Source organism: Rhinolophus hipposideros (genome assembly GCF_964194185.1).
Source record: "Rhinolophus hipposideros genome assembly, contig: HAP1_SCAFFOLD_140, whole genome shotgun sequence".
NCBI classification, from domain to species: Eukaryota; Metazoa; Chordata; class Mammalia; order Chiroptera; family Rhinolophidae; genus Rhinolophus; species Rhinolophus hipposideros.
This window is the reverse complement of record NW_027669107.1, coordinates 1-206734: the sequence shown is the minus strand read 5'-3', so window position 1 is coordinate 206734 and position 206734 is coordinate 1. Positions and strand designations below refer to the sequence as shown.

General features: G+C 40.0%; 3 protein-coding genes across 16 annotated transcripts; 1 reads left to right on the top strand and 2 right to left on the bottom strand.

The window, feature by feature from the left end:
- Positions 1–23183: 23183 nt before the first annotated feature.
- On the bottom strand, positions 23184–106081 carry LOC308495689 (ankyrin repeat domain-containing protein 26-like). 2 transcript variants are annotated; one of them, XM_081080656.1, is made up of 15 exons: positions 103494–106081; positions 100621–100691; positions 99308–99448; positions 96959–97888; positions 95471–95620; positions 91882–91952; positions 91449–91542; positions 76572–76774; positions 68776–69004; positions 60679–60881; positions 59248–59473; positions 38986–39191; positions 37538–37763; positions 26593–26641; positions 23184–25276 (listed from the first exon to the last, which is right to left on the bottom strand). In XM_081080656.1, the coding sequence occupies exons 1-15, from the start codon at positions 103519–103521 to the stop codon at positions 25158–25160; spliced, it is 2946 nt and encodes a 981-aa protein (XP_080936782.1). In that variant the 5' UTR covers positions 103522–106081; the 3' UTR covers positions 23184–25157. The 2 variants fall into 2 exon arrangements, with proteins under 2 accessions (XP_080936782.1, XP_080936783.1); XM_081080657.1 differs by lacking the exon at positions 26593–26641.
- On the bottom strand, positions 103859–194856 carry LOC308495690 (ankyrin repeat domain-containing protein 26-like). 13 transcript variants are annotated; one of them, XM_081080658.1, is made up of 22 exons: positions 194427–194856; positions 190890–191004; positions 190554–190727; positions 185096–185202; positions 183657–183794; positions 181275–181345; positions 168967–169017; positions 166302–166335; positions 163708–163780; positions 152674–152713; positions 152245–152303; positions 150122–150194; positions 147920–148099; positions 147227–147260; positions 144630–144681; positions 139724–139850; positions 139379–139437; positions 136751–136823; positions 134597–134776; positions 133891–133924; positions 131298–131370; positions 103859–106081 (listed from the first exon to the last, which is right to left on the bottom strand). In XM_081080658.1, the coding sequence occupies exons 1-22, from the start codon at positions 194675–194677 to the stop codon at positions 105914–105916; spliced, it is 2166 nt and encodes a 721-aa protein (XP_080936784.1). In that variant the 5' UTR covers positions 194678–194856; the 3' UTR covers positions 103859–105913. The 13 variants fall into 13 exon arrangements, with proteins under 13 accessions (XP_080936784.1, XP_080936790.1, XP_080936792.1 ...); XM_081080664.1 differs by having other exon boundaries at positions 139811–139850; XM_081080666.1 differs by lacking the exon at positions 134597–134776.
- Positions 194857–197507: 2651 nt separating this feature from the next.
- On the top strand, positions 197508–198280 carry LOC308495688 (ras-related protein Rap-2a-like; the record flags this gene model as incomplete). The annotated part of the gene is made up of 1 exon (XM_081080655.1): positions 197508–198280. One exon carries the CDS (start codon positions 197508–197510, stop codon positions 198057–198059), a length of 552 nt encoding a protein of 183 aa, XP_080936781.1. The 3' UTR covers positions 198060–198280.
- Between the last annotated feature and the right edge of the window lie 8454 nt (positions 198281–206734).

Sequence of the window (206734 nt, the reverse complement as noted above, 5' to 3'; positions counted from 1 at the left end):
TAATTAAAACACTCACCCAAAGGATGATAAAGAAGGAAGTGTACTGGGCTTAGAAACCTACACTTAATCTCATTTCATCACTCACTGTAGTCAAATAAGTCACTTCAATCTCTTGGAGTTCAAACTCCTCATGTGATCAACCACTTGACCAAAACATTAATGGCAGCATGAAGTACTAGGGGGTGTTTTGAATAATAATGATAATGTTTGAATGATAACATTCCTCCAACACCTGGAATTCTATGTACTTTTGATTCTGTCAAGAAAAATGGAGAACACTTAGCTGGCAAAAGTGGAAAAAAAAATAACACAACAGCAACAATAATACCCCGAGTAATGCAGAGAAAAAGGGAAAAAATCAAGAAAAGTCATGGAAGAAGGAAGAAAGACTCTGGAAAAAGAGAAAAAAACTTCCTAGAACAAGGTAAAGGTATTAGCCAGAAGGAAAACACAGGCTGAGGAGTCAGTAAGTAGAGAAATCAATTAGAAATATCCTCTCAATTTGTGCTGAATTAGCACAACAGTCTATACAGAGATGATCTTCACTTACAGAACAACAATTCGTCCCAAGAAGGGTACATCGCATTATACCTGAAAACATTTATCTGATTAGGTCTTGCTTATGTACAACCTGTGGTTCTGTGGCCACAGCGAACTGACATCTGCCCTTAACACTGATGGTGAAAACAAGGTTCTCGTGACTGCTGCAATTGTCAAGTACATTAAGACAGAGCTTGGGCTACCTGGGCTTGATAGGAAACTTCGAAATCAGCTTTAAGGCATCACTAAACGGGACTCTCTGAGGCCACCTGACGTGCACCTGAATCTTGAATCCAGACCTGTCCAGGCACTTCTCAGTACAGGCTGAGGGACAAGAGAACGGACTTGGGAAGCCAAGCAGGCTGAAGGTCACACCACGGGTCAGCCACTTGGTAACTATGGAACCAAGGGTCAATTAATCCACCTCCTGGAACCACACTCCTCTAATGAATAAAAACGGCCGAACAGCACAGCTACTTTGCAAATCTACTGTGCCGACGACCTGGGATAACCAATATTAGGCACATAGTATAGGGTCTAGCCCAGAGCAGAACACTCATTAAAGCTTACTGGCTTCTCTCCGCAGTCTCTTAGTTAACATGCAATTTTAGAAATCCATAAAATCCTACCTGCTTGCATGGTCGCATTGAGAACACTCATCCACTGTTAAAAGAAAAAAGTCAAATACATTGTAAATACACAATAGAAAAACACAGAACTTTGAAAGTGTCAGATTGAAGTGATGTAAAAATATTTCTTTGGGAACACCCCTGAAGACTATAGTAGAGTGAATGTTACTCATACAACTGGTGGGCAATTAATACATGAAGAACTTTTACTTCCTCTCCTCTATGTCTGTGTGTGTGTGTGTGTGTGTGTGTATTTATATTTATATATTAATATATATATACATACACATATACACAAATATATATAAATATATACATATATACATATGTACCTATATATGTGTGCATGTATGCATATATACTCCCCAGTGTACGCTAAATACTAGTCTAAATGGAATCACACTTTCTTCTTATTCCCTTTCTTATTTCCTTATGTTACTCTGATTGAGGAAGAATGCCAATGTCTTCCTGAAAGTTATTTTATTTGGCTGTGAGTTGCGTAAACATAAAGCAGATTTTGCTACAAATGACTGTAGGAAATTCATAACTACGATCAACCTACACAGTGGTAGGCTAGGGTTGAACTCTTTCTGTTTTTTTTTTTTTTATTTCCTTCTTTGCTTTCTCTGTTTTCTTGTAGCTGTGATTCACACAATTCACGGAGCGAAGAATTATGTCAGAGAAACACACCTACAATCTGAGTCTTTCGTTTGTCTATGATGGTCATCTGTCCAAACTCTGTGGATGCTGACAGAGGTTTTCTCATTGAGTGCGTGGCAAATGGCCTTTTATCACCAAATTTGGAATTCCCGGATCTTTGACAAGTTCCATGATTGAAAGTCAAAGAAGTAGAATCCCAGCTGGAAGAATCTGAAAATAAAATTTTCGTTTATGAGGAGGTAAAAATAACACAAAGTTGACCATCTTGTAAAACTTCCTTCTTCAGAGAAGCAGTCCCACGTCCTCCTTTCTCCCAAACACTCTACTCCTTCAGTGCTCATTTTATTTTAGGTGTCTTATACTTGCCATTCACGTTAGTTAAGTTGAATTAACTATTGTCACTCAGCAATTTCTTTTATGTAATGTGTTTCCAATTAAAGCTTTTCTTCTTAATACTTAACATGGTGCTGGGTGTAAAATTTTTTGTCATTATCAAAATTTACGTCTAACCGCTTATCTTAATTTTAAATATGCGTGACAAACATGGATTTAAAAAAACTTTCATTGAATGGTACAATTCCAAATAAGAAACTACTTATTAAAAGAAAATGGTCTTTTCTAAATGTTCGAATATCTTCAGAATTCATTTTTTAAGCCTTAGATAACTGAAATTCAAATGACAAATGACAGGCTTGGGTGACCTTATTGTTTCCAAGTAAAATACAATTAAACTAGGTCCCCATGAGCTCCAAAGAGTACAGGGCACCATGAGACAGAAAACAAATACATAACAAAACATTTTCCTTTTGCTTTTTAAACACAATCTCAGCTTAAATCTATGAGACAAGTGAAAGAAAACCACAACAACTGTAGAAGTGAAGCTTTAAAGGCTCTTTTATCACTTCACATCCAGGAAGCCCGTACATCATTTAAAACGGTGGTTTCCAATGTCATGTGAGAATCCGTGAAGTCCCAGGGTCTGTCAGTCGAGGGGCTCGAAAAGGTCAAAGCTATTTTCACAGAAATACTGAATGTCATTTGCCATTTTCACTCTCATTCTCTTCTAAGTGTACAGTAGAGTTTTCCACAGCCGTGATATCACAGCTCTGATGGTGACATCATAGCTCTATGGTTACTGGGTCGTAGCTCCAATGGCTCACGGAATGCATGACTGTGTGTGCTCGTATTTTAAATTGTTCACTTTTTATTTCTAATATTGTAACTATCTATGGAGACTACCGACTTAAAAATATACTTGGGAATTCTCAATAATTTTTAATCGCATAAAAGCATCCCAAGGCACAAAAGCTTCAGAATTCCTATTTTCAAAGATTGTGTCTACCAAATATTTATTACCATTAATTACTTCTCCCATTTTTAATAATTGAAGACACCATAGGCGCACGTACAGACATAGCCAGTGTCTGCTCAGCAGAACATCTGATTGGCTTAAGACCATCAGTGTCACAACACTAAGAGGAAGTAAAGTTAAAACACAATTGACATGGTAGCAACTGAGGCTTACTTGGGTAAACTTCAAAATTCAAATAACCATTTGAAACACTGGAAGTATGTTCCAGTTTGATTATTAACCTCTGAGAACCCCTATTAAGTACAGGGGTTCCAAACTGGGACATTTAGGGTATCGAACAAACGGAGAACTATCTTAGTGAAGTCACCGTTTTAAAATCTCATTTTCTTATTCCTGTGAATACCTTTTCTCAAACACCGATACTAACAATGAAATCACGTTATTTATGTCAAATCCTTCCATTAAATTTGTAACAAAAAAAAGGATTGAGGAAGAGAAGACTGCAAGCATGTCACATGTCCTTGCGTACTCCTTCCCAAAATTAAATTGGTATTACAAAGTGTACCTGGTCTGAAGGGTTGCACATCGTCCATTCCTATAGGTTTGTAAGGAACAGGATCTTCCACTTCAATGCTCGGCTGAAGGGGTTAGGAAACAAGATGATTAGTAATTAATGGACACTTCATGCAATCTCTAGTTAACAATTCAGGATAACAATATTAATGTTATAATCTGCAGGAAATGGACTTTTTGAAAAATAGGTATTTAAGCAAATATTAGGTTGGTACAAATGATACTGCAGTTTGTGCAATTTTTTTTAAACCTTGTAAACTGCAATTACCCTTACACCGAACTAATACCTTGAAAAGTGTACTTCCTATAACTTCGAAATATTTCTAATGATACATTATTTTTGTTTGTTTTTTTTTTTTAGTGTTAAAACAAGATACTTGCTTGACATGGTAAGAAACCTTGGTGTATGTCCTGTTGAGTCTAAATAGAACATTTTAGAACCTACTTCATCTAGGTCAACAAGAGCTTGGAAAAACCAAACTCTTATTTGATAAAAATTTTGATAGAAAAAAATGATTAAATAGAATGACAAAGTTGTAAGAAAAGCTTTTCGTTAAATTATATTTAAATAAATAATAGGAAAAACGTTATATATAGTTCTGCAACTTTTCAAAAAAGTTTAATAAATTCTAATCAGGGAGATAAGAACATTTATTTACTAACCATCTCAAATGTACCAGGCATCTGCCATGCACAGTTTATTTCTTTTCCACACAAACAACAAATATAAAAATGGTTTGATGCTGGTTAGCCCTCTTCCTGCTTCCTGACCATTCCAAGACATTAGAATAAAATGATGAACCCACACGATCCATTGCTGTCCGTGCCCAGCAGGTTTCGCTCCTAGATTGTCACATGACTGGCTCCTTCTCATGCTTCACGTGGCAGGATCCCACACAGACATTTACTTAAAGCTGCACCACTCAAGGAAAGTTACAGAGACCCCTCTGGCCCTCAGTGCCTGTTCTGAGATGCGGGAATGTGAGGACGACCTCCTTATTGGTATTCTGCAATGAGGCAGAACACAATACTGACAAATCCTCCAGAAAAACAAATAGCTGGTGGAATGTAAGTACTCAGAGTGTCTACTCATTGAATGTCAGCAAGACTGAGCTAGATAGACCCATGGTGTGGTTAGATGGAGAGAGGGGATACGGATGGCTCCACAGCAAGAAAGGGAGGGAGGTGACTTCTCTTCCTTTACAAGGGTGTGATGATTCATAGCTCACAGACAGTATCCATTATCATCTCCTGTGATGACAACAGCTGCCCTACGTCAGGAGAGGCAAAGCAGGGCTTTGACCCATATTTTACGGCAAACGGCACAAGCATTTAGAGATATCAAGTGGGTCACCCAGACTCGCAACACTGCTGTGTTGGGATCTGGAAGTAGTGGTTGGTGTTCAGGGCACAGAAATCACAAGCCCTGGGTCACCTGAGATAGTGCCCTGGACCCCTGAACCACACCAACCCTCCCTTCCTCCTGCCTAAAGTTTCAGTGGGTGGCAGGTGACGCCCTGAACGAGGTGACAGAACTACGCACAGTCCGCACTCATCACTCAGCCCTGCCTTCCCTATTTGAGCCTTGACACAGATACAGAGGTTTCCCCGAAACAAAGCCCCTCTGAAGGACCAGGGAAAGTCCGCACGTTGGGCCATCCTTCCTCAGTGTCTTCACACTATCAGTGTTCCACACGAAGCTTTCCCCGTGATCAGGTGACCACGCTGAGGGGCCAGAGGTCTGTGTGCCTCCCAAGCCAGCTCAGAACATTCTGGGTCGACGGCCATGTGACCACTTGGCCAAAAACTAGCTTCCCTTTAAGTGACCTACTCTGGATGAGCAGTTCATGCACATGACCCAGGAAAGTAGCCGTCTGTGCTGGTGCTTTGGTAGATAGTTCAATGAATTATGGCTCAAACCTCCACTGTGTGCAGACTACTGATGTGAGCACTCATCTGGGAAGCCTGAAATCAGGCCTGACTTAGAGGGGGAAGTGGCAGCACCAGCTCTGAGTGTCCGCTTCCCTGCCCAGGGACCCCCTCACTATATCACAGCCTCTAAAACCGCCTCATCCCACCCGACCCGGAAGAAGCAGGGGGCAGAGTCCCGTTCCTCTGAGAGGGTCCCTTACTTAGTCATAGCCAGTGACCCTCCCTGAGAACTACCCAGACCCTCGTAATCCTAGTTCTTTGCACCCACTCGAGGCAAGGGCATGTCGCACTGACCTCCCAGGAAGAACCCACACAGTCACGTCCCCTGTGCACTTCAACCCATGGATTCCCACCATCTTGTGTCCATCTATTCTTAAAACCTCTGCACTAAGACTGCTGATGTCAGGTGTTGGATTTTACAACTGCAGTCAGAGAAGTTTCCCTGACCCAGACCCAGTGAAAGCGGCGTGTCTGTGCCTGCGCTTGATCTATTCTCTTGAAGAATGAGTGCAAAACTGGCACTAGGAAATGCTCCACTTTTCTAAGTTTAGGAAAATAAATGTCAGCCCTCTGGTTGGAAGAATCAGAAATGTCAATTAAGTGATACAAGTAAACTACAGATGAATTGATCACTCCACAGTCAAATTGGGAATGGTGGAAAGGACTTTAAAAAATGAGGAAAATATTTGCAGTAAAAGGTGAGCAGCCTGCTGAAGGAGCAGCATTCAGGCGATCATTGGGAACGTACCTCCACAGCAGTTGAGATTTCCCATCACTAGGATCTGAGGTGTGAGAGCCTAAGAAGGTCTCACCTCTTTCCTCTCAGTACACAGAGTGACAGTTGGAAGGGAAGGCACTTGGGCATCATCATGTTACCATGGTGACCCGTCCTCATAGAACTTTCAGGGAGACCACTGTCTACACTACCACAGGGGCCCAACTTCTGCTTTCTACACTAGTGTGTGTTTACATGGACACATGTGGCATTTAAGAGTGCATGTTTGGTTTCAAACACTGAATCCCCTCATTATTATGCATGTCATGGAAATAGGTTACACGACAAAAGTGACCTGCCCACCTAAAATATTTGATAGTGGAAATTACAGGGTGAACACGAACAAGGCCAACATGTTGATAATCACAATTAATTCCATTCATGTTTGATATATGACTCTCAACCATTTTCACTATTCCTGAGACTCCAGACTTTCTAGAAAGAACAGCTTGAAATCAGTTCCACATAAAAAGCAGAAGTGATAGAAACTCAGTTTTAAAGTCATATTTCTGTCTAAGCATATAATTATCAAATTATATAATCCTTGCCTCATTCTTTATGCATATTACTTATTTTTCTCTGCATGCAATGAAATCTATATACTTATTCATGTCTCCATCTCTGCCAATTCTCTGAACAGTTTCCTGACATTCTGCGTTTTCAAGAGTGGCTCTTCACAGAGTAATTCAGAAAAACGAATCACTATATTTTACCAGTGGGTTGGGTGAATATATATAATCGATGCCTTTCTAAATGAATTTTACCTAACTCAAAACTCTAGAGGTCAAGTTGTGTTTTGTCTCTTAATGCAACACCCAATCACAATCTTACAATGTGGCCATGCACACTTGCTACAGCAAGGTATGTATCAGACCCCAAAATTTGGAACAAGTGACAATTTTAGGATAAAGATGAAAGTATTGCATATTTCAAACAAAGTGGATACCCTTCACGGTGTGAAAGGCCATAGTCCAAATCATTGCTGATTCAGGGCTAATTTCTAGAAGTAAAAAATAAAATTGGGTGGCAACGGGTCACTAATAAGTTATAAAACCTGCATTAACATACACGGTGCCATAGTTTCTCTAGGGATTACCCAAATGAGCAGAAGTGGGAAGAAAGTAATATTGTGTTGTTCTAAAGGAAGAATTTTGATGGTCTCTACTTGAAAACAAAGTGTGCCTGTGTGTATGCGCATACAAAGACAGAAACCGGAGGAGGAAACGAAGACTTGGACTTGCTGATGACGGAACATATGCTCCTGAAATTATTGGGCTTTCAAGACAGAAATGTTCGTTGGTCATCTAGCGGGAAAAAAGCCAGTGACCTGTAAGGGAAATAAAATTAGAATCTCATCCACCTTCTTGTACTAATTGGTACAAGAAGACAATGGAACGTTATAGTTAGTGAAGAACAGTGAGCCACGATCTTGTACTCAGTTAGAGGAGCTCATGGGTATGGAAGGCACTGATGGCCACGCCTGCATGAACGACCCCAGATAATATTATTGTTCGCAGAAACCACCTTCCAGGAGAATGAAAAACGTCAGAAAATACAATTCCTAGAAAGATAATGGCATAAGGACATGTGGTAAGTATTAAATTCGAGGTTACTTTTTTGAAGGAATACTAAGTGAGGCTGATGGGAGAGATGGCGTGACTTGCTTAGGGTCACTGAAGTGACCGGGTGTAATAATTCATTAAGTTCTAACAGGTTTGGTATGCTTTTCTATGGATGTGTTTTATTTACATAAAATATTTAAAAGGAAATCAGTAGTAAATAAATACATTCATGTAAAAGTCTCTAGATGTAAACATAAAACATAGACCTAAATCTATACATTCAGGGATGAATTAACCACCACTATATGTGCTGGGCTGGGAGAGGAGGAACAGGAAGGGTGCTCCTGTTCCTTGGCCTCATGGAATCCCCTGAAGTTGTGCCAACTCCATCCCTCTGAGACTCAGGTCGAGGCCCCAGGTCTGGGCCTGCACAGGTATTGGTACCAGCTGTGCAAGGAGAACATGGCTGCTGGACTGCTGGGGAGTCACAGAGACGGAGGAGGGAACCTGGTGAGGGTGTGTGGGACCCAGGAGATTCCTCACACCCTGGAGAAGTGACCATGGGCCCTGATTTCCCCAGGGGTTAGGTCATGAGGCACTGAGGCCTGTGTGCTGCTCTCGGCTAAGGGTGAGGTCTCTGGCCTGGACTGTCTATAAATGTCTGACAGGAGTCAACTGAACCTGGACATTTAGCCAGGCCGGCTTCAGGTGACTGGTCCCCTGCTCAGCGAGACTGATGAAGAAGAAAGAGGGGGACTCCAGGTCTCCAGGAAGGAAACACCAAGTACGGCCCCTCCCATGCTCTGTGAAGAGCAGGAGGCCCGATGACAGGTGGGAGTGGTGACCCTGCCCCTCCACCCACACTCAAAGCCACCCAGCATGAGAGCAGCACAGTAAATGTGGACAGGCTCCTGGAATTCTTCCCTTTTCCTTTTTTAAATTTCAGTCTTTTTAGACTGGCTATCATCAGCAAGGCAAATATTAACAAGTGTTAGAGAGGCTGTGGAGCAAAAGGAACCCTCATACACTGTTGGTGGGAATGGGAATCTTTTTTTGTTTCTTTTAACATCCTGAAGCTTTCTCTGTGCCTTGCAATTTAAATACAATGATGTTGTGGTAATCATAATATTAATAATTATTTTATTATAAAAGAAATTTTGGCTTAGTGTAGTCTGGAGTGAAAAGATCACAGATGACAGACACAGCTGTTTTAAATGTAATGAAACCAATTATACTTCTTATACAGACTTAAAAATTGGAAAAGAAAAAAAGAACATAGGCAGATTGTAATCAAACCTTACCATATCCTAACAGAGCACTGCCCTGAGTTTTCAATATTTTTGTATTTTGATTGATTTGTTACATATATGTGAAAATCCAATAGACACTCAACCTGAAAAATGGTGCTGTGAGGCGACCCTGGCTCTCCACAGGCCTTTACAGAGGCTCAGAGGTCCCCACTGGTTGGCCTCATGTTTATTTGCACATACAGTTACAATGAACCTACCCCACAATGAACAACCAGTTTAGGTTTTCACATGCAGAGTCTCCCTCCTCCTACCGGAAGTGGTCTTTGATGACTTGCTGGGTCAATATATCAAATCTGGCATCAGCAGGATCAAAACATATAAAGGAATTAATCTTTGGCCAATTATCTAACTGCACCTCCCACTCTCATACTTGATTTTCCCAGAGCCGTCACCTTACCTGCTTGACAACCCGATTGCTCCTTGTCCTTCACCTGCGCTGTGCATTCCTGTGACTCAGATCCTTCGTGTTGACATTTGGTCAGGGCTAACTCCATCCCTGCTCCCAGTTCCGTTTCCTAGGGCCCCATGCTTGAGCTTTAATGCTCTGCCCTTGACATCTTGAAATTTGAATTCGTGTTTGCCAAGTGAAGTCAGGCGGAAGCCAGATGGGACAATGATACATGAACTGGAAATGTGGACACTTGGCTGACATGCCGTCTCTCTTTCTGCCATGACTCCAGAGTACCTTCGCAGCAGCCCGACTCCCATTCCCTGGGGCCCGCACCCTGCTTGGCCTTCTCTCTCGCTTCTTTACACACACAATGATGGCTGCTGCTCTCCACCCCTGACAGAGTCCTGGATATGAGTGTGGGGAGGGCTGAGTTAGGTACCAGCATTACACAGCATCTCACTGCAAGGACTGGTGTTCCCTCCACATAGGCTGGAAGCACCACCCTGCATCTGGTGGGCAACCATCCAGAGGTAGCTTCTTGAATGCCATGAGCCTCTCACCCACCCCCACTCAAATAACTAGTGTGCCCCGGTGCAGAGGTTGAAATCCTTAGGAACCATCCATCCACCAAGGGTAGTGACAATGGGCTCATGAGAAAACTCCTGGCTCACATTCCTCACACTCCTCCCCAGCTGGGGTGTGGAACGTCATTTTGGTGGCTGGCAGACTATTGCGTTTGTGAGGGTTTGCACTGGCCTTGAAATGACCTCTCTACCTGGATCTTTCAGTCCACTACTTGCCTGCAGGGATCCTTTGTTCTCCTTCCAACGCTCTTGATTCTGACCTGTGATTTTTCTCTTCTGTCCTGCCGGGTGCACCCTTCAAGATCAGACACAAGATATACATTGTTTAATTTTGCTGGTTCTGCATCAAAGTTAAATGGTCTGATATTTGCATTTAAAACCGGCATGATTTTAGATGAACCAGGAGCAATAAAAATTCATCCTAGTAGTTTAAAATGTGAATCTTTATTTACTTAGAACAACATTAAATAGCAAACATAAAACACTATACGTCAAGATAGCGAGGCCATAGAAGAAAGACAAAGATTCATGCATACCTTTAATGACACTATGTTTTTATGGGTTTTAGAGAAGTAACTCCACAATTAATATTTGTTCTGGATCCTATAAATTACATAGTTAAATTACATGGTGTTAAATCCTGAAATTACGTTTTAATGTTATGAGCTGCCTTGATATCTAGTAAAACTGGGAGTGACTCAATTGTTTTAACTTAAATGAGTTCTCTTCCCTATTCTGCTCCAATGGATAAGGTCCCAAACAACCCCGCCAAAGCACGGGGCCCGGACACCGTTCCTGCTTATCCCTGAGTAGATTTCCCTGCCAGTCTGTGGACTTATTCACACAAGCCAATCACATCTTCCTGCAGGAACCAGGGAGCGTTCTTCCTCTAGTACTGCAAAGCCTGCCCTCCACAGCCCCTGTTCACTCCGTTCCCAAGTACAATTCTTATGGGACATGCATGGCACGCAATATCTTCTACTCAGCTGTGCATGCGACTCTTAAACTGTTGTTATCTCATGTTCCTAGTGTCCACTGTCATGCGCTCATTCATGCTTTATAACATTAGTCTAGAAATCCCTCCCTCACAAGTGGAGCAAAGAAGTGCCAAGCACAACTGCCTGCTTCTGGTGTACAACAGAAATCATCTTTCAGCTTAGCTTCTAGTCACTGACCGTGTTAGTTATCTATTGCAGTCTAACAAATTAGCTCCAAATCTAGTGGTTTGAAACAACAAATGTTTTTTAACTCCCAGGGTCTGTGCTCAAGAACCTGGGTGTGGATTAGTTGTGTAACTCTGGTTGAAGATTTTTCAAAAGTTTGTAGTCAAACTACTGTCCAGGACTGAGAACTCGTCTGGGGTTCAGCATGGGTGGATCCACTTCCAAATCCTCTCACATGGCTAGGGACTGGCTTTATCCCCCGCAGCACGTTTCTCAGTGCCTCTCCCTCCCCAGGGCTGCCTCAGGTAAGGGCAACCTGGTTCTCCTAGGGCAAGAAACCTGAGAGAACAAGAGAGGGGGAAAAATCCGAGATTGAAGGTGAAGTCCTTTAAAATCGAACCTCAGAAGTGACATCCTATCATCTATACAGTATATTTGTAAGAAGCAAGTTGCTAAATCCAGCTCACACTCACATGGCGGGAACTGTGTATATTAGGAGGTTAGGATCACTGGGGGCCATGTCAGTGGCTACTTACCACAGTCACCTCCCCGGTTCCCAATGATTCACGTCTCTCCTACAGGCAAAATATACTCTCTCCCTTCTAAGGTTTCTGGGCTAGTTTCCTATGGCTGCTGTAACAAAATACTACAAAATGGACGTCTTAAAACAACATAAATGCATTATTTTGTAGTTAGGCAGACAAGAAGTCTGAGTCAAGGTGTTGGCAGGGCCATGTTCCCTCTAATGCTTCTAGAGGAATATCCCTCCTTTCCTCTCCTACTTTCCGGTAGCCTGAGATGTTCCTTGGTTATGACAGCATAACTCTTACTGCCCCCATGGCTGTCTTCTCTTTGTGTGTCTCCTTGTTTTCACATGCATTTTCCTCTCCGTGTTTCTTTTCTTCTTATAAAGACGCCACTCAGACTGGATCAGGTGCCCACCCTGTCCCAGTCTAACCTCATCTTAACTCATTACGTTTATAATAAGATCACATTCTGAGGTACTACGGGTACAACATATCTCTAGGAAATACCTTCAACCAATAAGATATCCAAATATACTTTAATATTATGAAAAACAGTTTTCTTATTTTAAAAGCTTTTTTACATTTGTTTTATGTAAATTAACACATTTTACTAAATCCAACGGATAAAAATAAGGAAATATATAATAAATGTATAACTTATGAACAAACTAATAATGTAACGCCAATCAATGACAAATACATTCCAGAAGAGTTCCTGAAACTTACATGTAGATGTACCCTATATCAATATCTGGCAATCCATAATAGAAGGGAGGAATACTAACATAAACACATTCATAGTTGACTGAGAGAAAGTGGATGTTAATTCTTATACACAAATTCACACTTGACTTTTATTGAGAAAGAAGCTTTTAAAAGATAGAAATAAACGTTTACATATGCAGTAAGCCAATTTATTTAGGTTTTGTTTCAGCTAAGACTGTGTTCTGATTTAGGTAACAGAAAATCTAACCTGCAATAGCTTAAAAAACAAGTATTCTTTTTCCTCACATAACACAAAATCTAGGAGTTAACATAATTTGCATAAATTCAGCCTATCAAAGATGCCAGACTGGGTCTCGCACGGCATTGTCCCATACAAAGCTTTTAGGAATAAATGGCTTTATTCTGCACGCTTGTTACTTTTGTTCACAAGACAACTTTTCTGCTGCAAAATATACATTCATTTTCAAGACAGAATGACAGAGAAAAGAGGGCAGTGCCATGTATGTCTGCTTTGTTTTTGGAGGACAAGCAAAAGAAAGACACACTTTCTAAAAAGCTCTCACTGAAAAATAGGTATGTCTCAGGGGCCAGAGTGAGTCACATGGTCACTAGACTCACTGAACTGAAGTGGCAAATGGCCACCTTCATCACCGTAGAGATCAGTATTCAGTGAAAGTGTTGATTTCACTAACTCATTCTCCAATATTTAAAACAAATTTATTTCAATACAAAATGAAGTAAAGAATAAAAACAAACAAACAAAAAAATCTGTAATTCAAAAAAGTGACTTTTTGACATATTAAGCAATTCGTACTAATGCAAATGTCATCAGTGGTTCACCTTGCGTGATAGAAAGAAGGCACTGTTTTCTAGTCCCAATATCTTGTACAATACTTTCCTGTAAGGAATATCTAGGTTCTATCACATCCCTAGAAAAATCTCAGACATTAGCCCTGAGGAGAACCTCGATGAGAGACAAAAGATGTTCAAATAAAGCTCCGACCTTCTTTGGCAAAGGAGAAAAATTGAGAATTTATTTTTGGCATATTATTGGGTCCAGGAAGAAAGTGGTGTCATGGGACACTAAGTCCCCATGAGGCAGACAACCCATCAATATTTCAAGTTTAGAATGTGACTGAAGTTCAACAAGACAGAGTGACTGAGGATGATTTAGTCTCTCTCTCTCTTTTTGTTTTTTTTGAGAGAGAGATTAAGCATGTTTTCTTTTGGAATAGCAAGATTTAAATTGTATTACGCAGGATGATGTTATTGCTGTACATTTTTAAAGATTTGAGTTCCTGAATAGTTTAATTGGCTAGAGTGGCTATGATTGATTGGTACTCTGTCCCCTATCCATCTTGCATCTAGTGAACTCCCCGTCACATAGAGGATGAAAATCTGAAAACTTCTTATCTTGGGTTGTTTGCAATTGGCATGCTTGGTACTAAATTGGGTTTTATCACTAAGAAGCAGCGACTAAAGTTTGAGATGACAGAACTGTCAATTTTCTGTTGCTTTTTCCTATGTCTGCAGGACATTGGATGGATTCACTTATTCCCTATTCATACATGTCCAGGGGTAATTGCAGTCGTGGTGGTGGTGACGTGTTATACAATGACATCCTCATCTTTGGAGAGCAACTGCACAATGGTATGAATTTTTTTCACAAGAGTTCTAGTGACAGCCTCTGGGGAATATTCCTCCAAGGCTTTCAATAGTTTTATAACCACTGAGTTCTCATATTAGATGTCTTTTGCTCCTTAATATTCTTTGGATGGTTTAGGTTTCAGTCACTGAATCCTGACGGATCCAGTTTAAGTATGTGTGTTGACATTATGGTCAAAACAACTGCAGAATGTAAACAGAATGTATATTTTTCGAGGCAATGAATGTGAGAAAACAAAATGACAAACTGCTCAATTGAAAAGAAGACAAGAAAAGAAAGGAAATATAAGAAACGGTACAAATAGGAAGTTCAAAATTTGAGTATACAGAAAGGTCTAAATGCAATACTATTTAAAATAATGGTAAATACACAGAATTCTAGATTTACTAAATTTACATTAACAGAATAGACTAAGGAAAATCCAACTACATGCTGTTTACAAAAAAAAACTAAATATAATTTAAAATATGTGTCACTAAAATATGAGCAAAATATGTCACATAAACACCAACCAAATGAAAATTCTTATAGCTGATCCTTTATGCTGTAACATATATTCAATATATATAAATCAAAAGTTGATAGAAATACATGAATAAATTAAGAAATATATAAATATATCGAGCGATTTGAAGATAACTTTCATACCTAATTAACTCCTCGGACACACATATTAGCATATGCACAAAAACATCCATAAGCAGCATTTACAATCAAAGAACATAATTGACACAATAAATTTAATGGACTCCAAGTTGATGCCTGAAACTTCGGATAATGCCAAACCTTAAATATAGAATGATTTTTCTTACACATATTATATATACCGATGATAAAATTTAATTTAAAAAGTAGGCACAGTGAGGGATCAACAAGAACTGATAATAAATTACAATTATAACAATATACTGTAATAAAAGTTACGTGAATGTGGTTTCTATCTCAAATTATCTTGCTTCACAAATATATTTTTTTTAATACCGTAGATCTTACTAACCTGCGTATATGGCTTTTTTTCCCCTTATTAAATCAAGAGCTTGCACCTTTTCACTTAAAGGTAGCATTTTACCACTTTTCTTTGGCCTATCTGAATTGCCAGCATTACTAATCTTGCACTTTAGGGGCATTCAGTAAAACAAGGGTGACTTGAACACAAGCACTGCCATACCATGATGGTCCATCTAATAATTGAGGTGGCTAAGTGAGTGATGGGGGGTATTGTATACAGTGTGATGAACAAAGGGGTGGTTCACATCCTGGGCAGCATGTGTTGGAGTGGGACAGCATGAGATTTAATCACACTACTCAGAATGGCCTGTAATTTAACTTATGAATTGTTAATTTCTGGAATTTTCCATTTAATATTTTTCTACCAGGGCTTACTGCAGGTAACTGAACCTGTGGAAAGTGAAACTTTGTGTGTGTGTGTGTGGGGGGGGGGTTGCTACCATTGTTTCATAGTAAATTTTGAAATTGAGAAGTTTGAGTCCTCCTACTTTATTCTTCTTTTTCAGGATTGATTTGGCTATGCTGGGTCCCTTGCAATTCTGAATGGATTTTAGAATCAGCTTGTCAATTGCTGCACAAAGAATTAGCTGGGATTCTTAGAAAGATTCCTGTTGAATTTGTTGATTAGGTTGTGTAAGGCTTGAGGCGAGATAATGAAGCTAAGAGAGTCAGGCAGGTTGAGAAAAGTGAGGGCTTTATTCTGCGCTCCCGGGCGAGGTGCAGCGGTCCGCAGACGGGGCCGGTGAAGTGGCTCCCAGGGCAGAGGAGGGAGGCAGATATGCGATTTGGGGGAGGGGGTTGGCTGAGTGAGGTGGCAGATGAGCAAGCCCGCACCCCCAGTGCAGATAGGGCCCCAGTGGCTGTGTCTGGAGTTGTTTATTGCACCAAGGTCTGCTGCCTCTTCTGGGAAATGCCAGGGGCCCCAGTTTCCATCATGCGAGGAGGGGTCTGACTTGGCAGAGGGGTATGACTTTGCTCCCGGCCTCTTTGACCATGCCCGTATCTGACCTAATAGGTTGAGGAATATGGCCATGTTAACAGTGTTCAGACCAAAATCGTGGAATATTTTCGCAATTAGGTTGTCTTTAATTTATTTGCATCAGTTTTGCAGTTTTTAGAGAATAAGTTTGGCTCTTATTTTGTTAAATATATTCCTAAGTATTCTATTATTTTTGATGCTGTTGCAAATTGAGTTGAAGTATGCAGAAATGCAATTGATTTTTATATATTGATCTTGAATCCTGCAAATCTGCTGACTTATACATGCAAATACAGCTGGGCCTTGGTCAGAGTTGTTTCCTTATAACTTGCATGAGTTGTGGCAGGAATGCACCTCTTGTTTATAGCAGTCAGCCTATGGTAAAATTGGTTTCCTTATATGTGGTTTCACTTAAAGCGTAAAACTTACCCATGATGTTAAGTGAGGACTTACTGTAGTTCTTAAGCGGAATTCTCATAATGTCGTATACTACAGGTTATGTAATCTGTGAATAGAGAGCATTTTGCTTCTGTCTTTCCAATATGAATGGCTTTTATTTCCATGTCTTACCTAATTGCTCTGGATAAAATATTCAGTACAATATTGAATAGAACTGGCCACAGTTGTCATCGTTTCGAGTTCACTGTCTTAGGAAGAAAGCATCCAGGCTTCCACTCTTAAATATTATGCAAGTTATAGCTGTTCTATAGATGCTCTTTTCAGGTTTAGAGAATTATCTCACATGCTTAGTTGGTTGAGGTATTTTTGTTGTTGTTGTTGTTGATTGTTTTTGTTTTTTGTTTGTTTTGTTTTTCATGAAATGGCATTATATTTTGTTAAATGCTTTTACTGAAGTTGTAGCAATGATCATGATAGTGTTTTTTGTTTAATTAATATGATGTGTTACATTAAGTGATGTTTGAGTTTTAAATCAACTTTGTATTTCAGGGATATCTCACATGGTCATGGAATATGCTTTTTTTCTGTATTTTGCTGAATATGATTTGCTAGTATTTTGCTGAGGATTTTTACATCCACTTTCATAAGAAATATTAGCCTTTAGGTATATTTTCTTTTGATGTGTTTGGTTTGGAATCAGTGTAACACTGGTCTCATAAAATGAGTTGAGATACGTTCCCTCGTCTACCTTTTGGAATAGTTTGTGAAGAATTGGCATTAATTCTTTAACCTTTGGTAGAATTCAGTAGTGAGAACTTCTGGGCATTTCTTTATGACTCATTTTTCGTTACCTATTCATATCTTTACTTAATCGGTTTATTTCTTCTTGAGTCAACTTTGTTAGTTTGTGTCTGTCTAGGAATTATTATTTCATCAAGTTATCTTATTTGTTGGTGTACAGTTTTTCATAGTATTCCTTTATTATCTTTTTATTTCTGTAAGGTAATGCCCCCTTTTTTGATTATGATTCTAGAATTGAGTCTTCTCTCTTTTTCTCTTGATCAATATAGCTAAATGTTTATCAATTTTGCTGACATTTTTATTGATTTTTCTCTATTATTTTTCTCTTCTCTCTTACACTAATTTCTGCCCTAATATATATTATTTCCTTCACAATTTCTTTAGGTTTAGTTTGTTCCTCTCTTTTCAGCATTTGAGGATGAAAGGTTAGATTATTGACTTGAGATATTTCTTTTTCTTAATATACATATTTTATAGCTGTATATTTTCCTCTAAGTACTGTTTTAGATGCATCAGAAAACTTTATTTATTTTGTCTTTATTTTTATTCATTTCAAAATATTTTTTATTTTTAGGATTTCCTTTGTGATTTATATTTTGACCGATTAGTATATATTAGTGTGTTGTTCTGCTGCTAGTTCTGCTTTTATTCCATATTGTCAGAAAACATAATTTGTGTTATTTCTTTTCTTTTAAATTTATTTTAATTTTTTTATGGCCTAGCACAATGTCTATCCTAGAGAATGTTCCTTGGGTACCTGAAATGAATGTCTAACCTGCTATTGATGTATTGTTATTGTTATTGGCTTATTTGTGTGTTCAGTACATGTTTGCATTACTTTCCTGAAGCCTATGTTTCCTCCCCCACTGTTAAGCCTCTATTGTTACTCCCCAAGGAGGTGCAGCTTTGCATGTAACTACAGTCACCATAGGATGACAATGGTTTTGGTCGTGAATTTTTGATCTCTGAACTCCAACCCGAACTCAAACTCAAACGCGGACAATCCGAACCTGTAGGAAACCGTGCTGAAGTGCTAGCAGGTGTTGCTTTGTGAAATGTTGAACCTTTGACTTCCTTGAGTGGTTTGTGCCCCCAGCAAGGCAAAACTTGCTACTCTGAGAACACAGAACCAGACAAGGTCAGGAAGTGTGGAGCTGGACAAAAAACAAGCCCTTGTGTATCCAAACATTGTAACTACTAGATTGCAGACAGTTCTGTTACTTTTTGATGCCCAGAGGATACAAGCTGCAAAAATAAATTTGGGCTGAGGCATTCTACTTAGAACTCCAGCAGTCTACTTAGAACTGCGGCAGTCTACTTAGAATTGCCTGCCCTCCCGATCCCATCTTTGTCTCTCTTCTTTTCTCTCAATCCTCACTCCCCACTTCAGGGACTGTTCCTCTCGTGGGCAGGCACCGACAAGTGGCGCCCGAACAGGGACCTGAATACTGGGGATAAAGTGAAGGACACCGCACGGAGCTGAGACGCGTCGCATAAGGTAAGGGGTTCGGTGAGACACCACGGTCAGGAGTAAAAAATCATGGGACAGGGTAACAGCAGAATGTCTTTTACTCAAATGTTAAAAAGTGTGCTAAACGGACTGGACCCCCAGGATGAGGAGGGCCTAGATGGGGAGGGGCCAGTGAGGGTGGTAGACGGTGCAGGGACAAGACAGCAGAGTGGGGCTGAGAGGATGGCAGAGGGGCCGGACGAGGCCCGAGGCCACCGTCCCGGGCGGGGCAAAGGTGGAGGAGACCAAGAGCCCGTCACTTCTCTGACGGGCCCTCCTGCCGCCACCCCGCATCCCTGGGACGAGCCGCGGGCCTCGCCTCCACTAAGGCCACCGCCCAGGAGTGCGAGCCACAGTGCGAGCCTGTGAAGCGCGGGGATGCGATATCCAGCTCCAGGGCAGGGCTGCCCGAGCCGGTCGGCTGCAAGTCGCCGGAGGCCGTGGCGCCCCGGGAGAAACCCGCGCAGCTGAGCGCCCGCGAGGACTCCCGGCAGGTGCACGCGTGGTTGTGGCAGTCTTATTGCGGCCACTCACCTGGCACAGCGGCCTGGCCGCCTTCCCAGCTTACTGTGGCCCCGCAACAATGCTATGGGGCGCTGCCGCAGTTGGTCCCCCTACCAGGGAAATCCATTCAGGAACTCTTCCCAGCAACCCCAGGCAGCGCAGGATTGGACCTCAGTAGCGCCGCCTACACAGAACTAACACCTGAGATGGGAATGCGAGCTATTCCTACAGGGGTCTTTGGGCCTCTGCCTCCACAGACTGTGGGACTAATCCTAGGAAGGAGTAGTATTACCATGACAGGGCTATTGGCTGCTCCGGGAGTGTGGATATGGATTATACAGGAGAGATCAGGATTATGACACATTCGCCTGGAGGCACTTCAGTGATGGATAAGGGCCAACGCACAGCACAGTCATTGTTAATTCCACGTGTCAAAGCGGGTAACACAGCAGGCCATAAATCCCGAGGCGACGCGGGCCTTGGTTCATCAGATGCTTATTGGGCCCAGGCCATTCACCACCAGGCCGGAATTACCACTATCCATTAATGGCCGTTCCTTCATGGGCCTTTTAGACACGGGGCCGATGTCTCTGTTTTAACTGCAGATCAGTGGCCTAGCCACTGGCCAAAGCAGCAAACACTAACCCAGTTACAAGGCATAGGACAATCTCAGTCACCAGAACAGAGCAGTGATATATTGTTGTGGAAAGATCAAGAGGGACATGAAGGATCCTTTCAACCATACATAGTGGCAGGATTGCCTGTCAATCTATGGGGCAGACGTGTCATGAGTCAGATGGGAGGTTACCTGTACAGCCCTAATCAACAGGTCACTATGATGATGTTCGATCAGGGACATCTGCCTAGAGATGGCTCAGGTCCCTCTGGACAAGGGAGAAAAGAGCCTATCTTTCCCTCGCCCTTACCACAAAGAGCTGGCTTGGGATATTTTTAACGGGGGTCACTACTCCTCCTGTACCCCATGCAGATGCTATCACTTGGAAAAGCGACACACCTGTTTGGGTAGAACAGTGGCCCCTGTCATCAGAAAAGATACAGGCTGCAAGGTTGCTGGAACAGGAGCAACTCGATAAGGGACATACAGCACTTTCTAACTCTCCATGGAACTCTCCCATATTTGTAATTAAGAAAAAATCAGGTAAATGGAGGTTGTTACAAGATTGGAGAAAAATAAATGAGACTATGGAGCTCATGGGGGCTTTACAACCGGGATTGCCTAATCCTTCTGCTATACCCCAAAACACATATAAGAGAATCCTGGCTTTAAAAGATTGTTTTTATACCATACCATTGTGCCCCAAGGACTGTAAAAGGTTTGCTTTAAGTAACTTACAAAAACCTATGAAAAGATATCAATGGCTGGTGCTGCCTCAAGGTATGGCTAATAGCCCTACTCTATGTCAAGAATGTGTGGCAGCAGCGTTAGAGTCTACCCCGTCTCCCCACATACAATCCTTAATCACACTCTTTGTTCTAAATTTTTTAAACCTGGATGCGCGTGGCAGATCTGCCGCAGATCGCTTCTGGCATCCTAACACTCAACAAGATTATGCCCAAGTGAGATGGCAGGATCCAGTTACTAACCAGTGGCATGGGCCAGACCCAGTCCTAATTTGGGGACGAGGGCATGTTTGTGTTTATTCACAGGACAATGGAGGTGCGCGGTGGCTGCCTGAGAGGTTGGTGTGGCTTGCTGATGAGCGTCTTCGAGATCCTGCTGGTTGCGCAGATGCCTCAGCATACTGGGCATATGTTCCTGACCCTCCCATGCTACACCCCACTGTGTGGAACAGGCCTGAAATCATTGGTGGGACAAATGACACTAGGCTATTAGGACATCCATTCGCTCCTGCCGTCCTACAAGCTGTTGGATTCAATCATAGCGGCTTGGGCATAGGACTCCTCATATGCTTCGCGATAATGTCAACGTTACTGGATGTTTCCGTGTGGGCAGCCAGACAATTCACGGAGACAACCTAGGACAGAGTGTCACATTCCATCAGCCAGCAGGATGGAAAAACATCAGGGATAAAAACCCACCTCCACCACAAGCCCATGATCCTTGCAGTGAGGAGAACAGAAAAAATAGCAGATCCATCCTTTGGAGACAATGTTATAAAGAACCCGGGGAATATAGTGTCCCTGGGTTTAATCAAGCTGTTATAGATGGCCCAGAGGCCATGACACAGGTGCTGATGTCCAACACGGGACTAAGACTGGAGTGGTTGTGGGATTATGGTATACCTCCCGGCCCCAAAGACATATTTGGAAACTAGTGGGAGCAATGGATACAGTGACTATGAGTATGGACGAGGGACGAGGCAAGGTAGAAGGCAATACCACTGCTTGTGTCAAGGCTCCATATGTGCTTATGATTGGAAATTTTAACATCACCCATATTGACAGGGTCCAGTTTAATGTATCTTGTATACAGTGTAACCTAAGTAATAGCATCAATTGGTCAAATGACAAAAGTAGAGCTGTAGTTCTCCACCGACCCTCTTTCATTATGGTACCTGTTAACATTTCAGGTCCTTGGTACTCGGACCTCAGAGGAGAATTCCCCTCCTTTCTAGCTCTGTTCCATTTGCTACTGCCTTTTGTAATAATCTTTGTTGGTGTTCCTCTATTCATGTGGTTTACTCCGTTGCTCACAAAGGTAATACTCAAGGGCTTCATCGATCTCCAAACAAAGGTTCATGAGTTGAGATTATCTGCCCAGGTTCACCGTGTCGCTGACACCCGTGTATAAAGCCCCTACAATGGGTCGGCAGCCAAAGACGGGTTAGGATTTGGTAAGAATGTACATAACCTAAGACAGGAAACGTTCGCTAGAGGGATGGTCTCCTATGACGGGTAAATGGACATATCTGTACCAACCACCTAAGCCAGGCGCAACCCTTGTGTTAATTTTATATAAAAAAGGGGGACCTGTGGGAAACCATGCTGAAGTGCTAGCAGGTGTTGTTTTGTGAAATGTTGAACCTTTGACTTCCTTGAGTGGTTTGTGCTCCCAGCAAGGCAAAACTTGCTACTCTGAGAACACAGAACCAGACTAGGTCAGGAAGTGTGGAGCTGGCCAAAAAACAGGCCCTTGTGTATTACCTTTATTGTAACTACTAGATCGCAGACAGTTCTGTTACTTTTTGATGCCCAGAGTATATAAGCTGCAAAAATAAACTTGGGCTGAGGCATTCTACTTAGAACTGCGGCAGTCTACTTAGAATTGCCTGCCCTCCTGATCCCATCTTTGTCTCTCTTCTTTTTTCTCAATCCTCACTCCCCACTTCAGGGACTGTTCGTCTCGTCGGCAGGCACCGACAGTTAGTGTAGCCACAGCAGTTATATTAGTGGCCAGTGGCTCACTGGTTACAGCTGACGGCCAACTAGCCACAGCTGACGGCCATCCAACCACAGTTGATGGCCATCTACTACCTGAGCCAGCACCCCTCCACGTGAGGCCGAGAGCCTGGAAACTGCTCTCTGGGGCTCTGTCGTGCGGGGTACCCTGCTCGCTGCGCCATTTGTCGTGCTGGGTCTCAGCTCCCACTCCCCGCCCAAGAACGCAGGACATGGTAAGGCCAAAAAGGAACACCCACGGAGCCATAGATAGGGGAGTCAAACCAATATATTCTCGCTGGCGGCTGGGCTGGAGACACAGGAAGTAGGATCTACATAATCTGCCTAACAGCAGTCCGCGCTTGCCAGCCACCATCTTCTTGCTAGCCCCCATTCCTTTTTGCTAGCATAGCCACAGCCGTTGTATTAGTGGCCAATGGCTTACAGGTTACAGCTGACGGCCAACTAGCCACAGCTGCTGGCATCTGATCACAGTTTATGGCCATTTACTACCCGAGCCAGCACCTTTCTATGTGAGGCCGAGAGCCTGGAAACTGTTTTTTGGGGTTTTGTCCCCACACTCCACCCCTACAGGTTCTCGCCTCACAATCTACGCGACAAGTGTCTTCCGCGAGGGTCCCTGTGCGAGGAGCCTGGAGGTGAATGCAATATCCTGGACACAGCCAGGCTCTCTGAGCACAGCCAGGGTTTCTCAGGGCACCACCAGTACTTCTGGGCACAGCCAGACTTCCTGGGCTTCTTAAGGTACCACCAGTCTCCCCGGGCACAGCCAGGGTTTCTCAGGGCACCACCCCAGTACTTCTGGGCACAGCCAGACATCCTGGGCTTCTTAGGGTACCACCTGTTTCCCCGGGCACAGCCAGCTTTTCTCAGGGCACTGCCACTCTCTCTGGGCACAGCCAGACTTCCTGGACACAGCCAGGGCCTCTCAGGGCACTGCCACTCTCTCTGGGCACAGCCAGACTTCCTGGACACAGCCAGGGCTCACAGGGCACTGCCACTCTCTCTGGACACAGCCAGACTTCCTGGACACAGCCAGACTTCCTGGACACAGCCAGGGCCTCAGGGCACCGCCACTCTCTCTGGGCACAGCCAGACTTCCTGGACACAGCCAGGGCTCTCAGGGCACTGCCACTCTCTCTCTGGGCCTCTCGGGGTACTGTGCTGGAACAACAGTGGCTCACATCAAGGTGCTTACATATTATCAATGGTGGCCAGTCAAGACACAAAAGCAAACATCCGCCAGTCCCACTACATGATGGTATGTTCCCAAACAGTCAAGCGTCCATTAAATTAGGGATAGAAGGCAATTCCTCATAGTCCATAGTCATTCGCCAGGGCTGTCCTGGGGGTGAGGGATGACCTTGACTTCACCCTCATCTCACAATGAGGACTCAGCAAGCGTTTCCTCCTGGGACAAGTCCCGCATCCAGGCTGCGTCAGCAAGCAGTTCCCAGCCCACAGGGCCACAACAACCTTCGCTTTCTCCACTTTCTCCGGCCTCTGCTGGTTGGGGAACCATCCACATCTTCCCACCGCTCCACGGAAATCGAGCTCTCTGGCAGCTGCTCCTCCTGGTCTTCCTCAGACTGAGCTTTCATACGCACAAACTGCTCCACTGCCCTTCGGAGAGCTTTGGCCAGCACCGTATCCTGCCGACTACGCCATGTGTCACGCAGGGGACCCTGCTCACTGCGCCATTTGTCGTGCAGGGTCTCAGCTACCGCTCCCCGCCCAAGAACGCAGGACACGGTAAGGCCAAAAAGGAACACCCACGGAGCCATAGATAGGGGAGTCAAACCAATATATTCTCGCTGGCGGCTGGGCTGGAGACACAGGAAGTAGGATCTACATAATCTGCCTAACAGCAGTCCGCGCTTGCCAGCCACCATCTTCTTGCTAGCCCTCATTCCTTTTTGCTAGCATAGCCACAGCCGTTATATTAGTGGCCAATGGCTTACGGGTTACAGCTGACGGCCAACTAGCCACAGCTGCTGGCATCTGATCACAGTTTATGGCCATTTACTACCCGAGCCAGCACCTTTCTATGTGAGGCCGAGAGCCTGGAAACTGTTTTTTGGGGTTTTGTCCCCACAGGCTCTGTCCCCACAACATATGATACAAAAATATTTTCCTGTAATAAGGATTTCACATGCCATATATTTTGGGATACAATTAACATGTTGTTTAAACAGCCCAGTAAATACACTTGTACTATTTATATTTTAGAGCTTATACTTTTTTTTCAAATCGTAGACGATTTCTAGTTTTATATTCTCAAGTAGATTATCAATAGGTGATAGAGGAACTTTTCGATTGAATTTAGATTCATATTCAGCAGGAGCTGGAAAGAAAAAGACAGAATTATGTTCTTTAAAATACAACTAAGTATAAGTGTTAAGAAGAATGAGAAAACCTCTAGATGAGGCCACAGCTCACAACAGGAGATCATATTCAATACAGTTTGCCCACGGCTGCACACTGACTTGACTGCTATTGTGGCCAAGTATCAGAGCTTCTGGTTGTCTCATCCTTCATTCATTTATAAACAAGGTCGTACGACAAGCACTGAAGTTACAAGACGAAGATGACACGGTCCAGCCCTGACCCATCATCTACTATAAGCTGAAGGAACAGATGAACAGGCAATTTCCATTCAGAGGCCCCTATACCATACAAATGCACAACAGGACGCGAGTGGGACCCACAAAAGGGACATCCCAGTGTTGATTGTCTGCTCTCTGGTGGAGGTGACATGGATGTTGATGCCTGAAGGACAAGGACAGAGGATGCCAGAGAGAGGGAAGACGCAGATGCGAAGACTAGTGTGGGGGAGAACACTACGGAACGAGAAGTAGTCTGGTTTAGCTAAATGCTAGAGCAAAGGGGCAAACGAGGGTTGGTAGCAAGATATAGGCTGAGATGTTTGGTGAGAACTACATTGATTTGGGTGTTTTCATTCCATGCAAAGCAATGTGGAGTTTCTCCTGAGGGTACATGGTAAACTAATGACAAAGTAAATGACTGGAGATTTAAATGTCACCCATCAGGTGACAGCTACAGTGTTTCCTCCAAAAATAAGACTAACCAGAAATTAAGCCCTAATGCGTCTTTTGGAGCTATAATTAATATAAGACCTGGTCTTATTTTCGGGGAAATATGGTAGCTTGGCCCTTCTAGGAGGTACCGTATTTCCCCAAAAATAAGACCGGGACTTATATTCATTTTTGCTCCCAAAGACACATTAGGTATTATTTTCCGGTTAGGTCTTATTTTCGGGGAAACACCATATATGAACAGTAATTGCTTAAGTATCACTAGATAAGTCTTGTTATTGGGCCTCATATCACTGGCAAAAACATAAAAGTTGATGAAGCCCCGTTTTCAACGTGCACGTGGAAAGTTCCATAGGGATGGCAGAAGAAAGGAAGGGGACAGGCCATAAATAAAAAGAGATACATAGACTCTTGAGATATTACTCATATGACCTTGTCTTCACTATGAATGTTTATGCTTTCACCTTTTTTATTTGCTAAGGCCAAGAAAATATTTAATGTAGTATCTATTATCAGAACATGGAAAGGGATGCCATTTAATATTTACATTTTATTCCAGAAATCAATGATATCTAACTTGAATTAATACATTTTGGCAACATACCGTCTTTGTATAGTTCTTTAGTTTTTTTTTCCTGGTACTCCAGCAGCGACTGAAATAAATCAAATCTTATTATAGTATTTAAGGTAAACAAGAGACTTTATTGTAGAAATGATATATCTTATGAAATGTGCTCTTTAAATAATGCCTTTAGAGAATAGACTTAACGTATGATTTATATAAATACAAAAAAGTTTAAAAATGAATAACATAAATTACTGCTTATTTTGATTGTACATAATAGAGACCATCTATATGAGATGCTATTTAGATTAATCTGACCAACAGTGCAATTGATATTGGTCTACCTAAGATACATAATTTCAAAAGAGTGACGTTTGATTTGATTGGTACAATGAAGTTTAAACAAGTCAAGTCATATTTTACACTGAATGCATTACTTTGCAATTTTTAGAAAAATTGTCCTTTATAAATGTTTCTTGTTCTTTGTTTTTACTTTAATGGACTTTTCCTTAAAATGAGCTTTCCATTCTTGCACTTCTAGAAAAGTAATCTCAAGGTGTATTCTAGGCTATTCATTTTTCAGCATAGAACCTTAAAGACATAAAATGATGAAAGTGGTACTGTGCCGTCATGTGAAAATTCTACTGACAGAAACAATAACCAAAACGATTTTGCAGTCTATGACTGAAACATTACCGTATTCGTATGCACAGAAAGATTTCCGAAAAGCTGCTTGAATAAAGTATGACCTAGAGCCAGTTTTCAAATTTACTTTCTCATTTATGACTTTGTAGAGTTAGAAACAAAAAATAATATATAATTTTTAAATGTGACTTTGTTCCTTAGAAATCAGGTCCAATTTTTGAAACACTAAAATAGCTGTAGTTATAGTCTATTTAATTATGAAATGTGTGGGAGTATTTCAAACTATATTACAAGTGTCCCAGTCTAGAGTGGTCTTACTGAAACCTTTCTTCTGAAAGCTATCCTCTCACAAAATGTCCAAAGTAGTGCTTAAAATAATATCCAGAAACTAATAGACACTATGGTGACAACAATGTGACAGCCAATCCTTGTACAAATTTAGGGGGAATGTGGGAAACCGTGCTAAAGTGCTAGCAGGTGTTGTTTTGTGAAATGTTGAACCTTTGACTTCCTTGAGTGGTCTGTGCTCCCAGCAAGGCAGAAGTTCCTACTCTGAGAACACAGAACTAGACAAGGTCAGGAAGTGTGGAGCTGGCCAAAAAACAGGCCCTTGTGTATTACCTTTATTGTAACTACTAGATTGCAGACAGTTCTGTTACTTTTTGATGCCCAGAGTATATAAGCTGCAAAAATAAACTTGGGCTGAGGCATTCTACTTAGATCTGAGGCATTCTACTTAGAACTGCGGCAGTCTACTTAGAATTGCCTGCCCTCCCGATCCCATCTTTGTCTCTCTTCTATTTTTTCTCAATCCTCACTCCCCACTTCAGGGACTGTTCTTCTCATCGGCAGGCACCGACAGGGGAAGACAAATTTGTTTTCCAATATTTGCATAACACTTTTTTTTGTGAATGGCTTGATAGAAAGGGCTTATAATGTGAATAATGTGACAACAACATCACCAGACAGGCCGTGTAAAATCAATAACTAAATACCATAGGAAGGGAGAAGACTTTCATGAAACAGTTTTAAGTTATTGTTAATCAACAATATAAAATGTAAATCACATTTTTACACGACTTGAATTAAGGAACTACCAATGTAGCGTTATTATTATTTTCCCCCAAAACAGCTCTTTTCTTAAATATTTACTTCAGCACTTTCTGTCGTGTTTCCCTGAAAATAAGATGTAGCTGGACCATCAGCTCTAATGCGACTTTTGGAGCAAAAATTAATATAAGACCCGGTCTTATTTTAACATAATATAAGAATGGGTCTTATGTAATATAAAATAATATCAGACCAGGTCTTATACTAATTTTTGCTCCAAAAGACACATTAGAGATGATGGTCCAGCTATGTCTTATTTTCGGGGAAACACGGTATGTTTATTTCTAGGTGAGGAGTGTGTTCAGATGGTGGAAGTAGCTTGAAGTCCAACATTAATAATGACAACATATCTGCAGTCTTATTATACTTTTCCATTTATCAAATATATAGAAAGGTGAGAAAATTATACACAAAAAAATGTATCAGCAAACTTTAATTCAAAGGATTTCAACTAGAAGGATTTTCTCATTACTGGCAGTTCTCACTAGACTACGTCTCGGAGAAAGCTCAGGTTCCACTGGGGACACCCACGGGATAGCACAGCTTAGGAGTCTGCATCCCTCCTTTAGCTAGGTAGCTCTACACGTCTCTGCTTTGGTTTGTTTTGTGTTAATTGGGGACTACTGAGGAACAGTTTGCTTTTCCCGGATGTCAAATTGTTCTTTTTTTCAATCTAGTTGTGGATGGTGCATCTCACTGGCCAATGTGGGACTTGAACCGGTTACCTTGGTGTTATGGGCACCTCGCTCCAACCACTGAGCCAACAGGCTCCCCACCAGCAGCCCAATTCCAAGCTCAACCCATTGCTTCTCACGGGCCTATGTGGGAATCGAACTGTCAACCTTGGTGTTATGAGCACAGTGCTCCAACCACTGGGCCAACCGGCTGCCCACCATGGTTCATCTCCAAGTTCAAGCCATTGTTTTCAATCTAGCGGTGGAGGGCGCAGTTCACTGGCTCATGTGGGAATCGAACCCACAACCTTGTTGTTAAGAACTTGCACTCTAACCAACTGAGGCATGTGGCCACCCTTGGTCTCTGTTTTTATATACCGTGTTTCCCCGAAAATAAGACCTAGCTAGACAATCAGCTCTAATGCATTTTGGAACAAAAATTAATTAAGACCCGGTCTTATTTTACTATGATATAAGACCGCGTATGATATATGATATGATGTGACGTGACGTGACCGGATCTTACATTGATTTTTGTTCCAAAAGACACATTAGAGCTGATTGTCCGGCTAGGTCTTATTTTTGGGTAAACAGAGTCATTAAACAAAAAAAATTTTCTCAAAGAACGGTACTATTCTTTGATAAAAAGAATATTTTTCAGGTCTGAAAGTCACTGATTTAGTGAAAGTCCCTAATTTTGCATAAGAGGCAACCAAGACTCACAGAGATTATATAGGTCACCTGAGGTCACCAAACCAAGGAGCTGCGGGCCAGGAATGGGATAAGTCTCCCTATTGAGGCTAGCGTGCTATGCCAGCTACTACCTCATATTCCGGAAAATTCCATCAATTTCTGAGTACAACTCAAAAGAAAATGAATATGCAAAACTTTGTCATGTAGCTCAATAATGTTAAAGCATGAGAAACAAAATAGTAGCTTTCTAACTCAAGTATTATCTTTAAAGTCATTATTAAAAATAAAGACAGATTAATATCACAAGTCCTATTAACAGTAGTCAAACACACTCAATTTATAAAGCATAAACATTTCTAAACACAGAAAAGGGAACTTGAAGGAGAAAATCATGAGTTAAAGAAAGCAAACTCAAGTTGAGGAAATTCTTCCTTAAAATGACTTGTCTTTTCCTCAGAATCAAATTTGGCTGAACAATATAAACCAACACAGGTATTATTCATGGTGGGGGTTAAGTATAGCGAAATTGGAAACACAAAACAGATTTCTCTTTACCATCTAGTGCACTTGTGTCCAACCTCACATCATCACAATTACATCATAAGTCTTTCCAGTGTTCCCTAGTGATTTGGGACACTTATCTCTGGATCTTGACAGAGTGGGGCTTTTCCATCTCTTATTCAGCCTTGCATGATTGGGCAACCCAACGCCTCACAAGGGAACAACGTTGGCCTTGGAATGAGGGCATTGACTTTAACATAAACAATTTTCCAATTTATGAGGAAATACTGAAAACTAAACACCTCTTTCCTACCAAAAAATAATTAAAGGAAAAATGTCCACAAGCATATTCTCTCTCATTGCTTCTGCCTTTACACTCTTTCATCTTCTGATTTCTGTGGTGAAACCACTGAGAACATTTTAATTGTGCATCATGCTTAAGAATTTACAGAAGGGTTGGCCATTCACTTTCTTTTTGTACCCAGTCCTTCCTCCAGGTTCACCACTTTGAAGGACTTGGACTCCATTTAGCCGAAGGGCTGTCCGAAAATCCTTGGCTTTGTTCTCCTATGATTTATTAAGGGGAAGCTAAATGAAAACACAAGGTTGGAGCCCCATTTAGCACAGGCCTGTGCTATGTTTCTCTGCATTAAGAAGGCCACAGTTGTTAGATGGGTGGGGGGGAGGGGGTTGGAGATGGGGGGAAGGGTGAAGGGATTGGGGGGCGGTTGGTGACCACAGGATGGCCTCAGGGTCTTTTGAGAATTACTTTGGGGAACTTACTCAATAGTGTTTGGGGATTTTGTTGGGTGTCCGATGGACATGTGTCCTGTTTGGGAGACCACCTCAGGGATGCGGTGGATGCTTGGTCATGGCATTGTACACCAGAGACTGGACATTAATGAATGCCAACTATAATTTTATGTGTATAATGTGATGGCTCGGTGTGAGGTCGGGGTGGTGGTGGATGGGGGGAGGGGGGTTCACGTTGTGAGGGATGTAAAAATAAAATAAAACTAAAAAAAAAAAAAAAGGACGCCACAAAACACCATCAAAACCACAAACCACCCTGCATTGATCAAAATGGATATTCTTTGGAATGATGTAAACATCATGTCAAGAGAGACAACCCCTTTCTATCTCCACGATATCTACAACTCATCGGGCATCTATAGCCCAAGAAAGGATCTTCTGCTCAACACACTACGATTCCTTAAAAGACCACGCATCTGTAAAAGGGAAGGAGGGTGCACTGGATGTGAAAGGGAGGCAGGATGGAGGAAAGCACAGGGACAGCCCACAGCTGCAGTTCCAGGGGGACAAGGCTGAGCCTGAAGCCCCAGCAAAGGCAGTGGCGGTGGAGGGGACGGGGTGCAGCTCCCACATCACTGCCCAGGGGAGGCTAAGCGGGGCAGCAGCAGCATCCCCCCACCCCTCTCCAGATGCAGCAGTGCTGGCACCACCAGGGACCAGTAGCAGCAGCAGAAACAATTCTCCAGTCTCACGACCACACACAGTGCTACCAGTAGACATAGGGAACCAGGTAGCAGCTCAGCGGGCTCAAGAACACGCTCCCCTCAACCACCCACTTCCCCCACCTGCGTGGTGGTGGTGACCAGAGACCCTGGAGACCTGGATACAGTTGCAACACCCATCTCCCTGGTCACCCAGGCTTGGACTCCCACCCCCACAGCTAAGCCCCCGCCCCCGGACCTCCCATACTCAAGGAGCACCTGTGGGAGAAAACAGAAACTACACTCTTGTACCATCTACTAAAAACAAAAGAAAGACCCCTAATTATATACCTGTTTAATTGTTCAAATCGAAATGTACCTACATAAGAAAGTATTCACTACTTCAAATGTGCCTGTAGAGGAACAAGCCACTCAGCAGCATGAAGAAGCAAGGTGACATGGTTAACACTGTGAGAAGATGACACTTCTCCAGAAACCAAGTCAAAGTTACGGAAGATTGTGATCTCTGTGACCGAGATTTCAAAACAGCAGTCATGCCCTCTGCTCATCACACAGGGCAGCTAAGAGACTTGGAGGAGGATGACGTGAAGGTGGGCAAACTGGGCGAGCAGGGGAAGTGGGAAGGGAGACGTGGCCCGCATCCATGGCTGCGGAGATGCAGGTGGTGCCAGGACAGAACAGAGACCACAGGAGCCAGGAGGTGGGCTCTTTCCCTGTGTCCCACAGCTCATCTCCCTGCTCAGAGAGCAGCATATCCAGAGTTTGAGGCAGTCACCTCACTGAGACCTCCAGCTGGGCCCTAGGTGGGACAAAGGAAGTAAGCACCATACCTGGGCCCCTCCCCCGACTCTCCCAATCCTACCCCCACCCTTCCAGAGACTCACGCTGGCCCCTGATCTGAGGAGTAGTGTCAGATTACAGAGGACCCATAGTGCTCAGGATCTGGGAGGACCCGGTTTGTAGCTACTGCGACCCAGGGAAGAAGCTGGGAAGTGTGTGACACTGCTGGGCTGAGAGAGAGAAGACTCCTCCATCCCCAGTCCCCACCTTCTCTGACCTGCCCAGGGCAGGGCAATTACAACTGTGGAGACATGCCCAGGGGTTAGCAGTAGGCAGCAGTCGCAGCTCTGGGCTTTCAGCAGCTCAGAAATCTCCCACCACACACGCACACATGCACGCACGCACACACACACGGAAGGAGTGACCTAAGACTCAGGAGACCTGGGCACAGGGCTGGTTGTGTTACTCTCAGTGCGCATATGTGCAGGCAAGAACAGAAACTGCAGTGACTTTGTAGAAACTACCATCCACACCCGATAGCCCCACTCATCTACATCTGCCGTCCCAGGGTCACTCTGGGCACCAGGTGACCGGCTCTGCCTGAACAATACACAGAGGACTCTCTGGTACAGCAGAGGACGGCCTGGAGATTACTTGGTGGGCTTAAGCCAAGACTGGCGCTGCGTTTTTTGTTTTGTTTTGTTTTTGTATCTTTGATATTTTTGCCTGTGTTGAGTGTGGGTTACTGGTTGTTTTCACACGTGAGTGTATTTGGTTTTGACTTTGTTGTTGCTGTTGTGCTTGGTGATTGGCTTTGTTCTGAAATTGCCCTACACCAGGGCCCAGCCCAAGAGTCACAAGATTCAACACCTCCTGACACCAACTCCAGACCCAACCAGAGTATTATTGGGTTTGACCTACAAGTGACACACCCAGAGGGAATTCTCTACAGGCACAAGAGCCCATAGAGGCCAAGTCTAATCGGAGTGGTCAACCCTCACGCAGCAGATCATCCACCGAGGGCAGAGCTAAGTCTCACAACTAGGCGGCCTAGGATCAACCCCACCTACTGACCAGCCAAAAGCAATGAAAGTTCAACTTTACACAGGACAATATACACAACACCAGGGTCACCTTTGGAGCACACGCACAGGAGAATAGGGAAGTGGTGCAAGTCAGATATAAAGGACACACACTACATAAGATAACCCAGCAAAGACCGAGCATCCTAGGGGATCTACCTAATACATCGAAGCAAACACGGAGAGTCAACCAGAATGGGGAAACAAAGAAACATGTCCCAAATAAAAGAACAGAAGAAACCTCCAGAATTGGAACCAAATGAAATAGAAGTTAACCAACCTATCAGAGACAGAGTTCAGAACACTGAGGATAAGAATGTTTAAAGAGCTTAGTGACGACATAAAGAAGGATAGAGAAATCATAATGAACAACCAGTTAGAACTAAAGAATACAACAAGTGAAATAAAGCACACGCTTGAAGGAATTACCAGTGGGTTAGATGAGTCAGAGAATCGAATCAGCGACTCAGAAGACAAGTTAACAGTGAACACACAAGCGGAACAAAAATAAATCCACGCCTATATGGCCATTTAATCTACGACAATGGAAGCAAGAATTTACGGTGAGGTAAAGACAGTCTTTTCAATAAATGGTGCTGGGAAACCTGGACAGACACATGCAAAAAGATGAAGCTGGACCACCTCCTTACACCATATACAAGAATAAATTGAAAATGGGTCAAAAACTTAAATGTAACATCTGATACCATAAAACTCCTAGAAGACAATATAGGAAGCAACTTTACATATATTACCCGGAGTAAGATTTTTACTGATACATCCCCTTGGGCAAGGGAAGCAACAGAAAAAATAAACATATGGGATTACATCAAACTAAACATTTTTTTCACAGTAAAGGAAACCATCATTACAACAAAAAAGGGTCCTACTGAATGGGAGAAGATATCTGCCATTGACATATCCAAACTTTATTAAAAAACTCACTCAACTCAGCTCCGAAAAACAATCAACCCAATTAAAAAATGGGCAGAGGACATGAAGAGACATTTTTCTAAAGAGGACATACAGATGGCAAACAGACATATGAAGAAATGCTCAACCTCACTAACCATCAGAGAAATGCAAATAAAAACCACAATGAGATACCACCTCACTCCAGTCAAAATGGCTATTATCAATAAATCAACAAACAACAAATGCTGGCGCGGATGTGGAGAAAAGGGAACGCTACTGCACTGTTGGTGGGACTGCAGATTGGTGCAGCCACTATGGAAAACAGTATGCAGGTATCTCAAAAATCTGACACTGGAACTACCTTATGACCCAGCAATTCCACTCCTAGGCATGGATCCGGAGAAATCCAAAACTCTAATTCAAAAAAATGTATGCACCCCTATGTTTATTGCAGCTCTATACACAATAGCCAAGACATGGAAACAATCAAAATGCCCATCGGTAGAGGACTGGATTAAGAAACTGTGGTACATTTATACAATGGAGTATTACGCAGCCATAAAGAAGAAGGAAATCTTACCATTTGCAACAATATGGATGGACCTAGAGAACATTACGTTAAGTGAAATAAGTCAGACAGAGAAAGACAATACCTTATGATCTCACTTATATGTGGAATCTAAAGAAAACAATAAATGAGTGAACTAATCAGAAACAGTCTCAGAGACACAGAGAAAAAACTGAAGGTTGCTAGATGGGAGCGGGGTGGGGATAAGGGGGAAGGTGAGGGGATTACAAAGCACAATCGATAACCCCAAGATTGCTATGGCGATACGAAAGTCAATTTGGTGAATGTAATCAATAATGTAAAAATTTTGTAGGGTATCTGATTACACTTGTCTCATTAGGGAGAGCACCTCAGAGATGATGTAGATGCCTGACAACTGCACTGTACACCGGAAGCTGAAGCTGAACAATAATGAATGTTAATGTTAACTACAATTGTTATACACACACACACATATACATGTATGTATATATATTTTTACAAGAAGTAGAGTACAGCCTGAGGGATAGAGGCAGTGGAAATGTAATGGCTGTATGTGATGTCAGAGGGGTCGTTGATGAGGGGAGAGGGGTCATCATTATGTGAGGCATACAAATTATAAATGTGTAACTATTACATTGTTTTGTACACCTGAAACTAATAATAAAAAAGAGTTAAAAATAATAATACTCATTCACTGAAAAAAAAGAAGACACCCAGAACTAGTTTCTGCACAGTAAAACAAACAAACAAAAAAAAAATAGCACTTCTTGATGACTTTCAGGCACATATATAACACCTGTCAATCAGCAATCTGGCCCTCAGCTTAAAATAACCCAGTTCAACACAGTCGAGTCATGCCAAAGAGAAACAGGGCTGAGCTATTTTCAGCTGTAGCCCCAGCAAGAAGCTGAGTATATTATATACTATATTATATAAAATACTATATGTCAATAGTCAAAAGACATACAGTATTTACTTCTAGGGCCAAAGATTAGCACGAACCAGGAAAAGCTTGTTCACCTGAAACTAACGACATACATTATACTTCACTTAATTTTTCAAATACAAAGGAGATAACAGACTCTCTGCCACATATTATAAACTCCCCCATGAAAGAATTATTATTTCGTTATCCTTTTTATGCCTACTGCTGCCTAGAGGAAAAAAATCAAACTCACTTAAAGCCCTCCTCAATTTGACCTCCACTAACCGTTTTAAACTGATTTTCTATATTGTATGCTGCATATAAATTAGACCAATTGTTCCGAGCAGATGATTTGTGCTTTCCTTCCTGTATTCTCCACGTTGCTTAAATGTAATAAACATTTTGGAGGGTAAAACAAAACAAAGTAACAGCATGAAGAATGTCACTGAGATATAACAACACTCACAGGCAGTTCAATGAGTTCAGGAGTAAAATTAATGACCCGGAGGAGAACTTTATCAAAGAGATGGAAACTATGACACAGAACCGAACAGAACTCCTGCTGGTCAAGAACTCAAGAATGAGTATTTTTAACAACCACGTCACACGAAGAAGACGAGTTGTGATTTAAAGTCTCCCTAGCACTGCCACCTTACTCATCAATTACCCAAATGCTGTCAAGACATATAGACATAAGTGAACTTCATTTTAAAAATTCAATTATTTGCTTAATGTCCCTATTTAGAATATGTACAACTGTGAAGCAACTCATTTTAAAACACTGAAATAGGTAGTGCTACGAATAAAATAAAAATTAAGGATATACTCTCTTGTTAGAAGATAACTTTAACCATAAAAACAGAGACTAATCTTTTTTCAGTATTATAAGTTTGCCGAATTAATAAAAAGGATTATATCTGTTTCATTTAATAATAAACATCCATTTGTGGTTAGGTGTTTGGCCGGCCATCATTCACTTACGCTTAGGGGAAGAAAAACTGGGATGCACAAAACTTTAAAATTTTTATGAATCATCTCCAACTAAAACCAATTAAGAAGCCAAAGCATCTCAAAGCATACCATTGGTTATTAGGCAATGATATTTAACATCTGTAATAAAATTTAAAGGCAAATTTTCAAGCATTTTAAATGTATCACTTTAGTTACATTTATTAAATAATAATAAATAACTCTTAACACATGAGAGCTCTAGGGACTTAAAAAAAAGATTGTAAAATTTCTATCTCCTTTCTATGCATATTAGCACACATATTATGCCTTTTACTTCGTGTGCATTAGTCAATGAAACAACTCAAAATTTCATCAACGACAAACAAAGAAACAAAAACTCATAGACACAGACAACACTTAGAGGGTGAGGGGGGAGAGAGAGAGGTAGAAGAGGGAAAAGGGGGTCAAATACATGGCGATGGAAGGAGAACTGACTCGGGATGGTGAACACACAGTGAAATATATACATGATGTATTATGGAAATGTACACTTGAAACCCATATGATTTCACTAACCAATATCACCCCAATGAATATATAAGACAAAACAAAACAATATTATATCAAATAAATAAAAAAGAAAGAAATCTGAAATGCAAGGGAAAGAAGCTAATATAACGAACCTTGGGACAGTAATACCCCATGATGTCATTTGAAGCCCGTGCGGTTGACTTAGCAATCACCAAATTTTCTCTTGGAGCAGGATTTCCACTGAGGAGTAACTCAGTATTCAAACTTCCAACACATGGTGGCTCAAGGACTCCCCTCCTAAGAGCAGTGCTGAGAAACTCCTTCGGCTGTTCCTTTGCGCGAAGATGGGTTCTAGCCTCTGCCAGTCTTTCATTAGCACTGTGAAGATTGTAAGACACAAAGCTTTGAATGTTATTTTTCCTGAATGACTTGCATTTTTTTCAAGTTGCCATAATAAATAGTAAAAGAAATTTCCCATTAAACAGCATTTTAACATTGAAAATTCGTCAGGGCAGACCTACCATGCACAAGGATAGGTTTCAAATTATCCTAAACAAGCACATATGTTTCTATGGGGACACCAGACTAAGAAGAAATTCAAAGTAGGGAGGGGAGGAAACGGGCTATCAGTGACATCCACGGCTTCACAGATAATACTTGCTGCCTTCTGCAATGGCTGAACCAATAAGATTCTTGAGGATTGCCATGAGACATACATAGCAAACGAGTTTAGAATTTTTTAAAAATCCCACCAAGATATTTTCAAGCCTTTGCTGTCACCGCCCTTGGGTAAAGCCCTCATTACCCTGAGGAAATTAACCATTTGGGACTGAGGTGTCATGTAGAACAACAGCCTCTGGGGGAGAAGGAGGGAGCCTGGTTGGTGATCCTACTGAATGAAACCGCTCCGCAGGCATGTAGCTTATAATATAACACTGTGACCAAGGCGCTGGGCGTGGGCTCTGCGCTTTCTGTCTTCCACACACCCCCTCAGGCTCACCACCTTATCTTTTTAGCCACTTCTTGGGTTATACTACCCTCACCCCTACGTTGTTAACCCTCTGCTATATTTCACATATATGCCTTTGTGGACATCAGAAAGACTAGAAAGAAGAGCTTGTCTGAAAGCGACCTCTAGAGATAATAACACAGAGCACAATGGAGACAGTACATGTACCAAGTGCCAGAATATGCAGAGTACTTAACCCTTTGGGTTTAAGTTGTTATCTTATAATAAATAGTTACCTCATTAAAAACTATTTAGGGGAATTCTGACAAGAAATTTTATAAAAAATAGCGTTGTCTAAATCATAAAGTTTCAAAAACACTTTGCTTAAAGACTGGTAGATCAGATTAACTCTATGAAAACCGCGAGAAGGAAAAATACAATCATGTAAAACCAAAAATGGGGAGAGATGCAAATGTCCTGAACTAACTAACATTTTAAAAGTAATTTATTCACTAACATCATTTTCCAAAATTATACTATTTAGTAAGCTTTCATTTACTATCAATCTCGGGAATATGCCTGGATAAAAATTATACTTCAGAGGCAAATTAATGAGCTCGATTGATTTTCTCTGACTTTATTTGGACTTACTTGTTTAGTTTGTTTTCCAATGATGTGATAAGTTTTAATGCCTCTAGGTAGAGGTGTTCATATTCTTCCAATTCTATTTCATGAGAAGTTTTCACTTTGGAGAGTTCAGATACCAGATATTTAATTCTGAGTATGTCCATGTCACTTACGGAAGCGCCATCATGGTCATTTAACGGGTGTACGTTTTTTTGAGATGCTGCTTGTTCCTAAAGCCAACAGAAAGGATACGTTTTAAAATTAAATATAAACTGAATAATTACAGTCTATTTGTATTCTTTAGTTTTAAGTCAATGATTTGGAGGGCAATTTAAATGAAAAAAAAAGCTGAAGTTTAAAATATTTACCATCAATACGGAATGAAATAGATCTGAATCATGAAAATATTTTGAATCATCTCATCTAACTATTCCAATAAGAGAGTCAATTTTAAAAATTGAACAATATGACTTAATAATCTAAGAATATGGTGCATTTTATTTTCTTTATTTCCTAATAGTCTCGTTTTATATCAATTGGTCTTAAAAATCAAATGATTTTTCAGAAAGAACAAATCTCAAAGATCAACTGAGTGACAATAATGATGGGAACTGAAATATTAAGAAGGAGAAGCAAATACCACCTTAGTTCCAGAAATCTAAAAAAAATAAAATAAAAACAACTGCCGTTAAGGGGAGTAGAAGAATCACATACACTATGCATATCGAAAACGTAATTTGCAGCAAAATGAATTAAGGCGTGTTAAAAATCAATGAATTAACCTGTAAAAATAGATTTAAAAACTTTTTCTACTACATCCTGTCTTGCTCAGTCTTCAATATCCCAGAATTTACTGTGTTCTGCTTCACTCTTTTTTACCACATTCGTGACTATATGAATTTTGAGGTTTAATAATTTTTATCTCCACTCTTTTTATTCTCTACTTTTTCACATGACATTTGTACTCCTTTCATAGATAATAACTCTTGTTTAAGATTGATTTTCTTCAATAAGCTATAGATACCTTTTTATAAAAAAACTTTTTAAAACAAATTTTTTTTTTATAACTGGGGAACAGTGTTTTTTCCAGGACCCATCAACTCCCTGTCAAGTAACAGTTTCCAATCTAGTTGTGGGATGCGCAGCTCAGCTCCAAGTCAAATTGTTCTCTTCAATCTACTAGTTATGGAGGGTACAGCTCACTGACCCATGCGGGAATCGAACCGGCAACCTTGGTGTTATGAGCACTGCGCTCTAACCACTGAACCAACTGGCCGGCCGCCCACTGGGGGCTCAGCTCCAAGCTCCAGCCATTGTTTTCAACCTAGTTGTGGAGGGTGTAGCTAACTGGTCCATGTGGGAATCGAACCAGCGACCTTGGTTACCAAGGATTGGAACCAGCACGATGCTCTAACCATGGAGCCAACTGGCCACCCCACAGATGGAGACATTCTGAAGATGCAGTTTCCAGTTTTGCTTTGAGAGCCTCATTCTGAATGAGTAAGATAGTATGATTTGGTTACGAAGGAAGTTGACTGAGAATAGTCTAACCCCAAACCAGTATCAACTTGTGAAATAAACTCAGTTGCCATAAAATGTCATCCATACTGTAGTAGAGTCTTAGAATGTGGAAACTTGAATTACTCAGAATGGAGAACAAAGAGAAAAGCACCAGGAGACTCAAAAATGTATCCTTTATTGTCATCGACTTTGCCACACAACATCTGTACTTGATTTACTACGATTTCCTGAATGATTGGTTCATGTTTTTCTTCTATAAAATGACTGTAAGTCACCTCTGAGTTGATAGTCTCTCACCTGTTCCCCATTTTAACTCTCCGTAATTTCTTACGAAGTTGTAGGGAGTTACGAGTAACTCATCTTGAGATAGTTAGGCCTCCGTCAGCTACAAATGTTTCATGGTAATTTGAATTGCTTTCAAGAAGAAATGATTCCCAAGGTTAAGGAGAAATCACATCTCACACTGTGAATGTTTAGTGAGATGATCGCTACATTTTTTCAACAACAAAAAAGTGTCTTAATTCGATAATGCTATCTTGTAATCCTCTCTTTCCACAATATACAAGAACATCCTAAACAGCAATAATAACAACAAATCTGCTGGAATTTCAGTGATACTGAGTTGGGTAGAACTACTTTCCTGTAGATACAATGCTTATTTGGTAAGATGAGGTGAGTGGATGGATGTAGTGTTTTTAAAACATGGCTACAAATTCTTGACATTTCTCCATGAAATTCCCTCCCTTTTAATATGTGCTGGCCTTAGGATGTAACTGGATTCTAGTGCATGGAATAGGGCAGAACTGCTGTGAGAATGCTATGCCTGCGGCAGAAAATGTGATACAGCTTCCATCTGACTTTCTCTCGGGAAGCTCGCCCTGAGAACCCAGCCACCATGTTGTGCAGATGAAGAAGCCCAGGACACACAGTGAGGCCTCCTACAGATGCTCGCGCTGAGACGGCCCCAGTGGGCGTCCCGGCCAAAACCCCGCTTCAACTGCTACACGTGTGTGTAACAGCCTTTAGATGATTCTCATTCGCAGCTTCATGGCAATGCAGCTGATGCCAAGTGGAACAGAAATGAGCTAGTCTCACTGAGCTTCACTCAACTGCATTACTGGTGAACAAAACAGATGCTGTTTTGAGCCACTAGCTTTTGAGTTGGTTTCTTGAGCAGCAATGAACAACTGGCATTGATACTGATATTCAAAATGGTGTGAGGCCACAAAGAAAAGCAATCTAAAACCTGTAGGAGTGCCTTTCCACCAGGAGGTAGGTGGAACCCGAAAGGATGTGGAGAAGAATGAGAACGACACCCACAAGAGCATCCAAGAGACGGTTATTGGGGGCTTGCGGGCCCCTAAAGAGGCTGGCCACAAAGACTTCTCAGCTAGTGAAGAAAATGAGTCTGAAATCCGGATAAAAGGGGACTCTTGCTGTGAAGTAACCAAGTAAAACCCATGAGATACATGAGCTAACGAAAGACTGTGAACTGTAAAGGAACCAGGACTTATTGTGTTCAAATGTGTTTCCCATTTACAGCCTCTCCCACATGCCCTGTTGTCAAATCATGCTAAAATGAAGAAATGGCTTCTGAGTGAAGATCAAATTCGCTGTGCTCCCAGGAAGACATGATCTACGGATGAGGACAAGACTGTAAAGCCTTCCTCAAGACTTCCAAAGAGTGAAGGTGGGGCCTTAAATTCCTGGAAGGCTTTTCAGAGGAAAAGAATTTTAAAGGCATGGTCCTACAACAGCTACAGGAAGCCCAAGAGCTTATCTCAAAACGATGTATGACGGTGGCTTTTCTAATGGCACGAACCCCAATAAACTCTCACGCAACTCCAAGTTTTTAGGATAATCAAGTAGCAAAAAACCACCTTGTTACCTTGGACTAATAAAAACCAAGAGAGTGAAAAATAGAGGAGGCCTGTGGGTCTTAGACATTTGGGTGGAGGAATGACGCTGAGGGAAGAGCTGCAAGCACAGGTCATTTCTTATGAAAAGGACAGAACAAAGAGCTCACAGGGGACAGCAAAGGGCCATGGAGAAGCATTGGCATGATTAGGACTAAGTCCTAATCAAAGAACGGACAGCACACATCAGGCTGTATTTCAGAATTGCTATGGACTAACGTGCCTTCCACTTTCTATTTCTGCAGGGGAAACTTCAGCAGTCGAGCAGAATGTTGGGTGTGTGGGTGGTAGATAACTTGTCTCTTCCTTTCTCATGTTTTCATATTGAAAGGAATTGTCCTCAAGGGGCTTTATCCTAGAAACCAAAACCCAGGCCCTTCATCCCCATTTGCACCAGACTAAGATGGTAAAATCTTAGATTCGAACCTGAGCCTGATGCCATTAAATTGAGACTTGTGGCGAGTATTGTGTAGGGATGAGTGTATTTTCCATGTGGGGGGAATGTAAAGAATTGTGGCCAGTGGACAGATCAAGGTGGTTTTTAAATGTGTCCGTAAATTTTGAAATATTCATTGCATAAAACCACTAGAATATGGGTCAACATTAGTGACTGGCTCCTAATGAACAGAATATGTTGAAAGACATTTCGTGTGAATTCCAAGACTCCTTCACAAAGGGCAACACAACTGTTGGTTATGTCTCTGAGGATCTGAACCTTGGAATCCAGCCCCGTGTTGTGGGGAGGCTCGGGCCACAATGCGAGCCGGGTGTTCAGGTGTAGGTCTTCCTGCTGTCTGCCCCAAACAAATCTTTTACTTGTTTCTGATTGATTAATTACTTCCTGAATTTTAACAACTGTACTCTTGAAATGTTTTCTTTGGATGGGATAAAATATTTATTCCATTAATTATATATGAAGCTAAAGGTACAACTATGCATCTCAATGTGTTTCTGAGAATGTAGGATCTATGCCAAGAACAAGATTGGCACCAGTGTTTCAGAAAAGAACCGGGTCAAACAGAATCTACTTTTCAATTGCAAGATGATGGATTAGAGAGATTTCTAAAGAGGAAAGCAGATGGTCCAGGTTTCATCTTCTCCTTCCTAGACAGTGAAATCTATGGAAGAGGCTATGGATTAGGAGATAGACAAAATGAAGAAAGTTGTCCACCAAGTATCAGATCCTATTACCGACATTTGATGGAAATGGGAGTGAAAGGGAGGCACTGGGTTAAAGATTAATGTTTGAATGAAGAAAACAAAAGGAATGAGTCGACTTTGTAAGCCTAATATCCCATCATGTCATAAGGTCACCAAGGTCTGCGGGCCACAGGCTCCATCCAGAAGCAAAACATCTCCACAGAAGTGGAATTAAAGATATTCCCCTACATTGACATTTTATTATTCCATAAGGCATCTGGTAATATGCAAGATGACTGGGGAAGCGTTCTCATAACATTTGATTTGGTAATGGCGTAAGGACAGATCTATAGACCAATAAATTGGAAAAGATGATCCAAAAATTAACCCTCATATATATAGTCAAGTGAATTTTGACAAGGGTGCCGAAAAATCCAGTTGGGCATGAACAGTCTTTTGAACTAACGATACTGGGTCTACTGGATATCCTCATGCAAAAGAAAAATTAAACCTCTACATCATACCATATATAAAATTATTTCAAAAGGTAAAAGCTAAAACTATAAAAGCTTTGAAGAAGCTTCATGTCTCCATGACTGGAGTTGGCAATTGTGTCTTAGATATGACAGTACCAAACAAAAGTAGATAACTGGACTTCATTAAAATAAAAAAAAAAACTCTATGCTTTAAAGGACACCATTGAAAAACTAAAAAGGCAAGCTAATGAAAGGGAGAAATATTTGAAAATCCTATATCTGATAAGCGATTTGTATCTAGGATATATAAAGAATTCTTACAATTCAACAAGACAAAGACAAACCAATTTTAATGGGCAATGGAATTGAATAATCAGTTCTTCAAAGAAGTTATACAAATGGACAATAAGCATGTGAAAAGATAGCTCAGCATCATTAGTCATCAGAAAATACATCAAAACCACAATATGGAGCAGAGAGTTCACTAGTGGTTCCCTAGGGCTAGGAAGAGTGGGAAGGGCAGACGGGCACACGGTGAAGGCTAACAGCACACAGATACTTTCCAGGGTGATGAAAATGTTGTAAAACTGATTGTGATGATGACTGCATAAAGCTTTGAATACACTAATGTGGGAAACCGTGCTGAATTGCTAGCAGATGTTATTTTGTGAAATGTTGAACGTTTGACTTCCTTGAGTGGTTTGTGCTCCCAGCAAGGCAAAACTTGCTACTCTGAGAACACAGAACCAGACAAGGTCAGGAAGTGTGGAGCTGGCCAAAAAACAAGCCCTTGTGTATTCCAACATTGTAACTATTAGATTGCAGACAGTTCTGTTACTTTTTTGAGGCCCAGAGTATATAAGCTGCAAAAATAAACTTGGGGTGAGTCATTCTACTTAGAACTGAGGCATTCTACTTAGAACTGCATCAGTCTACTTAGAATTGCCTGCCCCCCCTCCCCCCCCCCCCCATCCCATCTTTGTCTCTCTTCTTTTTTCTCAATCCTCACTCCCTACTTCAGGGACTGTTAGTCTCGTCGGCAGGCACCGACAAGTGGCGCCCGAACAGGGACCTGAATACTGGGGATAAAGTGAAGGACACCGCAAGGAGCTGAGACGCGTCACATAAGGTAAGGGGTGCGGTGAGATACCACAGTCGGGAGTAAAAAATCATGGGACAGGGTAAAAGCAGAATGTCTTTTACTCAAATGTTAAAAAGTGTGCTAAACGGACTGGACCCCCAAGATGAGGAGGGCCTAGATGAGGAAGGCCTAGAGGAAGCCGGTCCTCGATATCATGACCCTGAAGATTATAATGGGGTGGTTCAGACAGAAACAGGTGCTAAGACAGGACATCTGAATCCTCTCCAGGCAGAGATTGATGGATTGCAGTCAGCAATTGCCTCCCTCTCTGTGCAGGTGCAGATGGTACAATCGAGGCAGGCAGAACAGACTTGCCCTCGTGATTCTCCTCTGCGTAAGGTTTTGCAAACCGCCTGCAAGTTAGGGGAAGATACTGGAGATTCTGGGTTGGCATTTCCAGTGATAGAAAGACAGGACGCACAAGGAAATCCTGTCCGAGACCATGTGCCTTTTGCATTCAAAAGTTTAAAAGAATTAAAAATGGCATGTTCTCAATATGGTCCTAATGCCCCGTTCACCCAGGCCCTGCTAGAATCACTAGCTACAGAAGCCCTGCCGCCTAGTGATTGGAAGCAACTTGCTAGGGCTTGCTTATCAGGAGGGGACTATATCTTATGGCAGTCTGACTTTGCAGAATTCTGTCAGAGTACTGCAGAGATAAATCAGACACAAAACATTCCTATCTCCTTTGATATGTTGGCAGGTGAAGGACCTTATAGAGACTTGCAAACACAATTAAGTTTTGACCCGGCTGCTTATGCACAAACAAGTGCTGCCGCCAGGCGTGCATGGAAAAATTTTCCTATGCCTGGAAAACGTTCTGAGGACCTCTCTAAAATTATCCAGGGGCCTGATGAGACTTTCCAAGACTTCCTTTCGCGATTAATGCAGGCGGCTGGAAGAATTCTGGGAGACTCAGATGCCAGCATGCTGTTAGTTAAATAGCTCGCTTTTGAGAATGCTAATTCTGCATGCCAGGCTGCATTATGACCTTACAAAAATAAGAGTGACTTGTCAGATTATGTCTGGTTGTGCTCAAAAATAGGACCTTCTTATACACAGGGTCTTGCAATGGCCGCTGCTTTGCAAGGAAAGACTGTTAGAGAAATGTTATTCCAACAACAACAACAAAAGAAAATAAAGGGACAGGGCATCTGTTTTGGGTGTGGACAGCCGGGCCATATGATCAAAAACTTCCCTAATAAACAAGGTCAGCCTCAAAGGAAGGAGGGCCCAAAACAACCTGGATTATGCCCAAAATGTAAGAGAGGTAAACACTGGGCCAATGCATGTAAATCTAAGAGGGATGCCTCCGGTAATCCTCTTCTTCCAGGAAACAGGAAGAGGGGCCAGCCCCAGGCCCCGCAACAATGCTATGGGGCGCTGCCGCAGTTGGTCCCCCACCAGGGAAATCCATTCAGGAACTCTTCCCAGCAACCCCAGGCAGCGCAGGATTGGACCTCAGTAGCGCCGCCTACACAGTACTAACACCTGAGATGGGAATGCGAGCTATTCCTACAGGGGTCTTTGGGCCTCTGCCTCCACAGACTGTGGGACTCATCCTAGGAAGGAGTAGTATTACCATGAAAGGGATATTGGTTGCTCCGGGAGTTGTGGATATGGATTATACAGGAGAGATCAAGATTATGACACATTCGCCTGGAGGCACTTCAGTGATCCCTAAGGGCCCACGCATAGCACAATCATTGTTAATTCCACATGTCAAACCGGGTAAAACAGCAGGCCGTAAATCCCGAGGCGACGCGGGCCTTGGTTCATCAGATGCTTATTGGGTCCAGGCCATTCACCACCAGGCCAGAATTACCACTATCCATTAATGGCCGTTCCTTCATGGGCCTTTTAGACACGGGGGCCGATGTCTCTGTTTTAACTGCAGATCAGTGGCCTAGCCACTGGCCAAAGCAGCAAACACTAACCCAGTTACAAGGCATAGGACAATCTCAGTCACCAGAACAGAGCAGTGATATATTGTTGTGGAAAGATCAAGAGGGACATGAAGGATCCTTTCAACCATACATAGTGGCAGGATTGCCTGTCAATCTATGGGGCAGACATGTCATGAGTCAGATGGGAGTTTACCTGTACAGCCCTAATCAACAGGTCACTATGATGATGTTCGATCAGGGACATCTGCCTAGAGATGGCTCAGGTCCCTCTGGACAAGGGAGAAAAGAGCCTATCTTTCCCTCGCCCTTACCACAAAGAGCTGGCTTGGGATATTTTTAACGGGGGTCACTACTCCTCCTGTACCCCATGCAGATGCTATCACTTGGAAAAGCGACACACCTGTTTGGGTAGAACAGTGGCCCCTATCATCAGAAAAGATACAGGCTGCAAGGTTGCTGGAACAGGAGCAACTCGATAAGGGACATACAGCACTTTCTAACTCTCCATGGAACTCTCCCATATTTGTAATTAAGAAAAAATCAGGTAAATGGAGGTTGTTACAAGATTGGAGAAAAATAAATGAGACTATGGAGCTCATGGGGGCTTTACAACCAGGATTGCCTAATCCTTCTGCTATACCCCAAAACACATATAAGATAATCCTGGCTTTAAAGGATTGTTTTTATACCATACCATTGTGCCCCAAGGACTGTAAAAGGTTTGCTTCAACTAACTTACAAGAACCTATGAAGAGATATCAATGGCTGGTGCTGCCTCAAGGTATGGCTAATAGCCCTACTCTATGTCAAGAATGTGTGCCAGCAGCGTTAGAGTCTACCCCGTCTCCCCACATACAATCCTTAATCACACTCTTTGTTCTAAATTTTTTAAACCTGGATGCGCGTGGCAGATCTGCCGCAGATCGCTTCTGGCATCCTAACACTCAACAAGATTATGCCCAAGTGAGATGGCAGGATCCAGTTATTAACCAGTGGCATGGGCCAGACCCAGTCCTAATTTGGGGACGAGGGCATGTTTGTGTTTATTCACAGGACAAAGGAGGTGCGCGGTGGCTGCCTGAGAGGTTGGTGCGGCTTGCTGATGAGCGTCTTCAAGATCCTGCTGGTTGCACAGATCCCTCAGGGTGAGACATACTGGGCATATGTTCCTGACCCTCCCATGCTACACCCCACTGTGTGGAACGGGCCTGAAGTCATTGGTGGGACAAATGACACTAGGCTATTAGGACATCCATTCGCTCCTGCCATCCTACAAGCTGTTGGATTCAATCATAGCGGCTTGGGCTTAGGACTCCTCATATGCTTCACAAAGACTGTCAATGTTACCGGATGTTTCCGTGTGGGCAACCAGACAAGTCACGGAGACAACCAAGGACAGAGTGTCACATTCCATCAGCCAGCAGGATGGAAAAACATCAGGGATAAAAACCCACCTCCACAACAAGCCCATGGTCCTTGCGGTGAGGAGAACAGAAAAAACAACAGATCCATCATTTGGAGACAGTATACCTCCCGGCCCCCAAGACATATTTGGAAACTAGTGGGAGCAGTGGATACAGTGACTATGAGTATGGACGAGGGACAAGGCAAGGTAGAAGGCAATACCACTGCTTGTGTCAAGGCTCCGTATGTGCTTATGATTGGTAATTCTAACATCACCCCTATTGACAGGGTCCAGTTTAATGTATCTTGTATACAGTGTAACCTAAGTAATAGCATCAATTGGTCAAATGACAAAAGTAGAGCTATAGTTCTCCACCGATCATCTTTCATTATGGTACCTGTTAACATTTCAGGTCCTTGGTACTCGGACCTCAGAGGAGAATTCCCCTCCTTTCTAGCTCTGTTCCATTTGCTACTGCCTTTTGTAATAATCTTTGTTGGTGTTCTTCTATTCATGTGTTTTACTCCGTTGCTCAGAAAGATAATACTCAAGGGCTTCATCAATCTCCAAACAAATGTTCATGAGTTGAGATTATCTGCCCAGGTTCACCGTGTCACTGACACCCGTGTATAAAGCCCCTACAATGGGTCGGCAGCCAAAGACGGGTAAGGATTTGGTAAGAATGTACATAACCTAAGACAGGAACCGTTCGCTAGAGGGATGGTCTCCTATGATGGGTAAATGGACATATCTGTACCAACCACCTAAGCCAGGCGCGCGACCCTTGTGTTAATTTTATATATATATATATATATATATATATATATATATATATATATATATATATATATATATATATAACAAAGAAGGGGGACCTGTGGGAAACCGTGCTGAAGTGCTAGCAGGTGTTGTTTTGTGAAATGTTGAACCTTTGACTTCCTTGAGTGGTTTGTGCTCCCAGCAAGGCAAAACTTGCTACTTTGAGAACACAGAACTAGACAAGGTCAGGAAGTGTGCAGCTGGCCAAAAAACAGGCCCTTGTGTATTACCTTTATTGTAACTACTAGATTGCAGACAGTTCTGTTACTTTTTGATGCCCAGAGTATATAAGCTGCAAAAATAAACTTGGACTGAGGCATTCTACTTAGAACTGCAGCAGTCAACTTAGAACTGCAGCAGTCAACTTAGAACTGCGGCAGTCTACTTAGAATTGCCTGCCCTCCCGATCCCATCTTTGTCTCTCTTCTTTTTTCTCAATCCTCACTCCCCACTTCAGGGAGTGTTCGTCTCATCGGCAGGCACCGACAGGGGAAGACAAATTTGTTTTCCAATATTTGCATAACACTTTTTTTTGTGAATGGCCTGATAGAAAGGGCTTATAACGTGAATAATGTGACAACAACATCACCAGACAGACCGTGTAAAATCAATAACTAAATACCATAGGAAGGCAAAAGACTTTCATGAAACAGTTTTAAGTTATTGTTAATCAACAATATAAAATGTAAATCACATTTTTACACGACTTGAATTGAGGAACTACCAACGTAGCATTATTATTATTTTCCCCCAAAACAGCTCTTTTCTTAAATATTTACTTCAGCACTTTCTATCGTGTTTCCCCGAAAATAAGATGTAGCTGGACCATCAGCTCTAATGCGACCTTTGGAGCAAAAATTAATATAAGACCCGGTCTTATTTTAACATAATATAAGAACGGGTCTTATGTAATATAAAATAATATCAGACCAGGTCTTATACTAATTTTTGCTCCAAAAGACACTTTAGAGATGATGGTCCAGCTATGTCTTATTTTCGGGGAAACACGGTATGTTTATTTCTAGGTGAGGAGTGTGTTCAGATGGTGGAAGTAGCTTGAAGTCCAACATGAATAAGGACAACATTTCTGCAGTCTTATTTATACTTTCCATTTATCAAATATATAGAAAGGTGAGAAAATTATACACAAAAAATGTATCAGCAAACTTTAATTCAAAGGATTTCAACTAGAAGGATTTTCTCATTACTGGCAGTTCTCACTAGACTACGTCTCGGAGAAAGCTCAGGTTCCACTGGGGACACCCATGGGATAGCACAGCTTAGGAGTCTGCATCCCTCCTTTAGCTAGGTAGCTCTACACGTCTCTGCTTTGGTTTGTTTTGTGTTAATTGGGGACTACTGAGGAACAGTTTGCTTTTCCTAGATGTCAAATTGTTCTTTTTTTCAATCTAGTTGTGGATTGTACATCTCACTGGCCAATGTGGGACTTGAACCGGTTACCTTGGTGTTATGGGCACCTCGCTCCAACCACTGAGCCAACAGGCTCCCCACCAGCAGCCCTATTCCAAGCTCAACCCATTGCTTCTCACGGGTCTATGTGGGAATCGAACTGTCAACCTTGGTGTTATGAGCACAGTGCTCCAACCACTGGGCCAACCGGCTGCCCACCATGGTTCATCTCCAAGTTCAAGCCATTGTTTTCAATCTAGCGGTGGAGGGCGCAGTTCACTGGCTCATGTGGGAATCGAACCCACAACCTTGTTGTTAAGAACTTGCACTCTAACCAACTGAGGCAACTGGCCACCCTTGGTCTCTGTTTTTATATACCGTGTTTCCCCGAAAATAAGACCTAGCTAGACAATCAGCTCTAATGCATTTTGGAACAAAAATTAATTAAGACCCGGTCTTATTTTACTATGATATAAGACCGCGTATGATATATGATATGATGTGACGTGATGTGACCGGATCTTACATTAATTTTTGTTCCAAAAGACACATTAGAGCTGATTGTCCGGCTAGGTCTTATTTTTGGGTAAACAGAGTCATTAAACAAAAAAAATTTTCTCAAAGAACGGTACTATTCTTTGATAAAAAGAATATTTTTCAGGTCTGAAAGTCACTGATTTAGTGAAAGTCCCTAATTTTGCATAAGAGGCAACCAAGACTCACAGAGATTATATAGGTCACCTGAGGTCACCAAACCAAGGAGCTGCGGGCCAGGAATGGGATAAGTCTCCCTATTGAGGCTAGCCTGCTATGCCAGCTACTACCTCATATTCCGGAAAATTCCATCAATTTCTGAGTACAACTCAAAGAATATGAATATGTAAAACTTTGTCATGTAGCTCAATAATGTTAAAGCATGAGAAACAAAATAGTAGCTTTCTAACTCAAGTATTATCTTTAAAGTCATTAATAAAAATAAAGACAGATTAATATCACAAGTCCTATTAACAGAAGTCAAACACACTCAATTTATAAAGCATAAACATTTCTAAACACAGAAAAGGGAACTTGAAGGAGAAAATCATGAGTTAAAGAAAGCAAACTCAAGTTGAGGAAATTCTTCCTTAAAATGACTTGTCTTTTCCTCAGAATCAAATTTGGCTGACCAATATAAACCAACACAGGTAATATTCATGGTGGGGGTTAAATATAGCGAAATGGGAAACACAAAACAGATTTCTCTTTACCATCTAGTGCACTTGTGTCCAACCTCACATCATCACAACTGCATCATCAGTCTTTCCAGTGTTCCCTAGTGATTTGGGACACTTATCTCTGGATCTCGACAGAGTGGGGCTTTTCCATCTCTTATTCAGCCCTGCATGATTGGGCAACCCAACGCCTCACAAGGGAACAACGTTGGCCTTGGAATGAGGGCATTGACTTTAACATAAACAATTTTCCAATTTATGAGGAAATACTGAAAACTAAACACCTCTTTCCTACCAAAAAATAATTAAAGGAAAAATGTCCACAAGCATATTCTCTCTCATTGCTCCTGCCTTTACACTCTTTCATCTTCTGATTTCTGTGGTGAAACCACTGAGAACATTTTAATTGTGCATCATGCTTAAGAATTTACAGAAGCGTTGGCCATTCACTTTCTTTTTGTACCCAGTCCTTCCTCCAGGTTCACCTCTTTGAAGGACTTGGACTCCATTTAGCCGAAGGGCTGTCCGAAAATCCTTGGCTTTGTTCTCCTATGATTTATTAAGGGGAAGCTAAATGAAAACACAAGGTTGGAGCTCCATTTAGAACAGGCCTGTGCTATGTTTCTCTGCATTAAGAAGGCCACAGTTGTTAGATGGGTGGGGGGGAGGGGGTTGGAGATGGGGGGAAGGGTGAAGGGATTGGGGGGCGGTTGGTGACCACAGGATGGCCTCAGGGTCTTTTAAGAATTACTTTGGGGAACTTACTCAATAGTGTTTGGGGATTTTGTTGGGTGTCCAATGGACATGTGTCCTGTTTGGGAGACCACCTCAGGGATGCGGTGGATGCTTGGTCATGGCATTGTACACCAGAGACTGGACATTAATGAATGCCAACTATAATTTTATGTGTATAATGTGATGGCTCGGTGTGAGGTCGGGGTGGTGGTGGATGGGGAAAGGGGGGTTCACGTTGTGAGGGATGTAAAAATAAAATAAAACTAAAAAAAAAAAAAGGAGGCCACAAAACACCATCAAAACCACAAACCACCTTGCATTGATCAAAATGGATATTCTTTGGAATGATGTAAACATCATGTCAAGAGAGACAACCCCTTTCTATCTCCACGATATCTACAACTCATCGGGCATCTATAGCCCAAGAAAGGATCTTCTGCTCAACACACTACGATTCCTTAAAAGACCACGCATCTGTAAAAGGGAAGGAGGGTGCACTGGATGTGAAAGGGAGGCAGGATGGAGGAAAGCACAGGGACAGCCCACAGCTGCAGTTCCAGGGGGACAAGGCTGAGCCTGAAGCCCCAGCAAAGGCAGTGGCGGTGGAGGGGACGGGGTGCAGCTCCCACATCACTGCCCAGGGGAGGCTAAGCGGGGCAGCAGCAGCATCCCCCCACCCCTCTCCAGATGCAGCAGTGCTGGCACCACCAGGGACCAGTAGCAGCAGCAGAAACAATTCTCCAGGCTCACGACCACACACAGTGCTACCAGTAGACCTAGGGAACCAGGTAGCAGCGCAGCGGGCTCAAGAACAGGCCTCCTCAACCACCCACTACCCCCACCTGCGTGGTGGTGGTGACCAGAGACCCTGGAGACCCGGATACAGTTGCAACACCCATCTCCCTGGTCACCCAGGCTTGGACTCCCACACCCACAGCTAAGCCCCCGCCCCTGGAACCCCCATACTCAAGGAGCACCTGTGGGAGAAAACAGAAACTACACTCTTGTACCATCTACTGAAAACAAAAGAAAGACCCCTAATTATATACCTGTTTAATTGTTCAAATCGAAATGTACCTACATAAGAAAGTATTCACTACTTCAAATGTGCCTGTAGAGGAACAAGCCACTCAGCAGCATGAAGAAGCAAGGTGACATGGTTAACACTGAGAGAAGATGACACTTCTCCAGAAACCAAGTCAAAGTCACGGAAGATTGTGATCTCTGTGACCGCGATTTCAAAACAGCAGTCATGCCCTCTGCTCATCACACAGGGCAGCTAAGAGACTTGGAGGAGGATGACGTGAAGGTGGGCAAACTGGGCGAGCAGGGGAAGTGGGAAGGGAGACGTGGCCCGCATCCATGGCTGCGGAGGCGCAGGTGGTCCCCGGACAGAACAGAGACCACAAGAGCCAGGAGGTGGGCTCTTTCCCTGTGTCCCACAGCTCATCTCCCTGCTCAGAGAGCAGCATATCCAGAGTTTGAGGCAGTCACCTCACTGAGACCTCCAGCTGGGCCCTAGGTGGGACAAAGGAAGTAAGCACCATACCTGGGCCCCTCCCCCGACTCTCCCAATCCTACCCCCACCCTTCCAGAGACTCACGCTGACCCCTGATCTGAGGAGTAGTGTCAGATTACAGAGGACCCATAGTGCTCAGGATCTGGGAGGACCCGGTTTGTAGCTACTGCGACCCAGGGAAGAAGCTGGGAAGTGTGTGACACTGCTGGGCTGAGAGAGAGAAGACTCCTCCATCCCCAGTCCCCACCTTCTCTGACCTGCCCAGGGCAGGGCAATTACAACTGTGGAGACATGCCCAGGGGTTAGCAGTAGGCAGCAGTCGCAGCTCTGGGCTTTCAGCAGCTCAGAAATCTCCCACCACACACGCACACATGCACGCACGCACACACACACGGAAGGAGTGACCTAAGACTCAGGAGACCTGGGCACAGGGCTGGTTGTGTTACTCTCAGTGCGCATATGTGCAGGCAAGAGCAGAAACTGCACTGACTTTGTAGAAACTACCATCCAGACCCAATAGCCCCACTCATCTACATCTGCCATCCCAGGGTCACTCTGGGCACCAGGTGACCGGCTCTGCCTGAACAATACACAGAGGACTCTCTGGTACAGCAGAGGACGGCCTGGAGATTACTTGGTGGGCTTAAGCCAAGACTGGCGCTGGGTTTTTTTTTTGTTTTGTTTTTGTATCTTTGATATTTTTGCCTGTGTTGAGTGTGGGTTACTGGTTGTTTTCACACGTGAGTGTATTTGGTTTTGACTTTGTTGTTGCTGTTGTGCTTGGTGATTGGCTTTGTTCTGAAATTGCCCTACACCAGGGCCCAGCCCAAGAGTCACAAGATTCGACACCTCCTGACACCAACTCCAGACCCAACCAGAGTATTATTGGGTTTGACCTACAAGTGACACACCCAGAGGGAATTCTCTACAGGCACAAGAGCCCATAGAGGCCAAGTCTAATCGGAGTGGTCCACCCTCACGCAGCAGATCATCCACCGAGGGCAGAGCTAAGTCTCACAACTAGGCGGCCTAGGATCAACCCCACCTACTGACCAGCCAAAAGCAATGGAAGTTCAACTTTACACAGCACAATATACACAACACCAGGGTCACCTTTGGAGCACACGCACAGGAGAATAGGGAAGTGGTGCAAGTCAGATATAAAGGACACACACTACATAAGATAAGCCAGCAAAGACCGAGAATCCTAGGGGATCTACCTAATACATCGAAGCAAACACGGAGAGTCAACCAGAATGGGGAAACAAAGAAACATGTCCCAAATAAAAGAACAGAAGAAACCTCCAGAATTGGAACCAAATGAAATAGAAGTAACCAACCTATCAGAGACAGAGTTCAGAACACTGACGATAAGAATGTTTAAAGAGCTTAGTGACGACATAAAGAAGGATAGAGAAATCATAATGAACAACCAGTTAGAACTAAAGAATACAACAAGTGAAATAAAGCACACGCTTGAAGGAATTACCAGTGGGTTAGATGAGTCAGAGAATCGAATCAGCGACTCAGAAGACAAGTTAACAGTGAACACACAAGCGGAACAAAAATAAATCCACGCCTATATGGCCATTTAATCTACGACAATGGAAGCAAGAATTTACGGTGAGGTAAAGACAGTCTTTTCAATAAATGGTGCTGGGAAACCTGGACAGACACATGCAAAAAGATGAAGCTGGACCACCTCCTTACACCATATACAAGAATAAATTGAAAATGGGTCAAAAACTTAAATGTAACATCTGATACCATAAAACTCCTAGAAGACAATATAGGAAGCAACTTTACATATATGACCCGGAGTAAGATTTTTACTGATACATCATCCCCTTGGGCTAGGGAAGTAACAGAAAAAATAAACATATGGGATTACATCAAACTAAACATTTTTTTCACAGTAAAGGAAATCATCATTACAACAAAAAAGGGTCCTACTGAATGGGAGAAGATATCTGCCATTGATATATCCAAACTTTATTAAAAAACTCACTCAACTCAGCTCCGAAAAAACAATCAAACCAATTAAAAAATGGGCAGAGGACATGAAGAGACATTTTTCTAAAGAGGACATACAGATGGCAAACAGACATATGAAGAAATGCTCAACCTCACTAACCATCAGAGAAATGCAAATAAAAACCACATTGAGATACCACCTCACCCCAGTCAAAATGGTTATCGTCAATAGATCAACAAACAACAAGCGCTGGTGAGGATGTGGAGAAAAGGGAACCCTTGTGCACTGTTGGTGGGACTGCAGATTGCTGCAGCCACTATGGAAAACAGTATGGAGGTATCTCAAAAATCTGAGAATGGAACTACCTTATGACCCAGCAATTCCACTCCTAGGCATCGATCCGGAGAAATCCAAAACTCTAATTCAAAAAAATGTATGCACCCCTATGTTTATTGCAGCTCTATACACAATAGCCAAGATATGGAAACAATCAAAATGCCCATCGGTAGAGGACTGGATTAAGAAACTGTGGTACATTTATACAATGGAGTATTACGCAGCCATAAAGAAGAAGGAAATCTTACCATTTGCAACAATATGGATGGACCTAGAGGACATTATGTTAAGTGAAATAAGTCAGACAGAGAAAGACAAATACCTTATGATCTCACTTATATGTGGAATCTAAAGAAAACAATAAATGAGTGAACTAATCAGAAACAGTCTCAGAGACACAGAGGAAAAACTGAAGGTTGCTAGATGGGAGGGGGGTGGGGATAAGGGGGAAGGTGAGGGGATTACAAAGCACAATCGATAACCCCAAGATTGCCATGGGGATACTAAAGTCAATTTGGTGAATGTAATCAATAATGTAAAGATTTTGTAGGGTATCTGATTACACTTGTCTCTTAGGGAGAGCACCTCAGAGATGATGTAGATGCCTGACAACTGCACTGTACACCTGAAGCTGAAGCTGAACAATAATGAATGTTAATGTTAACTACAATTGTTATACACACACACACATATATATGTATGTATATATATGTTTACAAGAAGTAGAGTACAGCCTGAGGGATAGAGGCAGTGGAAATGTAATGGCTGTATGTGATGTCAGAGGGGTCGTTGATGAGGGGAGAGGGGTCATCATTATGTGAGGCATACAAATTATAAATGTGTAACTATTACATTGTTTTGTACACCTGAAACTAATAATAAAAAAGAGTTAAAAATAGTAATACTCATTCACTGAAAAAAAAGAAGACACCCAGAACTAGTTTCTGCACAGTAAAACAAACAAACAAACAAAAATAGCACTTCTTGGTGACTTTCAGGCACATATATAACACCTGTCAATCAGCAATCTGGCCCTCAGCTTAAAATAACCCAGTTCAACACAGTCGAGTGGTGGCCAAAGAGAAACAGGGCTGAGCTATTTTCAGCTGTAGCCCCAGCAAGAAGCTGAGTATATTATATACTATATTATATAAAATACTATATGTCAATAGTCAAAAGACATACAGTATTTACTTCTAGGGCCAAAGATTAGCACGAACCAGGGAAAGCTTGTTCACCTGAAACTAACGACATACATTATACTTCACTTAATTTTTCAAATACAAAGGAGATAACAGACTCTCTGCCACATATTATATACTCCCCCATGAAAGAATTATTATTTCATTATCCTTTTTATGCCTACTGCTGCCTAGAGAAAAAAAATCAAACTCACTTAAAGCCCTCCTCAATTTGACCTCCACTAACCGTTTTAAACTAATTTTCTATATTGTATGCTGCATATAAATTAGACCAATTGTTCCGAGCAGATGATTTGTGCTTTCCTTCCTGTATTCTCCACGTTGCTTAAATGTAATAAACATTTTGGAGGGTAAAACAAAACAAAGTAACAGCATGAAGAATGTCACTGAGATATAACAACACTCACAAGGCAGTTCAATGAGTTCAGGAGTAAAATTAATGACCCGGAGGAGAACTTTATCAAAGAGATGGAAACTATGAAACAGAACCGAACAGAACTCCTGCTGGTCAAGAACTCAAGAATGAGTATTTTTAACAACCACGTCACACGAAGAAAACGAGTTGTGATTTAAAGACTCCCTAGCACTGCCACCTTATTCATCAATTACCCAAATGCTGTCAAGACATATAGACATAAGTGAACTTCATTTTAAAAATTCAATTATTTGCTTAATGTCCCTATTTAGAATATGTACAACTGTGAAGCAACTCATTTTAAAACACTGAAATAGATAGTGCTATGAATAAAATAAAAATTAAGGATATACTCTCTTGTTAGAAGATAACATTAACCATAAAAACAGAGACTAATCTTTCTGCAGTATTATAAGTTTGCCGAATTAATAAAAAGGATTATATCTGTTTCATTTAATAATAAACATCCATTTGTGGTTAGGTGTTTGGCCAGCCATCATTCACTTACACTTAGGGGAAGAAAAACTGGGATGCACAAAACTTTAAAATTTTTATGAATCATCTCCAACTAAAACCAATTAAGAAGCCAAAGCATCTCAAAGCATACCATTGGTTATTAGGCAATGATATTTAACATCTGTAATAAAATTTAAAGGCAAATTTTCAAGCATTTTAAATGTATCACTTTAGTTACATTTATTAAATAATAATAAATAACTCAACACATGAGAGCTCTAGGGACTTAAAAAAAGACTGTAAAATTTCTATCTCCTTTCTATGCATATTAGCACACATATTATGCCTTTTACTTCGTGTGCATTAGTCAATGAAACAACTCAAAATTTCATCAACGACAAACAAAGAAACAAAAACTCATAGACACAGACAACACTTAGTGGGTGAGGGGGGAGAGAGAGAGGTAGAAGAGGGAAAAGGGGGTCAAATACATGGCGATGGAAGGAGAACTGACTCGGGATGGTGAACACACAGTGAAATATATACAAGATGTATTATGGAAATGTACACTTGAAACCCATATGATTTCACTAACCAATATCACCCCAATGAATATATAAGACAAAACAAAACAATATTATATCAAAGAAATAAAAAAGAAAGAAATCTGAAACGCAAGGGAAAGAAGCTAATATAACTAACCTTGGGACAGTAATACCCCATGATGTCATTTGAAGCCCGTGCGGTTGACTTAGGAATCACCAAATTTTCTCTTGGAGCAGGATTTCCACTGAGGAGTAACTCAGTATTCAAACTCCCAACACATGGTGGCTCAAGGACTCCCCTCCTAAGAGCAGTGCTGAGAAACTCCTTGGGCTGTTCCTTTGCCTGAAGATCGGTTCTAGCCTCTGCCAGTCTTTCATTAGCACTGTGAAGATTGTAAGACACAAAGCTTTGAATGTTATTTTTCCTGAATGACTTGCATTTTTTTCAAGCTGCCATAATAAATAGTAAAAGGAATTTCCCATTAAACAGCATTTTAACATTGAAAATGCGTCAGGGCAGACCTACCATGCACAAGGATAGGTTTCAAATTATCCTAAACAAGCACATATGTTTCTATGGGGACGCCAGACTAAGAAGAAATTCAAAGTAGGGAGGGGAGGAAACGGGCTATCAGTGACATCCACGGCTTCACAGATAATACTTGCTGCCTTCTACAATGGCTGAACCAATAAGATTCTTGAAGATTGCCATGAGACATACATAGCAAACGAGTTTAGAATTTTTAAAAAATCCCACCAAGATATTTTCAAGCCTTTGCAGTCACCGCCCTTGGGTAACGCCCTCATTACCATGAGGACTGAGGTGTCATTTAGAACAACAGCCTCTGGGGGAGAAGGAGGGAGCCTGGTTGGTGATCCTACTGAATGAAACCGCTCAGCAGGCCTGTAGCTTATAATATAACACTGTGGCCAAGGCGCTGGGCGTGGGCTCTGCGCTTCCTGCCTCCACACACCCCCTCAGGCTCACCACCTTATCTTTTTAGCCACTTCTTGGGTTATACTACCCTCACCCCTACGTTGTTAATCCTCTGCTATATTTCACATGTATGCCTTTGTGGACATCAGAAAGACTAGAAAGAAGAGCTTGTCTGAAAGCGACCTCTAGAGATAATAACACAGAGCACAATGGAGACAGTACATGTACCAAGTGCCAGAACATGCGGAGTACTTAACCCTTTGGGTTTAAGTTGTTATCTTATAATAAATAGTTACCTCACTAAAAACTATTTAGGGGAATTCTGACAAGAAATTTTATAATAAATAGCGTTGTCTAAATCATAAAGCTTCAAAAACACTTTGCTTAAAGACTGGTAGATCAGATTAACTGTATGAAAACCGCGAGAAGGAGAAATACAATCATGTAAAACCAAAAATGGAGAGAGATGCAAATGTCCTGAACTAACTAACATTTTAAAAGTAATTTATTCACTAACATCATTTTCCAAAATTATACTATTTAGTAAGCTTTCATTTCCTATCAATCTCGGGAATCTGCCTGGATAAAAATTATACTTTAGAGGCAAATTAATGAGCTCGATTGATTTTCTCTGACTTTGTTTGGACTTACTTGTTTAGTTTGTTTTCCAATGATGTTCTAAGTTTTAATTCCTCTAGGTAGAGGTGTTTACATTCTTCCAATTCTATTTTACGAGAAGTTTCCACTTTGGAGAGTTCAGATTCCAGACGTTTAATTCTGAGTTCCATGTCACTTAGGGAAGCGCCATCATGGTCATTTAATGGGTGTACGTTTTTTTGAGATGCTGCTTGTTCCTAAAGCCAACAGAAAGGATACATTTTAAAAATAATTATAAACTGAATAATTACAGTCTATTTGTATTCTTTAGTTTTAAGTCAATGATTTGGACGGCAATTTAAATGTGAAAAAAGCTGAAGTTTAAAATATTTATCATCAATACGGAATAAAATAAATCTGAATCAGGAAAATATTTTGAATCATCTCATCTAACAATTCCAATAAGAGAATCAATTTTAAATTTTAAAAATTGAACAATATGACTTAATAATCTAAGAATATGGTGCATTTTATTTTCTGTATTTCCTAATAGTCTCGTTTTATATCAATTGGTCTTAAAAATCAAACGATTTTTCAGAAAGAACAAATCTCAAACATCAACTGAGTGACAATAATGATGGGAACTGAAATATTAAAAAGGAGAAGCAAATACCACCTTTGTTCCAGAAATCTAAAAAAAATAAAATAAAAACAACTGCCATTAAGGGGAGTAGAAGAATCACATACACTATGCATATTGAAAACGTAATTTGCAGCAAAATGAATTAAGACGTGTTAAAAATTAATGAATTAACCTGTAAAAATAGATTTAAAAATTTTTTTCTACTACATCCTGTCTTGCTCAGTCTTCAATATCCCAGAATTTACTGTGTTCTGCTTCACTCTTTTCTACCACATTTGTGACTATATGAATTTTGAGGTTTAATAATTTTTATCTCCACTCTTTTTATTCTCACTTTTTCACATGACTTTTGTACTCCTTTCATAGATAATAACTCTTGTTTAAGATTGATTTTCTTCAATAAGCTATAGATACCTTTTTATAAAAAAACTTTTTAAAACAAATTTTTTTTTTATAACTGGGGAACAGTGTTTTTTCCAGGACCCATCAACTCCCTGTCAAGTAACAGTTTCCAATCTAGTTGTGGGATGCGCAGCTCAGCTCCAAGTCAAATTGTTCTCTTCAATCTACTAGTTATGGAGGGTACAGCTCACTGACCCATGCGGGAATCGAACCGGCAACCTTGGTGTTATGAGCACTGCGCTCTAACCACTGAACCAACTGGCCGGCCGCCCACTGGGGGCTCAGCTCCAAGCTCCAGCCATTGTTTTCAACCTAGTTGTGGAGGGTGTAGCTAACTGGTCCATGTGGGAATCGAACCATCGACCTTCGTTACCAAGGATTGGAACCAGCACGATGCTCTAACCATGGAGCCAACTGGCCACCCCACAGATGGAGACATTCTGAAGATGCAGTTTCCAGTTTTGCTTTGAGAGCCTCATTCTGAATGAGTAAGATAGTATGATTTGGTTACGAAGGAAGTTGACTGAGAATAGTCTAACCCCAAACCAGTATCAACTTGTGAAATAAACTCAGTTGCCATAAAATGTCATCCATACTATAGTAGATCCTTGGAATGTGGAAACTTGAATTACTCAGAATGGAGAACAAAGAGAAAAGCACCAGGAGACTCAAAAATGTATCCTTTATTGTCATCAACTTTGCCACACAACATCTGTACTTGATTTTCTACGATTTCCTGAATGATTGGTTCATGTTTTTCTTCTATAAAATCACTGTAAGTCACCTCTGAGTTGATAGTCTCTCACCTGTTCCCCATTTTAACTGTCCATAATTTCTTACGAAGTTGTAGGGAGTTACGAGTAACTCATCTTGAGATAGTTAGGTCTCCGTCAGCTACAAATGTTTCATGGTAATTTGAATTGCTTTCAAGAAGAAATGATTCCCAAGGTTAAGGAGAAATCACATCTCACACTGTGATGTTTAGTGAGATGATCGCTACATTTTTTTCAACAACAAAAAAGTGTCTTAATTTGATAATGCTATCTTGTAATCCTCTCTTTCCACAATATACAAGAACATCCTAAACAGCAATAATAACAACAAATCTGCTGGAATTTCAGTGATACTGAGTTGGGTAGAACTACTTTCCTGTAGATACAATGCTTATTTTGTAAGATGAGGTGATTGGATAGATGTAGTGTTTTTAAAACATGGCTACAAATTCTTGACATTTCTCCATGAAATTCCCTCCCTTTTAATATGTGCTGGCCTTAGGAAGTAACTGGATTCTAGTGCATGGAATAGGGCAGAACTGCTGTGAGAATGCTATGCCTGCGGCAGAAAATGTGATATAGGTTCCATCTGACTTTCTCTCGGGAAGCTCGCCCTGAGAACCCAGCCACCATGTTGTGCAGATGAAGAAGCCCAGGACACACAGTGAGGCCTCCTACAGATGTTCGCGCTGAGACGGCCCCAGTGGGCATCCCGGCCAAAACCCCGCTTCAACTGCTACACGTGTGTGTAACAGCCTTTAGATGATTCTCATTCGCAGCTTCATGGCAACGCAGCTGATGCCAAGTGGAACAGAAATGAGCTAGTCTGACTGAGCTTCACTCAACTGCATTACTGGTGAACAAAACAGATGCTGTTTTGAGCCACTAGCTTTTGAGTTGGTTTCTTGAGCAGCAATGAACAACTGGCATTGATACTGATATTCAAAATGGTGTGAGCCACAAAGAAAAGCAATCTAAAACCTGTAGGAGTGCCTTTCCACCAGGAGGTAGGTGGAACCCGAAAGGATGTGGAGAAGAATGAGAACGACACCCACAAGAGCCTCCAAGAGACGGTTATTGGGGGCTTGCGGGCCCCTAAAGAGGCTGGCCACAAAGACTTCTCAGCTAGTGAAGAAAATGAGTCTGAAATGCGGATGAAAGGGGACTTTTGCTGTGAAGTAACCAAGTAAAATCCATGAGATACATGAGCTAACGAAAGACTGTGAACTGTAAAGGAACCAGGACTTATTGTGTTCAAATGTGTTTCCCATTACAGCCTCTCCCACATGCCCTGTTGTCAAATCATGCTAAAATAAAGAAATGGCTTCTGAGTGAAGATCAAATTCGCTGTGCTCCCAGGAAGACATGATCTACGGATGAGGACAAGACTGTAAAGCCTTCCTCAAGACTTCGAAAGAGTTAAGGTGGGGCCTTAAATTCCTGGAAGGCTCTTAAGAGGAAAAGAATTTTATAGGCATGGTCCTACAACAGCTACAGGAAGCCCAAGAGCTTATCTCAAAACGATGTATGACGGTGGCTTTTCTAATGGCACGAACCCCAAGAAACTCTCACGCAACTCCAAGTTTTTAGGATAGTCAAGTAGCAAAAAACCACCTTGTTACCTTGGACTAATAAAAACCAAGAGAGTGAAAAATAGAGGAGGCCTGTGGGTCTTAGACATTTGGGTGGAGGAATGACGCTGAGGGAAGAGCTGCAAGCACAGGTCATTTCTTATGAAAAGGACAGAACAAAGAGCTCACAGGGGACAGCCAAGGGCCATGGAGAAGCATTGGCATGATTAGGACTAAGTCCTAATCAAAGAACGGACAGCACACATCAGGCTGTATTTCAGAATTGCTATGGACTAACGTGCCTTCCACTTTCTATTTCTGCAGGGGAAACTTCAGCAGTCGAGCAGAATGTTGGGTGTGTGGGTGGTAGATAACTTGTCTCTTCCTTTCTCATGTTTTCATATTGAAAGGAATTGTCCTCAAGGAGCTTTATCCTAGAAACCAAAACCCAGGCCCTTCACCCCCATTTGCACCAGACTAAGATGGTGAAATCTTAGATTCGAACCTGAGCCTGATGCCATTAAATTGAGACCTGTGGCGAGTATTGTGTAGGGATGAGTGTATTTTCCATGTGGGGGGAATGTAAAGAATTGTGGCCAGTGGACAGATCAAGGTGGTTTTTAAATGTGTCCGTAAATTTTGAAATATTCATTGCATAAAACCACTAGAATATGGGTCAACATTAGTGACTGGCTCCTAATGAACAGAATATGTTGAAAGACATTCCCTGTGAATTCCAAGACTCCTTCACAAAGGACAACACAACTCCTGTTGGTTATGTCTCTGAGGATCTGAACCTTGGAATCCAGCCCCATGTTGTGGGGAGGCTCGGGCCACAATGCGAGCTGGGTGTTCAGGTGTAGGTCTTCCTGCTGTCTGCCCCAAACAAATCTTTTACTTGTTTCTGATTGATTAGTTACTTCCTAATTTTTAACAGCTGTACTCTTGAAATGTTTTCTTTGGATGGGTGAAATATTTATTCCATTAATTATATATGAAGCTAAAGGTACAACTATGCATCTCAATGTGTTTCTGAGAATGTGGGATCTATGCCAAGAACAAGACTGGCACCAGTGTTTCAGAAAAGAACCGGGTCAAACAGAATCTACTTTTCAATTGCAAGATGATGGATTAGAGAGATTTCTAAAGAGGAAAGCAGATGGTCCAAGTTTCATCTTCTCCTTCCTAGACAGTGAAATCTATGGAAGAGGCTATGGATTAGGAGATAGACAAAATGAAGAAAGTTGTCCACCAAGTATCAGATCCTATTACCGACATTTGATGGAAATGGGAGTGAAAGGGAGGCACTGGGTTAAAGATTAATGTTTTGAATGAAGAAAACAAAAGGAATGAGTCGACTTTGTAAGCCTAATATCCCATCATGTCATAAGGTCACCAAGGTCTGCGGGCCACAGGCTCCATCCAGAAGCAAAACATCTCCATAGAAGTGGAATTAAAGATATTCACCTACATTGACATTTTATTATTCCATAAGGCATCTGGTAATATGCAAGATGACTGGGGAAGCGTTCTCATAACATTTGATTTGGTAATGGCGTAAGGACAGATCTATAGACCAATAAATTGGAAAAGATGATCCAAAAATTAACCCTCATATATATAGTCAAGTGATTTTTGACAAGGGTGCCGAAAAATCCAGTTGGGCATGAACAGTCTTTTGAACTAACGATACTGGTTCTACTGGATATCCACATGCAAAAGAAAAATTAAACCTCTACATCATACCATATATAAAATTATTTCAAAAGGTAAAAACCAAAACTATAAAAGCTTTGAAGAAGCTTCATGTCTTCATGACTGGAGTTGGCAATCGTGTCTTAGATATGACAGTACCAAACAAAAGTAGATAACTGGACTTCATTAAAATAAAAAAAAAAAACTCTATGCTTTAAAGGACACCATTGAAAAACTGAAAAGGCAAGCTAATGAGAGGGAGAAATATTTGAAAATCCTATATCTGATAATCGATTTGTATCTAGGATATATAAAGAATTATTACAATTCAACAAGAAAAAGACGAATCAATTTTAATGGGCAATGGAATTGAATCATCAGTTCTTCAAAGAAGTTATACAAATGGACAATAAGCAAGTGAAAAGATAGCTCAGCATCATTAGTCATCAGAAAATACATCAAAACCACAATATGGAGCAGAGAGTTCACTAGTGGTTCCCTAGGGCTAGGAAGAGTGGGAAGGGCAGACGGGCACACGGTGAAGGCTAACAGTACACAGATAGTTTCCAGGGTGATGAAAATGTTGTAAAACTGATTGTGATGATGACTGCATAAAGCTTTGAATACACTAAAAGCCACTGCTCTGCATACTTTAAATGAGTGAACTGCATGCTATGTTCATTACATCTCCTTGAAGCTGTTACGAAAGAAAGGAAGGAAGGAAGGAAGGAAGGAAAGAAGGAAGGAAGGAAGGAAGGAAGGAAGGAAGGAAGGAAGGAAGGAAGGAAGGAAGGAAAGAAGGAAGGAAGGAAGGAAGGAAGGAAGAGCAGTGCTGGCACCACCAGAGACCAGTAGCAGCAGCAGAAATACTTCTCCAGCCTCCACCCACAGCACAGTGCTACCAGGGCCACGGGGAACCAGGTGGGCTCAGTGGACTCAAGACAGGCTCTCCCTGACCACCCCCTTCTCCTGTTCCCTCCCACGGTGCTGGTGCCCAGACTCCCTGGTGATCTGGATACAGCGGCAACACCCATCACCCTGGTCACCCAGGCCAGCACTCCCACACTCACAGCTAAGCCCCCACACCTGGACCCCCCAGGCTCAAGTAGCACCAGTGAGAGACAACAGAAACTGTGCTATTGCATCAGCTACTGAAAAACAAAACAGAGACGTCTAATTATCTAGCTGCTGAATTGCTCGAATCAAAATGTACGTAAATAAGAAAGTGTTCACTACTTCAAATGAGCCTGCAGAAGAACAAGCTATCCAGCAGCATGAACAACCAAGGTGACATGGTAACACTGAGAGAAGATGACACTTCTCCAGAAACCAAGTCAAAGTCATGAAGATTGTGATCTCTGTGACCGAGATTTCAAAACAGCAGTCATGAAGAATCTCAATGAGATACAAGAAAACTCACAAGGCAGTTCAACGAATTCAGGAGTAAAATTAACGAACAGAAGGAGTACTTTATCTAAGATATGAAAACTATAAAAAAGGTCCAAACAGAAATCCTGGAGCTGAATGAAGAACTTAAGAAATGAGATTAAAAATGGACATTTTAATAACAATATTACACAAAGAAAACAAGTTGCTATTAAAGATGCCATATCATTGCCACCTCAGTCATCAATTATTCAAGTGATGCCAAAATGTACAGATATTGGAGTATTACGCAGCCATAAAGAAAAAAGAAATCTTACCATTTGCAACAACATGGATGGATCTAGAGAACATTATGTTAAGCGAAATAAGTCAGAAAGAGAAAGACAAGTACCATATGATCTCACTTATATGCGGAATGTAAAGAAAAGAATCAGTGAATGAACTAATCAGAAACAGTTCTGGGGACAAAGAGGAAAAAGCTGAGGGTTGTTAGATGGGGGGGGGATAAGGGGGACGGTGAGGGGATTAGAAAACAGTCGGTAACCACAAAATGGCCTCAGGGTTTTTGAAAAATAATTTCGGGAACGTAATCAATAATGTTGTAAAGATTTTGTAGGGTATCTGATGGACACAGGTCCCATCTGGGAGACCACCTCAGGGAAGATGTAGATGCTTGATCAATGTACTACTGTACGCCCAAAGCTGAACAATAATGAATGCCAACTATAATTTTATATATATAATGTGAAGGCTCGGTGCAAGGTCGGAGGGATAGTGGAAGGGGAAATGGGGGAGGAGGGGTTCACAGTGTGAGGGCAATAAATGATGAACGTCTAAGTATTACCTTGTCTTGTGCACCTGAAACTAATTAAAAAAAATTCTAGAGCTACAACTTCTATTTCTTTTTAATCTCCTTAAATCTCCATTTAAAAAAAAAGATGTACAGATATAAGTGAACTTCATTTTAAAAATTCAAATATTTGCTCAATTTACCTCTTTAGAAAATGTACTGTTGCTTAGCAAGATATTTTATTTTATTATTACTTTTTAAGCAAAACATTTTAACTCATCAAAATAAAAAATGCTATAAGTAAAATAGAAATTAAGGATGTACTATTATGTACAAAGAGAACAACTTTTAACTTAGAAAGAACAAATTAATCTTTTCAGTGTTACAAGTTTGCAGAATTCATAACAAGGATTTACCTCGGTTTCATGGAAATAAGAAACATCAACCTATAGTTAGTGAATGTCAATCATTCACTTACGCTTAGGGGTGGCAAAACTGGGCTGTAGGAAAACTAAAATTGTTATAAACCATCGCCAAATTAAAACCAATGCAGAAGTAAGCCAAAGCATCTCAAAGCATACCATTCGTTGTTAGGCAATAACATTTCATTTGTAAAATCTAATTGAAAAGCAGCTTTTCCAGAAATTTAAAATGTGTCAGTTAATTACATTTATTGAATACAGTTAATGACAGGTAGCTCTTAAAACATGGGAGATGCAGGGACTTACAAAAGATTGTAAAATTTCTGTCTCCTTCCTACATTAACACACATAATTATGCCTTTCACATTGTGTGCATTAGTCAATGAAACAACTGAGAATCTCACCAAGTTAAGAACAAGAATTATATCGGACATCTGAAACCCAAAGGAAAGAAGATAATATAACTAACCTTCATGAAGTAGGTGAACGTGTCATTATTATTAGAAGTCTGTGGGGTTGACCTAGGAATCACCGACTGTTCTCTTGGAGCGAGATTTCCTCGAGGTAGGAACCCATCACTTATCCTTCCAATACAAGGTGGCAGCAGGACAGGCCTCCCAGGAGCGCGGCTGAGTAAAGTGTTCCGTGGTGTCTTCATGAGAAGCTGGGCTCTCATCTCTGCCAGCGTGTCATTAGCACTGTGAAGATTGTAAGAACAAAGGCTTAGTATTTTATTTTTCCTGAATGACTTGCATTTTTTTCAAGTTGCCATAATAAATAGTAAAAGAAATTTCCCATTAAACAGCATTTTTTTTTAATTTTTTTTTATTTTTATTTTTTTTTTGGTTTTTGAGAGCCCACTGGCCCATGTGGGAATCGAACCGGCAGCCTTCGGAGTTAGGAGCATAGAGCTCTAACCACCTGCACCACCCGGCCGGCCCCCATTAAACAGCATTTTAACATTGAAAATGCGTCAGGGCAGACCTACCATGCACAAGGATAGGTTTCAAATTATCCTAAACAAGCACATATGTTTCTATGGGGATGCCAGACTAAGAAGAAATTCAAAGTAGGGAGGGGAGGAAAAGGGCTATCAGTGACATCCACGGCTTCACAGATAATACTTGCTGCCTTCTGCAATGGCTGAACCAATAAGATTCTTGAGGATTGCCATGAGACATACATAGCAAACGAGTTTAGAATTTTTTAGAAATCCCGGGGGAGATAAAAAAAAATGGCGGCGTGAGGTGAGCCTCTGTAACGCTCCCCTGGAATTTACAACGAATCGGACAACAATAACTCCACAAAGGACTCCTTGCACAGCAGACAGGCAAGACGAAGAGGCCGACTACTGAATTCACCTCCAGGTGGGTGAATCGCGCGAGCGGGGGAGGAGGGAGAGGAGAAGTGCGGAGACGGAGCCGCGCGGGCGCAGGACACAGACCTAGCTCAGTGCTCGGAGCCCGCTGCGCCCGGATCTTCCGCAACTGCGGGAGAGGGAAGGACTCGGACTGCTAGGGCTCCTCTTACGGCCCACAGGGCTGAGGGGGCAGCATACAAAACCGCTGAACCCAACGATCACGGCAGACCTCGGAGCAAAGACTGAGGGAAGAGGGCTGAAATCGGTGGTTTAAGCCCTCACTGCCGAGCGGAGAACGGAAGCCTTAGGCACGGAGACTAGCCGCCCCCTCCTTACCCTCCCAGAGCTCGCCCCGCCCCCACCAGCCCGGTGCTAGAAGCGATAAAGTAGCAGTGTCGGATCAAAGGACAGAATATTTGCTGCTCTGAGAACTGTGGACCGCAGACACAGATTCGCAGCTCAACTAGTTCTGGCAAAGGGGAGGGAGCTGTGGAAGCAGGACTGGCTGTGGTGGTGGTCGCCGCCATTGCTCTGGGCCACCTCTCACAACTCACCCCGCCCCTGGCCCCACCTATCTGGGCGGATCCCTGCGGGAGTAAACAGAACTGCTGAAACAAACGGGCTCTGAATCTGGTGCACAAAGAGCTTTGGAACTCCAAAAGCTCTTCGCATACCTATCAACCTGTTGCAGAAGACACTCCTGTAGATGTCTAGGAAGAGAAATAGTAAATCAGTGATTGCCATGAATAACCAAGGCAACAAGATAGCTCAGAAAGAAAATGAAAAGTCTCCAGAAAAGGAACTTAGAGATACGGACCTTTGTGATTTAAATGACAGAGAATTCAAGATCGCAATTCTGAAAAAACTGAACGAGATGCAAGAAAACACAGAAAGGCAGTTTAATGAACTCAGAAACACAATCAAAGAACACCATGAACATTTTACAAAAGAGATTGAAATCTTGAAAAAGAACCAAATAGAATTTCTGGAGATTAAGAACTCAATAGAAGAAATTAACAATAAAATATCCAGCTTAGGTAGTAGAGTTGACCAGATGGAGGAAAGAATCAGTGACATCGAAGATAGGAACCTGGAATTTACACAGAGGGAAGAAGAAAGAGACTTGAGACTTAAAAGAAATGAAAGAACTCTACAAGAACTTTCTGACTCCATCAGAAAGAGCAATATAAGAATAATGGGCATACCAGAAGGAGAAGAAAGAGGGAAGGGAACAGAGAATATATTCAAACAAATCGTCGATGAGAACTTCCCAAAGTTGTGGACAGAACTGGATCCTCGAATCCAAGAAGCAAATAGAACACCCAATTACCTCAATCCCAACAGGCCTTCACCAAGGCACATTGTATTGAAGCTGTCTAAAATCAATGACAAAGAAAGAATCCTCAAGGCAGCCAGGGAAAAGAAGACGGTAACTTACAAAGGAAAGCCCATTAGATTATCATCAGATTTTTCAGCAGAAACTCTACAAGCTAGGAGGGAATGGAACCAAATATTCAAACTATTGAAAGAGAGAAATCATGAGCCAAGAATAATATATCCAGCAAAGATCTCTTTTAGATATGAAGGAGGAATAAAGACCTTTCCAGACATCCAGAAGCTGAGGGAATTTTCTAATACACAACCTGCACTACAAGAAATACTAAAGGAGGCTATTAGACCACCATCAACAGGGACAACTTGTGGCAACCGAAACATAAAAAGGGGGAGCGTAAAGGCCTGAACTGGAATATGGGAATAGAGAAAGTAAGCGTACTGAAGAAACTGGAATACTCTAAATATCAAACTTTCTTTTACATAAACTCAAGGGTAACCACTCAAAAAACATCCAATCTGAAATATATACTGTAATAAAAGAAGAAACAGAGGGAAACATCATAGAATACCACCACACAGAAATAACAGACAACAACAAAAAGGCAAAGAAACAATGGAGACACAGCCTTACCAGAAAACTAAAGACAGAATGACAGGAAATCCTCACATATCAATAATCACCCTAAATGTAAATGGACTGAACTCACCAATAAAGAGACACAGAGTAGCAGATTGGATCAAAAAACTAAACCCAACCATATGCTGCCTACAAGAGACACATCTCAGCTACAAGGACAAGCATAGACTCAAAGTGAAAGGGTGGAAATTGACACGCCAAGCAAATGGTACCCAGAGAAAATCAGGTGTAGCCATAATGATTTCCGATGAAACAGACTTCAGGGTGAAAAAGATAACAAGAGACAAAGATGGACATTTCATAATGGTAAAGTGGACTATACAACAAGAAGACATAACAGTCATCAATATTTATGCCCCCAATCAGGGAGCACCGAAATATACCAAGCAACTACTAACAGAACTAAAGGGAGAAATTGACCAAAACACAATTATACTAGGGGACTTAAATACATCATTGACAGCTATGGATAGATCATCCAAACAGAAGATAAATAACGAAATCGCAGCCCTAAATGACACATTAGATGAATTGGACATCATTGACATATATAGAGCACTTCATCCTAAAACATCAGACTATACATTCTTTTCTAGGGTACATGGAACATTCTGAAGGATAGACCATATATTGGGACACAAAATCAGCCTCAGCAAATTTAAGAAGATTGAAATCATACCAAGCATATTCTCTGATCACAAAGCTTTGAAATTGGATATCAACTGCAAAAAGAAAGCAGGAAAAAACACAAATACATGGAGATTAAACAACATACTATTAAAGAACGACTGGGTCAAAGAAGAAATTAGAGGAGAGCTCAAAAGATACATAGAAACAAATGACAATGAAAATACATCCTACCAAAATTTTTGGGATGCCGCGAAAGCAGTTTTAAGAGGGAAATTTATATCATTACAGGCCTATCTCAAGAAACAAGAAAAATCCCAAATAAATAACCTCATGTTACACCTTAAAAAACTAGAAAAAGAAGAACAAGCGAAACCCAAGGTCAGCAGAAGAAAGGAAATAACAAAAATCAGAGCAGAACTAAATGAAATAGAGAACAAAAAGACAATAGAAAAAATTAATGTGACAAAAAGCTGGTTCTTTGAAAAGATTAACAAAATCGACAAACCCTTGGCTAGACTCACTAAGATAAAAAGAGAGAAGACACTAATTAACAAAATCAGAAGTGAAAAAGGGGAAGTTATCGCGGACACCACAGAAATACAAAGGATTATCCAAGAATACTATGAAGGACTATATGCCACCAAATTTAATAACTTAGAAGAAATGGACAAGTTCTTAGAAACATATAGCCTTCCAAGGCTGAATCATGAAGAACTGGAAAATCTTAACAGGCCGATCACCAGTAACGAAATTGAATCAGTCATCAAAAACCTTCCCAAAATCAAAAGTCCTGGACCAGATGGCTTCACCAGTGAATTCTACCAAACCTTCAAAGAGGATCTAATACCAATCCTGCTCAAACTCTTCCAAAAAATTGAAGAAGAGTCAGTACTCCCTAACTCATTTTATGAGGCCAACATTACCCTGATACCAAAACCTGGTAAGGACAACACAAAAAAAGAAAACTACAGACCTATATCTCTGATGAATACAGATGCTAAAATGCTAAACAAAATTCTAGGAAATCGAATACAACAATGCATTAAAAAGATTATTCATCACGACCAAGTGGGGTTCATCCCCGGGGCACAAGGATGGTTCAACATTCGCAAATCCATCAATGTGATACATCACATAAACAAAATAAAGGACAAAAATCATATGATTCTATCAATTGATGCAGAAAAAGCATTTGATAAGATACAACATCCATTTATGATTAAAACACTTACTAAAATTGGTATAGAAGGAAAATACCTCAACAAAATAAAGGCCATATACGACAAGCCCTCAGCTAATCTCATAATTAATGGTGAAAAGCTGAAGCCCTTTGCTCTACGTTCAGGAACACGACAAGGATGTCCCCTATCACCTCTGCTTTTCAACATAGTGTTGGAAGTCCTCGCCAGAGCTATCAGGCAAGAGAAAGAAATAAAAGGCATCCAAATTGGGAATGAAGAAGTTAAATTGTCACTCTTTGCAGATGACATGATGCTATATATAGAAAACCCTAAAGACTCCACCGAAAAGCTATTAGAAACAATCAATGAATACAGTAAAGTTGCTGGCTACAAAATCAACGTACAAAAGTCTATTGCTTTCTTATATACCAACAATGAAATCTCAGAAAAAGAGATAGAAAAAAACAATTCCTTTTGCAATTGCAGCAAAAAGAATAAAATACCTAGGAATAAACTTAACCAAGGATGTGAAGGATTTATATGCTGAAAACTATAAGACATTTTTGAAAGAAATTGAAGAAGACACAAAGAAATGGAAAGACATTCCGTGCTCATGGATTGGAAGAATCAACATAGTTTAAATGGCCATATTACCCAAAGCCATATACAGATTTAATGCAATCCCCATTAAAATCCCAATGGCATTTTTTAAAGAAATAGAACAAAAAATCATCAGATTTGTTTGGAACCACAAAAGACCCCGAATAGCCATAGCAATATTAAAAAAAAAGAACAATACTGGAGGTATCACACTCCCTGATTTTTCCTTGTACTACAGGGCTACAATAATCAAAACAGCTTGGTATTGGCGGAAAAACAGACACATAGACCAATGGAATAGAATTGAGAACCCAGAAATAAAACCACATAAATATGGACAGATAATTTTTGACAAAGAAGCTAAAAACATACAATGGAGAAAAGACAGCCTCTTCAATAAATGGTGCTGGCAGAATTGGATAGCTACGTGCAAAAGAATGAAACTGGACTGCTATCTGTCACCATGTACCAAAATTAATTCAAAATGGATCAAAGACTTAAGCATAAGACCTGACACAATAAACTGCATTGAAGAAAACATAGGTACTAAACTTATGGACCTTGGGTTCAAAGAGCATTTTATGAATTTGACTCCAAAGGCAATGGAAGTAAAAACTAAAATAAACAAATGGGATTATATGAAACTGAAAAGCTTCTGCACAGCAAAATAAACTATTGACAAAATAATGAGGCAACCAACTGAATGGGAGAAGATTTTCGCAAACAGTTCCTCTGATAAGGGGCTAATATCCAAAATATACAAGGAACTCATGAAACTCAACAACAAAAAAACAAACAACCCAATTGAAAAATGGACAGAGGACCTGAAGAGACATTTTTCCAAAGAGGATATACAAATGGCAAATAGACATATGAAGAAATGCTCAACATCGCTAATCATCAGAGAAATGCAAATGAAAACCACAATGAGATATCACCTCACCCCAGTCAGAATGGCTTTCATCAACAAAACAAATAGTAACAAGTGTTGGAGAGGCTGTGGAGAAAAAGGAACTCTCATACACTGTTGGTGGGAATGCAGACTGGTGCAGCCGCTATGGAAGGCAGTGTGGAGGTTCCTCAAGAAATTACGAATAGAATTACCATATGACCCAGCAATCGCTCTCCTGGGTTTCTACCCCAAAAATATAAAAGCATTTCTCTATAGAGGCACGTGTACTCCAATGTTCATTGCAGCTTTGTTTACGGTGGCCAAGACATGGAAACAACCAAAATGTCCTTTGATAGATGAATGGGTAAAGAAGTTGTGGTACATATACACAATGGAATACTATTCGGCGTTAAGGAAAGATGATATAGGAGCATTTGTGACAACATGGATGGATCTCGAGAGAATAATGCTAAGTGAAATAAGTCAGACAGAAAAAGCAGAGAACCCTATGATTTCACTGATATGTGGTATATAAACCAAAAAGAACAAGACAAACAAATGAGAAACAAAAACTCATAGACACAGACAATAATTTAGTGGTTACCAGAGGGTAAGGGGGTGGGGGGTGGGTGATGAGGGTAAAGGGGATCAAATATATGGTGATGGAAGGAGAACTGACTCTGGGTGGTGAACACGCAATGGGATTTATAGACGATGTAATACAGAATTGTACACCTGAAATCTATGTAAATTTACTAACAATTGTCACCCCAATAAAATTAATTAAAAAAAAAATCCCACCAAGATATTTTCAAGCCTTTGCTGTCCCCGCCCTTGGGTAACGCCCTCATTACCCTGAGGACTGAGGTGTCATGTAGAACAGCAGCCTCTGGGGGAGAAGGAGGGAGCCTGGTGGGTGATCCGACTGAACCGAAACCGCTCAGCAGGCCTGTAGCTTATAATATAACACTGTGACCAAGGCGCTGGGCGTGGGCTCTGCGCTTTCTGTCTTCCACACACCCCCTCAGGCTCACCACCTTATCTTTTTAGCCACTTCTTGGGTTATACTACCCTCACCCCTACGTTGTTAACCCTCTGCTATATTTCACATATATGCCTTTGTGGACATCAGAAAGACTAGAAAGAAGAGCTTGTCTGAAAGCGACCTCTAGAGATAATAACACAGAGCACAATGGAGACAGTACATGTACCAAGTGCCAGAATATGCGGAGTACTTAACCCTTTTGGTTTAAGTTGTTATCTTATAATAAATAGTTACCTCATTAAAAACTATTTAGGGGAATTCTGACAAGAAATTTTATAATAAATAGCGTTGTCTAAATCATAAAGCTTCAAAAACACTTTGCTTAAAGACTGGTAGATCAGATTAACTCTATGAAAACCGCGAGAAGGAAAAATACAATCATGTAAAACCAAAAATGGAGAGAGATGCAAATGTCCTGAACTAACTAACATTTTAAAAGTAATTTATTCACTAACATCATTTTCCAAAATTATACTATTTAGTAAGCTTTCATTTCCTATCAATCTCAGGAATCTGCCTGGATAAAAATTATACTTTAGAGGCAAATTAATGAGCTCGATTGATTTTCTCTGACTTTGGACTTACTTGTTTAGTTTGTTTTCCAATGATGATCTAAGTTTTAATTCCTCTAGGTAGAGGTGTTTACATTCTTCCAATTCTATTTTACAAGAAGTTTTCACTTTGAAGAGTTCAGATTCCAGACGTTTAAATCTGAGTTCCATGTCACTTATGTAAGCGCCAACATGGTCATTTAACGGGTGTACGTTTTTTTGAGATGCTGCTGGTTCCTAAAGCCAACGGAAAGGATACATTTTAAAAATAATTATAAACTGAATAATTACAGTCTGTTAGTATTCTTTAGTTTTAAGTCAATGATTTGGACGGCAATTTAAATGTGAAAAAAGCTGAAGTTTAAAATATTTATCATCAATACGGAATAAAATAAATCTGAATCATGAAAATATTTTGAATCATCTCATCTAACAATTCCAATAAGAGAATCAATTTTAAATTTTAAAAATTGAACAATATGACTTAATAATCTAAGAATATGGTGCATTTTATTTTCTTTATTTCCTAATAGTCTCGTTTTATATCAATTGGTCTTAAAAATCAAATGATTATCCAGAAAGAACAAATCTCAAAGATCAATTGAGTGATAATAATGATGGGAACTGAAATATTTAAAAGGAGAAGCAAATAGCACCTTAGTTCCAGAAAATCTAAAAAAATAAAAAATAAAAACAACTGCCATTAAGGGGAGTAGAAGAATCACATACACTATGCATATCGAAAACGTAATTTGCAGCAAAATGAATTAAGGTGTGTTAAAAATCAATGAATTAACCTGTAAAAATAGATTTAAAAACTTTTTCTACTACATCCTGTCTTGCTCAGTCTTCAATATCCCAGAATTTACTGTGTTCTGCTTCACTCTTTTCTACCACATTCGTGACTATATGAATTTTGAGGTTTAATAATTTTTATCTCCACTCTTTTTATTCTCTACTTTTTCACATGACTTTTGTACTCCTTTCATAGATAATAACTCCTGTTTAAGATTGATTTTCTTCAACAAGGTATAGATATCTTTTTTTAAAAACACTTTTTAAAACAAATTTTTTTTTTATAATTGGGGAACAGTGTTTTTTCCAGGACCCATCAACTCCCTGTCAAGTAACAGTTTCCAATCTAGTTGTGGGATGCGCAGCTCAGCTCCAAGTCAAATTGTTCTCTTCAATCTACTAGTTATGGAGGGTACAGCTCACTGACCCATGCGGGAATCGAACCGGCAACCTTGGTGTTATGAGCACTGCGCTCTAACCACTGAACCAACTGGCCGGCCGCCCACTGGGGGCTCAGCTCCAAGCTCCAGCCATTGTTTTCAACCTAGTTGTGGAGGGTGTAGCTAACTGGTCCATGTGGGAATCGAACCAGCGACCTTCGTTACCGAGGATTGTAACCAGCACGATGCTCTAACCATGGAGCCAACTGGCCACCCCACAGATGGAGACATTCTGAAGATGCAGTTTCCAGTTTTGCTTTGAGAGCCTCATTCTGAATGAGTAAGATAGTATGATTTGGTTACGAAGGAAGTTGACTGAGAATAGTCTAACCCCAAACCAGTATCAACTTGTGAAATAAACTCAGTTGCCATAAAATGTCATCCGTACTGTAGTAGATCCTTATTATGTGGAAACTTGCATTACTCAGAATGAAGAACAAAGAGAAAAGCACCAGGAGACTCAAAAATGTATCCTTTATTGTCATCGACTTTGCCACACAACATCTGTACTTGATTTTCTACGATTTCCTGAATGATTGGTTCACGTTTTTCTTCTATAAAATGACTGTAAGTCACCTTTGAGTTGATAGTCTCTCACCTGTTCCCCATTTTAACTCTCCGTAATTTCTTACGAAGTTGTAGGGAGTTACGAGTAACTCATCTTGAGTTAGTTAGGCCTCCGTCAGCTACAAATGTTTCATGGTAATTTGAATTGCTTTCAAGAAGAAATGATTCCCAAGGTTAAGGAGAAATCACATCTCACACTGTGAATGTTTAGTGAGATGATCGCTACATTTTTTTCAACAACAAAAAAGTGTCTTAATTCGATAATGCTATCTTGTAATCCTCTTTCCACAGTATACAAGAACATCCTAAACAGCAATAATAACAACAACAAATCTGCTGGAATTTCAGTGATACTGAGTTGCGTAGAACTACTTTCCTTAGATACAATGCTTATTTGGTAAGATGAGGTGAGTGGATGGATGTAGTGTTTTTAAAACATGGCTACAAATTCTTGACATTTCTCCATGAAATTCCCTCCCTTTTAATATGTGCTGGCCTTAGGAAGTAACTGGATTCTAGTGCATGGAATAGGGCAGAACTGCTGTGAGAATGCTATGCCTGCGGCAGAAAATGTGATACAGCTTCCATCTGTATCTCAGGGAAGCTCGCCCTGAGAACCCAGCCACCATGTTGTGCAGATGAAGAAGCCCAGGACACACAGTGAGGCCTCCTACAGATGTTCGCGCTGAGACGGCCCCAGTGGGCATCCCGGCCAAAACCCCGCTTCAACTGCTACACGTGTGTGTAACAGCCTTTAGATGATTCTCATTCGCAGCTTCATGGCAACGCAGCTGATGCCAAGTGGAACAGAAATGAGCTAGTCTCACTGAGCTTCACTCAACTGCATTACTGGTGAACAAAACAGATGCTGTTTTGAGCCACTAGCTTTTGAGTTGGTTTCTTGAGCAGCAATGAACAACTGGCATTGATACTGATATTCAAAATGGTGTGAGGCCACAAAGAAAAGCAATCTAAAACCTGTAGGAGTGCCTTTCCACCAGGAGGTAGGTGGAACCCGAAAGGATGTGGAGAAGAATGAGAACGACACCCACAAGAGCCTCCAAGAGACGGTTATTGGGGGCTTGCGGGCCCCTAAAGAGGCTGGCCACAAAGACTTCTCAGCTAGTGAAGAAAATGAGTCTGAAATCCGGATAAAAGGGGACTTTTGCTGTGAAGTAACCAAGTAACATCCATGAGATACATGAGCTAACAAAAGACTGTGAACTGTAAAGGAACCAGGACTTATTGTGTTCAAATGTGTTTCCCAATTACAGCCTCTCCCACATGCCCTGTTGTCAAATCATGCTAAAATGAAGAAATGGCTTCTGAGTGAAGATCAAATTCGCTGTGCTCCCAGGAAGACATGATCTACGGATGAGGACAAGACTGTAAAGCCTTCCTCAAGACTTCGAAAGAGTTAAGGTGGGGCCTTAAATCCTGGAAGGCTCTTAAAAGGAAAATAATTTTATAGGCATGGTCCTACAACAGCTACAGGAAGCCCAAGAGCTTATCTCAAAACAATTTATGACGGTGGCTTTTCTAATGGCACGAACCCCAATAAACTCTCACGCAACTCCAAGTTTTTAGGATAATCAAGTAGCAAAAAACCACCTTGTTACCTTGGACTAATAAAAACCAAGAGAGTGAAAAATAAGAGGAGGCTTGTGGGTCTTAGACATTTGGGTGGAGGAATGACTCTGAGGGAAGAGCTGCAAGCACAGGTCATTTCTTATGAAAAGGACAGAACAAAGAGCTCACAGGGGACAGCAAAGGGCCATGGAGAGCATTGGCATGATTAGGACTAAGTCCTAATCAAAGAACGGACAGCACACATCAGGCTGTATTTCAGAATTGCTATGGACTAACGTGCCTTCCACTTTCTATTTCTGCAGGGGAAACTTCAGCAGTCGAGCAGAATGTTGGGTGTGTGGGTGGTAGATAACTTGTCTCTTCCTTTCTCATGTTTTCATATTGAAAGGAATTGTCCTCAAGGAGCTTTATCCTAGAAACCAAAACCCAGGCCCTTCACCCCCATTTGCACCAGACTAAGATGGTAAAATCTTAGATTCGAACCTGAGCCTGATGCCATTAAATTGAGACTTGTGGCGAGTATTGCGTAGGGATGAGTGTATTTTCCATGTGGGGGGAATATAAAGAATTGTGGCCAGTGGACAGATCAAGGTGGTTTTTAAATGTGTCCGTAAATTTTGAAATATTCATTGCATAAAACCACTGGAGTATGGGTCAACATTAGTGACTGGCTCCTAATGAACAGAATATGTTGAAAGACATTTCGTGTGAATTCCAAGACTCCTTCACAAAGGGCAACACAGCTCCTGTTGGTTATGTCTCTGAGGATCTGAACCTTGGAATCCAGCCCCGTGTTGTGGGGAGGCTCGGGCCACAATGCGAGCCGGGTGTTCAGGTGTAGTTGTTCCTGCTGTCTCCTCCAGCTAGAGAGCCGACCAACAGTAGGCACCAACTACCGGACACATTGCTGTACAAACTTTCAAATGATTGCAGCCTCCAGCCATCGAGCTGCCCCAATTGAAGCTGAGGGGAACGGAGACAGATGGCCTTGGCCACACTCTTCTTAAGTATGGATCTGTGAGTCAAATAACTGTTGTTTATTTCAACCACTCCATTGGAGAGTTAAGGAAAAAATAGCCACACCTTCTGGATTAAAAAAAGAGATAATAGTAAACGTAACTTATAAGTTATTAATTACAGTTATCTTCTTTTATTGCACTTTGCTGTATTCTGTTTTGCAACTATGTTTTACAAATTGAAAGCTTTGGACAATCATGCATTTAGCAAGTGTATGAATACCACTTTTCCGACCAAGTTGGATTATGTTTGGCAGTTTAGCAATGAAGTACTTTTTAATTAAGGTATGTACACTGTTTATTTAGACATAATGTTACCACACACTTGATAGACTACAGACTAGTGTAAAATAAATTTATATGCACAATTCTTGTGATTCACTTTATTGGGTTACTAGTGTATTGCTGTGGTTGGAACCAAATCTGCAATATCTCCGAGGTATGCCTTTAGTCTCCTTTATGGTGTAATCTAAGTAATGTGGAGATTGACTTATTAATGACACACAATGCTAAAGAGAAGAAGCAGTGAATACAAAAAAGGCATAAGAAGTTTCTCAAGGGTTCCCTTCAATGACAGCTAGGCAGGTAGGCATCTTTAGAAGCTTCCCTCAACGTACAGGATAAGGAAGACTGGCAAGGAGACATATGATTTCTAGTATGATAGTTGTAAAACTAGAAATAGCCAGTTAATAACCAAAATCAAACCTTTTTCCTGATTTCCATTCCCTAAAATTCTAAAAGAGATAGGCAGCTTTCAATATTTATTCATCAATCTAGTACTCAATCTTCACTTCCTTTTCCTCGGTGAGAAAATAGAGAGCATTATGGAATAATTTTTAATCTCAGTAGTAAAACAATCATAGTGTCCTCTGGCACTATTTAAATACAATCTCTCCTTTACCATACTTCAAGCTTGTTTGTATGAAAAGGGAAGACCATGTCTTCTGAATCTTATACTGAAATGCTTCTCCGTATCACATAAAAAGGCTTTGACATTTTACAATTCACATCACGAATCTATTATTTGTTTCTGATTGATTAATTACTTCCTGAATTTTAACAGCTGTACTTTTGAAATGTTTTCTTTGGATGGGATGAAATATTTATTCCATTAATTATATATGAAGCTAAAGGTACAACTATGCATCTCAATGTGTTTCTGAGAATGTAGGATCTATGCCAAGAACAAGATTGGCACCAGTGTTTCAGAAAAGAACCGGGTCAAACAGAATCTACTTTTCAATTGCAAGATGATGGATTAGAGAGATTTCTAAAGAGGAAAGCAGATGGTCCAGGTTTCATCTTCTCTTTCCTAGACAGTGAAATCTATGGAAGAGGCTATGGATTAGGAGATAGACAAAATGAAGAAAGTTGTCCACCAAGTATCAGATCTAATTACCGACATTTGATGGAAATGGGAGGGAAAGGGAAGCACTGGGTTAAAGATTAATGTTTTGAATGAAGAAAACAAAAGGAATGAGTCGACTTTGTAAGCCTAATATCCCATCATGTCATAAGATCACCAAGGTCTGCGGGCCACAGTCTCCATCCAGAAGCAAAACATCTCCACAGAAGTGGAATTAAAGATATTCCCCTACATTGACATTTTATTATTCCATAAGGCATCTGGTAATATGCAAGATGACTGGGGAAGCGTTCTCATAACATTTGATTTGGTAATGGCGTAAGGACAGATCTATAGATCAATGAATCAAAATTAAGGATCCGGAAATTAACCTCATATGTAGAGCCGAGTGATTTTTGACAAGGGTGCTAAAAAATCCAATTGGATGTGAATAGTCTTTTGAGCAAATGATACTGGATCAACTGGGTATCCACATGCAAAAGAAAAAATTAGAGCTCTACATCATACCAGATATAAAAAGTATCTCAAAATGTAAAAGCTAAAATTATAAAAGCTTAGAAGAAAGCATAGGTATACGTCTTCATGAAAGAGTTCGTAATTGAGTGTTTAAAAAAATAGATTAACTGGACTCCATTAAAATAAAATGCTTCTGTGCTTTAAAGGATACCATTGAAAGACTAAATAAGCAAGCTAATGAAAGGGAGAAATATTTGAAAATCCTATATCTGATAAGCGATTTGTATCCAGGATATATAAAGAACTCTTACAATTCAACAAGAAAGAGACAGTGCAATTTTAAAAGGGCAAAGGAATTGAAACAACAGTTTTTCAAAAAAGTTATACAAATGGATAATAAGCATGGGAAAAGATTGCTCAGCATCATTATTCATCAGAAAAAACTACATCAAAACCACAATATGGAGCAGAGAGTTCACTAGTGGTTCCTTAGGGCTAGGAAGAGTGGGAAGGGCAGACTGGCACACGGTGAAGGCTAACAGTACACAGATACTTTCCAGGGTGATGAAAATGTTGTAAAACTGATTGTGATGATGACTGCATAAAGCTTTTAATACACTAAAAGCCACTGCACTGCACACTTTAAATGATGGAACTGCATGCTATGTTCATTATATCTCAATGAAGATTGGAGCCAGTGCTTTGGGGTCATGCAACGGTGTCCTTCTTGGCTTTAGATCACTAGCCAGGGTTGAGACATAGGAGAGGTAACAGTATGCCCTTTTATAGAAAAATGATATAGAAAATAAGCTATCTTTTTCACTGCTTGAGTCTGTAAAATTAAGAGAGAAATCAGTATTGTACTGCTCAAAGCATTGAGTGGTTTCTATTTCCCCAAATTAAGTGATTTCTGGGTCCCAAACGGATTACAAAGTACCTTCTGTTTTAACCTAGCCATCTGAATATCCATTTCAGATTGATTGGGTTCTAAATCTCCAAGGAAACTAACCTCTCCATTTTGACTGTCATGTAGCATCCTTGTATTCTGAAAGAGGGTCTTCAGTCTGCAGAATTGTAGAAAACGAGTAAGTCAAATTCTTTAAGAGTAAATGTTTAGGAATTATTTAAAGAGATGATATGTCTATCATACAAAATAAACAAATCTATAAATTATGATCCTCTCCTATTTGTTCCAGTATAAGAGTTTGAAAGCATACTAATTAAATTATAATCTTAGGTAAGTAACATAAAACAATTGTGATACATATGATACAGACTTCACATTGTAACAATGTAAGGTTCTTATAATTAAAGTATTATTAATATCCACTTAAGATTGTTAGTATCAAACATATTAAATATCAGCTATAAACCAGAGATTAGTATCCAAGGTGAAGAAGAAAAGTATAATATATGTGGATGTTTTGAAAACACGCCAAAATACCATTCGGTGCCTACTGACCACAGTCTACCAGAAGAAAAGAAAGTACGTACCAACAAGAGATCATTCAAAATAGAAAGAGAAACCGGAAAGAAAAATCTGAAGTCTGAGTGGAGGGGAAAGGAAAGGGGCAGGGCTTTAGAAGAAAGGAAATTGGAGAGATAATGTGTCACAGTCTCTTCGAGTCTGTCTTACGAAGAGATCTTTGCTAGCACAAAGTTAACAAAATGAGAATACAAAACAATGCAGAGAAAGACAGTGACATGGGAGAAAAAACACTGAGGAGAATCAGAGAAAGAACTTCATTCAGTAAGCAGCAAGTAAACAGAAAGCAAGCCACGTGCGGGCTTCCCAGACGTTGGGAAAGATTCCATTATTATTTGAGTGAGATGATTACTCATCTCATTCTTTTTTAAGTTATACATATGGTTTGGTATGTATGACATATTTTATAACTGACAAAAAAGTAGAAAGAACATAGAAGCCAAATCAATAACAATTCTGATGTTGTTAAACAATACCACAGATAGGTTTTTAGACATTAAACTGTTAGAATGCTGAAGGCAAGAACACTACGAAAAGAAGGAAAGATTACCAAAGAGAGCACAGACATCCTGCAGAAATAAAGATTCAAGGGAGACCAGGAAGAGTGCAGTTGACAGTATATGCAAAAGACACGGTCATTATAGTTTTAGGAATCATTCAAAAGTAGGTATAATATTTTGGCATTCACACAAGTTTGACTATGCTGAGTTTCTGATGTAAATTTGTAAGTAGGATAGCTTTTTTAATTATGAAAATTACAGGTATGAAATACATTTGTACTTAGGTTTTCATAAAGTGAGAATTATAATGAAATAGTAATTAATGGTTGACATGATCTGAAATATTAAAACCTTACCTGGTAACCTCTGTCTCTAATTCATCATTTTTCTTCTTTTGTTGATTCATATTATATTGCAGAGATTCTAACTTCTCATAGTACTTTAATTGTTCCTTTTCATCCTCAGACTTTGAAAAACATTTTTAAAGAAAGTTAATTTTAAAAATCTAGAGACTCACTCTTCTTTCTTTAAAATATGATTCCTCATGAGCTCATGAGTAATATGTGTACACAGGTGTATAAAATGTAGTTGTAGACCTGATACCAATAAGGACAGAGTTCAAAAACAATGACATTTCTTAAAGCAGCTGAAATGGATTTTGCAGTGTCATCATTGGTTTCCTGGAATTTAAATTGCCAAACTTTCTTAAAAACAGAGGCTTTTACATGTAAAAATACTAAGTGTTAAAGAATAGATTTAAATAGTGGTTCTCTTTACATTTTAGTTTCAAGAAATGCTCCCAGAGACATTTTCATCAACATTTCAAGATTTTACAGGGTTTATGGAATCACATTTTCGTATGATAATCTTTGAAAACTTCCTGTGCAGTCCCCCTTAGATTGTGATAATCTGACATGAGCATCAGATGAAGACTCTCATTCTCTGTAAGCGTTCTTCCATAGGTTTCAATTTCTCCTTTTCTAGTAAATATTTTTCTCTTTAAAGTTTATCTTCTCTATATTATGTAAAAACATAACTTTTTCTTGATTCCTGTAACTTTTTCTGTCATCCTGTTTTTCTTCTTAGACTCTAACCCTCTTTAATATGTGGTCTCATCCCCAGGTCCATATTTTCGCCACTTATTCTCTTCTTTTACATGAGAGCCTGACTTTCTGTCCTTATAATTGCGCGAAAACATTTTTCAGGGTCATCTCTTTAGTCCTTGTCCTGCTTTACTTCTCAGCAGCAACTGATAAGGATGCCCACACCCTTTCTATAGTCTTCTCAGCCCCACTCATCTCTAAACAGCAGTCCTGGTGGGCAGGCCTTGACCCTTTTCTATTCCTCTTTTTAAATGCTCTCAGGTCCTTAAATCCTAGTGCTTCAAACCACATTCCCTCATCTACAGTGGCAGCCTTGACCCCTTTACTGAGGTCATCTGTACTTTCCTTTTTCCCCTCGAGCTCCTCATAGACAGTGTCCCTCAACCACACACTCATAAACCATGACTTGCTGTGGATCAGCTCATCTGGTACATTTCATGGGGATTCTTATCACTGTTACTACGAACATAGCGTTATTTTCAGATCTTGGCAGCTCCTCACCCTTAGGATGTTGACCAGCATACTTTGTCCTATTTTTCTCTCAGAATGCATAAGTTTTTTCATAAGGTTCACATTATCTACTATTCGCCTTTCCATTTTTGTTTGCTCTATTGAATAACTTCCTATTCCTTGGGACCTGACCTGACCTATGGAAGTGTTCTGAAATTCCTTTTGCAAGTACACTCCACCATCTTGTTTGACAGCTTAAGTCAGTTGGAGCTATCCTTTCTTCCCAGTCCAGATGCTTCCTCTCACATTGTGTGAATCAAATATCTTAACCCAGGTACTCTCTCACCTTGGGGGCTATTGATCGAATTCGTTGAAACCTGTCATAATTAAACTTTTGATTTACAGGGTAGACCTTATGGTGGCTGATAATTCTGTCGAGATCCTAATTACTTCCCCTAGGAACCTATCGTCCCTCATTATTTTGGTATAAGCTTAATCAGTTGTGGGTGTGCTTACAAATTTTTCTATTTTTTGACATTCAATATTATTTTATATTAATTTTAGGTGTACAGCATAGTGGTTAGAATTTAAGTAATTTAACAAAGTGATTCCCCTGACTCATCCAGTACCCACCTGGCACTATACATAGTTATTGTCATAGTATTAACTATATTCCCTATGCTTTACATTACATCCCCATGACTATTTAGTAACTACCAATTTGTACTTTTTAACCCCTTCACCTTTTCCGCCCTGCTCCTAACTCCTCTCCCATCTATCACCCTAAATTATCTAGTACTCATCTGATGCCATGTGTTGTTATTGCAATATCATTAATACATGCCTTATACTATACCCTGGATCCCCATGACTACTTTGTAACAACCAATTTGTACTTTTTAATCTCTCCCCTTTTAACCCACTTCACAAACCCCCTTCCAGCTGGCAACCAACAAAATGTTCTTTGTATGTATGAACATTTTTCTGTTTGTTTGTTCTGTTCTTAAATCCCACTTAGAAGCACAATCACAGTGCATCTTTCTCGGTCTGACACACTCCACTCAGCACTGTACTCTCCAGGTCCATCCACACCGCCACAGATGGCCAGAGCCCATTTCCTTCTGTGGCCAAGCAATATTCCATTGCATACATGTATCATCTCTTCTTTATCCATTCATCCATTGATAGGCTGCATGCACATCTTGGCCATTGTAAAGAATCCTGCAGTGAACATATTGATGTACACGTCGCCTCGAATTGGCATTTTTCGGTTTCTTTGGATAAATACTCTGAAGTGGGATATCTGGGTCATTCTTCAACTCTTGTGATAGCCTTTGTTTAAAAGTCTATATTGTGTGATATAAGTATTGCTCCCACAGCTTTTTAAATTTTATTTTGTTTTCATGAAATATCCCTTTATTTTCAGTCTCTGTGTCTTTTGATCTGAAGCAAGTCTGTTGTAGGGAGCATATGTAAGGATCTTATTTTCTTATCCTTTCAGCCACCCTGTGTTTTGATTGGAGAATTTAATCTATTTACACATAAAGTAATTGTGCATAGATATGTAGTTACTGCTATTTTATGATTGATATTTTTGTTCTTCCTTTTTTGTTCCTTTTAAAGAAGTCCCTCTAATATTCCTTGTAATACTGGTTTGGTACTGATGAACTCCTTCAGTTTTTTTTTTTTTCCTCCTGAAAGCTCTTGATCTGTCCTATGATACTAAATTATAGCTTTGCTGGGTAAAGAAATCTTAGTTGTAGGCATGTCTTTCATCACTTTGAATATTTTGTGCCAATCCCTTCTGGCCTACAAAGTTGCTCTTGAGAAATCACCTGCTAGTCTTATGGGTGCTCCTTTACAGGTTACTAACTGCTTTTTTCTTGCTGTTTTAAAGTCTTTATTTGCCTATAAACTTTGGCATTTTAATTATGACGTATTCTTGGTATGGGCCTGTTTGGGCTCATCTTCTTTGAAATTCTGGGCTTATATGTCCATTTCCTTTACCAAGTTAGGGAAGTTCTCAGTCATTATCAAGTACATTTCGAATTCCTTCATTTCTTCTTCTCGTAGTACCCCATATGATAATGTTGGTATGCTTGACATTCTCAGAGGTCCCTTAAACTGTCCTCATATTTTGGATTCTTTTTGCTGTTCTGACTGGGTATTCTCTGCTACCGTATCTTCTAAATCACTCATTCGATTCTCTGCTTCATCTAGTCAGTTTTCATTCCCTCTAAGACATTCGCTTTTTCAGTTATTTTATTCTTTACTTATGACTGGTTCATTTTTATGTTTTCTATCTTCATTTTTATGTTTCCTATGTCTTAGTGGAAGTTCTTCTTGAGGTCCCTGAGCATCCTAATAACCAGTGTTTTGAACTCTGCATCTGATAGATTGCTTGTCTCTATCTTGCTCAGTATTTTTCTGGCGGTTTCTTCTGTTCTTTTATTTGGCATGTTTCTTTGACTCCCCATGTTGGCTCCCTCCTTCTGAATGTTTCTGTGTATGAGGTAGGACTGCTGTGTCTCCCAGGCCTATCTGAGTGGCCTTATATAGTAGGTGTCCTGTGGGGCCGTGTGGCACAGCCTCCTTGGTACCCAGAGCCAGGCGCTGCAGCTCTGCCCCTTGTGTGAGTTCTCTGTGCTCTCCTGTTGTAGTGCAGCCTCTGTTGCTCTTTGTATGTCAATGGGAGGCATTGATCGTCAGACTGTGTGGTTGTGAGGACTGACCATGACTACAGTGGAGGAGCTGTTTTGCAGGGGCTGCCCCTACAGAGCAGGATTTGCTTTAGCAGGGCACTGGTGTCTGCCCTGTGTACACTTTGGTTGTGTCTTTCTGGGAGGCACCAGAGCGGTGATGCTCCTGCTCTGTCCAAAGATGGCCACCAGGTATGTCAGCCCTAGGGACTCCTAGAAGTGGCCCGGCCACAGGCCTAGTTCAGCCGCAGCCTATGTCCTGCGAGGGCCACCTAGCTTGACCACAAAGCAGGATGCAGATGGCTGCCACCTGCACCGGCTTTGGAGGTGCCTCAAGAGTTCCAGTTATGAACCATAGCCAGCTTCCATTAGTGCCATCTTGGGTCTACACAGCAAGAAGTAAAAGACAGCTGAGGCCACGTAACGCTTATTTAGGTTTTGTGAACCTTTGAGAGATTTTAGGCAAGTCTGCAGCATGAGCCAAGACAGGATGTTTTTTTTTTGGAAAAGTCACTGGAAGAAGCTTGGGTTGGCTCTCAAGTTAGGTGGGGCAGGTTCTCAGGGAATCACTGTTCTCAGGGACAGTGTTAGCCAGGTTGATGTAGACTCAACTGATGGAGGCCGTCTATGTCTCACACTGCGACGGGTGATGGATCAGTACAGAAACAATGGATTCTACAAGCACCTCTGTGTGGGAAGAAGCTCCCCTCCAGCCATCACCCTAAAGGCAAAAAACTTAGTTCCCCCCCTTATATCCCTGAACTACTGCCCAGTGTTAGAGTTCAGGGCAAATGAATCTGTCAGTTAGTAAGCCCATTCCAAGCCCTATAAAAGAATCAACTGGGACTCTAGCCATCCTTTTATCTCACCCAACCAGAATGACCAGTGGTTTCCACAGCCAGAAGCTATGGGGACATCTCTCTCTAGCATTGGAATCCTGGGCTAGGATGCCTGGTGTGGAGCTGGGACCTCTCACACCCCTAGTGGACCTCGACAAGCAAGATATCCCTCTAGACTTCTGACAGTCGCACAAGGGTCTGGCATCAGCTCGTTCTGTTTTTCTGCTCCTCCTACCAGTCTCGACGTGACTTCTTCTGTATGTCCCTAGAGGTAGGACGACTTTGGTTGAGCTTGACTTCAGGTGATGCTCAGTGATGATAGTTCTGTAGTTTAGTTGTAATTTTGATGTGGTCGTGAGAGGAGGCAAGCATGGCATTTACCTACTCTGCTATCTTGACCACAAATCCCCAATTTTTCAATTTTTGATACCTTAATATAATAGATTTCTCTATAAAGCTGTGATGTGACAACTCATGGAACTCAAATTCATGTAAGACTCCTTATCAACACATTATCATGTCACTCATATGAAAAGTATGTTAGCAACATAATGTGACTTAATTGACAAGAAGTCTAGACAAAAATTTTTTTTCAAAGTTTCTTTGGCCACAAGAAGGACCATCAGAACAATCTTCTGTTTCCCTTGATGGGCATGACTGTCTAATGAAATTGCTTAGCCCTGGCTACTGTGACTGAAAGACACCAGCTGGAAGATACATCTATGTCATTGGTCCACCTCAGGGGTCACAATGCGATCTTGTGATGGGAAATCCTAGGGAGCCTCTCCTACAGAGGACAGAAGGATGGCAGGGGAATGTTGTTCTGCTTAGGAAAGATAGTGACACGGTTTTCACTGTCCATCAGGAAATTGTCATCCTGGATGACACATCAATCTTTTCTGACATCGAACTGTTAAATTTTTAAAAGCGTATGATTAACTCAAGTGAATGGAAAAAGATTAGTTTCTAAACTTGCAAAGCTAGAAGCACTATGTTACTATGTAAGGACTTGATTGGGCATTCATTTCTACTTTTACACTGGCATCTCTTTTCTTTTTCAAAATCCAACAAAGAGAAAAGTATATTCTTTTCAGGAAACATTTGCCTAATGACCCAGTATTCGTTAATGATGAAGAAAACAAATTAGAACATTAAAAGTAATTCATTCTCCAAATCTCACTAAAGGGTTTAGATTTCAAGGGAAATTTAGAATTCTGGATCAAATCATTACTCAAATGCCTGGACTCAAACAGATATTTGTACTCCGATGTTTGTGGCAGCATAAATAGCAACAGCCAACAGTTGGAAAAACCCAAATGTTGTACACACGAAAGGATAAATGAAACATGGTGTATATCAAATGTTGCCTTTAGACTATCACAATCTTTTTCTATAAAAATCTTACTACAAAAATCATTAATTTTATGAACTGAGATTTCTTTCTCTGTGGAGAGGAATTACGTTACTCCCAGCAAGTAGTATCAACATGAATACAGTACTTTTATTAATGAGACTGTTCTTATTGTCTAAAATATCCTTATATGCTACTATGACAGACATAGAAATTCCTTTGCAGTATGACAGAAATGAAGAGATTCACTTACCAAACTTGTACCTGACAGGTGCCTGAGAAGCTGTTCGATTATGCCCACTAGCTTTTTATTTGTCAGTCTTAGGTCAGTATTTTCAGCTGCAAGCCTAAAGTGAATATTTTGACATAATTATTCTCACACCTTGACTTTAAAGCATACCACATAATCACTGAACAAATATCTAAGGTGCAACTACATAAAATCTTACAATTTGAAAAGCGCATGATTTGGCAATTGTGCTATTTTTCTAGTTGTGAATTTTGCATAATATGCAAAATTAGAGATAATGTACACAAATTATTCTTTTCAAGGTAGCTCAAAGCTGACATTTTGACCCAGCTTCACACTCATGTGTTTATTGTTATAACTGATCTAATAGTCATACTACACTACACATCTGCTTTATAAATACTCAAGTTATTTTCTGTGCTGCTTTAACTTATACTTTTGCACGTGATCTTGCATCTTCTCAGTGCATCGTGCATCCTCTGGATGTCGAGCTCCTGCTTCTTGCAGCTAAAATAAAGAAAAAGTTATGTTTACTGATGATCTATGACATCTGACAATTAAGTTCGCAAACTTGTTGCAATGATGTTGCTCCCCTTTTTTTATATATATGTGAGGGACTGTTCATTATGAATTTCTACCAACTGGACACACAGTTAACCAAGTTTACTCTTTGGAATTGCTTAAAAGATTGTGTGAAAAAGTTAAGATGACCTGAACTTTTAGCCAACGACTCATTGCTCTTGCATCACGACAATGCACCAGCTCACAGGGCACTGTGTCTGAGGGAGTTTTTAGCCTGTAAACAAATAACTGTATTGCAACACCCTCCCTACTCACCTGATCTGGTCCCCAGTGACTAAATATGTCATTATCCAAAGATAAAGAAAATATGGAAAGGAAGACTATTTGATGACATTCAGGACATCAAGGGTAATATGATGACAGCAATGATGGCCATTCTAGAAAAAGAGTTCCAATGTGCTTTGAACTGTGAACTAGGCGGTGGCATTGGTGCAGAGTTTCCCAAAGGGACCGTTGTGACCGCAGTGATATTCAGCAACGAGGTATGGAGCACTTTTGCTTGAATGAGTTCTCACACTTAATTATCATACCTTGTGGTACAAATGACCCAAGAAATCAAACATACTGTATTCCAAGCATCCCATCAACTCTAATTTTAAATATTCACATACGTGAATTACCAGGCTAGTCCAGTGATTATGAAAGTTAACAGGCTACTCTTGGGGGCAGTCAGATAGTCATGGAATAGTTTGAGGGGCAGTAACTAAATAAGAGCCAAAATGCCTGGGTTTTTATCCCAAGTCCATCAGTTATTAGCTGGGTAACCTTGAGCAAAATGTGGGAAACCGTGCTGAAGTGCTAGCAGGTGTTGTTTTGTGAAATGTTGAACCTTTGACTTCCTTGAGTGGTTTGTGCTCCCAGCAAGGCAAAACTTGCTACTTTGAGAACACAGAACTAGACAAGGTCAGGAAGTGTGGAGCTGGCCAAAAAACAAGCCCTTGTTCATGCAAACATTGTAACTACTAGATTGCAGACAGTTCTGTTACTTTTTGATGCCCAGAGTATATAAGCTGCAAAAATAAACTTGGGCTGAGGCATTCTACTTAGAACTGAGGCATTCTACTTAGAACTGCATCAGTCTACTTAGAATTGCCTGCCCTCCAGATCCCATCTTTGTCTCTCTTCTTTTCTCTCAATCCTCACTCCCCACTTCAGGGACTGTTGTCTCGTCAGCAGGCACCGACAGCAAAATACTTAAATTTTGGGGGTCTCAGTTTCTTCATGTATAAAATGAGACAATAGTGGCATCTACCTCACTGAGATATTGGGAAGATTAAATTAGGGAACATATGTAATAGAAAAGGACATGGCACACAGTAAAATCAAAGGGTTTGCAGTTAGCATTATTGTTGCTGTATTTTAGGTTCTAATAAAATTTGATATTTTACACAGATGGGATGCCAATGGAAGTGGAACCAGTGTAAGAGTACACCAGTTACACTGAAATCATTCATCAAACTATCGGCAATGTCAGCAAATGGGGAGCATTAAGCCCAGAATATAACCCCAGTACTAAAATCCTTTTACCAATTCCAAGAGCCAATAGTACATTTTCTCTGCTTGTAATAATGTATACGTTCCTATGTACACTCAGTGTAGTCCATAATGAGTATGGACTACAATGCAAATACCACCTCCTGGATTGAGCATACAATTTATATGACCGTGAGAGGCAGGGTAAAGCCACTGATATGGAAATAACGGACTCTAGTGCTAAAGCCAACTTTCCAAATCAATTCCTTCCCAGCAACTGGTTCTGTGGGGATGTGTCAGAACTCAGAGGAGCAGATGGAAGCAGCACGCTCTGGCAGATCAGAAAAGCTGTCCTCAGAGCTGTAGTTAGAATGTGCTATCCACCTGTACACCCTGGCTGGCTGTAGACAGGAAGGGCTGGCTCCCTTTTATTTTAGTTTTTTATTTTTATGGAGAGGGGGAACATGAGCATTTCACTGAACAATTTTCTATTAGATTCGTGCTTTCAGTTTTATATATAATTGTGAGAAATACTTTCAGAATAAAAGTTTAATTATATCAATGTCTCCAAGGGGAAGTATTGGTTTGGTATAAAATATTTAATTTTATCCTAACAACTGTTGAAGAAAACATTTTCAATTTATGCAAGGATAGGTGCCATCATATCAAATACTATTTCCCCTTAGACAAAGTTATACTTAGAAAGACAGAATTCTCTCTCATGAAAAATTGAAACTATGTCAAATTTAGGGCTTGATTGCTCTGCACAGACTATCTGACAAGTGCTGAGGAACACGAGTTCAATGAGAGTTCAAACAGTGAGAGAAAGCTTCATGGAGAGGCCAGATTGGGAGCCAGAAATCCGGGGGGCAGGGAAATCAAAACACTGGCTCCCACCATAACTTGTAAACTCATGTTCATAGCAGAATTATTAACAGCCAAAAAGTGGAAACAACACAAAGTTCCATCAGCTGATGAATGGGTAAGTATTTTGTCCACAAGGTGAAGCAACATTGGGCAATAGGAAGAAATAGCTCACAACTGATGTGTGCTACAACACGGTGGAACCCTGGAAACGTGATGTTACGTGAAAGAAGCGAGTCACAAGGGACCTCACATCGTGTGATTCCATTTACATGAAATATCCAAAGTAGGCAAATCTACAGAGACAGAAAGTAGATTGGTGGTTGCCTGAGGCTGGGAGAGACAGGAAGATAGGGTGACAGCTAAGGGATGTGGGGTTTCTTTTGGGGGTAATGGAAATGTTCTATAATTGTGGTGATAGTTCCACATCTCTCTGAATGTAACAAGAGATATTGAATTGTATATTTTAAATGGTGAAATATGATATGGGGATTGCATCCCAATGAAGATTAAAAAAACACAAATATAGTGAATCTGGATTATTTTCTTAATTCTCTATTGTGGGTGTGCATACTATAATGATCAACATATTTCTACACTTTTACAATATTTCAAAAATGAAAACAAAATGAAGGAAATGCCTACTTCAACTGGTTTGTATAATGAACTTTCTGTACAAGTTAGTTTGAAGTCCATGAAATATATACCAATGCTGTAACCATTTACAAAAGTGATGATAAGAAATAAGACAAATTTCTGAATCGTTCTAGTAAGCATTATCTTCTGATTTTAAATGGCTGCTTCATCCTGGTAATGGAGATATCACTACAAAATATTGTTTAGTAGGAAGAAAGTCTCTCGATTTCTATGAGGAATGCTGCCTATTTCTCAACGTTACCAAGGGTATAGATATAAGAAAAAACATACGTTGCAAATAGCAGGATAGAAGCCAGAGTTTAAGAAGTGCATTATAAAGACAATAAAATTATAATAAATTAATTACACCGAAAACACAAAAGAAAGCTGCCCTTGAAAATCAGGATCTTAAAACACTTTATATTAATCAACTATAGATGAACTGTTGACAGGTTACATTTCACACATACCTGATGTCTGATTTGCTCTAATGTCTTGAAATCCTGTGTCTCAGCTTCTGAATTCATACGGTAACGTGATCTATCCTCCAGTGAAGCCTCTGACATAGACAGTTTTTTTGTGGAGTCAGGTAGCTCTTGTTGAAATCGTCTCCCAAGCACCTAGGAAGATGATTCTGTTAGTGATCTCATAAACACACCTATTAAATTATGTTAAAATTTGCTAACTCTAACATATTAATATAATATGTAACTCGAAAAAGATCACCCCATGCATCAGTTCACCTTCTTTTCTTCTTTTGGACACAATTCTGTCTACTGAATCTGGGTAAGACACAGAAGGTGTTATCCTGCTGCCCACTCACTATTACGTAGGTTACTTGAACAACAGATTCAGCCCCACTCTCCACTTCCCCTGATGAAGCCGCAGAGTTTAACAATCTACTGACATCTCAAGGGGAAATTGGTATGTCGGTGGGACTAGCGGTCGTCAAGTATACATTGTGGAATGTTTTCCCCTTTTTTTATCACAGGCTTAAATTGACTTCACAGGTCCTCACATATGCAGTCCACTGCTCACAACCTTCCAACAGATTCCTGTATCTTAGAAGAAAAGCGAACTCATTCCAGTGGTCTTCATGGCCTGGACCTCTCTCCCTGCTACACATGAATCCTGCCTCCCCTCACTCGTCTGAAAATGGAGACCCAGTGCCAAATTAATAAATCAGAGACTGCTAAATTCTCTTTGAAATGGACAAACTTATGTCCAAATGATAGTAAATGGGCCTTGCGATGAGAAAAATGAATTTGTAAAAATATTCAAGGACAATTATAGATAGCAGTGGGAAGATTAAATCAAGTAGAGTTTTGATAAAACTCCTCACATTTGTCCCAAATTATGATTTAATGAAAAATTAGCTGCCTTTAAAGAGGTCACAGGTCCTAAGAATACATTATTTGAGACTGAAATAGTTCCAATTTATATCAAATTGACATGAATAAAAACAAAATTATACCAACTAAAATGTGGAAGAAACTACTGAGGGAAAGGGACAGCATCTACACTTCAGTTCATGTGGGAAATCTAGAATTAACTCTCTAGGTAATCCACTTAATTGAACCTTTATCTCTAAAAACTCTGTTTGCATAGGAGCATTTCCATTTATCTGCTTCATAATGGTATTACAGTGTGGTAACAGAAAGATGAAAATTATTATTGTAGCAGTATAAGACTAAATCATTCATATCAATATGTATCTAATAACAATTTATACCTTAAAATTTCATAGTCAACACAATGCCTTTACTCAAAGTAAAGCTCCTCACAGGTCTAAGTTTTGTTTGCTGGATACAATGGACGCTTTTAAGCTGTTAGAGCAAATACATTTGTAATCTATATATTTTTAATATTCTGCTAGATTCAACATTTAGCCATCATCAAATATTTGAACACTGAATTTTCTTTCAGGAAATCTGAAAACTATCTTTCTGGATACTTACCTCTCTTTCTGATATATCGTTTTCATACTGGCACATTCTTCCTTTCAAGTGATTCAATTTGCTGACTAACTCCTTATGGCTCTCTTTCACCACTGGATCTTGTTTTTCACATTCAGCTTGACGCACTTTTCTAAGCCCCTGAAGCTGCTCTTCAATATTCATTCCTGAGTTTTCATTATTGTCACTTTTGTGGAACGCATCATCCAGTTGCCTTCGAAGAAGCATGTTTCCACTCTGTAGGTCAGATCCTTCCTCCTTTAGGGATTCCAGCTTTCCAATATACGGGTTCATTTTTCCTTGTTCCCTTTGATTCATGTGTTCAATTTCCTCCTCTTGACACTGAGTTTGGTTTAGGTCTTTCAGTACAGGTTCAGCAACCAATGTCCTTTCTCTGACATCGTATCTTGCGTGAGGGAGCTCAGTGTCTAAGCTATTGGATTTACTTCCAGCTTTAGGAAGTTGCTGAGAATGAATCTCACTGTTTTCTTTTAGGTTACACACAGCAAACCCGATGTTGTCCACGAAATGCAAGCATTTATCTCTTAATCCCTGGAAAGGATTTTGTAGGTGTCTTAATTGCTTACTAAACTCATGATGATGGTCGGATTCCGCTTCTGTTTTCAATCTTTCTTTGCTTTGTCTTTCATTCTCCAGTTGAGAGTTCAGCATTGTATTCTCAGCTGTTGGGACATTAAGCTGTCTGTTATATTCAAATACTCTTTTTGTTAGCGTTTTGTCATTCTGTTTTACTGTCTTTTGAAGACGGTCCTTCTTTTCTTTTACATTTGCAGTGTCCTCAAAGTATTTTTTTTCCATTTCCTGCTTCTGAGTTATGAGTGTGTCCCTTTGTAGTCTTAGTATGGCGATTTCATCCTGCAACACGTGATTTTCATGCAACAGGTCTTTTGCTCTTTCGTAACTCTCAGAATCCTAAGTAAAACAAAGGAGACTTGTAGCTAGCACTCAATGAAATGACATATCATGATATCCTCTGAAATTAAAGAAGAACCTAAATGTTTATATAATGAAAAGGTGGCAGTAAGTGGATATCCCACTGGGAAAATACAAAGTTGAATCCAAACCTCCAACTTTATATAAGCATAAATTCCCCAAAGTTAAAAAAAAAATAATATAAGATGCTGAATCCATGAAAGTGAACAAGAGAATTTTAAAATCATCAGAGCATTTTAAGAGTCTCAGAACTGGAAAGGCAGCAAACCCAGAAGGCATCAAATGGAAGATTAAGAAGTCTGACTACATTTTAAAATAGAGGTCACCGTGTGAATATACACCTATCCCACAGTAAGAGTATTCACTCTGCATACATTTGGACTGATTACATTTCCTAGAATTTTTTTTCCCAAGAATACTCAAAAGATATTCTACTTTTCTAATATTTTCAGAGTCAGTTGTAAGATGAAATCTACTAATCACTGATAAATCTAGGCATTACGCTAAGCACTTCTTTATACATCAATGAACTCTTCGTTATCACAGTTTCAAATAGAATGATTACAAAGATGAGCAAGTTCAGGATTTTTTCCCAGGACTTTGGACTCTACAATAGTGTGCTTGCTGCTCTTCTAGTGTAAATATATAAATTCAAAAGAAGCCTTAGATTTCAAAAAAAAAAAAAAAACTCAGGGTAAATAGGCTAAAAATTATAGAGCTCTTCTTAGAAAATAGAAAATTATTGTTAGAAAATATTTGCTGCTGCTTAAGTGTTGTTTCCTTTTCATAATGTTTAAAGGAGAAATAAATGTGTAATAGGGGAAAACACACTGACTTCTTTGAATAAAATACTCACCAATAAATTATCGCTAAGTATGCATCATGGCATACAATTTTCTTCAAAAGTTCCTAGCACTGAAATAGGACTCTACTTGGAACAAATTGTTCCTTTTCTCAAAAGTAGATCTAAAAGACGGTCTCTGCACTGGCTATACTTCTACTCCTTACAATCAGCGGAAGTGAAAACTAACCTCTCTACTAATACAGCAAGGGGATGAAATCACTGCCTCAAATTGAAACTTCTGTTATTAGTAACAATAGTTTTGAGATTGTAGAAAGCTCATTGATCCCTGTAAAAAGTATTGAAAACCTCCCCTTTAGATGACACATTGGGAACGTCACTACTTGACTGTTGGACATAAAAGGATTTCAATCAAGAATATCATTTATTGCAATGGACCAAAAATGTCACTCTCCCTAAAATACACACACACACATACACACACACACACACACACACACACACACTTTTAAAATCCTCTACAATTCCCATATGTACAACATTGGTTTTTAAAATATGTACATAAACACACATTTGAAAATGACTAAACAAAATACCTCAGAATTCATTTTCTTAAGATTTATTTCTGTCTCCTTTTGTTGTTGAAGGCAATTGGTCAGAATTGTGTCATGTAATATTTTGTTGTCCTGTTCTCGGGAAAGTGTTCTCGGGAAAGTGTTGTTTTCCTCTTGTACAAGCTAGAGAATCGAATATGAACAAAGAAAAATTAGAATATAACTAAAATTTAACTGTTAAAAATCTTAATCTACGTTTACTTACTCCCAAATTATCGGACTTTAATTAGAAAGTGAAAAATAACTTGCCTTAGTCTAAATTAGAAGAAAAACATGAATCCGCAAAACTAATTTTGTCACTGTTTGAACTAAACAATTGGTTATATGTTAAATCCACCCAAAAAATGAAATAGTAGATGATTTTTAATGTCACAGAGGCTTTCTCATTTAAAATAGTTCACCTCACCATGTCTTAAATAGTGAGCCCCTACAGTGAATTTAAGAATATTTTTTAAAGATTAATAACTGGAGAATAGGCAAACTTTAATTAGAAGCCCACATCATTAACATCAATCAGTAAGAGAAGTAAATTCCTAAATATTAATTCACATTATACACTATGAGTGTTACACATTGTGTTATACATTGACATAATTATCTGTTGCATCCAATTCTAACTTATTCAATACCCACTAGTAAGAGCAGACAAAAAATTAAATCATATTTACTGATTTCCTACACTGAAAGGAAAGATATTAGAAAGTTATTGTTTGTGTCCTAACAACCAAAGGTTCCATCCTGAGAAGATGTGATTCTCTTAAAAAGCAGTTGAGTTGAGTGCATGACCCCTTTCTCTCCCTCAATGTAGACGCAGAGTCCATTACACAGAGGTCACAAGAAAGAATCCATCTCTAACCTTGGCCTTAGTGACCAGCCATACGGAACTGCACATTTTGAACCCCTGAAAACCATGACTCCTTTCACGTGAGCCTGAATCAGTGGCCATCATTTTTACATGGTTCATAATTTCAACTGTCTCATCATGTGATTCAATATTTGATGTTACTTTCTTTTTTATTTAAGGGACTTATAAAAATTAAAGGAGCAAACAACATTCAGGACTTTATTATTATTATTTTTGCCTCAATCCAAAGATAAAGTTGAGCTATGAATATCTATAGTTTCTAACAATATTTTAAGTTTTGTAACTAGTTCAAATGTTATAAATATCATTCAGTTATGACCTTTTGACTCTAAAAGGCTAGCATGAAAGGTAATTTCAATTGGACTCTATTATATTATTAAAGCACAGAAAACCATATTATACTAGAAATTTAAAATTAAATTCCACATACATGTGTGTAGTTCTTTTCATTTCCATCAAGCCTCGCTTGTCCTTCCTCTGATGTCATTCCTAGGTGTTGTCCTGCTGACAAATCTATGTATTAGTTAAAACGAACTGCTTAGAACAATTAGATAAAAGCTATAATCTTTATAAATACAGAAAATAACATCTTATCAACTGAGACTTCAAATTAAGCGTCATCTTTTCCTGAATATTTACTTTACTTAAGAAATACTTCTAATTAGCTAACACTTCTAATTAGCTAACAAACCATTTGGGAAATATGAGATGTCACAAAGTGAAAGGCATACAAACATGTCAAAAATTCATCCACAAATTCATTCATTGAACATCGATGGAAAAACAATCAGAAAAAAAAAACCTACAATTTAGAAATGCAGTACAAACATATCGAGTTGCACTATATACTCTGTTCTCTACCTCGTAATATACCTTTTGAACAACACCCTAAGATTCAACTGCAATGTCATTCATTGTTTCCAGAATGACTTACTTCTGATGCATTTATCATCACCCTTCCTTATATCTGAAATGTTTTCCTCCACTATTCTGAAAATTTCTTTTCACCTTTGAGGATTCAGCACTGGGGTTTAAGGAAGAAGACAGAGAAGAGGAGACAGACTGCGGACACAGCTGAGATTCCCATCACTGCTGGGAAAGTCAATTCTAAAATATATAAAGCCATAGAAAATCCAAGAAATATTTGATTGTTGGTTTCGGAAGGTGCTTTTTCATTTACAATACATACAGTTTTAACTGATACTTTTGAATTCAGAATATGAAACTAAAGCTAAGAAACTATGTTTTGTTTCACTAGGCAACCTTTAGATCTTTATGAAGTTTTCCCATCTGGTCCTAATGTTCTAAGTATAATTCTGCTGCCCGCTCCCCAGAGTACGCTAAATACTAGTCTAAAGGAAATCACGCTTTCACCTCATTCTCTTTCTTATTTCCATATGTTATTGTGGTTCCGGAAGAATGCCAATGTCTTGCTAAAAGTCATTCTGTTTGGCTGTTAAGTTCCATAAACAGAGTAAACATGAAGTAGATTTTGCCACAAAATGACTGTTGGAAAGTCAGAACTACGATCAACCTACATAGAGGTGGGCTAGAGTTGAACACTTTCTGTTTCTCTATTTCCTTCTTTGCTTTCTCTGTTTTCTGGTAGCTGTGATTCACTCAAGTCATGGAGCCTATAATTACCTAACAGAAACACACCTACAATCTGAGTCTCTAGTTTATCTATTACGGTCATCTGTCCAAACTCTGTGGATGCTGACAGAGTTTTGCTCATGGAGTGTGATGCAAATGGCCTTTTATCACCAAATTTCCAATCCCTGCATCTTTGACCAGTTTCATGATTGGAGGTCAAAGAAGTAGAATCCCAATCTGAATTCTGGGATTAAGTTTTCATTTATTAGGATGTAAAAATAACACAAAGTTGACTATCTTGTAAAACTTCCTTTTTCAGAGAAGCAGTCACACGTCCTCTTTTCCCCCAAACACCTATTCCTTCAGAATACATTTTATTTTAGGTGTCCTATACTTGCCATTTACATAGGTAAGTTTAATTAACTATTGTCACGCAGCAATTTCTATTACATAATGTGTTTCCAATTAAATATTTCCTTCTTAATAGTTAAGATGGTGAAGGGTATGATTTTTTTTGTTACTGTCAAAAGTTATGTGTAACCACTTATCTTAAGTTTAAATATGCATGACAAACATGGGTTTACAAAAACTTTTAATGAATCGTACTACTTCAAATAAGAAACTATTTATTATAAGAAAATGGTCTTTTCTAAATGCTCCAATATCTTCAGAATTCATTTTTAAACCTTAGATAAACAGATATTCATATGACAAATTACAGTCCTGGGCGACCTTATTGTTTCCAAGGAAAAATGGGATCAAACTAGGTCATTTAAATCGGTGGTTTCCAATGTCATGTGAGAATCCGTGAAGTCCCAAGGTCTGTCAGTCGAGGGGCCCGAAAAGGTCAAAGCTATTTTCACAGAAATACTGAATGTCATTTGCCATTTTCACTCTCATTCTCTTCTAAGTGTACAGTAGAGTTTTCCACAGTCGTGATATCACAGCTCTGATGGTGACATCATAGCTCTATGGTTACTGGGTCGTAGCTCCAATGGCTCACGAAATGCATGACTGTGTGTGCTCGTATTTTAAATTGTTCAGTTTTTATTTCTAATATTGTAACTATCTATGGAGACTACCGACTTAAAAATATTCTTTGGAATTCTCAATAATTTTTAATAGCATAAAAGCATCCCAAGGCACAAAAGCTTCAGAATTCCTATTTTCAAAGATTGTGTCTATCAAATATTCATTACCATTAATTACTTCTCCCATTTTTAATAATCGAAGACACCATAGGCGCATGTACACACATAGGCAGTGTATGCTCAGCAGAACATCTGGTTTTAAGACCATCAGTGTTACAACACTAAGAGGAAGTAAAGTTAAAAACAATTGTCATGGTAGCAACTGAAGCTTACTTGGGTAAACGTCAAAATTCAAATGACCATTTGAAAACGCTGGAAAAATCTTCCAGTGTGATCATTGGTAACCCGTATTAAGTACAGGGATTCCAAACTGGGACATTTAGGGTATCGAACAAACGGAGAACTATCTTAGTGAAGTCACCGTTTTAAAATCTCATTTTCTTATTCCTGTGAATACCTTTTCTCAAACACCGATACTAAGAATGACATCACGTTATTTATGTCAAATCCTTCCATTAAATTTGTAACAAAAAAAAGGAATGATGAAGAGAAGACTGCAAGCATGTCACATGTCCTTGCGTACTCCTTCCCAAAATTAAATTGGTATTACAAAGTGTACCTGGTATGAAGGGTTGCACATCGTCCATTCCTATAGGTCTGTAAGGAACAGGATCTTCCACTTCAATGCTCGGCTGAAGGGGTTAGGAAACAAGATGATTAGTAACTAATGGACACTTCATGCAATCTCTAGTTAACAATTCAGGATAACAATATTAATGTTATAATCTCCAAGAAAAGGACTTTTTGAAAAATATGTATTTAAGCAAATATTAGTTTGGTACAACTGATACTGCAGTTTGTGCAATTTTTTTTAAACCTTGTAAACCGCAATTACTCTTGCACCGAACTAATACCTTGAAAAGCGTATTTCCTATAACTTGAAATATTTCTAATGATACATTCTTTTTGTTTGTTTGTTTTTTTAGTGTTAAAACAAGATACTTGCTTGACATGGTAAGAAACCTTGGTGTATGTCCTGTTGAGTCTAAATAGAACATTTTAGAACCTACTTCATCTAGGTCAACAAGAGCTTGGAAAAACCAAACTCTTATTTGATAAAAATTTTGATAGGAAAAATGATTAAATAGAATGACAAAGCTGTAAGAAAGCTTTTCGTTAAATTATATTTAAATAAATAATAGGAAAACGTTATATATAGTTATGCAACTTTTCAAAAAAGTTTAATAAATTCTAATCAGGAAAAGATAAGAACATTTATTTACTAACCATCTCAAATGTACCAGGCATCTGCCATGCACAGTTTATTTCTTTTCCACACAAACAACAAATATAAAAATGGTTTGATGCTGGTTAGCCCTCTTCCTGCTTCCTGACCATTCCAAGACACTAGAATAAAATGATGAACCCACATGATCCATTGCTGTCCCTGCCCAGCAGGTTTCACTCCTAGACCTTCACATGACTGGGTCCTTTTCATGCTTCACGTGGCACTATCCCACACAGACGTTTACTTCAGGTCAAAACACTGAGCTCGCACCAACAGAGCCTCAAGTACCGAAACACTACACATCAACAGGGTATCGCCTATCACAGTCTCCTGAAGTTTAGCATCCCCCAGATTAGAAATCCACATGCCCCTTCTAACTTTTCCACTCTGTTCTTGACACTACTGCCATTTGATTGTCCTTCAGGTTTACAAAAAGTGTCCCCACCATTTGGTAAGTCACTACCGCCCACTGTGATCATTGATTTTACATTTCTATAGCTCCCTTTACACTTCGCAAAGTGTTTTCACATTTGTTACCACATTAGTTCATTCCACATACCTGAAAGGTAGGCATAAGTACCTTTATGATGAATGAGGTCACTGACATCCGACAGGTTAAAAAGAAGTTTCCCCCAGATCCCACAGCTACTAAGTGACCCATCCAGGGTTCTAGTGTGTTCTTATCGTCAAACACAGTGTCTACACCAGTAGGCAGCAGCTGCCTATATCAGAAGATCACACTCCTCCTGTCTCTTTTCACAGCTGTCATCTCACATTGGCTCATCATTACTTTGTACTTCTATTACTACAAGCATGGTTGCCATCAAGATACTCAATGCATGCTATTTTAACTGAACAAGACAATTGTTGTGTATTAAAGCAGCACTCAGCCGATTGTTGTTAGTATAATCCTGCACAGTATTACTATTAACAATGCTCTTCCTTCCCTGGAAAAGTTCCTTGCAGATCTATTTGAGAATACCAATACAATAATACTTTCATGTATCAGGCATTATCTTTTCAAGTTCCAAGGTATAAAAAACCCTAAATTCCAAATTCTTTCTTTCTGAATCTCATTAGGACATTTACACAACCATAAAAACCACATAATCAAGCATTTGGGCATACTTCAAGCTGGAATAATGCTTTAGCTTTTAGGTAAACTTAACTTCAGAACCCAACTGATTCCTTATGACTTGGAAGACTTCTTGTTTTATACTATTCTACACCGACCGCCTTAAGTGAACCTTGCAAGTTAGCAGAATTGTACTACGCTGTCTCATTATATTAAGCACATATGTATTTTATTAATTATAGGCTAAACCATAAGAAAATAGTTAGTGTGGGGAAATGCAGAGGTGAGAAAGTATAGTCAAAGCATACCTTTTACGTTTTAACATCACTGAATGGTGATATTTAAAATAATAATGATAAAAAATTACAGTACCTCAGAATCCCAACATGATTTTACAGCTCCTTTTCCGAATCTTAATGCTGATATTTTAACTATAAAATGTAGTCACAGAACATTAATGTGAACATATATTACTACACATTTTAAATACACATTCAAGTCATGAATATTTACATGAAAGTAATAGCAGAAAAGAATATCAGGGGGCCGAAGCATTTGCAAGAAGAAGCAGTTGTTAGTAATGGGGATACTTTTGCAAAAAAGACAGGAACAAATGCTTATAAGAAATGAAAATCACAGTTGGATCTACACGTGTTAGATTTGTGTATAGCAGCACTTAAGCTAGAAAGAATTCATAGATAGTCACTAAATTATCACTTGTATTATTTTGGTGTGCTCCATCAACAGAGGTCAAGATAACAGTTTTTGTTTGCTCTTGTGGAGCACTTTCAATAATATCCACACCATTTTCTCTTTTTCCAATTGGCGGCTTGGTTGCTTCTTTCTATTAAAAAAAAGAAAAGAAAAACCCAACTTCAGCAAACATCGTATTCATTTACTCGTTCACTCGCTCACTCAGTCCTTCAGTCAGTAAGACAACAAACCGCTATCGTAGCCATCGAATCATAGGCATAGACCCAGGGAAAGCTGGAAATAGAAATGAAAGATTTTTGTCCTATATTCTAGTAGGGGTCGATATATTACAATTCGTGAAAACAATCAGAACAGAAAAGTACCACTCTCCAGTTCTACACCTCAGATGAAGAAAGTATAGTACGGGCACAAAAGAAACAACAATCAGTTGTACCAGATGCTGCAAAAATAGGGCTGCATCTTGAAAGACATACGAGGTACTGAGGGAAACCATGAAGGGGAGTCCAGAAAGGGCAGCGGGCGCAAAAGCCTGCGTATAAAATAACATATTGTAGGTGAGGGCAGAAGAAGAATGGGGTAAGCCTGGAACTCTGAGAATGGGATGGAGAGACAACTGCAGAATCAGAACCAAATCAAAGAAGGCACGTGTCATGCTAGCAGATGAATTCTACCCTCACGTCATGGGGAGTCACTCAGTAAACAAAGGTTTGCATCATCACAATTCTAGTTTACAACAGCCACTCGGGCTGCAATTTATGATATTGAGGACTTCCGTTTCTTTCTAGGATCCTATCCATCAGCCTGTCTTGCTTCACAACATAGCGCCTCGCAGGTGCCTACAAACTCACAAACGCAGCTACCCACAGCACGTCACTTTGTAGCTTCCCCTAGGTGGCTCCCGGTTGGGCACAAGCAGCAGCTGACCTGGGCCTGCCCCACAGTCCCTCCCAAGAGGCCCCAAATCCAACACACCTTGGACCAGCTTCAAATGACACCAGAACAGCACCAAATTAGCTTCACAAATGACACGCCCAAGCCATGGACTGACCAGACACCAGAGCCCTGCTACAGCCGATCTCACTCTGTGGGGTCAGCCCACACACAGGGGTTCATCTACTGTAGTCACAGCCAGTCGTCCTGAGGGTCAATTCCACACCCAGATGTGCCAACAGCAATAAGGCTCAAGTACAACAGGAGGGCACACATCACCCACACGAGCTTCTGGAACACAAGGCTCAGGTAACCGGGGTCTGTACCACTGGGCCACACACAACACCTGGTATGTAAGGTAATACTGTCCAGATGAGGAGAATTAGCAATCTACAGAATACAGAGAAACAACAATAAAGATGCAGTGAAAAAAGAAGAGAGAAAGAAACATTTCTCTAATGAAAGACCAGGAAAAAACTCTAGAGAAAGAACTAAACACAAGAACTAATGGACACAAGCTATCTACCAGACACAGAGTTCAAAATACTACTTCTAAGGACGCTCAGTGAACTTTGGAGAAAAATAGATAAACGTTGTAACACTTCAACCGAGACAGCAAACATAAAAAATGGACATGGAAATCATTAACAAAAGTCAAATATGAAAAATACAACATCTCAAATGAGTAATTAATAGATGGAATCAGCACCAGATTTGGTTGAGGCAGACGTTCAAATCAGTGATTTGGAAGACAAGGTAGCAGAAAACACACAATCAGAACAGAAGAAAGAGATATGAAAAATGATTATGAGTAAAAAAAAAAGAGAGAGAAAATACTTTAAGGGACTTCTGGGACAAGATAAAGTGTAACAGAACTCGTAGGGCTATCAAAAGGAGAAGAGAGAGACAGAAAGGAATTGAAAACCTATTTGAATAAATAATGACGGAAATCTTCCCTAACCTGTTGAAGGAAACACAAGTGTAGGAAACACAGGGAGTTACAAACAAAATAAAGCCAAACAGGCCCACACCAAGACATACCAGAATTAAAACGCCAAAAGGTAAAGACACAGAGAGAATATTAAAACCAGCAAGAGAAAAGCAGTTAGTTATATACAAGGGAGCTCGCATAAGACTGTCAGGTGATCTCTCAAAAGTAAATCTGAAGGCCAGAGGAATGGACAAGAAATATAGAAATGTGATGAAACGCAATAATTTACAACCAAGAGCACTGTATCCAGCAAGGCTCTCATTTAGAATCAAACGAGAGGTAAAGAGCTTGCCAGAGAAAAAGGAGGTGATGCAGTTCAGCCCTAGGAAACCACTATTACAAGAAATGTAAAACCACGACGAGAAAAAAAAGGAGGAGGAGAAGGAGGAGGAGGAGGAGGAAGAGAAGGAGGAGAAGACAGAAAAAGAGCAGGAGGAAGAGCAGGAGGAGGAGAAGAAAAGTGAATAATAAAATGCCAATAACTATGTACCTACAAATAATTACTTTAAGTGTAAATAGATTAAATGCTCCAGAAAAGACATAAGGTAGCTGAATGGTTAAGAATGCAAGACCCATATACACGACAATCTAACTACAAAATATCTGCACAGCAAAGGAAACCAACAACAACATGAAGTCACGAGCGGGTGAATGGAGAAGATATTTGCCAATGATATATTTGATAAAGGGTTGACATCCAAAACATATAAGGAACTCATAAACCTTAACACCAGAAGACAAACAATGCTATTACAAAATGAGAAGAGTACCTGAATAGACTTTTCTCCAAAGAGGTCACACAGATAGCCAAGAAACATACGAAAACATGCTCAGTGCCACTAATCATCAGAGCAATGCAAATTAAAAACACAATGAGCTACCACCTCACAACTGTCAGAATGTCCATGATCCATGAATCAACAAGCAACAAGTGTTGGTGAGGATATGAAAAAAAACGGAGTCCTCGTGCACTGTTGGTGAGACTGCAAATCCAGGCAGACAATGGAAAACAATATGGAAGTTCCTCAAAAGTTTAGAAATAGAAGTACCATGTGGCACAGCAGTCCCTCTTCTGGGTTTTCCTCCACAGAAACACAAAACACTAATTTGAAAAGCAATATGCATTTCTATGGTCATTGCCACATTATTTTCAATAGTCCAGGTAAGAAAGTAACCAAAGGATCCATCATCTTGGATAAAGAAGAAGTGGGACATATATATAACAAAATACTACTTGTCTGTAATAAACAATAAGTACTTATCGTTTGTGACGTGTGTGGGCCTAGAGGGTATTATTCTAAGTGAAAAAAGTCAGACAGAGAAAGACAAATACCACCTGATTTCACTTATTGGTGATATGCAAAAAAAATAAATGAACATAGAAAAGAGAAACAAACTTATAGATGCAGAGAACTAACTGATCGTTGCCCGGTTCGAGGATTGTTGGGGGAATGCTTGAAATGGAAAAAGGATTAAGAAGTACAAAGTGGCAGTTATAAAATAGTCATGAAGATGTCAAGCACAGCACAGAGAATACAGTAAATAACATTGTAATAACTAAGTACGGTGTCAGGGATACCACACTAATCGGGGTACCAGTTTTCACATTATATAAATGCCTACCAACTATGCTGTATACTTGAGGCTGACATCATGGAATGTCAACTATAACAGAAATGAAAAATTTTACATTTAAGAAGCGAAACTAAAAACCTTCTGAAATTTGACATTTTAGTATATGGTTTAAGAACCTCTGCTTCTAAAATTAGTTATTATTTTAAGCAAAACATGTACTCTTCAATTAGATGAAGACAGTTAAATATATTCATAATGTAATGATTGAGGACATAGTGGAATCCCTTTGTAATATGGGTTTTGAGATAGAGAACTTGAGTTCTAAATTTTCAAAGTTTCTATTATTTTAGTCTAAATGATGAACCCAGAATACCTGAAACTAATATAAAATAATACTGAATGTCAACTGAATATAACTTAAAAAAAGAAAAAAAAACATAGAGAAAACACTCACGCCTACCAACTATGTGATACCAAAATACAAAGTGTAATAAAATAAAAACTATATATTACATGCTACATAGTTTTAAAAACTGAAATGTACCAGGAAGATTTCATGACTATTACAATAAGTAAATGAATCCATTACAGATTTCACGTAGGCACGAGTATTATAAAAGACCCACTGATGTAATGTAAAAGTCACATTAAGATTCCTTACCCTTAACCAAATTGCATAGCTCCATCACTGTGGGAAACCTCCCAAGAAAATTTAACTATCACTATGTATTTCCCAGCCCCTTCTTTTTTTCAGTCACCATGTTCAATACTTCCTAAAGTTAAGGGGAAAAAAGAAAGAGTGATGTCGTGAAAATGGCAGTGTGAGGTGTGCCTCTTGAAATCTTCCCTGGAATTTACAACAAGTTGAACAACTATCACTCCACAAAGGACTCCCTGCGCAGCAGACCGGCTAGACTAAGGGGCGTACTACTGCAATAGCCTACAGGTGGACAAATTGCTCGAGCGGTGGAGGAGAGAAGGGAGAAGTGCGGAGACGGGGCCATGCAGGCTCAGGACCCAGACCTAGCTTAGTGCTCCGAGCTCCCTGAGTCCGGGAACTAGTACAGCTACAGAAGAGGAAAGAACTCGTGCTACTAGGGCTCCGCTTATGGCCCACAGGGCTGAGAGGACAGCATATAACACAGCTGAACCCAACGTTAATGGCAGAGACCTCAGAGCAAAGACTGAGGGAAGAAGGATGAAAACAGTGGTAAGCCCTCACTGCAGAGTAAAGAATGGAAGACTTAGACACTGAGACTAGCTGCCCCCTCCCAGCCCTCCCAGAGCTCGACCCGCCCCCACCTGCCCAGTGCTAGAAGCAGAACAGTAGCAGTGTCAGATCAAAAGAGCAGAATATTTGCAGTTCTGAGAACTGTGGTCTGTAGTCAAGGACTCACAGCCCAAGTACTTCCAGCAAAGAGGAGGGAGCTGTGGAAGCAGGACCCGCTGAGGTGGTTGTCACCACCATTGCTCTGGGCCATCTCTCACAACCCACCGGTGCCACCCCTGTCCCCACCTATCTGGGTGGACCCCTGCAGGAATAAACAGAACTGCTGAAATGCAGGGGCTCTGAATCTGGTGCAGGAAGAGCTTTGAAACTTCAGAAGTTCTCCGCATTTCCCCACGGAAGCAGGGCCTTGTGACCCCAGCGAACTGTTCACAGAGGAGACTCCCGCCTTCCAGGGAATCCCACCACTGTGTGAGAAGCCGGAATAGCGCACAGAAAACATAACACTACAGTGTGAGACAGAACAAACGGCTGCAGTCACACAGAAAATAAAACATTATCCCAAAACCTACTGGAAAGCAAAAGAAAGACCTCTTTCTATCAACCTGTTGCACAACCCACTCCTATAGATGTCTAGGAAGAGAAATAATAAATCACCAATTGCCATGAATAGCCATGGCAACAACACAGCTCAGAAAGAAATTGAAAAGTCTCCAGAAAATGAACTTAAAGATATGGAAATATGTGACTTAAATGACAGAGAATTCAAGATTGCAGTTCTGAAAAAACTCAATGAGATGCAAGAAAACACAGACAGGCAGTTTAATGAATTCAGAAACATAATCAAGAACAAAATGAGTATTTTACAAAAGAGATTGAAATTTTAAAAAAGAACCAAATAGAATTTCTGGAGATTAAGAAATCAAAAGAAATGACATATGAAACAGCCAGTTTAGGTCGGAGAGTTGACCAGATGGAGGAAAGAATCAGTGACATCGAAGCTAGAAATCTGGAAATCACAGGGATGGAAGAAGAAAGAGACTTGAGACTTAAAAGAAATGAAAGAACTCTACAAGAACTTTCTGACTCCATCAGAAAGAGCAATATAAGAATAATGGGCATACCAGAAGGGGAAGAAAGAGAGAAGGGAACAGAGAATATATGTAAACAAGTAGTTGATAAGAACTTCCCAAACTTATGGAAAGAACTGGATCCTTAAATCCAAGAAACAAATGGAACACCTAATTATCTCAACCCCAACAGGCCTTCTCCAAGGCACATTATATTGAAGCTGTCAAAAATCAATGACAAAGAAAGAATCCTCAAGGCAGCCAGGGAAAAGAAGATGGTAACCTACAAAGGAAGGCCCATTAGATTATCATCAGATTTCTTTAGCAGAAACTCTACGAGTCAAGAGGGAGTGGAACCAAATATTCAAACTATTGAAAGAGAGAAATTATGAGCCAAGAATAATATATCCAGCAAAAACATCTTTTAGATATGAAGGAGAAATAAAGACCTTTCCAGACATACAGAAGCTGAGAGAATTTTCTAATACATGACCTACACTACAAGAAATGCTGAAGGAGGCTATTCGACCACCATCAACAGGGACAATTTGTGGCAACCAAAACATAAAAGTGGGGAGAGTAAAGGTCTGAACCGGAAAATGGGAATGGAGAAAGTAAGCATGCTGAAGAAAATGGAATACTCTAAATAGCAAACTTTCTTTTACATAAACTTAATGGTAACCACTCAAAAAAAATCCAGAACTGAAATACATAATGTAATAAACGAAGAAACAGAGGGAAAAATCATAGAATACCACCACATAGAAATAAGAGACAACAACGAAAAGGCAAAGAAACAATGGAGACACAGTCTTACCAGAAAAGAAAAGATAGAATGATAGGAAATCCTCACATATCAATAATCACCCTAAATGTAAATGGATTGAACTCACCAATAGAAAGGCACAGAGTAGCTGATTGGATCAAAAAACTAAACCCAACCATATGCTGCCTCCAAGAGGCACATCTCAGCTACAAGGACAAACATAGACTCAACGTGAAAGGATGGAAATTGACACTCCAAGCAAATGGTATCCAGAGAAAGTCAGGTGTAACCATACTGATTGATATCAGATGAAACAGACTTCAGGATAAAAAAGGTAACAAGAGACAAAGATGGACATTTCATAATGATGAAGGGGACTATACAACAAGAAGACATAACAGTCATCAATATTTCTGCCCCCAATCAGGGAGCACCAAGATATACCAAGAAACTACTAACAGAACTAAAGGGAGAAATGGACCAAAACACAATTATACTAGGGGAGTTAAACACATCATTGACAGCTATGGATAGATCATTCAAACAAAATAAATAAATAAATAGCAGCCCTAAATGACACATTAGATGAACTAGACATAACTGACATTTATAGAGCACTTCATCCTAAAACATCAGACTAAACATTCTTTTCGAGTGTACATGGAACATTCTCAAGGATAGATCATCTATTGGGACATAAAACTAGCCTCAGCAAATTTAAGAAGATGGAAATCATACCAAACAAACATATTCTCTGATCACAAGGCTTTGAAATTGGATATCAACTGCAAAAAGAAAGCAGGAAAAACCACAAATACATAGAGATTAAACAACATACTTTTAAAGAACGACCTGGTCAAAGAAGAAATAAGAGGATAGATCAAAAGATACATAGAAGAGTGACATCATAGGAATGGCAGCAGCGAAGAGTGACATCATACGAATGGCAGCAGCGAAGAGTGACATCATACGAATGGCAGCAGCGACTGCTGCCATTCCTATGATGTCATTCTTCTATGTATCTTTTGATCTATCCTCTTATTTCTTCTTTGACCAGGTCAATGGACTCTGCTCATCACACAGAAAAGGTAAGAGACTCGTTCGAGGATTACTTGAAGGTGGGCAAATTGGGCGAGCAGGGGAAGACAGAAGGGGGCGGAGTGGCGACCTCAGCCCGCATCTGCGGCTGTGGAGACACAGAGGATCCCAGGACAGAACAGAGACCACAAGAGCCAAGACATAGGCTCTTTCCCTGCATCCCACAGCTGATCTCTCCTGCCAAGAGAGCAGCATATCCAGCATTTGAGGCAGTCACCTCAGCTGAGACCTCCAGCTGGGCCCTAGGTCGGACAAAGGACATGATCAACACACCTGGGCCCCTCCGCCCACTCTCCCAATCCTACCCCTGCCTTTCCAGAGACTCAAGCTGGCCCCTGAACTGAAGAGCAGTGTCAGTTTACAGAGGAGTCAGAGCACTCAGGATCTGGGAGGACCCGGTTTGCAGCTCTGACTCAGGGAAGAGGCTGGGAAGAGTGTGACGCTACTGGGTTGGGAGAGAGAAGACTCCTCCATCTCCAGCTCTCACCTTTTCTGGCCTGCCTAGGGCAGGGCAATTACAACTGCGGAGGCACTCCCAGGGATCAGCAGTAGGTGGCAGACGCAGCTCTGGGCTTTCATCAACTCAGAAATCTCCTGCCCTCCACACACACATAGGGAAGAAGTACCCTAAGACTCAGGAGACCTGGGCACAGGGCTGGCTGTGTTACTCTCAGTGCGCATATGTGCAGGCAAGAGAGGAAAATGCACTGACTTTGTAAAAACTGACATTCAGAATTTATGGCACCACACATCTAAAACTGCCGTCCCAGGGTCACTCTGGGCACCAGGTGAGCATCTCTGCCTGCCCAAGACGCAGAGGACTCTTTGGTACAGGAGAGGACAACCTGGAGATTACTTGGTAGGCTTAAGCAAAGACTGACGCTGCTTTTTTGGTTTTGTTTTGTTTGTGTATTTTTGATATTTTTGCCGGTGTTGAGTGTGGGTTATCAGTTGTTTTTACATGGGTGTATTTGTTTTTTCTTTGCTGTTGGTGTTGCTGTTGTGCTGGGTGATTTGCTTTGTTCTGAAATTGCTCTACACCAGGGCCCAGCTCAAGAGGCACAAGATTCAAAACACCCTGAGGCCGACTCCAGACCAAGTTAGAGTATTATCGGGTTTGACCTACAAGTGACACACCCAGAAGGAATTCTCTACAGGCACAAGAGCCCATAGGGGCCAAGCCTCATTTGAGCAGTCAACCCTCACTCAGCAGAACTACCACTGTGGGCAGAGCCAAGTCTCACAACTAGTCAGCCTAGGAGTCAATCCCACCTACTGACCAGCCAAAAGCAATTCAAGATCAACTTTAACAGGACAATATACACAAAACGAGAGTCACCTTTGGTGCACACGCAGAGGAGAAGAAGAAAGTCATGCAAGTCAAATATAAAGGACGCATACTACGTAAGATAACCAATAAAAACAAAGACCCATAAGGGACCTACCTAATACATCAAAGCAAACACAGAGAGTCAGCCAGAATGGGGAAACAAAGAAACATGTCCCAAATAAAAGAACAGAAGAAACCTCCAGAATTGGAACCAAATGAAATACAGGTAACCAACCTGTCAGAGACAGAGTTCAGAACACTGATGATAAGAATACTGAAGGGGTTTAGTGACGACATAAAGAAGGATGGAGAAATCATAATGAACAACCAGTTAGAACTAAGGAATACAATAACTGAAATAAAGAACCCATTTGAAGGAATTACAGCAGGCTAGATGAAGCAGAGGATCGAATCAGCGACATGAAGACAAGTCAGCAGAGATCACCCACATGGAACAACAAAAAGAAAAAAGAGTAAAAAACAACGAAAATGGCTTAAGAGTCCTCTGGGATAACATCAAGTGCAACAACATGCGCATCACAGCAATACCAGAAGGTGAAGAAAGGAAGCAAGGGATCGAGAACATATTTGAAGTTATAATGTCTGAAAACTTCCCTAACCTGGTGAAGGAAACCGACGTATAACTCCAGGAAGTGCAGAGAGTTCCAACCAGGATAAACCCAAACAGGCCCACACCAAGACACATTACAGTTAACACGGTAAAGATTAAAGACAAAGACAGAATCCTAAAAGCAGCAAGAGAAAGATAGCAAGTTAAATACAAGGGAACTCCTGTAAGACTATCAAATGACTTTTCTACAGAAACATTGCAGGCCAGGAGGGAGGGGCAGGAGGTACTCAAAATGATGAAAAACAAGGGCCTACAACCTAGATTGCTTTATCCAGCAAGGCTATCATTTAAAATTGAAGGAGAGATAAAGAGCTTCCCAGAAAAGAATAAGCTAAAGGAATTTATTACCACTAAGGCAGCATCGCAGGAAATATTAAAAGGGCTTCTATAAACAGAAGAAAGATGAAAACAATCTAACTACAAATTTAAAAATGGCAATAACTATGTACCTATCAATAATCACTTTAAATGCAAACGGATTATATGCTCCAATCAAGAGACATAGGGTGGCTGAGTGGATAAGAAAGCAAGACCCTTGTATATGCTGTAGACAAGAGACTCACCTCAGATCAAAAGACACACACAGGCTGAAAGTGATGGCTTGGAGTAAGATATTTCATGCAAACAGAAATGAGAAAAAAGCTGGAGTTGCAATACTTATATCTGACAAAATAGACTTTAAACTGAAGAATATATTAAAAGACAAAGATGGGCACTATACATAGTAAAGGAATTGGTCCGACAAGAGTACATAACCCTAGTAAACATCTATGCACCCAACAGAGGAGCACCTAAATATATAAAACAGATATTTACTGACATAATGACAGAACTCAACAGTAATATTATCATAGTAGGGGACTTCAACACACCTCTGACAAGGGACAGGTATTCCAGACAGAAAATCAATATGGAAACAATGGCCTTAAATGACACATTGGACCATTTGTATTTAATCAACATTTTCAGAGAATTTCACCCCAAAGCTGCAGAATACACGTTCTTCTCAAGCGCACACGGGACATTTTCCAAGATACACCACGTGTTAGGCCAGAAAACAAGTCTTGATTAATGTAAGAAAATTGAAATCATACCAATTGTCTTCTCTGACCACAGCGCTATAAAATCAGAAATCAACTACAGGAAAAAAACTGGAAGACACACAAATTCATGGAGCATGAATAACATGTTACTAAATAATGAATGGATCAACAATGAGATCAAGGAAGAAATCAAAACATGTCTCGAGACAAATGAAAATCAAAACATGACAAACCAAATCTATGGGATGCAGCGAAAACAGTCCTAGGAGGGAAATTCACAGCATTGCAGGCCTACCTAAAGAAACCAAAAAAATCACTAATCAACAGTTTATTTTCACACTTAAGGGATCAGGACAAAGAACAGCAAAATAACCGCAAAGGGAGTACAAAGAGGGACATAATAAAGGTCAGAGCGGAAATAAATGAAATAGAAACCAGAAAAACAATAAAAAACATCAATGAATCCAAGAGTTGTTTTTTAGACAAAATAAACAAAGTCAACAAACCTTTAGCCAGACTTATCAAAAAGAGAGAGAGAGAGGACCCAAATTAATAAAATCAGAAATGAAAGAGGAGAAGTGACAACAGACACCACAGAAATACAAAAATATTTAAGAAATTACTATCAGCATCTATATGCCAACAAATTAGACAATCTGGAAGAAATAGAAAATTTTCTAGAAGCATACATCCTTCCAAGGCTAACTCAAGAAGAAATGGTGAGAGTCTTGATCAAAATGGCAGCGTGAGGTGAGCCTCTGTAAAGCTCTCCTGGAATTTACAACTAATCGGACAACAATAACTCCACAAAGGACTCCCTGCACAGCAGACAGGCAAGACGAAGAGGTCCACTACTGAATTCACCTCCAGGTGGGTGAATCGCGCGAGCGGGGGAAGAGGGAAGGGAGAAGTGCGGGACGGAGCCCCGCGGGCGCAGGACAAAGACCTAGCTCAGTGCTCCGAGCTCGCTGCATCCCGGAACTACCACAGCTGCGGGAGAGGGAAGGACTCGGACTGCTAGGGCTCGGCTTACGGCCCACAGGGCTGAGGGGGCAGCATATAGCACAGCTGAACCCAACGTTCACGGCAGACCTCGGAGAAAAGACTGAGGGAAGAAGGCTGAAAACTGTGGTTAAGCCCTCACTGCCGAGCAGAGAACAAAAGCCTTAGGCACAGAGACTAGCCGCCCCTCCCTACCCTCCCAGAGCTCGCCCCACCCCCACCTGCCCGGTGCTAGAAGCGATAAACTAGCAGTGTCAGATCACAAGGACAGGATCTTTGCTGTTCTGAGAACTGTGGACCGCAGAAACAGATTCGCAGCCCAACTAGTTACGGCAAAGGGGAGGGAGCTGTGGAAGCAGGACCGGCTGTGGTGGTGGTCGCCGCCACCACCACACACTCACCTGGGCCACCTCTCACAACTGGGCCACCTCTCACAACTCACCCCGCCCCTGGCCCCACCTATCTGGGCGGATCCCTGCAGGAGTAAACAGAACTGCTGAAACATACGGGCTCTGAATCTGGTGCAGAAAGAGCTTTGGAACTTCAAAAGCTCTCCGCACCCCCACAGGGATTTGACACCCTATGACCCAGGTGAACTGTTAACAGAGGAGAGGCCCGTCTCCCAGGGAATCCCCCCATTGTGTGAGAAGCTGGAAAACTGCAGAGAAAGTATAGCACTACTGTGTCAGAGAGACCTCTTCCTATCAACCTGTTGAAGAAGCCACTCCTGTAGATGTCTAGAAAGAGAAATAATAAATCAGTAATTGCCATGAATAACCAAGGCAACAAGACAGCTCAAAAAGAAAGTGAAAAGTCTCCAGAAAAAGAACTTAGAGATATGGAAATATGTGACTTAAATGATAGAGAATTCAAGATTGCAGTTCTGAAAACCCTCAAAGAGATGCAAGAAAACACAGAAAGGCAATTTAATGAACTCAGAAACGCAATCAAAGAACAACATGAGCATTTTACGAAAGAGATTGAAATTTTAAAAAAGAATCAAATGGAATTTCTGGAGATTAAGAACTCAATAGAAGAAATTAAGAATGAAATAACCAGCTTAGGTAGTAGAGTTGACCAGATGGAAGAAAGAATCAGTGACATCGAAGATAGAAACCTGGAAATTACACAGATGGAAGAAGAAAGAGACTTGAGACTTAAAAGAAATGAAAGAACTCTACAAGAACTTTCTGACTCCATCAGAAAGAGCAATATAAGAATAATGGGCATACCAGAAGGAGAAGAAAGAGAGAAGGGAACAGAGAATATACTCAAAGAAATTGTCAATGAGCACTTCCCAAATTTGTGGACAGAACTGGATCCTCGAATCCAAGAAGCAAATAGAACACCTAATTACCTCAATACCAACAGGCCTTCTCCAAGACACATTGTATTCAAGCTGTCTAAAATTAACTCCAAAGAAAGAATCCTCAAGGCAGCCAGGGAAAAGAAGACGGTAACCTACAAAGGAAAGCCCATTAGATTATCATCCGATTTTTCAGCAGAAACTCTACAAGCCAGGAGGGAGTGGAACCAAATATTCAAACTACTGAAAGAGAGAAATCATGAGCCAAGAATAATATATCCAGCAAAGATATCCTTTAGATATGAAGGAGGAATAAAGACCTTTCCAGACATACAGAAGCTGAGGGAATTTTCTAATACAAGACCTGCACTACAAGAAATACTAAAGGAGGCTATTAGACCACCATCAACAGGGACAATTTGTGGCAACCGAAACATAAAAAGGGGGAGCGTAAAGGCCTGAACCGGAATATGGGAATGGAGAAAGTAAGCGTGCTGAAGAAAATGGAATACTCTAAATATCAAACTTTCTTTTACATAATCTTAAGGGTAACCACTCAAAAAAAATCCAGAACTGAAATATATACTGTAATAAAAGAAGAAACAGAGGGAAACATCATAGAATACCACCACACAGAAATAATAGACAACAACAAAAAGGCAAAGAAACAATGGAGACACAGCCTTACCAGAAAACTAAAGACAGAATGACAGGAAATCCTCACATATCAATAATCACCCTAAATGTAAATGGACTGAACTCACCAATAAAGAGACACAGAGTAGCAGATTGGATCAAAAAACTAAACCCAACCATATGCTGTCTCCAAGAGACACATCTCAGCTACAAGGACAAGCATAGACTCAAAGTGAAAGGGTGGAAATTGGCACTCCAAGCAAATGGTACCCAGAGAAAATCAGGTGTAGCCATAATGATATCAGATGAAACAGACTTCAGGGTGAAAAAGATAACAAGAGACAAAGATGGACATTTCATAATGGTAAAGGGGACTATACAACAAGAAGACATAACAGTCATCAATATTTATGCCCCCAATCAGGGAGCACCAAAATACACCAAGCAACTACTAACAGAACTAAAGGGAGAAATTGACCAAAACACAATTATACTAGGGGACTTAAATACATCATTGACAGCTATGGATAGATCATCCAAACAGAAAATAAATAACGAAATTGCAGCCCTAAATGACACATTAAATGAAATGGACATCATTGACATATATAGAGCACTTCATCCTAAAACATCAGACTATACATTCTTTTCGAGTGTACATGGAACATTCTCAAGGATAGACCATATATTGGGACATAAAAGCAGCCTCAGCAAATTTAAGAAGATTGAAATCATACCAAGCATATTCTCTGATCACAAGGCTTTGAAATTGGATATCAACTGCGATGAGAAAGCAAAAAGAAACACAAATACATGGAGATTAAACAACATACTTTTAAAGAACGACTGGGTCAAAGAAGAAATTAGAGGAGAGATCAAAAGATACATAGAAACAAATGACAATGAAAATACATCCTACCAAAATTTTTGGGATGCGGCGAAAGCAGTTATAAGAGGGAAATTTATATCATTACAGGCCTATCGCAAGAAACAAGAAAAATCCCAAATAAACAACCTCATGTTACACCTCAAAGAACTAGAAAAAGAAGAACAAGTGAAACCCAAAGTCAGCAGAAGAAAGGAAATAACAAAAATCAGAGCAGAGCTAAATGAAATAGAGAACAAAAAGACAATAGAAAAAATTAATGTGACAAAGAGCTGGTTCTTTGAAAACATTAATAAAATCGAGAAACCCTTGGCTAGACTCACTAAGATAAAAAGAGAGAAGACACTAATTAACAAAATCAGAAATGAGAAAGGGGAAGTTATCACGGACACCACAGAAATACAAAGGATCATCCAAGAATACTATGAAGGACTATATGCCACCAAATTTAATAACCTAGAAGAAATGGACAAGTTCTTAGAAACAAATAGCCTTCCAAGGCTGAACCGTGAAGAACTGGAAAACCTAAACAGACCGATCACCAGTAAAGACATTGAATCAGTCATCCAAAACCTTCTGAAAAGCAAAAGTCCAGGACCAGATGGCTTCACTAGTGAATTCTACCAAACCTTCAAAGAGGATCTAATACCAATCCTGCTCAAACTCTTCCAAAAAATTGAAGAAGAGTCAGTACTCCCTAACTCATTTTATGAGGCCAACATTACCCTGATACCAAAACCTGGTAAGGACAACACAAAAAAAGAAAACTACAGACCTATATCTCTGATGAATACTGATGCAAAAATCCTAAACAAAATTTTAGCAAATCGAATACAATAATGCATTAAAAAGATTATTCATCATGACCAAGTGGGGTTCATCCCCGGGGCACAAGGATGGTTCAACATCCGCAAATCCATCAATGTGATACATCACATAAACAAAATAAAGGACAAAAATCATATGATTCCATCAATTGATGCAGAAAAAGCATTTGACAAGATACAACATCCATTTATGATTAAAACACTTAATAAAATAGGTATAGAAGGAAAATACCTCAACATAATAAAGGCAATCTATGACAAGCCTTCAGCTAATCTCATAATTAATGGTGAAAAACTGAAGCCCTTTGCTCTACATTCAGGAACACGACAGGGCTGTCCCCTGTCACCTCTGCTTTTCAACATAGTGTTGGAAGTCCTTGCCAGAGCTATCAGGCAAGAGAAAGAAATAAAAGGCATCCAAATTGGGAATGAAGAAGTTAAAATATCACTCTTTGCAGATGATATGATGCTATATATAGAAAACCCTAAAGACTCCACCAAAAAGCTGTTAGAAACAATCAATGAATACAGTAAAGTTGCTGGCTACAAAATCAACGTACAAAAGTCCATTGCATTCCTATATACTAACAATGAACTCTCAGAAAAAGAAATACAAAAAACAATTCCCTTTGCAATTGCAGCAAAAAGAATAAAATACCTAGGAATAAATTTAACCAAGGATGTGAAGGATTTATATGCTGAAAACTATAAGACATTTTTGAAAGAAATTGAAGATGACACAAAGAAATGGAAGGACATTCCGTGCTCATGGCTTGGAAGAATCAACATAGTTAAAATGGCCATATTACCCAAAGCAATATACAGATTTAATGCAATCCCCATCAAAATCCCAATGGCATTTTTTAAAGAAATAGAACAAAAAATCATCAGATTTGTTTGGAACCACAAAAGACCCCGAATAGCCAAAGCAATCTTAAGAAAAAAGAACAGTGCTGGAGGTATCACACTGCCTGACTTTAGCTTGTACTACAGGGCTACGATAATCAAAACAGCATGGTATTGGCGGAAAAACAGACACATAGACCAATGGAATAGAATTGAGAACCCAGAAATAAAACCACATAAATATGGACAGATAATTTTTGACAAAGAAGCTAAAAACATACAATGGAGAAAAGACAGCCTCTTCAATAAATGGTGCTGGGAGAATTGGATAGCCACGTGCAAAAAAATGAAACTGGACTGTTATCTGTCACCATGTACCAAAATTATTTCAAAATGGATCAAAGACTTAAGCATAAGACCTGACACAATAAACTGCATAGAAGAAAACATAGGTACTAAACTTATGGACCTTGGGTTCAAAGAGCATTTTATGAATTTGACTCCAAAGGCAATGGAAGTAAAAGATAAAATAAACAAATGGGACTATATGAAACTTAAAAGTTTCTGCACAGCAAAAGAAACCATCGACAAAATAAAGAGGCTACCGACTGAATGGGAGAAGATTTTTGCAAATAGTTCCTCCGATAAGGGTCTAATATCCAAAATATACAAGGAACTCATGAAACTCAACAACAAAAAAACGAACAACCCAATTGAAAAATGGGCAGAGGACCTAAAGAGACATTTCTCTAAAGAGGACTTAGAAATGGCAAATAGACATATGAAAAAATGCTCAATATCACTAATCATCAGAGAAATGCAAATAAAAACCACAATGAGATATCACCTCACCCCAGTCAGAATGGCTATCATCAACAAGACAAATAGCAACAAGTGTTGGAGAGGCTGTGGAGAAAAAGGAACCCTCATACACTGTTGGTGGGAATGCAGACTGGTGCAGCCGCTATGGAAGGCAGTGTGGAGGTTCCTCAAGAAATTACGAATAGAATTACCATATGACCCAGCAATCGCTCTCCTGGGTATCTACCCCAAAAATATAAAAGCATTTCTCTATAGAGACACATGTACTCCAATGTTCATTGCAGCTTTGTTTACAGTGGCCAAGACATGAAAACAACCAAAATGTCCTTCGATAGATGAATGGATAAAGAAGTTGTGGTATATATACACAATGGAATACTATTCAGCGTTAAGGAAAGATGATATAGGAACATTTCTGACAACATGGATGGATCTTGAGAACATAATGCTAAGCGAAATAAGTCAGACAGAAAAAGCAGAGAACCCTATGATTTCACTGATATGTGGTATATAAACCAAAAACAAGACAAACAAATGAGAAACAAGAACTCATAGACACAGACATATTTTAGTGGTTACCAGAGGGTAAGGGGGGTGGGGGGAGGGAGATGAGGGTAAGGGGGATCAAATATATGGTGATGGAAGGAGAGCTGACTCTGGGTGGTGAACACACAATGGGATTTGTTGATGGTGTAATACGGAATTGTACACCTGAAATTATGTAATTTCATTAACAATTGTCACCCCAATAAATAAATTAAAAAAAAAAAAGAAGAAGAAATGGTAAACCTGAATAGACTGATTACCACCAGGGAAGTTGAATCAGTAATCAACAAGTTCCCAACAAACAAAAGTGCTGGACCAGATGGCTTTACAGGTGAATTTTACAAAACATTCAAAAAAGAATTATCACCTATTCTCCTCAAGCTATTCCAAAAAATTCAGAAGGAGGGAAGGCTCCCAAAACCTTTTTACGAGGCCACTATCACTCTGATCCCCAAATCAGACAAAGACACTACAAAAAACAAACAAACAAACAAAAAACTATAGGCCTGTATCTCTAAAGAACATAGATGCAAAAACCCTCCACAAAATATTACTGAACAGGATTATGCAATACATTAAAAAAATCATACACTATGATCAAGGGGGATTCATTCCTGGTATGCAAGGGTGGTTCAACATCCGCAAATCAATTAACGTGATACACCACATTAACAAAATAAAAAATAAAAATCATATGATCATATCAATTAGATGCAGAAAAAGCATTTGACAAAATCCAGCAGCCATTTATGATAAAAACTCTTAAGAAAATGGGAATAGAGAGACCATATCTCAACATAATAGAGACCATATATGATAAACCCACAGCTAACATCACACTCAATGGGGAAAAGCTAAAATATTCCCCTTAAGATCAGGAACAAGGCAAGGTTTCCCACTTTCTCCACTTCTATTCAACATAGTGCTGGAAGTCCTAGCCACAGCAATCAGACAAGAAAAATAAATAAAAGGCATCCAAATTGGTAAGGAGGAAGTAAAATTGTTATTATATGCAGATGACATGATACTATATAGAGAGAACCCTAAAGACTCCACCAAAAAACCATTAGAACTGATCAATGTATTTAGTAAAGTAGCAGGATACAAAATTAATATTCAGAAATCAGTTGCATGTGTATATACCAATAATAAAATATCAGGAGAAATTAAGAAAAGAATCCCATTTACAATTGCTCCAAAGACTATAAAATACCTGGGAATAAATTTAATGAAAGAAGTAAAACATCTATACTCAGAAAATTATAAGACACTGAAGAAAGAAATTAAAGAGGATACAAATAGATGGAAGCACATACTATGCTCATGGATAAGAAGAATTAATAGAGTGAAAATGTCCATACTGCCTAAGGCAACATACGAATTCAACGCAATTTCCATCATATTACCAAGGATGGTTTTCACAGGAATAGAACGTATAATCCTGAAATTTATATGGAACCATAAAAGATCCTGGTTGGCCTCGGCAATCTTGAGAAATAGGAATAAAGTGGGAGGTATAACGATACCTGACATCAAATTATACTACAAGGCTACAGTAATCAAACACCACGATACTGGTATAAAAACAGATACATTGATCAATGGAACACAATAGAGAGCCCAGCAATAAATCCATGCCTATATTGTCATTCAATCTATGACAATGGAAGCAAGAATTTATGGTGGGGTAAAGACAGTCTATTCAATAAATGGTGTTGGCGAACCTGGACAGACACATGCAAAAGAATGAAGCTGGACCACTTCCTTACACGATATACAAGAATAAATTCAAAATGCATTAAAGACATAAGTGTAAGATCTGAAACCATAAAATTTCTAGAAGAAAATATAGGAAGAAACTTTAAAGACATTACCTGGAGTAAGATTTTTACTGATACATCCTCTCAGCCAAGAGAAGTAAGAGAAAAAATAATCATGTGGGATCACATCAAACTAAAAAGTTTTTTTCACAGCAAAGGAAACCATCAATAAAACAAAAAGGGATCCTACTGAATGGGAAAAGATATTTGCCAATGATATATCTGATAAGGGATTAATATCACAAATCTATAAAAAACTTACTCAACTCAACTCCAAAAAAACAAACAACCCAATTAAAAAATGGGCAGAGGACTTGAGGAGACATTTTTCTAAAAAGGACATACAGAAGGCAAGAAGACATATGAAGAAATGCTCAACCTCACTAACCATCAGAGAAATGCAAATCAAAACCACAATGAGATACCACCTCACCCCAGTCAAAATGGCTATTATCAATAAATCAACAAACAACAAATGCTGGCGGGGATGTGGAGAAAGGGGAACGCTAGTGCACTGTTGGTGGGATTGCAGATCAGTGCAGCCACTATGGAAAACAGTATGGAGGTATCTCAGGAATCTGAAAATGGAACTACCCTATGATCCAGTAATTCCACTCCTAGGCATCTACCCGGAGAAATCCAAAGCTCCAATTCAAAAATCTGTATGCACTTCTATGTTTATTGCAGCACTTTACACAATAGCCAAGATATGGAAACAACCGAAATGCCCATCGGTCGATGACTGGATTAAGAAGCTGTGGTACATTTATACAATGGAGTACTACGCAGCCATAAAGAAAAAAGAAATCTTATCATTTGCAACAACATGGATGGATCTAGAGAACATTATGTTAAGTGAAATAAGTCAGAAAGAGAAAGACAAGTACCATATGATCTCACTTATATGCGGAATCTAAAGAAAAGAATATGTGTATGAACTAATCAGAAACAGTTTTGGGGACACAAAAAACCGAGAGTTGTTACATGGGCGGGGGGGAGGGGGTTGGGGATGGGGGGAAGGGTGAAGGGATTGGGGGGCGGCTGGTGACCACAGGATGGCCTCAGGGTTTTTTGAGAATTACTTTGGGGAACTTATTCAATAGTGTTTGGGGATTTTGTTGGGTGTCCGATGGACATGTGTCCTGTTTGGGAGACCACCTCAGGGATGCTGTGGATGCCTGGTCATGGCATTGTACACCAGAGGCTGGACATTAATGAATGCCAACTATAATTTTAGGTGTATAATGTGATGGATCAGTGTGAGGTCGGGGGGGTGGTGGCTGGGGGGAGGGGGGTTCACGGTGTGAGGGATGTAAAAATAAAATAAAATAAAATAAAATAAAACTATAAAAAATAAAAAAATGATAATAAAAAAAAGGGATCCTACTGAATGGAGAAGATATTTGCCAATGATATATCTGATAAGGGGTTAAAATCCCATATTTATAAAAAATCTCAGTCAACTGAACTCCAAAATAACAAACAACCCAGTTAAAAAATGTGTAGAGGACATGGAGAGTAATTTTTTTAAAAAGGACATACAGATGGGAAACAGACATATGAAAAATGCTCAACTTCACTAATCATTAGAGAAATGCAAATAAAAACCGCAATGAGATACAACCTCACCCAAGTCAAAATGGCTTTCATCAACAAATCAACAAACAACAAGTGTTGGCCTGGATGTGGAGAAAAGGGAACGCTTGTGCACTGTTGGTGGGATTGCAGATTGGTGCAGCCACTATGGAAAACAGTATGGAGGTATCTCAAAAATCTGAGAATGGAACTACCCTATGACCCAGCAATTCCACTCCTAGGTATCTATCCGGAGAAATCCAAAACTCTAATTCAAAAAAATTTATACACCACTATCTTTATTGCAGCACTATACACAATAGCCAAAACATGGAAACAATCGAAATGCCCATTGGTAAACGATTGGATTAAGAAACTGGTACAGTTATACAATGGAGTATTTCTCAGCCATGAAGAAGAATGAAATCTTACCATGCAACAATATGGATGGACCTAGAGAACATTATATTAAGTGAAATAAGTCAGACAGAGAAAGACAAATACCATATGATCTCATATGGGGAATCTAAAGAAAATAATAAATGAATGAACTAATCAGAAACAGTCTCAAAGACACAGAGGAAAAACTGAGGGTTGCTAGATGAGGGGGTGGGGATTAGGGGGAAAGTGAGGGGATCAGAATGAACAGTTGGTAACCACAAGAGTGCCACGGGGATACGAGAGTCAATTTGGGGAATGTAATCAATAATTTCGTAAAGATTTTGTAGGGTATCCAATGGATACTTGTCTCATTAGGGAGACCACCTCAGGGATGATGTAGATGGCTGATCACTGCACTGTACATCTGAAGCTGAATAATGAATGTCAAGTACAATTTACATATACATATAATACATATACATATTTTATATAAAAAATATATATACATACTATATATATATCTTATATAAATATATATATTACATATATATTACATATAGTTACAAGAAGTGGAGTACAGCATTAAGAATAGAGACAGTGGAAATGTAATGGCTGTGTGAGATGTCAGAGAGGCAGTGGAGGGGAGAGGGGGTTATGACTGTGTGAGGGATATAAATGATACATGTCTAGCTATTACATTGTTTTGTGCACCTGAAACAAATAAAAGAATGTGAAAAACCAAAAAAACAGTAAACTGGAAAGGGAACAATGAAAAGCTTCAAAAAAAATAAAAAAACAAAAACTATCTTACAGAAGAAAAAAAGATACATAGAAACAAAGGAAAATGAAAATACATCCTACCAAAATTTTGCGGATGCAGCGAAAGCAGTTTTAAGAGGGAAATTTATATCATTACAGGCCTATCTCAAGAAATAAGAAAAATCCCAAATAGATAACTTCATCTTTACATCTTATGGAGCTAGAAAAAGAAGAACAAATGAAACTGAATGTCAGCAGCAGAAAGAAAACAATAAAAATCAGAGCAGAACTAAATGAAACAGAGAACAAAAAGAGAATAGAAAAAATTAATGTGACAAAGAGCTGGTTCTTTGAAAAGATTAATACAATTGACAAACCCTTGGTAGACTCAGTAAGATAAAGAAAGACTAATAAAATGAGAAATGAGAAGGGAAGTTATCACGGACGCCACCGAAACACAAAGCATCATCCAGGAATACTATGAGGGGCTACATGCCACCAAATTCAATAACCTAGAAGAAATGGACAGGTCCTTGGAAACATATAGCCTTCCTAGGCTGAATCATAAAGAACTGGAAAATCTAAATAGATCGATCACCACTGAGGAAATTGAATCAGTCATTCAAAACCTTCCCAGAAGCAAAAGTCCAGGACCCGATGGCTTCACTAGTGAATTCCACCAAATCTACAAAGAGGATATAATACCTGTCCTACTCAAACTCTTCCAAAAAATTGAAGAAGAGACAATACTCCCTAAATCATTTTATGAGGCCAACATTACCGATACCAAAACCTGGTAAGGATAACACAAAAAAAGAAAACTACAGACTATTATCTCTGATGAATGCAGATGCAAAAATCCTAAGAAAAATGCTAACAAATCGAATGCAACAATATGCTAAAAAGATTATTCATCATGACCAAGCAGATTCATCCCAGGTGCACAAGGATGGTTCAACATTCAGAAATCCATCAATGTGATTCATCCCATAAACAAAATAAAGGACAAAAATCATATAATTATATCAATTGATGCAGAAAAAGCATTTGACAAGATACAACATCCATTTATGATTGGATCACTTAATAAAATAGGTATAGAAGTAAAATACTTGAACATAATAAAGGCCATATATGACAAACCCTCAGCTAATCTCATAATTCATGATGAAAAACTGAAGCTCTTTTCTCTACGTTCAGGAACACCGCAGGGCTGTCCCCTATCACCTCTGCTTTTAAGGATAGTGTTGGAAGTCCTCGCCAGAGCAATCAGGCAAGACAAATAAGTAAAAGGCATCCAAATTGGGAATGAAGAAATTAAATTGTCACTCTTTGCAGATGACATGATGCTATATATAGAAAACCCTAAAACTCCACCAAAAAGCCATTGAAAACAATCAACTAATACAGTAAAGTTGCTGGCTACAAAATCAATGTACAAAAGTCCATTGTATTCCTATATACTAACAATGAAATCTCAGAAAAAGAAAGCAAAAGAACAATTCCTTTTGCAATTGCAAGAAAAAGTATAAAACACCTAGGATTAAACTTAACCAAGGATGTGAAGGATTTATATGCTGAAAACTATAAGACATTTTTAAAAGAAATTGAAGAAGACACAAAGAAATGGATAGACATTCCATGCTCATGGATTGGAACAATCTACATAGTTAAAATGCCCGTATTACCAAAACAATATACAGATTTAATGCAATCTCCATCAAAATCCCAATAGCACATTTTAAAAAATAGAACAAAAAAATCATCAGATTTGTATCGAACCACAAAAGACATCAACAGCCAAAGGAATCCTAAGCAAAAAGAACAATGCTGGAGGTATCAAACTCCCTGACTTTAGCTTGTACTAAAGGGCAATAATAATCAAAACAACATGGTATGGGCAGAAAAACAGACACATAGACCAATGGAATAGAATTGAGATCCCAGAAATAAACCCACATAAATATGGACAGACAATTTTTGACAAAGAAGCAAAAAGCATACAATGGAGAAAAGACAGCTCCTTCGATAAATGGTGCTGGTAGAATTGGAAAACCACATGCAAAAGAATAAAACAGGGCTGAAATCTGTCACCGTGTACCAAAATTAATTCAAAATGGATCAAAGACTTAAGCATAAGACCTGACACAATAAACTGCATTGAAGAAAACATAGTTACTAAACTTATGGACCTTGGGTTCAAAGAGCATTTTATGAATTTTATGACTCCAAAGGCAATGGAAGTAAAAGCTCAAATAAATGAATGGGACTATATGAAACTTAAAAGCTTCTGCACAGCAAAAGAAACCATCGATAAAATAAAGAGGCAACCAACTGAATGGGTGAAAAAGTTTGCAAACAGTGCCTCCGATAAGGGGCTAATATCCAAAATATACAAGGAACTCATGAAACTCAACACAAAAAACCAAACAAACAACCCGATTGAAAAATGGGCAGAGGACCTGAAGAGACATTTCTCCAAAGAGGACATACAAATGGCAAATAGACATATGAAAAAAAGCTCCACATCACTAATCATCAGAGAAATGCAAATAAAAACCACAATGAGATATCACCTCACCCCATTCAGAATGGCTATCATCAACAAGACAAATAGTAACAAGTGTTGGAGAGGCTGTGGAGAAAAAGGAACCCTCATACACTGTTGGGGGGAATGCTGGCTGGTGCAGCCGCTATGGAAGGCAGTGTGGAGGTTCCTCAAGAAATTACAAATAGAATTACCACATGACCCAGCAATCTCTCTCCTGGGTATCTACTCAAATAATCTGAAAACTTTTAATCATAAAGACAAGTGTGCTCCAGTGTTCATTGCAGCTTTACTTACGGTGGGTAAGACAACGGAAACAACCAAAACGTCCTTCGATAGATGAACGGATAAAGAAGTTGTGGTACATATAAATAATGGAATAGTATTCGGTGGTAAGTAAAGATGAAATAAAACTATTGCTAAATGGGGTCTAATGGGGTGATGGAAAGAGAACTGACTGGCTGGTGACCACACAATGTGAGATATAGATAATATATTACAGAATTGTACACCTGAAATCCATGTCACTTTATTAACAATTGCACCCCAATAAACTTTAATTTAAAGGAAAAAAACCCTCAAGTGGTGATATTTTATAAAATGGTTCACAGTGACAAATTTTCCATTACAAACATAAAACAATGATAGGGGGAACACTATTAAATTTTACAAGTGCTACACAAAACTAAATTCTGAGTAAAAAAGTTAATTTCACACAGGAGCCTTTTACCTTGGTACCAACATCCAAGAGTCCATCGTCTGATAGAGCCCGTGAATCATTCCTGCCAGGTTTCCAGGAAAGACTTTAGGGTAAAAATACACAACAAAAACAGTGAGTGCATTCCTTTACAAAAACAACAACAACAAAAGGAGTAAAATTCAGCTATCTGCATAGGAAATGAAGTTTCTTGATATGATTAAAATTTAGACGATGTTCTAGAAAAGCTATCAGTTATCTATTGCTGCCTCCACCACTCCCAACTCGTGCAATATTTAATGAAGATACACTCCAGGTTTCCATTACAAAGAACGACAGCAAACATGTTGGCAACACCTGAGAGTACCTTGTTTTCACCAAAAGTCCCCAGGGCTGAATTGAAAACGCAATTAATAGCTGACAAGAGGAACCTGAACTGGGACAAAAGCAATGACCTAAATCAAGGTAGAACGATACACTGAGCCTTCTCCACGGTCTGTCCCTGGTTCAAAGATTAATCTGTGTGGGTCACAAACGGCAGTCTTGCTTCTTTAACATAGAAAGCAGTTACTAAACTCACCCCATTCCTTGCTTTCACTCAAAAACACTACAGTGAGGTCCCTGAAATGCATGAAATGTTTGCAACTTACATGTACAAAAGTCAAAGAACAAATATGTACGTTGTTAGCCTCCCCACTCCCAGATCACTTGTCCGCACAGCTTCCTGGCAATCTCCAACCTTGAAAACTTCAGCCTACGAAGGCATAGACTCCTGAAACAAGGTTGGGCTCAAATGACCCACAGTAGGAGTTCTCTATGTCGCTGTTCCTGGAAAACAAGCTAAATGGAGCCTCAGTCATCCACTCCCAACACAGGCATGTTACCACCTACCCAACTCCATTACTGTTTTCACAATCAGTCCTCCCTCTGCCCAACCCTCCATCTCCATGGGAAGGACATCAGCGCGTTGGGCAAAGAGGTGGAGGTGACGAGACACCGGCCGTGGGCCATAGATCTATGTAGTTCAGCAATCTCCAGTGCCTTTGGACTCGAGGGGACCCCCTCTGTAATTTCGGGTGCAGGTGGATGATACCACATTCCTACTTGCTATAAAGAGAATGTTTCCACAGTCTCAAAGGTTTAATATGTTTTCATACAACCTTAAATTTTGCTGGTTCCTCCAATTCAACAAACGAAAAAGCACCAACCTGTTCAGACGCCCTTGAACCCATTACTTTAATCTGCTTCTTTAGACAACTACCAACATCCGGTGTCCTTCTTGTTTGTAATTTCTCTTTACCTTGTCATACCCTACTATTCTGATCTCTTTTCCCTTATCTGATCTCTGATCTCTATTCTAAAAGCCTTATTCCTATTCCAACCCAGTGTTGGTCCTATTGAGACTTGGATTCCCCTGCTAATTCCATTCTTATCCTCTTCCACTGCATTCACTAGACCTTTCCATAATTAAACCCTCACCCAAAGGATGATAAAGAAGGAAGTGTACTGGGCTTAGAAACCTACACTTAATCTCATTTCATCACTCACTGTACTCAAATAAGTCACTTTAATCTCTTGGGGCTCAAACTCCTCATGTGATCAACCACTTGACCAAAACATTAATGGCAGCATGAAGTACTAGGGGGTGTTTTAAATAATTAATTGATAACATTCCTTTAACACCTGGAATTCTATGTACTTTTGATTCTGTCAAGAAAAATGGAGAACACTTAGCTGGCAGAAGTGGAAAAAAATAACACAACAACGGCAACAATAATACCCCGAGAATGCAGAGAAAAAGGGGAAAAAAATCAAGAAAACTCATGGAAGAGGGAAGAAAGACTCTGGAAAAAGAGAAAAAACTTCCTACAACAAGGGAAAGGTATTAGCCAGAAGGGAAACACAGGCTGGGAAGTCAGTCAGTAGAGGAATCAATTAGAAATATCATCTCAATTTGTGCTGCATTAACACAACATGGTCTATACATAGATGATCTTCACTTACAGAACAACGATTCATCCCAAGAAGTGTACGTCGCATTATCCCTGAAAACATTTATCTGATTAGGTCTTGCTTATGTACAACCTGTGGTTCTGTGGCCACAGTGAACTGAGATCTGCCCTAAACACTGATGGTGAAAACAAGGTTCTCGTGACTGCTGCAACTGTCAAGTACATTCAGACAAGAGCTTGGGCTAACTGGGCTTGGTAGGAAACTTCTAAATCAGCACTAAGGCATCACTAAACGGGACTCTCTGAGGCCACCTGACGTGCACCTGAATCTTGAATCCAGACCTGTCCAGGCACTTCTCAGTACAGGCTGAGGGACAAGAGAACGGACTTGGGAAGCCAAGCAGGCTGAAGGACACATCACAGGTCAGCCTCTTGGTAACAATGGAACCAGGGGTCAGTTAATCCACCTCCCGGAACCACACTCGTCTAATGAATAAAAACTAGGCCGAACAGCACAGCTACTTTGCGAATCTACTGTGCCGACGACCTGGGATAACGAATGGTAGGCACATAGTATAGGGTCTAGGCCAGAGCAGAACACTCATTAAAGCTTACTGGCTTCTCTCGGCAGTTTCTTAGTTAACATGCAATTTTAGAAATCCATAAAATCCTACCTGCTTGCAGGGTCGCATTTAGGACACTCATCCACTGTTAAAGAAAAAATTTACATACATTGTAAATACACAATAGAAAAACACAGAACTTTCAAAGCGTCCGATTCAAGTGATGTAAAAATGTTTCTTTGGGAACACCCCTGAAGACTATAGTAGAGTGAATGTTACTGATACAACTGGTGGGCAATTAATACATGAAGAACTTTTACTTCCTCTGCTGTATGTCTCTCTGTGTGTGTGTGTGTGTGTGTGTGTATGTATACACACATATATATATTAATATATATTCATACACATACACATATGCACATATATATATATATATACATATATACGTATGTACCTATCTATATATGTGTGTATGTATGCATATATACTCCCCAGTGTACGCTAAATACTAGTCTAAATGGAATCACACTTTCTCCTTATTCCCTTTCTTATTTCCTTATGTTACTCTGATTGAGGAAGAATGCCAATGTCCTGCTAAAAGTTATTCTATTTGGCTGTAAGTTGTGTAAACAGAGTAAACATAAAGCAGATTTTGCTACAAAATGACTGTAGGAAAGTCAGAACTACGATCAACCTATACAGAGGCGGGCTAGGGTTGAACTCTTTGTTTTTTTATTTCCTTCTTTGCTTTCTCTGTTTCCTGGTGGCTGTGATTCACACCAGTCATGGAGGGAAGAATTATGTAAGAGGAACACACCTACAACCTGCGTCTTTCGTTTGTCTATTACGGCCATCTGTCCAAACTGTGTGGATGCTGACAGAGGTTTTCTCATTGAGTGTGTGGCAAATGGCCCTTTATCATCAAATTTCGAATCCCCGGAACTTTGACAAGTTCCATGATTGGAAATCAAAGAAGTAGCATTCCAGCTGGAAGAATCTGAAAATAAAATTTTCGTTTATGAGGAGGTAAAAATAACACAAAGCTGACCATCTTGTAAAACGTCCTTCTTCAGAGAAGCAGTCCCACGTCCTCCTTTCTCCCAAACACTCTACTCCTTTAGAGTGCATTTTATTTTAGGTGTCCTATACTTGCCATTCACGTAAGTTAAGCTGAATTAAGTATTGTCACTCAGCAATTTCTGTTATATAATGTGTTTCCAATTAAAGCTTTTCTTCTTAATAGTTAAAATGGTGTGGGTGTGAATTTTTTTGTCATTATCAAAAGTTATGTCTAACCGCTTAAGTTTAAATATGTGTGACAAACATGGGTTTAAAACAACTTTCAATGAATCGTACTATTTCAAATAAGAAATTACTTATTACAAGACAATAGTCTTTTCTAAATGCTCCAATAGCTTCAGAATTCATTTTTTAAGCCTTAGGAAATTGAAATTCAAATGAAAAATGACAGGCTTGGGTGACCATATGGTTTCCAATTAAAAATACGATCAGGGCCAGACCGGTGGCTCAAGTGATTAGAGCTCCATGCTCCTAACTCCGAAGGCTGCCGGTTCGATTCCCACATGGGCCAGTGGACTCTCAACCACAAGGTTGTCGGTTCAGTTCCTCGAGTCCCGCAGGTGGGCTACGCCCCCTGCAACTACTAATGGCAACTGGACCTGGAGCTGAGCTGCACCATCCACAACTAAGACTGAAAGGACAACAACTTGACTTGGAAAAAGGCTTGGAAGTACACACTGTTCCCCAATAAAGTCCTGTTCCCCTTCCCCAATAAAAAAAAAAAATATCTTAAAAAAAAATACGATCAAACTAGGTATACATTAGCTCCAAAGAATACAGGGCACCATGAGACAGAAAACAAATACATAACAAAACATTTTCCTTTTGCTTTTTAAACAAAATCTCAGCTTAAATCTACGAGACAAGTGAAAGAAAACCACACTGTAGAAGTGAAGCTTTAAAGCCTCTTTTATCACTTCACATCCAGGAAGCCCATACATCATTTAAGACGGTGGTTTCCAATGTCATGTGAGAATCCGTGAAGTCCCAAGGTCTGTCAGTCGAGGGGCCCGAAAAGGTCAAAACTATTTTCACAGAAATACTGAATGTCATTTGCCATTTTCACTCTCATTCTCTTCTAAGTGTACAGTAGAGTTTTCCACAGCCGTGATATCACAGCTCTGATGGTGACATCATAGGTCTACGGTTACTGGGTCGTAGCTCCAATGGCTCACAGAATGCATGACTGTGTGTGCTCCTATTTTAAATTGTTCAGTTTTTATTTCTAATATTGTCACTATGTATGGAGCCTACCGACTTAAAAATGTTCTTTGGAATGCTCAATAATTTTTAATCGCATAAAAGCATCCCAAGGCACAAAAGCTTCAGAATTCCTGTTTTCAAAGATTGTGTCTACCAAATATTCATTACCATTAACTACTTCTCCCATTTTTAATAATCGAAGACACCATAGGCGCATGTACACACATAGCCAGTGTCTGCTCAGCAGAACATCTGGTTGTCTTAAGACCATCAGTGTCACAACACTAAGAGGAAGTAAAGTTAAAAACAATTGTCATGGTAGCAACTGAAGCTTACTTGGGTAAACGTCAAAATTCAAATGACCATTTGAAAACGCTGGAAAAATCTTCCAGTGTGATAATTGACCTCTGGTAACGCTATTAAGTACAGGGATTTTAAACTGGGACATTTAGGCTATGGAACAAACGGAGAACCATCTTAGTGAAGTCACCAATTTAAAATCTCATTTTCTTATTCCTGTGAATACCTTTTCTCAAACACCGGTACCAACAATGACATCACGTTATTTATGTCAAATCCTTCAATTAAATTTGTAACAAAAAAAAGGAATGAGAAAGAGAAGACTGCAAGCATGTCACATGTCCTTGCGTACTCCTTCCCAAAATTAAATTGGTATTACAAAGAGTACCTGGTCTGAAGGGTTGCACCAAATCCATTCCTAAAGCTTTGTTAGGAACAGGATCTTCCAATTCAATGCTCGGCTGAAGGGGTTAGGAAACAAGATGATTAGTAACTAATGGACACTTCATGCAATCTCTAGTTAACAATTCAGGATAACAATATTAACGTTATAAACTCCAAGAAAAGGACTTTTTGAAAAATAGGTATTTAAGCAAATATTAGGTTGGTACAAATGATATTGCAGTTTGTGCAATTTTTTTAGACCTTTTAAACCGCAATTACTTTTGCAGCGAACTAAATACCTTGAAAAGTGTACTTCCTATAACTTTGACTTATTTCTAATGATACATTCTTTCTGTTTGTTTGTTTGCTTTTTTAGTTTTAAAGCAAGATACTTGCCTGACATGGTAAGAAACCTTGGTGTATGTCCTGTGGAGTCTAAACAGAACATATTAGAACCTACTTCATCTAGGTCAAGAAGAGCTTGGAAAAATCAAACTCTTATTTGATAAAAATTTTGATAGGAAAAGTGATTAAACAGAATGACAAAGGTGTAAGAAAAACCTTTCTTTAAGTGATATTTAAATAAATAATAGGAAAATGTTATATATAGTAATGCAACTTTTCAAAAAGTTTGTAAAGATTTTGTTGGGTATCCGATGGACATGCGTCCTATTTGGGAGACCACCTCAGGGATACTGTGGATACCTGATCATGGCATTGTACATCAGAAGCTAAACATTAATGAATGCCAACTATAATTTTATATATATAATGTGATGGTTCAGTGTGAGGTCGGAGGGATAGTGGATGGGGGGAGGGGGGTTCACAGTATGAGGGATATAAATGATGAACGTCTAAGTATTACCTTGTTTTGTACACCTGAAACTAATAAATAAATAAATTTATGAAAAAAAAAAAAAGAACAATTTGAGGAAGCCCTTCCCTTCCTCTGTAAGGTAACAGGGTTCCATGGTTGCGGCTGCCCTTGAATACAATTATATTAACATTTAGTTTACATTTTCAAAACTAAGAGTTAAGTTTATATATTAGGAGTTTGGGTATTGTTCTAGTACAGAATATTAAATTTATTACTCTTTTTACTTCCTTTGGCTTTTTAAAAATACATTAAAAAAAAAGATCTAATTAGGGAAAATAAGAACATTTATTTACTAACCATCTCAAATGTACCAGGCATCTGCCATGCACAGTTTATTTCTTTTCCACACAAACAACAAATATAAAAATGGTTTGATGCTGGTTAGCCCTCTTCCTGCTTCCTGACCATTCCAAGACACTAGAATAAAATGATGAACCCACAGGATCCATTGCTGTCCCTGCCCAGCAGGTTTCGCTCCTAGACCTTCACATGACTGGCTCCTTCTCATGCTTCACGTAGCAGTATCCCACACAGACGTTTACTTCAGGTCAAAACACTGAGCTCGCACCAACAGAGCCTCAAGTACCGAAACACTACACATCAACAGGGTATCGCCTATCACAGTCTCCTGAAGTTTAGCATCCCCCAGATTAGAAATCCACATGCCCCTTCTAACTTTTCCACTCTGTTCTTGACACTACGGCCATTTGATTGTCCTTCAGGTTTACAAAAAGTGTCCCCACCATTTGGTAAGTCACTACCGCCCACTGTGATCATTGATTTTACATTTCTATAGCTCCCTTTACACTTCACAAAGTGTTTTCACATTTGTTACCACATTAGTTCATTTCACACCCTGAAAGGTAGGCATAAGTACCTTTATGATGAATGAGGTCACTGACATCCAACAGGTTAAAAAGAAGTTTCCCCCAGATCCCACAGCTAGTAAGTGACCTATCCAGGGTTCTAGTGTGTTCTTATCGTCAAACACAGTGTCTACACCAGTAGGCAGCAGCTGCCTATATCAGAAGATCACACTCCTCCTGTCTCTTTTCACAGCTGTCATCTCACATTGGCTCATCATTACTTTGTACTTCTATTACTACAAGCATGGTTGCCATCAAGATACTCAATGCATGCTATTTTATCTGAACAGGACAGTTGTTGTGTATTAAAGCAGCACTCGGCCGATTGTCGTTAGTATAATCCTGCACAGTATTACTATTAACAATGCTCTTCCTTCCCTGGAAAAGTTCCTTGCAGATCTATTGGAGAATACAAATACAATAATACTTGCATGTAGCAGGCATTATCTTTTCAAATTCCAAGGTATAAAAAACCCTAAATTCCAAATTCTTTCTTTCTGAATCTCGTTAGGACATTTACACAACCGTAAAAACCACAGAATCATGCATTTGGGCATACCTCAAGCTGGAATAATTCTTTAGCTTTTAGGTAAACTTAACTTCAGAACCCAACTGATTCCTTATGACTTGGAAGCCTTCTCGTTTTATACTATTCTACACCGACCGCCTTCAGTGACCCATGCAAGTTAGCTGAGCTGTACTACGCTGTCTCATTATATTCAGCACATATGTATTTTATTAATTATAGGCTAAACCATAATAAAATAATTTAGGTGGGGAAATGCAGAGGTGAGAAAGTATAGTCAAACCATACCTTTTATGTTTTAACATCACCGGATGGTGATATTTAAAATAATAAAGATAAAAAAATAGTAGTGAATGACAGTACCTCAGAATCCCAACATGATTTTTCAGCTTCTTCTTTCAATCTTAATGCCGATGTTTTAACTATAAAACGTAGTCACAGAACATTAATGTGAACATATATTTCTATGCATTTTAAATACACATCCAAGTCATGAATATTTCCATAAAAGTAACAGCAGAAAAGAATTTCAGGGGGTCAAAACATTTGCAAGAAGAAGCAGTTGTTAGTAATGGGGATACTTTTGCAAAAAAGATAGGAACAAATGCTTATAAGAAATGAAAATCACAGTTGGATCTACACGTGTTACATTTGTGCATAGCAGCACTTAAGCTGGACAGAATTCATAGATAGTCACTAAATTATCACTTGTATTATTTTGGTGTGCTCCATCAACACAAGTCAAGATATCAGTTTTTGTTTGCTCTTGTGGAGCACTTTCAATAATATCCACACCATTTTCTCTTTTTCCAATTGGCGGCTTGGTTGCTTCTTTCTATTAAAAAAAAAGAAAAGAAAAACCCAACTTCAGAAAACATCATATTCATTTACTCCTTCACTCGCTCACTCAGTCCTTCAGTCAGTAAGACAACAAACCGCTATCATAGCCATCAAATCACAGGCATAGACCCAGGGGAAGCTGGAAATAGAAATGAAAGACTTTGTCCTATATTCTAGTAGAGGTCGATATACTATAATTTGTGAAAACAATCAGAACAGAAAAGTACCGCTCTCCAGTCCTACACCTCAGATCAATAAAGTATAGTACGGGCACAAAAGAAACAACAATCAGTTGTACCACATGCTGCAAAAACAGGGCTGCATCTTGAAAGACATACGAGGTGCGGAGGGAAACCATGAAGGGGAGTCCAGAAAGGGCAGCGGGCGCAAAAGCCTGCGTATGAAACAACATATTGTAAGTGAGGGCAGAAGAAGAATGGGGTAAGCCTGGAACTCTGAGAATGGGATGGAGAGACAACTGCAGAATCAGAACCAAATCAAAGAAGGCACGTGTCATGCTAGCAGATGAATTCTACCCTCACGTCATGGGGAATCACTCAGTAAACAAAGGTTTGCATCATCACAATTCTAGTTTACAACAGCCACTCGGGCACCATTTATGATATTGAGGAGTTCCATTTCTTTCTAGGAGCCTATCCATCAGCCTGTCTTGCTTCACGACATAGCGCCTCGCAGCTGCCTACAAATCACGAACACAGCTACCAACAACAGGTCACTCTGTAGCTTCCCCTAGGTGGCTCCCGATAGGGCACAAACAGCAGCTGACCTGGGCCTGCCCCACAGCCCCTCCCAAGAGGCCCCAAATCCAACACACCTTGGACCAGCTTCAAGTGACACCAGAACAGCACCAAATTGGCTTCACAAATGACAAAGCCAAGCCATGGACTGAGCAGACACCGGAGTCCTGCTACAGCCGATCTCACTCTGCGAGGTCAGCCTACACACAGGGGTTCATCTACTGCAGTCACAGCCAGTCGTCCTGTGGGTCAATTCCACACCCAGATGTGCCAACAGCAATAAGGCTCAAGTACAACAGGAGGGCACACACCAACCACATGAGCTTCTGGAACACAAGGCTCAGGTAACCGGGGTCTGTACCACTGGGCCACACACAACACCTGGTACATAAGGCAATACTGTCAAGATGAGGAGAATTGGCAGATCCACAGAATACACAGAAAGAAACACAGAGAGGAAGTGAAAAAAGATGAGAGAAAAAAAATTTCTCTAATGAAAGACCAGGAAAAAAAAACTAGAGAAAGAACTAAACCTAATGAACACAAGTTATCTACAGGACACACAGTTCAAAATACTACTTCTAAGGACACTCAATGAACTTTTGGGAAAAAGTAGATAAACGTTGTAACACATCAACAGAGACAGCAAACATAAAAAATGGACATGGAAATCATTAACGAAAGTCAAACATGAAAAATAGAACATCTGAAATGAGTAATTAATAGATGGAATCAGTACCAGATTTCGTTGAGGCAGACGTTCAAATCAGTGATTTGGAAGACAAGGGAGCAGAAAATACACAATCAGAACAGAAGAAATAGATATGAAAAATGACTATGGGTCAAAAAAAAACAAGAGAGAGAGAAGGCTTTAAGGGACTTCTGGGACAAGATAAAGTGTAACAGCACTCGTAAAGCTATCAAAAGGAGAAGAGAGAGACAGAAAGGAATTGAAAACCTATTTGAGTAAATAATGACGGAAATCTTCTCTTACTTGTTGAAGGAAACACAAGCGTAGGAAAAACAGAGTTCCAAGCAAAATAAAGCCAAACAGGCCCAGACCAAGACATACCAGAATTAAAACACCAAAGGGTAAAGACACAGAGAGATATTAAAACCAGCAAGAGAAAAGCAGTTAGGTACATACAAGGGAGCTTGCATAAGACTGTCAGGTGATCTCTCAAAAGTAAATCTGAAGGCCAGAGGAATGGGTAAGAAATATAGAAATGTGATGAAACGCAATAATTTACAACCAAGAGCACTGTATCCAGCAAGGCTCTCATTTAGAATCAAACGAGAGGAAAAGAGCTTGCCAGAGAAAAAGGAGGTGATGCAGTTCAGCACCAGGAAACCACTATCACAAGAAATGTAAAACCACGACTAGAAAAAAAAGGAGGATGAGGAGAAGGAGGAGAAAGAGCAGGAGGGGGAGAAGTGAATAAGAAAATGCCAATAACTACGTACCTACAAATAATTACTTTAAATGTAAATAGATTAAATGCTCCAGAAAAGACATAAGGTAGCTGAATGGTTAAGAATGCAAGACCCATACACACGACAATCAAACTACAAACTTTCTTCACCGCAAAGGAAACCAACAACACCATGAAGTCACGACCGGATGAATGGAGAAGATATTTACCAATGATATATTTGATAAAGGGTTGACATCCAAAACATATAAGGAACTCATAAACCTTAACACCAAAAGACGAACAATGCAATTACAAAATGAGAAGAGTACCTGAATAGACTTTTCTCCAAAGGGGTCACACATATAGCCAAGAGACATACGAAAACATGCTCCGTGTCACTAATCATCAGAGCAATGCAAATTAAAAATACAATGAGCTACCACCTCACAACTGTCAGAATGTCCATGATCCATGAATCAACAAGCAACAAGTGTTGGTGAGGATATGAAAAAAAACGGAGTCCTCGTGCACTGTTGGTGAGACTGCAAATCCAGGCAGACAATGGAAAACAATATGGAAGTTCCTCAAAAATTTAGATATAGAACTACCATGTGGCACAGAAGTCCCTCTTCTGGGTTTTCCTCCACAGAAATCCAAAACACTAATTAGAAAAGCAATATGCATTTCTATGGTCGTTGCCACATTATTGTCTTTTTCTCTTTTTTTATTGTTTTGCCGCATTATTTTCAATAGTCCAGATAAGAAAGTAACCAAAAAATCCATCATCTTGGAGAAAGAAGAAGATGGACATATATATATAACAAAATGCTACTTGTCTGTAATGAAGAATAAATACTTATCGTTTGTGACACATGTGTGGACCTAGAAGGTATTATTCTAAGTGAAAAAAGTCAGACAGAGAAAGACAAATACCACATGATTTCACTTATTGGTTATGTCCAAAAAAAAAAAAATAAATGAACAGAGAAAAGGGAAACAAACTCATAGGAGCAGAGAACGAACTGATCCTTGCCCGGTTCGAGGATTGTTAAGGGAATGATTGAAATGGAAACAACACTAAGAAGTATAAAGTGGCAGATATAAAATAGTTGTGAAGATTTCAAGTACAGCACAAAGAATACAGTAAATAGGATTGTAATAACGAAGTACGGTGTCAGGGATACCACACTAATCGGGGTACCAGTTTGCACATTATATAAATGCCTAATCACGATGCTGTACACCTGAGGCTCACATCATATTGAATGTCAGCTGTAACAGAAATGAAAAATTTTACATTTAAAAAACAAAACTAAAAACTTTCTGAAACTTGACATTTGACTATATGGTTTTTAAGAATCTCTGCTTTTGACCAGAGTAAAGAAAGGATCCTATCTTTTGTAGACACTGCTCCTTTCTTTACTTTGGTCAATGCATCATGGACATGGGCATAGAATCTCACGGACATATTTTTATAGGGAGCAGCCAAGAGCATCATCAGCTTTGGAGCCAAGTGGATTTTGCATCAAACCCTCAAACTTCTCCCTGGCTACTGCAAGTCATGCTGCCTAGACTGTCTTGGTCTCCATTTACTTATCTCTGAAGATGAAGATTCCCTTCCTTCACAAAGCTATTCTGAGGATTAACTCACATCGTGCTGGTTACAGAATAGGTGCAGAACAAGTGTTGATTTGACTATGGACTATTTCACCATATCAGTGAAAAGAAAATCTGTGTCGCTCTTGCTTATACGGGCCAGGGCCCATGCATCAATACCACATAATAAAACACGCCATTAAAACACTAAACTTGGGAAAAAAAATCTCTGCTTTTCAAATTGGTTATTATTTTATGCAAAACATGTACTCTTCAATTAGATGAAGACACTTAAATATATTCACAATGCAATGATTTAGATCATTGTCCAATCCCTTTGTAATATGAGTTTTGAGATGGAGAACGTGAATTCGAAACTTCAAAACTCTACTATTATTTTAGTCTAAACGATGAACCTAGTATACCGGAAACTAATATAAAATAATATGGAATGTCCACGGAATGTCAATGAAAAAAAAATGGAGAAAACACTCCCTCCTAACAAGGATAGGATACCAACATACAAAGTGTAAAAAAATAAAACTATATGTCTTATGCTATACAGTTTTAAAACTGAAAACTACCAGCAAGATTTCATGACTGTTACAATGAGTACCGGAATCCACTAAAGATTTCATTTAGGCACGAGTATGATAAAAGTCAGGCTGGTATAACGTAAAAGTCACATTAAAAATCCTTACCCTTAACCAAATTGCATATCTCCGTCACTGTGGGAAAACTCCCTGTAGAATTTTACTATCACTATACATATCCCAGCCCCTTCTTTTTCTCAGCTCCCGTCTTCAATACTTATTAAAGTTAAAAGAACAACAACAAAACAATGAAGCGTCAAATGGTCATATGTTATAAAATGTTTCACGCTGACCAATTTTCCATAACAAACATAAAACAATGATAGGTGGAGCACTACTAAATTTTACAACTCAGTGCTACACAAAACTAAATTAAGAGCACAAAAGTTAATTTCACACAGGAGACTTTTACCTTGGTATCAACATTGAAGAGTCGATCGTCTAATGTAGACCATGAATCATCACTGCCACGTTTCCAGGAAAGAGTTCAGGGTAAAGATACACAACAGAAACAAGTGAATTCATTTCTTTACAAAAGCAACAACAACAACAACAAAAGGAGTAAAATTCAGCTATCTGCATATGAAATGAAGTTTCTTGATATGATTAAAATTTAGATGATGTTCTAGAAAAGCGATCAGTTATCTATTTCTGAATGCACCACTCCCAACTCATGCACGAGTTAATGAAGATACACTCTAAGTTTCCATAACAAAGAATGACAGCCAACATGTTGGCAACACCTGACAGTACCTTGTTTTCACCAAAAGTCCCCAGGGCTGAATTGAAAACGCAATTAATAGCTGACAAGAGGAACCTGAACTGGGACAAAAGCAATGAGCTAAATCGAGGTAGAACTATACACTGACCCTTCTCCATGGTCTGTCCCTGGTTCAAAGATTAATCTGTGTGGGTCAAAAACGGCAGTCTTGCGTCTTTAATGTAGAACGCAGTTATTAAATAGACTCCATTCCTTCCTTTCACCCTGAAACACTACAGTGAGTTCCCTGAAATGTGTGAAATGTTTGCAAGTTACACGTACAAAAGTCAAAGAACAAATATGTATGTTGTTAGCCTCCCCACTCTCCGATCACTTGTCCGCACAGCTTCCTGGCAATCTCCAACCTTGAAAACTTCAGCCTACGAAGGCATAGACTCCTGAAACAAGGTTGGGCTCAAATGACCCACAGTAGGACTTTTCTATTTCCCTGTTCCTGGAAAATAAGCTCAATGGAGCCTCAGTCATCCACTCCCAACACAGGCATGTTACCACCTACCCAACTCCATTACTGTTTTCACAATCAGTCCTCCCTCTGCCCAACCCTCCATCTCCATGGGAAGGACATCAGCCCGTTGGGAAAAGAGGTGGAGGTGACGAGACACCTGCCGTGGGCCATAGATCTATGTAGTTCAGCAATCTCCAGTGCCTTTGGACTCGAGGGGACCCCCTCTGTAATTTCGGGTGCAGGTGGATAATACCACAATTCTACTTGCTATAAAGAGAATGTTTCCAGAGGCTCAAAGGTTTAATATGTTTTCATACAACCTTAAGTTTTGCTGGTTCCTCCAATTCAACAAACGAAAAAGCACCAACCTGTTCAGACGCCCTTGAACCCATTACTTTAATCTGCTTCTTTAGACAACTACCAACATCCGGTGTCCTTCTTGCTTGTAATTTCTCTTTACCTTGTCATACCCTACTATTCTGATCTCTTTTCCCTTATCTGATCTCTGATCTCTAATCTAAAAGCTTTATTCCTATTCCAACCCAGTGTTGGTCCTATTGAGACTTGGATTCCCCTGCTAATTCCATTCTTATCCTCTTCCACTGCATTCACTAGACCTTTCCATAATTAAACCCTCACCCAAAGGATGATAAAGAAGGAAGTGTACTGGGCTTAGAAACCTACACTTAATCTCATTTCATCACTCACTATACTCAAATAAGTCACTTTAATCTCTTGGGGCTCAAACTCCTCATGTGATCAACTACTTGACCAAAACATTAATGGCAGCATGAAGTACTAGGGGGTGTTTTGAATAATTAATTGCTAACATTCCTTTAACACCTGGAATTCTATGTACTTTTGATTCTGTCAAAAAAATGGAGAACACTTAGCTGGCAGAAGTGGAAAAAAATAACACAACAACGGCAACAATAATACCCCGAGAATGCAGAGAAAAAGGGGAAAAATCAAGAAAACTCATGGAAGAGGGAAGAAAGACTCTGGAAAAAGAGAAAAAACTTCCTACAACAAGGGAAAGGTATTAGCCAGAAGGGAAACACAGGCTGGGAAGTCAGTCAGTAGAGGAATCAATTAGAAATATCATCTCAATTTGTGCTGCATTAACACAACATGGTCTATACATAGATGATCTTCACTTACAGAACAACGATTCATCCCAAGAAGTGTACGTCGCATTATACCTGAAAACATTTATCTGATTAGGTCTTGCTTATGTACAACCTGTGGTTTGGTGGCCACAACGAACTGACATCTGCCCTCAACACTGATGGTGAAAACAAGGTTCTCGTGACTGCTGCAACTATCAAGTACATTCAGACAAGAGCTTGGGCTAACTGGGCTTGGTAGGAAACTTCTAAATCAGCACTAAGGCATCACTAAACGGGACTCTCTGAGGCCACCTGACGTGCACCTGAATCTTGAATCCAGACCTGTCCAGGCACTTCTCAGTACAGGCCGAGGGACAAGAGAACGGACTTGGGAAGCCAAGCAGGCTGAAGGTCACATCACGGGTCAGCCTCTTGGTAACAATGGAACCAGGGGTCAGTTAATCCACCTCCCGGAACCACACTCGTCTAATGAATAAAAACTAGGCCGAACAGCACAGCTACTTTGCGAATCTACTGTGCCGACGACCTGGGATTACCAAAGTTAGGCACATAATATTGGGTCTAGCCCAGAGCAGAACACTCATTAAAGCTTACTGGCTTCTCTGGGCAGTCTCTCAGTTAACATGCAATTTTAGAAATCCATAAAATCCTACCTGCTTGCAGGGTCGCATTTAGGACACTCATCCACTGTTAAAGAAAACATTTACATACATTGTAAATACACAACAGAAAAACACAGAACTTTCAAAGCATCAGATTCAAGTGATGTAAAAATGTTTCTTTGGGAACACCCCTGAAGACTATAGTAGAGTGAATGTTACTGATACAACTGGTGGGCAATTAATACATGAAGAACTTTTACTTCCTCTGCTCTATGTCTGTCTGTGTGTGTGTGTGTGTGTGTGTATACACACATATATATTTTAATATATATTCATACACATACACATATGCACAGATATATATACATATATACGTATGTACCTACATATGTGTGTATGTATGCATATATACTCCCCAGTGTACGCTAAATACTAGTCTAAATGGAATCACACTTTCTCCTTATTCCCTTTCTTATTTCCTTATGTTACTCTGATTGAGGAAGAATGCCAATGTCCTGCTAAAAGTTATTCTATTTGGCTGTAAGTTGTGTAAACAGAGTAAACATAAAGCAGATTTTGCTACAAAATGACTGTAGGAAATTCAGAACTACGATCATCCTACACAGAGATAGGCTAGGGTTGAACTCTTTGTGTGTTTTTTATTTCCTTCTTTGCTTTCTCTGTTTCCTGGTGGCTGTGATTCACACTAGTCATGGAGGGAAGAATTATGTAAGAGGAACACACCTCCAATTTGCGTCTTTCGTTTGTCTATTGCGGCCATCTGTCCAAACTCTGTGGATGCTGACAGAGGTTTTCTAAATGAGTGTGTGACAAATGGCCATTTATCACGAAATTTCGAATCCCAGGATCTTTGACAAGTTTCATGATTGAAAATCAAAGAAGCAACATTCCAGCTGGGAGAATCTGAAAATAAAATTTTCGTTTATGAGGAGGTAAAAATAACACAAAGCTGACCATCTTGTAAAACGTCCTTCTTCAGAGAAGCAGTCCCACGTCCTCCTTTCTCCCAAACACTCTGTTCCTTCTTAGTACATTTTATTTTAGTTGTCCTATACTTGCCATTCACGTAAGTTAAGTTGAATTAACTATTGTCACTCAGCAATTTCTGTTATATAATGTGTTTCCAATTAAAGCTTTTCTTCTTAATAGTTAAAATGGTGTGGGTATGAATCTTTTTGTCATTATCAAAAGTTATGTCTAACCGCTTAAGTTTAAATATGTGTGACAAACATGGGTTTAAAACAAGTTTCAATGAATCGTACTATTTCAAATAAGAAACTACTTATTACAAGAAAATGGTCTTTTCTAAATGCTCCAATACGTTCAGAATTCACTTTTTAAGCCTTTGATAATTGAAATTCAAATGACAAATGACAGGCTTGGGTGACCTTATTGTTTCCAAGTAAAATACGATCAGGGCCCGACCGGTGGCTCAAGTGGTTAGAGCTCCATGCGCCTAACTCCGAAGGCTGCCGGTTCGATTCCCACAGGGGCCAGTGGACTCTCAACCACAAGGTTGTCGGTTCAGTTCCTCGAGTCCCGCAGGGGATGGTGGGCTACGCCCCCTGCAACTACTAATGGCAACTGGACCTGGAGCTGAGCTGCGCCCTCCACCAATAAGACTGAAAGGACAACAAGTTGAAGCTGAATGGCACCCTCCACAACTAAGATTGAAAGGACAACACCTTACTTGGAAAAAAGTCCTGGAAATACACTGTTCACCAATAAAGTCCTGTTCCCCTTCCCCAATAAAAAAAAAATCTTAAAAAAAAATACGTTCAAACTAGGTATACATTAGCTCCAAAGAATACAGGGCACCATGAGACAGAAAACAAATACATAACAAAACATTTTCCTTTTGCTTTTTAAACAAAATCTCAGCTTAAATCTACGAGACAAGTGAAAGAAAACCACACTGTAGAAGTGAAGCTTTAAAGCCTCTTTTATCACTTCACATCCAGGAAGCCCGTACATCATTTAAGACGGTGGTTTCCAATGTCATGTGAGAATCCGTGAAGTCCCAAGGTCTGTCAGTCGAGGGGCCCGAAAAGGTCAAAACTATTTTCACAGAAATACTGAATGTCATTTGCCATTTTCACTCTCATTCTCTTCTAAGTGTACAGTAGAGTTTTCCACAGCCGTGATATCACAGCTCTGATGGTGACATCATAGGTCTACGGTTACTGGGTCGTAGCTCCAATGGCTCACAGAATGCATGACTGTGTGTGCTCCTATTTTAAATTGTTCAGTTTTTATTTCTAATATTGTCACGATGTATGGAGCCTACCGACTTAAAAATGTTCTTTGGAATGCTCAATAATTTTTAATCGCATAAAAGCATCCCAAGGCACAAAAGCTTCAGAATTCCTGTTTTCAAAGATTGTGTCTACCAAATATTCATTACCATTAACTACTTCTCCCATTTTTAATAATCGAAGATAGCATAGGCGCACATACACATGCCGCCAGTGTCTGCTCAGCAGAACATCTGGTTGGCTTAAGACCATCAGTGTTACAACACTAAGAGGAAGTAAAGTTAAAAAACAATTGTCATGGTAGCAACTGAGGCTAACTTGGGTAAACGTCAAAATTCAAATGACCATTTGAAAACGCTGGAAAAATCTTCCAGTGTGATAATTGACCTCTGGTAACGCTATTAAGTACAGGGATTTTAAACTGGGACATTTAGGCTATGGAACAAACGGAGAACCATCTTAGTGAAGTCACCAATTTAAAATCTCATTTTCTTATTCCTGTGAATACCTTTTCTCAAACACCGATACCAACAATGACATCACATTATTTATGTCAAATCCTTCAATTAAATTTGTAACAAAAAAAAGGAATGAGAAAGAGAAGACTGCAAGCATGTCACATGTCCTTGCGTACTCCTGCGCAAAATTAAATTGGTATTACAAAGTGTACCTGGTCCGAAGAGTTGCACCAAATCCATTCCTACAGCTTTGTTAGGAACAGGATCTTCCAATTCAATGCTCGGCTGAAGGGGTTAGGAAACAAGATGATTAGTAACTAATGGACACTTCATGCAATCTCTAGCTAACAATTCAGGATAACAATATTAACGTTATAAACTCCAAGAAAAGGACTTTTTGAAAAATAGGTATTTAAGCAAATATTAGGTTGGTACAAATGATATTGCAGTTTGTGCAATTTTTTAAAACCTTTTAAACTGCAATTACTTTTGCAGCGAACTAAATACCTTGAAAAGTGTACTTCCTATACTTTGAAATATTTCTAATGATACATTCTTTTTGTTTGTTTTTTTAGTGTTAAAACAAGATACTTGACCGACATGGTAAGAAACCTTGGTGTATGTCCTGTGGAGTCTAAACAGAACATATTAGAACCTACTTCATCTAGGTCAACAAGTGCTTGGCAAAACCAAACTCTTATTTGATAAAAATTTTGATAGGAAAAGTGGTTAAACAGAATGACAAAGGTGTAAGAAAAACCTTTCTTTAAGTTATATTTAAATAAATAATAGGAAAATGTTATATATAGTTATGCAACTTTTCAAAAAGTTTAATAAGATCTAATCAGGGTAAAATAAGAACATTTATATGTTAACCATCTCAAATGTACCAGGCATCTGCCATGCACAGTTTATTTCTTATCCACACAAACAACAAATATAAAAATGGTTTGATGGTGGTTGACCCTCTTCCTGCTTCCTGACCATTCCAAGACACTAGAATAAAATGATGAACCCACAGGATCCATTGCTGTCCCTGCCCAGCAGGTTTCGCTCCTAGACCTTCACATGACTGGCTCCTTCTCATGCTTCACGTGGCAGTATCCCACACAGACATTTACTTCAGGTCAAAACACTGAGCTCGCACCAATAGAGCCTCAAGTACCGAAACACTACACATCAACAGGGTATCGCCTATCACAGTCTCCTGAAGTTTAGCATCCCCCAGATTAGAAATCCACATGCCCCTTCTAACTTTTCCACTCTGTTCTTCACACTACAGCCATTTGATTGTCCTTCAGGTTTACAAAAAGTGTCCCCACCATTTGGTAAGTCACTACCACCCACTGTGATCATTGATTTTACATTTCTATAGCTCCCTTTACACTTCACAAAGTGTTTTCACATTTGTTACCACATTAGTTCATTTCACACCCTGAAAGGTAGGCATAAGTACCTTTATGATGAATGAGGTCACTGACATCCAACAGGTTAAAAAGAAGTTTCCCCCAGATCCCACAGCTACTAAGTGACCTATCCAGGGTTCTAGTGTGTTCTTATCGTCAAACACAGTGTCTACACCAGTAGGCAGCAGCTGCCTATATCAGAAGATCACACTCCTCCTGTCTCTTTTCACAGCTGTCATCTCACATTGGCTCATCATTACTTTGTACTTCTATTACTACAAGCATGGTTGCCATCAAGATACTCAATGCATGCTATTTTAACTGAACAGGACAGTTGTTGTGTATTAAAGCAGCACTCGGCCGATTGTTGTTAGTATAATCCTGCACAGTATTACTATTAACAATGCTCTTCCTTCCCTGGAAAAGTTCCTTGCAGATCTATTGGAGAATACAAATACAATAATACTTGCATGTAGCAGGCATTATCTTTTCAAATTCCAAGGTATAAAAAACCCTAAATTCCAAATTCTTTCTTTCTGAATCTCATTAGGACATTTACACAACCGTAAAAACCACAGAAGCATGCATTTGGGCATACTTCAAGCTGGAATGATTCTTTAGCTTTTAGGTAAACTTAACTTCAGAACCCAACTGATTCCTTATGACTTGGAAGCCTTCTCGTTTTATACTATTCTACACCGACCGCCTTCAGTGACCCATGCAAGTTAGCCAAGCTGTACTATGCAGTCTCATTATATTCAGCACATATGTATTTTATTAATTATAGGCTATACCATAATAAAATAATTTAGGTGGGGAAATGCAGAGGTAAGAAAGTATAGTCAAACCATACCTTTTATGTTTTAACATCACCGGATGGTGACATTTAAAATAATAATGATAAAAATAATAGTAGTGAATGACAGTACCTCAGAATCCCAACATAATTTTTCAGCTTCTTCTTTCAATCTTAATGCCGATGTTTTAACTATAAAACGTCACAGAACATTAATGTGAACATATATTTCTATGCATTTTAAATACACATCCAAGTCATGAATATTTCCATAAAAGTAACAGCAGAAAAGAATTTCAGGGGGTCGAAGCATTTGCAAGAAGAAGCAGTTGTTAGTAATGGGGATACTTTTGCAAAAAAGATAGGAACAAATGCTTATAAGAAATGAAAATCACAGTTGGATCTACACGTGTTAGATTTGTGTATAGCAGCACTTAAGCTAGAAAGAATTCATAGATAGTCACTAAATTATCACTTGTATTATTTTGGTGTGCTCCATCAACACAAGTCAAGATATCAGTTTTTGTTTGCTCTTGTGGAGCACTTTCAATAATATCCACACCTTTTTCTCTTTTTCCAATTGGCGGCTTGGTTGCTTCTTTCTATTAAAAAAAAGAAAAGAAAAACCCAACTTCAGAAAACATCATATTCATTTACTCATTCACTCGCTCACTCAGTCCTTCAGTCAGTAAGACAACAAACCGCTATCATAGCCATCAAATCACAGGCATAGACCCAGGGGAAGCTGGAAATAGAAATGAAAGACTTTGTCCTATATTCTAGTAGAGGTCGATATACTATAATTTGTGAAAACAATCAGAACAGAAAAGTACCGCTCTCCAGTCCTACACCTCAGATCAATAAAGTATAGTACGGGCACAAAAGAAACAACAATCAGTTGTACCACATGCTGCAAAAACAGGGCTGCATCTTGAAAGACATACGAGGTGCGGAGGGAAACCATGAAGGGGAGTCCAGAAAGGGCAGCGGGCGCAAAAGCCTGCGTATGAAACAACATATTGTAAGTGAGGGCAGAAGAAGAATGGGGTAAGCCTGGAACTCTGAGAATGGGATGGAGAGACAACTGCAGAATCAGAACCAAATCAAAGAAGGCACGTGTCATGCTAGCAGATGAATTCTACCCTCACGTCATGGGGAGTCACTCAGTAAACAGAGGTTTGCATCATCACAATTCTAGTTTACAACAGCCACTCGGGCACCATTTATGATATTGAGGAGTTCCATTTCTTTCTAGGAGCCTATCCATCAGCCTGTCTTGCTTCACGACATAGCGCCTCGCAGCTGCCTACAAACTCACAAACGCAGCTACCAACAACAGGTCACTTTGTACCTTCCCCTAGTGGCTCCCGGTTGGGCACAAGCAGCAGCTGATCTGGGCCTGCCAGACAGCCCCTCACAAGAGCCCCAAATCCAACACACCTTGGGACCAGCTTCAAGTGACACCAGAACATGACCAAATTAGCTTCACAAATGACAAAGCCAAGCCATGGACTGAGCAGACACCGGAGCCCTGCTACAGCCGATCTCACTCTGCGAGGTCAGCCCACACACAGGGGTTCATCTACTGTCGTCACAGCCAGTCGTCCTGAGGGTCAATTCCACACCCAGATGTGCCAACAGCAATAAGGCTCAAGTACAACAGGAGGGCACACATCACCCACATGAGCTTCTGGAACACAAGGCTCAGGTAACTGGGGCCTGTACCACTGGGCGCCACACGACACCTGGTATATAAGGCAATACTGTCCAGATGAGGAGAATTAGAAGATCCACATAAACACTGAAACAAACACAGAGAGGAAGTGAAAAAAGAAGAGAGAAAGAAATTTTTCTCTAATGAAAGACCAGGAAAAAAAAACTAGAGAAAGAACTAAACCTAATGGAGACAAGTTATTTACCAGACACACAGTTCAAAATACTACTTCTAAGGATGTCAATGAACTTTGGGGAAAAGTAGATAAACGTTGTAACACATCAACAGAGACAGCAAACCTAAAAAATGGACATGGAAATCATTAACGAAAGTCGACTATGAAAAATACAACATCTGAAATGAGTAATTAATAGATGGAATCAGCACCAGATTTGGTTGAAGCAGACGTTCAAATCAGTGATTTGGAAGACAAGGGAGCAGAAAACACACAATCAGAACAGAAGAAAAAGATATGAAAAATGATTATGTGTCAAAAAGAACGAGAGAGAGAAGGCTTTAAGGGACTTCTGGGACAAGATAAAGTGTAACAGCACTCGTAAGGCTATCAAAAGGAGAAGAGAGAGACAGAAAGGAATTGAAAACCTATTTGAATAAATAATGACGGAAATCTTCCCTAACCTGTTGAAGGATACGCAAGAGTAGGAAACACACAGAGCTCCAAACAAAATAAAGCAAACAGGCCCAGACCAAGACATACCAGAATTAAAACACCAAAGGGTAAAGACACAGAGAGATATTAAAACCAGCAAGAGAAAAGCAGTTAGGTACATACAAGGGAGCTTGCATAAGACTGTCAGGTGATCTCTCAAAAGTAAATCCGAAGGACAGAGGAATGGGGAAGAAATATAGAAATGTGATGAAACGCAATAATTTACAACCAAGAGCACTGTATCCAGCAAGGCTCTCATTTCGAATCAAACGAGAGGAAAAGAGCTTGCCAGAGAAAAAGGAGGTGTTGCAGTTCAGCACCAGGAAACCACTATCACAAGAAATGTAAAACCACGACTAGAAAAAAAAGGAGGATGAGGAGAAGGAGGAGAAAGAGCAGGAGGGGGAGAAGTGAATAAGAAAATGCCAATAACTACGTACCTACAAATAATTACTTTAAATGTAAATAGATTAAATGCTCCAGAAAAGACATAAGGTAGCTGAATGGTTAAGAATGCAAGACCCATACACACGACAATCAAACTACAAACTTTCTTCACCGCAAAGGAAACCAACAACAACATGAAGTCACGACGGGAAGAATGGAGAAAATATTTGCCACTGATATATTTGATAAAGAGTTGACATCCAAAACATATAAGGAACTCATAAACCTTAACACCAAAAGACGAACAATGCAATTACAAAATGAGAAGAGTACCTGAATAGACTTTTCTCCAAAGGGGTCACACATATAGCCAAGAGACATACGAAAACATGCTCCGTGTCACTAATCATCAGAGCAATGCAAATTAAAAATACAATGAGCTACCACCTCACAACTGTCAGAATGTCCATGATCCATGAATCAACAAGCAACAAGTGTTGGTGAGGATATGAAAAAAAACGGAGTCCTCGTGCACTGTTGGTGAGACTGCAAATCCAGGCAGACAATGGAAAACAATATGGAAGTTCCTCAAAAATTTAGAAATAGAACTACCATGTGGCACAGCAGTCCCTCTTCTGGGTTTTCCTCCACAGAAATCCAAAACACTAATTTGAAAACAACATGCATTTCTATGGTCGTTGCCACATTATTTTTTTTTTATTGTTTGCCGCATTATTTTCAATAGTCCAGATAAGAAAGTAACCAAAAAATCCATCATCTTGGAGAAAGAAGAAGATGGACATATATATATAACAAAATGCTACTTGTCTGTAATGAAGAATAAATACTTATCGTTTGTGACACATGTGTGGACCTAGAAGGTATTATTCTAAGTGAAAAAAGTCAGACAGAGAAAGACAAATACCACATGATTTCACTTATTGGTTATGTCCAAAAAAAAAAAAATAAATGAACAGAGAAAAGGGAAACAAACTCATAGGAGCAGAGAACGAACTGATCCTTGCCCGGTTCGAGGATTGTTAAAGGAATGATTGAAATGGAAACAACACTAAGAAGTATAAAGTGGCAGATATAAAATAGTCGTGAAGATGTCAAGTACAGCACAAAGAATACAGTAAATAGGATTGTAATAACGAAGTACGGTGTCAGGGATACCACACTAATCGGGGTACCAGTTTGCACATTATATAAATGCCTAATCACGATGCTGTACACCTGAGGCTCACATCATATTGAATGTCAGCTGTAACAGAAATGAAAAATTTTACATTTAAAAAACAAAACTAAAAACTTTCTGAAACTTGACATTTGACTATATGGTTTTTAAGAATCTCTGCTTTTGACCAGAGTAAAGAAAGGATCCTATCTTTTATAGACACGGCTCCTTTCTTTACTTTGGTCAATGCATCATGGACATGGGCATAGAATCTCACGGACATATTTTTATAGGGAGCAGCCAAGAGCATCATCAGCTTTGGAGCCAAGTGGATTTTGCATCAAACCCTCAAACTTCTCCCTGGCTACTGCAAGTCATGCTGCCTAGACTGTCTTGGTCTCCATTTACTTATCTCTGAAGATGAAGATTCCCTTCCTTCACAAAGCTATTCTGAGGATTAACTCACATCGTGCTGGTTACAGAATAGGTCCAGAACAAGTGTTGATTTGACTATGGAGTATTTCACCATATCAGTGAAAAGAAAATCTGTGTCGCTCTTGCTTATACAGGCCAGGGCCCATGCATCAATACCACATAATCAAACAGGCCATTAAAACACTAATCAAGAGATCAAAAAAAATGGCGGCGTGAGGTGAGCCTCTGTAACGCTCCCCTGGAATTTACAACGAATCTGACAACAATAACTCCACAAAGGACTCCTTGCACAGCAGACAGGCAAGACGAAGAGGCCGACTACTGAATTCACCTCCAGGTGGGTGAATCGCGCGAGCGGGGGAGGAGGGAGAGGAGAAGTGCGGAGACGAAGCCGCGCGGGCGCAGGACGCAGACCTAGCTCAGTGCTCGGAGCCCGCTGCTCCCGGATCCTCCGCAGCTGCGGGAGCGGGAAGGACTCGGACTGCTAGGGCTCGGCTTACGGCCCACAGGGCTGAGGGGGCAGCATATAGCACAGCTGAACACAATGCTCTCTCACGGCAGACCTCGGAGCAAAGACTGAGGGAAGAGGGCTGAAATCGGTGGTTTAAGACCTCACTGCCGAGCGGAGAACGGAAGCCTTAGGCACAGAGACTAGCTGCCCCCTCCCTACCCTCCCAGAGCTCGCCCTGCCCCCACCTGCCCGGTGCTAGAAGCATTAAAGTAGCAGTGTCGGATCAAAGGACAGAATATTTGCTGCTCTGAGAACTGTGGACCGCAGACACAGATTCGCAGCTCAACTAGTTCTGGCAAAGGGGAGGGAGCTGTGGAAGCAGGACTGGCTGTGGTGGTGGTCGCCGCCATTGCTCTGGGCCACTTCTCACAACTCACCCCGCCCCTGGCCCCACCTATCTGGGCGGATCCCTGCGGGAGTAAACAGAACTGCTGAAACATACGGGCTCTGAATCTGGTGCAGAAAGAGCTTTGGAACTCCAAAAGCTCTTCGCATACCTATCAACCTGTTGCAGAAGACACTCCTGTAGATGTCTAGGAAGAGAAATAGTAAATCAGTGATTGCCATGAATAACCAAGGCAACAAGATAGCTCAGAAAGAAAGTGAAAAGTCTCCAGAAAAGGAACTTAGAGATATGGACCTTTGTGATTTAAATGACAGAGAATTCAAGATCGCAATTCTGAAAAAACTGAACGAGATGCAAGAAAACACAGAAAGGCAGTTTAATGAACTCAGAAACACAATCAAAGAACACCATGAGCATTTTACAAAAGAGATTGAAATCTTGAAAAAGAACCAAATAGAATTTCTGGAGATTAAGAACTCAATAGAAGAAATTAACAATAAAATATCCAGCTTAGGTAGTAGAGTTGACCAGATGGAGGAAAGAATCAGTGACATCGAAGATAGGAACCTGGAATTTACACAGAGGGAAGAAGAAAGAGACTTGAGACTTAAAAGAAATGAAAGAACTCTACAAGAACTTTCTGACTCCATCAGAAAGAGCAATATAAGAATAATGGGCATACCAGAAGGAGAAGAAAGAGGGAAGGGAACAGAGAATATATTCAAACAAATCGTCGATGAGAACTTCCCAAAGTTGTGGACAGAACTGGATCCTCGAATCCAAGAAGCAAATAGAACACCCAATTACCTCAATCCCAACAGGCCTTCACCAAGGCACATTGTATTGAAGCTGTCTAAAATCAATGACAAAGAAAGAATCCTCAAGGCAGCCAGGGAAAAGAAGACGGTAACTTACAAAGGAAAGCCCATTAGATTATCATCAGATTTTTCAGCAGAAACTCTACAAGCTAGGAGGGAATGGAACCAAATATTCAAACTATTGAAAGAGAGAAATCATGAGCCAAGAATAATATATCCAGCAAAGATCTCTTTTAGATATGAAGGAGGAATAAAGACCTTTCCAGACATCCAGAAGCTGAGGGAATTTTCTAATACACAACCTGCACTACAAGAAATACTAAAGGAGGCTATTAGACCACCATCAACAGGGACAACTTGTGGCAACCGAAACATAAAAAGGGGGAGCGTAAAGGCCTGAACTGGAATATGGGAATAGAGAAAGTAAGCGTACTGAAGAAACTGGAATACTCTAAATATCAAACTTTCTTTTACATAAACTCAAGGGTAACCACTCAAAAAACATCCAATCTGAAATATATACTGTAATAAAAGAAGAAACAGAGGGAAACATCATAGAATACCACCACACAGAAATAACAGACAACAACAAAAAGGCAAAGAAACAATGGAGACACAGCCTTACCAGAAAACTAAAGACAGAATGATAGGAAATCCTCACATATCAATAATCACCCTAAATGTAAATGGACTGAACTCACCAATAAAGAGACACAGAGTAGCAGATTGGATCAAAAAACTAAACCCAACCATATGCTGCCTACAAGAGACACATCTCAGCTACAAGGACAAGCATAGACTCAAAGTGAAAGGGTGGAAATTGACACGCCAAGCAAATGGTACCCAGAGAAAATCAGGTGTAGCCATAATGATTTCCGATGAAACAGACTTCAGGGTGAAAAAGATAACAAGAGACAAAGATGGACATTTCATAATGGTAAAGGGGACTATACAACAAGAAGACATAACAGTCATCAATATTTATGCCCCCAATCAGGGAGCACCGAAATATACCAAGCAACTACTAACAGAACTAAAGGGAGAAATTGACCAAAACACAATTATACTAGGGGACTTAAATACATCATTGACAGCTATGGATAGATCATCCAAACAGAAGATAAATAACGAAATCGCAGCCCTAAATGACACATTAGATGAATTGGACATCATTGACATATATAGAGCACTTCATCCTAAAACATCAGACTATACATTCTTTTCTAGTGTACATGGAACATTCTGAAGGATAGACCATATATTGGGACACAAAATCAGCCTCAGCAAATTTAAGAAGATTGAAATCATACCAAGCATATTCTCTGATCACAAAGCTTTGAAATTGGATATCAACTGCAAAAAGAAAGCAGGAAAAAACACAAATACATGGAGATTAAACAACATACTATTAAAGAACGACTGGGTCAAAGAAGAAATTAGAGGAGAGCTCAAAAGATACATAGAAACAAATGACAATGAAAATACATCCTACCAAAATTTTTGGGATGCCGCGAAAGCAGTTTTAAGAGGGAAATTTATATCATTACAGGCCTATCTCAAGAAACAAGAAAAATCCCAAATAAATAACCTCATGTTACACCTTAAAAAACTAGAAAAAGAAGAACAAGCGAAACCCAAGGTCAGCAGAAGAAAGGAAATAACAAAAATCAGAGCAGAACTAAATGAAATAGAGAACAAAAAGACAATAGAAAAAATTAATGTGACAAAAAGCTGGTTCTTTGAAAAGATTAACAAAATCGACAAACCCTTGGCTAGACTCACTAAGATAAAAAGAGAGAAGACACTAATTAACAAAATCAGAAGTGAAAAAGGGGAAGTTATCGCGGACACCACAGAAATACAAAGGATTATCCAAGAATACTATGAAGGACTATATGCCACCAAATTTAATAACTTAGAAGAAATGGACAAGTTCTTAGAAACATATAGCCTTCCAAGGCTGAATCATGAAGAACTGGAAAATCTTAACAGGCCGATCACCAGTAACGAAATTGAATCAGTCATCAAAAACCTTCCCAAAATCAAAAGTCCTGGACCAGATGGCTTCACCAGTGAATTCTACCAAACCTTCAAAGAGGATCTAATACCAATCCTGCTCAAACTCTTCCAAAAAATTGAAGAAGAGTCAGTACTCCCTAACTCATTTTATGAGGCCAACATTACCCTGATACCAAAACCTGGTAAGGACAACACAAAAAAAGAAAACTACAGACCTATATCTCTGATGAATACAGATGCTAAAATGCTAAAGAAAATTCTAGGAAATCGAATACAACAATGCATTAAAAAGATTATTCATCACGACCAAGTGGGGTTCATCCCCGGGGCACAAGGATGGTTCAACATTCGCAAATCCATCAATGTGATACATCACATAAACAAAATAAAGGACAAAAATCATATGATTCTATCAATTGATGCAGAAAAAGCATTTGATAAGGTACAACATCCATTTATGATTAAAACACTTATTAAAATTGGTATAGAAGGAAAATACCTCAACATAATAAAGGCCATATACGACAAGCCCTCAGCTAATCTCATAATTAATGGTGAAAAGCTGAAGCCCTTTGCTCTACGTTCAGGAACACGACAAGGATGTCCCCTATCACCTCTGCTTTTCAACATAGTGTTGGAAGTCCTCGCCAGAGCTATCAGGCAAGAGAAAGAAATAAAAGGCATCCAAATTGGGAATGAAGAAGTTAAATTGTCACTCTTTGCAGATGACATGATGCTATATATAGAAAACCCTAAAGACTCCACCGAAAAGCTATTAGAAACAATCAATGAATACAGTAAAGTTGCTGGCTACAAAATCAACGTACAAAAGTCTATTGCTTTCTTATATACCAACAATGAAATCTCAGAAAAAGAGATAGAAAAAAACAATTCCTTTTGCAATTGCAGCAAAAAGAATAAAATACCTAGGAATAAACTTAACCAAGGATGTGAAGGATTTATATGCTGAAAACTATAAGACATTTTTGAAAGAAATTGAAGAAGACACAAAGAAATGGAAAGACATTCCGTGCTCATGGATTGGAAGAATCAACATAGTTAAAATGGCCATATTACCCAGAGCCATATACAGATTTAATGCAATCCCCATTAAAATCCCAATGGCATTTTTTAAAGAAATAGAACAAAAAATCATCAGATTTGTTTGGAACCACAAAAGACCCCGAATAGCCATAGCAATATTAAAAAAAAAGAACAATACTGGAGGTATCACACTCCCTGATTTTTCCTTGTACTACAGGGCTACAATAATCAAAACAGCTTGGTATTGGCGGAAAAACAGACACATAGACCAATGGAATAGAATTGAGAACCCAGAAATAAAACCACATAAATATGGACAGATAATTTTTGACAAAGAAGCTAAAAACATACAATGGAGAAAAGACAGCCTCTTCAATAAATGGTGCTGGCAGAATTGGATAGCTACGTGCAAAAGAATGAAACTGGACTGCTATCTGTCACCATGTACCAAAACTAATTCAAAATGGATCAAAGACTTAAGCATAAGACCTGACACAATAAACTGCATTGAAGAAAACATAGGTACTAAACTTATGGACCTTGGGTTCAAAGAGCATTTTATGAATTTGACTCCAAAGGCAATGGAAGTAAAAACTAAAATAAACAAATGGGATTATATGAAACTGAAAAGCTTCTGCACAGCAAAAGAAACTATTGACAAAATAATGAGGCAACCAACTGAATGGGAGAAGATTTTCGCAAACAGTTCCTCTGATAAGGGGCGAATATCCAAAATATACAAGGAACTCATGAAACTCAACAACAAAAAAACAAACAACCCAATTGAAAAATGGGCAGAGGACCTGAAGAGACAATTCTCCAAAGAGGATATACAAATGGCAAATAGACATATGAAAAAATGCTCAACATCGCTAATCATCTGAGAAATGCAAATGAAAACCACAATGAGATATCACCTCACCCCAGTCAGAATGGCTTTCATCAACAAAACAAATAGTAACAAGTGTTGGAGGGGCTGTGGAGAAAAAGGAACTCTCATACACTGTTGGTGGGAATGCCGACTGGTGCAGCCGCTATGGAAGGCAGTGTGGAGGTCCCTCAAGAAATTACGAATAGAATTACCATATGACCCAGCAATCGCTCTCCTGGGTATCTACCCCAAAAATATAAAAGCATCTCTCTATAGAGACACGTGTACTCCAAGGTTCATTGCAGCTTTGTTTACGGTGGCCAAGACATGGAAACAACCAAAATGTCCTTCGATAGATGAATGGATAAAGAAGTTGTGGTACATATACACAATGGAATACTATTCGGCGTTAAGGAAAGATGATATAGGAGCATTTGTGACAACATGGATGGATCTCGAGAGAATAATGCTAAGTGAAATAAGTCAGACAGAAAAAGCAGAGAACCCTATGATTTCACTGATATGTGGTATATAAACCAAAAAGAACAAGACAAACAAATGAGAAACAAAAACTCATAGACACAGACAATAATTCAGTGGTTACCAGAGGGTAAGGGGGTGGGGGGTGGGTGATGAGGGTAAAGGGGATCAAATATATGGTGATGGAAGGAGAACTGACTCTGGGTGGTGAACACGCAATGGGATTTATAGACGATGTAATACAGAATTGTACAGCTGAAATGAATGTAAATTTACTAACAATTGTCACCCCAATAAAATTAATTAAAAAAAAAAACAAACACTAAACAAACAAAAAAAAGAATCTCTGCTTTTCAAATTGGTTATTATTTTATGCAACACATGTACTCTTCAATTAGATGAAGACACTTAAATATATTCACAATGCAATGATTTAGATCATAGTGCAATCCTTTTGTAATATGGGTTTTGAGATGGAGAACGTGAATTCGAAACTTTCAAAACTCTACTATTATTTTAGTCTAAATGATGAACCTAATATCCTGGAAACTAATATAAAACAATATGGAATGTCCACGGACTGTAAGCGAAAAAGAAAATGGAGAAAACACTTCCTCCTAACAAGTATACCATACCAACATACAAAGTGTAAAAAAATAAAACTATATGTCTTATGCTATATAGTTTTATAACTGAAAGCTACCAGGAAGATTTCATGACTGTTACAATGAGTACCGGAATCCATTAAAGATTCCATTTAGGCACGAGTATGATAAAAGTCAGGCTGGTATAACGTAAAAGTCACATTAAAAATCCTTACCCTTAACCAAATTGCATATCTCCGTCACTGTGGGAAAACTCCCTATAGAATTTTACTATCACTATACATATCCCAGCCCCTTCTTTTTCTCAGCTCCCATCTTCGATACTTACTAAAGTTAAAAGAACAACAACAAAACAATGAAGCGTCAAATGGTCATATGTTATAAAATGTTTCACACTGACCAATTTTCCATAACAAACATAAAACAATGATAGGTGGAACACTACCAAATTTTACAACTCGGTGCTACACAAAACTAAATTAAGAGCACAACAGTTAATTTCACACAGGAGCCTTTTACCTTGGTACCAACATCGAAGAGTCCATCGTCTGACGAAGACCATGAATCATCACTGCCATGTTTCCAGGAAAGACTTCGGGGAAAGATACACAAAAGAAACAAGTGAATTCATTTCTTTACAAAAGCAGCAACAACAACAACAAAAGGAGTAAAATTCAGCTATCTGCATATGAAATGAAGTTTCTTTATATGATTAAAATTTAGATGATGTTCTAGAAAAGCGATCAGTTATCTATTTCTGAATGCACCACTCCCAACTCGTGCACGAGTTAATGAAGATACACTCTAAGTTTCCATAACAAAGAATGACAGCCAATATGTTGGCAACACCTGAAAGTACCTTGTTTTCACCAAAAGTCCCCAGGGCTGAATTGAAAACGCAATTAATAGCTGACAAGAGGAACCTGAACTGGGACAAAAGCAATGACCTAAACCAAGGTAGAACGATACACTGAGCCTTCTCCACGGTCTGTCCCTGGTTCAAAGATTAATCTGTGTGGGTCAAAAACGGCAGTCTTGCGTCTTTAACGTAGAAAGCAGTTATTAAATTGACCCCATTCCTTCCTTTCACCCTGAAACATTACAGTGAGGTCCCTGAAATGTGTGAAATGTTTGCAAGTTACACGTACAAAAGTCAAAGAACAAATAATGTATGTTGTTAGCCTCCCCACTCTCCGATCACTTGTCCGCACAGCTTCCTGGCAATCTCCAACCTTGAAAACTTCAGCCTACGAAGGCATAGAGACTCCTGAAACAAGGTTGGGCTCAAATGACCCACAGTAGGACTTTTCTATTTCCCTGTTCCTGGAAAATAAGCTCAATGGAGCCTCAGTCATCCACTCCCAACACAGGCATGTTACCACCTACCCAACTCCATTACTGTTTTCACAATCAGTCCTCCCTCTGCCCAACCCTCCATCTCCCTGGGAAGGACATCAGCCCGTTGGGAAAAGAGGTGGAGGTGACGAGACACCTGCCGTGGGCCATAGATCTATGTAGTTCAGCAATCTCCAGTGCCTTTGGACTCGAGGGGACCCCCTCTGTAATTTCGGGTGCAGGTGGATGATACCACATTCCTACTTGCTATTAAGAGAATGTTTCCAGAGGCTCAAAGGTTTAATATGTTTTCATACAACCTTAAATTTTGCTGGTTCCTCCAATTCAACAAACGAAAAAGCAGCAACCTGTTCAGATACCCTTGAACCCCTTACTTTAATCTGCTTCTTTAGACAACTACCAACATCCGGTGTCCTTCTTGCTTGTAATTTCTCTTTACCTTGTCATACCCTACTCTTCTGATCTCTTTTCCCTTATCTGATCTCTGATCTCTATTCTAAAAGCTTTATTCCTATTCCAACCCAGTGTTGGTCCTATTGAGACTTGGATTCCCCTGCTAATTCCATTCTTATCCTCTTCCACTGCATTCACTAGACCTTTCCATAATTAAACCCTCACCCAAAGGATGATAAAGAAGGAAGTGTGCTGGGCTTAGAAACCTACACTTAATCTCATTTCATCACTCACTATACTCAAATAAGTCACTTTAATCTCTTGGGGCTCAAACTCCTCATGTGATCAACTACTTGACCAAAACATTAATGGCAGCATGAAGTACTAGGGGGTGTTTTGAATAATTAATTGCTAACATTCCTTTAACACCTGGAATTCTATGTACTTTTGATTCTGTCAAGAAAAATGGAGAACACTTAGCTGGCAGAAGTGGAAAAAAATAACACAACAACGGCAACAATAATACCCCGAGAATGCAGAGAAAAAGGGGAAAAATCAAGAAAACTCATGGAAGAGGGAAGAAAGACTCTGGAAAAAGAGAAAAAACTTCCTAGAACAAGGGAAAGGTATTAGCCAGAAGGGAAACACAGGCTGGGAAGTCAGTCAGTAGAGGAATCAATTAGAAATATCATCTCAATTTGTGCTGCATTAACACAACATGGTCTATACATAGATGTTCTTCACTTACAGAACAACGATTCATCCCAAGAAGTGTACATCGCATTATACCTGAAAACATTTATCTGATTAGGTCTTGCTTATGTACAACCTGTGGTTTGGTGGCCACAACGAACTGAGATCTGCCCTAAACACTGATGGTGAAAACAAGGTTCTCGTGACTGCTGCAACTGTCAAGTACATTCAGACAAGAGCTTGGGCTAACTGGGCTTGGTAGGAAACTTCTAAATCAGCACTAAGGCATCACTAAACGGGACTCTCTGAGGCCACCTGACGTGCACCTGAATCTTGAATCCAGACCTGTCCAGGCACTTTTCAGTACAGGCCGAGGGACAAGAGAACGGACTTGGGAAGCCAAGCAGGTGAACGTCACATCACAGGTCAGCCACTTGGTAACAATGGAACCAAGGGTCAGTTAATCCACCTCCCGGAAGCTCGGCTAATGAATAAATCTAGGCCGAACAGCACAGCTACTTTGCGAATCTACTGTGCCGACGACCTGGGATTACCAATGTTAGGCACATAGTATAGGATCTAGGCCAGAGCAGAACACTCATTAAAGCTTACTGGCTTCTCTGGGCAGTCTCTCAGTTAACATGCAATTTTAGAAATCCATAAAATCCTACCTGCTTGCAGAGTTGCATTTAGAGCATTCATCCACTGTTAAAGAAAAAATTTACATACATTGTAAATACACAACAGAAAAACACAGAACTTTAAAATTATCAGGCTGAACTTATGAAAAAATATTTTTGGGACAACCCCTGAAGACTACAGTAGAATGAATGTTAATGATACTATTGGTGGGAAATTAATACGTGCAGAACTTTTACTTCCACTCCTATTTATATGTGTGTACATATATTTATATTTATATATTCATACATAGATACGTACACATATATGTACATGCATGTACTTATGCATGTTTGTATGTATTATACATTTATATCTAATGAAAGAAAAATAAACGGGATGTGCAATCATTTGATAGCTACAAGTCAAGTGCTACTTACAATGATTGTAATCCTCCCAAACCCATTGCAGTCAACGAAACGGTATCAGCAGTAAAATCAGTATCATAAACTAACACGGTGCAATTTAAATAGCATGATTTTTCTGCACTTCTGTCATGAAGAGCAGTTAGAAGAGAGTCCACTTGTTTTGCTCTGACACAGTACCGCTGTGCCGCTCTTCAGTCAAGGGTGTTCAGTTTAGGATGAAACACCCTGTCATTAGCAGCTTAGTCAAGAAGCAGTCTACTTTGCAGCACGGCAAAACACAGGAAATAGACTCTTTCTGGCCCTCTCTCCAGTGCAGGGTAAGTATGAAAGACTTTGCGATTCCAGTTTTATCAAGTCTAACCCCTGAGACTGTTTCCCTCCATTGCTGGAGAGTCTATCCGGCTCACCTCATAGAGCAGGAAGGTCCAAAGGGTTATTGCTGTACAGCAGCGTGTGATGCCATTTTTCTCATCCCTCCCCTTAGTGGCAAATGTGTATAGAAATCATGGTTTTTTACCTTGTAAGTCATATATCATCAAATCCTAAGCCGATGAATAACAGCAAACAAACAAACACACCCCCCCCAAAAGACAAAGAGGTTATCTTGAATAACAACCTTCAATGACCCTGGAGTTTTAAGTTTTTAAACATTCAAAAAGATGGCCACTGTATGATTCCAACTATATGATATTCAGAAAAAAACAAAACTATAGAAGCAGTAAAAAGACGAGTGGTTTCCAGAGGTTAGGGAGAAGGGAGGGCTGAGGAAATGCGGCAGAGAGTATCTATTAGTGAATCTATTCTGTGTGATACTGGAAGGGTGGAGACCTGTCATTATACGTTTGTCATACCCCACAGATTGTACAACAGCAAGAGTAAACTCTAACGTAAAGTGTGGGCTGTGAGTGGTCATGCTGAGTCAGTGCAATTCATAGATCGTCGTGAATGTACCACCCGGGTGCAGGTGTCAACAGCGAGGGAGGCTCTGTGTGGACGGGGATGTGGGTTTTGAGGGAACTTTCTCTACTCTCTACTCAATTTTGCCCTGAACCTAAACCTGCTCTAAAAACGAAGGCTTACTAATAAAAAAAAAAAAAATTTCCACTGAAACTGCTATTACCAGATATGAACACATTAATGCTATTTTCAAACTACAGTCACCTTGAAAATGAATATCAAGGTCCAGTATCAGAATATGATTATTCACCCAACCGAATGAAGCGTATGAAAAGCCATAAACAAAGCAAGTCATTTTTGGAATACTTACACAAGAAAATCACTGATAAACGTGACTGAACATCTCGCTTTAGCATGCTGAATAGTGATGCCAAGTGAATCAAAATGGAATCGTCCCTGTACTTACAGGGCAACTTTGATTCTCATTGTAAATCAGAAATCATTGTGCTGATTTTATTCAAAAGCTATATTGAAACATTAATCACACAAAAAGATTGGAGTTGCCATGGTTATTGCCATAGTAATGTATGTGCAATACCTGTGAAATACTCACGAAAAGGCAAAAAAGTAACCAGCACTGCAATGTTTAATGGATGATACAACTGAAACCAATACCAAGGCACGTCACCATATTCCTTGCTATTAAAATAAAATTTTAAGCTACACTAAAAATTAAGTCAGGCCTATAACTGCTGTGCAGAAAAGATTTCATACAGCAGGCCTGACTGCTATCCTTTGAAAGTCCTGCTTGAATGGCTGGCCCTTGGCTGGTATCTGGAAACCTGCATATGGGGAGGGTTCCCACCATTCCCTAACTAAGTGTGGCTCACCGTGCCTGAACTGCTTGTACAAACAAGGTGGTTCATGCTGGACACTCGCTTTCCTTCTGGGAATCAGGAATGTTAGCATCTGCTAGGGGGACGCTGCCTATGTGACTGGCGTGCCATGAAAGCACTCCATGAAGGCACTGAGTCTAATGAGACTCCAGTACCACTAGACAGCATTTCACATGTGGTGCCAGAATTTAATAGTGGGGTATTAAGCACATCCTGCTAACTCCACAGGACATGCGTCTTGGAAACTTGCGCCTGGTTCCCTCCTGTCATAGACATTGCCACACACACCTTTTCTCTTTGCTGATTTTGCTCTCACTGTAACAAATCACAGGCACTAGTACAGCTATAAGCTGAGTCTTGTAAAGTGCTCTAGTGAATAACCAAACCCAGGGGTGGTATTAAGAACCTCTAATAAATGGCATTATATGAAATTTTCATTCTGTGGGTTGATGCTTTCTACATGATTAAGGTCAGAAGGTGATTTTGCAGATTACCTGTCATTAAATTTGTTTTTTTTGATTCTTCTTTTGCAGATTCCTGTAGAGCTAGATATATTTGAATAAAGGCATAAAGAGGATAAATGAAATGATGTCAGAAAATACTGTAAAACAAGCAACCATCCTATTTTAATCAGAATAAAAAATAAAAAATCCTAATGACAACATGTTCTATCAGTTCCTATATAGCAAATGAAGAGATCGCACTGTCAATTTTCTACAACTAGGCAAGGTTTATGTTCTTTTTATAATACTTATGAATCAATCAAGTAACTGGGATAATTACAGAAAAACATATAACTATCACTTGTAGTATAATAATGTACACTGATTATAGAGTTCCTTTGCTTTCTAAACTTCTTTATTTCTTATAAAACTAAAAACATAGCTCTCGTGTGAAAAGGCAGTGGTTAACAGAATATGTGAAAATGAAACAAAAAATTATATCCATGTAGGATGAATTACCCCTGGATATACCAAGAAACTCAACATTCAGAGGAAAAAAACATGTCTTCCCTATTGACCTGCTGCTTTTCTCTCTCCATCTGATAATGTCCTAGTCACTCTTCTCATGTCCCATTGAAATGCTAGTGCACATTCTGGAAACCTAGGAATCATCTTAGTTTTCTCACTCCCCACTAACTTTTTACATTCAATTATCACTAAATTGTATTAACCATAACACTCTCCAGGCTCTGCTTTATTTTTCCACAGCCACTGCCCTAGTCAAACAGGGGCTCTTAGCAGATGGCTTTCACAGGGGGAAAAATGAGACACCACCGACTGTTATTGTTGCTTCCTAAATGAATAGGATTTATTTTCAGCAAAACAAATGAGAAAGACATAAGCCAGCAAAGACCAACATGTTAAATTGAATAAATTAACCTTCCTGACTTTCTTTTCTTTCAAAATGGATGGGTGAAAACATCACAATGGACTGATACTAGTCCAAGGAAGTAAAAGCTTCCTTTGTCTGCGACTTATTTTTATGTGCTTTTCTTCAATCTATCCTCTATGTGAGGGGCCAGCAAACTCCAACCTGCCATCAGTTTTTGTAAATAAAGCTTTACTGTAGCACGGTCTTGCCTATTCAGTTGGCCCACGACTGCTTTCATACCATGATGGCAGATTTGAGTAGGTATGACAGAGACCACATGGCCTAAAATCAGGCCCTTTACAGATAAGCTTGCTGGTCCCTGCTTTATACCACAACCAGAGTGTCCGAATGCTGTCTCATCTTGTTCCTAGTCTGCTCAAAACTCTCCCATGATCCCTGCAGTAACCATTGCTGAGTCCCTGCCCACTTGCCATTTCTTCATCTTCATTCTCACTGGAGAACCACAATGCTGTGTGGATATTTACTGTCCCAATACACAAAGAACATGGCCTCTCTCCAGCTCCACAAAGAAAAATGATTATACTATGCTAATCACAGTGACTGCTTTACCCCTAACTGCTGTGGGAACCAGCATGTGCTGTACCCCAGCCTGGAAATGTTAAGGGATCTACTGGCAGCCTCTCAGTCTTCTTCCTATTTAAAAGAATCACATAGCTGATCATCACTGTTTATCAGGGAAACGGAAATCAAAACCACAGAGCAATACCACCTCATTACTGTCAGATGGCTATCATCAAAATGGCACCAGATAACAAATGTCGGCAAGGAAGTGGAGGAAAGGGAAAACAGAGCCTGCACTGTTTTTGGATTTGTAAATTGTTATATTCACTGTGGGAAACAGTATGGAGATTCCTCAAAATATCAGAAATAGAACTGCCATGAGATCTTGCAATTCTACTTCTGGGTATTTGTCCAACGAAAACCAAAACAGTAATTTGAAAAGACATCTGCACCTCTATGTTCACCGCAGCAGTATATATAATAGCCAGGATATGGAAGCAACATAGGCGTCCTTCGATAGATGAATGCATAAAGAGGATTTGATATGTGTGTGTGGGGTGTGTGTGTGTGTGTGTGTGTATGTGTGTGTATACAGTAATACTATAACTGATATTAGAATAATTAACTCATCCATAATATAACTGATATAATAATAACTCATCCATAAAAGATGAAATCTTGCCCTTTGTAACAATATGGAAGTTCCTAGAGGTATTATGTAAGTGAAAGAAGACAGAGAAAGACAAATACCTTATGATCTCATTTATATGTGGAACCTAAAAAAACAAAACAAACAAAACAGAAACAGACCCATAGCTACAAAAAACTAACTTGATTGTTCCCAGATGAAAGGGAGTTGAAGAGATGAACGAAAAAGAAAGTGTATGAGAAGTACAAACTTCCAGTGATGAAATATCTAAGCCACAGGGATGTAGTTAACAGCACAGGGAAAATATCAATAATATTACAGTCACTTTGAAGGGTGATAGATGCTTACTAGACATATTGTGGTGATAACCTCGCAAGGCATATCAATGTCAAATCACTATGTTGTACACCTGAACGGATATAATGTTGTATGCCAACTATATAACACAGAAACGCAGTCCTTCAGCCTTTGGATATTGTCCTGTGAGAATATGATGCTTGGAGCCATTGCTAATTAACCAGCCAGCAAAGAAAATGGAAAACCTATAGAAACGCAGTCCTTCAGCCTTTGGATATTGTCCTGTGAGAATATGATGCTTGGAGCCGTTGCTAATTAACCAGCCAGCAAATGAGACTTAAACGAAACACTGACAACCTCACAACTGAAATAGGGACAACAACAGGCAACTCATGGCATCACAGAACCACCAAAACCATCCTGGTGCCTCCTGTTGTAACCACTGTTAATTAGGTCACCTATTACCTGCAGCTAAAACATTCTAACTGACATATTTCCCAAGGCCTACAGGATAAGAGCAACTCCTTTCTCTAGAACTAAAGACTTTCCTAAGCTTGCCTTACCTAGGTATTCACCACCTTCTCAACCATTCCCACAGCACGCTTTTTATACCATCAAAACTGAACTGCTTGTAAATCCTGCAAAGTTCATTGTATATCTTAGCCTATGTCTGCAGTTCCTTCTGCCAAACCTATAATCTTGATTATTGTTTCCCCTGCCCAACACGGTCCTTCTGCCTCTTTATCTGGCCAACTCCCACTCACACTGCATACTTCCCTTAAATCCTACCCAGATTTTCACAACCGAAATCGTCATCATGGTCATAAAGTGTCTGGCCCACGAGATCTGACAATTAGGTTCACGAAGTCATCCTAGAAAAAGTGCTGCATACCTCATTGCTGAGTATCACTATGGTCACCTTCGAAGTACACCTCTTGGGAAACTATGCACCAATGCTAGCACCTAGTCTACTCTGCGAAGCAATTTTGGAACTCTTTATATGGAATGGCCATCAGAGCTGTTGTTGTATTACTCTTGATGTCCTGAATGTCATCAAAATGTCTTTCTTTCAGTATTTCCTTTATCTTCGGGTAAAGAAAGAAGTCATTGGGGGCCAGATCGGATAAGTAGGGTGGGTGTATCAATACAGTTATTTGTTTACTGGCTAAAAACTCTCTCACAGACAGTGCCATGGGAGCTGATGTATTGCCGTCATGCAACAGCCATGAATAGTGGGCCAAAGGTTGAGGTTGTTTTCTTCTAACATTTTCATGCAGTCTTTTCAGAACTTCCAAAAACTAAACATGGTTAACTGTTTGTCCAGTTGGTACAAATTTATAATGAATAATCCCTCTGATGTCAAAACAGTTTAGCAAAATTGTTTTGACTCTTGATTTCGACTGACAGAACTTTTTGGTCGTGGAGAATTGGCTGACTTCCATTGTGTACTTTGATGCTTTGTTTCAGAATTGTATTGGTACACCCACGTTTCATCACCATTGAAAACACGGCTCAAAACATTGTCTTGCCTCTCCAAAAGGTCTTGGCAGCCTTTGACTCTCCTTTGCTTTTGTTCATCGGTGAGCTCCTTTGGATCTATTTTTGCACACACCTTTCTCATGCCAAGATTGTCAGTTAAAATTTTCCTAACTGTTTCTGTATCGATGTTTACTTGGTCTGCTATGCTTCTCACAGTCAGCCAATGATTTTGACTCACAATTCGATGAATTTTTGCAATGTTTTCCTCCGTTCTGGTCGTTACTGGCCACCATGACGTCTCTTCATCAGTGACGCAATCTTTCCCCTCAGAAAAATGTTTAATCTATTTTTACATGGCCGTTTTCCTCGTGACATTATCCCCATGAACCTGGACTAACATGTTCCTGATTTCACTTCTACTCTTGCCAAGTTTAACAAGAAATTTAATGTTTGATCATAGCTCTGATTCAAGCTCAAACAGCCTCGCAATGGCACACAAAAACATGCAACAACAACGAGCAAGACACTGCTACTCAGCAAGACACCGCCACACATCAACACGAACACAGCTCTGAGACACTGATATACCAAGGTTATGAAACCTTACTGAGCTGTTTGTACAGTGCTGCCAATGTAAGCGCACAGTGGCAAGTTCTCAAACTTAATTGTCAGATCTGATGCTACACACCGAATAACAAACAATAATGATAATTATAAGCTCTCAGTGGGCTCTGGCACCTAGTAAGCACTGTGTAAAGTATAATAAATAATAAAAATGACAATGATAAGAACACGCTCTTGGAGGTAGGGACTGTGGTTTTAAAATGCTTGCCTTCTGCAACATCAAAATAACACTTAGTGCCTAAAAGACTCCTGATGGTTACATAGCAAATGGCTGCAGAGGCAAATAAATACATGAATGAAAAGATTGTCCTTGAAAATTCTGTTTTAAGAAACCATAGAAATAAGCCAGGGACAGCTCTAAAGTCTTAGGGGCACATTAAAGATCAAATTCCATTTCATCTCTGTGTTTCCTATAATTTGCAAAACCACCGACACAAGTGCTTTGATAGAGGTCTACTAAGTTAAAGGGGTCCTCGGGCATTTCAGATTGCACAATGTGCCACATTCAGTGAGCAGAATAGTGTTTTTGTCATTGTGAAACTTTTCTGTACTTTTATTATAATCTTTTGAGTCCTAAGTTAGGCTATGGGAACATTTATTATGATTATCTTTTGACTAATGGCTACAAAGCATCTTGTTCTAGAGAAATTACACTGTTATGACAACTATCCAACTAACAGAAGAAAACATTTTCTTCTAATGAGGTCAACATGTCTCACTCTGTTTTGACTTATGAGAAAAAAAGGTGATAATAGGGAGACCTGGTTGGCATATCCACATGGAAAATAATCCATGCTTCTCAACAAGGCACAGCTTTACTGACTTGTATCAGTAGATACCTTTTAAAAACAGTCTCCCTGCGGAGAACTACCAAAAATGGCGGCGTGAGGTGAGCCTCTGTAACGCTCCCCTGGAATTTACAACTAATCGGACAACAATAACTCCACAAAGGACTCCCTGCACAGCAGACAGGCAAGATGAAGAGGCCCACTACTGAATTCACCTCCAGGTGGGCGAATTGCGTGAGCCGGGGAGGAGGGAAGGGAGAAGTGTGGGGATGGAGCCGCGCAGGGCGAGGATGCACGCAGACCTAGCTCAGAGCTCCAAGCTCGCTGCATCCCGGAACTACCGCAGCTGCGGGAGAGGGAATGACTCGGACTGCTAGGGCTCTGCTTACGGCCCACAGCACTGAGGGGGCAGCATATAACACAGCTGAACCCAACGCTCACGGCAGAGAACTCGGAGTGAAGACTGAGGGAAGAAGGCTGAAAACGGTGGTTTAAGCCCTCACTGCCGAGCAGAGAACGGAAGCCTTAGGCACGGAGACTAGCCGCCTCCTCCCAACCCTCCCAGAGCTCGCCCCACCCCCACCTGCCCGGTGCTAGAAGCGAAAAAGTAGCAGTGTCAGATCAAAAGGACAGGATATTTGCAGATCTGAGAACTGTGGACCGTAGACACAGATTCGCAGCTCAACTAGTTCCGGTGAAGGGTTGGGAGCTATGGAAGCGGGACCGGCTGTGGTGGTGATCGCCGCCATTGCTCTGGGCCACCTCTCACAACTCACCCCGCCCCTGGCCCAACCTATCTGGGCGGATCCCTGCAGGAGTAAACAGAACTGCTAAAACATACGGGCTCTTAATCGGGTGCAAAAAGAGCTTTGGAACTTCAAAAGTTCTCTGCACCCCCACAAGGACGTGGCGCCCTATGACCCAGGTGAACTGTTAACAGAGGAGAGGCCCGTCTCCCAGGAAATCCCCCCATTGTGTGAGAAGCTGGAATAGTGCAGAGAAAACATAGCACTACTGTGTCAGAGAGAAAAAAAAAGGCTGCAGTCAGAGAGAAAATAAAATGTTCTACCAACAAGTATTGGAAAACAAAAGAAAGACCTCTTCCTATCAACCTGTTGCAGAAGCCTCTCCTGTAGATGTCTAAGAAGAGAAATAATAAATCAGTAATTGCCAAGAAAAACCAAGGCAACAAGACAGCTCAGAAAGAAAGGGAAGTCTGCAGAAAAGGAACTTAAAGATATGGAAATATGTGACTTAAATGATAGAGAATTCAAGATTGCAGTTCTGAAAAACCTCAAAGAGATGCAAGAAAACACAGGTAGGCAATTTAATGAACTCAGAAACGCAATCAAAGAACAACATGAGCATTTTATGAAAGAGATTGAAAATTTGAAAAAGAACCAAATGGAATTTCTGGAGATTAAGAACTCAATAGAAGAAATTGAGAATGAAATAACCAGCTTAGGTAGTAGAGTTGACCATATGGAGGAAAGAATCAGTGACATCGAAGATAGAAACCTGGAAATTACACAGATGGAAAAAGAAAGAGACTTGAGACTTAAAAGAAATGAAAGAACTCTACAAGAAGTATCTGACTCCATCAGAAAGAGCAATATAAGAATAACGGGCATACCAGAAGGAGAAGAAAGAGAGAAGGGAATAGAGAATATATTCAAAGAAATTGTTAATGAGAACTTCCCAAATTTGTGGACAGAACTGGATCCTCGAATCCAAGAAGCAAATAGAACATCTAATTACCTCAATCCCAACAGGCCTTCTTCAAGGCACATTATATTGAAGCTGTCTAAAATTAACACCAAAGAAAGAATCCTCAAGGCAGCCAGGGAAAAGAAGACGGTAACCTACAAAGGAAACCCCATTAGGTTATCATCAGATTTTTCAGCAGAAACTCTACAAGCCAGGAGGGAGTGGAACCAAATATTCAAACTACTGAAAGAGAGAAATCATGAGCCAAGAATAATATATCCAGCAAAGATATCCTTTAGAGATGAAGGAGGAATAAAGACTTTTCCAGACATACAGAAGCTGAGGGAATTTTCTAATACACGACCTGCACTACAAGAAACACTAAAGGAGGCTATTAGACCACCATCAACAGGGACAATTTGTGGCAACCGAAACATAAAAAAAAAAAGGGGGGGAGTGTAAAGGCCTGAACCAGAATATGGGAATGGAGAATGGAGAAAGTAAGCGTGCTGAAGAAAATGGAATACTCTAAATATCAAACTTTCTTTTACATAATCTTAAGGGTAACAACTCAAAAAAAATCCAGAACTGAAATATATACTGTAATAAAAGAAGAAACAGAGAGAAACATCATAGAATACCCCACACAGAAATAATAGACAACAACAAAAAGGCAAAGAAACAATGGAGTCACAGCCTTACCAGAAAACTAAAGATAGAATGACAGGAAATCCTCACGTATCAATAATCACCCTAAATGTAAATGGACTGAACTCACCAATAAAAAGGCACAGAGTAGCAGATTGGATCAAAAAACTAAACCCAACCACATGCTGTCTCCAAGCGACACATCTCAGCTACAAGGACAAGCATAGACTCAAAGTGAAAGGGTGGAAATTGACACTCCAAGCAAATGGTACCCAGAGAAAATCAGGTGTAGCCATAATGATTTCCGATGAAACAGACTTCAGGGTGAAAAAGATAACAAGAGACAAAGATGGACATTTCATAATGGTAAAGGGGACTATACAACAAGAAGACATAACAGTCATCAATATTTATGCCCCCAATCAGGGAGCACCGAAATATACCAAGCAACTACTAATAGAACTAAAGGGAGAAATTGACCAAAACACAATTATACTAGGGGACTTAAATACATCATTGACAGCTATGGATAGATCATCCAAACAGAAAATAAATAACGAAATAGCAGCCCTAAATGACACATTACATGAAATGGACATCATTGACATATATAGAGCACTTCATCCTAAAACATCAGACTATACATTCTTTTTGAGTGTACATGGAACATTCTCAAGGATAGACCATATATTGGGGCATAAAAGCAGCCTCAGCAAATTTAAGAAGATTGAAATCATACCAAGCATATTCTCTGATCACAAGGCTTTGAAATTGAGATTGGATATCAACTGCGAAAAGAAAGCAGGAAAAAACACAAATACATGGAGATGAAACCACATACTTTTAAAGAACGACTGGGTTAAAGAAGAAATTAGAGGAGAGATCAAAAGATACATAGAAACAAATGACAATGAAAGTACATCCTACCAAAATTTTTGGGATGCAGCGAAAGCAGTTTTAAGAGGGAAGTTTATATCATTACAGGCCTGTCTCAAGAAACGAGAAAAATCCCAAATAAACAACCTCATGTTACACCTCCAAGAACTAGAAAAAGAAGAACAAGTGAAACCCAAGGTCAGCAGAAGAAAGGAAATAACAAAAATCAGAGCAGAGCTCAATGAAATAGAGAACAAAAAGACAATAGGAAAAATTAATGTGACAAAGAGCTGGTTCTTTGAAAAAATTAATAAAATCGACAAACCCTTGGCTAGACTCACTAAGATAAAAAGAGAGAAGACACTAATTAACAAAATCAGAAATGAGAAAGGGGAAGTTATCATGGACACCACAGAAATACAAAGGATCATGCAAGAATACTATGAAGGACTATATGCCACCAAATTCAATAACCTAGAAGAAATGGATAAGATCTTAGAAACATATAGCCTTCCAAGGCTGAACCATGAAGAACTGGAAAATCTAAACAGACCGATCACCAGTAACAAAATTGAATCAGTCATCCAAAACCTTCCCAAAAGGAAAAGTCCAGGACCAGATGGCTTCACTAGTGAATTCTACCAAACCTTCACACAGGATCTAATACCAATCCTGCTCAAACTCTTCCAAAAAATTGAAGAAGAGTCAGTACTCCCTAACTCATTTTATGAGGCCAACATTACCCTGATACCAAAACCTGGTAAGGACAACACAAAAAAAGAAAACTACAGACCTATATCTCTGATGAATACTGATGCAAAAATCCTGAACAAAATTCTAGCAAAGCGAATACAACAATGCATCAAAAAGATTATTCACCACGATGCAGTGGGGTTCATCCCCGGGGCACAAGGATGGTTCAACATCCGCAAATCCATCAATGTGATACATCACATGAACAAAATAAGGGACAAAAATCATATGATTATATCAATTGATGAGGAAAAAGCATTTGATAAGATACAACATCCATTTATGATTAAAACACTTAAAAAAAAAGGCATAGAAGGAAAATACCTTAACGTAATAAAGGCCATCTATGACAAGCCCTCAGCTAATCTCATAATTAGTGGTAAAAAACTGAAGCCCTTTGCTCTACGTTCAGGAACACAACAGGGCTGTCCCCTATCACCTCTGCTTTTCAACACAGTGTTGGAAGTCCTTGCCAGAGCCATCAGGCAAGAGAAAGAAATAAAGCCATCCAAATTTGGAATGAAGAAGTTAAAATATCACTCTTTGCAGATGACATGATGCTATATATAGCAAACCCTAAGGACTCCACCAAAAAGCTGTTAGAAACAATCAACGAATACAGTAAGTTGCTGGCTACAAAATCAACATACAAAAGTCCATTGCATTCCTATATACTAACAATGAAATCTCAGAAAAAGAAATACAAAAAACAATCCCTTTGCAATTGCAGCAAAAAGAATAAAATACCTAGGAATAAACTTAACCAAGGAAGTGAAGGATTTATATGCTGAAAACTATAAGACATTTTTGAAAGAAATTGAAGAAGACACAAAAAAATGGAAAGACATTCCGTGCTCATGGATTGGAAGAATCAACATAGTTAAAATGGCCATATTACCCAAAGCCATATACAGATTTAATGCAATCCCCATCAAAATCCCAATGGCATTTTTTAAAGAAATAGAACAAAAAATCATCAGATTTGTTTGGAACCACAAAAGGCCCTGAATAGCCAAAGCAATCTTAAGAAAAAAGAACAATGCTGGAGGTATCACACTGCCTGACTTTAGCTTGTACTACAGGGCTACAGTAATCAAAACAGCATGGTATTGGCAGAAAAACAGACACATAGACCAATGGAATAGAATTGAGAACCCAGAAATAAAACCACATAAATATGGACAGATAATTTTTGACAAAAGAAGCTAAAAACATACAATGGAGGAAAGACAGCCTCTTCAATAAATGGTGCTGGGAGAACTGGATAGCCACGTGCAAAAGAATGAACTGGACTGTTATCTGTCACCATGTACCAAAATTAATTCAAAATGGATCAAAGACTTAAGCATAAGACCTGACACAATAAACTGCATTGAAGAAAACATAGGTACTAAACTTATGGACCTTGGATTCAAAGAACATTTTATGAATTTGACTCCAAAGGCAATGGAAGTAAAAGCTAAAATAAACAAATGGGACTATATGAAACTTAAAAGTTTCTGCACAGCAAAAGAAACCATCGACAAATAAAGAGGCAACCGACTGAATGGGAGAAGAGATTTGCAAACAGTTCCTCTGATAAGGGTCTAATATCCAAAACATACAAGGAACTCATGAAACTCAACAACAAAAAAACAAACAACCCAATTGAAAAATGGGCAGAGGACCTGAAGAGACATTTCTCCAAAGAGGACTTACAAATGGCAAATAGACATATGAAAAAATGCTCCACATCGCTAATCATCAGAGAAATGCAAATAAAAAACCACAATGAGATATCACCTCACCCCAGTCAGAATGGCTTTCATCAACAAGACAAATAGCAACAAGTGTTGGAGAGGCTGTGGAGAAAAAGGAACCATCTTACACTGTTGGTGGGAATGCAGACTGGTGCAGCCGCTATGGAAGGCAGTGTGGAGGTTCCTCAAAAAATTACAAATAGAATTACCATATGACCCAGCAATCACTCTCCTGGGTAACTACCCAAAGAATTTGAACTCATTTATACATAAAGACACTTGTGCTCCAATGTTCATTGCAGCTTTGTTTATGGTGGCCAAGACATGGAAACAACCAAAATGTCCTTCGATAGATGAATGGATAAAGAAGTTGTGGTATATAAACACAATGGAATACTATTCGGCCTTAAGGAAAGATGATATAGGAACATTTGTGACAACATGGATGGATCTTGAGAGTATAATGCTAAGCGAAATGAGTCAGACAGAAAAAGCAGAGAACCCTATGATTTCACTGATATGTGGTATATAAACCAAAAACAACAAAAGAACAGACAAACAAATGAGAAACAAAAATTCGTAGTCACAGACAATAGTTTAGTGGTTACCAGAGGGTAAGGGGGGTGGGGGGAGGGAGATGAGGGTAAGGGGGATCAAATATATGGTGATGGAAGGAGAACTGACTCTGGGTGGTGAACACATACTGGGATTTATAGATGATGTAATACAGAATTGTACACCTGAAATTATGTAATTTCATTAACAATTGTCACCCCAATAAATAAATTTTTTAAAAAAACAGTCTCACTGCGATTCCTTCACACTGGCTAAGTTTTGTAGTTCTTGTTGTTTGCCATTTGTTTATGGGACTATGAAGGTATTGTTGAGTTCTTAGTTTTAGTTACATTATGGTGAGACAAACCACAATGTAATAACAAGAATTCATTCACTACGTGTAATCCATTTGCTGTAAAATTTAAACAAATATCCATTTTTACAAGTCCAACTTATTGTCCAACTTATAAGGTGATTATAGAAGCAACATACAACATACTAACTTAAAAATCATTTTTCTTATTTACACAAATATCATATGGGATTGTAGGGGTCATGACTAGATAAATGAGTTTCTTTTCACACAATACTCTCTCAGATTTTAAATTACCTACAATTAACTTTTATAATAATTCTGAATACTAGACTATTAAGAAAGACATTAACTAACAAAGAAAAAATATACATGCAATATACACATTTTTTAACAGCTCTTTCAATAGCAAAACTTTCTTAGTCTTACTGTATGTCTGGTAGAACCACAAAGAATACTTCACTATTAAGAGTCTTACCTCGACTGTTACTGTCAGAAGACGTTTCACATCTCCATCCTTTTTTATAACCAGAAATTAGTTGGACGTTGCTATGTATAAAAGAGGTGAGAATATTACTGTCTTAATACTGACAGGAAAACATTTATCAAAACATGGAATTCTTAGAGTATTTCAGGTAATATCTGAACTAATATAAAAACTTGAATTATCCCATACGCTTCAATTTTGTAAGTTCTAAAGGCAAACAAATAAAGAAACAAAAACTTATAGACACAGACAACAGTTCAGTAGTTGTCAGAGAGTAAGTGGAAGAGGGGATAGTAGAAAAGGGTAAAGGGGGTCAAACATATGGTGACAGAAGGAGAACTGACTCTGGGTGGTATATCACACAATGTGATATATAGACAATATATTAAAGAATTGTACATTTGAAACCTATGTAATTTTACTAACCATTGTCACCCCTATAAATTTAAGTTAAAAAAAAAACCATAGTAAGTTGTACAAAATTTTTCTTAAGCATGTGATTAAAGAAGACAAAAAAACAAGGTGAACCAGTCATGTTGAGGGCAGTATAGTTCAGTCAGTTAATTAGAATTAGCAGGGGCGAGAGTTGAGAACTCAGAAATCCTAGTTCTATAGTCCACAAGATCCGTTTTCGGGGAAGTCACCGCTATTAGGCTCAGAGCTTTCCTCTACAAACCAAGCATCTCACTGCCTTATTTTACAGGTTGTCAGAGGATCAAATAGATAATACAGCAAAATTGTAAGGCAACGGAATAAGTTTTTTTGAGCTTTAGTTTTTGAAATTATTTTGGAATTCCAAATAAACCTAATGTGTGCTTTTCATAGGTTCTATTTAACATTCAAATGTTGCAGTTTACAGAAAATGTTTTTAATTTTGGTTATCAGCTACTCTCTTTGTGGTTTGTAATTCAGTACATCTCAGCTATTATGTAATTTGTAATTAAATGCGTTTAGAAATATGTTACCTCAATAAGGTAGATAACATAACTGCCCCTATTATCGTAGCTAATCACACCAGTGGCAGAAAAGTCACAGAAGTCAAGACCTGGCTTGGACTACTTCCGTCTCATGTCTACCTGCTGAAACTCTGACCTATCAGATCTTTCTAACCTTCCTAGGCATCCCCAGTTGACTTGAAAGATAGAACATATATGCACACTCATGAGGCGTGGAAGGGGTGCAGCTATTCTAACACCAAGTAACCTCCTTTAGATCCAGAGCTTTCTGTTTACTGGCTTCCATGTCAGGCAAAACTTTAAATATTCTGAAACCTGAGGGAGAGTCAAGTCACTGGCCAGATTTTCATTATTTTGGAAAACAGATCACTGAGCCTCATCTTAACTAAGGAATCACAGGCAAGTTAGTGTCTACTCTGGGAAAGGCGTTATGGGACCTTCCAGGACCTAAGGAAAGATACTCCATGGGATAGCAAGTGGCCTTGGGGTACAGATCTGGTAACAAAGGAGAAAGGAAAGTCTGATCTTTTCCTGCAGCATTACTAGCACCTCTCTGACAGCTCAGAAAGTTCCAACTAACATGTGCTGGCAGAAGACACAACAAGACACTCCAAAGGGTAAGTCATCATGAGGTTTGGGCTAAGATGTGGGCCCCGCATAGTTTTTCAGTGTTAGGGAAGGCTGTGTGTGGCTAAAGCTAGAAGTCCTGGCTCCCGGGACAGGGAGCTGGTGCTCTGGAATAGGGGCTGAGAATGTAAGCAAGCATCTGCATGTCAAGTTAAAAATATCGCCACTTCGAAGTCCAAATGTGGAAAACCATGGACACAGAGGACTCGGGATCAGCAAGGGAACCTGGGAGCACGGGGAGTCATGACGACAGGATCCGTTTCTATAGCAACCATGCAGCAACACAATCGATGGAAACCAATGAATGACCAGAATGACCTTCCTTCCCTCTCCATCTGACTTGTGAAAGAGGATGGTCCCCCTTGGACTTAGGGAACACTCTGGCTTCTTGAAAAATTCAAGGGGGGAGCATAGCCAATAGCCTCCAGAAAATACAGAATTTCCTGCTAAACTGTACATTTTACACCCCCAAATAACTAGTAGGAAAAGTCAGAGAAGAGACATTATTGGTACCTGACACACAGGGGTTATGCTTGGAATGAAACGGAGAATGTGGGGATCCCTAAAGATAAAGGTCTTCAAAGTTCTGGGATAAGGAATCTGTCCCTTTGCTACGTCTTACACGTCTGATCGTTTGCTTGGTTTCTGGCTAAGGATGTCTACTAACTCACTGCCATTCCCCCCCTGCCTGACCCCAGTTAGGACGTCTCACCTGTTCCCTAAGAAGTAACAGTTCAAGTGTTTGGAAGCCCAGTTTGGTGATAACTAGCATTTCAATGTACACACTTACTCCTTCAAACCCTTAGAGAAAGCATATTCTTCCGCGGTGCGCCCAGTGTCATCTCGAGCAAAGACATCTGCACCTGCCTGAAGCAGAAGCCGGACTGTATTTGAGGACTTATTCCTTGCAGCAAGCATGAGGGCTGTTCTGAAATAACGGAGAGACAACTTCACCCTTAGGAACTTTCAGTTACGTACACAGCAACATTGAGAGACTTTACCAAGTTCAATACAGTGCTTATCTGTATACAATCGACCATTTACATGCTTAAGTGTTCATCTTTGTAAATTATGTCCAAGGCTAAAATGAAGGGACATAAAAACAAAAAAAAAGCCTCTTGCCCCACTGGGTATTACCTAGAAGGTGCTAATTTAAAGTTCTCTAATAGCCAAGTAACTCTGCTGAGGTCACTTAACTGAAGTAGGTGAAGATTTCAATGAAGAATTTCCCGTTTCTTCCTTAGTCTTATATATGGTGCATCCAAAGTCAGCTAGAATTCAAGTAAGTTAAAGCTACTTGGCAGGCTCAAAACAATAATATTAGTGATAATTCTAGTAAACATTGTCATCGTTGAGTTAACGGTGCTCATAAGCATGTGCTGGGCACTGAATCACATGCCAGGTCATGACACACGACCGTACTTGAAGGAGATATTATTTCCCTCGTTTCCACATCGGGAAACATGTTTGGTGATGACAGTAATGTTCCCACGGTCACACACGTGACACGTAGGAAAGCTGAGCTTTTAACCCAGTCCTGAGTGAACTGAAAGCCCATCTCTTTTTTAATCACCCATCTATGACTTGTTTCATTAAAGAAGAAGTTTATTCAGTTAATGTTGTCTTTCTCCCTTCTACCCATACCAATTAAAAATGATTTAAAAAAACATCAAAATAGACTAGAAATGAAAAAAGAATAAAAACTGAGGAATATCTGGTAGTAGTAATTCACAGTCATTTAGGGAAAACCCTATAACATCAGTATTCCTTCAGGAAAACAATTTAAAGCAGAGTCATCCAAACAACAAAATCAACTCCTATTTATGTTTAACGTGCATCTTTTAAGGAAACCTGAATACACAGTAGAGGTTAAAAAAACTGTCAGAGAGACTAAACCCAATATTGTATCATAAACTAAGTTAGAGTCCATACTATACAAAACTAGTAAAATTACCGTGAAAACCCTTTAGCTAATATAATACCATGTGACCAAAAACTGCAATGACAAATGACATCAGTCGATATCATAAATGAATATGAATCCTGCAGGATACGGTTCTTCCTGTTCACCAGTCAGAATAATTGCTATTCTACCTAACTGACGATGTGCTGATATTTTTCACTTTGTAATTATAGGTTAATCCTCTTCTTCTTAATTTAATCTTTCTGACTTGAGTAACTGTTACCGCTCTAAAACAGTTCTAAGTTAAAAAACAAACAAACAAGTACCTTTTCCACTTATCAACTGCATGTATGTTTGCATGTCTCTCGAGTAAATATTCCACCATTTTCGGGCAGTTCTCATTCACAGCAAATAAAAGTGGTGTAAAACCAAACTGTAAAACAGAGAAAACAATTTATAGCTTAAAAAACTACGTAGTTCTAAATTGAATTTGAAAACTCATAAAAGATCCTCTAAACTTGAACATACACTAGAGAAAGTAAATAAAAAGTAGCCCTCTGTGTTGTCGTCTGCTGCTCCTTCCCTTTAAAATATCCTCCCCCTTCCTCTCCAACAGATGGACTTCCACCTCATTCTCCAGAACTCCCTTCAAACACTGACAGTCCTGGTGCCAAGAACTTTGCTCCCATCACAATCTCTATCGCACTATACTGCAGTTATTTTATCGTTCCCCACCTGAACCCAGAGCCTTCTGAGGGCAGGGGCTATTCTCCATCCCTGTATCTCCAAGCTCGAAAACATAGACGTAAATGCTTTAAGTCGTTTCATTGAATTGATAACCTAAATAATTATTTCTGGGGTAGTGTTTGTTACATTATATTCCAAAGAATATGTACTTTAGCAGAAATTAATTACTGTGCCCCAGTAGGAAGATTCCAGAAAGATCACCTGTGTTTGAGAAGTATTATAAAACTGTGCTTTATATGGTTATTACTAAAGAAGTGTTTCAGGTTGCTTAATCCCGATTTGACAATACTTTTCTGTGGCAAACATTAACGTTTGAAATATCACAGAATTTCAGGGATACAGTTCGGAGAGCTTTCCAACAGAGGTGAGGTTTTCTGCAGCTTATACAAACTTGCTTGCTTCTCTTCTATCCATGTTCTCAGGATCCCAGATGTCAACTTCAGGCTCTCCTGCTCCAAAAGGGTCACTAAGGAAGTGGACTCTAAATTAAAAAGAGTTAGGCTTCAAATGACCTTTGATTGCTTATCACTAAATGGTCCATTGGTTTTCTCCCATTATAAGACGATGGGTTTTTATCTTAGCTGTTGGTAAGCTCAATGTGAAATTTTATTCTCAGTTACAATGATAACCTTGGGACCCCAATGCCTATCTACTTTCTGAAAAAATCTCTTTTTTATTCTGGTTCTATTTTAATTGCTACTTAAAATTATTTTATAGCTCAGGCAAAATGTAACTCCGAAATAAAATATCATGGCTTATCAGTTCACGTTTTAATGCTGATCTATATGGATGATTTTTAGCATCATGAAAGCGACTAAATCACTTGCATTTTTAAGGAACCACGTTGAGGAGGATGATAGAATACTGCCTGCAATATGCATAACATCTACAACTATAACCATCATTGACCTCATAAGACTTAAAGACATTTCAATGGGTATGATTCTTTATAGGACATATAATGAAAAAGGAAGTTTTTTGGTTTTTGTTTTTTAAAAAGAAAAACTTAGAATTCTAGCTTGAAAAACTCACTCTCATTCTAAGGAGATTAATATAGAATACATATAATAAATCAATATAGACTGTCTTGAAAATCTTGAAGCGTTTATCAAAATATTCTATAAAACAGGAATCGCACACTCCAGTGCTTACGGAGGCAAAGAAGGTGACCCAAGTAAGTGAAGAACCCAGGTGGGGACAGTGGCACACTAGGGAACACATGTCTCATATAAGAGGTGCAGCCTCGCCACAGGACACCCAACTGTAGTCAGGGCTCAAGGGGACCAGGCTTGATTCTTTCAGAGAAGCTTGACATCCTTACTTCTTCATGAGTCTCCAAAACTTTCGATGTTGACTCAACATATGGAGGCAAACGAAACATATTGAGGAGCCATAATTAGTCCGTGGCCCACTTGGAATTTTTTATCTGCTGTTTCCAAATGTTTGTGTATAATGTGAATATTTGTATGTAAAATCTTTCTGTTTTTTAGTATCATATGCTTCATTAAAAAACTGGGCCCCAACATGCAATAAAACTGTCATTTAGACTCATTACACCCACTTCAAGAATTTTTCCCATTCTTATTCAAACCATAATCTATTTGTATTCATTTTTCAGATTGTTAACCCAATGGATAATTACATTATAGAACTGCTGACACTAAATTATTGACACTTCCCATCTGTATTGCTACTAACTTCACGGGATTTCATGTTTAAACCTACCATCGTGATTATGCCACGGCTCTATGAATTTCACAGACATACTGAGAGAGTTTATCACACACCTTCGATCATTGCAGCAACATTTACGGTGGCCCAGAAATGGAAACAACAAAACTGTCCTTCAATAGATGACTGGATAAAAAAGATGTTGTATGCAAACACAATGGCATACTACTCTGCCATAGAAAAAAATGAAATGCTGCCATTTGGGACAACATGGATGGATCATGACAGTATTATGCTATGCAACACAAATCGGACAGAAAAAGTCGAGGACCATACGACTTCACTCATATGAGGGATATGAAACTGAAAGCAACAGACGAACAAGACAAGGAAACAAAAACTCACAGACACAGACAACAGTTCAGTGGTTACCAGAACATAAGGGGGGACGGTGGATAGTAGAAGAGGGTAAGGGGGGTCAAATATACGGTGAAGGCAGAACTGACTCTGGGTGGTGAGCACATACTATGACATATAGATGATGCATTATAGAAATGTACACTTGAAACCTATTTAAATACAATAACCATTGTCATCCTAATAAATTTAATTAAAAACAAAGAAAAGAAAACTGGAGATTTACAGAACAACAGGCAAAAAAAGCAGGTTCACAATTTCCTATTACTGCAGGAAAACCCCGCATGCAGTAAGCATTTGTTGATCTAACAACCTGAGCACAAACAAACATGCAAAACTCTTTTTTTTTTTAATTAATTAATTTATTTATTAGTTTCAGGTGTACAAAACAAGGTAATACTTAGACGTTCATCATTTATATCCCTCATACTGTGAACCCCCCTGCCCCCATCCACTATCCCTCCGACCTCACACTGAACCATCACATTATATATATAAAATTATAGTTGGCATTCATTAATGTTTAGCTTCTGATGTACAATGCCATGATCAGGTATCCACAGTATCCCTGAGGTGGTCTCCCAAATAGGACGCATGTCCATCGGCAAAACTCTTAAAGGGCCCGATTCTATGCATTAGGAGACCACCCATCAGCAAGTTTCTAAAGATTCTCAGAGCACCAGTGAATGACTGATGGCTGAAAGGAAAAAGGTGTTCTTCTTTAAGCCAGTAGATACTGCCAATGATATTTCCTTCCACTTCTCGAGCCCAGAGGTACAGACAGTTCAAAAGTCAGGCAAAGAGTGTTGGGAAGGAGAGAGCTGAAGGAAAATCACCTCTCAAACTCCACCTCTTCTAGAGATTTCTTAAGTATTTGAGATCTGCGAATTGATATATTGCACTAGTAGTTCTTAACCAAGAGTTGTATCAGAATCTCAGGGAAATATTTCTAAACAACACATGTCCAGGCCTTATTAGCTTTACATAGTCAAAACCTTCAGGAAGAGCCTAGCTTGTAAATGGTTGTGAATGTTTTTAAAGTTCCTAGGGTGACTGTGATTCGCCAGCATAATTCTAGCCAAGAACTAGTCCAGTAGACGATCACTTCAGTCTCCTCTTCTCTCGCCTATGTCACCAATTTCCTCTGATATTGAGGATTAGGCCAAATAAAAGTGGAAGAGACATGTCACTTATGAAAACCACACTTAATTTCCTGGGTAGGAGTGGAAACGGGATTAACAATTAAAATGCAACTTGATTTCATTACTGCTAAACTCCTTACTTCTCATGGGACAGTCTACATTTCACAGCAGAGTTTAGACTCTTACCTAGGTGGCTCTTTCTGCCAGAACAGATGATATGTCACTTAATTATCTGTCTTTCCTTCCTTTCCCACTTAATTGCCACCTGTTCACTGTAATCTGGTGGATTCGGAGCCTTCCTAGATGTGGTCTTAGGGGAATTTAAAACTCACTAACTCTCTCTCCCAAACTAAGGATTATTATCCCCCAAAACTGAAGAGGACCTTGACTAAGCATATAAACTGAAGGAAAACAAAAATAAAAAAACCTCTGTTTATTAATTAAACTTATTGGGGTGACATTGATTAGTAAAATCACGTTGGTTGCAAGTGTCATTTCTATGATACAGCATCTGTATATCGCATTGTGTGCTCACCACCAGAGTCAGTTCTCCTTCCACCACCATTATGTTTGACCCCTTTTTCCTCATCTATCACCCCTCCCGCCTTTACCCTCTGGCAAATATTGAACTGCTGTCTGTGTCCATGAGGTTTTGAAAAACCTCTTCTTGTTATTTCCCCTCAATAGCCAAATTTCCAAATTGCCCTGCATATTTCTGATAGTTATTTCCTTTCCCTTTCCTTTTTACCTCTTAGGCTTTAGCCAATGAAAACTAAATAGCTTTATATAAATCATTTGTTTATAAATAGCAATTTGTCAACAGCGGGAAGATTACTATGATATTGTAAAATGCTTTTGTTTGTTTGAGTTTTAAGGTAAAGCCGATTTCAAAGGCAAATTTTGCTTTCCTGCATTGTTTTGCATTAATTGGAAAACAACTCGGACGTGAAAAAACACTTAAAAAAGGAAGTGTTGCCTGTTACAAGTGTTGTTTTCACAAGTAATTTATCATAAGTGCATAAAAGAGAGCTGTGCCCTCTACTGCTACTTTAGAGGTATCATCACGTAAAGTAAAATTTTAGAAAATTAAGTTCCAACTGTTTGCATTCAGGGAACACTTGAGCTTCCAAAGGTGTAAAATTGACCCTTCCTCTGTCAACCAAGGGCATTCCTGCTGGGGTTGCAGTGGCGAGCGGTGATGTATGTCCAAGAACAAAAAGGGGTGAACGCGTCCCCATCACCTGCTCCCTCTGTACACCTAAAACCCGCCCAGCACCTCCGCCAGCCTGAGCAGGAGCCCCACTCCGAGGTGGAGACCCCAAGGGGGGCCGTGGCTGGCAGAGTGGCTAGGAGCACAGGCCGATGCCCTTGCTGGATGTCCAAACGTGCTGGCCCTCCTGCCCCGATCTTCAGAATCCCCGAGGCCTGGGGTGCTCAGGGCCTGTGTCCTGCTGCTTCCCCTCCCTACCTGCACCCCCCAGCTCCCTGGCGGGACCCAGGCTCACCCATCTCCTAGGCCCTGCCCTGCAGCAGCCACCCCCACATACTTCCCTCCCCCCGGGTCGTCAGTCCTTGGTGGGCTCTGAGCCTGCCACCCACTCCCACGCAGTAACAGGACTGTTACAGGACAGAGCTGGGCCCTTTCTGTGGCCACCTCATTTCCCCTTCCTGACTTGGCTTTGGACTTGTTTCTATGGCGACAGGGAGCGATGTACAGCATGCAGTATATGTCGACTAGAAATAAAATGCTTGTGACTGAAACACACGTATAACAAATATTGTGTAAATACAGTCTGTGGATCTATACCTCATTGGTTGCTTCCATATCTGCCTGATGTTGCAGCAGCTGTTCAACTATCGCGGTGTTTTGCCCTATGGCCGCGTAGTGGAGAGCCGTGTTGTCACAATCGTCCTTCACATGTGGATCCGCTCCATGTTGTAGTAGGATTGTTGCACACTCCTCTTCCTGGCTCTCCACGGCCTGTCAGGATTACGTCATTAAATAAACGGTAAATTATGGGAATTCAAAGTAAGCATTCCACAAGTTTCCACAATTAGTTATAGTTAATTGAGATAAATTCATTTTTATTCTAAATACTAAAATAAAATCCATCTCCTGTTGACAGAGCTGGCTACCACATACCTTTATTAGAGCTGTCTTGTTTCTGTTGTCACCGAAATTCATCTGGCATTTTTTCTCTGCTAGAAGAGTCACCACTTCCGAATGGCCAAAGGTGCAGGCCAAATGGAGAGCAGTCCTATGAGGGTGAGAGGACATTTAGGACATTACAGGGCACTGTCTCAAACATGCAGCTCTGCACGCAATTGTAAACATGACACGCCACTCCAATGCCTTCAGAACCAACATGGAGTTTTCTTCTGCACAAAGTACAATATTCACGAGCTCTGCTTACTCGCCACACTAAGGAAAGAGCAGCCTATGTGACTACAGAGAGCATGCCCTGGGGAATCAGCTCAACTCGGTTTGATCCTAATTTAATTCGACCACTTATTAGCTGTCCCTTAGCCTTTGTGTGCCTCCATTTCCTCATCAACAAAGTGGGGATAAAAACAGTAGTTAACACTGTTGTGGGCTCACATGGGAATCTATGTAAAGTGTTTACTTAGGTTCCTAGCACAAAACACACAGCTCAGTAACTGGTAATATTATCAGAATTATTACCATCACTACTACTTTACAAGACAACATTTCAATTAAGTAAAATGATATCATTCCACCTACTTTGCAGCTATGTTTTAAGGATTAAGAAAGAACACTGTATTTCAGTGGTTCTAAGATGCTTCTTTTCTCATATTTTAACACCTCTGACTCTGGAAGGCAATGTACAATTCAGAGTGCCTTGAAAGTATAGTTGGCAGCATTTAAATAATTTCTTACTGGTATTTACAAGAACCGGCATCTTACCACCCTGACGTGAAGTGAAATAATGGAAACACACCAGACCTTCCGCAGTTCTCGTCATAAATTGGCATCTAAATAAATGTTCATTCTTAAGGGCATCATGGGGAAAGAGGACTAAAATCACAAAGTAATTCTTGTTTTGATTTTCAAGAAACTTGAAGCCAAAGGAGACTCAGCATTCAAGTGACTAAGGATGGCTCCTTTCATTGTCTGTTTCGAGTCATAGATTATATGAAAATCGGACGATTTCCAGTGATCGATACTCATATTTAATACTATTGTACACTAGGTAAACAGCAAGTTTGGTTACTGTTCACAATGTCCTAACTGTAGAAATCCTTTTATTTGAAACGAGGGAGGAAAAGCTTCAATGGAGATTAGGTACTATTACGTCCATTTACAATTTTTCATTTCGCTCCTACTGGGCAACATAAAGTTTTTAAGGATGAAGAGGGCCTGAGAGATAGATTCTGAGAGTCCCGAGTAGACTGTGTCTGCTCCGTAACAGTTATTCAGTGTATATTTGATGAATAAATGGATTGAAAGAAGGGATAACTACAGCTGGAGAGTTCAATGTTTTTAAACAAAATGTTTATAGTAAAGCAGTACTTCTGCAATAGTAATAATCACTTATATGTGCTATTTTTGATTTCCATAAAGACAGAACCAAAATGATGAATCAAAAATCACTTAATGTTATAGGTAATGAAGCTCTATATAATAAAAAAATAAGTGTGTACAGAAATATAGATACATGAACTTCTACCGGCACAGATAAAAAGACTGCCTTTACTTCTGAAGAGGCTAAAAGTTGCCAGAAAATACCAATCTTTAAAAAAAAAAAATTGAAAATAGAAGTGAGAAATTGTTTTAATCTGTACAAGATTCATATTCCTGGGAATAATGAAATATTACCTGGGACTACTTTATTAATAATAAACTGTTACTAGAATTTCTGTATATGTTCAGTGTAGAGATCAGACTTTTTAAAAAAGAAAATGTCACTGTACAAATACTCAGTAATCAAGTTTGCACATATTTTTGGCTAAAATAACATCGTAGTCTGTGTGTGTGTATAATCAAAGGAATTCTTTCTCCTTTTCCAATCTACCAAAGTACATCTTTGCATGTAAACATGTATGTATTATCCATACCACCTTCAGCGGTCTCAGGTAATTCCATCCTACAGATGCACTGCAATTTATTTACGAAATGTGTTGATGTGAGTTTTTCACAATACATTGATATTGTAAGCAGTGCTGAGAAAAGCAAATTGTATGTGATTTATATAATTATTTCATAAAAACATTTTAGCACTTGGAATTGATGAGTAAAGGGAATATACATTTTTAAATGTGGTACTTATCACCAAAATGAAAAGTCACCAAACTTTGAAAAGTCTGAAGCAACTTTAATTTGAAGCAGAAGTACAAGTACCATGACTCCTCATCTTCTCAACCTTTGAGGATGGAAAAGAAGTTTTCATTTCTCTTTCAACTTTAATTCCTTTTTTTTTTTTTACCTGGGGCACTAAATATTGGTCACTTATAGATACACAGAAAGAACTTGGTCCAATTCAAAATTCGAGCGCTTTTTTCTGTTGATTTCAGACACTTCTCTATAAAACAAAGATACACTTTTCCCTGATATGTGTATGCTGTACATAATTTGCAAGTACCTTTTCTTTTATTTTGTTAGTATTATTTTCTGATATACAGAGACTATTGATTTCTTATATTGCTCAACCAACCTTCTGAACTCTTGGTTTTTTTGAAGTCTTCGCCAACATAAAAAATTGTATAAATAGGCATTTCTGTTTTCTTCTGGTACCTTCCTCATTTTGTATATTTATAATTTTTAATCTACAGTACATCTGGAACTTATTTTTGTGACATGAAAATCTAACAAATTTTCTCCAAATACTTAACAGGTATTTCTCCATCATTCATGAGTAATTCATATTTTCTACTAACGCGAAATGTCATCACTATGAAGCTCTAACATCCTGCATATATTAGGGTGTTTGGGCATTTTCTGCTATATTCCAATCATTTATCTCTCTTTTCAGCTCTTAGTAAAGAAATGGTGGCAATAGAGCACCCGTTGACACCTAGAAGGGCAAATCTTCGTCTACTATGCAGAATGATTCTTAATTTTATCACTACAATCAAAGAGACACCATGTGCAACCCAAAACTTTTAAAACCCTGAGAGTTTAGTTGGCTTGTGGAAAACTGATAACTAGAGGAAGAGCACACGCGGTGAGAAAACGAGTCTTCCTAGACAGACCACAGCCATCTTCCACTGGAAGCTTCCCTTCTAAGGCCCCTCAATAAACACCATACATACATGGGTGGACACTGATGTAAAACGGATACTGGGTTTTAGCTGATTTTTTTAGCCCACAAGTCGCTCTATTATGGGAATCAGTTTTCTCATTACGCACTTTTCTGTAGTGTTTAACAACATGGTCTAAAACTGTGCACATCAAAAGTAAAATGCTTCTTTTTCAAATGCTATACTTCTTTTCATTTCTATTACTGATATTTAGTTGAATTTGTTTAAAATTGTCAGTAAAGTGCTTTGTAAGGGGAATTATGAGTGACGGGACCTTGAGAGTTTGTCCTGGTGCTCACCACGGCGGCCTGGGCCCTGCCCCCGGGGTAAGGGCCCCACCAGCGTACCGCCCCTCCCAGGCCCCTCTCCCAGGCCCCCGCCGCCTCCGGCCCGTGCCCTGCGGCCCCCCAGGCCCGCTCACCTCTTCTGCAGGTCTCTGTCATCCAGTCTCTCTGGATGGAGCGAGAGCAGCCTCTGCACTTCTGATACGTTGCCCCTGGCGGCAGCTCTGTAGATTTGTATGCGATCTCTGCCTTGGTTGCAGTACCCGGACTCCGAGGTGACCCCACCTCCGGCCTCAGGCTGCCAGCCACCACCATCGCTCTGGGGTCTCCTTCGGAAACCCAAGCGGGACCTGACCTTCTGAAGCCCAGAGCCAAAACACTTCTTCATGGCCAAGCCACGGGCTTCAGAACCTCCTCCGCACTTCTCACGCCTGTTTTCTCCGCGCCCAGCCAACAGTAGCCTCTAGAGCAGCCAACTCCAGTCGCCACAGTATCCCCGCAGGACAGCAAGGCGGTTTGGAATCTCTCCGCCCGGAACGGCCGTCACCAAGCAACGGTGCACGGGGCAGAGGCCGAGGGCTGCGCATGCGCACAGAGCCCCGGGGCCAAGGTCAAGGGCACCCGGAGCCCACGTGCAAGGCCCAGGCGCCTCAAGCTTCAGAGGTGGCCTGTGGGCAGCGCTGAGTTCCATTCGGACCTCGGTGGGCGCTGGCCCAGGCTTCTGCTGGGTCGTCTGAGCAAAATGAAATAGGAAATTTCATTTCCTGAATTAAGAAAACAGGTATGTAACAGGCAGAGAACTTGGGGGAAGCAAAAACCATAAATGAGAGAAGAAAAAAAAAACTTTATGTACCCTAAAACTGAAATGTATTAATTTCGATGTATAAAACACAAAAGCATTTAAAAGCTTGATTTCCCAGAGAAAACTCTTGTATTTTGAAACGTTTTATTTTCAACCTCAATATCTATCACCTTAGACCCAAAAATCTTCTTTAAAAATTGGAGTATACTTTGTACTTATCTGCTTTTTGAATAAGGCCTGTGAAACTAGAAATCTCTTTCTCTTTTCAGTATATATGTTAAGAAAGAAAGGAAATTTGCTGTTTTGCCTCAGGATTTCACCGATTTATTCAGTCTAGAATGGCCAGAAAAGATCCACATTTCCAATCGATCCACATTTCCAATCCTTTCTTTAGTTGGTATTATATTCACTTGTCAATTTGTGACAACTGGACCAGTATTATTATAGCCGGTTTGATTTTCAGACACCTTTTTAAAAAGCCACCTTAGGAGGCTGGCGGGCAGCACTGCGGGCCCGCGGCTCGGGGGGCTCGGCCGGCTCGGGGGGCTCGGGCGGCTCGGGGGGCTCGGGCGGCTCGGGGGGCTCGGCCGGCTCGGGGGGCTCGGGGGGCTCGGGCGGCTCGGCCGGCTCGGGGGGCTCGGGGGGCTCGGGGGGGTCGGGCCGTTCGGGGGGCTCGGGCGGCTCGGGGGGCTCGGGCGGCTCGGGGGGATCGGGGGGCTCGGGCGGCTCGGGCGGCTCGGGCGGCTCGGGGGGCTCGGGCGGCTCGGGGGGGCTCGGGGGGGCTCGGGGGGGCTCGGGCGGGCTCGGGCGGCTCGGGCGGCTCGGGGGGCTCGGGCGGCTCGGGGGGCTCGGGCGGCTCGGGGGGCTCGGGGGGCTCGGGCGGCTCGGGGGGCTCGGGGGGCTCGGGCGGCTCGGGGGGCTCGGGCGGCTCGGGCGGCTCGGGGGGCTCGGCGGCTCGGGGCTCGGGCGGCTCGGGCGGCTCGGGCGGCTCGGGGGCTCGGGCGGCTCGGCGGCTCGGGGGGCTCGGGCGGCTCGGGCCCGGCTCGGGGGGCTCGGGCGGCTCGGGCGGCTCGGGGGTCTCGGGCGGCGCGGCTCGGGGCTCGGCCGGCTCGGCCGGCTCGGGGGTCTCGGGGCGGCTCGGGGGGCTCGGGGGGCTCGGGCGGCTCGGGCGGCTCGGGGGTCTCGGGCGGCTCGGGGGGCTCGGGGGGCTCGGGCGGCTCGGGGGGCTCGGGGGGCTCGGGGGTCTCGGGGGGCTCGGGGGGCTCGGCCGGCTCGGGCGGCTCGGGGGTCTCGGGCGGCTCGGGGGGCTCGGGGGGCTCGGGCGGCTCGGCCGGCTCGGCCGGCTCGGGGGGCTCGGGCGGCTCGGGGGGCTCGGGGGGCTCGGGCGGCTCGGGGGGCTCGGGCGGCTCGGGGGGCTCGGGGGGCTCGGGCGGCTCCGGGGGCTCGGGGGGCTCGGGCGGCTCGGCCGGCTCGGGCGGCTCGGGGGGCTCGGGCGGCTCGGGCGGGTCGGGGGGCTCGGGGGGCTCGGGCGGCTCGGGGGGCTCGGGCGGCTCGGGGGGCTCGGGCGGCTCGGGGGGCTCGGGGGGCTCGGCCGGCTCGGCCGGCTCGGGCGGCTCGGGGGTCTCGGGCGGCTCGGGGGGCTCGGGGGGCTCGGCCGGCTCGGGCGGCTCGGGGGTCTCGGGCGGCTCGGGGGGCTCGGGCGGCTCGGGGGGCTCGGGCGGCTCGGGGGTCTCGGGCGGCTCGGCCGGCTCGGGCGGCTCGGGGGGCTCGGGCGGCTCGGGGGGCTCGGGCGGCTCGGGGGGCTCGGGGGGCTCGGGCGGCTCGGGGGTCTCGGGGGGCTCGGCCGGCTCGGGCGGCTCGGGGGGCTCGGGCGGCTCGGGGGGCTCGGGGGGCTCGGGCGGCTCGGGCGGCTCGGGGGGCTCGGGCGGCTCGGGGGGCTCGGGCGGCTCGGGGGGCTCGGGCGGCTCGGGGGGCTCGGGGGGCTCGGGCGGCTCGGGCGGCTCGGGGGGCTCGGGCGGCTCGGGGGGCTCGGGCGGCTCGGGGGGCTCGGGCGGCTCGGGCGGCTCGGGGGGCTCGGGCGGCTCGGGGGGCTCGGGGGGCTCGGGCGGCTCGGGCGGCTCGGGGGGCTCGGGCGGCTCGGGGGGCTCGGGCGGCTCGGGCGGCTCGGGGGGCTCGGGCGGCTCGGGCGGCTCGCGTTCGCTGCTCGCCCTTAGTTCCTGCCGGCCCCCGCGGGGCGCATTGCCGCCGGGATCGGTCCATGTCTTGGGCCGCCGCTCCTTCCGCCGGCGCCCGGGGGGCCGCGACAGCTGTGAGGTGGGGGCGGCCGCGGCAGGCAGCGGTGCCGGCCGCCGGGGCAGGGTCCGGGAGCTCGGCGCGGCGGGCGTAGGTCTATGTCGCGGGCGGCCGCGGAGGGACGATGCGCGAGTACAAAGTGGTGGTGCTGGGCTCGGGCGGGGTCGGCCAATCCGCCCTGACCGTGCAGTTCGTGACCGGCACCTTCATCGAGAAATACGACCCCACCATCGAGGACTTCTACCGCAAGGAGATCGAGGTGGACTCGTCGTCGTCGGTGCTGGAGATCCTGGACACGGCGGGCACGGAGCAGTTCGCGTCCATGCGGGACCTGTACATCAAGAACGGCCAGGGCTTCATCCTCGTCTACAGCCTCGTCAACCAGCAGAGCTTCCAGGACATCAAGCCCATGCGGGACCGGATCATCCGCGTGAAGCGGTATGAGAAAGTGCCAGTCATCTTGGTTGGGAACAAAGTGGACCTGGAAAGTGAGAGAGAAGTGTCATCCAATGAAGGCCGAGCCCTTGCTGAAGAGTGGGGCTGCCCCTGTATGGAGACTTCTGCTAAAAGTAAAACAATGGTGGATGAACTCTTTGCAGAAATTGTGAGGCAAATGAACTATGCCGCGCAGCCTGACAAAGACGACCCATGCTGTTCCGCATGTAACATACAATAGCATTCAAAAATGGCTCTCCTGGACAGGATTTGCCCCATATCCTAGGCGATACAAACGCCGTCTACTCGACTGCGGAGTTTGCAGGACATGTGGTGTGATCTACAGTGAAATAGCTGCCCTTATTCAGAATTCAGCCGTGATTGTCAGTTGACGTCTCTGAGTAACATTTGGGTTCAGTAACTACAGTTTTCACCATTGTCCTCAGTCTCCTGTATGCACCTGCAACTTTAAGGCATAGCCAATCGATCTTCAGGGTGATCTCCTTTGAAAGCTATGATGGCATGGTCCCTGAGTTGACAGAAGCAACTATTGTATAAATTAAAAATAATCACAAGAGAGAACCCAGAAGAATTCCTGTGACCACTTACAATTAAAATATTTTGTCTTCTTTAAAAAAGAAATAAGTAAAGGAGAAATATTTTCCTACGAGAGTACTGAATTTTCAGGCATTGAGATAGTGCTTCTAACCAATGTATTCTGTCAAGTAACATAATAACAGCTGACCTGCCAGCAGCATTACAGGGAGAGATTCTTTGCTCAGCCGACACATTTCTGTTTTTCAAAATTGATGCTTAATTGTAGATGTTATCCTAATTTGTGACACGGAACTAATTCATGCATCAATCCTTAGTAGAGCATAAGTCAGAACAGGTTGTGTAAAAATACAATCTGGTTTTAAATGTGTTAAATCACCTGCTTTGCCACAGAAAATGGAGGCTCTCACAAGGGTTTGATCCGAATTACAACCCCAAACCCACCCTCTGTTAACCAAGCAGGTATGGTCTTGATTACTTTACTGAACAAGAAGGAAGAGCAACTGGGATGCAAAGAGATTGCCTCGCCTTACTAACGAGAAGCGTTCTGATAGACTGACTAGTACCATCATGTAAGGAAAATGAAGCCATGCTGCATCCACATGTTCCCATTTGCAGAACCTCACAGGACACTACAAATATCTTGCATTTTTACGTTTGTTTAAGCAGCAAATTCCTTCTTGCCTTTAAGGGCTATGGTTGTGGTGTGATTCTTGGTTAACCTGCTTTCAAAATCGAGTTTGCTCTAGCAGAGCTTTATTGCAGGCATTTAAAAAAATTGAATAACCATGTGAAATAATTTGGGCTTAAAAGTAGAACGTAAATTATAGAGTGGAAGGTAAGGGACAGAAAAACCTTTTATCTTTCATTTTCCTGGAGAATTATATTAAGATTTTCTTATAACAATTTTGCTCTGATTACTGAAGTGGCAAATAAAGCTAGAGAACATTGTGTTTTGAAAAGGTGCTCAAGCTCTGATACTTTTGGTTTTCATAGCCGTGAAGTATTTATCATTTGCATGAGTAATGGCACAGGAAAAATCTATTCATACATTTTACAATCAAGTGTAGAAGGGTTTTTAACTAACTTCAGAGTTACAAATGCTAAAGAGAGTATCTTGAGCTGATTCTCTGGAGATAAATTTGGCCTTGAACTGCAATATCACTGAGCCTGTGATCTACATACTGCCCCATGTTTTGTTGGTTTCACACTCTTGTGCAAGTAACCTCTGGTCTTATGTGTGTAACTGAGAGAAGACTGTATGTGTGCATGTGTGTTTATTGTTCCTAAGAATTTGGCACAAGTTGGAGATAATTGCCTATACTGAAAATCCGTACTGCAGAATATAAATTATTTAAATGTTTATTATACATAATTGAAATCATTGGTGCCCACACCCCCCCTCCCCAAGTGTTTAGTAAATTGGCATTAAGCTTAGAGGATAGAAAAAGGTGGACTTTTCATAGATAAGAAAACAGACTATGTGGGGGAAACCAGGCCATGGTGATCAGCGTCTTTGAATTGTGAATGTTTGCATTCTTCAGTATAGGTTTTCTTATACCCCAATTATAAGCACCTCATTTATAGAACAAAAGCCCTAACCAGTTCTATTGAAACAAATTTCATTGTGTAAAATTCGACTCAGCATGTAGAGAAATCAAAGATTCGAGAAATACGATTTATCTACTGAAACAAATATTTTGTTAGTGAATTGGTTGAGTTTTAAAGCCTCTCACTTCTCAGAATGATTGATTTTTAGAATTCCATATTTAATAGCAATTTATCACAACTAAAATTACTTATTAGAAACATCTAATAACATTCACATTATGGATTGCTATGCAGATAAGAAAAATAATATGAACAGTATGGCAAAATGTAAGGTGGAAAAGATTATCTTCAAATTGGGGTTTTACTTAGAAGTGATTGTGTCAGACAATAAGGTGGGCTTTTACTGTAAAGATGTTACTAATAACTGACTTAGTGGCTGCCTGATCACAGTGTTTCCACACAGCCTACATATTTAGTGACAAAGCATCAAAGATCCAGAAACGGGGAAACCCTCGTGCGCTCTTACTGTTGGTATTTCATCTGGTATGACTATAACTCAGCTTGAATGAATGTGTTTGTTGAGATGTTAATAAAAAGCTTAAGAACAAGATTAAATTTGTTGGCACATGAAGTAAAATAGTGGCTACAGAGAAAAGTTTGTGACCTTGTGTCACTATTTATTTTATGCCCTGATCAGACTAGCAACTAGATAAGTGAAAGTTTTTCTAACATGCCTTAAAAATATTATGGTTTGATCCAAAGACCCACTTTTTTTTTTTAGCTATTATGCTAAGGATTTTTTTGTTTTTGTTTTGTCTTATTTTTTATACAAAGGCAGCATTTGTTAAATTTTTTTTCTTTTATATTGCAGCTTTTATTTTGGTTCTTTTACGCTGTGGTAGTGATGGTAACTGATGCCTTTCATTTTGTTCCACTTACACAAAACAAGCCAGCATCTGATCAAAAGTATTACATAATATCTTAAACTATTGAAAGGTGCTTTGATGATTTTCTCCTTTGGTTTATAGAATTAAGACTGAACTTGACTAATCGCTATAGTTGCCATCACTTTTCTGTGGTAAAACTACTGATATCTGCTTTTCTATGTAAAGAAATGTTGCCTAAGGATGTCTGCTCTTTGTTTTCAAGAGTTGTCCAGTGGGAATATTGTCTGTGCGTGTATGAATATGAAAGTGCTATTTTGTTTATTGTGTTGAGTTTTTGTTTGTTTTGTTTTTTAGTTTTTTGTAGTCTTGTGTTAGCTCTGGGTAAGCTTTAATTGTCTCCTTAGCCAATCAAATGTTAAAGACTATGGGGGAGGGTCTATTTTTTTTTTAATGCGTCATTGTGCATCTATTAAATCTTGATCAGGGTTTCAAGAATGACTGCAGTGGGTTTTGGAAACAGACTTATCATTATTGATTTGGGGTTTCCCAGAGAAAAATATAGTTCACAGTTAATTGTTGAGCTCTAATACAACTGACCATTTAAAATTGAACAACAGTTTATTGTTTTGTAACAATGTCAGTTGTTAAACTTTGACGTTTCAATTAAAACATGAATTGTAGTTATAACTCAATGCAAATTCAACAGTTGTATTTGGAGTTAAATTATTTTAACAAATAAATTTATTTAATGAAAAAAAAATAAATAAATAAAAAAAATAAAAAAAAATAAAAACCCACCTTAAATTTGTCACTTAAATCCTTCAGTTGTCTTTCCAAAGGTGAGTTTGCATTAAGTTAATCAGTTCATAACTAACCACACTACTGACTGTTCATTTTTGGCAGTGTCACCACACTTGTCTGTACAATTATTTTGCCAATATTTGAGTATTTAATCATCTTTTTGTCCTTATAAAACTGAGTGGGAAATATAAAAATGAATTTACCAACACCCAGAAGCACAGATCATACAGACATAATACAATTATTAAACTAAGACATCATTAGGCATTCTGAGAAACATCCTTACGTCAAGTGAAACAAATTAAATATATAAATCATTAGAAATAAATCATGGAAGATTATAGCTAAAAATCGAGGTAAAAATCGAGGTAATCGAGGTAAAACCAGTAATAGCTCTGACAACTTTCTTGGGATGAAACCCTTACATTATAACACGTTAAGGCTACTATTAGGTTTTTGTGCTTTTAAGTTGCATATACATTTGAACCTAAAATGCTATGCACTAATAATCACTTCTCCTTAATCACTACGTAAGTTTGGCAGCTAGTGGAAAAAGTATCTACTATTTTTCTAATCTACCATTTCAGAGGAAAGAGTCCAATTTTAGCTGTTGCGTTTTTCTGAGTTTTCAGAAATGGATTCCAGCAGAGAAAGACTATTTCTGATGCTCTGGAGAGTATTTTGGCCTTTTTGTCACAAGCACTGAGTGCAAGTTTTTGGCAGTGCTTCTATACATTATGCACCTCCTAAGTAGTGGACGTAGCTGTTTCCAAGTGCAAAAATTTTCGATCTTTGAAATTTAGCAAGTTACGATTCTACATGACACAATATTTTACTCTAGATGAAGAGTATTTTTCAGATTTTTATGTTATGCTTGCATAGAGTATTATTTTCATTATATTTCCAATATGCATTATTATGTAAAAGTTCAACTTACATTTTCTTTCAATCTGGGGCTTTGCTATGCATTCTTTTAGAGGTGTATTTTGATGAACTAAAGTTTTTAAAGTTTTGAAATCCCATTTTTCTTCTCTTTCTCCTCCTTCTCCATCTTCTCCTCCTCTTCCCCTTCGTTCTCCATTTTTGGTTAGAGCTCTCTGTGTCTTCTCTAAGAAAATGTTGCCTATTCCAAGATTACAAAAAAAATTCATCCCTGTGTTGTTCTCAAGACAGACACCGTCTTTCCCTGAAAATAAGACCTAGCTGGACAATCAGTTGCAATGCATCTCTTGGAGCAAAAATTAATATAAGACCCGGTCTTATTTTACTGTAATACAAGACCGGGTCTTATATAATATAATGTGATATAATATAATACCCAGTCTTATATTATTTTTTGCTCCGAAACATGCGATAGAGCTGATTGTCCGGCTAGGTCTAATTTTGGGCGAAACACGGTAGTTTTGATTTTACATTTGATCCATAAACTTGTGTTTGTCAGGAAGTATGCAAAGAGATTCATTTATTTCCATAATAGTTTTCTGGTTTTTTCAGCATCATTAGTAAAAAGACTAACCTTTCCCTAATTAATTTGGATTAACTTGGCACCTCTGTCAAAGAATCAGTTGACAATTTATGTGTGGCTTTTTTCTAATCATTGATCTTATTATCTGTACTAAAGCCAATATCACCCTGCCTTGATTATTAAAGCTGTACAGTAATTCTTGAAATTAGGTTGTGTAAGTTGTCCAACATTTTTCTTCTTTTCCAAATTGTTTTTGCTATTCTAGTTTCTTTAGATTTAAATATTCATTTTAGAATCACCTGTCAATTTATCCAAAAAAAAAAAAGAGAGAGAGACAGAGAGAGAGAAAGCCTTCTGGGATCATGACGAGTTTATGGTGAATCTACAGATCAATTTGGAAAATAGCCATTTTAGCAATGTGGATTCTTCCATCTGTGAAAATAGTCTATGTGTGTATTGACTTATGTCCTTAATTTGTCTCAAGAACATCTTATAGATTTAGGCATATTTACTTCCAAGTATTGTTTATTTTTATGGCATTTTGAATAACACTAATTTTAAGTTCCTTTCCCATGTTATTCTAGTACATAAAAATACAATTGATTTTGTAAACTTACCTTATATAGTGTAACTTGATTATGTCCATTTATTAGTTCTTGCAGATTTTAGTAGTATATCTATACAACTATGGGAAGGGCACATAAAAGCCATTTTATTTCTTCTGATATAATCTTTATTTCTTACTTGTCTTATTATATTGGTTTAAAACATCCAGAAAAACGTGGGAAAACATACTAAGTGCAGGATCACTGCCTTGTTCCCATCTCTATGGGAAACATCAAGTATAATAATTACCTGGAGGTATTTCATAGTGGTTTCTATCAGGTTGCGAAAGATCCTCTCTACTCTGAGTAAGCTGAAATGCTTTATCACGAATAGATACTGAAATTTATCATACAATTTTCATCCATCTTTTAAGATTATCATGTCATTTCTTACTTTAATCTAATTCTCTTTATGTTGAATGACTTCTTAATATGACACCAACATGGGAATCCAGACTGGTGCAGCCGCTATGGAAGGCAGTGTGGAGGTTCCTCAAAAAATTACAAATAGAATTACCATATGACCCAGCAATCCCTCTCCGGGGTATCTACCCAAAGAATTTGAAATCATTTATACATAAAGACACGTGTGCTCCAATGTTCATTGCAGCTTAGTTTACGGTGGCCAAGACATGGAAACAACCAAAATGTCCTTCGATAGATGAATGGATAAAGAAGTTGTGGTATATATACACAATGGAATACTATTCAGCGTTAAGGAAAGATGATATAAGAACATTTGTGACAACATGGATGGATCTTGAGAGTATATTGCTAAGTAAAATAAGTCAGACAGAAAAAGCAGAGAACCCTATGATTTCACTGATATGTGGTATATAAACCAAAACCAACAAAAGAACAAGACAAACAAATGAGAAACAAAAACTCATAGACACAGACAATAGTTTAGTGGTTACCAGAGGGTAAGGGGCGTGGGGGGAGGGAGATGAGGGTAAGGGGTATCAAATATATGGTGATGGAAGGAGAACTGACTCTGGGTGGTGAACACATACTGGGATTTATAGATGATGTAATACAGAATTGTACACCTGAAATTATGTAATTTCATTAACAATTGTCACCCCAATACATAAATTTAAAAAAATATGATACCAACATTGCATTCCTAGGATGACTCACATTTGATCATGTCATATGATGATTTTCAATATTGCTCTGTTTTGTGACTACTTTGTCAATATTTGTTCCTGTGATGATGAGACATATGGGTCTGTACTTCCATTTACTTGTACCATCTTTCTCAAGTTTTGATATCAGGGTTATGTTGCCTTCAGGAAATGAGCTGGTCAATAATCCTCCTCTTCTATTTTTTGAAATTTATGATGTATAATTAATATCATTTCTTTATTTTTCCCTTAAATATTTGAAGAATTCACCAGTGAAATCATTGGGGCCTTCAGTTTTTCTGGGAAGGCTTTGCATTTCAAATTCATTTTCTTTAACAAATGAAATACCATTCAGATGTCGTGTTTCTTACTGGGTCAGTTTAGGTATGTCTTATCTTACAAGGACCCATATTCATAAGTGGCCATTAATTATTTTCTTAGCATCATTTTAAAGCTCCCAGTGATGTCTCCTGTGCAATTCTTGATATTGACCATGTGTATTACATCCTTTTATGTCTTGATCAAGGGATTACTGATGACATCATGTTTTTCCAAGAACCAAATTTTGGCTTTCTGAATTTTCTTTATGATTTCTCCATTCACTAATTCATTGATTTCTTTTCTTTATTGCTTCTTGTTTTCTACTTTTACTTTAATTTTCTTTCTATTTTCAAGCTTTTTAATGTGGTAGTTCAAGCCATGGATTTAAACATTTATTCTTTTCTCTGAAAGCCTTTAATGTTACACATTTTGTTTTAAATGCAGTTTTAACTATACCCAGAAATTTTCATTACCATTCATTTCAAAATAAGTTCCTATTTCCCTTGTGATTTCTTCTTTGACTAGGGATCAATCAATGCCTTTATTTCCTCTTTCTTTTTAAAGAATTCTTTAACTGGGCATAGAATTCTATGTTGGCATGGTTATTTTCTTTCAGCACTTTGAAAATGTAATTCCATTGTCTTCTTGATGTAATGCTTGGATTAGAAGTCAGCCTTCCCTGTTACATAGTTCTTCTCTATAAAATCTGCCTTTTTTATTTCTCTCGCTACTTTTTGAGATATTTTTTCTTCATGATTGGTTTTCAGGAATTTGACGATGATATGGTTGTGTATGATGTGTTTTCTATTCAGGCCTCTAAGGTTCTCTTTGAGCTGTTGAACCTGTTTGATATTTTCCATCATACTTGAAAATATTTTAACCTTTATTTCTTCAAATATTTCTCCTCCTTTTCTGGTGCTCCAACTTGTTATTTTTAGTCGGTTTATAAAATGGCAATATTCTTCAAGTTTGCATTTTATCATTAATGAATTTGAATTTATTGATGCCTTTAATTGACACTTCTCTGTAGCCCATATTTTATTGGAAAAAAAATGCTGTTTCTACCTATGGTGAGATTCCTGGAAAGTTCAAGGAAATTCTACTATGTAGAGCTTATGATTTATGCTTTTATATGTGAAAATGTTTAAATATTTTAGTCCAAATATTTTCGTCATCATTGTCTTCATTATTTCATTGACACTGCCATTCTTAGATAAATATTTTATGCCATAAAACTCAGCAAATAAGTTGTTTCCATTTCTGATTATCTTGAATGTTTTGCCAAACCAAATGGAGATGTTGCAAAATAACAGGCCTTTTCTATTTCATTCCATTCAATACAAATGCAAATTCATCCCCAGGAAGCTCATCAAAAAATTCTTCTCAAAAGGGAGGAAATTACAAAACACAGTTATAACATTTCAAACTTAAACCAGATACACCGAGCTCTCTGTGTTTAATTCACATCCTTCCTCGCTTTGGTAGTGACAAATTCAATGGCTTCCTATTTACACACTCCGTTTTTAATAATTCCAATTTGCTAAAGGCTTCAAAACTTTCAGTTTCCAAGGTGTTCCCTTCATTGAACGCTTTGATTAAAGATT

Bases quoted from the DNA above. Each gene is read 5' to 3' on its own strand.
- LOC308495689 (XM_081080656.1), bottom strand. From the start codon at position 103,521: ATGGACGATGTGCAACCCTTCATACCAG. The intron at 100,692-103,493 runs GTACACTTTGTA...ATTTGTCAGCAG, and splicing joins TGTGCAACCCTTCATACCAG to GACAACACCTAGGAATGACA. The intron at 59,474-60,678 runs GTAAGTCCAAAC...CAATCTTCACAG, and splicing joins TTGGAAAACAAACTAAACAA to TGCTAATGAAAGACTGGCAG.
- LOC308495690 (XM_081080658.1), bottom strand. From the start codon at position 194,677: ATGAAGAAGTGTTTTGGCTCTGGGCTTCAGAAGGTCAGGTCCCGCTTG. The intron at 190,728-190,889 runs GTATGTGGTAGC...TAATCCTGACAG, and splicing joins ACAAGACAGCTCTAATAAAG to GCCGTGGAGAGCCAGGAAGA. The intron at 150,195-152,244 runs GTACTGTCATTC...TAACCCCTTCAG, and splicing joins AATTATGTTGGGATTCTGAG to CCGAGCATTGAATTGGAAGA.